The sequence below is a fragment of the Sparus aurata genome, chromosome 21 (assembly GCF_900880675.1).
Source record: "Sparus aurata chromosome 21, fSpaAur1.1, whole genome shotgun sequence".
Taxonomy (NCBI): Eukaryota; Metazoa; Chordata; class Actinopteri; order Spariformes; family Sparidae; genus Sparus; species Sparus aurata.
Window position 1 is genome coordinate 25,540,891 of NC_044207.1, and position 219,505 is coordinate 25,760,395.

General features: G+C 43.9%; 12 protein-coding genes and 2 long non-coding RNA genes across 33 annotated transcripts; 9 read left to right on the forward strand and 5 right to left on the reverse strand.

Moving 5' to 3' along the window:
• The first annotated feature begins 10,459 nt into the window (after nt 1-10,459).
• On the forward strand, nt 10,460-13,900 carry ticam1 (TIR domain containing adaptor molecule 1). The gene is made up of 2 exons (XM_030401820.1): nt 10,460-10,747; nt 10,949-13,900. The coding sequence occupies exon 2, from the start codon at nt 11,098-11,100 to the stop codon at nt 12,817-12,819; it is 1,722 nt and encodes a 573-aa protein (XP_030257680.1). The 5' UTR covers nt 10,460-10,747; nt 10,949-11,097; the 3' UTR covers nt 12,820-13,900.
• Nucleotides 13,901-16,154: 2,254 nt separating this feature from the next.
• camsap2b (calmodulin regulated spectrin-associated protein family, member 2b) lies at nt 16,155-57,364 on the forward strand. 3 transcript variants are annotated; one of them, XM_030402217.1, is made up of 22 exons: nt 16,790-16,931; nt 24,047-24,306; nt 32,970-33,149; nt 34,258-34,344; nt 41,429-41,570; nt 42,674-42,813; nt 44,534-44,624; nt 44,751-44,855; nt 45,176-45,245; nt 45,329-45,610; nt 47,961-48,690; nt 48,809-48,955; nt 49,259-49,490; nt 49,633-49,816; nt 49,913-50,630; nt 52,388-52,524; nt 52,610-52,824; nt 52,909-53,008; nt 54,090-54,155; nt 54,767-54,882; nt 54,983-55,101; nt 55,337-57,364. In XM_030402217.1, the coding sequence occupies exons 1-22, from the start codon at nt 16,790-16,792 to the stop codon at nt 55,634-55,636; spliced, it is 4,563 nt and encodes a 1,520-aa protein (XP_030258077.1). In that variant the 3' UTR covers nt 55,637-57,364. The 3 variants fall into 3 exon arrangements, with proteins under 3 accessions (XP_030258078.1, XP_030258077.1, XP_030258079.1); XM_030402218.1 differs by lacking the exon at nt 54,090-54,155 and having other exon boundaries at nt 16,155-16,931; XM_030402219.1 differs by lacking the exons at nt 16,790-16,931; nt 24,047-24,306; nt 32,970-33,149; nt 34,258-34,344; nt 44,534-44,624 and adding an exon at nt 39,445-39,481.
• Nucleotides 57,365-59,607: 2,243 nt separating this feature from the next.
• wdr47a (WD repeat domain 47a) lies at nt 59,608-74,147 on the forward strand. Of its 2 annotated transcripts, none has more exons than XM_030402401.1 (17): nt 59,608-59,823; nt 61,475-61,644; nt 62,032-62,115; nt 62,216-62,300; nt 63,859-63,990; nt 64,120-64,296; nt 64,403-64,914; nt 65,001-65,118; nt 67,441-67,622; nt 68,395-68,640; nt 68,733-68,796; nt 69,114-69,271; nt 69,671-69,840; nt 69,973-70,143; nt 70,233-70,364; nt 71,484-71,702; nt 72,486-74,147. In XM_030402401.1, the coding sequence occupies exons 2-17, from the start codon at nt 61,487-61,489 to the stop codon at nt 72,626-72,628; spliced, it is 2,751 nt and encodes a 916-aa protein (XP_030258261.1). In that variant the 5' UTR covers nt 59,608-59,823; nt 61,475-61,486; the 3' UTR covers nt 72,629-74,147. The 2 variants fall into 2 exon arrangements, with proteins under 2 accessions (XP_030258261.1, XP_030258262.1); XM_030402402.1 differs by lacking the exon at nt 59,608-59,823 and adding an exon at nt 59,930-60,059.
• Nucleotides 74,148-74,201: 54 nt separating this feature from the next.
• Nucleotides 74,202-85,799, reverse strand: gpsm2 (G protein signaling modulator 2). Of its 2 annotated transcripts, XM_030402404.1 has the most exons (16): nt 85,555-85,799; nt 84,212-84,250; nt 81,791-82,147; nt 79,295-79,516; nt 78,700-78,835; nt 78,438-78,577; nt 78,227-78,350; nt 77,995-78,110; nt 77,306-77,461; nt 77,095-77,203; nt 76,851-76,980; nt 76,698-76,774; nt 76,380-76,568; nt 76,101-76,260; nt 75,817-76,010; nt 74,202-75,018 (listed from the first exon to the last, which is right to left on the reverse strand). In XM_030402404.1, the coding sequence occupies exons 3-16, from the start codon at nt 81,853-81,855 to the stop codon at nt 74,842-74,844; spliced, it is 1,995 nt and encodes a 664-aa protein (XP_030258264.1). In that variant the 5' UTR covers nt 81,856-82,147; nt 84,212-84,250; nt 85,555-85,799; the 3' UTR covers nt 74,202-74,841. The 2 variants fall into 2 exon arrangements, with proteins under 2 accessions (XP_030258264.1, XP_030258267.1); XM_030402407.1 differs by lacking the exon at nt 81,791-82,147 and having other exon boundaries at nt 85,555-85,798.
• A 124-nt stretch (nt 85,800-85,923) lies between these two features.
• Nucleotides 85,924-97,091, forward strand: aknad1 (AKNA domain containing 1). Of its 3 annotated transcripts, none has more exons than XM_030402400.1 (23): nt 85,924-86,005; nt 86,142-86,413; nt 87,802-88,041; nt 88,170-89,302; nt 89,447-89,521; nt 89,610-89,745; nt 90,466-90,614; nt 90,689-90,748; nt 90,867-91,000; nt 91,096-91,288; nt 91,946-92,115; nt 92,385-92,543; nt 92,810-92,969; nt 93,591-93,685; nt 93,791-93,996; nt 94,091-94,205; nt 94,294-94,467; nt 94,647-94,753; nt 94,883-95,005; nt 95,113-95,217; nt 95,450-95,561; nt 95,692-95,860; nt 95,966-97,091. In XM_030402400.1, the coding sequence occupies exons 3-23, from the start codon at nt 87,837-87,839 to the stop codon at nt 96,134-96,136; spliced, it is 3,951 nt and encodes a 1,316-aa protein (XP_030258260.1). In that variant the 5' UTR covers nt 85,924-86,005; nt 86,142-86,413; nt 87,802-87,836; the 3' UTR covers nt 96,137-97,091. The 3 variants fall into 3 exon arrangements, with proteins under 3 accessions (XP_030258260.1, XP_030258258.1, XP_030258259.1); XM_030402398.1 differs by having other exon boundaries at nt 85,925-86,005; nt 95,447-95,561; XM_030402399.1 differs by lacking the exon at nt 85,924-86,005 and having other exon boundaries at nt 86,140-86,413; nt 95,447-95,561.
• A 3,843-nt stretch (nt 97,092-100,934) lies between these two features.
• On the forward strand, nt 100,935-110,028 carry fndc7a (fibronectin type III domain containing 7a). The gene is made up of 14 exons (XM_030402403.1): nt 100,935-101,105; nt 101,601-101,619; nt 101,824-102,081; nt 103,278-103,538; nt 104,127-104,384; nt 105,080-105,334; nt 105,823-106,077; nt 106,280-106,537; nt 106,635-106,892; nt 106,997-107,251; nt 107,363-107,626; nt 107,737-107,766; nt 107,955-107,991; nt 109,273-110,028. Exons 1-13 carry the CDS (start codon nt 101,049-101,051, stop codon nt 107,984-107,986), a joined length of 2,460 nt encoding a protein of 819 aa, XP_030258263.1. The 5' UTR covers nt 100,935-101,048; the 3' UTR covers nt 107,987-107,991; nt 109,273-110,028.
• A 4,097-nt stretch (nt 110,029-114,125) lies between these two features.
• On the forward strand, nt 114,126-115,264 carry LOC115572004 (uncharacterized). The gene is made up of 3 exons (XR_003982014.1): nt 114,126-114,202; nt 114,299-114,320; nt 115,134-115,264. It is a non-coding gene; the product is annotated as an uncharacterized LOC115572004 (long non-coding RNA).
• Nucleotides 115,265-115,272: 8 nt separating this feature from the next.
• On the forward strand, nt 115,273-135,780 carry LOC115572397 (uncharacterized). Its single transcript, XM_030402416.1, has 43 exons — nt 115,273-115,394; nt 115,483-115,749; nt 116,387-116,653; nt 116,951-117,211; nt 117,797-118,057; nt 118,203-118,463; nt 118,550-118,810; nt 118,965-119,225; nt 119,398-119,658; nt 119,750-120,010; nt 120,129-120,386; nt 120,586-120,852; nt 120,943-121,200; nt 121,286-121,549; nt 121,641-122,159; nt 122,815-123,075; nt 123,170-123,427; nt 123,935-124,204; nt 124,290-124,547; nt 124,765-125,025; nt 125,147-125,407; nt 125,853-126,113; nt 126,375-126,629; nt 126,710-126,976; nt 127,245-127,505; nt 127,599-127,856; nt 127,948-128,214; nt 128,303-128,566; nt 128,659-128,922; nt 129,143-129,400; nt 129,492-129,752; nt 130,377-130,634; nt 130,731-130,991; nt 131,123-131,380; nt 131,915-132,178; nt 132,259-132,522; nt 132,638-132,907; nt 133,193-133,447; nt 133,527-133,787; nt 133,871-134,161; nt 134,292-134,528; nt 134,639-134,692; nt 135,033-135,780. The coding sequence occupies exons 1-43, from the start codon at nt 115,388-115,390 to the stop codon at nt 135,317-135,319; spliced, it is 11,079 nt and encodes a 3,692-aa protein (XP_030258276.1). The 5' UTR covers nt 115,273-115,387; the 3' UTR covers nt 135,320-135,780.
• Nucleotides 135,781-135,836: 56 nt separating this feature from the next.
• On the reverse strand, nt 135,837-141,113 carry prpf38b (pre-mRNA processing factor 38B). Of its 2 annotated transcripts, none has more exons than XM_030403422.1 (6): nt 140,682-141,113; nt 140,043-140,111; nt 139,673-139,824; nt 138,873-138,933; nt 137,447-137,658; nt 135,837-137,197 (listed from the first exon to the last, which is right to left on the reverse strand). In XM_030403422.1, the coding sequence occupies exons 1-6, from the start codon at nt 140,889-140,891 to the stop codon at nt 136,516-136,518; spliced, it is 1,386 nt and encodes a 461-aa protein (XP_030259282.1). In that variant the 5' UTR covers nt 140,892-141,113; the 3' UTR covers nt 135,837-136,515. The 2 variants fall into 2 exon arrangements, with proteins under 2 accessions (XP_030259282.1, XP_030259281.1); XM_030403421.1 differs by having other exon boundaries at nt 137,423-137,658.
• A 463-nt stretch (nt 141,114-141,576) lies between these two features.
• LOC115572417 (protein FAM102B-like) lies at nt 141,577-149,373 on the reverse strand. 4 transcript variants are annotated; one of them, XM_030402453.1, is made up of 11 exons: nt 149,087-149,373; nt 147,285-147,405; nt 146,990-147,019; nt 146,486-146,602; nt 145,988-146,034; nt 144,504-144,607; nt 144,168-144,263; nt 143,854-144,067; nt 143,452-143,588; nt 142,750-142,813; nt 141,577-142,496 (listed from the first exon to the last, which is right to left on the reverse strand). In XM_030402453.1, exons 1-11 carry the CDS (start codon nt 149,230-149,232, stop codon nt 142,454-142,456), a joined length of 1,119 nt encoding a protein of 372 aa, XP_030258313.1. In that variant the 5' UTR covers nt 149,233-149,373; the 3' UTR covers nt 141,577-142,453. The 4 variants fall into 4 exon arrangements, with proteins under 4 accessions (XP_030258313.1, XP_030258315.1, XP_030258314.1 ...); XM_030402455.1 differs by having other exon boundaries at nt 143,854-144,046; nt 149,087-149,372; XM_030402454.1 differs by having other exon boundaries at nt 143,452-143,591; nt 143,854-144,046; nt 149,087-149,372.
• A 62-nt stretch (nt 149,374-149,435) lies between these two features.
• LOC115572416 (calcium-binding mitochondrial carrier protein SCaMC-1-like) lies at nt 149,436-158,320 on the forward strand. Its single transcript, XM_030402451.1, has 10 exons — nt 149,436-151,431; nt 151,591-151,717; nt 152,258-152,345; nt 152,478-152,589; nt 153,608-153,766; nt 154,272-154,424; nt 154,516-154,623; nt 154,770-154,937; nt 155,109-155,259; nt 156,770-158,320. Exons 1-10 carry the CDS (start codon nt 151,252-151,254, stop codon nt 156,946-156,948), a joined length of 1,425 nt encoding a protein of 474 aa, XP_030258311.1. The 5' UTR covers nt 149,436-151,251; the 3' UTR covers nt 156,949-158,320.
• Nucleotides 158,321-161,287: 2,967 nt separating this feature from the next.
• LOC115572420 (uncharacterized) lies at nt 161,288-164,054 on the reverse strand. Its single transcript, XR_003982082.1, has 3 exons — nt 163,847-164,054; nt 163,159-163,270; nt 161,288-161,753 (listed from the first exon to the last, which is right to left on the reverse strand). It is a non-coding gene; the product is annotated as an uncharacterized LOC115572420 (long non-coding RNA).
• Nucleotides 163,749-169,187, forward strand: prkab2 (protein kinase, AMP-activated, beta 2 non-catalytic subunit). Of its 6 annotated transcripts, none has more exons than XM_030402457.1 (8): nt 163,749-163,892; nt 164,923-165,102; nt 165,243-165,400; nt 165,539-165,632; nt 165,913-166,027; nt 166,238-166,371; nt 166,493-166,561; nt 166,846-169,187. In XM_030402457.1, exons 2-8 carry the CDS (start codon nt 164,944-164,946, stop codon nt 166,921-166,923), a joined length of 807 nt encoding a protein of 268 aa, XP_030258317.1. In that variant the 5' UTR covers nt 163,749-163,892; nt 164,923-164,943; the 3' UTR covers nt 166,924-169,187. The 6 variants fall into 6 exon arrangements, with proteins under 6 accessions (XP_030258317.1, XP_030258316.1, XP_030258318.1 ...); XM_030402456.1 differs by having other exon boundaries at nt 163,763-163,892; nt 164,920-165,102; XM_030402458.1 differs by having other exon boundaries at nt 163,849-163,972.
• An 816-nt stretch (nt 169,188-170,003) lies between these two features.
• LOC115571991 (myomegalin) lies at nt 170,004-217,868 on the reverse strand. Of its 5 annotated transcripts, XM_030401715.1 has the most exons (49): nt 217,550-217,868; nt 214,592-214,638; nt 214,424-214,491; nt 209,723-209,833; nt 202,971-203,047; nt 200,568-200,691; nt 200,230-200,387; nt 199,983-200,139; nt 199,415-199,468; nt 191,101-191,238; nt 190,892-191,011; nt 190,708-190,800; nt 190,399-190,623; nt 190,159-190,317; nt 189,971-190,072; nt 189,244-189,381; nt 188,978-189,157; nt 188,597-188,791; nt 188,331-188,513; nt 188,136-188,252; nt 187,971-188,045; nt 187,753-187,859; nt 187,515-187,654; nt 184,354-184,484; nt 184,099-184,205; nt 183,665-183,965; nt 182,692-182,890; nt 182,499-182,615; nt 182,133-182,395; nt 181,825-182,039; nt 180,864-180,981; nt 180,653-180,770; nt 180,491-180,545; nt 179,195-179,442; nt 179,036-179,113; nt 178,762-178,923; nt 178,352-178,612; nt 178,125-178,256; nt 177,920-178,036; nt 177,652-177,841; nt 177,449-177,570; nt 176,616-176,855; nt 176,385-176,486; nt 175,989-176,206; nt 175,771-175,914; nt 175,371-175,509; nt 174,749-174,795; nt 174,486-174,540; nt 170,004-173,387 (listed from the first exon to the last, which is right to left on the reverse strand). In XM_030401715.1, the coding sequence occupies exons 1-49, from the start codon at nt 217,597-217,599 to the stop codon at nt 173,257-173,259; spliced, it is 6,828 nt and encodes a 2,275-aa protein (XP_030257575.1). In that variant the 5' UTR covers nt 217,600-217,868; the 3' UTR covers nt 170,004-173,256. The 5 variants fall into 5 exon arrangements, with proteins under 5 accessions (XP_030257575.1, XP_030257571.1, XP_030257572.1 ...); XM_030401711.1 differs by lacking the exons at nt 199,415-199,468; nt 199,983-200,139; nt 200,230-200,387; ... (4 more) ...; nt 214,592-214,638; nt 217,550-217,868 and adding an exon at nt 192,592-194,637; XM_030401712.1 differs by lacking the exons at nt 176,385-176,486; nt 199,415-199,468; nt 199,983-200,139; ... (5 more) ...; nt 214,592-214,638; nt 217,550-217,868 and adding an exon at nt 192,592-193,911.
• Between the last annotated feature and the right edge of the window lie 1,637 nt (nt 217,869-219,505).

Genomic DNA, 219,505 nt, shown 5'->3' on the forward strand with positions numbered 1-219,505 from the left:
AATGTATTTACTTGACGCTTTGAGCACCGCGAGCCGAGCGCCATCTAGTCCCATTACACCCGAGAGAAGGCAGACATCTCCTGAGCTAAACATCACAAACTATACCTACTGTTGATTTCAAGGTGAACTGCCCCTTTAAGCCACACAAATCACTGGGGTTAACCTCTCAGGCACTGTTTTAATTTTCACTCTCCTGCAACTGAGCTGTGTTCAGGAACGTTTTCCGTCTCGTACCTCCTCACACATGCCCTGATAACGCGGTTACTCCACCAAATTACGCGGCCACATCAGATTCTTTCTACGGCCGGACCGCCTACCGCAAAACCAAACCACCTAACCCTCCTTAAATCCTATTTAGATCACCAGAGCAGATGAAGCCAGGGATGGTAATGCAATACGTATGGATTCCAACAGCCGTAAAACTCAATGGAAGCAAAAGAAGAAGAAGAAGAAGAAGAAGAAGATAGGGGAAGGCCGGATCCTTGTGCACATGGTGGGAGAGCGAGAGGTTGTTTTTTCCTGGTGTTCCAATTTTTTTGTGATGGTAAACCTTAAACAACGTCTTAAACTCTTTACGTGCTTCGTCCTGCAAAGTTACTGCTTTCATTCACAACTCAGTCGCACCGGCATATTCCCAGAAATGTCACTTGTTCCTGAGGTGGGGATTTGTCGATGCAGATTTCCTTGGATATTGATCCTCGCTCTTGTTCCTGCACTTCTCAGGGGATAGACTGCACCGTGTGAAAGCAGCTTCAGTCTCTTGTGTTATCAAACTTTAGATCTCCTTGTGAAACTGATACGGAGTCAATTCCTTATTAGAAGGCGGAACAGAAAATTATTCAGCTGCTTTTAATAAATGCAGACTTCTCAGAAATCAATCTGAAGAACGTGTCTGTCATCTCTAGTTCACATAAAGTTGATATCCTGTGTGCGGCCGTGCCTTGTGTGATGTGCGTATTTACTCTTATGTCCGTGTGTGTGTGTGTGTGTGTGTGTGTGTGTGTGATCCAGACGCGAGCCAGCCCTGGACTCGTCACAAATGGAAAGTGTCCGATGTGCTACTGTCGATTTCCATGACAACGTTTTAAGCTGAGGCTTAAAACCATGGCTGTGCCATACTGTGCCTAGTAAGAGTGACATCTCCAACTGCTTCAGTAATGAGCTGTCTAACACGCTGTCATCCTCTACAGATGGACTACATACAGCCGGCCACTCAACACTTCTAAGAATTATCCAGTCAGAAATACAGTTTTGAAGGATTACTTTGAAATTTAAGGAATGTTATTCACTTTCCTGCTGAGAGTTAGACAGCTCTTAGGTCTGTTCAGGGACTCTGAGGCCGCAACCGGAAGCTGGCTAGCTTAGCTTAGCACAAAGACTGGAAACCGAGGGAAACAGCTAGCATGGCCCCATCCACCACACCAGCACCTCAAAAAGCTCATTTATTAACACAGTATGACTTTCTTGTTTGATGACTACTAAAACAAAAAAGGTGTGAAGACATTTTAACAGGCACAATCTGATGTCTCCGTGTTGCAGTTCCTCCAGGATCATCTTTGAAATGGACCAAATTACATTTTTGTGATGTCATATCTTGACGACTAGTTGAGAAAATGTGGTTAACTGTCATTTCCTGAACCTATCCAAGCATGTATGTTGACTAATCCTAACCAGACTGCGCCAGAAAATAAAATAAAAGGGGAAAGTGTGGTGAACTAAAACAATATGTCTCAGACAGGATGTGAAACAGGTGCGGATCTTGTTGTTATTGAAGCTGAAAGCAAGTTTAATAAGGTACTCCTGGAGCAACATTCACTGTGATGTTCTCAGAAAACAACACCAACACCGTGATATCAGATAAATCTTTAAACAGACCAAGCCATGTCCCCGAGCCTTTATGCTTAACCGTGTTAAACATCTGCTCGCTGTATCTTCACATATATAGTACAGACCATGTAAACCCACCGTGACGTCCCCTGTGGTTTCCTTACTATCAGTACGGCATTTTAGCTGTTCTTAGTCAACAAGATAGCCATGCCCTGAAGCTAACCCTGCTTTATCGTCTCTTCTACCCTCAATGAGACCGTTATTTGTACACTTATACACGTGCTTTATTGTAAAAAGACTTGAAACTACTGACTGAGACCATAAACTCATCCGAAAAATGTTTACCGAGGTAATAAATCAAGTGAGAAGTTGGATCATTTTCTCATAAGCTTACATGCAACTGGACACATTTTTGGAACCAGTGAACTCACCACTTGCTGGCCATTAAAAAAAAAAAAGCATATTTAAGTTCAGGAAGCTCTGTCCACCACCGACCTTCTCATCTAACTCTCAGATAGGAAACATATAAACCCATTTTCTAAAAAAGTCACAACTCTATTCCATTAAAAGCTTCAGCAGTTAAACCGGAAAGAGACACATTACATCCACATACCAAACACACGGGGCTGGAGTGCTTTGGGTGATTTTGGAATCCAAATACCAAGTGTTTTCTAGAGAGAATAGCAGATTTTAGCACCAATTTTTTGCCTCCAAACGTAAGTAGCCATAAAAAATCTGGATTATCATTAGACACACACAGGTTTTGTTTATTTGATGGGTCAGAAAATCTTCATATAGCAGCGTTCTGGTAACTGCTCCCGTACAGATAATTGCGCGTCGCAGTGTGAGCGCCTTATCTCACATCACCAACAGTATGGCACGGTCCCCCCTACGCCATCGCCGGACCACCTCCAACCAACCCTTCCTACAACTCTGCCATCATGCATGCCTCCTGTCGGGTCTCATTCTCGCTCGATGCCAGGAGCAAATTCTCCGTCTCAATTAATCACTGAGTTTCTAATGGAATGCTTCCCTACAGGATGAGGCCCATCACAGAGGGGGCTGCAGTCAGTGCTGTCGGTGAAGCTGCTCTGATTGCCTGAATACACTCGCAGCTTTGGAGTCACTGCAGATGTCTGCTAATTGTGGTGATTATGGCGAACGGAGGGGGGTAGGAATATGTAATGAATTTCCCATTGCTTTCATGCCTCACATCCTTTGGTTATGTGCATCTGCTATACAAGCGGAGCATCCGCAGGGTTTGGAGACGGACAAAAGTGACATGGGGGATTGGGCAAGGGCTTCTGGATGGGCAGCTATTCTAGCACCAAGTGCAGCCAGATTGGTTCCATTTAGTCTTTTTGGTTCGGCTCATTTCTGACACAATGCTGGTTTTAATTCCTCGCCTCTCCTCTCTCTGCTCCGCGCTCTTGTTCTGTCACTTATTTTCCCTCTTTCTTTAACACATCCATGAATGTGTGGACGACGTTCTCTCCGGCCAAATTAGATCCAATTCACACTTATCAGGTCAAATTAAGTCAATTTTATCTATACAGGCCAAATTTAGAATCTGAACGTCTCTATTTTCAGTCCTCTAATTAAACACTGACACGAGGCAAAACAAAAAATTAGGGGTAAAAAGGGAGTAATCTCAGGAAGAGGGGCATGCAATTCAATTGATGTCATATATATAACAGGGAAAAGAATTATTACAATATGGAGAGACGTAATGATATCATTTTAATTAGGAAATATGCCTACTTACTTTCTTGCCAGCCGTCAGATGAGAAGATCAATACGACTCTAACAGCGTCTCCTAGTAATTCAGTTTTTATATTAGTAAATTGTTAATTTATTTAAGTTGTTCTGAACGACGCAATCACCGCTTTAATTATACAAAGAGACGTTTTATTGAGTAATTAAAATGTACCGTCCATTAAAGGGTTTGCTTCCAGATCCGCCTGTGTTTGGTTCAGGCAGCATAATCACTTTAGTTAAGTTTAATAAAGAGATGTGACTTTGGTTAAATGTTAAGAAAAAAATATTATGTGTCAAGCCACTTGTTTTCTATTTCTCTATTTAAACAGATCACTTACTTTTCCTAACCTTAAAGCTGCAACAAGAGCGTTCACTCTTGGTTGATTCTGGCGGCCCCTGTGGACAGAAGTGGTACGAGCGCCGCTGCCTTTGTTGTAAAGATCACAATCTGACCAACATGTGCATCTGTGTTGGAAGCGGGTGAAAGAAAGATGGGAACATATTTAAATACAGTTTTTCTTTTTTAAACAAAAGCTGTGTGCTGGATGCCGAGCGATGAGAAAATGTATTTACTCGAGGCTTTGTAAGATTCATAACTGTTGTATGATGAAGGTGAAATAAAGGAAACTTTGTTTTAGTGTAGAGCAGCTTCTTTCCTCCAGCTGCAAGACTTCTCTAATCATCCTCAGCATAACACCATAAAAAATAGTTTTGATTTCATCATTTTTTCTTGCAGTGGGTGGAGAGCGCTCCCCCTGGAGGCCTGGAGCACTTCTGTTGTGCAGTTCATTCATGTATTTGGTTATGTTGAGTGTATTTACCGCGCATTTCCTAAATGCTGTGCTTGTGTTGTCAAACTCATGAGGAAGTTTTCTTATTTGCCCGTGTTTTGTCTACTTGCGTGTGTTTTCTTAAGTTGCAGTTCAGCCAACGTACTTATCTAATCTGTATGAGGTGCAACTCGACCTGGAGAAAGGCATTAAGAATAACTTGTATAGAAACAGTTGTCATATGATTATACAGAATTGAAATTCTACCTTGTAAAGTGTATTGTAAGATTGTCTATTTTGGTGGAAAACAAATGACACTAAGTTGTCAGTCAACATTTCACTGACACATTCATTGTCATCATTTTTGCGACTTGCTAGGCCTGTTCATGTTTTCCTTAAAACATACTTGCTGTTGTTAATGATTTGAGTATACAAGAAATGTATATGGGCCAAGGCTGACCACCCTCATGGGTGCACAGTAAATATGAAGCTACAGCCAGGAGCTTGTTAGCTTACTTCAGCATAAAGATGTGAAACAGGGGGAAACAGGTCGCCTTGATCGGTCCGAACGAAACAAAAGATTGGGATTGGGAGGTGAGGTTTCATACAACAGAGCCAGGCTAAACTATGCTAGCGAGCTACCAGCTGTAGTCTTTATATTTAATGAGACAGTCAGTTTGACACATTTATGAGAATGGTGTCAATCTCCTCATCTAACTGTCGTCGAGAAAGCAAATAAACAAATATTTCAAAGGGAATATGCAATATCAAGTAAATATTAAATGTAAAACCTTGCAGAATTAATTGTGTCTGTGATAAAGTGCTGTAACTACAGACTCCAAAGGCAGAAATAAACAAAATCTAAATCCGTTCCACAGTCCTCAACATGTCAGAAACGCTGTTTAATTTTTTATATTTTTACAGGAGAAATAAAACGGGCGGTTGTGCTAATTTAAAAGCCGTATGTAAATCTCTTGTGCAGCTTAACAACCTATTAAATTGAGAGGATTATACATGCAACCTGAATTTCTGCACATTTTTCTCTTTATGTTTTAATGCCACTCGTGGACATGCTACTCTGGACGTTGAACTGGAACAAATCATATTCATACATTTAGCATATTAATGACGCTAAATATCAGACATTCTCCTCTCCTCTTGTGCAAATGCAAACATGCCCGATTTATTGTGGATGTGCTTTTGCGAGGCAGGAGTTAGCTAATTCCTTTGGGGCGAGTGTCCTTGCTGTCACACTGATCAAAGACTTTCTCTTGATATGAGCATAAACTGCTCCATGCCCCATCACCGTCAATGTCTGTGCATGCGTGCAAGCGTGTTTGTGCGCAAGAGTGTGTGTCTATGTGCGCGCGAGTGTATGTGTCGTGAGGTGGGGGTGTTGTGTGTGTGCATATGCATCCCCCCATCACCAGAGGCTGTATTATGCATTGTTGTTGGCATGGCCTACATGCTCACCCAAGCATGGTTCAGTGTGGTACAGTACACACGTCTTCCCATCCACACTGCACTCCCCTGTCGTGTCCGCAGGCCCGCTTCATTTACCTTTGCTCCTGAATTAATGCTAGTTAACTGTCACATTAACTCAGATCTGTTGGCCCGCTTTGTCAACAACGTGAAGTAGCCTCGGCGTGTGATAGCCGCGGTTATTTTTGCTTTGATACACAGCACACGCATGGACTGAGCTGGCCTCGATGTATGCGGGCTCCCTATAGCCGCATCCATCCATATATAACCTCCATCCTATCTGAACAAAATGCACAGTTGCGTAAGAGTTTAAATGCTGCTTTGTGTTTTCCCAGCGAAACTCTGCAGGAGAATAAAAACTTGAGTGCCTGCAGTGGCTGTATGCGTGCAGGTGTTTCTTTCAGGGTTTCAATCGAGGCCAAACGGTGGGCGTGGACGCCCAATTGAATGAGTGCACAGCCTTGTATCAGTGTATGTCTTCACATGTACATGTGTGTGGAGCGTATACTTGCCAGCCAGAAGCGAGTGTGTTAAATTCTCTTAGCATGTGTGACGAATCAAGTGGCTGGGAAAAGAGCGGCGCGTTGCGCGGCCTCTCTTGGCCTCTCACAAACTGAATTCTAAAGAGGCTATCGATCTGTCAAGGTCTCAATTCTTATTTCGCTCTGCCCCGATCTGGCCTATCTTATCTATTTGGCTTTGAATCTCCATCTCTGCATCGGCCACTGTGTCTGCCTTTGTTTCTTCCTCTTTATTTGAATAGCCATGATGCAGAATGTGAGAGAGAGAGATGCAGCAAGCGTGTGAGACAGATAAAAAAGAGAGAGCATCCCCCACTCGTACGTCTTTCATCCTAATCCGTAGTCTCTGTCCAAGAAAGGGCCTCCTTTTCACTTGTCTGCCCTAAAGCCTCTTATATGTGACCCCTCTGTCTCTCCCTCGGGGCTCTCTCCCACGGCCAGAAACCGCACTCGCAAACACACTGACACACACACATCTGTGCATTTTTTTCTTAAGTTTAAAGAAGAGAGAGCTGCACGTGTTTGTGTTGAAACAAGGTAATATCTCGACCCACCCCCCTCCCAACCAAGCAGAGGTCAGAATGCATTTGCTGCAAACACCGTTAACGAAGCCGTACAAAGCCACAAACTGACAGAGCATCTTGCTATATGTTTCGCCCGGAGGTGAAGGCGAATTTACTGCCAGGCTGACTAACACAGCTGCTGGGAGAGCGTGTCTCTCGTTAGAAGAGCTGACCTCAATAAAGATGGACGTTTGGCAGTCCGTTATGTAACTGGCTGAGGATGATCCTGAGGCTGTGTGTTGTTGTATTTTGTGCGAGCGCTTTCATGTGTGCATCTGCTTGCATGTGTGTGTGTGTGTGTTTGGGAGGCAGGGCATATATGGTGTGAGAGAGTTCATAAGAAAACACATGTGCATATCATGGCTAGTTAGGGACTGTATGGAAATGAACGGGGTATCGAGGGGTCGGACTCTTTTGAATCTTATACAATATATATCATTTATTTTTTAAAGAAAGATCCTCCTCAGTGAAATTAATATTTAATATGCACCCTTTCCTTGACTTTAAAAAACTGCAACCCTCAGGACTCGAACTGAGTTTTTATTTAGCATTAAACAGCCGACATACCTGAACTGAAACACTGTGTATTGTATGGAGCAACATCTATTACAGTATTTTCTGTAATTAATGTTTTTGTGCTTTTTCTTTGATACTAATTCTGTAATAATAAACCGCAATGGAAATCTTTAGGTTTTGCATGTACGTCAGTGCTGCAACCATTTAATTGTACCTTTAAAGTGAGTTGCCAAGCAAATTAAATAATCTTAAAACATTTTCTCCCCAATATCTAAAAGATAATACAGATCAGTGTTGAACTGGTGACTTGTTTGAATATGTATTCAAATTAAAAACTTACTGTATTTATAGAACAGTGATGGATTTCGTGTGCACATGAGAATTGAAATTGGAAATTACCAAACTTATGGCAGACTGCACAACATTGTTTTAAAAATAAATTCATAAAAGATACAAATACAAACTTCTTATACTGATGTCGGCACAGGCAGCTGCTCTGAGCTACAATGTTACAATGTTTTTATTATATTAAAGTCTGTAAAATACTTCCTTATCAAACATTTCTTTCATGGTCATTTTTGTATATTTGTGACACTCCGGGTGTCTGCAAAAACGGGCGACTTGTACAAACATGCCAACTGAACACAGCTGATAACTAAAACATGTGATACACTTCACCAACGTCTACAAAACAACTGCCAGATGCACTATATTTGGCACTCAAGACAAAAGGGATAACACCGGATCCCTTTCGCTCACATATTTATCAACCTTACACGAACAATAAAACAGAACAACACAATAAAATACATAAATAGAAACTGTATGATAGATACAATATGTATTTATTATATCTATCCTCATGTCAAAGTAAGAACTCTTGAAGCAGAATGTAATTGTGTGACCCACAACACTTCTTTCCCACATGTTATGTTAAAAAGAAGAAAATCTGATTTATTTCTGGTTGATATTTGCTGAATGATCAAGTAGGATAAATATCATTTCTAATTAGGGATGCACACATACATTGGTATACGTCCCTGATATTCTGCCGATATGACAGGCTGATGGGATGACGCTTTAATTATGCGCACATGTCTCAAACGGTTAACCGAGCAGATTTCTGATTAGGCCCATGAATGTGTTCGTTTTGAAAAGCATTGTGTATCTGCCGCTGGGTTATCGTGATAAGAGGAGGCATGATAATATGGGAGAGACCCCATGTCCTGTGGAATTAGGTGGACAAAAATATGCGCATATCAGCGTGGCATCAGCGATCGTCCAAAATCAGGCAGAAAATATCGGATATTTGCGAAAAAAATCCAATATCGTGCGATCCCTGTTTAGAATGTGTGTTTTAACTTTGGCTGCGAGGCAGAAAACATTGTTTACCCTCGCAGCAAAATGGAGAAGTGAGTCAGGACAGGGTTAGTGAATGTCAGAGCGGTGACGAAATCTGTGCTGAAAGCCCAACATCCTCTGAGCGGAGCAGATTCTCTGTGGTTCAGGTGGATACAGAGTGGAAAAAAACACCAAAAAATGTACTCTTTTAAGTGAGGGATGTGCTGATTCCCAACCAAATAAGCTACTTGAAAAAGATGCTATAAGGGATTCAAAAGGAATCGCGTTCGATACAATGCTATTAAAGGCGCAGTGTGTTTTTTTTGGAGAAGAAATTCAAACGAGAATTGTAATATTTACAATAATACAGGGCGACTGTGGCTCAGGGGCAGAGCCAGCGTCTTGTAATCGGAAGGACACTGGTTCAATTCCTCTGGTCTGCATGTTGAAGTGTCCTTGAGCAAGATACTGAACTCCAAACTGCTCCTGATGTGCTGGTCGGCCCCTCGCATGGAGGCCACCAACATCAGTATATGAGCGTTTGTATGAATACTTGTAAGTCTGCTAAATGCCCTCATATGTTAAATGTAATGAAGTGATAATTTGAAAATATTTATATTTTCCATAACTGAATTAAAAGGCTGTTCTCAGAGGAAAAAAAGGACCTGAGAACCCTTGTTGATACTAGAAAGGTGGCAGGGTCCGCCACACATAAACAAAGTAAAACAGTATTAAACTGTGTTGTCCTTTAACATTGTTAAGTTTGTTTCACTGAAGATCTTTCTCTTGAATTAAAACATCGTCCCTGAAAAGACATTTGAACCCGATCCCTTGTCATAAAACTAATAAAATCAAGTCACGCCTATATTGAAACTATATATGGGGAAGGGCAAAATAAAATGTAACTCTAGGGTGACAAAAAAATACAACAAACCACCGTCCTTTGAGACAAACGCATAATCCCCTCTCCCTCGACGGAAGATCATTTTCATACGGTCCCTTAGTTGGCTCTAGTTGGGTTTATGCTTAAAGCAACAGAGCTGTGGTCTGTCGGCATGTGATATACAGCTCAACTCAATGTGACTTTATTCTGTAAAGGCACACACGTATATATATATATATACATACCAACGCTACAATAGACACAGAAGCCACACATCCTATAGAGTTACTGTAAGTCCTCAGAAGTGGCCGTGCAGTAAACATATCACACTGCACTGAGCACTAAGAACAGAGAGGCTCTCTGTCTGCGCCGCATTGAGAGATTTGATGTTGGCGTGCACTCTGCCTGCTGTGACCCCACCCCTGGTAAATACAGGGTTGGAGGTTTCCTCCGTGGATAAAAATACACTTGCCTCGCAGCAGTGAGGGAAAGAAAAAGCCAGAAGTCTTCTCTTCCCTTCTCTTCTGCGCCTATTGTGCACGAGGAGCTGAAGACTCCCACACTCATCACAAGTTTGGCTGTTTTTTTGGGGGGGGGGGGGTTGCAGATTTGTTGTGAGAAATTTAAATGTGGAAAAGTTGAGACAGTTGTCACAAAGCACACGTTAAAAAAAGTGGATGTTTGCATTATGTTTAAAATCTCACAACTTGTCTGTTAAAGTGGAGAACTCTGTCTTTTAGCAGTCAGAGTTTCTTTCTCAAACTCTTTTGCCTTTTGTCCCTCATGGGCTCCCTTACTTTCACAGCCTGTGTCGTCATCATTGTGCTGTGCAAAAGTATTTGAAGCTGGCAGAGGCCTACAGCAGCAAAGGTACGGCTAGAGGTGAACTTTACACCAAAAGTTTGATAAGAACTCTGCGCAGCCTGTGGTGCACTGGGGTCGATCACAAGTGTCCGCCCAGAACTTCCTGTGAAGGGAGAAAAAAAAGTTTTATGCCGATGGAAAAGAGGCTCTGAGTGACTTCCTTGTTTGAGCTGGAGGCACACTGACTCATTTCAATGTTATGGCGCTTAAAACTCTACACTGGTGAGTGTCTGGTTGGCAAGTCTCTGATTGTTTTTAGTGTCAGAAAGTCAGTCGAAAGGTTGATTTAATCTTGTGCGACAACAACGACAGAGAGTTTGATTAATTTCATTTTGCATTTGGGCCGCTTACGCAAACAGGTGTCCTACTTCTTGAAGTGCAAAAGGCCAAACATGTTGACTGTTGGTTCTTATCCCATCACAGAAACGAGGATGTCGGCGAAGTTGTGCACCTCTCCGTTCAAGAGCAAGTTTTTGAAGGAATGAAGAAGAGCATTTTCTTAGTATTACTTGTGATCCTATCAGCTTCCGTCACAGGCCGGACGGAGGTGTAGTTTCCAAGTAAAACTGAAAATGAGTCACGCGGGAGAAGAAAGTCAGGGGACGGGACTGAAGGACGTCTTGGACCTGCTGGTTAAAGCGCCTCAGGAGCGACTGCTGAGCCTGACATTCCAGCTGGGCGAGTCTCCTGAAGATACGATCGTGCACGCCTTGTGCCTGATCGTTCTCAAGAAAGAGGCGCAGGCCCTGAACAAGCTCCAGGCGCTCGGGGACAACGGCCTCGCTAAACATCTGGCTGACAAGTGGCAGGTGAGCGGAGGCAAGCTAGAAGAGTTCGCCGTCCATTGTGGTAATTTCCAGGAGCTCACGCTGGAATCTTTGACCGTGTTGGCTCGCATTTTCAAGGTTTTGTCGGACAAGACGTTGTGTGATCCACTTTGGAGGAATCTGGCGTACAAGAGAGCCATTTCAAGTGACGACCAAAGATCAAGTGACAGTCTGGAGTATGATAAACTCAGAGAGGAGGTCAAACTCGTCTGTGGGCCCGAGCTGTTCGCAGAGTGGACGGACTCCCCCAACGATCTCAAGTCAGGGTCTTGCCGCGACCCTCATAGCGGGCTGGACGAAGGAACTCTGAAAGTTACTCTGTCCCGGGATCAGACAGAGAGAGCTTACAGTCTGCCCAGCCCACTGCAGGCGAGCTCCTCAATACCCTCATACCCCTCTCATCTAGAGATAAGTATACCTCCAACAACCTCGCTTCGGAGTCCAGGAACATTAGATATAGCCACACCAAATGTTCCCATGCTCCCTGGGAATAAAAATGCAGCGGGGCCATCAAAGTCATCCGAGGGGCCTCAATCCAACAAGCCGTCTGAGAAACTTTTAGACATACTTGCTGCTAGGAACATAAAGTTGGACAATCTTATCCCTCCAACTCAACCCACCAAACCGACCTCCGAGCCAACTTTTGCACAGCCTGCTGCAGATGTCAGTAAGGCTGCAGAAGAAGAAGAAGAAGAAGAAGAAGAAGAGGAGGAGACATTTTACGCTTTCGTCATCCTGCATGCGCCAGAGGACGAGGATATAGCCGAGAGCATCAAGGAGAGGCTGGAGGGTATCATTGGGAGTGAATTTGAAGGCGCAACGTTCTCCGACCACTTCGCCGTCCCGGGAAAGAGCACCCTGAAGTGCGTGGAGGATGCCGTCAACAACACAGCCTTCACCCTCCTGCTGCTCACCCCCAACTACAACACCCACATGCAGGAGGTACAGACGAACTCCGCTCTCATCAACTCCATAGAAAACAAGCACAAGTACAACACTGTCATCCCGCTGCTGCCACGAGAGAATGGCATGCCCAGGCAGAGCATCCCCTTGGTTTTGCGGACGCTAGTGACACTGCAGGAGAGCAGGAATTTTGAGCGAATGACACTAAAATCAATGTCTCGGGTTAGGATTAAAACACAGTGGAGGAAATGGACTGAGGAGCAGAGGGTGAAGAAGCAGAAAAACAGACAGGAGAGACTAAAGGAGCTAAACCAGCGTGAAAAGCAGATGATCAAAGTGAGTAAAGAAGCACGTGAGCTGGAGGAGGAGAGGATCAGGCTTTTAATGGAACATAAACTTGTTCTCGGTGCCGGTGGGCCACCAGGACAGGTTGGCGGTGGTGGCATACCTGCAAATATTCATATAGAAAATGCTCAGTACATTATGATCGGTGATCAGTCTTGTATGACCGTGGACTTGGGTGGAGGCCCGGGCAAAGAGGACTCAGATCACAGCGAGGAGTAGCAGTGATCTTGAACATGATAATCTCATCAGATATGCTGAGAATAAGATGACTTTTTCTTTTCTAAACACTACAGTATCGCAGCAGCTGTTTTGCTAAACCTAATAGTAAAAGACAATCCAATAGACCTGTCACAGGAGCAGTTAAGGGCCATCTTAATGGTTTGAGAGAGGGACAGAGCCTTTCAGATGAATGTTTAACAAAAGACTGCCATCTACTGACTGATATCCGGTACTCGCCTCCTGATGTCCTGAGCTGTAGGAACACACTTCAGGCACTAGGGAGCGACGCTGTCACACAATCCTCATCGCCCCTGGACTGCACTGCTGTTCTGGTTTCTAAGAGCTGGAAAAATATTTAATTTTAGTTTTTTTTCCATTTTGTTCCAAGTGTTTTCATGGGTGCATGGATGTTTTAGGTAATTATGTGACGGTACGGTTTGGTGTAACTGTAATTTTAAACGTAAATTTGTGGAAGTTTTTGCGTCGTTGTCTGAGATAATCTTTTATTTCCCGTGCCTGTGACAACTCTCCTTCATGTCTGCAGCCACAGAGGACAACATATCATTAGATGTTTTTAAAATCAAGTTTGGTACGAGCGCCCAGAGCCTTGGATTATGCCAGGCGAGCCGCTTGGAGCTGTTTTCCGTTCATTTTCTGTTCCTTTTTTCTTTTTTTCCTTCTAAAACAAGAATGCTGACACACTGTTCTGCTGTGAAGCTCCAGAAAATGTTTTGTGGACGATGGACACTTCACCCGACTCTCCGTCAGTTTTGGGTGTCAGCAGATAATGACTGAATTCTCTCAGTTTTGGGTGAATTTATCCTTTAATATTTATCTCATCTGCTCAGGTCCAAGCCACACATCTCACACATCTATGAGCCAAACTTAGACAGGTTGCTGACTGACTACCTGAGGATCAGGTGAAAACACTTGACTTTCTCTCTTTATATGTATATTTTTTACACTTTTCTACTAGATCTTCTTAAATACTGTAGTTTCTATATATATGTTTCCCTCCTAAGTACTGTTTTCTGATGCACTTTGAAGGTATTTTTTAAATAAAGTGTTATTACAATTCTTACTGTTGTCTCGTCCATACGGCGCTGAAGGGCCGCCTTCACCTTCACGACGGCTGCATGTGTCATGTCGTCGCTGTCAGGTGAGAATCCTGAACATCACCTCCAGCACATGTCTCAGCCCTGATAGGACGCTCATGCTTCATTTGTGCCCTGATCTCACATCAGATTTATTATTAAACCTGACGATCACACAACAGTCAGGGATGCAAGTAATTTATTCTACGAAAGTCGCTTCCTCCATCACCAGACTTCTGTCTATGTGCAGGACTATTTGGACGAACCAGGTGGGACCCTGCTGTCCTGTAATCAATCTGCCCATAAGAGTCTGTGATGACCTCTTTTAATAGCATAAGAATATTATCTGACCCGTTGGACCTTTAACCCATGCTTAGACTCTAGATATTGTAAAAACTGTAACATAACAAAGCAAAGACAACACTTTCTTGTAATGCAAGGTTGACATTTTGAAGGAGGAAGTGATATTTTATAGGCCTGAAGTAAATATCAGCTTATATAATGCAGAGTGTAAAAGTCAAAAGTAAGTGGCAGTTTATTTTTATAAAGCATGTGTCATACACACAGGTAGATTCAAGGTGCTGTACATCGAAGGTTAAATCAGCTTTATCAAGGCTGAATCAACACAGTTAAAAGGGGCAAAATAAAGGTGAAATAAAATGTAAAACATCTGATTGAACAGAAAAGAATAAAGAATTAATGAGACAGAAGAATGAGGTGTTTCTGAGATTGTAAGGTAGTTAGTGAAGCCACTTCTCCAAGTCTAATTAAGTCTAAAATCAGCATCTTTATCCAACATTCACATTATTTAACTGAATCAGAATACAATAACCGGTTATATTATAATAATCAATCCTGGTCATCTGTTCATATTTCATATCATAATACTAAGAAATATAAATGCTCGTCAAGAATCATCACAACAAAATGATACAAAACAAAAATGATCCAAAATTGTGGAAAGATTTTGAAAATGTTTATTTCTATATGACTTAATAGTAACTAATAATCAAATGAATTATCTATGTAGGAATGAACGGGTCACACTCCAAAAGTCGACTCAACTGAATATTCTTTTAAAGGTGCAGTATGTAAAAATTAGCACATATCGCCATAGTAACTCCTAACTGCTGCTAACTGTAGCTGCTGTTAGCCAGTTAGCACTCATTTTAGCTGATTCTGACTGGGAGCATGGAACCCAAACTCGCCTCTTGAGGGTTTTATACTACATCTGAGCTCCTTTCATTCCTCTGAAAGCTCACTAGAGATTTCTGCCAACGGAGCCGGCTAGCCTTTCGGTTTAACATCCGGCTGACTTGAACGGGGTTAAGATGATTTAATCGTGCGGCTCTTCTAGGCTTTACAACAGTGATACGTGTCATTACCCATTAGTTCGGTTGCGACGCTAAAACAAAGTGTATCCACCGTTTTACAGACGCCTCTTTCACATTGTAAGCTTATGGGAAAAAAGTCTTATTGGGCTGCACGAGCATCACGTGATGATGTAATTTCAGGGCTTCACTATGAAAAACTGGCTTCAAAGCCTGCCGCTCTTCCTGGAGGGAAGCTTCAGCTAACTATTTAGCATGCAAACTTCAATAGATACCCTGTAACACAATATATAGATGTCTTATAATAAAGTCAATACTGTTATTTCTTCACACTTCACACATAGAGATGACAGGATATGAGGTGAGAGATGGGGGGATGGCATCCAGCAAGGGGCTGCAGGTCGGACTCGAGCCCTGGGCCTCTGAACGGGAGATGTGCACCCTACCAGCTGAGCTATCGGCCCACACTCTGATGATGATTTGTATTTCTTTAAGTTTGGCTTTTTCGGCTTCGTTCGTAGGACGGGGCAGCGGAGATGACAGGAAGGGGATGGCACGCAGCAAGGGGTTACGGGTCGGACTCGAGCCCTTGGCCGCTGCGGTGAGGACAGGGTCTCTGTAGATGGGGCGCCCCACACTCTCAGTTCAATTTTGAATGTTTTAAATCAAAATCCTCCCACATATTGCACCTTTAAATCCTTCCAAATATCAAGTTAAAATAGAAACACACAGCCTAGAGTGAGTGTATTCATGACTCTCATGTCAGTGTATGAAATGAAAGTGTGTCTCTCCCTGCAGCTCTCCATGGAAACAACATCTGGGAGTTAGTCAGACAGTTAACTCCACCTTGGTTTGAGTTACACTGTGGTGACTCCAGTCAGGGAATGGGTGGGTGGACCGCGCCTGCGCAGTGCGCTCCGTCTCTCCTCCGACCAGTGCGGCAGGAAAAGCGCAGGGAGGACGCGGCGGAGCGACGGAGAGGGAGAGAGAGAGAGAAGGGGGAGAAAACAGCGAGGAAAAGGACAGAAGGAGGAACAAACATGGACACGGACGGCGGCTCCAGCTGATGTGCGAGGCTGTCTCCCGGTGTCGGACTTGAGGCTCGACCCTCCTTCTGGCGCACAGCTGCTCCGTTATGTCGGACAGGCTGAGGATAAAAATGTCAGGGAACGGAGGAAATCTTCAGAGATCCTGCTCCTGAGCTGCGCTGCGCTGCGCTGTCACGGTCTGAAGGGGGATATATATGATCTGAAAAAAAAAAAAACTAGAAGGATGTCGCTCATGTGAGAGAAGGAGCCTCCTGTCCGTCGTGTGCTCTCCAAAGCAACCTGAGGGCCACGGCGCAAAGTTTTTTTTCTATCTCTTTTTTTCTGGAGAAGGGGGGAACATTTTTTTTTTTTTTGCTGCATTGAAAAATTCCTCTGGACGGGATGTCATCCGCAGTCAGGAGGAATTCCTCAGGCTGACTGCTCGTCCAGCTGCAGTGTGTGTGAGTGTGTGTGTGTGTGTGTGTGTGTGTGTGATCCAAACACAGAGAGTTAAAAGATGGGAGATGCGGCAGATCCCGACAGAGGGATGAGACGGACCTTCATCGTCCCTGCCATCAAGAGCTTCGATCACTACGACTTCACCAGGGCCAAGATCTCGTGCAGCCTGACGTGGCTGGTGGCCAAGGCTTTCGGCTCGGGTAGGTGGCGCCTCCTTAAAAATGAAAAAAATAAAAATAAATCATCCCTGGATTAGATGAGTGGGGGAAGCCGTCGTGAAGATAACCGTGTAACATCTGTGTTGGTGTGGACAGATGTGGAGGTTTCACGAGGGACTGTTTTTTTGTAAACAGCAGCCTGAAATCAGACCCTCACAGTCAAAGCCGATCAGACTGCTTCAGTATTATGCTGTTCCTCCTTTTCTGATTATAAAAAGAATCTTGCATTGTTGTCTTATAATTAAACACAAACACATCTTATTCATGCAGTGTTTTCCACATGAGTTCATGGGCTCGAGTCCCCTGAATCCCCTGCTCATGTCGCAGTGTCATAGATTTAACTTGTTGCATGCCTGATGCTTAATATTCCCCAAAGCTGTTATGTAACCGTCTGACTGCAGATCAGTGCAGATCAACAGACTGTCAAGGACTTTTTCACTTTTTAGTGTTTAGGGCCTCAGCTGACATCAGCGCGTCCGGTTGTTCTCTCTTGGTAGGAACGACAGAAAATTCAAATCATCTTCAGGCACACTGAAGACACACAAACACACTCATCACACCCATGACAAGAGGCTAAAATGACGAAATGTTATGGTTAAGGACAGATGTGAAAAATGTGATTTAGGGTTGATGTCAACAAGTGCAAAAAGTGTCACTCGAAACCAAATAAGCTGTCTGATCTTATGACTTCCTGCTATTTGTTTTACCTGCAGGAATCCAAATGTTGTTAAAATCATCATCACTGCTTTCTAACGTCGTAGCTGACGTCTTAAAATCATTTGTTTTGTCAGAATAACAGCCAAAAATTCCCCAAATATGTAGTTTATTGTCACATTAGACGTGGCAAGGTAGCTAATCCTCGAAAATTGAGAAGCCTGATTTGGCATTTTTACGCGAAAAATTACGTTTTGGAATGTAAAACTGTCAGAATGTGGTCACGCACTCTGCGAGAGGTCACGGTGACACATTAAAAATGTCTTGTTCCGTCCAGAAAAAGAATCTGAAACTTAAAGATGTTAGTTTGCAATCACACAAGACATAAATGAAGCAAATCCTGATCACATTGAGAAGCTGAAAACTGAGAATATTCGACATTTTCGCTTGAGAAAAGGTCAAAACAGTCGATCTTTTGGCCTCTAAAGATGTCATAACATGGCGAATAATACCCATCACACTTTGCTAGATGCTGAGGTGACGTCTTTAAATGTCCTGTTTGCAAACGACAATGCTAAACTAGACCATATTTACTTTATTACGACATTAAACACAAAAAAAGAAGCAAATCCTGAGAAAATTGAGATGCTAGAAACTGAGAAAACTTGGCCTTTTTGCTTGAACATGGGTCTTATAATGCCCGTCACATGTCCATAAACTCAAGGCGACATCTTTAAATGTCTTCCAAACTCAATAAATACTCAGTTTAAGACATAGAAAACAGGAAATCTTCACAATTAGGAGCTGGAGACAGGCTTCGTTTGGGATGTTTGCTTGAATTAAACGGTTTGTCTTCTGCTCTAGAAAATGTCAGAATGAAGTAAATCACTTCGCGAGCTGACATCTTTAAAGAGTTTTTCAGTTCCCTGCCGCATGTCACGCAGGATAAACAGCAAATCCCCACGAGTGAGATGCCGGAATTTGGTCATTTCCAGTATTTTTTTGCCTGAAAATTGACTTTGATTGTCCAAAATAGCAACCCTACTATAAGTTATTCCCCTCTGAGCTCCTCTCAGCGTAAGAGCTGACACATGGCGACTGTTTCGTTGTGGTTCTGTTGTCAGTAACAGTGATGATGTTTCCATGTGGATGTCTGTGTGTGTGTCAGCCATTATTCTGTATATATGTGACTCCGTGTGTGCGAGCGCTGGCCGGCCTCCTGTGCTCGGTGCGGTCTGGAAGCTGCAGCTCTGGGCGGCCTGTCGTCATAAAGAGTAATTCCAGCCCAGAGGTTTTACTCCAGCTCCTAATGAATGCTTTTAACGGCTGCTCCTCCGCACACAATACCGGGGGAGTCTCCGCCACACAGACAGACGGATCAAAAGACAGACCTCTGAATCACTCTCATTGATCCCAGACAACGAACATTTGAAATGGTGGAGAGACACACGAGGTTTAGAGGACGGCAACATGCGAGACAGACACTTTTAGTTCAACAAGACTTATGGCTGTTACCGTACCGCCGCCGCCGCCGCCGCCGTGTTTCTCCCGTCCCTCCGGTGACACAGTTTCAGCTCCCAGCACAGCCGAGAACCGTGGCCCAATTCATAGCCAGTCCTCAGAGCCCGGCTTGGCCTAGTTTGGACCGATGACGGATGGTTTGAAATCCGCTCAGATGTCACAACTTTCTCATCGGCCGCGAGTTTGAAAACTTCAGGGAGGGCGGATTTGCATCAGCGCATGGAAAATGTACGCATTACGTACACGTTATGTGCTATACAAGTCATGAAGTAAACATGTAGTTAAAGAGCGATTTATAGGGAAGAGGCCGATAAAAGAGACGGTTTATAAAGTGCTTTGTGAAGATCTGGACTTGACATTTATGCATGCATGTGGAGTTTAAGTGTGTGGCGGTGTAATAAATGTCAGAGCTCCACCGTCTCTACACGCGTTTGTCCCGGTGTTGCCGTCATATGAACTCGTCAGCAGAGGACCGAACGGAGGTCGGATCAGGTTTTAACGACGGTGCTGAAGAAGTGCTGCCCTGACGTATCAAAGTATAGTTGGAGATCCCAGCAGACGGACAGAAAGCTTCTCTGATTGAGTAATAATTTGTGTCCGATGTAAGTTTTTTCACAGTTAAACGTTGTTAGAAGTACATCTGCTCCCCGTCTCTGGATGAAAATCCCAAAACTATGCAAACTACCTCACTGAAAAGTCGGTTCTTATGAAAAATCCATGTGTTTGATGCACAAGACTTATTTTGATGATGTTGTGAAGTCACGTAGGAGTTGCTGTCTTCGTTTTTTTTAAAACAACCAGCATTACAAATGAAATTCCCTCTCAGGACTCCAGACTCACTTCTTCCACCACCGTACTATCGATTTTTAGGAGCTCCGGCACAAAATTTAGGATCGCCAACCACAAAAATGGTCAAGAAGCTGTGGCAGCCGAGGCAAAGTGTTGCTCGCTGAAATGGTGATCCTGGTGTTTTTTTGTTTTTTTTTTACAGGATGGTGATTTTAAAAAACAAAATGTTACACAGGTGCTCCTAATCCAAAAATGGTCGCAACTCAGGCTCAAATGTTGTCAGACGAGCTCGTGTTTTGTTTCCATCACGTTGAGCCTTGTTCGCCAATTTTCTCACTAGCAACAGGTGACCACAAGAAACTGTGTCTTTAAATAAAACTGATATTTCTATGGTTTGAACATTATTGGAATCATTGGGGATAAAGTAAGTACACAACTCAACAAAATATAGAACAATTGTATATTTAAATGCAGAAATTTTACATATTATATCTTTAATGTTAACATGTTAATTATTCTGCACAGTGAAGCTGAAACATCCAAGAGAGGGAACCAAATATGTGAAACACTTTTATGAGCGGAGGATCAATACACATCCAGCATTGATCGGTTCCTCCTGTGACTGATGCAGCGGGTGGTTTCTGGTCACTGTCTGGCCTTTTGTTCACCTCAGTTTTTTTGGGTTCAGTGCGAGCTGCAGTCAGCAGCACCATTTCTGTTTTTTTTAAATTGAACATTTAATCAGATGCGAAACTTCAAAACGCTCTCTGACAAATTGCAAGTGGCTGAATGTTAAATTTAAAATGTAGAGGTCATATTTTCGGCATCTAAGCTGTAATTTCATGGTGAGTTTCCACCACAGGGTTGTATCGCGGAGTCTGCTGCAGCGCAGAGACACCGCGGTGATTTCGTTCGGCTCGCTCAGAGGATGCCCTTGGACTGATGTGAATGCAAATCCTCACCTCCATCAGCATCACTTAAAACAAATGTATTGGCGGAATAAGTGCTGCTTCGCCTCTAAAAAGCTGTGATGGAACTGATCTGTGAAATCAGATGATGTTGATGCATCCTCCATCCCCGAGGAGAGGAATAGACTGTGCAGTGACTTTAATGGCCTCGTGTTTTGTGTTTCACAGGTTACAGAGCTTTGGAGTGAGATGTCGGCTCATGCTGTTAACTAACTTACTAAGCGTGCAGTGCAGCCGTCATGTAGCTAAATGTTATGACCCCGTAGCTCCGATGGCAGAGAGGGTTGGCTCGTAATTGTAGGGTTTGTGGTTTGATCCCCAGCTTCTCCGGTCCGTGTGTGCCGTCGAGCAAACCTAGAATTAGACCTGATGTGTACATCGGAAGAACATGCAAGTCGCTTCGGACGTAGGCATCTTCCAAATAGCCGTGCTGGTGAAGCGAATGCACTCCGTGTTTTTATGTTTACATTGGACGTGAGCGTACAAGTAGTCCACCCACAGAGGATTATCACAAGACTCTGCAGGTTCCCCACAGAGATTTCAGCCCTCGGTTTTGGTTTTACAGCCTGAAACATTAGTGTTTTATCATCGCTTTCAGCAGCAGGCAACCAGTTTTAGCAAGAACAACTGTACTACCAGCTTAGCACCAAACAAAAGAGACACGTTTAGCGACTAGCAGGTAAAAATAGCGTAGCATTTATCAGCTAAAGGGCGAGATAATTCCCTCAGGAGTTAGTCGAGACCAAAATAGAGCTAAAAAGAGCGTGAATTATGGACTTTGGTCAGAAAAGAGGCTCAAATGGATGATTATGTTGCTCCATGAATTGGCAACAGTTCACCATATTAGCATAAAAGGTGCTAATGTGTCAGTGTTTTGTTCCCAAGTCCCAAAGTCGTCAAATAGCAACCTGGGAACGACACTCAATAATCAACTATCTGTCTCTAGAATTGCTGACCCACATTTGATGGTGAGTTTACAACAACAACAACTGACAAATCTTGCATAATGTAACTTTAATTATTTCTTTTTTTATTGTTAATCTGTATAAAGCAGGACATCAGCGCCGCCGCAAATGAAGAGTGAGGCGGCAGTACGCACCGAGAACATTCAGTCTGTGTAAAACATCAGAAATCGTTACCAGTTGGCGACTAAGATCTGTTTCAAACAAAGAGCAGTTCGACAGCGGAGATCGACTCTGCTGACCGTGACGTTGTGTGTGCTGAGCTGTGATCCCGGGCGTCTCCAGGGGAGCAGTCTTCTCTCCGTGCCTGGACTTCCTGTGGCAGCAACTTCCTGACCGTTTCCTCTTTGATGGCCAACACAAAGGAGAGGGATTTAACTTGACGAGGCAGATTTTCATGAACTCTAGAAAACTTGCTCTCGTTGCTTTTTGTAGCCCGCTGATCATTTTCGGAGTGATTTTATCAACCTCTAAGCATAAAGGTCATCCGATGAAAGGCTTTTGTGAACTTTGACGTGCCCGGCTACTAACCGTTCCTCACAACAGCACAGTTACCTCACAGTTATGTCGCTTTGGTTGCCAAATTTGTGTTCTGAAGAAGCACAGCTCTAACATTCAGCTTTAGAGACACTCTGACAAAAGCTGGATCGATTTTAATAGTTGTGACTCGACGCAGGAGGGCTCGTCGTGAAGACTCAACATCTGCCTGTTGCTTTAAATATCTCTTTTCATCACCCACCGCAGGGTTATGGCAGGGAGGGGGGGGGGGCTGCACCAACCACAGCCACTGGAAAACTGCTGAGGTTTGATCACAAGCTTAATGGATTTTTTTTTCAACTGAGCTTTAAATCTCTCATTTCGTTACGTCGCTCCGTCGTGGAGCCTCCACAGTGTTTGTTATTACCCAGGGTTAGAGAAAAAATAACTGCACCTTTAAGATAGATCCCCTCTAGTGTCCTTTGTTTCCCTCTGTGTGATTCAGAGGCAGCCAGAGAGGAAATGACCCCACACACCAGGAATACACACTCACACACACACACACTCACACACACACACAAACAAACACACACATTCCTATAACAGGGTCTAAAGTGACACACACAGGAGAGAGCTGCGTAGACAGTGTGTATGTCACAGACTGACAGATTGATGAGTCGTATATTATAACTTTGACTCACAACATGTGGTTAACAGCAACATAGTATTCTGGTGAGGGAAGGAATAAGTGTGTGTGTGTGTGTGTGTGTGTGTGTGTGTGTGTGTGTGCGCGCGTGTGTGTGTCCAGCTACTTTATTCAAATCAGATTTACTGGATGAGGTAACAAGATTAGAAGGTACTCCATGCTTTGTAAAATACACTTCTACCTACATATACACACACACACACACAAGCATGCACACACACACACACATACGGACACACACACTGTGGCTTTGTGCTCACAAGATGTCCCCCCGTGTGGATCTTCAGTGAGATAAGCACCAACAAATATACACAGGACATCCGTGGATTTCAGTACAGTAACTCAAGTACATTACTTTTTTGAGGCGTTTGTACTTTACTTGAGTATTTACATTTTCTATTACTCTATTCTTTGTGAACAGAAAATGTCTTTTCTTTGTTTGAAAACTTTAGTAACTAGTTACTTTGCAGGTTACGGGGTGCATCACAGCCAAAGAAGAGTATTTTTAATTCTGCTATTTTATTGGAAATTAGATTTTTTTTTCAAACTGATTCTAATGATTGAAAAAAAGCTGAATATCGGATCAAATAATTGGTCAACCCTTATTATAAATGTTGTAAAACATACCCTAAAGGCATACATGTGTATGTACATTTAATATCAGATATCAAGACTTTTACTCCACTTCTCTTTGTATGTATGACTTTTGGCTCTCACCCCTCGCTGACCTTTGTTTTCCAGTGATGCTGGTCAGGAGGTTTTGTGGTGTGTACCATCTTTTCTGGGTGTGTGCAACAGGCTTTGAGCTGCTTGTGGCCGCGGCGGCTCTGAGCTACACTGTGCTGAACTGATGCCATAGCAACAACAACAAAGGCTGTAAAAAATCTAGAAATAATAGCGTAGCTTCTTTTATTGCCTGCATTGCTTCTCCGTCGATGATGCAGCTGCAGGACGGGAGGTGCTCGAAACCAGCTCTAACCCCGATTCCTGTCTCCTTTTCTGTCTCTTCTCTCCCCTCAGACGCGGTACCAGAGGAGCTGGTGGAGCCTTTATACAGGGACCAGTACAACCAGGAGCACCTGAAGCCTCCCGTGGCCTGCCTGCTCCAGTCTGCAGAGCTGTACTGCCGGGCCGGAAGCCTGATCCTCCGCAGCGATGCCGTCAAACCTCTGCTGGGACACAACGCCGTCATCCAGGCTCTGGCTCAGAAAGGCCTGTACGTGACCGACCAGGACCGGCTGGTGACGGAGAGAGATCTGACCAGCACGCCCATACACATGGTGAGTGGACGTGAACATGGCGGAGCATGTGACCGAAAACATCCTGATCGTTCTGCTGGTTTTTACATTTTACAGTTCAGTCTTTTGCATGTTCACACCTAAGAGATACATGAGCACAATGTAAAACTAGGGCTAAAATCAAGTATTCATTGTCATTCATTGTGTATTAAATGCCAGAAACGTGCAAAAAATGTTCACAACAATTTCCCACAGCCCAAGATTATGTCTTCAGACAGCATAAAACTCAAACATATACTATTTAAAATGATACAAAGCGAAAACAAATCAGCAAATCTGCACATTTGAGAAGCTGCAGCCACCAGCTGCTCCATAAACAGCTCAGATCAATTTGTTTTCCATCAGCAGACTAATTGATTAATCCGCTCATTGTTTCAAGGCTTTATCACTGGTAGATGTTAACTGTGAGCTCCGCGGTGTTTTCCCCTCGGGGAGAATAAGTGAGTTATAAGATATTGTGCTGATGCGTAACGCTCCATGTGTCCTAACGTCCGCCAAAGATCTGTTGTGCGTAGAGAAAAAAAAAAAAACAACCAACCGCTAATGACGGGTTTCCTATAGCAACCCATTACTCACCGTTCAGCCTCCGTGTCATTAGAGAGCACCGGGCGAACATGCTTCAGCTCACTCGACCAGGAGATATTCTGGGAGTGTGTTGACAAAAGTGTGTGCAGCGCCGGATGGACGAACTCAACAAGGCTGCAACGTACAATGTTCACTACTGATTGATATTCACCTGAAAATCTTTTTATATTTTGATTTATAGAGAATACATTAGAAGGCTGGGCAACATATCTATATTATATTGCGATATGGTTCTCCTGGTTTTAAATGCTGTATTACTGATTGTTCCATGACTTTTCTTCACACCCGCATTCATCAAATCCACATTACTGACGATTATCCATCAAAAATCTGTTAATATTTTGTGATAGAAGCATTAATACAGACGTCAAATGATTGTTTTTCTTCATTTAAAGGGGCAATATGTGAGAATTTCAGTTAAAAAACATACAAATTAAATTATTAACAGAGTGTGAAGGAATAACAGTTTTGATGTTATGTTAGAGACGTCTCTGTATTATGTTGTTGAGGTATCTACTGACGTTAGCATGCTAACCAGATAGCCTCGGGCCTGAAAACCTCTTTCTTCCAGCAGTGCAAAGGTCCTAGCGGTGTAAACACAAACACTCCCCCAGTCGTCCGGTTAGCTGCACGGCTAACTGAGGTAATCAAGCTAACAGTAGCTACAAACATGGGGTATATGAACAGATTACAGTTAGCAGTTACTCTGGTGTTAAGCTGCCACTGTTTGTTGTGAGTAAGAATCCAACAGGTGGCCAAACGCCATAACCTCGACTGTTTAAACTAAATCATTAAAAACATTTTTGGGACGCCGGTGCACCCAAAATAGTTGCACCCTGGAAGCTGTTTGGACAAAAATAATGTGCTATTTGAATTTGTAGCCCACTGGTAGCCCAGGATTTATGAATGCTCTGGAGGTGGTTTTGAAATATGGAGATTTATATCGTGCATCATGACACAATCCAAACATTTTGCAATATTATTTTACGACCATCGGCTGATTGTAAGAGCCCAAACTAATATCTTTATTTTTCTTATTTAGTGTCCAACCAACCTCTTAAACCCTGAATATGTTCAGTTTACAATGATTTGCAGCAGAGAATCCTCACATCTGGAACTAATTTAGCGTGAGAAACGACTCCAAAACTGTTAACAACTTCCTGTTGATCGACCAATCAATTAATTATCTTACTGTTTCACATCTAGAGCACACTTGCCAGCTTGGATTGTACTGGATTTGAGAAGAATGGAATGGAGCCCAAAAATGGCTAATTTATGCTGCATGTAGTTATGAAAGGAGGGCGAGTCGGTGGCAGCCGGATCCAGACACACTGCTGGCACACGCATGGCTGGAGAGCGGGCACTTCTGCTGACGCCAAAAGGTGTCTGCATTGCAGTGCACCCTCCCTCTCCCTCCCTCCCTCCCTCCCTCCCTCTCCTGTTCTCACTCTGTCTCTCTCCGTCTGTCTTACTGTTTCTTTCCCTCAACTCTCTCTCTCTCTCTCCGTCTCTGTTGCCACCCTCCTCCTTCAGTCTTCATCTCCCTCCTCCTGTCACGGTCTCTATTTTAGCCCTTTTGCTCCTCCGCCTCCGCCTCATCTTGCAAACTCTTATCTGTGTGGATTAAACCGGGACATCGTTATCCTCCTGAATATTTAATTGAAGCCTAAGCATATTTTATCAAGCTCTCGTCAGAGCCCACGGATCATTCTCTCTCTCCCTCTCTCTGTATGTTGTGTTTTATTTGCCCTCTGCTCCAGAGGAAAAAAGCTCAAAGTCACCGGTGACAGACACGTTTATGTGCTGGCTACAAAACTCATTGATTGAGGATGTAATGACGGCCGGTGATTAGGCGCAGCCCTTAATGATCCCTTGTCCTTTCGCACCTATAAAAGTCATGCGAGTCTGGCCGTGGTTGTGGTTGTGCTGCAGGTGATTTAGAGGCAGCTTTAAGTGGACAAATGGAGCCCGGAGCCCCTCGACTCCCTCTGACTATTGACCTTCATTTGTGTAACGCGCAGCCAGGCAATTTGTTAACCTGTCCGTCCTTATTGTGGCTCCGCGCCCCCTTCTGAATTCACCAGATTGGTTCTGCGAAAGTAGAGGAGCCGTCTCTCTGTCGGTGTGCATTTGTGGACTCGGCGGGGTTAATTCAGTCACGCCAAAGTGAAGGCTTTTCATTTTGGGGTTATGGTATATCTGCGGGGAAAATGATGACCTCATGGTTTTCCAGATTCAGTGCAACGGGAGAATAACTCGTGTCGGGGAGGAGGAGGAGGAGGAGGAGGAGGAGGAGGAGGAGCGTGGCAGTCTGTCACAGGGCGAGTGGATATATAGAGAGAGGCAGAGACGGAGGGAAAGTGGGGGAAGGAAAGAGTTTAGGGGGGCGGCTGCCATTTGGCTGCTATCTGGGAGGAAGCAGGAAAGTGGAGCAAGAGAGGAGAGGAAAAGGGTGAGCGTGGAAGTCTACGAGAGGACGAATGGAAAAGGAAAAGGGAGAGACGGGGGATGAGCTTTGGAAAGGCAAGGGGAAGGGAAAGCTAGAGAGGAGAGGAGAGGAGAGGAGAGGAAGGTATTGCCTTTTTGGCGGGCGGGACGACATGTGTGTGCCAGAGAACGGAGTGGAAAAGGCCCTACTGTTAACATGGCCATCTGGAAAGAGGGGGAGAAATGATGGGAGGCGCAGGGAAGAGGGGAGCACATGAGGAGCAGGGAGGGTCGAGGAGAGGAGCAGAGCTGAGCGGAGGAAGGAGGAAGACGTGATGTGCACTACTGCAGCAGAGTGGAAGAGGAGGGTGGGGTCTCGCTGTGAGCCGGAGCACGTCTGGTGCACGAATGAGAGCCCCCTCCTCTCAGATCACACACACACACACACGAACACACACGAACACACCCCCCCCCCCAAAAGAGCCATCAGACCTCCAGCAGTGTGCGCAAAGAGCTGCGTGTGCCTTTCTTAGTTGTACTTTTTTCGGTCACACACACACACGCTCTAAATGTTAAAACACTAAGGCGAGGGAGTGACGGAGGAGCGAGGGAGACAGAGAGAGAGAGACGGAGCGGTAATTGAATTTTCCTGCAGAGAGGCGTGTCCCTCCGTCTAAAAGCTTTCTGACAAAAAAGATTTGCAGGAATTTATGGACGCGTGTGTGTGAGACAGATAACAAGAGTTGGATAATTGCGCCCTGGCTGTCAGCGCACACTGACGTCTTGAACAGCACCCAGACGTGGGGGTGTAAAGTTGTGCCATAAAAAACACTCTTGACGTCGGCCTCCTCCGAGTGTGTGAGTCCGTGTCGAACGGACACTCGCTTTTGTTTGTGCGTAAAGGGGTTACTTTGATTATCTGTTTGCTCAGCTGTAGAGTGCTTTCCTATAGACGCCTTTGATCAAGGGCACACACACTCGGACGCACACACACGTACACACACACTCATGCAGCCATACAACAGCAGTGACGCTGAATACTGATGCTCCTGTTAGATAGTGTGCATGAGTGCACTGCAGCTCTTTACAGCCCTTTATGACCAGTGTGTGTGCCACCATTTCCACAGCCTTATAAGGCGTGTCTGCCACCGTCAGTGGGTTAGACTTGCTTCTGCACACACACACACACACACACACACACACACACACACCCTACAGGTCTTTGTGGAGGGATAATAGGCAGCACATGGCTTTTAAATCCATGCTGTAGTGTCAACAGTAGTAGATACCAGAACAGTCTGTAGATATGTAAGCAGCAGCTCCACAAACTGTCTGTCTGCCTGTCTGTCTGTCTTCTTCTCTGTCTCCTCTGTACACACCCATGTACACACACACACACACGCACGCTGTACACACACACACCCATGTACACACACACGTTGTACACACGCATGTGCATGTTAGATCTGAATACACTGCCTGACCTGTGAGAGACATCGCAGAGAAATCAGTGGCATATGAATCAGCACGCGCACATGTAGGTGTCATTGTTTCAGTCCTATGACATCTCTCAAGACAACTGAGTAATAATAATCTTATGACAATTAATAATAATCATAAAAATAACAGATTAATGTCACCACAGAGCGGAAAGGAAACTCACTGTGGTCTCAAGAGGTTCTGAAACATCATGTTGCCTGAGAAACTAACACCAATGTAGAAGAAAGCCCTGTTCTTGCAATGTTAGATGAAGTGGGGAGAATATGGATCTGCATCAAAAGTTAACGGTGTGTATTCTGTGTTGAGACCTTTTCTCCATCTCATTTTGTAGAAATCCGTTCAGACATTTTTATCGTGTTGAAGAACAGAGAGGGGCGAGAGCATAACCTCCTCGGTGGAGGTAAATAATAAGTGAAGAACATGAAGTGCAATAACGATCTGTGCACGGACAAAAATGTAAAAACAATCATTTTGATTTCACGACAAGTTTCACCCCGTAACAGTTATTCAGTATTTATTTTAAGGGCCCTCCTCCTTTTCGCTAAAAGCTACCCTGCCGCCAGCATGCTTCCTGTTTTCATAAAGTCTGTCCCTGTACATAAAACGTACAAAACATGCAGTTCTGTTCAGGGATGGACAGATGTTTATAGTCCACTCTACACTATAGGTGTGCTAAACTGTGATCTGTATAATGTGTTGTTTTTATGCTATGTTTTAACGCCAATATCGATTTACAAAAGTCATAATGAAACATAAATTAACCCAAGTGATGTCTCATTACCATTTAAATTCAAGTGACTTTGCACTTACACACACACACACACACACACACACACACACACACACTCCAATGCATGCACACACACTTACACAAGCTTCTTAGCTACATTAAAGATTTAGGGGTTTTATGTAAATGAGTTCAGGAAAGCTTCAATCACAGGGAAGAGCTCAGCGGGTTTTCATGAAGATCATGTTTTCTGGAGCTTCAGTTCCAGTCATGGCTGCTCGGCGTGTCTCTCTCTCTCTCTCTGTCTCTCTCTCTGTCTCTCTCTCTGCCTCTCTGTCTCTCTCTGCCTGTCTGTCTCTCCGTCAGTCAGTCCAGCTGTCAGACAGTCTGACAGTCTGACTGCTTTACCTCTGGAGGAGAATGCGCACAATGTCAAACATTCTGCAATATCCTGAAGATGCAGGAATTCAAAACAGCGTCTGCAGAATGTTTTGCAGACTTTTCAATATCAGCTCATTTAGTTCGGCAGCTCTTTGTTCAGGCGCCAACCAAAACCATCCTGTTTACTCGTGTAAGGCCGCACAGCTGTAGCATTCAGTACAACGTACTGTATGTCCACCAACTATAACATCTTTATGTAGGTCAACTGTGCATCAGTGTCTACAAACAACTGTTCCGCTCTCAGTAAGATTTCTATCTCCGCCCTGGAGGTTATGTTTTCAGCCGTGTCTGTTGTTGGTTTGTCAGCAGGATTACACAAAAACAACTGAACGGATTTCCATGAAACCTGGTTGGCGGACGGGTCACAGCCCAGAATAGACCCTGTTCACTTTTTCGCTGTTTAGGATTTCTCTCACTTTCATTCAGAGGTGTTTTTGATATTTTCATCCACTTTTCAGTGAATACCGCACAGATTTTGATGAGAAGGCGCTATACGATAACAAATCGGGATATAAACCTGTGACTACCACCAATCTGCAGCTGAGATAATGAGGATTCAGGAAGATACCAGGAGTGATTAGGCTCGATAGAATTAAAGAGGACTCTTGAGCATTGGTGGAGGTATGTGCTCTACTGAGTACCGTCCTAGTTACAATTTGTTGTTAAATCACTTATTCATGAATCGACACAAAAGAAATGAATCAACAACAATTTTGAGAATAAATAAATACAATATATATACACCATGTTGTTTTGCGGAGGAAATAATCATCAGAAGACAAAAATCTTCATTCATTGATTTCCACGACTGAATAGTTCGTACTGTTTTTCTTTGTTTATGTGTGGCGGACCCTGCCACCTTTCTAGCTTCAAACCGTGTTCTTGAGACCTTCATCTTTCTTCTGAGGACATCTTGTTTACCCAATTGTGTAAATGTATCAAATATGTATTCAGAGTTCATGTTATTTCCTTATTGATATTATAAATATGACCTTTCTGAGTTTGAATTTCTTTCCAAAACTTCACACTGCTCCTTTAATGACATAGTCTGACATGAGGTCACACTTGAGTACAGTCTTTTTTTCCATGAGGCTTATTTCTTCTGTCTGTTTAGACTGGAGCGTGAGGTACCAGACCAGTCGTAGCACTGGATCTGGATCAGTTGCCGGTTTCTCGGGGGAAACACTTGCTCACGCTGGCTGTTACACGAGGCTCTGTGGTTATGAATAGACGCCTGTGCTTGTTTTGAGTCTGTTGGTTTGGATCGCGGCGCACCTGACTTTAGGTGTTTGTTCAGTTAGGCTGGACTCACATAGATGCTTAGGTAAGCAACGGGCACACGCATGCACATACACAAGGAGCGTAGATGTTTTTTGAGCGGACCAGTGGTGCGACAGGAAGGGGAAGGGGAGGTCTGTTGGTCTGACCGGCTCGGAATGGGATTAGAAAGGCCAGGAGAATGTCAACCTTTGTGTAGGTGTTGAGGGCTGGTGAAACCACTTGAATCAAGTGAATGACTCAAAATAAGGCCATGAGTAAAAGCAGGTCTACGTGTGCAGACTTTAAAGAGCGCAAAGTGGTTTCAGATGTCACGAGGCGAGAGAGGTCGGACAGATCGCGATCAGAAATGTTGATCCTCAGGTGTTTACAAAACTCTGTCCGGGTTTTAAGTGCGATGCTACGTACTACACATTGATCTAACAAAAGAGTGCGTGTGCAAGATCCTTGCTTACGTAACAAACAATTCGTCGTTTTTTGGAGCTCAAGCTGAGCACAAATCAACACACAGAGGGTGTAAACAAATGTCTCCGTCACTGCAAAAAAGAAGGTTGTGAGAAGAAGACTGTGTAACTGCGATGGTGGTGAAATCCTGTATATCTTAACATGTAAGCGTAAATCAAAATATCAGCAGATATTGACACTATGTTAACGTGTCACACACTAATAATTTATGCCTACATTAATGGTCGAAGTGAAGCTAACTGGAAGCTGAAAGCACGACGGAGCCGACCAGAGACACGGTGAGGGGTGCTCAGGCTTGTGTGAGCTGACCAATCAGAGCAGACTGGGTGTTGGGGGGGAGCGGCCTTAAAGAGACAGGAGCTAAAACAAAGCGTTTCAGCAGATGGGGGATACAGAGCAGCAACACTGGATAGTATGAAACTGATGTGTTTTTTAGCACTAAAGCATTTAAACATGTTCTAGCAGTAAACCAAAATAAAATGACAAGCCTGAAAATGAGCACAATATGTCTCCTTTTAAAAAAGGTTCTCAAAAGGCTGCTGAAAATGTCTGGCTCATCTACATTTCCTCGTTTTACAATGAACTGCCACATTAAAGCGTTGAGGACGGCTGGATGTCTTTGCTGCATGTTGTTCCTCTCTCCCCTCATTTCCTGTCATCTCTCTCAGCAATGTCACTAAAAAAGCATATAAGATGCCCCCGAAAGTATCACGGTATGGCAAAAATTCCAAACTCTTGTGCTTCGGGGTGAAAATGTTCACCCTCTCCAGCAGTGCAGCTGGTGGTTGTTTTCACGGGGAGTGACTTCCTGGAGAACATGTGGTGCTGATGTTGAGCACCAGTTGTTCAGTGTTTACTTTTAGAGCCTCCGCACGAAATGTGTGACGCTGCAGCGTCACGTTTCATGCGCAGGGGACCCCGAATGTCACACCGAGACGAGGTGTGACATTTAACGAATTTATTTTTGTCGAATCATAATTTCTAGTCTTGCAGATGCTGCGAAGAACGCTTTCAGATCATTCAGACATGTGTTTCACAAGATTTCAGCAGCTTTGCATTTCAAAAAATACCCATTGTGTGTAGACCCACAGTCAGAGCGATGTGCAGAAACACAAACAAGCACTGAGATGAAGAAAAAAAGTTAGGCCTTTAATTGTCAGTTTGATGCTTCTGATGAAGTAAAAGGCGATTGTTACAAATCTGCTGTATTTTTTCTCTACAGAGTTCCCACCTGGCGCTCATTGACACCCTGATGATGGCGTACACGGTGGAGATGGTGAGCGTGGAGCGGGTGATGTCCTGCATCAACAGGTACTCCACCGCTGAGCCCTCCCACGGTGACGGACACATCCAGGAGCTGCCATATGACACCGAGGACGCAATCATCACCTGGATCAACAAGGTACACACAGGAGCGCGTTCTTTAGCACACAGAAAACCACAAAGACATGCGCTCTCTCATCTCAGAGGATAACAACCGTACACATCCTTGAGCCTTTTACTACAAAGGACACGCCGTTCTTTGTTTGAGTCCGGATGTAGAAGCCACGAGAGGGCCGGCTGGAAAGCGTGTCATCGTCAATTCCTCCAACATGTTTAGAGGGCAAGCTGGCAACAAGCACATGTAATCACGTCAGGGAGATTACCAAAATACTCAACCTAACCTCCTCCGGTCAGCTAAAGCCTGATTTGGAGGGTAAAGTCCGACCTCATGTGCCTTTAAGCTTTGAGAGGGCAGAAGTTAAGCCTGTGATTGCAACTTTAATAATTATCCTACAGATTATTTAGTCACCTAAAGCTTTTGCTGACTTTGCAGGAGATATGAAGGAATTTTGTTATTTTGTCAAAATATGATACTGACCTATTTTTTTTCTTGCTTTTAAATCGTGACACCGGCCTCAGCATGGCATGAAACAATCATTCAAGTCAGCAGAGATGGCTGCCATTACTATCCGAAGAATCTCATGTGCTCTGCTGCTCTATTTTCCAGCCCAAAGGCGGGAAGATACACATGTAGGATTCATTTACAGACACAAATACACATGTGTCCGTGTGGAGCTCTGATTCATAGCACGCGCGGCCGGGATTGTCCGAGGCGACCTCGTGCGTCCTCGGGCCAAAATGTTGCGTAACTGTTTGTTCAGAACCTTTGAAGTCACAACAGCAGTAATTACTAAAGAGGGGCTCTTTTTAAAGGAGGAATACTATCTTTATAGTAATCTTTGATGCTCTTTTTTATACATTGTGCTTGAGTCGGAAGTCAGCTGAGTGCTGCGTATCATGTTACAATAACATTTAGCATCGGCTAATGGGCAGAAGTGGTGATGAGGAGTCCTTCTTTGATGTGTGGAGGCTCTTGTTCCCGTGTTTTCGAGTCTCTCCTCTCTCCAACACAGACGAACCATTCAGAGTGCTCGTCTGAAATTTGACCTTGATCTCTGTCTGTCTGTCTTCCTGTCTCTCTCTCTCTCTCTCGCTCTCTCTCTCTCTCTCTCCCTCTCTCTCCTCAGGTGAATGAACACCTGAGGGACATCCTTGTCGAGGAGCAAAAGCTGAGAGAGGCTTCCTACCAGGAATCAAACGCCACAACCCAAAAAGTAAGAAAACACAGTAACACAAACTCTCATTCCTTAGGTATGTAAATGACAGGGTGGTTAAAGGAATATTCCAACATTTCGTCTGTGTTTTAAGTACAGAGCGATGTTTTTAAGCACAAGACTGTCATACACTGTCAAGACTGACTGCCTCTCCAAAGCTCACTGATTAACACTTAATATCTCCTTTCTTTAATCCGCACACCAACTGAGGTTGTGGTTTTAGAGAGAGCTCTGTGGAAAGACACAGTGCTGAGCTGTTGTTCGCCAACACATATTCAAACTATACAACTCCCTTGACATCACTATTATTTCACTACTTTCACTGCTTATTCACTCCCTACTGGCCATTAGACGACATTGGGGGTGTTGCAATATAAAATGTGTTCATATCTGTGTTATAAGTACAGAGCTACAGACAGGTGAACGTTTATGTTAGCTTAGCATAAAGAGTGGGAGTGGCCTAGTGCTGCACAAAGTTTTAAAATAAACCTAGCAGCACCTCCAAAGTTCATTAAGTAACAGATTGTACCTCTCATAATTTGAGCACTTTAACCAGTGGTGGTTCTAGACCAGTTTTAATAGGGGGGCCAGGTTGGGGCCGGCTTTTTTGTTAGGGGGCTCATACAACCCGGGAAAAAGGATAAATCCCTCATTCAGACAAAGCAGTGTTTACAATTTCAGCAATTTTGATTGGGTAGTAAACTGCTGAGACACTTTATTTCTGCCTTTCCCTTCAGAACAAAATCATTGCAAGAAATCTGTCATTGTGTTATTAATGCAGACTCCCTGTCAGGGGGGCCACAGGGGGGTCCAGACTCAGAGTTACGGGGGCACTGGCCCCTGTTGGCCCCCCCCAGATCCGCCCCTGACTTTAACAACATCGTGTGACTTTAAGGGGGTTACACAGATATATCTTGTTGAACAACAGCAGGCGCACGGACTGGACCAGAGGAGATGTACAGAAGTACACAGAAGTGCTAGACGGATGTCAGCAAATAGTTACACCATGTAACTCGCTCTGTAAACCTTAAACCTTGTTTTTTTACATTTCCGGTTGTGTATGAATCAAACTAAAATAGATACAGTGAGCTTTAAGGTATTGTTTCGCTTATTTTTGAGCTTTTGGAGAGAGCCAGGTTGTTGTTTTTGTCCTCTGGCTAAAGTAAGCTAAGCTAAGCTAACCTGGTGGGTCCAGCCATTTCTTCCAAAATGTTGAACTATTCCTTTAAGACAAGGGCCTCTTTGCTTTAATGCCTTGATCTAATTTGGAAAATTGTTTTGAATTGCATTCTCTGCCTCTCATATTTTTGTCTTATCTGCTAATATTAGATTAGATCTCAATCTTCGCTACTCGTGGGCATTAGCACATTAGCACATGTCTGCATCCACACAGGGCACATGAAGACCCACATGATGTGTGCACACACACACACACACACACACACACACTTACGGCTCAGTGCACAGCGCTCTGTAAATCAGAGGAACAGATGAGCTCAGTCTCTGACCAGCTGCAGAGAAGTGTTGGCAAGAGTCGCGACAGTGCTGTTCGAGGAGACAAAGAAATGTGCGAGGCGGTGGAAGAGAGGAGAAACGGTGACAGACAGAGAGGGAAGAAAAAGCGAGGAGGGATAATCAGAGCGAGGGGAGCGGACGACATGGACAGAGACACTCAGGAACTCTGTCAGCTGTAGCCAAAGAGAGACTGTGACAGAGACAGTGTTGTCATCCTGCAGGACTCAAAGTTATGTAACGGCCGTGTGACACAACCAGTCGGTCCGCCGGGACAAACACACAGCAGTCAGCCACTGTCCTCTTCAACTCGCCTAACCATGAAGCTCCAGCACAGTGACTTGTCAGGTCACGACCTTCGCCTCAGGTCGCTGTTCTCTGTGATGGTGACGAAAGATGGAAAAATAAATATTATCTCGCTCTGTTCGACTGCGTTTAATGGGAATCGGTGGATAAACTTCCTGCAGTTCGATACAGACAACCAGTGACTGACCCCTCTGAATGGGTAAATGTGTAAACATCAGATACTCATTACTGCTGTGGAGCAAACCGGCGTGGTTTTAAAGATAACTTGAGCTGACCTAAAGGTGTTAACCTTTGCTGAGTCAACAAGATAAACAGATATCCGTGCTTCTTGACTTCACATCCTCTTTGGATGGTCCCTGTTTTCGTGTTGGAAAGTCATTGTTTTGACTTTGGTGTGTTCAGGAGCTTTAAAGTCAGAGCCTAACGTGTTAACAACATAAGGTGTGATGTATTACAAAGTCATTTTGACCCAGATTTCCAGACTTAACAAGTACTTTCCATAAAACGACCAAGATATTGCTTTACCCGACTTTTTAAACTAATGTAGGACTCTCTGTGTGAGCAGTGAACAGCATATCATAAACTACATGTCTGCAAAAAACGTATGTGTAATACATGATTTTATGAAATGTTTCAAAACCCTCAACCAAACATTTCGTCCGCCATGTTGCTCCATTTTTAATGTAAAAGACGTCAAGTTGTGTACCAAAATTTGTCCAAGTTGTTTGTTTATCGACTTGAGGGGTGATTTCAGTGACAGTGTTAGCATGGCGTCGTTTAGCATTAATGTTTACCATCTTAATCTAACATGTTACCATCTCTTGTGTTTGCACTAAATACACAGTACACTTGAGGTGGTAATAGTGCTCAGACAATCACCAAAGTTACTATAGCTAACAATATGTCACCCATCAGCAGGAATGTTCATTGTCACGATGCTGCGCAGTGCATTGTGGTTGTTGTAGGATTTCTACCTTCAGTCACGTTGCACCAGTTTCAAAAATAATCGCATCTTTCTGCTACAGAGGAAAAGTGAGGGGCTTAGAGGAAAGTAAAGTAAGAAGGATTCATCCTCTCAGTACCATGAATATATATGATTTTTAATGGTAACCATCCTGTAGTTTATAAAATATTTCACTCAGGACCAAAGTGGTGGACAGACGATCACACCACGTTGTCACAGTTTACATACAACAGGTTGTGAAATGTTTACAGGCTATGCAGCGTTTTGAAAGAGCTGCAGGATGTCTTAAGAAGAAGCTGTGGGAGTTTCTTGGCAAATCTTCCCATCGCTCATTGTCTGATTTTTGTGTCAATATACAGTGAGAGTGATCACCGCCTTGCTGCTATTGCTCTGTAAGCCGATAATACACACGGGATATGCAACCTATCCCGGACTTGATTCACACGGACACACTCGGGCTTTGTCGAAGGCAACAAGTTACAGCGAGCGACGGGGTCTTTTAAAAAGCGTGTGAGGGATACTCTGTTCAGTCGGTGTCAGTCAGCTGCTCTCCTACTCCACGCTCCATCACACAGCTCCCTCTTCAACAGAAGTCTATTCACTGCGTAGGACACACTCAGAGGAGATAATTTCACACATACTCGTCCACACAAGCCTGCGCGAACACACACACACACACACACACACACTCATGGATGAGCACAAGACACTTCTCAGTAGGTCTCGTCTATTCTGGGATTGGTGTGTGAACATCTTTAACCGTGGTCTCATGACTCAGTGCTGAGCGTGTGGATTCTGTGTTTATGCTCATCACAGTGTAGATGCTCACACATAAGACCGAGTGGAACATCAGAACAATGTCGGATAATCCTGTAATGAATAGGGAGTGAATGCCGTCTTTTAAAGAAAAAATCTGTTTACGTTCGCAGCCCAGCTCTGATAGCTTTCATCGAGGAGGGGACGTTTTTAAGGTCCCATTTTTGGTTCGCGTGTTTACGACATGTCTCAAAACCTTTCAACAGATTTCAGTAGAGTGTGGTGGAGAGTTCAGACAGAAGCCAAGAGATGATTAAGTACCTCTTGGTGCAGATCCACATTTTCCATAAATTGTGCAAGATAGATAGTTTTAAACTGTGTTTCTCTTTTACAGCACATAATTCGTTGAGAAGAAGTCTGACTGTTGTACAGACTTGTCAACATGTCTGAACTGTGGCTCACTTGAACGTTTTAGTCTTAGAGTTGAACATTTTGCAGTGACGTCCTCGTGAGCTCGTGAGAGAAAAAGAAAGGATTTTTGTATGATTAATATATTTGTAGGCATTATAGCGGCTCTGTGGCTCTTTATGGTGAAATACTTTGGTTCCAGCTTTAGTAGCTCAACAGATACTGGAGTGCTATATGATATTTAATGTTCATGTTCCCCAGAGGATAAATCCTAATGATAGCATCTAAACAAGCTAAGCTAAGATGATGAACATTGTAGCCTACTGTATTTGGTAAACATTAGCATGTTATAGCAATGTTGTTGACGATGTTAGCATGTTAAATTTGATCTATTTATTTTTATTAACAAGCAGAAAGGAAAATTTGACAGTACAGCAACTTCATAGATCAAGCAAAGGAACTAGCAAAAAATGACACCCGTAACAGTGAAGAAAAGTAAAATAAAATACCAGCACCAACATGAAAAACATAGATAAAATAAATGTCTAATTAATTTAAGAAGAAAATATATTGGGGGGTTATTCTCAGCAGGTAAAATACTTTCTAGTTAAATGTAGCATGTTGACGTTAGCTTTTAGCCCAGTTGCTAGCACGGCTACCTGTGAGTCAGTATTTGTGACTCTCAGGGCAAATTGTTCCTTTTTATGATTAGTTACGGTCTGTTGATGTGTGTGTCATGAAAAAAGTGTATATAATGTTGAGTTATATCAACCTCACCAAAAGTCAAAGGTCTCAGAGAGCGTAGCTAAGCTAGCCTACGCAACGTTAGCTCCCTGATGATGACAGGTTGTGTTTGTCATGTGATTTAGATGAGACTCCATTTTAAAAGCCCCCCTCATGATGTTTAAAGACAATAGTTTTTAGTAAAATGTCCTTCGTCTCTAAAGACTTTGAGCTGAGTTTTAGAAAGTGCACCTTTTGGTAGCAGACTTTGTTTTTCTCTGACGTAGCTCATGTGTTCTGGACTATTTTTGACATGTCTAGATGAAAGAAAAACGTAAAGAGGTCTCTGCTGTAGTGCAAAACTTTTAACCTGCTGTCGACCTAACGCCTCTCCCACTCTCTCCTGTTGTTGTCCACTCATCATCCACCATCAAGTCTCCTAGCAAATGGTACTGGAGATTAGTACCTGTAAGTCCATCCATTCTGAAGAACTCCTCTTCATCAACCAGCACCATCTACCTCCTCTGTGTTTGATCCCAAAGCTGCAGCCCGTTCACACTCCCCCCCCCTCACAGTCTGTTGTCACTGCATGTGGCCCTGAGCCCCATCATGCATTGACCTTGTCCTCACATTACTGTGAATCTGACTGACTGTTAGGTCAAACTATTTTAAACTTGCATCACTCTGATGGCTCTTGTTCTACCAAATTAGCCCAGATTTCCACCAGTTTTTCCAGTAGAAATGTTGTACACCAAATTAATCAATACTAGCGAGAAGGCATATCGGATTGATCACCTGCAAGCTTCTGTTATGTTGTCACAGATATTCGTTTTGTCATAACAACAAGCATGGACCAACTATTAAAGGGTAGCTCCACCAATTTAACACATGAAAGTGTGTTCATGGGTCTGTGGCTAAGTTGCATTCTGGGTAATGTAGGCGCCAGGCTTTCAAAAGGAAGAAGAATGCGTTGATACAAAAAGATCATTTGAGGACAACAGTTTTAAAGAGGTGCGATTCAAAACGAAACTGCGTTTCAGTACCTGTTGCCTACATTACCCAGAATGCAGCTCAGCCACTTAGTGACATCGATTCAGTTTATCCGATTACATGCAGCTTTCTCTGGAGCCATAAAAGGCTTTTGTTCAACTTTTTTCAGCGCTCCTAAAGACCTGTTAACACACTTTAATGTGTAAAATTGCTCGACTTACCCTTAAAGAAAAATAAAAAGACACAGAGGACTATTATGTCGAAGGCCTCTCCTGTAAGATATGACACACCCACCGATGTTGTCATGCTTTGGCATTGGGGCAAGGAAATTCTGATGTTCTTTTCGGAATCTGAACCAATTTATTTTTAGTCAAAATGCTCCGGAAGCTTAAAAACTGGGTGTGTGAACTGGAACAGTGCGGTTAAAGGAAAAAAGTGGTATGAGGACCAGAAACTCTTCCGGGAAGAGCAAGTACAATCCTGCAGTGTGATTGCATCAATACCAAGAATTACACAATCTATAATTTGTAAGACATTATAAAATAATGACACTGCCCTGGTGTTGTCAGCTGCTTATTTTCTCGTTTCATCCGGCACATCTGTTGTCTGTGATGTGTGCTGAAAACAACTGGCGAGTGTCTTTTATTTTTCTTATTTTGTATGGGTTTAAATGAGCTGTCAGAGGACAACGTTACATGTTCATACAAACCAAATGGAAGCGAGGAAACGTCGTGTTCCTCAGAGATCTTAATGGACAGACTGAGAGGCTGTCTGAGTTACTGTGATCAAAGCTTCCATCTTATTGCTTGTAAAATGCGTACGTGACACCACTCGTGTGTGTTTATGGGCCAACTGGGAGTACTGGTGCCCTGAAGACATGGGTAGTCGTGTTGTGGCTTTTATAGACCCAGAGTGACAAACAGAAAAGCCTTCAGGCGGGATGGATGTGCTAGTGTAGATTATTATTAAACTTTAAATCACATGCATTGTCCGCTCCACCTCCCTCACCAACATCACCAGGTGTCTAACACTGATAACAATTCATTTGCTACATGCATTTTGTTCCCTTCCTCCTTCTAAAAAACACTAACAACTCACCGGAGCGTTACAGTGCTGAAGGGATTTTGTTTTTTTTTCATCCATCTAAATTCAAGATGACTCTGTTATGTCTGATTATCTGCATGATCGGTTTTAATCTGCATTATCTGAGCTGAGCCTGAAGCCCACCCTGCGCCTGAATCTCCTCAAATTAACACCTGTTTTGTCTGCGAGTGGGTGCGATTGAGTCGTGGGTGCATGCGGATGAAAAAATAAAGAAAAAAAAGAAAAAGTGTGCGTCTGCAGCAACAATCAGAGAGCAGATCGTACGCGTCCGCCCCGATGACACATGTAGGTGATGTCTTTGTGCCGTTGCCATGGTTTCAGGCTCGCTACAGGAAGGAGCTCGCCCAGCAGAGGAACGCCCCGTCGCTCCCCCTGGTGGAGAACCTGCTGAAGGACAACACGGACGGCTGTGCCCTGACCACACTGGTGCACTTCTACTGCTCGCAGGCCGTCAGACTGGAAGGTGGGACCAAAACCCCTCTGGGGATGTGACCACACCCACACGACCTCACTAGCCACGCCCTCTTTTATTGTGACGTTTCCCAAAAAAAAGTAAACAGGCGCCGAATAAAGTCAGTTCAGTTCAGATGAGCTAACCACAATGATTTTCAGTCACAGCTGGACAACACAAAGGACACTCTCTGCTCTCACTACAACCACACAAGTGAGCAGGGGGCTTCAGACAAAGAGTATATTTATTATCAATTTGCCCTTTTACTCCGAGGGCATATTGTCTTATGAATATATAAAAAAAAGTAAGTAATGTCAATGAAAACAAGTCATGCTTATGTAGTAGCCTTTTAAAGGAAGTGTGTTATAGTTTTCAACGGGCTAAACTTTAATCCTAATCTTAAAGATCAAGATAATGATATAAATAAAGGATATTAACCCATGAAACACACTGTAAGGCAGAGAGGATTCAGCTTGAGACAAAGAGAAACAAGGACTTGTTTCCTGCGCCGTCATTTTCTAAAAATGCTCCGGGCCAGGTTGTGATTGGTCAGGAGTTGTGTGTGACAAGAGAGCCGTTAGAGGAGTCGCCCGCCTGCTATTTCAAAGATAAACAACCCCGATTGTCGGGGCTCTGAGACTCCTGGGATTGAATGTAGTTCACAGGCAGCTCATACACATGTGGACCAGATGTGGAGTTAAACTCTGCTTACTGGCAGCGTGGTTTACTCTGAAAAACAGTAAGGAAGTACAGGAAAGCACAGGACGTCATCGCGTTCGGTTGTCAGGCGTTACATGCACGGACCGTCGTTATGATAAAGTCATGGGAAAAGAATCCAGATGATTCATCCAGAAGGAGTTGAAAACTTGCGCCACGGAGGATTTTGTGTGATTAAAATCAGCTACTGTTGTGTGCCACGAAATCCCAGTGGGGAAAGTCTGGTAATTTTCCTCTCATCTGCTCTTTTTTTAAACATAAACTACATCTTATCTCTCTCTCCCCTTCCTGCTTGGCCTTTGCCGTCACCCCCTTCCCTTGTGTGTGTGTGTGTGTGTGTGTGTGTGTGTGTGTGCGCGTGTGTGTTTGTGTGTCTGACCCCTCCCCTGGCTGTGCAGATATCTGCCTCAAGGAGACTATGTCTTTGGCCGACAGTCTGTACAACCTCCAGCTGGTGCAGGAGTTCTGCAGGAACAACCTCAACCACTGCTGCCACTTCAGCCTGGAGGACATGCTCTATGCCCACGCGTCCATAAAGGTAGGGGGACGTTTAGAATAAAATGTACGTGAAGGACGGTGGAGGGAAGTGTTTTGGGGTTTTTTTGTTTTTTTATAATGTGGATTGAGTTCAAGAAAAAGAGAGAGAAAAGAAAAAGTGTTCTGAGGGAGTAAGGAGAGTCGGGCTGGAAATGACAAAAAGGCAAAAATGAGTCATGCAAGGGAAAAGTTTAATAGTGAATGTGTGTGTGTGTGTGTGTGTGCGTGTGTGTGTGTGGGAGCAGGCTTGGTTTGCCTCTCACAGGGGTTGTTATTGTGCGTGTGTGGATGTATTAAAAGGGGCATAAAGATCATTTTGCCACATTGAGTATTGCTTTGCTGCCAGATTTAATGAATATGACATGGCGTGTGTGTGTGAGTGTGTCCATGTGTGTGTGTGTGTGTGTGTGTGTGTGTGTGTGTGTGTGTGTGTGTGTTGGTGCCTTTCTAGTCCAGACACTGCGGGCCAAATATCCTCCCCCCCTCCCTCGCCTCTCTCTCAAACAGAGGACAGATTCAGCTCGGAGGAGATTCACAATCCTGACCCGTCTCTGCCTGCCTCTCTTGTTTTCTCCCCCCCTCCTTCTCTTTTTTTAAAATCAAACAACAAAATCTGTGAACTTTAAAGACGAGACAACTGCTGATACTCGGCCCTCTGGCTTTTTATACTCCACTGTTCGCACACGTTTAGTTTCCGATTAAGAAAAGCCTCACTGTGGAGCATCTCTGTGCCATCCAGACGTGAGAGGCACGGGGCTCTCCGTGTGGGTAAATATATGCAGGGACGTGGGCAGGAACATTCGGATTCAAGACGCGGCCCGACCGAGCTGACCGGGACTTTCCATCCTTCGAAAAACAACACAGCAGACGGGTTTCACGCTCTCGCACTCCTCTGTGCTTGCTCTGTGTTTCTGTCGTCCCTCCTCAGACACTGTGTTGTTTACATTGAGTGTTTATTGGCTGTATAGTGCTTGAGTTTTAGTAGAAGGCAAAGGAGGGGAGCGGAGGGAGAAAAATGGTCATGAAGGGAAGTTAAAGAGACTGGCGCGCTGCCCGTTCACCACAGATTGACTGCCCACTGAATCTTAACTAGTGTGTGTGTGTGTGTGTGTGCTTGTGTGTGTGTGCATTCATTTAATATGTTAAACAAAAAGGAATGTTTAAGCCATTAAGTGGCTCAAATGAAGATCCAATTTCTCGAAAAAGAAGAAGAAAACCCCATCCTTTTTCTTTTTGTTTTTGTCTCTCTGTCCCGGCTAGAAATTAATTAAAGTGGTCCGTGTGCGTCGACCAAAAGGTTTCCCTCAAATGAAATCATCTGTTTAAACCTCCAGAGACGTTCTGTTTACAACATGCATTTATCACTGATGTGGGGGTCACTCGCTCGCTGCTCTGTGCGTTCATCCGCGCCCAACACGCGACATATGCAAGCTGAACTCCAGATGGTGTTTTTGGACAGTCTTCGCGAGGCGTATGGGTTCGACATCACACCACTTAGACAATGAAACATGCGCTGATGTTCACAAACACACTCACACCTGAGCCTGTTACCTAGCAACAGCTGGCAGGCCGTGACCTCACTGATCCGTCAAAAATGCTGTATGATAACGTGGCTCATCTCGAATGTGGTGCTATAAAATCATTAATAAACAACTGCTTATATGTTTGCATCATTAACCACAAGTGTGTGTGTGTGTGTGTGTGTGTTTGTGGCCTTGCAGAGTAACTACCTGGTGTTTATGGCCGAGCTTTTCTGGTGGTTTGAGGTGGTTAAACCTTCATTCGTGCAGCCCAGAGTCTTCAACCCAAACGGTACCGTAGAACTTCGCATTAACATCAGCATGCTGTTGTTAACCAGATGATAACCCATAACCCTGATAATTAACTCAAAGGTTTAAATCGAATGTTGATTTATCTGTTGTACTATTCTCTCTGCAGCATGCGAGCCTGTTTCAACTTGCAAGAAAATGGCTCCCGTGTCCAGTCCGGTCAAACAGAGCTATGCAGACAGAGCTGACAGCCCAGAGAGCCTCCCAGTCGAGGGTGAGTATCTGTGATCAACCGAGGATGTGCACAGATTAGTTTTCTAAAAGCTGAGTGACGATCCAGATAAATACACATCACAGCCTGTTAGCAGTCACAGTACTAGGATGAGGTGATGTGAGTAATGAGCAGTGGAAGAATGTGTGGATGTGTTTTGTTTTGAAACTAAAGGCCCTCTAGTGGCCGATTCACAGCCATGCAGTCACTCTTATTCACTCCTCTTGAGTTCGCAGCCCTATTCCTTATCATCACATGTACTGTGTATGTACTATACAGTGTAGTTTAACCAGTAAGAAACTCCTCTGTCCTGTCTGCCACAGGTGTAATGAAGAGATCTACCTCCATGTCCTACGTGGATGGCTGCGTCGGGACATGGCCCAAAGAAAAACGGTCGGTGCCCAAACTCTATAAAAGTGAAGTGGTCTGTTGCTTCCACGTTAAACTAACAACACATTCCCTTTCCCCTCCCTCAGCTCCTCCTGCCGGGGAATCTCCTTTGAGATCCCTCTGGACGGAGACCCGACCGTGCCGCCCTGTGAAGCTCCCGCCCTCCGCGGCATGACCCGCTCCGCCAGCAGCGACGGCCTCGGGTTCAAGGTCCACTTTGCATCTCGAGGCGGCATCAAGCGCCACCTCTCCCTCATGCCCGTCAATGTAAACGGCCAGGGCAGACACATACCAGAAGAGGAGGAGGACTTCACCTCCCACAAGCCCCTGGGGAGGAACAACACATTCTCAGTCAAGAACCAAAGCAGGTAAAGTGGAGGGATGTGTCGGGTTATGATTGTTAGATAATGAAATACTCAATTAATAGATGACTAAGTACGTTTTTAAGGTATGTTGAGTGCGGGACCTTACTGTGAGTCTTCCAAAACAGAGTCGGCCAAAGTCAGTCAATAAATATACGAGGCAATATAACAACACAATACAAGTAAACATCACATATATATGGAGGACCGAAACTTCCAAAATGTATAGATATGCCATTTAATGCACCAACAAATATTAAAAATATATGCTGGCATTATTGAATTAGAATGTGTTAATATATTTACCTTTGTATTAATTCCTGTATTTATTTATTTTCCCATTTATGCCATGCCACATGCCATTCAAAAACAATAGTGAGAGACGTTACAGAGAGTTTAGTTCGTTTAATGATACAAGGATTGTCTTTATTACCCCCAGTGTTGGGGAGTAACGAATTACATGTAACGACGTTACGTAATTTAATTACAAAATTTACGTAATTGTAATCCGTTACATTACTGGGAGAAAATATGTAATTAAATTACAGTTGCTTTTGGAAATTTCAATGATTACAACTTAAGTTACATTTGAAAAATCGCCGCAAAAGCTCGGATTTATCAAATAGTTTTTCGCCCCCTGGATTCATGTTTGTTTTTAGTTATTTTCATATCAACATCCTCCTTCCAAAACTGACGCTTGTGATTGGCCCTCTCTGGTCATGTGCCATTCGACTCAACCGACAAACCGTAAGGCGGCAGCAACAGTGTCGGCGGCGCACATGATGTTCCTGGGCTGGAAATACAAAAACACTTCATACAGACAGAAGCCAGGCTTCCCTGTATTACAGAGGTGGCTCTCTTTTAACCCGGCTAGATCACCATGGTAACTTATGCTTAGCTCATAACCTGGTCCCGACCAGGTTCTGTTCAGAGTTTAATCATAAAATCGGCTATAAAAGCGCCGCTGTTTCACTATTTAACTCATTAACAGCTGGCGTCACCTTTACTTTGAAAGTCCAGTGGAGCTGGATCAGAACGGAGCATTTGTACGGAGGGAGAGATCGCGCTGATCCGCTGCTGGTTACTTTCTCTCTGAGCGTCTCCGCCTACAGATGTTCAGCTGAGGGGAAACGCTGCTCAGCTGTTGATCCGACTCGCCTCAGGAGGTCATTTATCAGGCTATAGCCTATTTACTTTTATATACAGTCAGTCACCACTGAAAGAAGTTGTGCGATCGCAGCAGGACAGATAATTTAACTTAATGTGGCCATGAATAAATTAATTGTTTCGCCTGTTATGTTGTTGCCCAAACGCAGTAAATCTTGAGTAGGTCTACTCTGTTTTCTCACATTTAAAAAGGTCTTTGTACAGAGACAACATGAGATTTGCTTGTAGCTACAGCACCTAAAAAACCCACTGTAACCTATTTTCATACGCACACCCAGCCTTGCTTTCAATAAAACACACACTGGCATTTTATTATTGTGATCAGTGAAATATTTGAAAACAATATAAAACACAGTTCAAAACACAACAGTTGTTGCTCTAAAGCTTCATATTTAAAAGCAGCTCAATGTAGAGCTGTCAGAAATTAAAATCAGCCTCCTCTTGTCATATTTGCAGCAACACTGTAGCTTCAGACTGTGATCAGGCTTTTTTGTATCGCTCATACTCTCTCCATTAAAACAACCTGCTCCTGTTGGCTGAAATCAGCCCGTTGTCGCTCCATTTAGTGAGGAAGTGAGCCTCCTTCGCCTACAGGCCGAAGGTCAGACTCATAATATATGGTTCAACCTTTGAACTGAAAGGTTTATCACACTATAGGTCTTAAAATGTGAAAATGGTTAGCAGTTGAGAGATTTCATTCAAAATTAAGAAAAGTAATCATAATGTAATCACATGTAATTAGTTACATTACTTTGAGAAAGTAATTGAAATAGTTACACTACTATTACATTTTCAAGAGGGTAACTTGTAATTGTAACCAACTACATTTCCAAAGTAATCTTCCCAACACTGATTACCCCTTTTGGAGACGAGGTAGGTGGAGGCTAAGTGTATTAGCCTGTAGCCTTAGCCTACATTTATGGTTACATCCATGCTGGCACTTGCAGCCCCAGCAGGATTCAATAAACAATTAGCTGCCTGTTCGGTATCTGTTGCTATGTTTCAACAGTGAATCAAGCTAAGTGAAGCTAATCTTACAGTTGTAAATATGTTCAAACTGCATGAGGAGACATTAGAGTAAGATGGGCATTCAACAGTATATCTGACTCTAGGTGAGTAGGAGAGATAGTATCACAGGTGACTGTTACTTTAAACCAGCGTCACTTAATTTGCCCTTTCCCGTCCCCAGGTACTCCAACGGAGTCCTCCCAGAGAGCAACCACAGCCCCAGCAATCACCTTGACAACCACAGTGGGCAGATCAGCCCGTCGACTCCTCCGAGCATCGAGGAGGCGCTGAAGATTATCCACGACACCGAGAGGCCTCACGCTAGCCTGGCCGTGGGAGACGGAGATAACGGCTTCTATCTCCACGGCGAGGAGCCCTCAGACCCTCCAGGTGCCGACGGTCAAGGAGACGACCAGAGCTCGGCTAAGGCCCGGCTGAACGACCACGACCCGAACTCTGTGTCCACCGATGAGGTTGACACCGGCATCCACGTGAGGACGGAGGACATCCAGAGCTTGGACGAGGACTCCTCCTCACTGAGAGACTATTCAGACATGGACCCAGACTGCGAGGCCATGACCCGGTCGTGCCCTCTGTCTGACCGGCCCGAGAGGGAGAGAAGCAAGGAGGGAGGACAGAAAGGGGCGAGCGACGCTGACTCTAATGGGGAGAGGGGAGACGGAGGTGACAGGAGCAGCCCCTGTCCCAGTTCAGCGCCCACAATCCCCAGATCGCACACAGCCAGCCCCACCTCGTCCTCCGGAGGCTCTGGAGGCGGCATGGTCCGGATGACGAGCTTCGCAGAGCAGAAGTTCAGGAAGCTGGAGGGACGGAGTAGCGGAGGAACCACACCAGAGAGCTCAGACCTCAACGTGCCGTACACACACCCGGCACGAAGTATTCCCTCTCAGGTTTGTGTCATATTGTGTTTGTTCCCTTTTAATTTAAAGAGTTATTTTTGTTGCAGAGATGGAAATGTAATCTGCGGTCATGTGCAGCGAGTTAATGTGAATGATCTTTTTTTTCTAGATCTCCACGCCTCCTTTGCCCATCACATCCCCCTCCCCAGTCACGCCTTCCCCCAGAGACCCTTCCCACCTGATTGCCTCAGAGATGATTCAGCTGAGGATGAAGCTGGAGGAGAAACGGAGAGCCATCGAAGCCCAGAAGAAGAAGGTAAACAAATATAGACAAACACAGCCGAGAGTGTAGCTTTATCAAGTAGTGTATAGGCTTTTTTGCTCCTGTTATTATTATTTCTCACTGCAATTTAATATTTTTCACTATTAAGTTCAAATGAAACTAGTAAAATTATTTGATTTTGATTAAACATCACTACTTGTATGTATGAAGGAAGCATTTGTCGCACATGAGTCGTTCAAGGACCGTTAGAAACTCGAAAATCAGACAATCATTTAAATTTTTTACAGTTTCTGGCTATGATAAATGGTGTAATCTTGGCTTCACGTTTTTCCCCAGGTGGAAGCAGCTTTCACCCGCCATCGTCAGAAGATGGGCAGGACGGCCTTTCTGAATGTCGTGAGGAGAAAAGGAGTCACTGCCCCTCTCAGCCCGAGCTCAGGCGGAGCAGAAACACCTTCTCCGGAGCCGCTCACGTCCTCGAAGGAGACCGGCCAGAGCAGCATGGAGCGGGCGGAGAGGTGCAAGCCAGACGGAGCAGCTCCTAAATCCCCCTGCGAGGATAGCGGAGGTGAGTAAAGACAGAAGGGACTCAACCAAAGTTCGCTTTTACAAATATGAAAACTAGAATAGCAGTGCAGACAACCCCCAGAGTGATGATGCTTCTTTGGGAGGGTATCTTGACTGACTGTGTGTTCACTGTGCTGAGACAGGTGTGACTCCGGGGGAAGTCGACCTCGCAGATTACACTCGCTCCATCGAGAGGCTGAACACGTCGTTGGGCTTCCTGCAGACGGAGATGCAGCGTTTGTCCCAGCAGCAGGAGAAGATCATGGCCATGAGAGAGCAGCAGCAGCAAGCCTGGGTCATCCCTCCTCCGGCTCCTTCTCCACACAGGTATCACGTCATGACAGATGTTTGTATTTTTACTGGAAAAGATCATTTTCTGCCAACGCTTACACGGCCTTGTTGCTTGTTTTGTTCCCCACGCAGGCAGCTCCGGGAGTTGCGCAGCAGCAGCGTGACGGGTCGGGGATCAGGCCGAGGCTCCGTTGGGTCTTTGTCTCCCAACCTTTCCTCCTCCGGCTCTCCCCACGCTCCCAATCGTTCCCCCGCCGGCATCAAGCGGCGACCGGCCTCCTTCCATGCCAGGACTCCTCGGACTCCACGACCGAACGATCTGAAGGTCACACCCTTCAGCCGGATGCTAAACACCCCTTGCTCAGTGGACAGCCTGCCCAGACTGAGGCGGTTCAACTCCAGCCAAACCCAGCTCTGCTCGTTTGCCTACATGAGCCACGATGAGGGGCCGGGGGGACGCACGAGCCGAGAGGACAAGGACGACAAAGAAAACGCTAAGGACGAAGAAGAGACAGCGGCGAGGAATAGTGCTGGCACTCCTCAGCCTTCTGCTAAAGAAGAAGCCAAAGAGAAGGAAAGCAAGAGGCAGGAGGAGGCGGCTCCGTCCATGGGGGGAGTCAAAAAAAGGGGGTCTTCAGAGGTGTTGCGTCAACCGGTGTCTGAGATCCAAGGGCCCACAGGCAGCGGCGTCAAAGGAGACCCCCAGGACAGAAGAGACCTGGTGGAGGTGCCTCTGTCTGGGCTGAAGCCTCCAGGAGGACCACCCAGTGGAGAGGGACAGGGGGAGGGGGAGGCAGGAGGGGACACTTACGGAGACGACCAAAAGATGTGCTGTGGATTCTTCTTCAAGGTGAGCTGGAGCTACAGGATCACATATTAGATAATATGTTTAGTGAAATAGATGTTAGTGATAATCCATGTAGTGGTTTGTCTAAATATTATCAGTAACACACCGATGGGTATGGACTGAAGAGGACACAGGTTTAGCCAGAAACTTAAGCCGTAAACTAAACAACATGAAGTTAAGATGCTTTCTGTTGCTATATCTTATTTTGGTCCAGTGTTCCCCAGTTCTACACACAGTATGTGCTCTTCAGAGTCTGACGTTCCCAGAGTCCTATCCACAGATTACACGGCACAGACTTGGAACATGAAAAAATTCTCGAAGGGTCCTGTCCCAGATAGCAGCGCCCTCATCTGGCCCACATACAAGTCTGGACCAGATCCAGCCCGCCAGAGCCGAATGAACTGTGGCCCAGATTTTTTAGGTCAGTTTCTGGGTTGTTTGGTGTCTCTTGGCTGACATCTGGTCATGGTATAGCCTGGTTGTTGCTTGGGTCCGGCAAACAGAAGCAGACTGCCCAAGTGCCAAGTGTATGTGGTATACCAATAACAATTTTGCTATCTGGGTCCTACATTCCCTTAGCTCTGGTTGGGGTTATTTGATCCGAGCACAACAGAAGGGTAGATGTGTGGTAGCAGAATATTGAACTGGGGAACATAGGACCCTGGAAGAGAACTTTTTACATTAGGACCCGGGGAACAGGGAACCAATTTTTCATTTTCACATTACGTGCCTTGTAAATCTGAAAATTGCAGGACTGTGGGAGAAAAGATATGCTCCCTGTATTTTCACAAAGTGTCGAACTATTGTTTTTAACGTTGCCCGAATTAGTTTATACACACAAACCACACAAAGCTCTCCACTGCTGAGAGTGAACTCTGGAGCGAGATAAGATTCCTCTGTTTCAGATTTGACCGATATGTGTTGGCTTTGTGAGCATTTCTCCATACTCACTGTCAGAAATCGGTCCATCTTAGGTAACGTGCTGGCTCAGACCTCGCTAGCCTTGCTGGCCTGAGAACAGTCGTATTTCTATATTGTCTCCAAAAGAACAGACATTTTGAGGTTTCACAGCAGGAAAGAACGGGTGATATTAATGACATTAACAAAGGCTCTGTACCCTCCACTGCTGCGGTGTAGTGCTGCAATTATAGGGCTCTTCAACTTGGGTTTAACTCGGCGTTTCTCCCTCTCCTCTAGTTTTGGAAACACTGCCGTAAAACTATAATGCCAACAGATGCAGACAATTAATTTACTTCTCATTAATAATACAGAATTCACAGCTGTATGTTTGCAGAGACGGGAAGGATCTCATACTGTGTGAGCCTGGTACAACATGTGCAGCGTTGTGCCTGTTGAGCCATGAGCTGATCAGAAACAATGCATGAGTGAATCTAGGCCGGAAAAAAAACCAAAAAAAACAAATGGCCAGAACTCGAGGACGCATGATAGATTGTTAGAGCTGTGATTGCAGAGCGATGTCAGAGCTCTGTTGACAGAAGGCCCCATTACATACCACCACAATTATTAATATTATATAAGAATCAGTGTTTTATCTTTTATAGATTTGAGGGTGTAAACGACACACCGGGGCCTGTTTGTCATAATAGCGTAATTCGTGGTGTAGTAATACTTCAACTGAGTCGCCATAATTGAAAAACATGTCTGCTAGATCGCAGTGAACGTGATACAGATGCAGTCTACATACAGTTATAACTCTACAGGTGATCTGAATTGTGTTTTTGTGTGCGTCTCCCCACCAGGATGATGTGAAGGGTGAGGAGGACATGGCAGCCAAGAAAGCCGCTCTGCTGGAGAAGAGGCTGAGGAGGGAGAAGGAGGCTCTGGAGAAGAAGCAGCAGCAGGAGCTGGACCAGGAGCAGAAGAAGGAGGCGGCACGGTCAGTCCCACTCCCTTCATTCCCGTTTGCTGATGTTCCCATATTCACGTCATCAATAAATCTTTGTGTCGCTCACCTCCTTCAGGTTGAAAGCCGAGGAGGAGCAGCAGAAGAAGGATGAGGAGAAGGCGAGGAGGGATTATATCAGGAATGAGTATCTGAGGAAGAAGCAGCTCAAGCTGATGGTGGACATGGACGAGGTCATCAAGCCTCGGTCCGGCAGTCTCAAGAAGAAGCCGCGGCCCAAGTCCATCCACAGGGACGTGATGGAGTCGTCTACTCCGCCTGTGAGAGCGTCAGGTGAGCGACATACACGGATCACACACACATCGTCAGTGTTTGACAGCCATATGCTCAACCTCTCCTTGTTTTTTTGCGTTGCAGGTGTGCGTCCTCGAGGCTTCTCAGTATCAAGCGTTTCTTTGGCGTCTCTCAACCTGGCCGACCACGACAGAGAGCAACCAAATAACAAGAAGAACAACAGGTGAGACCCGATCTCTGCCTGTGGAATGAGTTTTAGATCAATCAGAGATGTAAGAAGAAACAATATTCAACTCTGCCAAGTAGAACACCTTTAAATTAGGCGGAAATACAATTATAAAGTATTTATTGACTGGATGTTCTTATCTTTTTAAGACCCCACAAATGAATGACTCTCTTAGTTTTTTAACACTGTGCGTTTGCAGGGGTTTGCAGAGTGTTACTTTCCAAATGTTTAACTGTTTTGGTGGGTTAAGGTTGTCCGATAACTTGAATCATCATGTTCTGTCATTGGATCTGCGTGAAAGAACAAAAGCGATAAACAAAACTTATCTTCTGTCCTCTTACCACCTTCCCATTCTCACCTCGAATCAATCCACTGAGCAAAAACATATCCAAAAGACGTGTTTGGGGTATGTTTTTGCTTTACATCAAATTCAGGGATTTTACAAAGACTTTCAAGGCCCAGTTCCCTCTAATTTAAGGACCCAACATGGCATAGCTTGAGACACGGATTGAGGTTAATTACTGTGACGATCATTTTTATGAGAGCTTGCAGCTTTTAGAGAAGCAGACAGACAAACATCAAAAGACCTTCTTGCACAAAACATGAAAATTAAAGCTCTTTCAGCGACCCATGTATGTCTTCAAAAACCTTTCAAGGCCTTACAGTTGGCTGAGAAGTTATAGTGCTGAGAACAGACTTCACTCTTCATCTCATTTTCGTTCTCCTTTTTCTTCAAGCTCCCCACCATCGCACCTTATTCTTCAAGCATAAATCTCACAATCTCACGTTACTTCTTTATTTCACCGTCACCTCTTCAAACGCTGCAGTCGGTCTTGTACATTTGACCATCCGTCCATGTATCACCACCCACTGTGCACTCCCGCAATTAAAATCATTTTACAGCTTCTCACATCCCACCCCATATTTCATTCATGTCACGCCCAGCCATCCTTCACTCTCTTGTGATATTGATTTAACCGGGTGTTCTGACAATGAGGTGATGTTTTCCTTCCACTCTGCATCTTGACTCTCTCGTATCCCTCTCTCCTTTCTCCCTGTTTCGCCTGCGTCCCCTCAGAGGCAGTAAAGTAGCTTCTGCCCATATCCCGTTCTATCTAAGCTCGCCCAAAGAAAGAAAGGGAAGGTTAGTAATGCTCCGGAAAAGTGGTGCTTCCACAGGTGAAACAGCTCCGTGTAAACGTTCGGCACGGAGCAGTAGGCAGATGTGTCGACAGTGAAATAAATGAATCCATTTTATGCAGTTTTTGCTTCTGCGTTAAGGCTCGTAGGCTGAGATGTGTCCGCCTCAGTGCTCCTGCTGCTCTCCCTCCTCTGTCTCCTGCAGTATTGCTCTCAGGCTGTTGTTTTGCTCTCCTCTCTCTGCTGGCTGCTCGGCTTCACCGCTGTGTTTTCTGCTGTTCCCTCCACAAGCACTCGACCTCATCTCTGGCAGTAGCCGTAAAGACAGCGCTGAGACTTTGCTTTGCTTGGCTGAACGTGCCTCTCTGTTCCGAGTGTGTGCGGGTTTGATGTTATGCGGGACAACGGGCAGGGGTCTGGAGATTTGTGTCACAGTGTCTGACCTCGTTCTACCACATCTGTGTGTGTGTGTGTGTGTGTGTGTGTGTGCATGTCTTGTCTGTGAAATCTGTCTGTGTTCGCTGTCGTACCTCGTACATGCCTACGTGTGTTTGTTGTGGGCGTTTTGTTTTGTCTGTTTGTGTCATTTGTCGGTTTGCATGTGACCGTCTCCAGGCCGGACTCCGCGGAAGGTTTCTCCTCCTGTCCCTCCACTGGGAGCCGGAACGGAGAGAAGGACTGGGAGAACGAATCCACCACCTCGTCCACTCCCTCCAACGCTGAGTACACAGGTACGATACGTGCCAGTGATGTTTACACATCTCCGCGGTCGCTGTAAGTAACGCGATATCTCTTTTTTTCGCGATCTCACGCTCTCTTTCTTTCCCACAGGACCCAAACTGTACAAGGAGCCGAGTGCCAAGTCCAACAAGCACATCATCCAGAACGCCCTGGCTCACTGCTGCCTGGCTGGCAAGGTCAACGAAGGGCAGAAGAACAAGATACTGGATGTATGTTTTGAAGCACTTCAACAATTAATCAATTAGTTGTCAACTGTTGAGTGAATCGAATAATTGGTTTGAGTCCTTATTAAAGAGTCACATTTCTCTGATTTCAGCCTCGAGCATTAAAGCATGCACATCTGTTCTATTAGCGACCCAAAATATCTGAAAATGAGCATAATATGTCTCCTTTAAATAATATTCTTTGCACAAAACAGTAACTTTTCTCCGTGTTTCTCTGCAGGAAATGGAGAAATCTGAAGCCAACAACTTCCTGGTGTTGTTCCGCGACGCCGGGTGCCAGTTCAGGTCGGTGTACACCTACTGCCCCGAGACCGAGGAGATCACCAAGCTGGCCGGCATCGGGCCGAGGAGCATCACCACCAAGATGATCGAGGGCCTGTACAAGTACAACTCGGACCGGAAGCAGTTCAGCCAGATCCCAGCCAAAACCATGTCCGCTAGCGTGGACGCCATCACCATCGCCAGTCATCTGTGGCAAACCAAGAAGCAGGGGACGCCCAAAAAACTGCACCCCAAGTAGTAGCCCCCGACCGAGACCTGGACACGCTTCTCCGGAGTGAACGCAGAAGAATGAGTGGATTTTACTGTATCATTAAACGGACACACTGTCCCACTGTAAGAAATCACAACTGGAATGTAGAACACAAACGGGCCTCACCACACAGAGTCGCACTCTGGACTACTTCGATCGGGGCACAAGTGTGTACTTGTCAGCATGTGTGTCAATGTTCTCGTGTGCCAAAAGAAAAAGAAAACAAGAGGCGGACCGATGCCTTACCTAGTTGAACCACTGAAGCAGTGAATGTCACGCCTCTGACAGAGGCAGTTTGGTTTCTCTAAGTTGATCATGTGTGGCCTTATTGCTTGTTTCGTGTCATGTGGATGCGCCGTGAGTGTTGGTGTCATTTCGTCAGAGCCTGTCGAACACGTCCGTCGTGGTGCAGGAGGGACTCACAGGTCCGGGATCAGATTACGCCCCGTAACGCCCAGGACAGGTTATTTAGGAAAGGGTTGGCCTGTCTGATCTGTGATCAGTTAGAGGCAGCATTTTTTTTGATGAGAGTTTTGCTGCTATACAGGCACGTTTTGGTTATTTTTCTGTTTTGTTCAATTTTCTTAACACGTGACTGAAACACCTATAAACAGTTCAGATTTGTGTATGTGTGTGTGTGTGTACAGTGAAGTGCCAAGCAGAGTGAGGAACAATACCTCAGTTGGTGATTGCAATTTCTTTCCAAAGGTGTGACATGATGAGAGATTATTTGAGCAAACGGAGAAAACCCGTCAGACAATTCTGGAAAGCAACGTGCAAAATAAGACTCTTTAATTTATTTCGTTTTTGATAACGCTTTGAAGATATTTTAAAAAAACAGAAGGCGTCTGAGATTTTATCCAGAGAAACATAATATACAATGCGTATATAAGTTAAGTTAATTTGTATATGATGGCAGATCCATTCAAAATGAACAAAAGTCCGCTCGTAGTAGCTTTCTGAGTAGCTTTTATAATTTATCATGTATGTGTATGAGTATGTCGTCGTTTGGGGCCTTTTATTGTGCTACAAATGCAAAACGCGTGATCACTCCACGGTGTCACTGATAAGACTATTATCAGTCGTAGAATAGATGAACAAAAAAACCCACTCTGTGTCATCCGTCTGTGCAATTTAAATAGTCACCATTGACCCATGTCACGGTTTGAACTAACAAATACTTCGAAGTGCCACTTTAACGTGGCGTGTTGTCTTAACTGTCACATCTCGATTGCCCTTAAAGTAGTCCACGATTGTAAATAGATGAACTCACCTATGATAGCACTTCAAGACCCTGTCCACCGTCGCTCGGCCGTTTCCACTCGTCATGCTCGTTTTTGACATAACTGTTACATTCTTCTCAGTATGTGTTGACACTGTACAGATATATTTTGGCATATAGAAGTATTTTTTGTAATGACATTTACCCGTTGGAGGTGTGTACTAATGAAGCAGTACAGTTGATGAAGGAAGCGTGTTGAAAGCACCTGATGGGAGCCCTAATGAGGCTTCTCTTCTGCGGTGTTGTATGAAATCCATTAAGTATACCGAGAAAAAAGAATCATAGTATTTTTTTGCCAACTCTGAATTCATTTTCCTTTTTCAGTTTACTAAATATGCTCAACTGTTCATGGATTTTTGTTCTTTCTTTCTTTCTTTCTTTTTTTGTTTTTTTTATTCCTTGGAGCTTTATTAAAATGCCAGCTATCAACAGTATTCATGGTGTCTCATTTCACATCCTCGTCCTGATTGATTCCAGTGTAATGATGATAATAGCCTCATTTAAACTGATATTAATGCAGTTTGACGTGCTGTCTAACATGATCACACTCACACACATGTCCTGATTTTTGCGAAGAGTCAAGGAACATATGTAAGTATCATACAGCCATGCAAAACCTGCTTCTGTTACCTTCAATAGACAAAAAAAAAAGTTATTTTGCAACTAAGACATACTTTTGTCTTCATTGTTATCATTCTAGTCATCATGTGCTGTAGTGTAGACGTGTATTTGCACACAGACTAATGAGGCTCCACTACGGCAGGCACTGATTATTAAATAAAACATGAACTTATTCAGAAAATCTGCACTTTCTCCACCACATCTTTTTTATTATTCTTGGAGCTACATGGATAAATTGGCTGTGCTGAGCCAATATTAGCTTCTTGCACAGTTTAGGTGTCTATGTCGGCTGATAATTAACAGGAGGTTGTTGACAGAAATCCCAACAATGTCGAGGTCATTCAGAAAGGGATTTCAGTACGTTACTGAAAATGTTCAGTCACACATTGTGAGCATTCCCTAAAACATACAGTTAAAGAACCTTATTAAAAAGAACGTTTGTTTATGTTGGATACATTATTGAAAATAGGTATGAGCTGATATAATGTTACATAATTTTTCAGTAACAGACCCAACAGTTGTCCAGAGTAACTGTCCTGCCGCTTGCTATCTTTAAAAAAAATGTTGTTTCATAAGATAATCTTACAAATATCCCCATTAATTCCCACATTACATTTATATACAGACATATTTTATAATCATAACATTTAGTTATGCCCAACTGTTGAAATAATGCGTTTCATTATTAGTGTGTGCCGCAGACACTGACAGGAGCAGGGGTTCAAAAGTGTGTAGGAAGATTTCTGTTTTCTCCTTGACAGGTTTTCTACCATACACTGATGTAGACGGGCATGAAGAGCACCACCAGCCTCCACAGTACTCATTACTTCCAGCTGTGTAGCCAGATTTGCATCTTGTAGCCAGATGATATTTATTTTTAGATTCTGCATTATCGCTGCAGCGAAGACTCGCCTTTACACCACCTTTGTTTGTTTACACTGAACCAGGCAACGCCCGCACAAAGCATGCTGGCGTTGCAGAACCAAAAGAGGCGTGACGGTCCACATCATAACATTGAGATCTGAGTGTTTTTTTCAAGGTGTTTCCCAAGGTGTCCAACTGTTAATCTAAACATGTATCCACCGACTGTTTATAATCATATGGCTGCTGTTATAATGTGTTGTGATTGAGATCTTGACCCACCATGCATTAAGTTTTTGCTCTAAATGACTTCACATAATCACCATCAGTAAATAGCGGACCCTGTCTGGCTCTCGCTCACGAGGAGGGATGATATTTTTCTTGCGGAAAGTTCCCTGTTGACAAGTTTCCAGAGACAGTAAATACAACAACACATAAAGAAAGGCGACAAAGACATGGTGAGTTAAAGTTTTCTGCTCTGAATCGCGTCACATAATCACAATCATTCAACTGCGGGAGCTGCCTGGTTCTCTCTACCGAGGACAGAAATGTGATGAAGAGTGGTTAGGACAAACAGGATGACAGACAGGATGACTTACAGGATGACAGACACTTTTCCACATATAAATGCAGTATTTTTTTTCGGGGACAGACGCTGTTTTTCAGGCAGAAATGTGAGGAAGAGTGGGTAGGACAGACAGGATGACTGACAGGATGACAGACACTTTTCCATATATAAATGCAGTATTTTTTTCCTCATATAAGATGCTGAAGGCACGACCTGTTACCACAGTACTGTTGTGTGGTCTCATAACACTGTTTAGCTGTCAGATTGTGAACGCATCACACCGACACACCTCTGTCCAGCAGTCCCAGCATTTCCATTCACACCAACGCTGTCTCACCTCTGCTGTGGCAATTTTTCTACCTCCACAGTTTGAACGAAACTGTGCCAAACATGAGCGCCATGTGTTGAAAGGCCAGTGTAAAGGTGGCTGATAATGAATCGGCCACCCCTGCCCACCTCTATGCACGCCACTGTTTTTTGTTTGACACTCCTTATATGAAGATTTAATAATCTCAACACTTTTAATTTTGTATCTCCTCTTGCAATATTAATTCATTTACATGATATAGTGTGAAGTTTCTAGTGTGTGGAGGATGGATGGAGGCGGTGCTCCTGCAGGCAGCAGCAGCAGGGCTGGGCGGCAGCAGCAGCAGCAGGGCTGGGCAGGGCGGCAGCAGCAGACCGGCCGCTGCGGAGCGCCACAGAAAGATCCAGCAAGGAGGGGGACACACCGCCCAGACAAGGAGGAGGGACCGAGAGGCGAGGACGTGCAAGCAACACCGAGCCGGACCGTCCGTGACATCGAAGGGGGAAGACTGCGTTTTCATGTGTTTGTAGACACAGGTGAGCTTTTTAATCGCGGCAGATTTGTGTTGTTGTTGGGAAAGCTGTCAGTGCGCCACCCCGCCCGCTCAGCTAACTAGCGGATGATGCCTCTTCTCTCTCTCCCCTCCTCGGCCTGGCTAGCTAACAGACCCCCCTCTCCTCTCCTCTCCTCTCCTCTCCCTTCCCCCCCCCTTCCTCTCATATCCTCCCAACAAAACCAGTTAAATTAGTCCGCTTCGTGTGAGCTCTTAACGGTAACTAGCTGTTTGTTGGTTTTGCTGTAATCCGCTCGCTGAATTGAGTAGCCATGTAAAGCTAGCAAGTAGCCTAAGCTCCTTACAGTGTTTGACTTGTGGCTTACTGCCAGTGTTATTAGCTAACCATCCCTCATGCTAGTTTTAGCAGGACTGCAGTGCTGCTGTGAGCCAGGACACACTAGCTAGTTGTTTTTGTAAGTTAGCAGCTAAATGTCTAATTGTTGACGTCAAGTAATCTAGATACACAACTATAAATGTGTTAGAAGCTACTTACTGTCATGACAGTGATATGAGAGGTTATTCTCTCCTCTGTAAACATGTGGAGGAGGTGAGCATCCTCTCATGCTAAGTTACTGCCTTCATGCAACATCATGTGTTTCCTCTGTGAAGTCATATCTGTCCATAATGGAGAGTTGACGCTGGATTATCTATATCCTGATAATCTGATGAAGAAAAGATGGACTAGCATAGTTAAATAATCAGTTGTATGATGCTGGGAGTGGTTAAATCAAATGCTGGAGGCTCAGGTTCACCTGTGTATTTGAATAGGTAAAGCCTGTAGACGAGGTGAACATGCAAACAAAGAGCTTGTTTCAAACCACAACACACTTCAGGCTGCACACCTTTGATCCTCCAAAGTTAAACTTTACAAGTGAGATTCATGACCGTGCAAGTGTTTCCTGCACAAAACATGAAATTTGATCAGACTGCAGACTACGATGGGAATCTGTACATTTGGAGCAGCAAAATGAGGCACTATTCAGTTACACACATGCATATTCAGGAGCTTTACACTCATCGATCCACATCTGCATTTTAGGTGCTGTCAGCTAGAGAAGCTTGCCACAAGGGGTTGGTTGAAATCATTAACATATTCTCTGATGTGGATATATATTTAAATGTAGCAATGTTTGCAAAATCACACATCATGATTCAAACTTGTATTCAAAGTAAGGTTGAAGAATTATTCAAAATATGGGTACTGTATGCCTGCAGTCGTGTCCTAGACTACTAATGACTGTGTCGAGATGTACGACCCCAACAAATGTCACATCATCATGACGCTGCGTCACAACATCTGTCAAAATGATTGCAATATGATTTTTTAAATATCATATCTTACAGCCTTTATTCAAAGCAATTAACTGTGTCTTACTTTATTTTTTTATTCCTAAGGACCGAACTTTTATATGTTTGATACAAACATGTAAGAACTTTGTTTAAGAAATTTTGCTTTAGTTTTTTGTTTCCCACCCATGCTGGTCACAAGCCTGCTGCAGCTACCTCAGGGTTTTATTCATGCCTTCAGTGTGAAAGAACATAGAAACTGTTCAGCTGTTTTGTTCTGCCACTTTCGCGCGTGTGTGTGAAGTCCTATAAGTAATTTGCTTTATTGCCCGTGTTATTGGCAGCCCGTCGTCACCATGACAGCGGAAGAAACCATAAACGTGAAGGAGGTGGAGATCATCAAGGCGATCCTGGACTTTCTCCACTCCAGGAAGCTGCACATCAGCATGCTGGCGCTGGAGAAGGAGAGCGGCGTCATCAATGGGCTCTACTCAGACGACATGCTCTTCCTCAGGTAGGTGAACGCTGGATGCCGTCGTCTCAGGTCGCAGCTCCCAAAATATGCGTACTATGAGGCAGAAACAAGAGGCAACTGTTCCACCCTTAGTTTAGTGTTTCTAATCGTGTCCTCTACATTAGAGATCGTGTAACGCTGCACCGATGTGAGTGCTCTCTTGAAAGTCATCCAACAGTGTGTGTCCAGTCAGCCTGAGTATTAAATACATTAAGGAATGTCTGTTAATAGGCTGTCTCACCTTGTCATGGCACACCTTTTAATTAGGAAAGTATTTAGCTCTTTTGTTAGCCACGTTTCAATAAAAAATGATGTAGCACGTTCTTGTTGAAGGACATGACTCTTTGTGTCAGCCGTGTATTATAAATAAACCGCTTTTTGTTTCAGGCAACTGGTGCTCGATGGCCAGTGGGACGAGGTCTTGCAGTTCATTCAGCCTTTGGAGTGCATGGATAAGTTTGACAGAAAAAGGTGTGTTGACGGCGTGAATCACTTTCAGTGCGCTGAATCCAGGCGGCATCACCCGCGGCAACACTTGCATCACTCCTAATGTCACCTGTCATGTCCTCAGGTTTCGTTACATCATCCTCAAGCAGAAGTTTCTGGAGGCTCTGTGTGTGAATAACGCCATGTCTGCAGAAGATGAGCCACAGCACGTAAGCCACTGAACATTTTCTATCATCAGTATTTTTTTTAAGTTCTCTAAGCCTCTCCCCAGAGACACAGCCTTGAATTCTCATCCTTAATGAATAGACGTGGTAACAGGGCTGCTTTGTCTTCCCTTCGGCTGTCACCGGTTGTCATGGCAGTAAACAAGAAGGCTGCATCTCAAAGAGAAGAAGAGACGCAAACAGTGTTTATAATACTTGCAACTCTGCAAGTTATGCGAACAAACCCCAGAAACTTTCTGTCCACAACGAGAGGAGAAAGCAGGCTGTGTTTGTGTGTGTGTGTGTGTTGAACTGTGGCTGCATTTGCATGCAAGGAGTGGCGTGATTATTGGCCACACCGCGGCCAAGGACTTATCCGGATTAAGCTCTTTATGTGCGCCTCTGGTGCTACGTGATCGACTGACCTGAGAATAAGCCATTTTACGATTGTATCTCTTCACCTGTGATGTCCCACCCACTGATGAAATGGTGCCACCATCTGCTGCCTCTTTCGTCTCAGACTGAGCCGTCGATTGCATTTAAAAATGGGCTAGAGCAACAATAATATTAAGCTTTGGATTCTGATATGCTAAGAATGTTCTCATATTGCAACGTGAGCATGAATAAGAATCCAGACTTACTGTTCATACTGGCTGCACTGGTTGCTTAACTTTTTGATTCAGTGCACAAGCACAAAAATTGAGTGCACGTGCACTTAAACTCACAATCGGAGGGTTAGCCTCTTTTGCTTGTAGCTTGATTATAACTTGTGTCATAACGGCATTTGAAAATCTTGCGACTGAATAACTCAAAAACACATAAATGTTGCATTTAAAAAGATTCAAATGTGGCACCAGATGGCTTTAAAACAGTAACTGAAGAATGAAATGCACCTGAAGAGTTTTTCACTTATACATTTTTCATGAAGTGCAGAAATCTCATCGCAACACCTGCATAATGAAATATTGACAGTGATGCTTGTGGCCACTTTGTTATAAACAACCCTGAATGTTAACTAAGTCTTTGTAAATCCTAATTGTTGATAAATGATCAAACAAATCAATAAATCTGGCAAACACTGTGTGAATCACACATGCAGACACACTTACTCATTCTTTCCTCTCTATTCATGCTCTTAATTTAGTCTAGCTGTGGGCCTATTGTCACATGGCAGAGCTGACAGAGCGATCGGGTCCTATTAACTGGATTAGGTCGGACTTTGGTGGACATCTGTGGGCACAGTGTATTTGTGGGCATGCTCACTGGCATTAGTGGTGTTTTTGGTTTGTGTGATATGGTCTCGATTGTTATTTCATGATGGTGCAGGACAATGTCGTAGCCTTAAGAACAAGGCGTTGTCTGATTTTTCTTGTGCATGCGTTCGCCTGAGAGCTGGTCTTGTGTTATTTTCAATCTCACCGACATTTAAAGGTCTGTGCCTCCGGCGTGCTGCCAGAGTTAAAGCCGTCATGAAATGTAACATGTAAGTCCGTCTCTGCTGTTCAGGGAGAAAGCGTGACTCAGTCGTCTGCGACAGTCTGAAACACATTTCATGTTTTTACAGTTGGAGTTCACCATGCAGGAAGCAGTCAAGTGTCTCCATGCCCTGGAGGAGTTCTGTTCTTCTAAAGACGACTACAGCAAACTGTGTCTGCTGCTCACGCTGCCTCGCCTCACGAACCATGCAGAGTTCAAGGCAAGAAAATGACAATTTCACAAGTCGAATTCACTGCACAAACAAACAGTTATGTGTTTTGTTGAAAGTATGTTGTTCGCGTGTTCTGCATCTACGTGGATTTCTTATTCCTTTGCTGGTGTCCCTCAGGATTGGAACCCGAGCACGGCCAGGGTGCAGTGTTTTGAGGAGGCCTGCACGATGGTAGCGGAGTTCATCCCTGCGGACAGGAAGCTGAGTGAGGCTGGTTTCAAGGCCAGCAGGGATCGACTTTTCCAGCTTCTCCTCAAGGGAGTCCTCTATGAGTGCTGTGTCGAGTTCTGCCAGGTTTGAAACCCTACACCGAACATATACACTCAGTTCTAAGCTAGCCTGTGCCCCTGATATTTGTGAAATGATTATAATTGAATTTGTTGGATTTTTTTGTGTGCAGAGCAAGGCGACAGGCGAGGAGATCACAGAGAGCGAGGTGCTCCTGGGTGTCGACATGCTGTGCGGCAACGGCTGCGACGACCTGGATCTGTCGCTGCTCTCCTGGATGCAGAACCTCTCCCAGACCGTCTTCTCCTGCGCCTTCGAGCAGAAGCAGCTCAACATCCACGTGGACCGCTTGGTCAAGCCCGCAAAGACCGGCTACGCTGACCTACTCACCCCGCTCATCAGCAAACTGTCTCCGTACCCCTCCTCTCCACTGCGTCGCCCCCAGTCCGCTGACACATACATGTCGCGCTCGTTGAACCCGGCGCTGGACGGGTTGTCTTTCGGGCTGTCAGGCCAGGATAAGAGAGCGAGTGGCGGGGAGGTGGCGCCGGGTAAAGGTGTCTCTCCCATGTCCCACTCGTTCGCCAACTTCCACTACCCCGGAGCAGGAGGGCAGAGCCTGAGCAGGAGTCTCATGATGGAGAGCTCCGACTGCCACAGCATCTTTGAGGAATCCCCTGAAACGTAAGCGTTTAGGTTCAGACTGGAGGTACAAGCTCCGTTGATGATTTCTGTCAGATGTCTGAGATAATCAGTGTTTTCTCCGGAAGGTCGAGGACAGACACACCTGTGGATAAGATGATGAGTTCAGGCAGTTCTCAGAACCTGCGTCCTGCCTCAGCTCCGGGCGAGGACGCGCCATCAACAGGCACCCCTGAAAGGAATGAGGTAAACAACTATCAGCTTTACTTTTTTAACTCGTTAGACCTGTTGTATGTCACTCATTACTGTACAAGCGCTCTGTTTTTTTTTTATGTCCCTGCATTGTTTTCTTTCCTTCATGGGTGTTGCCTGCAGTGCAGTCTATATATAGGCCAGTTGTGATTAAGTGTCTTTTCCAAGTAGTTTTTTTTTTTTCTGAGCGTCTGAGTCACCCTCCTCCTGCTGCAAGTGTGAATTACAGCCTAGACACTGTGAAGGCTCAGTTTACTCTGCCTGGATGGGATATACTGTTTTTTTAAAAGGAATTTGCCCTTGTTTTGATTTGTTTGTGGTTTAGTGTTAGTATGTTTTCATCGTGTCCCCGCCACTTCAAGGCCACCATATATAAGCCTTTATGTAGGACAGGAAAAGGGTAGCAGAGGGGCTTTTTAGTGTGGGTGTGCAGACACATTGTTGTTAACACAATTAACTTTGGAAAATGGACAGTAGAAGCCTCATACCAGACCTCATGCATAGCTAGTTTCTCCTGTGAAGTTGATTAGAGGCTTTCAGGCTTCCCCAGGGACACATGAAGGAGCTGAAGGGGAAACTCTGAGGGAGAGACGTGAAGCGAAGATGCTGCTCGAGGTGCAAGTTACAGATGTGTGCTGCAGTTAGTTGCAGCTTGGCCCACTGTCTCATCAAAATGTATACTATATACTACAACTCAAACCTCAATTTAATACAAAAACATACACGCTTTTTTTTTTTTTTTTAGAGGATATAGTTATCTCCAGTCCAAGTCCATAAATCCGCTTGGAATCAATACAAAGAGAAGCTTCTTATAACTCCAGAACCTGCCTTAGAATTATCACGTTTTTACGTTTTACTCAATTTAAAAGTAATCCAGTAATAGTTATTTGTACATCCATGAGTACAGTGCTAAGAGGAACTGCTAATAGATAATTCGGCACACTTTTAATAGATTATTTGTCAAAAGTTAAACTGATACAAGCCGGAGTTTTTAGCCTACAGTGTGAATCAGTCCACAGCAGCAGGGACAAGATGATGGGGATGTTTAGTAGGGCGAAGTTTTCTTGATTTTGTCCTTGGCGTGGGCTAAAGTGTCTGACTTCCGCACTAGATAATGTAAATAGATTTAGAGAAGGCTTGGGCCGCTATCAGATACTATCAAATATCACAAGTTTTGCCGTCATATGCAATAGTTTTCACAGTATCGAATATCAAACAGCTGCATGTTTCATCACCTGAAGGCAACTGACTGTGTTTTAACTACTGTACTGTTATTTGTTAATGTTGTATGTGTTGCTGCAAAGTGAGAGACGATATCTGTATGTCTATCTCGATGTTTTTACTCAGAACAATTACATGATGTAAGATTTTGGATATTGCTGAAGCCTGATTTAGAGCAACTTTGTGCATAAATTCCTTTTATTGATTACGAAAAGGTGTTTCTTCTGGTCCTGAATGATTTAGGAATATTGTTTTCTTTACACGACCTTGTGATTATTATGAACAAGTAACGAGGGAGACTTGTCTGGGTAGTAACGGGGGAAAATAAGCTGAGGTGGATTTGGTCAGCAGGGACACATGACTGAAGAACCCAGGAGCTTAACCACAAAAAAATGAGTCATTACTGCCCTCATGTTGCCTGTAAACACAGTGTTAACACACTATCTGTTTCTGTCTGCCTCATGCTTTCTATTCTGGGCCCCCTTGCTCAGCTCGGTGTGAAGTTAGTGCTTCACTGTGCCTTCCCCGTCACCCTGGAGACACATAAAGAGGTGTGAAACAGAAGCAGACTTTGGGGGCCTCTGTGATCCCACTGTCACTCTCCCACCCTTTCTTTCTTGTTTTTCCTCTCTGCCCTCCATCTCCTCTTTTTTTCCAGAGCGGGCACAGTGCCAGCGTCTCTCCCCCCTGCTTCCCCTCCTGTAAAACATGCGGTAGCTCTGTTCCCATCAGATTGTCAGAGCAGGAAGCGGAGGACAGAGAGGGGAAGTGACCTGTCTTCAGCTCTCCTTCCTCCTCTCATACCTGAGCTGACAGAAGAACAGGGTGGAGCGCGCTTCATCTGACCACAATGCTGGCTTTGAGTAGCGTCGATAGGAGTTGGCATTGGCCGTCTTTGTGGTTAGATGATTGACATGTGTTTGAATACCATGCTTTGTGATTGTCTCCTGGCATCCTTGTCTCATGCTGCTTATTCTAGAATGACGGCCCTGAAAAGATTAAATTCATCAAGGAGGAAAAACGTTTGAACAATGCAGAAAAAGGTGTGAGATGGTGCATGTATTTTTTATTAACGGCGTCATGTTCAATCCTCAGCTCCGCGACTCCACAGAGAAGTACGAGGAGTTCTACCGGCAGCGTCTCCGTGTGCAGCAGCACCTGGAGCAGAAGCAGCAGCAGAGGCAGATGTACCAGCAGATGTTGCTGGAGGGCGGGGTCCAGCAGGAGCCCCCGCCCAGCGACATGCAGCACAGCCTCACAGAGAAGTTCCTCAACAGGTAAGGACGCGGCGACAGATACACCCAAAATGTACCCCCCCCCCCGTCAGACCCGTCACCGGTTCTGCTGCAGCTTCCCTGAAAGGAGCCAGCTAATTACTGCGTGGCTGTTAATATGTTCATACGATGGAGGAGCAGCTGTCAGACAGAAGCAGACATGTCAAGGCCCCTGATAATTAAGAGTCCCAGGTGGCTTTTCATAACATGACACACACACACACACCCCCACTCCACAACCCTCCAGTCCACACTGCACCATCTGTGCTGATCGGCCACATCACATCACATCACACAGGACCAGCGCCTCTTGGGTTTTAGTTTCATATTATCAAACCCAGACACCTCAAAAATAGCCTTCGTTTTAAAGTTAAGTATGCTCTTTAAACCACTACAAGACGATGTTTACCTATGACAGAAATTACATGAAATGTGTGAATTTGTGCTCCGTCAGCAGGACAAAGGGGCTTTGATTTGTCTCCGGAGAGTTCCTCCAGTCCTCCTGTTCCCCTGCCTCTCCCTGTCTCTGTATCCTCTGCATTATTCACAAGGGAAGCTGTGCATAATGACATCATTACCTCTAGTTTTCTTTTGTCGTCGGCCCTTTGTAGTTTTAACTCGATTTAACTAGCCTGCCGACTCAGTCAGCAGACAGCCTGTAGGCAAGAGTTAAAATTGAGGTACCTTTTACAAAAGAGAGAGGAAAAAAGAGAAATTCTAAGAGAGTTATAAAATGTGGAGAACACTAAGACTTTAGTGTTTGTGGTTTCTTCAGGTCCATCCAGAAGCTGGAGGAGCTCAATGTGGGGATGGAGAATTTAGGGGAGGAGGTGGCGTCTCTGACCCAGCAGTGTAATGGCAACGGGAACACGCCTGCCGCTGAAGACAATAACAACCCTCCATCTGTGACCCCGGAGCAGAGCCGGAACCAAGGGGGAGGGGTGCTCAGCAGCACCCCACAACGCGCCGTGGGGGGGCGCATAGTTCCTCCTCCAGATGAGTCCCCTGTCGTCACCCCGAGGTACTTCATGATTTCTTTTATGTTTTTTATACCGGAGTGTTGTAGGGATGAATTTGATGGGTTGCTGTTTGTGTTTGTGTGTTTTTTTGTAGCGGGCAGAAACCGAAAGGAAGTGAACAAGGTGACTCTCCAGGCTCCTTAACCCGAAGTAAAGAGGTAGGTAGCATCACTGTCACACTTAAGTTCTGCTGCTCCGTGGGAACAGTCGTTCTCTCGACCTCTCTGTTCTTCTCTGATCTGATTTTAAAGGTTGAGCTCACTCCCTCCTGTTTTTCGTCATAGTATAAGGAGATGCGGTGTGATGCTACTTTGACTAATGAGATTATAACAGTTTCAGCATTGATGTCACGCTGGCATCATGACAGAATTAATGTCATGGCGCAGACATGATCAAAGTAGATTAGACTGCTAATTACATATAATCTGTGTGGTCATGTGATGTAAAATGTGGGTTATTTTATTTTTTTTCTCAGGGGGAAAAGGAGAAAAGCTTGTTTGTGCCGGTGAACACTCTGGAAGACACTCAGGCTGTTCGAGCTGTTGCCTTTCACCCGTCTGGAGCGCTCTACGCCGTGGGCTCTAACTCCAAAACTCTACGAGTCTGCGCTTATCCAGAAACATTAGACCCAAGGTAACAATTTGACCTCACACAGTAGAAGCTCTCTAGGTCACTGAAAGCTTAGAGCATGAGGATACCTGACCTCGGAAACAGCAGCTGACTGAAACTATCCCACCACAAGGTCCACTGGAGAGTTTGATTATATCACACTAGTTTTCCTCAGCAGGGGTTAACAAGTTGTCATAGATTTGTAAAGTTTATTTTTTTCTTGGGGGCACATTAAGGACTTAATTTCCATGTTGGCATAAAAGTTTAGACTAAAAGTTCATCTTAAATACTCAAAAAACAGACTTAAAACATATTGGTCACTTTCAGAAGAAGTACAAATCTAATCTAGAATCTCTCACTTCAGACTTCTTCAATCATTTGTCTCCCCTCTCCTTTCTTTTTTCTCTTCTCCTCTCTCCTCAGTGGCTCGAGTCCTATCAAGCAGCCGGTAGTTCGCTTCAAGAGGAACAAACACCACAAAGGCTCCATCTACTGTGTGGCGTGGAGCCACTGTGGGCAGCTGCTGGCTACAGGCTCCAATGACAAATACGTCAAAGTGCTGCCTTTCAGCGCAGAGACATGCAACGCCACAGGTGAGCGCACTCTGCTTATGACTGTATGGAGTCGGACCCATTCTGTGGTTTGAAACAAAGGTATTTAACTGTTAGTATTAACATCTCACAAGTATTTTCATTTTCTCTTCTCGGTGTGTTTTTGTGCCTCAGGCCCCGACCTGGAGTTCAGCATGCACGACGGCACCATCAGAGACCTGGCCTTCATGGAGGGTCCAGAAAGCGGGGGAGCCATCCTGATCAGTGCCGGAGCCGGAGACTGTAACATCTACACCACCGACTGCCAGAGAGGACAGGGTCTGCACGCCCTCAGTGGACACACAGGTACACTCCACTTCCGTCCATCTGTCTGTCTGAGCTCAACACGTGAGGTGGAGAGTGTGTAACGTGTCATTTCTTGTGTTGTGCTTCAGGTCACATTCTGTCTCTGTACACGTGGGGAGGCTGGATGATTGCCTCTGGCTCTCAAGACAAGACGGTGCGTTTCTGGGACCTCAGGGTGCCCAGCTGTGTCCGAGTAGTGGGAACTGCTTTCCACGGCTCAGGTATGGCTCAAGTCAGGGCGTAATGGTCAGTAGGTCAGTTTTTTAAAGGAGTCATCACCCAGAAATCGCAATTTCTCTCGTTAAATCATGCATATTGGTGTTGGACCTCTGTTGAAACTTGCCTGAAAAGCTGGAGTCTGAAAGTGGCTTATTTTTTTCGCTTTGGCTCTTTTTCCGAACAGGAATAGCGCACAATAGTGCGCATTCCTAAAGCACAAGATTTTGACTCTGCTCCTGTGGTGACGTTACCACAGGAGGCTACTTGCATATTATGCATCGGCTCACAGCCGTCCTCAGCCAGAGTGAGCACGCCGAATCTGCTTATTTCTGTCATTTTCACGCCATACATTGTGACCACCAGCATTAAAACTCAGGTCTTACATGTAAAACACGAGTGTGAAAAGTAAGAAGGAAAAAAAAAGAATTTACCATTCAGAGACGTCCTGCTGTAAACGTGTCTCTTCCACCGTCTCTGCCTCTTCACTCTCCCGTTCAGGTTCCGACTCTGGCTCGTACATAAATGCCTGAATTCCATAAGGTTCGTCATTTAGTGTGTGCGCCATGACAGGGGGCTGTTTATGTTGTGGAGTCTGTGTGCATGCAGGCTCGCCCCCCATTCCGGCTCTGTCCTTCCTGCGGCCAATCAACGTGCGCCTCATTACATATTAATACAATGCACATCCGGACCGGTCAAAACCTCGCGCATAATCTCGCGTGAGAAAGTCGCGGTACGAAAAAGTGTCAGAACAAGCTCTATGTTTGATTTTTTTAAAAAAAAAATGTTCTAATTAGTTTTAAGAATTAATCCAAAGCGATCCAAGAGGGACTGGATATGTAAAAAAACCAGGTGATGACTCCTTCAAGTTTGAATGCCCATTTCCAGACAGGTACATTAAATAAGTATACACCTCTAAGCATGCAGTTATAGAGACATAGTAAAAATGGTAATAAAAATGTCGTTGAAATGACATAAATTTGTAAATAAATAAATAGAATAGACTGAAACAGTGATACCAAATGTCTGAGTAATTTTTTTTATTAGAAATTAAACTAAAATGTAGTCAAAACACTTTAGAATTGGAGAGAAAATACCTTTGCTAACACCTTCTCCCTTCACAGGCAGTCCCGTCGCCTCGGTAGCAGTCGATCCTAGTGGCCGTCTCCTAGCAACAGGGCAGGAGGACAGTGGGTGCATGCTGTATGACATCAGAGGAGGACGCATCGTCCAGGTGTACCGGCCGCACAGCAGTGACGTGCGGTCCGTCAGGTTCTCCCCCGGAGCGCACTACCTGCTCACCGGTTCCTACGACACGAAGGTCATGGTCAGCAACCTACAAGGTACAGTTACAGTGTTATATGTCTCATCTGCTGACGTATTCACGATACAACAAACTGTAATAAACTGGATAGTGCTTATTTAATATGTTGACACAGACTCAGATACCTTCAGGCTTGCCGTAGTGTAGATTCATTATTAGAGGCCATAGTTGCTGTTTTTAGACACCATAATCTTAATCATATGTCATATTTTATTTTGACCATGAATATAAAATAGTTTCAATGGATTAAAAGGAACCATGCGTGTGTGATTACACATGGATTGTACTTAAAGTGACAGGAGCTAAACCGGCCTTTCAGACAGAGGGGGATACAATGCTACAGCACTGGACAGTTTGAGAAAACAGATGTGTTTTTTGAGCATTAAAGCATCTAAACCTGTTCTAGTAGTCACCCAAAATAAAACTATGAACCTGAAAATGAGCATAATAATACTGTAAGAGGATGTAATAGTCTCCCTTAAGACTTAAGAACCTTGGCGTTTCTGTCCCATTTTATTTATTGTTTTGGTTGTGTGGCTTTATTTTGTTTATGCTACTATATTATAATTATATCAGTAGTTTAAAATGGTCTTAAATGGGAACAAGATCATTTCATTCAGTTATTTCTTGGCCAATGTAAAAAGCGTCCTGAATTTATACTAAGTAGCTTCGTGTCAGCTACAAGAATGATCCTGGATGTTCAGTTTTTAGTCCTAATGCGAGACACGTTTTTTGTCTTAAGGTGTGTAAAGATTTTAAAACCTGCCTGTCTGAGCTCCACTTCCTGTGTGTGTGTTTGCAGGTGACCTGACCAAGCCGTTGCCTCAGACCGTGGTGGGAGAACACGGCGACAAGGTGATACAGTGTCGGTGGCACACACAAGACCTGTCCTTCCTCTCATCCTCTGCTGACCGCACGGTCACACTCTGGACGCACAACCCATAACACACACACAAACACACACACATATACAGAGCCAACCTGTCGCTATAATCTAAAAGACACACATTCCCCTAAAACAACACTCCTCCTCCTGCACTATCCACACTGTCACATCTTTTCCACACACTTGACCCTTACAAGCCTGAAAACACACACACACACACACAAAACACACACTTACATTTACACGCAAACAGGTGAATGAGCCTTTTACTCCTGTCTGTAGGAAACCAAATGGATACAAACCTGTGAACATCAAAAGCACACATGTTGCATGTTCTCCTTTTCTTTACACCGCATTCGTCACACCGACTGTCGGCGCGTTCGAGGCGTGGATCATTCATTATCGTCACCCCTTCATCACTTCACCCCCTCCATGCGGTCTCATCCTTCATCCTCACCCCTCAACACAAACCAGTCAGTTGCTGCATGTCCTTTTTCACTGAGGAGTCGTTCAGGTTTGACAGGACAGAGTTGTTTTGTTCATGATGGTGCCTTCCTTCAGTTTCCATAACAAAAATGTTAAAACAAACAAAAAAAAAATGATAATGTGGTCATTTTTCAAGATCAAATTTTGTTAAGTCATTTCGAGAGAAACCTTACATTCCTTCTTCTTTTTTGCATATCATTTTCTTACAGCTGATTGTTATGCTGCTATTGTTTAGGGGAAAACAGGAGTTTGACTTTCTGGTGTAAAATGTGATTTCGCAGTGTGTCGCTAGTGAGCTTTTACCCATCCGGAGGCTGAATCTGTGGAAGTCATTCTATCTGTTCATCTAGTCAGCTGTTGCTTCCCCCGTGGGATGTGTAATGTTACTGTAATCGGCTGCATTAATACGACTCAAAATGTGTAAAGAAAAAAAAAAAAAAAGTTGCTTGTGCATTTGTTTTAAATTTGAAACTCAGTGTTTTTTGCGCTGAAGCTGTTACAGCGCCTTGCGATGGCTTGCTTGCAGTGGAAGATTATGTCGGCATCAAAGGGAAATGCAAAGTGAAAATTTGTGGCGTTCATCCCGTGTGGGATCTTTCAGTGTTGAAAAGCTTTGGTTCGTCTGCTGCTGTGATGATATAACAACAGTAGGTGGCAGTCTGTGCTCGTGACGAGGGTCTAACCATATGCACAATGAAGTCTGAATGGACGGACGGGTGTTTTGATATTTATTTAGAACCAGTATTTGGGGCATATTCATCGTATTATTTTCTTGTATTCTACATGCGCACTTTGTCTTTTAAAATTGTCTTCTAATTTACTTACAAAGATGCATATTTAAGTTTTTTTATGTTAATGTATAGTATATATTGTTTTAACAAATAAGGCCAAACTAATACGTACATAGATGTATTTATTTCAGTTGTGTTAATGTATGTACAGTTATTAGTATGTTTTTGAAATGCTAGTGGCTCTTGTATCAAGCCTTTCTAATTCTTGTTTTTAAAAAGTGACTTAAATTAATTCAAGCTAACTCGAGTCTGACTGCTGGTACGTTCAATAAAAGTGTCTTTTACACAAGCTGTGATCTGATCATCTGTTGCTTTTTGTTGGGAAAGAAAAACAGTTTGAAAAGTCAAAACAAGATTGCTACATGAGTGAGGCTTTATTGATCTGACCTCACTGAAACATTATGTACAAAAGAGCTTAAGGGCTGTACACGGGTTAAATTCATTCTTTTATCAGTTTAAAATACTTTTTTTTCTTGACGTTGGTCAATCAAACTAGATAAAAAAAAAATCCCTTGAATATAAACCAAACACATGGAAAGAGAGATGTACCTCTGTGTCCACACTGTGAGTATAACCACATCACTTCAGAGTGCTGGGACGGCAGTTAACAATCAAAACAATCATAAAAAGCACAATAAATACAAACATAACTGTAGTCGTGTATTGAAAAATACACATACGGTGAAATGAAAGTTGTTGGAGTACAGAATCATGACACACAAGGATAAAAAATAAAAACACTGATCCCTGATACTACTGAGAGTTTGTTGGTGTTGTGCAAGTTGTGCGAGTCCTTGTTAGTTAATTTGAGATTATTTTTTTTCATACTGTACACTACATATACTGCTGACAGTGCTTTGTTGTGTCCAAAAGGACAAATGCTCGGAGACGCAAGGCTTTCATCTCGACCGACCACCCCACTGGTCAGTCACAACTCAGTCCACACCTTCATGAGATAAAAAAAAAAAAAAAAAACTGTCCCTTTAGTGCTTCGTTCAGTTGGAGCCGGGCCTGGCTGCAGCGTTTGCGGCAGAGGGCAGGGTGACGCGCTGCTCGTCCATTCGTTTGGCCTGAGAGCGCATGATGAGGCTGAAGAAGTCCTCGTCTGGGACGGTCGGCCCTCTAACGGGTGGAGGGGGAGGGGCACAGCGCTGGTCATCCAAACGGGACCCCTGGTGGAGTTAGAGGAAGGAAGAGAGCATCAGTCTGAGGTCTGGTTATGGACATTAGAACTTTTTATTATCACTGGACACAACAGGTGGCTAAGTAACAATTTTAACTAGTAACTACTAGACATCAATGTGAAACTTCCTCAATTGATCATTTACATTAAGACATTTAATGATGTGCTAATTTAAATACATTCCAGACATAAATCTGAAAATTTTAATAAAGCCACGTTTTAAATTCTCGTTCCATTTTATTGACATAGAAGAGTCTTTTAAAGAGGGAATTCTGGTGTCCTAATTTCATGATGGCATAAATCATAAAATACTGTCAACAGTCATTAAAAAAATATTTTTGCCATGTTTTTTGAAATAAAATATTACATAAATCAAGCCATCAAATACAAACCCCCTGAAAAAATCTTTAGAATAAAAAACAAATAAAACTGTGACAGATTTCTGGTCTAATAGATATGTATTGTAAAATTCAATAAACTACAATAGGGTAAAAATTGGGAGAAAAAGATGTCACAATGAAACACTCCCAATTGATTCCTTACATAAAGACAATAATTATTTGTATTATATAGCAAATGAGGCCTCTAATGGTGTGTTAATTTAAATAAATCAGACCCTAAAATAAACACCTAAATGTGCATTTTGGACGTTTTCTTTCATCTTGTCTGAAAGATGACGTGTTATGCAAGTAAAATAACCCAAGATCTCACAACTGAAAACAGTTTCAGCCTGCTGTGTCTGGCCCTAAATGCACTGTTTCACTGTAGCTTTTAGGTTTTTAGGTACCTGGCACTTGACAAGCATATCGAAGAAGTCGTCGTCAGGCTCAGCGCTGTCAGCGTTGGCCATCAGGTGGCTGAGCACGGCCTGGCTGCTGTTTTGATTGAGCCTGAGGCCGGGCAGGCTTCCTCCAGCTGCTGCTGACGACTCCTCTAACCGCCGACCCTGGGCGCCCGAGACATTGGCCGACTCCGATACAGCTACGGATGAACAGAAGTGTTTTATTTCAGCGTGAAAAGGAAGTCATACTTGGGAATTGTGTGGGTTCTAGTTTGAATGCGTGGACTTACATTTCCTGATAGCTCTGGGTGGCGACTCTGGACCACTGTTTAATGATAACCTGCTGCCCTTATCCTGTATTGAACAGCGCTGGTCGTCCATACGGTTGCTCTGGAAGCGGCTCAGCAGGTCAAAGAAGCCCTCGTCTCCGAGCATGTCGGGGCTGAGTCGCTAATAAAGTACAAACACAGGAAGATGAAGAAACAGCAGCACAGGCCTTGTTTGAGGATAGCTGCAGGAAACTAAATAAGTCCTGGGCATGTGTGTTATCAGCCGAACGCTTCCTGTACCTTCTGTGGTCCCTGAGCTGGCGTCTGGCTGGTGTCCAGCGTGTTGCTGGTGTCCTGGAGGACTTTAGTGGAGCCACCAGTCTTGTACTTCTTCCCACGCAGGCGGTTGACAAAGAACAGCTTGGAGGAGGTCTTAGCCAGCGACGGTTTGGACTGTTTGGTCAGGATGTCACTGTTCCACTTCTGACCCTTTAACACAGAGGAACAGACGATAAGAAGACAGTAAAATAAACACAAAACACATTCCATTATCTGTGGTCCAAACTTGAAAAACATCTGGTTCTTAGTAGCTCAGTGCGACAGGAGAGAAGCTCTTACATTCATCTTGTCTGGAGTGAGCTTCATCAGCTCCAGGTTCTCCATGCTGTGTCGTCTGCTCATCCTGGGCCTCGCTCCTAGAACGTAAAAACAATGTTAAGACCGACAAAACTCTTAAAATTAAACATGCGACTTGTAAGTTAACCAACCTACCGTGCTGGTTGTAGTCGACTTCCTTATTCTCTGACAGAGTGGAGTTATTCGTGCTGTAACTCAGACCCAGAACCGTCTGGAGATCAGAAACGTTCATACGAGCCGTCAGCTCCCCGCTCCTGTCTCCAGTCTAGAAAAACACACAAAAGGAGGTTAATTGGACTACTGACAGATATTTAAAGTAAAACTACTCTGTTTTGATGTATATGAGAAGGCAAGGACAGAAGACACTGCTTTCATTTACCTCTCTGCAGATCTCCAGGTGTTTCTCAGCAAAGTGCATTGCTTGGTCATGGTTCCCCAGTGCAGTGTGAGCATTTCCAAGACTCCAGCATGCACGACCTTCCCCAATCCTGCATCGAAAACACATTTCAATACATGTGTGTGGCTCAGTTAAATTACAGGACACATGAGCATGAATTCTTACTCTGTAGTGAATGGGTTTGTGTGCGCACCTGTCATTGAGGTCCTGGGCTATGATTAAGTGTTTGAGGTGGTAGTCTATGGCTCTCTCATAATCCTGGAGAAGTGTGTAGGTGTTGCCCAGACTGTAGCAGGCCTGGGCCTCCACGGCTCGATCCTTCAGCTGCCTCGCCAGCTGCAGCGTCCTCCTGACAAACAAACACACAGACATGCTGCTTCAAAAAACACTGCCGAGTGAATCAGAGGAAAATGGGAGCAACATTTTTGAGATTATTTATAAAGTCGACGGAGAGCTGTTTTTAAGATGCTCTTGCTTGAAAGAAAATCTGAAGCTTAATTTAAGCCTGGTGGTGCAACACTCTGAAAAGTGGTCTTGCAACAGAGATGTCTCACCACACCCAATATTTATATCTTGCTGCAGAGAGAGGAATGATGAAGCCGACTGTTTGCTCGGTTAACCCCCCTCTAGTCTGCTTGTTCTAGCAAGATCCGTCATGAATGAGCATAGAGATGCATTTAAAAAATAACTTGCACAACATTCTGTTTAAATAAGTCATGTACCATCGTTGTTTACAGAAAAAAAAATGTCAGAGCTTTCAAGAATACTGTGTAAAAGTTCTTTACTTCTGCCTGTGACAGCAGATGCTACATGTATGCATGCCCTGTCACACTTTCTTGCGCAGAAAATGATTAAAACATGAATTTCTGTACTGTGGCTTACTTGTAGTGCTCAGCTGCCACTTCAAACTCCCCCAAAAAGATATAGGCGTTCCCCAGGTTGCAGTAAGCCCGTCTCTCTGCCGAGCGGTCGCCAAATTCCTTTGCTATGAGCAATCGCTGCACAAACAGAGACACAGAAGCGTATTTCATTACAGGATCAACTCAACATTTATAATCCTTGTCTATGCAAATATGTTTTGATAAAATAAAGTGCTTTGGGGGTTACACCACACCTGCTCGTGAGAAGCTACAGCCCTGCGAAAGTTTCCCAACAAGTAGTGTGTGTTGCCGAGGTTCCCGTAGGTTCGACCCTGAGCGGCGCGATCTCCGAGCTCCTTCACTATCGCCAAGTTCGCCCTGAAATAACAGTCACTGTGTCATTGATACGCCACCGACACATACACACATACACATTCACCAGGACCGTACTGTGCAGTCACTCACTCATAGTACTCGGCTGCCTTCCTCAGAGCCATCATCACCTCCTCTGGGAAATCTCCGGGCTCAGCTCCACTCCAGCAGATACTTTTGCCTTTGGCATGGTACACATTCCCGAAGTTATACAGAGCTCGCGCCTGACCCACCTGACACGAGTACAGGAAGAACATGTCAGAGCAGTGGATGTCTTCTGAATGCCCCCACAAACTACAGGATGTTTCAGTGTAAACAATGATCATGAATATCATAAAGTATCCCACAGCCTCACCTTGTCACTGATGTCTCGTGCTATGTCCAAGTGCCTCTGACAGCAAACCACGGCCTCGTCGAACCGCCCCAGCACCTTTAATGTGTTGCCAAGGTTTCCACTGGCTTTGGCCTCTCCCAGCAGGTCACCAATCGTCCTACACAACACACATTAGCAATTACAATTACATAACTGATTAGATTCTGATTGACAAGGTCTCAATTCCATATGATTTCCAATTATATGTTGGTTAAAATATAAATTTTGCTTAGATATGATGGAGATTCAGAGAGAACTAATGCTGTAAATTGTACAAGGTACCCTCTAACCTGGTGTATTTTTCAATAATAATATTGTAATACTGAAAAGTTTTGAGATTTGTGGTTAAAAGTCTACCTCGTTAGAAATGTGAATGCAATATTGTTGTGATTTTAGCATCTAATTATTAAAAATGCTGCAGTGAAACAACAAGAGAGTAATGGAAAATGTAGGCCAATATAAACTATCCCTTTTTAAACAACCTCTGTGTCCTTTGTGAAGGTAATTAATGTGTAAACCAAGTCCTAACAAATTTGGCAATGATCCTTCAGTTGTGGCGTTCTTGTGCTGGTCCTACCTGGTCAAGGTGAGGTCATGCCGGTGGAACTCCAGGGCCTTGGCATAGTCATGCAGGTGGAAGTAGGCATTGCCCAGCTGGCTGTAGATGGCACTGAGTACCTGCAGGTCCTCCGTGCCCACCTGGATGGCAGCTTCAAAGAAGGAGACGCCTGCTCTGTAGTCGCCCACCTTACAGAGCCGCTCGCCCTCCAACGCCAGCTCCAGGCAGGACACCTCCATCCTACAGCAGACAGGAGAAGAAGCAGTCCGTCAGGGTGCCCAGATACCAAAGTATTTAGAATCCCAAAAAATCAAATGAAGGACCAGTAATGAAGAAGTTGTGGAAAAACAGATCTTCTCCGGCTGAAATCTACAGCCAACTAACTGGACTCTACTCAGAACCGGGGAAAAAACCTCTTTCGAAGGAAAGGGAATGTTGTTGAGCTATTTCCTTCCCCCCACATGGAACAATGGCACGAACTGGGGTTTGTTTGTTATGGTTAATCTCACATCCTTTAGACATGCTTCAGTAAGTTAAGTGGATTCATTTTACAGTCAAATGACGCAGAAAGCAAGTAGAGATATTTCGGTACACCAATTTTCTACATTCCCCTGTTTATAAGCTTTGCTTTAGAATGAGAAATTGCTTAAATATTTTATTTTGATCGTTGAAAACATCCAAACCGAGGGATTTAGCCCTTTGACTACAGGGTGTTACTTCAAATCCTTTCAATTCAACCGAAGGTTTTTAGATTATTTTCCTTTATGCAGGCATTGGTTTCCACTCTGTTACACAAAGGCACGAAAGTTCTGTGGCAGAAATGTTTTTTTGTCAGTAAAACTTGCAGCAGAGGCAGTTTTGTAAACACTTCACTTTGATGATATGCTCACAGATGCATCCTAAGATAGAGGTTTTAACATGCAACAGGCAGCATAACCGAGCCTCGTGGTGTTACAAATGAGGGCGTTGCAAGGCCAGATGAAAGGAGAGTCAGACAATGGCTGGAGGCTTATCAGCAAGTGGATTATCTTTTGATTATGCTGCATATTTGCACAAAGCAAAAATCGTTAGGTCTGCCTACTTTTGTTTTTGCAGGAAACTGTATTGTTGAGAAGAGATCGGTTCCACACAAAGTGTGTTTATCTCAAGCTTTCCTCCTACAGCCGCCCAAGGTTTCATCTCAAAAACTGACCCGGTCATTCAGGGGAAATCTAGTCCGGATTCCCCACGTGGTGTAAAAGCTTACATAGTTTACTGTGCTATTAACATGACACACAAACACCAACCAAAGTAGCTGGTTTCATCATCCGTCCAGGCTGTAATTTGTGAACAAAAGCAAACACGGTGCTCTGAATAGAAGACAAAGCTCATGTAATCAGCAGTCTTGGGCCTTAAATTAGAAATGCCCACTTTCTGTTTACCACCAAGTTAAAAACACACTTTTCCAACTCTGTAGCTGCGGCCAATACTAGCCTACCTGCTCGCTTTTTGTGCCTTACAACAACAACAGCACATGGAACATCTGAGAGGCATCTACCGAGGAAGACTTCCAGGCTGCAGCTCCTTTTCTCTGTCTCCAACATGGAGAGGGCAACTCCTAACCTAACGTAGTAGTTTCTACTAAAAGAAGTTAAAAAAATGTTTAAAATATCATTCCTTTTCCTGGAGTGTCACAACCACTGGTCATCTGACGTCATAGAGATACTTTAGCATTGAAAACCTTTCAAGGAGACGCGTGTGATGCTGTCACGAGTATTAACTTCCAACGCATGGCTGCAAGGAAACTGCTCATTCAGCATTTTCTGCGATAATCTGCTTTTCTTTCTTTCAAGCCCCCTCTCCTGACCTGGTCACCTGAGATTACCTCTGTAGAGTGTGCACCCGACAGATTACAGCGCTGGTGAGAGCTAAGTAGCTTTGTTGGACGTGTCAGACACAAGCCGACTCAATAGTAGTGTCTTCTAGTGGAATCAAGTGCTTAATGGTAACCATCCGAACAGTAGCATCCACTGGAACAACAGGCGTTCTGAAGCAGATGTACTCTATCCAATTAAGTTGGACACACGTGTGGCGGAAAAACAAAGCACGCAGTGATGAATTTTTCAGGGCTTGTTAAATATTGAAGCTGACCGGCGCATGTCTGTTTGGCAGGTCACACCTGCTGCCAGGGCTCTTTACCTGCGTATGTAAAGACAGCTGGCCGATGCCTTTTTGGGAAACTCACCTGCCTTTAGTCAACAAATTCACAGAAAGGACTGTGAAAAGCGTCCCTGCTCAATTCCATGTTACACATAATACGTCTCTACAAGGTAACATCAACTCAAAAAAATCTGTTACCTGACACTGACACATCTTCTGTCACAGACACTCTAATAATACAAACTTTGAGCAGCCGATTAACTAATTTACAGTCCTGTCTAAAACTAATGAGGGGAAGCAAACTGTCACAAAAGAAAAAACAGATCCAGGCAATCTACTCTACCAAACCTTAGCTAAGAGAGGAGAGATTCCTACCTGTAGCGGACATGAAAGGGCTGCTCCTCAGCCCGCGTGCTAACCAGTGAGCCGCTGGTATCCATTGATGTGCATAATATGAGGGAAAATCCCAGTCTCGTTCCCGAAAAAATGGTTGCGTTTAAAAACAAGAACCAACAAGGAAGAAAAAAAAAAGGGAAAAAATTATTTGGTCAAAAGGAGTCGGTAAACCAAGCAAAAAGGTCACCCGACGTGGTAAAGTCTGCTGAATGTAGCCAGGTAAAAGGTAACCCCCATGAGTGTCAGACAGAGCTGCTGAGTCCTGAGTCTCCACACGGCTGCTTTCGTACACTGCGTGTTTTTGCGTCACCGCGCCTCAATCTCGTCAGCTGCCCTCTGCGAAGAGAACACAAGATGCTGTATGTGAAGCCTCATTCTGGCCACACGGTGCCATGGCAACACCAACCAAAACAGCAGCGTGCATAAGTGGGGCAGGCAGGGAGAGAGAGAGCGGGTTGGGAATAGGATGGATGGGGTCACGACACAGAGGAGCTGTCAATCTAAGACGGTGACTCAGTTCATCCAGGCTGCTCCAAATGAACTACAAGGTGAGCAAGCAATGAACGCCACAGAATGTGACCTGTGCAAGCAGAGATGGCAAGGAAAAAAAACTTCTTCAGAGGAATCAGAGGAAGTCACTGTAAAGACAGAGCAACCAGCAACCTGTTGCATGATTTGTCAAGGAGAAAAAAAAGTCACTAAATTAAAAGGGGAAGCTTTGGAAAAAGCAGCAAAACAGATGAACCTGCTGTGTGATTACAACCTCCACCAGAGGAAAGGACAGAGATAAGCAGGCTACATGGACAAGATAGACTGCCGCACCGAGTAAAGACCAGAGCCAACCGTTACCTCATTTCTCCATGAGGTCATGCTAGCCACACCCATTTGTCCCCCAAGTTTAACCCATGAGCCCCTCCTCCAACACACACAAAATGGGAAATGGGGCAGACCAGTTTTTTGCAATCTGGGTTACTTTTTATGAAAGACAAAGACATTACAAAAAAAAAACACATGTGTGTAAGTGGAAAACATTTCAGAGACAGTTACAACACATGAGACTAGGACAGAAATGATTTTGCACTTTATAGATGTAGCATGAGGAACAATCACTTTGTTCTTTTTCCCAGCAATCTAAGTGTGTTCAGCCCTACTTTTCAACTAGGTCACTCAAATGATGTGCTAAAAAGCCTTTTTATTTAGCTTAAAACATTACTTAATTAAACTAAATCTAATCATGGAAACAGGAGAAATACTTTTTCTTTGTTACACTTGTATATGTGACCATCTACCTCTGACATTTATTTACTAAATTACTACTTAAAATTCAATAACAATGTCAGACGTGTACTGTATTTCTGAATCTGTGCCCACTTCCTCGTGTGGAACAAAAAATGTGGCCCTTGTCCGTAAAGCACCTTGGATTAGACCTTTGATCAATAGGCTTGCTGAGCGGTTCCTTTGAAAGTATTAGATCAGCACTGAGCTCATAGTGCAAGAAGACAACAAACTCTAAAAACAGATGACAACCAAAACACCCACAAAAATGACAACTGCTTTGACAACATGCAGCTACTCAATCGTGCCTTGTTGTCAGAATCTGTTGTTCAACTCAGATTAATGCTGGTCAGTTCCTCTCAATGAAAAGACTACGGAAATTTAACTAGACTTTTTATAGTTAGGACCTGTTAAAATACACATATAGAGAGTTGTCTGTGTTGATGAACATGTACAAGTGTGAGTATAAGGGAACCTTTGCTGCTGACATAGCATATTTCTTTAGAAGAGGTCGTATCTTACCATAAAGAAACAGCCTCTGGTAATTAATAGTCCATAAATGTTGAGTACTTGATGTAATAGAGTGACATCATCCTTGTCCAGCCTGTTCCTTCCACTGCTACATGAATGTCAATGGTTACAAGACAAACTAAAGCGTAGGGCTTTGGGAGTCTTTGCAGTGCATGTTCCTTCACATTATTATAATAACCAATTGATGTGTGCCAATGTTTGTGCAGCCTTTTCCACCATTGTATGCCAACTGGGTGTGTTTGAGAGAAACCCTCTCTGCTGCCCACAAAGCTGCAGTGATCATGAACAAGTGTGTGAGAGGATGATTCCTGACTAGAAGGCTAATCAAAGGAAACCAGAGGTTGTTTTCTGATGACAGCTTAACGGGAGGTAATCACTGACGCCCTGAGTCACAAACAGGACATGATTTCATCTCAAACAGACAGCAGATGACATGTGTTTTTTCTTTGTGCTCACAGCCCCATTGATGCACTGAAATGACCACTGAGAGCGAACTCTAATTATGGAAACACCACTCAGCATTACACCATGAGCCAGCAAAAAAACCCTGCAGCAAAACAAATGAAAGTACGATGTAAGAACTGGGATACTGACCGGTAACTCTGCCTCGCTGGAACAGGATATCTGGAAAGCCTGCAAAGAACAGAATCAGTTTACATCCAAATAAACTGGTGTTGCAGTATTTTGATTCTTAAGTCTGTTTATCAACATTTGTGTATTTTGACACACATGACATACTTAGTCGAATTCATACTCCATTTCAGACACACACTTAGTTGTCAGTTTATTTGATAAACACACATACAAAAGGTGTACATAATAAACAGATATACCTAATAAATAACAATGAGGCATTGCCATTATAATGCAATACAGTTCAACAGCGGCTCAAACTACAGCCTACAAAATGACTGCAAACTGGAATCAAAAGCTTTTCAGTAGCCTGACTGATGTTTGGGGCCAAAGCCAATACAGATTTTGGGAAGTAAAAAATTCTTATGTCCATATGTTGGCCCTCATATGATCCCTCAAATGTGGCAATAAATCACTTGGGATAAAGATATGCAACAGATGCAGGATATTTTGCAGTTTGACTATAAACTATACTGTCTAAAATGACTAAGGTGCACTAAAACAGGAAGTTAAATCATTAGAAATCACACCTAGCATCTTTTTCCACATTATAATCACTTTAAAAAAGAGGTTTTCATATCTGACAACATATCTGCAAACAACAATGTATCTGTGATTGGCCAATATCGGTCAATAATATCGATGAAACAATACATTGGTCAGGCTCTACTTTTTAATCACAGTTTAACATGAACTAAACTAAATAGGCAACTATGTCTATATGTGCCACTAAAGCACTCTGGGTGATGTGATTGTTATGCATGCTCCTATGTCCATGTTGTATGTGCAGACAAGACATACAGGAGTATGTGTTTGTGTGTGTGTATGCCTGTATAAGTATGTATTACTACCCTGACACATAAGTGCATGTATATGAAATATATTAAAGTGGCATTGTAAGACAAATACAGTTAAACAGTTACTCTAAGTTTGTATTACACTTCAACTACCTCCATTTAGAAAGCTTTGACATATGTTTGTGATTCATAAGGATCCGATATATATCATATGGGCGTAGAGAAGTAGTAACACCATCGATTATTCGCATGCAGACTGATCAGTAACTTAACGGTAACAGATCAGTTTCTGGACACATCTCTGTCAGTATGAGCACCATTCAGACTCAATTCAGCTTCCACGAGGGATAAGACAGGGTCGTCAACACCATACTTCCATGATGAGTAAGCTACCACTGTCAGAAGTTTAAAAACCAGCTCGAAGAGAGTGAATTCACCTCCTCTCCGATTGCACCGTATCACATCCAGCCAAAGATTAGCTCGTTAGCATGTTAGCTTCTAACTTACGTTAGACGATCCAGCTCGAACAATGGTGACTTTTCCTCTTCTTTTCTTTACGTTCTCACGACAACATAAAACATAGGTCCGTTTAAAAACACGAAACGGACGCCTGTTATCTAAAGACAAACTGCATTATACCCAGCTGTACGAGACATTATCCTTTAACTTTTTACTAAACTTACATTTAACTTCGAGGAGAGAGAAGAAAAAAAAACCTTGCGGCTGTACTAGCGTATGTGTTTTCGCCGATTAGCCAATCAGAGGGCGAAATTCAAAGATAGCCACGCCCACATAACAGTCATCGGACCAATGGATTTGAAGATAAAAATAAATGACGACTTGTCATCGTTAGGCTGTCACTATCTGACAGTTTTGGTCAAGTATGATGGATTTCTGACACTTTTTCTTGCAATGTAGGCACAAAAAACTACATAGCTGATGTGTATCGTTAAGAAGAGTGAGGTTGCAAAGTTTTCTTTACACAGAACACAGAAATATTATAAAAATATTATAATATAATATAAAAAAGTATTTCACTTAAAAAGTCCTTTTGTTGTCCCAATCTATCTTGACTTCACGTCTGTCTGCTGGAGGCTTCCCCCGCTGTTACCAAGCAACAGGACCCTGCGCCCGTCCAGCTGCCCGGCCGGTCCGGTCCGCCTCCAGACGCTCCAGCGCTGCGGCTACATTATTAATGATGCCCCCGAAACTAAACCTGCCCGAGAAAACCCCATATGTCAGGACAGAAAGAGACAGAAATACTGTGGCTAGTTACAACATGTGAGATGTCAGGAGTGAGAGCATGGCCGAGGACCGGATCAACTTAAAACTACTGCTGCTGTAAGGACCAGTTCAAGTAACAAGAGTAAGTTACCACAATAATAACAATAACACAATGTAAGAGTTAAATTATGTTGTGCTTTACTGACAGTCTGCAGTGTGTAGTTGTAGACTAGTTTAACAACACACACACCTCCCTACTCACCTGTAAGAGAAAGTAACTAAGTACATTTACTCAAGTACTGTACCTCAGTATGATTTTGAGATAATTCTGCTTGAGTATTTTAATTCACTGCAAAACAGTATGCTTTTTACTGCATGCATTTTTGACAGATATAGTTTCTGTACTTACAGAGTATTAGTATACACATTGTATAAACATAAGTTTATAAGATATGATGCATTGTTCTGGGTTAAACAATAGAACAAAAAATATCTACAACATTCATATGCTGCTAACATGTTAATGAATGCATAGACTAATACTCCAATTAGGTAATGTTTATAGTAATCCAAACTTGTGACACTGATATTTGCTGTCAACCCCTTTTTTTTTTTACCTTTCCATCGGTTTGTTGTCATCTATTTTGCTAACTGGTTGATCCATTTGAGTAATTTTTTTAAGGTAAACAAAAGCTAAAAATTATCTGATTCCAGCTAGACTTCGAAATGATCGAATATCACGATATTTGCTGTTATATGCAGTATTTATCACAATATTTAACATGGACCAGCTGTGTGGTTCTTCCCCTTAGAGGAACTGCTCTGACTTTATTTTAATTATAATTTTTTAAATGTATAACAGTGTAATCTCTCACCTGGCTGGTAATCCAGAATTTAGAGAGAAGGGAACCAGTGACAGACTTAAGTTCTTATTTAAAAGTTCTTATTTGAAGTTGTTTTGTTATTTAAAAGTGTTAAATTAGTATTGGCCCTTTATTTACAGGGGAAATATTTGTTTTTTATGTTACAATGATATTATCGTCTATCGCAATATTTGTTCCGGACAATCTTGTGATATATAATGTTGGATATTGCCCCAAGCCTAATTCCATCTTCTTAAATGTGAATATTTTCCTGTTTCTTCACTAAATATTTGTTGGTTGTGGACAAAACAAGAAATTTGAGGACATTGTCTTGTGATTTGGGAAACACTGATCAACATTTCTCACCAACAACGAATCGATAAATTGAGAAAATTAAGAGAAACACATTAACCAGCAGTGAATATAATCGTTAGTTGCAGCCTCACTTTTTATCCAACTAAGATTTAAAAAGCAGGACTTTTATCATAACCTCCACACAAACACCTTACAAACTTATGTCACGCAAACCACTTCCCACACAATGCATTGATTGTTAAATAATTGACAGCTTAGCACATTTTGATCCATTGTTGTCAGCTCACAAGTTGCGTTGCTAAGTGATGAACAGGTGCTCCATGCTCCTTCCTTACCCCCTGTCTTCACACAGGTGAAGTGACACCTTCTGCCACAGACAAAGTGTCCATGGAGGCAGAATCGGAGGACTCGGACGAGGATGTTCAGGGAGAGGACAAGCCCACTGTGCTCTGGAAGAAGTGCATTCAGCAGAGCATCTTCGTGGATTTGAGTGAGGATGAAAGTCTCCACTTGAGCGATTTTGAGAATTCTCTGGATCTACATCTGTCCCAGGCGGAGTCTGCTCCCTCTGAGGTCAGCATCCATCTCAGTGGTAAGTCCTGAAGTCACCGCTGTTTATCTTTACCTATTAATGATCAGCTTTATTGACCAAGTATGTGCACATATAAGGCTTAAATCTATAGAACTCTTCTACTTTTAATGTCGTTTTGTAATCAACAGGGAGCTCAGAACTGTCAGGCCTCGACGTCACCTCCTCGGAGTCCAGTAATGTCAGCAGTCAGAGTGAGAGAGTGGTAGAGAGCAAGAGCAGCTCGTTGCACGTGTCTGCCAGAAGACCAAACACCATGCAGGATGAGCCACCTTTGAACCAGAGGTTAGAGGACCCGGGGCAGAACACGAGCGACGAGGATCAGGACGATCTACCCTATGACTGTGACCTCGGGAGCCTCTACTTCAACCAGACAGCTGATGGAAGAGAAGCTGTTCACGCAAGTCCGGATCCTCCTGGTTTGGTGGACTGTAATGCAATGAATAGAGATGATGTTATTGAACCCCTGGTTTCTGTTGAGAAACCAGCAGCTTTGTCGCAAGAGGATGTCAACGTTAAAAAGGACGACTCGTCACGCCCCTGTCCTCCTGCAGACATTAACCAGTTGTTGCTGCAACACTTTTCCCAGGAGGAGCTGCTGCGGTCAGGCAGGCTGATCGAGGCGGAGACCCTGCCGGAGGTCTCCCTGCTGGAGAGCGTGGATGACACTGTCTTGAGCTTGGCTCCGACACACAACAGCTCCAAAGTTATTGGTCACCACTCAGAGAGCCCCCCATGTAAATCTGAGCTTGAGTCTGAGAGTTTCAGCTCTGGCAGGACTGATGGTATAAGTAATACTGTATCTAAAAGTTTAGAGGAAGAAGCAGAAAGGAAAATTGATGAAGTCACCTCTGCCGACAGTGTGACATCCAGCTCTGCAAGTTCAGAGTCCAAACAGAGCAGCGGGGAAGTTAGTGCTGTAGGTGTAGCAGAGCAGGAACAGACCGGAGAAGACGACCAGGTTCAGAGAGTCCCGCTCATGCGCACCAGGTCCTTCAGCGAGATGAAGTACGGTCAAGGCCAAGTCCATTACCCACGCCCTGATTTCTCCAAGGTCGCCTCCAAGGTAAAAATACCAAAAACTCCAAGTGGACCTGCCAAACCTGCTCCCCAGAGCCCCAGCAGCATGCACAGAGCCCAGTCCTCTCCAGGGATGCTAGAGCTGGTCAGCAGAGTCCTGGAGGATTCAGTCCAGCCGTCAGAGAAGCCCTACGTGTTCAAAGACGAGGTCAAGACTCCTCCAGCTCTGGTGCATCACCTGCAGGTAGAAAACAGTCCGATTTTACACACAGTGTTCTCGTAGCTACGCATTTTGGTTTCATTAGCTTGTATTTCTTATAAGTGTTGTATATAAGATATTTGTCTACAACATTTGTACTAATGTAATACTCATTCCTTTTTTCTTCAGGCTGAATATGATAAATTATTAACCAAATATGCTGAGGCAGAGAACCTTATAGATCAAATGAGACTCGGAACCACTGTAAGTAAAAACATGTTTCTTTAATCAGCTGTAATGTCAGAGTCGTAATTTCATTTCAAGCTACACATGTATTGATCTCTTTTCACAGGCCCAGCCCTCCTTAGAACTGATGCTTTGTTTTGATGACGATGATGATGATCATCATCATCGCCATCATCAGGAAAACTCACCTGCAGTCGAGGGAAGCCATCTTGAGTCCCCTGCTCCTCACGTTCCCCCACCAGGTACGTCTGACATCTGATATTATGACAGGCCGGCGCTTTGCTTCGCTACCAGCATATTACACAGTGAAGGTTGCCGTAGAGACGAATGGAGTCAGATGACAATCTTCTCGAAACACAAACATCTTTTCTTTTTTCCTTTTGGAGCACTTTAATTAAGTGTAAACAAAAGCTGTCAGTGGTGGAAAGTAACCAAAAATATGTATGTTTACTTTTTTTTAAATATTTATATTTATATATAATATTTAATAGATATAGACATTTTGAAATGAATATTTTTGAGATAATGTACTTGTACTTTGCATAAGAAACACATGATATTCTTATGATATGATGCAGTATTGCACTATTGCTCTGCCCAGTTGCATAAAAAGTATATTAAACTGGCTCTAGAACATTTAAATGCACTTACATGAATTCATTATTGATAAAAGTTAATGATAATATAATGTTATCACTAAGTACATTTTGCTGTTGACACTTCTGTTAATTCAGGACTTCTGCTTTTACTTTCTGTAAGTGATTTGTAACTTTTGCTTGAGTAAAAATAATGACATTGTGTTAAAGTATTGCTTTGTTAAAAGGGAATGTTAACCACATGAATGGATTAAAAATCTTACAGTATCTGTTATTAAATATACTAAAATATCGAAAGTCAATGCATTTCTTTAAGTATCAAAAGTAAAAGTGTGTGTATCACTTGCTCTTGCTTTGTCTTTTCAGAAAACTGCAGTGAAAAAGTAGAGCCGGCCCCTCAGAGCAACACTGAAGAGGTGAACACAGCGTCGTCCAGCCTGCCTGACGAGGCTCCCAGTGATGGTGAAAGAATGACTACTGAGCTGAGAGACATCATCAGCCAGTTCATGCAGACGGTAAGTGTGAAGATGAGTCATTACTACGTGACCGAAATTTGAAAAAAATGTATGAACCCTCTCTTTCTGCTCAGGTGGAAGAATTCAAATTGAGTGTCGGCAGCATGTCAGTGAGCACGGCAGAACAGCAGATGGTGAGGAGTGTTTACTTCTTCTGTAGTTCTGTATTTTGTATTATGTCATTTTTAAGAGCAGTGTACTTTCTCCTTTTTTCTTTTGCGTGTGCATAATATAAAATGTGTCCATTTGCAGATGCTGAGGAGCATGATGGAGGCTCAGGACCAGCTGGAAAGAAAATACATCAGTAAGAAGGAGGAGCACCGAGCTCTGGAGATGCAGAACTACATGGGCCTGTCCAGGAACACCGGCACCTTCGACCCGAACAGGTGAAAGTAACCTCGCTTTTGTACCTGTGTGAATGTGTCAGCGGCGCGTTAATGCATCCACTCACGCATCTTCACATGTGTTGAAACGTGTGCAGGCTGGTGGAGGGAGACATTTTCAGGATAGGGATGCACCTCGAGGACATAAAGGAGATGATAGACGGGAACGTGTGTGCGCAGATTTCTCCGCCCCACTCATCCTCCACCCCCACACACACGAGGGAGGCGCTGCATGTGAAGCCCGCTCCTCTCTGCATGCCCACACCCTCACCTCCACCCTCCCTGCACCAGGTAATAATCACCTCTCTGACACACTCGCTGCCTCACCAGCGCTCACTCATCTTCCAATGTTCTGTCACAGTCACATTTCACTGTTAAGTTTTCTCCAGAAGTTCATGGGGAGCCCTAATTTTCCATGAAATTGACATTTTATGCTCAAACAGTTAACACGGTTCAATGAATGGGAGGTCTGGGACACTTGTTTTATGGTTCATACCAGTGTTACTTGATGCTGCAGCGGTGTGTTTCTGCTCAGACGGAGTCATTCCACAGTCTATACAATATTATTCTGATATCAAATAAGAAAGAAATCATGAGCTCGCTGTTGTGTAGCTTTAACCAAACTTATATTACTATATAATATGATAAATTACATGCATAGATATTGACCTGAGTCGACTCAAGTCACTGTTGATTGAAAATAAATAATACGGAAATTAAATGACACGAGACTCGACTTGTTACTTTGAAGTCTGAGACTCGGGACTTGACTGAGACATGACGACTAAAATTACTTGTCCGTGTTCATTTTAAGTTTTTAGTTAGGTTTTCTGTCCAGTCAGCACATTGAGATTAACGTTATGATAGATAATGTGTGTATGTGTGTGTTTGTGTGTGTGTGTAATATTACACTAACTGCAAATGATCTGACGGGGTCTCATGTTTCAGGGAGCATGTGCAGGGTTTTCCACTGTGGGTTATAAGACGGAGTCATGTAAAGAAGAGGATGTGGATGAGGCCAGTGAGGTCCACGGAGACGATGGATCGCAGCAGAGTGGTGAACTCATAACAACCGACTCTTCACTGAAGCGCACTGGACACAGCAGCTGCCTCTCAAAGTACTTAGAATTTTCTAAAAGCTCCAGTAATAATTCTCTTCTACACTTAAATATAAGTGTAAATACAGAAAAATGATACGTGAATATAAATATGCATGTTTCACTGTCACTCTTCTGTCCATCTATGGATGTTCTGAGTGGTGCTTGCGTGTGTGTTTGTGCTCAAACAATCGGCACGTTCTCAGCCTTCCTGTGGAGCAGATAGTGTGTCAGGTGTTGGTGTTGGATTCCACCCAGTGTTTGAGTCTCTGTTCTCCGTCCTGTTGCAGGAGCTCACAGGGCTCTCTGGAAGGACGCGACATCCAGGCAGCTGAGGCTGAAGAGGAGAGCAACTCCGTCCTGTCGGAGGCGATAGATCACAGTGACATCCTCGCGTACCTGAGCGGAGCGAGGTCGTCCTCCAGACAGACGCAGCGGACACCCGACAGGTCGGTGTGGTGATGTTAATGTTCATATAAGAGATGTAACTGTGACTCGATTGATTTGTGGGTTCTCTTAAATAATGCATGGCTCATACTAGTTATCCAGCTTGTAATCCTGTTGCAGTGCAAGTGAGCTACTTTTGCACATTGTTTTTTATTGTAAATCCAACTTCCAGGAAGCATGCACTGTACAAGTGCTGTTAAATACTCCCCTCATTTTCAACTCACAGCCTCTAAATGTCTAAATACCTCACTTGTTGTTGTTGCTGCAGCCGTAACACCCCGGATAGTGTCCTGAACCCGGCGGGCGAATGTGATCTGGGTGATTGTGTGAGTCTGGCTGTGGAGGTCTCCTCTTCTTCTGATGCACCCAGCCACCCCGACATCCTCAGCCTGCCAGAGCTTCCTCTCAACACCTCGTCTGTATTACAGGTCAGGCACAGATAATAGCAGATTCATCGTATACACTAACTTTGTTTGTCGTTTAATGTTTGTCATGCAACAGCTGTCTTTTAAAGGGCCAATTCACCCCAGAATAAGAAAAATACCTATTTTTCTTCTTACCTCTGGGGCTGCTTATCCATGTATGTTTTTTTGATGTGAGTCGCTCAGTTTTGAAGATATTGGCCTTCTCTGGAATATAATGGAACTACAGTCGATGACACTCAGCTTGTGCTGCTCACCAGCAATGTCACTTCCCAGAAATTGTGACACGGTTGCTCAAGATAGTCCACAGACTTTGTTTCAGTTTCATGTATGAAGTATTTTTTTATTTACCAAACTGCAACGTATCAATGCGCAGAAGGAAGTGCGCATCTGTGGATTATCTTGAGTAACTGGGTCATGATTTCTGGAAGGAAACACTGGTTTTTCAAATGTATTTTTGTGCCTTCTAGTTCCAATTTGTTCAAGAGAAGGCAGACATCTCTACAGCTTATATCTCCAAAGCTTGTCAACTCAGACCAAAAACATCTAAATGCATACACAGCGCTACAGGTAAGAGGGACAATTTTTGGTTTAGTGGTGAACTGTCCCTTTTTTTTTGGGTTGCAGAGGATTGTGAGCCCGGAGACAGACAGCGGATTTGGGAGCTCCTACTTGAACCAATCAGGTTCTGGATCATCTCAACCAAATCTGCTCACAGAAAGGTACAAATCTATATAAACAGAAACAATAAAATACTTATTGAAGTGATTAATAAAATGAGCATCAGTAGATGATGACTGACTAAACCTTGAACCTCCTGTCTGCAGCGTGCAGTCCCAGAATGATGCTTTGAGCAGCTCTGGCAGTGAGGGCTCCTGCTCCAACCTGCAGACAACCATCCATTCAGCCAGCATCAGCAGCCAGCGGTGGGCCAGTCCCCACCCATCTGTCCAAACACAGTCCTGTGGTGCAGCAGCAGCAGTGGAGCGATGGGTGGAGAGCACCACTAAGGAGCCTTCAGTCAGGCTGCAGGGTGAGCAAATCAATCCTAATGAAAGTCTCTTATTATATGATCTTACCTGGTCAATACTGAAGTGATGAACGCTTCCTCACCACTGATCGGACAGGATCTGAACGCACCACGCCTTCCCGGCTGCATCGCCACGTATCTGAACCTGTACTCGGCACCACCATGGATGGAGAAGAGAGAGGCAGCCCACTGTATCCTTGCTCCTGTAATAGGTCAGTATATATGCTATGGAGCAGTCAGTGTTGAGGTTGTTCACCAGTGTACATATAGATTTAAGTATCTGCATTTGCTTGTGTTTAGTGAGGCGATCCTGGCCTTGCAGTCGGAGGTGTCCAGGCTGAAAAAGGACCTCGAGGAAGGCTTGGTCCAGCTGCCTCACCTGGCGCAGAAGATGGACTATCTCACCTCCAAATACAGACAGGAGCGCAGGTTTAAAACCAGAGCGCGGAGCCACCACAGGCCAGCATGCAGCAGGTGGGAAGCTGATCCGCAGGGCTGATAGAAAGCTAATGATAGAAGGATAATGGGCATTATTGGGCTGTACTGAAGTGACTTTTGGTTCATACTTACCTAATCGTAATATCCTACAATCTAGGTGAGAGACACTATTTTTCATTTTTATTTGAAATTATATTTTTTATTCTAACCTCCAGTGTGTTGAAGCCACCGGGTAGCAGACAGAATGTGAGCGATCTCAGCTCTAGTCAAGTGAAGATAGAAGACTGGATCTCTACAGACATGGACCCCAGCAAGAGCAAAGGTAGCAAATCACCACAACACACAAATGAGCAGATTGTACAAAATCAATGTCTCTCCCTCTGTAACTATAGATATATATAATTATGTGCATGCTCATATTCTCTCCACCTTCTCCGGTTTTGCTCTTCAGGTACAGACAGCGGTGACACAGCCGGCTCTGAGATCATGTTGCAGTCGAGCGATTCGCCTGTAGGGAGCAGGAGAGCGCCTGAGTTTCAAGATAGACTTCACGGGGCTCCGCAGTCCAACAGAGGTCAGAGCCACAGCCATTTTTCACAGTACTTTAAACACCCTGATTGTGTCTGAATTGATTTTTATGTACAAAATTTACCCAGAGATATGTGTGTTACACTCCATCAGGGTCAGAGAGAGACGGATCGGTGAAAAACTCTGGTCTGACAAGCTTTGTTTTAAAAGGAGGGAAAAAGGAGGATTCTTACAGCCATGTGAAGCAAAGACCACAGAGTAAGTGTTTTTAACATTTAAAGGTATTGTGTAATCATACTTCAATTTTCTGTGACTGTTGCTTCATATTACGGCCTCAACACAAACAGGGAGGCTGCCAGTCATCAGTGCTTTGTCCCCACCATCATTATGAAACAGTCTTCCAAACTAAAAACAAGCGTTGTTTATGTTTCAGAATTGTGTTTCATCGGTGTTCATTCTGTTGTGCTTCTCCTGTCTCTGTGGTCAGCAGCCTTCATGGAGAGTCTTCACTCCCGGGGGAAATGGCCTGTTTTCTCCTCTCCATCTCCACAGAAGCCTCTCCTCCAGGTCGGCTACGGCTCCTCCAGCAGCCTGCCAGCCAGGTGAACACACAGCTGACGACACGAACACGTCAATCACTGACAGCCGCCAGATATTTATCATGAGATAATAAATGAGATGGTTCTGTCACAGTCATTCTTTATCTTTCTCCCCCTCCGATCTCATATCCAGCTATAAAGTGAGGGAGCCGCCGCTGCAGCCCTCGTCCCATCACAGGAAGCGCTCCACCCAGTCGGACACGGTGCTCCTGCCCAGTAATGTGTACTTCCAGCGGACGCTGTCGCCCGTTTTGCTGCAATCAAAGACTGGCAGCAGGACAGGCAGACGCAGAGGCAGCAAGGTGAGATCTGTCCACGTGCTTTTTCTGACGCTCAACGTCAATTTGTTGTAAGTGTGACATCTTCTCACGGTCGGCTCATTGGAAGGTTTACCACTGTTGTTCTAGGAGGAAGAGATGAACAGGACTCTAGATCACGCTATCGAGATGGCTCGAAACATGAAGAGGACCACAGACAGAATGGCCAAGAGACTGTCAGCTGATCTGGCCAAGACTCAGCTTCACAGGAAGCTACACAGCTCACAGCCACTAGAGGGCAGGAAACACCAGATGTTATAACAAGCGGGGCACAGATACGTTAAATCATCAGTCTGAAACCTGATGCATAAGTTTGTCTTAAGTTATTGCTTTTGTACATTGTTGTATATTTCTAATACGATAAAAAGCCTGGAATCACACTGTAAAAACCTTAAAAACCTTAGCTTTATGTTGTTAAGTTTGGGGAATTTTTATAGTAAATTCATATTTTTTATCAATAAACAAGATTTAGTTTAAATTGAAAGTCTTAAGATTTTGATATTACGTCCCTTCAATCTTCGAAAACATCATCAAAGATTCTAAAATGTGTGTAAACTATGGCTGCAACTGATGGTTTTTTTCATTGTCGATGATTCTGCTGATATTTCATGATTAACTGATGAACGGTTTATTCCATTTAATGTCAAAAAAGGTGAGAAATACTTGGTCAAAATTCACCAGAGCCCAAAGTGCAGTAATATAATTGTTGGTCCCCCTATAAAAACATTCTAGGGGCGACTCTGCCAAAGTGACACCGTCAGATCGCTTCTTCTTTGCAAAGTCCAACGACTCTTTCTTATCATATATGACAAAGCATATCCTTCCATTTAAGAAGCTAGAACCAGCTTATTATATTTGACAGATGATTGATCATTTGTAAAACTAGTCGCGATTTGTTTTCTTGAGATGAACTAATCTATTGATTGACTGATTCATCGCGGCTCTAGTGTGAAATGTGACCAAAATAATACCTAACACGAGCTATAAAGGGCAAACTCACTGTCTGACACAAGTTTTTTCAATATAAGGCTGAAATCACATCAGTACAGTTCAATATTTCACTCAGACCGTCATTTGTTTTTCATCTGTAACGTTTGTGGCACTGAAAGCTGAAAAGGAGGAAGGAAATGATCCAGATGTGCCCTTCAGTTAGTGGCCGACATCAGTCACTCAGCGGTCAGTCAATAAACATAAACTTTATCTTTGCACAATGCTCCATGTCAGTGTCATCGAATCCTTTTGTTTTCCTTTTCATTCCACTTGCCTCCAAACCGTCAGCTATCAGATACACTCAGTCAGCCACAGGGTGAGGAGATGAAGTGTAATCAAATAAAAACTAGGTCAGATTGTTGATATTACATTTCAGGTAAGTCCCTCTCTGCCTTTAGTTCGATGAGTATCAACTTTTGTCCCCTCCGCTAATTCGCTCATCTGACGCCTCTAACGTGCATCCTGCTGGCCTGTGGCTGCTGCTGACACAGTGTCTCCTTACCGAGTTTCTGTTGCGCTGCTTTGTCGTCGCCGTAGCCTGCTGGGTGCCGGGGCCCAGCTCGCTTCTCGTTGTTGGGTGTCGACTTTCAGTGTTTCTTCTAAGAGGGCTATCAGGAGAGGAGATGTGTCTATAACAACATACCTGGACTGTCCCCTCCGATTGTTCACGGGACAGATGAAATTCACTAACCTGCAGGCGTCAACAGGACAGACTGAGAGTGAAGAGCGACGCAGCCATTAAATCTCTCACATCAAAACACAACAGCCAGTTTCAGTGAGTCGTGTTACTGAGGAAGACATTTTTTTCTGTAGAGAAATGACTCCCTTTACTCATTAACATGTGAAGAAATGAAAGACACGTGGAAAACCGTTGCTTTCTCACCTCTTTGATGAGCAGATGTCCAATGTTTTCTCAGTTAGGAATATCTTTTTATGATTTGCATGTCCGTCTTTTCATTTAAAGAAAAAGTAACTTGGCACCACCATGTATTAGTCATGAAGGAGGGTTCTCAGTGTTTTGGTCCTTCCCAACATTTTTTCAGTTTGTTAAAGAAGCCTTTTTATTTAAACCCACTATCTCGGGGAGAGTATTTTATGGCAGAAAAGCCACTTAAACTTCAATGGAGGAGTTGTTGACTTTTTGACTGAAATCAACCTGCGGTTCTGGTTCACTGGTTACTGTGATTATTGGCGATTCAAGGGAATATGACTTTAAACTTTACAGCGAGTTCACTGAAGATAGATCTCAAAAGAAATTGTTGGCATGCCTACTTACACTATTATCAATAATCTATTTATCTGTCCCAAGATTGAGCAGCCAGACATTTCACAGGTTATTAGTTTATTCATTCTCCTTTACAGAGGAGAGTTCGTCTTTATCTGAACAGGACACCAGGACTCTCTAAAGTCTGAAGACCTTAAGAGGGAGATTCTCCAGTCTTGGAGAAGTTTTATCACAATTTATAGGTTAGTTTTGCCAATTGCTTCAGAGAGGTGAACCAGATGGAAGATGTGGAGGACGTCATGAGATCGTAGTGTTCATCAAACTCATCCCAGCACAGGAAACATCATTCATGTTGTGTGTGAGTGAAGTAAGAACAAATAATTGAGAATTTTGAATTAATTTGGAGTCATTCCTGGTTTATAATTTCAGTATATATATATATAAAAAAAAAAACACTATCACGTTTTTTGCCTTCTGGTCTGGTTCAAACTGGAGGTTAAAGTATCTTCTCCTAATGTGATTTCTATGTATGTAATAGGACAGACAATCCACATTCTCTGCAAAAAAGGTATTCCAGTGTTTATCTGAAGGTAATGGGGCATCAAGTTAGTTTCTTCCAAAATTTCAGCCTATTTAGTAAGAAATTCCGTCCTTGCATTTTAACCCTCAGGAAGCTTTGATCACAGAAACCATCTAGAGAAACAAAAAGAGGGGATTTTAGTCCTAAAGCGACTAACATTGGAAGATTGATTTTTTGAAGCCTCACATTAACTCCAGATGAGCCTTCGGTATATTTCTGCACACAACTAGGACTATGGATTTTGTCCTGTTGCTTTCATTGGAACCATGTTATGTCTATTTTACAGTATACGTTATGTGTACAGCAACCAAAAACTGCTTCAAAGAACATGTGAAAATGGGACTGTTGTTGTAGGACACAATAAAAATGTCTTCCTTTCTTATTTTCATCTTTGCAGGAGATGCTTCATCTATCTTGTCTGAACCTGGAGATGAAAATCACTCTCAAAACAATTCTAAGTATCATTTACCGTGTACTGAAGTATCCTATAAACACTTAAAGTGGTGATTTGGGAAAGCTGACACTGTCGCTCTTTGTTCCTTAGACAGTTTGAAAGCTGTGATTGTCTCCTGCGTGTGAAGTTCAGCTGGATCAGCTCTCCGCTGTTGCCCTTTATGCACAATAGAGTTTGTCCACAGCCGAACCTCAGGTATCCTCCCAGCCCGTCTTCATAATACACACCTGACGTAGATGCTCGGCCACCAGGGAAAAGAAAAGATATTATCGCAGTCGTTCCCTCGGTTGACCCTGAAGCAGAAAGGTGGCAGGGTCCGCCACATATAAACAAAGCAAAACAGAATGAAACTGTGTTGTCCTTTAAGGTCAGTTTGTAAATACACTCGTGAAAACAAAGAAAGTTTGTTGATTTAGTTTGTTTAGTCAAAAAAACAATCAGTCAGTGAAGATCTTTAGAAATTCTTCCTTAAAACTACATACTGCACCTTTAACAATGGACAAAACTAAGGAATGTGCTTATTAGCTGAGCAAAAAATGTATGATCAAAGGCCCAGAATAAGGTTGTTTATTGGCCGCACCCAGCTCAGCACCCAGTCCAATAGGTCCAGGGGCTGTTTGACTATGAGGGTGTCTACACTGTAAAATGTATTAATCTTTTCTCATTAACTTAAAATAAAGTTAATTCAAATGAAATTGTAATTTTTTCATGTTCAGACCACTTTAGAAACATTAAAAATGTGAATTATTACAGAAAACATAATCAGCGCTTTAGTAAACATATTAAATATGTGACATTTTAAGATAAGTCATGGTTGTTTACTTGTACAATAATAGAAATAATGCTCATCATGATGATGGTTAGTATTAAATTCAGTCTCTATCTCCTCGCCCCTTCATTAGATTCACTGGGAGTGGTTTCGTCTGTGCTCCAGTGCTGAAACAAAGCAGCTCTGGTAACTGAGTTGGGTGAACAAGATATTTTAGGTCGACTGAACTGTAGATGAAGTATTTTCAGCTCCGGATCTCCAGTTGAAAGAAAGTGAAAGATTGTGTTGACAAGAGAATTACATGTGAACTGAACTGGAGGATTGAAGCATAACTGAATTAATATCTTCTTTATATAACTAGAAGAAGTGTATTTGTTTCATTACCTCAACATGTCTTCTCAGATTCAGTCAACTTAAGATTTTTAAGTTAAAGCAACTTGTGTTTTCTTTACATTGAAAGCAAATGTCTTGCAGATATAATACCTAACCATACTATATATAAATCTAAATCATAAATATGACATCATAAAGCTTTAAGTGTTGTTGATCGCTTCCTGCAAGACAACATGATTCGCTTCTTTACAAAGAAAGGTTTCAAATTTCCCAAGTTATCACGGGCGTGGACCCCAGGAGAGATCAAATATTGTCGACCCAAGTTATAAAACATCTCTCCATAAAAGCGACAGAAGTGGGTCATCACTTGTCTCAAGTTATCTTCTTATACTATAAGTTATAAGGCTGCATCTTCCTCAACTGGGATGTTCACATTTTTCTCGACAAGACAGGAAACAGTTTGCATCATTAGTGTGTTTTTCAAGACGTGGATGTAAAAAACAAAAAGTTTAAACAAAAGTCTGCAGCACAATTGCCTTATCGACATCCTCATCTCAGGAAGGTGAGCTTCCTCGCCTCGCCCTGATAGGACACCCAAACAGCCCCGAGGGGGAGGAGTCACAGCCTCTGGGCTCTTTGGTATTTGCTGAAACAATAATGAACCTGTCGTTTCATCTGAGGAAGAAAGAGAGGGAGGGAGAGAGAGAGTGATAGAGAGGGAAGGGAGGAAAAATAGACAGACTTAAGCCCGAGCTTCTTCCCCTGAAGTCATTTTGAGAAAACAGCATCACACATCTCGCCTCCAGGCAGGAAGGAGTCGACATGGGAGGAACACAATTAAAGATGCTGAAACTTTTGCTTTTATTGACCTTCACTGAGGTAAGAGGGGATCATCTTCTCAATGCACACGTCGACATTTCAGCAAAAAAAAACGCACGACACGTTGCATTTTTCTGCAGTTGGCGTGTTGTCCTCTTATCTGTGATGTGATGCATATTTCACATATCCAGATAGACAGCAGCAGTGTGTAGGGAGAGGAAACACATGAACACAGGCTCTTTTGAGTGTCACTGCTGTCAACAAGTGTGTGTGGCGTGCCCAACCTTAGCTCAATAGACAAATTCATTCCGACCTGAAAAGAAATACCTGCACTGACCAGTCCTGAAATCTGTGTTGAGTGAAGGTAATGTGCAGCCTGCTGCCTCTCATGCTCCGAGAACATGATACAGGGCATAATTTGCCTCAGGATATAATGTGAAGTACCGACTGCCTGCTGCCCTCGGAATGATGTCCTTTGTCTTGAAAAATACTGCATTTGTGATCAAGTTATTTCTTTGTTTCATTCCTTAACTTGTTGCGTTTTGTCATTTTCAGATCTGTGCTGCTGAAAATGGTAAATTAGATACTTTTACAAGTGATTTAACATATTTTATAATAATCCCAAACTGAAATACTGCTCAACATCCTTTAATTTGAAAATGCAAAAGAAAAAGAAAATGCTGCAGTCAACACAAATTTGCATATTTTATTATTTTTTTAGACACATATAGACAAAGCTGATTGTACCCATCGTTGTTTTCTTCTCTATCTCCTCCAGACATCTCTCTGTCAGTGTTCGCGGTCACATCGAAGAGCATGACGGTGCAGTGGAGCGACCACACCGGTGCCAGCTCCTACAAGATCACAGCAACGCCCAAGAACGCCCCGGAACGACCCGTCTTCGCCCACTTCGGTGGCAACGTCGTGATGGGCTCAGTCAACTCCCTGTCGCCCAACACGGTGTACACCATGCAGCTCGATGCCATGGACAATGCACTGAATGTCCTCAGCAGAGCAGAGACGGAGGAGACAACAGGTCAGTGAGAGTAAACGGACTCCTGGTGGTGAGTCACAATTAGAAATTTGGCAGCACTTGACAGACAAAGACATTTTTCCGGTCCTTCACAAGAGGGTGGACGTTTTATTTCAACATCAAGGGGGACGACCAGAGGGACCCCCACAGAAACTTTTGGGCATCAAACACTTCCTCTTCTGCGTTCTGGTTCTTTTATGCACCATTTTGTGCCCGTTCAACATCACATGTTGTAACATAACTAATAAATAAACCTTTTAACCTTTAAAGCATCAAAAGAACACATCATGGAGGCAGAAATGTCTCCGCCGAGATATTATTTGACTGTGAGTGATGCACCGACATGGAAGCAGCATTTTATCATTTCAGCTGAGTGAGCTGATCTGTAAAGGAAAGACTAATATATTTAAAGCTAAACCAATAAGTTAATTGGCAGAAAATTAATCTGCTTAATCTTCATCTTAATTAATAAATCATAATTTTCTTATAAAATGCCAACAATCCTCTGGTTCCTCCTTCTCCACTGTGAGGAATTGCTGCTTTTCTTTTGTTTTATATCATCACAACCTGCATATTTTGGGGTTTTGGACTCCTGATCATGGCTAAGATGGGAAAGTGCCATAGACGTTTCTTTCAATATTTAACGAACCATTTAAGTTTAACTGGTAATTGGACTGTAATTAAATAGCACCGTCCTCTTCTAACAACACAAGTCAGCATTCACAAACACATCCATACACCGGTGACAGAGGCTACCATGCATGGTGCTACCTGCTCCTCAGGAGCGATGACCATACATACACGATTGGAAGAGGCACCAAGAGCAAGTTGGGGTTCAGTATCTTGCCTGGAATCAAACCACCAACCTTCCGATTGGTGTGCGACAACTCTACCTCCTGAAACACAGCCGCCCCAGAACAAAACAATTTGTCAATAAGGACAACATTCGTTATTCACAGCTCCAATTGATAGGGGCTTTTCATTGTTTGCAACTCAAATAAAATAATAATAATGGCCAGAGTTGCAAATAAATGTAGAAAAGTGCAACATGTTTTTATTAAATGTAATAGAGTAGAAGCGAGTTGGAGTTTTGTGGGAGCTTTCTAGTTTTGAAATATAGAAATACTTCCAAATTGTTCTTGAGTACAGTAGTCGTAGTAAATGTAGTTATTCTGTTATCTGACTGATGTGTCCATCAGCCCCGGATGTCCCCAGCATCGAAAAGGCCTACTCCAAACTCAGCAACAGCATCACTGTGGAGTTCACAGAGGTTTCCGGGGCAACCAGCTACATCCTGAGGGCACAGTCGGTGAGCGGGAGTTTCTTCTCTGAGACCATGGTGAGCGGCTCCCCGGGCACGGCGGTCCAGCTCGAGCCCTACACAGACTACAGGCTGAGCGTCATGTCCGTCAACACTGGGGGGAGGAGCCAGCCCTCGTTCCCGGTCCAGGCCAGGACAGGTACGGACAAAATGTCTTACACCTGAGTCCTGCACACACTTCACACTGTGGCGTCAGCATTTCAAACTGTGATAGAAGATTCATGCACATGTTTTTGATTATAACATTACTGATTATGGGAAAAAAAATAGTAAAAGTATTAACCTTCTAAGTCCACTTTCACTTGTGGAGACACATTGGAAGCAGTTTATTCAGTTTATGTGTATGAAGAGTGAAATGTAGCCTGGCTGTTGTTCCTATAGGACAATAGTTTGTTATCTCACTCCGCCGGCCATAAGGGCATGTCGTTTCACCGCCCATTGTCACAGAGTCTCTACTCTTTGCAGCCTTCGCAGGAGGGTGGAAACTGTATCCATGCCTCTTCACTATACCATTCTCATAATATGAAAAGCAAAACCATGAGAACTGGGTTGTCTCCCTTCCTGAAGGAGAACTGAACGTAACATAATCACAGAGAAATTGTTTCCATTTCACACCTCTTACACAAAAAATAGTCAGGGAGAAAGTCGAGATAAGAAATCTGTGTTTGTCCATTTTTAAATTGTTCTCGTTATCCTTTATCACCGTCTTGTCTTCGCCTCTTTGAAGTGGTGATGCCGCCCGAGTTGAACGCCACCTCCCCGTCAAACGACACCATCCTCGTGACCTGGCCCCCGGTGGAGCACGCCGTCCTCTACACGCTCTGCATCATCAGGGAGGGCTCCAGCTCACGCCACAAGGTGAACACCAGTGACACCATGGTGACCTTTGATGACCTCCTGCCGGGCACCACCTACTGTATCAAGGGCACGGCCTGGGACTCTGAGGGCCGTGCTGGAGACGACCTCACTGTCTGCATGATCACACGTAAGCACGATGTTTGAAAGAAAATCAAGACTATATAAATGTCAATGACAGCATCTTGAACGTGCTCAGTGTCAGATTATAAAACATGTTACCGACTGCTCAAAGATGTTGGAACAGTTAGCTATGAGTTTTCCAGCTGCCCCATCTGGAACGAGCGCTACACGTGGTCCAGGTTACTAACATGTGAAAATACATACAAATACAATATTTAGCAGTGAAGAACACCAACAAACTTTAAGACTACAGCGATGGCAGAATAGTCTCCTGCTATTGTAATATTCAGACATGTGACTGAAGTCTCTTAGTCCAAGTCTCAAGTCCCAAACCATTAAATATATATATATAAAGTTTAATGTAAAATACTATAAACAGCTGTTGACTGCTAATAACTGCATTATAAAACATGTATTTATTTATTTATTTATTAACAAAGCAACAAAAAAGGCTCAACAATGAGCTCAGCTATCATAAAAGGGAAGTCAGTTAAACTCAATAAATGTTACACTATTAGAAAACAATTATAAGAAAATAAGGCTTTTAATAACATTCTCTAGTGTCTATAAAGTTTATCATAAGTGCTTACAAATCTTATAATCCAACAATAATGTCTTCATTATCATTAACACCTTCATAGTCTTATTAACGGCCTTATTATAAAATCTGGTCACTCGTTTACTTTCTGGTTTCATCTCCAGGACCTCCAAGTCCAGATGTGACCCACGTCCAGTTGGATTTGGGTCGGTCTCTTGCTCTGTCTGTATACTGGGGGCCAGTGCAAGGTGCCGACAGCTACATCGCCTGGACTAGTAACGGCCAGAACTGTAGTTCAACAGGGCAAAGTTACTGTTTTATCTCACCTGTGGAGTGTGGCCAGAACCACTCCATCACTGTCACGGCCTACAACAGGGCCGGTCCCAGCAGCCCCTCCATGTCAGAAGACTACATCACATGTGAGGACGTCACACACAAATCATACATGTTCAGTACGCTCCTGTGCTTTCTTGCTAAGAGTAAAGTTGAGAAGACTGACGCCATCCTCGCGTCTGTACCGTAAATCTTAAACAACATCAAGCAGCCGGTTGGCTTAGCTTAGCATGAAGTATGGAAGTGAGGGGAAACAGCTAGCCTAGCTCCGTCCAAGCAAGGTAACAACATTTAAGTACCAGCACCTCTAAAGCTAGAAAATATACTTAATTATTGAGGTTTAGAGGTGCTTGTAGAGAGATTTTATTGCTTTTGGACACAGCCAGGCTAGCTGTTTGCCTGTTTCCAGTCTCTAAGCTAAACTGTCTCCTAGCTTTAAATTGATCCTACAGATGTGAAAGTGGTATCAATCATCTCAGCAAGAAAGCAACTGAGCATATTTCCCAAAACGTCCCACTTTTTCCTTCAACAAGTGATGACCATTCTTAATTCTTCTTCACCCTCTCTCCAACAGATCCATGTCCCCCAGAGAACATCTGGGTGACGGAGCCCAGCGCAGGCAACTGCTCGGTGGTGTGGGACGAGGTGCCACTGGTGGAGTACTACATTGCTTTCATCAAGAGGGACGACGGGATGGAGGACTCCTGCAACACCACCGAAACCACGTGCCCATTCTTCTGCATGTGCGGCTACACCTACCTCACCACCGTCTTCCCCTACAACCAGGCCGGCTCCAGCCCAACGGCCCACGTCCGCAACTACACCACCAGTTAGTTTTCATACTCAACCAGTTGTGGTTTGCCCTCTGAATGAGACTGTCTGACATCATAGGTCATGAACAATGGCATTGTTGCACAGTCATGGCTTTGGAGCAGAGTTACACCGATTACTTTTCTGATATGGCGGTATAGTTTCAAAGCGACTTGCAATTTATTTTTAACTTTCTAACTCCTCCCCTCCTCTCCCTCCAGTTCCTTGCTGCCCACAGGACGTGTCCATAAACCTGGTGTCTACAGAGACCCTGGAGATCATGTGGACGCCGGTCAAAGGGGCCGAGCTGTACGAGACAACGGCAGCTCAGACCGACGATGTCATCCACTGTAACGACACGGCGCCGGTGTGTGCGCTGTCGGATCTGATGTGCGACACGGCCTACTCTGTGACCGTCACACCTTGCAGCGACTTGCGGGGATGCAACCGCACGTGCAAGGCACACACACACGGGACAGGTACTGATGGGGGCCACCACAACACACAAGTTCAGCAGAGCCCCTTTAATACATCACTTCTTCATCAACGTATTGATTTTTGTCTGTCCTCCTGCAGCTCCGTGTGCTCCAGAGATCCTGAATATGACGCAGATCAGCAACTCCACATACAGAGTCCTCTTCACCACCCCCAACAGCCCCAACACAAATTACACCGTCAAGGCCACTGGGCGCTATGACACGCACACATGCCATTCGAGAAACAGCTCCTGTGAACTCACGCAGCTGCCCTGCGGTTCGACCTACGAGGTCGTTGCAGTGGCGACTACAACTGTGGGGAGAAGTCTGCCCGGGTACAGTAAACCTTTGGAAACAGGTCTGATTGGTTCTTAAAATAAAATGCAGCATCAGTCAAATTATTCACATTACACACACACACACTCCTGTGTTGATCTTTGTTCTGGCGCTTCTCTCCCCGAGGTCCCTGCTGCCCCATGTCAGTGCACGTGGCCCAGGTCACCCAGGCCATGACCAACGTGACCTGGTCAGCTGGCAGGGGCGCCCGCTCCTACATCACCAGCCTGATGTCCTCGCGCGGACATGCCAAGTGCCACACCCTGGACACCCACTGCCTGATGGGATGCATCACCTGCGGCACCAACTACAGCGTCAACCTGGAGGCCATCAGCAGCACGGGACACATGTCGGAGTGCAAATATCATGGATTCTCATCCAGTGAGGACAAAAACATACACATGCAGCCACAGACACAAACATCCAAAACCACCAGTATGATCCTGACGCCACCAGCTCTGCTTCTCATAGAGCTCTTTTTTTTTCTCGTAGGTCCCTGCTGTCCAACAAGCATCAAGCTGTACCGCAGGGCCAACAACACCCTCAGGGTGCACTGGCGCTCTCTGGGCCCTCAGATCCATAACCACACCGTAGATCTGTACGGGACGGGAGCCAACTACACCTGTAACGCAGCTGCCGGCAGCAAATACTGTGACATCGAGGAGGGAAAATGTGGGGACGTCTACCGAGTGGTGGCGGCACCAGTGGGTCAGGACGGGGTCAAAGTGAGCTTCTGTCAACCCAGGACGTACTCAGGTGAGTCAGTAGTCACTCATGTCACTCATTTTATTTGCTCTTGATGGTGAATTTGTGTGTGATTTGTGGCTACAGCTGCATTAATGTGTTCATTTTTGTCATATTCTCAGTTCACTGCCTTGGTAGTAACGCTGGCATGGGTGAGTATCGTCTAATCTTACATTTATTTTTGTTAAGAATCAGATGAGAAGCTTGATACATTTCTAGCTGTCTTGTTCCCCGTTGCCAGTTAATATGACCTTAAATAATATTACGATATTTTTGTTCTACATCATTCATATTTCGATATTCTGGAATCTACTCAAATCTCTAATCTCTCTTTCTCCAGTAATCCATCGTGGAAGACGAAGTTTGGATTAAGCGTGGTGAGTTCATTGTTATAGTTATTATATAGTTTTAAGATAAGTCCTCTAACTGCATGGACACCACGTTATATAACAAGCTGAGACAAACAGTATGCTTTAACCTTACAATATGTATTGATTTTGAACTGATATAAGCTTTCACAGGTTGCATCCATTGTGCAAATCCACAGTTTGAAGTATATCTTGTAAGAAAACAAACTACAGACAATGTGAGGCTGATCTTTGTCTGTCTTTACCTCTGGGACATCTCGTGTCCGTCTATAAAACCACGGGGGGGAACATGAAGGGAGCGTGACTCAGGTTAACGCAGAGTGAGAGCTGCTGCAGGAAACGTGACACAGACCTCTTATTGTGTCTGTGATGAGTGGGTGTAAGGTGATAGATATTTAATGGAGCCTGACTCAGTATGACAAAGCTGTCTTCTGCTTTTTGCATATAAAGGGTCAGGTAACGATCCGCACGTAAGGTACAAACATGTGAGTGGTGACTGACGAGAGAGTCAGGAATGAAAGAGGGGCGACTTGATATTTAATGTATTGTTAATGAGTCCTGATTAACTGAGATTCAAGGAATATAAACAAGTTAGAGATTAGTGATTGACACTAGTGAGGACTTGTGTATTACTAATTACTTCCTCATTAGTTACTCAGTAGTCCCTCATTACTTCATAATTGTGAAAAAGTAGCTACTGAGTTTGTCCTGGGAGTTTACAAGTAGTTCCTTAATAACAATCAGACACAATCAAGACAGCAGGATTTAAAAAGAACATTTTAATCATATTGAGATCAAATATATATTATTATTTTTTAAAAATGGAAAGCCTGCTGCTTTGAACCAGCTGCTCAATATGTATCAGGGGCATGAAAAGAGTAACTAATGATTAACTAATTAGTATTTAAAGAGTCATTATTAGTTGGGGCTCGATCAGCTCATGAAGAAAGTGGTCAGTATGTCGATATGTATGAATTAATCAGGATGTAATGATTAATTAATGTAATATCTTCCAGTCTGTTTCTCAACTAACTCATTATTATCTACTATACAGACCTCAAATCCCAGTTCCAGGAATTACTCTTTGATGACTCACTCAATATCAAGTTATTAATGATTCATTCTTTATTCTCTCCTCAGTAACTACTCACATTTTTGTGAGTTTCATAAAGAAAGTGTTTTATTCGACTTACTGAGTCAGATGAATCAGCACTGAAGCTACGATGAGACATTTTAATGACCTTTTTTTTCCACCAAGTCCAGATTTTGATAATTTTCTCTCCCCTCCAGGAAACGTCCTCCATCACCACCACCATCACCCAATATGGACCTAAAAGTGTGCTAACACCAACGGCAACTGTGAAGAATACACCCAGATGAAATATCACTCTTGTTTAGGAATGTCACTGATTTATTGTTATTGCTGTTAGCAGGAAACACTGACAAACTGTTTCTGCTAATGAAATATAAAAAAAAAAACACTAAAATATTACATTTAAATGGATAAAAGAAGGCTTTTAAATAAACAACTTATTCCTTCAATGTATTTGAAAAATATTCTTCTATTCTCTATGAAATATTTCTCTTTACAGTAGGCTGCATGATATTGTACTCCCCGCTCTGCAATTTGTTGTGTTTGATGAATACAGTTGTCCTTTTGATGTAACCTCAACATGTAATAACATCTAGTAAAGAGGAGATTATGGAAAGAATTGAAACTTAACAGTGACACCTCCAAACAAGTGCATATTATACTCCGTCAAAAAAATGTTTTTTAGGACTTCCCCAAGTAGAGGACCTCCATACTGCGGCTGTACTGTATGATGTGTCTGGGTTGTAAAGCCGGTTGGTGACCCAGAAAGGGTTAAAAGTGGGGCAGCAGGTATCCATCACGTTGGCCTGGAGTCATGCACGGCGAGTCCTGTGGATGATACGTCTGATCAGATTGCTGGAGATAGATTCAGTGTGAACTCTGCTCTCATTGGATTATGTTGTTCTCTCAGTTGACGGACGACAACAATAATAAAACACATCGTTTTCACATTACGACACTGTGTGCTGTCAATCTCATTGCTTTGGGTTCTTCTCTGTGAGGAGGAGATGTTTTGTTCAGGTGTGAGAGGTCCGAAACATGAGCTATATCAGTCCTCCAAAAATAATCCGGGAAGAAATCCATCAGAGAAACTTCCTCAAACAGGTCTGTTATGTAATATCTCAGACGTTGACTTTCACTCAGCTTAAAGGTTTAACAACTGACCAAAGTGTCGCTGCTTGAGCTTTCTGCACATGTATAACACAGTTCACGGGGTCGTCGATCAGGCTGGTTGGTTTATTTCGCTGACTGACAACCTCGTTAAAACAGAAGAGAAACTCTTAACAGGCTGATTGTTACTGGATCCTGTAAAATACAAATTCATTCTTTATTTGCTTACATCTTTATAATTTGTAATCTTAGGTTTTGATCAGAAGTTTTGAGTTAAAAACAATATAATACATACAAACTAAAAAAACTGATTCTCTCCAAGACTCCCATTTTCTTTAAAAGATGTCCGTTTGTGCACCTTTAAATGTAAAGTTACATTATGTTCCCCATGTCACCAAACGTATACTGGTGAGTGATGTAAACACTAAATCGCCAAAGAAAGAAAATCAGTTAACTACAACAAACTGTTGCTGCCAACATCTAAAGGGTGTTATCAGCATGATCTAGTCAGATACAAAGTATATTTTAACCATTGTTTAAAATATTTCACTTTGCTTGATGGTGCACAAAAAGAGTAACTAATGATGAAGTAATTAGTATTTAATGAGTCATCACTAATAAGTGCTACTCAGTGGTTAGTTGATAGTTAATCAGGAACAGCTCATGAAGAAAATGGTCAATATGTTGACATACAGATATTTATGAATTAATCGCGTATTCATCAAAATACTCTATATATCTTAATATTTAATTATCAGAGAAAAAAAATCTAAATCAAATCAAATGTTTTTCTTCTGCATCACTAATTGGAAAACCTGAATCAACATCAATCATTCAACTATCATAAACTATTATGTAGAAGATTATACAATGGATAAGAACACAAGTGCTAGCAGCTCTAGCAGACACTAAGCTAAAGGCTAACACGGGCTCACAGCGACAATGTTAACAAAGCTAATGTTTAGCAAGTTTGTTCAAAATGTTCGCTTTCCTCAGTGTGTCAACATTTGCTAATTAGAAGTAAATACTAAGTATATGATGAGGACGTCAGTTAGACTGAAGTAAAGGACAAAAACCTGATGTGAAAAAATTAAAATATATAATACTAAAATCCTCCTGAGGGAGATATGAACGTATGAAACATTTTGTGATAATCCATCCAACAGTTATTGCATTTTATCTAAAACCACAAATGTCAACTTGAGGGTGCTGCTGAAGAACAAGCCACTGTTTATATCTGTAGATCTGTTCATGGCAATCCATCTGAAAACTGTTATTTTATTCTGGACCAAAGTGTTGGACCAAGCAACCAATATTACCACTCCAAGAGCCACGAGCATTGGTAGCTAGATAAGGGCCATTGTGTGTTTTGTACTCTTTAGTACAAAAATAGAAGCTGAGTATCTGCACACTGAATTATAGCTCAGACAAGCTATTGATTCTACTGGGTATTAAAAACCCAGGCACAGTGTATCCCACCTCGCTGAGCTGTGTTTTCACAGCTGCTTTTGTCTTTTAGATTTTAGCAGCATCTTAGTTGTCTACCTTTTAATGATCTCCTGTGTAATATTGCGTACAATATAGGTTTATTTCTTCCTGTTTGCATCTTGTTGTGCGGACTGAATGTGCATGCGTCAACATATATTGCCAATAAAGTTGATTCCAGTTCAGCGTATATTCGACCAAAACAAGCACGTTTACCCAAAATCCCAGAGGTGGACTGTCACAAACAAACACATGGCTGAATTTACACGTGTGTTCGAGAACATGTCCTGCTTGTGGGCGAACACAAGCTCCTCGGCACTCAATCACAGTGATGATCTGTATTCTCACAATAGAAGGTAAGGTGCTGAAAACAAACAGAGGCAGTGGGCAGAGCTCAGAGAGGACATATAGGTGTGGACCTATTGTCCACAGCTCTCTTTGTCACACACTGCAACACGCAATAAGCTATCATTTTCATTTATGTAACAGAGTTGGTGTACTGTACATATACAGTATTACAAACAGGAACTCCCTGTAGCCAAACGTTTCAGCTGGTAATAAAGGTCCATTACAGTCTCTGGTCTCAATATCCCGGGTCTCTAAAGTAATCTCTGTAAAGTATCTTTGATTTACTCTTTACAATCAACAATAAAACTTAATTTATTATCAAATAGACTTTCTCACAACACGGTTTTACAGCGCTTGTTTGCGAACATCACATACATCTAAATAAACTGTCTTACTTGGTGAGCAAGGAAGCAGAATACAATTTATCATTTATTTATTTACAAAACTGAACCGCACACACTTCAGTCTATGGTCGGCATTTCATCTTTTTAAAATCAATACGCTGACTCACTGAAATTGAAACACGGCTTTAGGTACTCTGAATGCTTTCTTACAACAGGATTGCTGGGAAATGTAAATATATCTGGACAAACACCTAACAGGTCGGCTTACTGTTATCTAACACTTCTCTCCACTAAACAAAAGTTAGAGAGATGTTTTGCATTTATCTGAAACTGCATTAAACATGGATAATTAACTTTGTTCTCCCAGAGAGAGACAAGCTTCTTTGAATCATTTCGATGTGAGAAATGATGATGAGAAAAAGGTTTTCACAAGAATTTCAGCACATAATGGGCAAAACTGGAGCAGTGGTAGACTCAGGATGTTTCAGGGGGCAAGGGTGAGCAAACATAAGGGCACCAGCTGAAGGCGTTGGGCCACCCTAGAAGATATTTCACCACATTTCGTCGTTTGGAAGGAACCTTGAGGACAGTTTACTGTGTTTTGTCCACTGGAAGGGCAACCTAGGGGACATTTTACCACATTTGTCCACTGGAAGGGCGTCCTAGGGGACATTTTACCACATTTGTCCACTGGAAGGCCCCTTTCAGGACATTTTATCATGTTTTGTCCACTTCATGGGCACCTGTGAGGGCATTTTACTGTGTTTCATCCACTGGAATGGCACTGTGAGGAATACAAGAGGGCACTTTAGCATCTAAATCCATACACCCAAAAACTGCACACACTCTGAAGTGTCAGCTGGTATTAGATGTAAGGGTATCGTAGCACCTGGGTGTCTTTTTTCAAAAGGCAGACGATACTATTCCCCCTTTACCTCATACTGTAAAATACTTTGTATCTTTTTAAAAGTGCTAAGAATGAAATAAGAATTAACACATAATTTTCTTGCTTATTTTCATTTTACTGTTTTGAGGACTTTTTATATGACTCTACATGCAACTTAACATGTGATATTTCTGATCTTTGCATATGTATTTTGTGGTGTTAGTGAAAAAAAGACGATTTTAATCCCAGATACACCATTCATAAAAAGTTTTAAGAATAAAAACAGGAGTACAGATCATTACAAATACAAATTAAAACCGACACTGACGATCTGAGAAGCACATTTCGACATGACACAAGTCGTATCGGAGCAGCTATTATACAATTATACATGATGGCAGATCATTTCCAAGAAAAGTGACATCAATCCAGGAAGGATGGGCTCAGTCCACTTTTCCTGTTTCCCTGAAGGTCACACAAAGGAGATCCTGTTACCTTACAGCAGGTAAGTCCTGTTTTTAGAAGGAAGTCAACATTATTTAAGAAATAGAGAGATTTAAAGTCATGTTTTCACCTTTAAATATAAATTGATCCTGTAGAATACAAAGACTGAGGAGGTTTGAAAGACAGAAATATTCCTGGAAAATGGAGGAAGTGCAGCTTGACTGTAATGAGGTGGGGGAGTGAAAGCACCTCCACCTCCACCTCCACCTACAGGCCACATACTTTGTTTCCTTCTCATGACGACAGGGACCCCACAGGCATCCACCAGCCCTCATTTAAAGACGTCCTGATTGGTTCCCATGAAGTTGATCTACAGCGCTCAGCCCGCAAAGATTTCAGAAGAGCTGACTGCAGACGCACAAATGGATGTAACTTACTGAAACTCTGACACGAACAATGGAAAAGATGTGGATGTTTTATTCCTCAGTTATACTTTTGTCTGTCATACAGGTAATTATACCTTTTGTATTCATTCTTTTATTTGTTATTTTATAATGTCATTTTATTTCTGACAGTTTTCTAATGAACTTCTTTTGTCTTCTTTAGATACAACATGTTTTGTCCACAGGTGAGTGTTCTGTTCTTTCTGATGCTTTTCCTGAGAAGGGAGGAACTTTTAATGATTTTATGATGTTTACATTGTTTGTTTGTTTTGTTTTTTTAACTTTTTCCATCACTTAAGAAGGGAGATAGATATACAGTTATACTCATATGAAAGTTTGAATTTAATAGTTTTTTCATCCAAATATCAGCACAGTGAACTTTCATATAATATGAAAATTACAGATTACAGGTATGATCCAAACTTACATATTGGCAAATAAAGAAAAAAAGCTAAATTAGCTGCTTGTAGTTAATTGTTCTGGCAATGCATGGGTTAAGTTAAAGTATCTTTATGAGCCAGTATGTGGAAGTCAAGTCTTAAGTTGTTTACCTCTAACATGGAGACAGTTTTTGCAAAGTAATTATTATCACTAAAGAATATCTTAATTTCAAACAATCAAATTATCATTTTTAATTCATGAAATACTAACAATTTAACTCAAAGTGTCCACTGGTGATCTGAGAATTGAGGCACAAATATAATCTCTGGCATTTCACACCTATTGTGAAAAAAACTTGCTGTGATAAAGACATGATAAGTCTGAATAAAATGCTTGTTAATTATCTTGTTTTACCTTTTTAATCAAATAATTATGATATTTTCAATTGGAAAACACTCAACTTGCTTGTCAAGGGCACTCCTGTGTCTGATCTTTATGATCTGAGAGGGTTTTTATACACCTCTTTTGCTTTAAACCATCACATTCGGTTGCAAACATCTGTGGCTCCTTTCTGTAGCATACAAACAAACTAAATTCCTCGTCTAACTTCTTTTCAGGATGTGACATTGTGTCGGTGACATCTCCTTCGGCGTCGACACTGAATGTGGTGTGGAGCAGCTACAGCGGCGCTTCAACTTATTTACTGGACTTGAGAGTTGTGAACTCCACTACTGTCGCCCCAGTGGTGGTAATGCAGTCAGCACCCAGCACACAGAGGCTGATTCAGGGATTAAGACCCGGACGTGTCTATAATGTCACACTAAAGGTCTTTCGTTTTTATGACATCCTGTGCACGGATGTTGAAATAAGCATGACAGGTAAAGACACGTTTTTTTAAAAGTAGCCAGTCACGTTAACCAGATGAATCCTTCTGTTGAATATGTCTTTATCTTCCATCCCCAACAGTGCCTGCCACATCTCAGATCACGTTTTCCAAAGCTATTTCGAGCACATCTATAAAGTTTGAGTGGTCGAGCGTGATAGGGGCGGACAGCTACATCTTGTATGTGGAGAAGCTGTTTAGTTTGCCCGCATTTAAATACAACCAGACCTTCACAACCCTGGGTGGACAAGTGGACGGCCTGAGTCCCTCTACAACGTACAGCTGTTTCGTTTACTCCTCCAACGTCGCCGGGAGAGGCGCTAAAAGTAGCACAAAAACAATCACTACGTGTAAGTGCACATTACATGCTGGTTTGGTTGATTTCTAATCAGAAGGGATCGTTTACGTAATGCAGAATTAAAGGCATGATATTCAGTAAGCTACTCAAAGGAGAAATATTATGCTCCGTCACTTTCCTTCATTGTTTTATAAAGGTTCCGGTGCACGTAAAAGATCTTGCAAGTTAAAAAGATCATTGTCTGCACCAACAGAAACTCATTCTGTGACTTTGTGACATCACACTCCATCACCGGGTCAGACATTTGCATAATTTTATGCCTGGCGACTAATTTGGTATATTAGAATTGATTTAGAACAGCAGCTCTGTTGTTGTTAGCAGAGCTTGTTCAGGCATGTGTGCGCTGACCAATCAGAGAAGACTGGGTATTCAGAAGGGGAGGGGGGGGGTCTTAAAGGGACAGGAGCTATAACAGAGCTTCAGTACGAGAAAACTGATGTGTCTTTTTGAGCATTAAAGCATTTAACCCATTCTGGTGGTAACCCTAAATAAAATGATGAACCTAAAAATGAGCATAATATCTCTCCTTTAACTACAATTCATATGCAGTTATACAGTATACAGTCCTTTATAGCTCAGGATACATGAAAACAATGCATTATATTAACACCTGTATTTTCTCTTTGAAGTGGTACAGCCACCAACAGGTGTGACTCTTGTACAGACGGGAAAGAGCACAGCACGAGTGACGTGGAACATCGTAAGTAGAGTCCTGCTTTATCAGGTGGCTGTGATCGACAACGACCCCAGCAACGCCCCGGTCATCAGAAACACTTCCACCACGTCCATGGATATCAGTAATCTGGAGCCGTGCTCCACCTACACAGTGGGAGTATCATCACTCAACGTATTCTTGATTCCTGGGGAGGCCGCTAATGAGACATACACTACCTCTAGTGAGTCCATCAGCAAAATACTTCATTTGTCAGATTTTATACACACTCTCTTTAAACCTTGAGTTGTGTTTATATTGGTTGGTCTTCCGCATTATTTGTGGTCAAGCGTACTCCAGCAGCTGTACGTGTTATTGTGCAGCTTTTGTGCAAACTAACCAAAATCTAGAAAAGTACAGAAGTAAGCAAATATATGAAGCCCTTCACAGACAGGAAAATGTACATTATCCTTCATAGTGACATCATGTTTTGGGGCTCAATGAACTGAAGAAATATTCAGAATGATCTGTTTCCCTTCAGCCATAAACCCAGTGACGACCATATCTGTGGACTACAGCTGCACCAGCGGCATGGTGACAGTGACTTGGGATTTGGTGTTTGGAGCCAACATGTACAGGGCCACGGCAGTGGACGGCACCGGCGCGTCCCTTAACTGTACATCGGCCTCCACCAGCTGCCAGATCACCATGCTCCAGTGTGGTGAGAATTACCGGGTCCATGTGACAGCCATCTCTGACGACTGCGAGAGCATCTCCAACATCTCTTCCACGTTTGAGACAGGTGAGCTGCTCATGTGGAAACGACACACGTGGCTTGTGTCTGTCACTACCGTCTCCACCTGTCCCTGTTCCTCACATGTCTGTATATGTTTCCCTCATGCGTGCACACATCTTCTCATTTTACCTCTCAAATGCAATACTCGAAGCTCTTTATCACAAAACTTCCCCATAAGTCTGTCCTGTGGGAAGCTGTTGAGGATCCTCCCATGGTGTCCTATAGTCTGTTCTCATGCTGAGCGGTGCAACACACCCTCATATTAGCCACCGAGACCTGCCATCCAACACCAGTTAATCTAAAGCTCTTTAAAGACAGCATTGAAGGCAGGGAGTTATCTCAAAGGTCAGCTTTGGTATCAGTCTGGAAAGTGAAACGGTGAAGGAGACACACAAACACACACACACAGGGAAAATGATCTAATGTCTTGCACACACACCTGTTTACTAAGTTACAAAAGGAGTTAAATCTCAGGTTACTTGTGAGATATTTGTGAATGTTTCAAACAATAGAAGTAAATCTATGTATATTAAACCAGTTCCTCCTCATTAGTTAAGCTTCACTGTCTAATTCCCCGTCTCATTCACCCAGTCCCCTGTGCTCCGGCGAATACTCAAGTCTCACACGATTGCTCCAGCAACGTGATCATCTTCAGCTGGGAGCACACCAACAACACCCGCTTCTATGAGGCCACGGCCGTGGACAACACCGGCAGGTCGACCCCGTGCAGGACGGCAGACAACAAGTGTCTGTTCACTAATACGGGCTGCGGTCAGTACTACAGGTACACCGTCTACGCCGTCAGCACCGGATGTAACAGCGAACCCAGCCAACCTGAGTTCGTCCGGACTGGTGAGTAGGATTTGATTTGTTTTGCTTTCTTAACAGGTTAAAATAAGGTTATGATGCTGCTGCTGAAAATAGTCCTCAATAAATTACTATCACCTCCTGTTTGAGAATTGTTTGCAATATAACCAAGTCTTCTTCTTCTCTCCAGCTCCTTGTCTCCCAACAAACATCAAGACGTCAGCAGAGTGTCGCGATGACGTACTGATCACCACCTGGGACTCTGCCGCTGGAGCTCTTTCCTACACGGTGGAAGCACAAGGTAACACCGGAGAAACCTACAACTGCACCTCCTCCTCCAACAGCTGCGCAGTGACCGGGGTGCCGTGTGGCGAACACCTCAGTGTGTTCATCGTGGCCTCCAATGACAACTGCTCCACTAACAGAGTGCTGGGAGAGGTTGCTGAGACTGGTACGTACTGGGAGCTCTGTCAGACACTTTATATGATTTCATTTATAGATTGGACTTGAACACAAACATTTCCTCTCTCTCTCCAGTTCCCTGTACCCCCACCAACGTCTCTGTGTCGGTCCAGTGCAGCCAAGATTCTGCTAGAGTTAACTGGACGACGAGTATCGGTGCCATATCCTACATTGCTGTTGCTCAGGACACAAATGGAAACTCGTACAGCTGTAACTCAATGGGCACCAACTGCTTGCTGCAGGGACTTCAGTGTGGACAGAATTACACCGCTCACACAATCGGCACCAATCTAAAGTGCAACAGCAGCTCCAGCAACGTGGTCACCTTTACGACAGGTAGTTTAGAAGGCTGGGTCACGTTAAAATTGGATTTATCTGATCTATTTAATCTTTTTGCATAAAAATGTCTCAAAACAGCTAGAACCATTTTTACTGAAATGTGTACATCATTCCCAATGTTCAAACCCAAGTTCCTCTGCCTCTCCATCAGCCCCTTGTCCTCCAACCAACATTGAGGCATACAGAGACTGTGACGCCAACCATGCTCTGATAGTCTGGCAGAACCATCGGCCCACGGGCCTCTACACAGCGACCATAGAGGACCGGAGCGGGGCTCGGCTCAACTGCACCAGCAACACACTCAACAACTGTAAAATCACCTCTCTGCCCTGTGGAAAGAGATACAGCGTCGCCGTCAGCTATGACGATGGAGTCTGCACGTCCACCTCGACACCTATTCAAATGGACTCAGGTAGGGAATTAAACACACAACCAAGAGTTTGAAACTGGTTATGAAACAGTCTCAATTGCAGCTATTTGCGATCACCACTAGGTTGTACTAAAGTTTTACTGTTTTACATTTACAGTTATCCATGTGACAAATACATCTTTTGACTCTTGATGTATGATGCCTCTTCTTTTAGTGCCATGCGGCCCTGAGGATGTGAGGGCCAGTGTGGCCTGTGTGACTGGTGAGCTGACGGTCACCTGGAACATGTCAGTTCCAGCCGAAAACTACACCACCACCATCTCCAGAGGGATGGGTAACCCCCTGCACTGTAACTCCACAGAGACAAACTGCACAACGGGAGACTTGTTGTGTGGAAGCTCCTACACGGTGGTGGTCTTCTCTGTCACCGGGACGTGCTTCAGTATGCCCAGCACGGAGGTCACAGTGCAATCATGTGAGAAATGTAGATTGATCGTCATTAAGGATAGTAGAGCACTGAGACATTGAACGCAGCCTCAAACATCTTCATTTCTATTTCCTCTCAGTGCCGTGTCCTCCCACCAACGTCTCAGCCGTGCACACATGTGCACCGCATCCGGTTCCTGTGTCATGGGTGGCCAGTGACAGTGCCAAATACTACACTGCTGTCGCTGTGAGCGCCGGAGGTCACAGGTCAGAGTGCATGACCAATACAACTTCCTGTGGCCTCCCAGGACTCCGGTGTGGGGAGGTTTACAGCATTGGTGTCTCGGGAGCTGATGACAACTGCACGGGTCAACTGAGTGACACGGTTTCTTTGAACACAGGTAACACCATCAGTTTCATAATGGTGGAGATTATTTTTTGGAAAAAAATACTAAATAGAAGTGCTTTTTTTTATAAGGACTTCTTCATAGCGTTTGATGTTTTGTCTCCTCTCTCCAGAGCCCTGTCCTCCCTCCAATGTCTCCAGCCACCTCATCTGTAGAGCCAACATGGCTTTCGTGTGGTGGGCCCCCAGTGTGAATGCAGCGAGCTACGCTCTGACAGCCACCAGCAACGGACACACCATGAACTGCAGCAGCTCCAGCCCCAACTGCACGCTGAGTAACCTGCTCTGTGGCGAGGCGTACGACATTATGGTGACTGCCACCGACGGCACCTGTGTCAGCAACTACAGCGCCCCCTACAGGCAAGACAAAGGTACTGAGAGAGCGGTGGAACCTTACTTGAACAGATACAGCACTGCACCCAATCAAGAAACAGTCTCTGCATAACCCCTCTGTAAAACCACAACTACAACTTATATTTCCCAAAATGTGGAGCTATTCCTTTAAGAAATTCCATCTTTCTCTGAGTTATTCCTTTTTGCCTAACTCCCACACTGTTCTGTCTCTGTTAGTACCATGCGCTCCACTGAACATCACTACAAACCTGCTATGTGGCACCAATGACGTGATGGTCCGCTGGCGCCTCTCTGCAGTTCCCCTCAACTACAGCGTCACCGCCATGCTGCTGCCTGGAAATATTAGCTCGGCCACCTGCGACACACACCAGGCCAACTGTACTCTGAGTGGTCTGCAGTGTGGACAGACTTATAATGTCTCCGTCAAAGCTTCCTCTGGCAGCTGCACTGGACCGTGTAGCCCCCCACAGACCGTTCAGACAGGTAATAAAGATGATAATGACGATAATAGTTTTGATTAATGATGTTAGGTTGCTTTGATTTTATTTCACGCACTGTTACGTCTTCCTCCAGCGCCCTGCCCGCCTCAGAGTTTAACAGCAGTGACAGACTGCGGTACGGACTCTCTCCTGGCCTCCTGGAACGCCTCCAGTGGTGCCACCTCCTACTCAACGACAGTGACGGGGCCCAACGGCTTCTCCAAAACATGTTCCTCATCCAGCCTCACATGTTCCGTCTCCGGTCTGCAGTGTGCCAGTCAGTACAACGTCGCGGTGACATCAGAGGACGGCTACTGCTCCAGTTCTCCCACGCAAACTGCTTTGACGACAGGTTGTGTTTACTTATTTCTGCACATTTTTTTGTAAATCAAAAGCATCTTCTTGACTTGGAGCTGACCACGCGATCTTCTCTCTAGGACCATGTGACCCCGTCAACGTCACCAGCGCCCTCCAGTGTGGTTCGGACATGGCCACAGTGTCCTGGGAGGCTGCTGCCGGCGCCGTGGCCTACACTGTGCACGCTCAGGAGGAAAACTCTCAGCACTATGCTTGCTGTAGGAGCAATACAACTTCCTGTAAGCTGAGTCAGCTGCAGTGCGGAAAGGTTTACAACCTGACTGTGATGTCTGAGGACGCCACCTGTAACAGCACTGGAAGCATCAAAACAACCCTCATGACAGGTAGAAAAGAGGCAAAGACTTAAGAACAACTACATATTTATATATTTAGAAACACGATTTGACCCCTCTCCCTTTCATTTCCTCCCCTCAGCTCCTTGCTCTCCCTCTATCCAGAACAGCACTCTGATCTGTGGCACCAACTCTTCCTCTCTGTCATGGATGCTGATGGCCGATGCCACAGGTTATGTAGTAAACGCGACAGCTACAAACGGGCATACAGTTTCATGCACCTCAGCTGCTGCTACGTGCACCTTGACAGACCTCCTGTGCAGTGAAACCTACATGACCACCATTACTGCACAGGGAAGCCAGTGTGACAGTGCACCAAGCTCCAGCACCAACATTACCACTACTCCCTGTTCTCCCGCGATCACGTCTAAGCAATACACGTGTGAGACCAACACAGCAGTGTTCAGTTGGACTGAACCCCTGGGACGCCTCGGCTTCCTGGCTCAGGTAGCAGGTGTAGGCTATCAGGACAGCTGCCAGACTACAAATACCAGCTGTGCGTTCCAGAATCTTCCTTGTGGCTTGGATTTACACCTGACAGTCGAGGCTCAGGGGGCACAGTGCAACAGCACCCCGAGTGTCAGTGAATCTCTTCAAACAGGTAATTCCTTCCACCATTTTACTGCGTACATGTTCGGTGTATTGACGTTTAATATCCACTTCTAAACAGCTGCGTAAGACACGTAAGCGCTCTATAATTTTAAAACTTGGAGTATTTACTGACATATTTTGTGTTTTTAGAAATAACCTGAAAATATCTTCAGCTTGTTTTAACCAAAAAAAGCCCATTGACTTAAAAAATTCTCACTTATTTTGAATTTGTATTTTGTATTTTGGTTGTAGGAGTCTATAACTGTTGCAGTGAGTACACAGTTAGCTTAGCAGAAAAAATAGAAATGGAATAATAGCTAGCCTAGCTCTGTCTGAAGGTAACAAAATCCACCTACTCAACAATAATTGTGTTGTTCATGTATGTAAGTACTAAAAAAAGGGTTTAATGTGTTCATTAATCGGCTTTAAAGGTTTTAACATCTTTTGAGAGAGCTAGCTGTTTGCTCCTTCTTTCAGTCTTCCTGATAAGCTAATGCTAATGGCTGCTCGCTCCAGCTTCATACTTAGCATTCAATATACGTCGCAATGTTTCCCAAAATTTCACATATATGTAACTGCTAAATCTTATAAAATGAACTACATGTTATGAACTCTTAACAAACTACAACTCCTCACCCTGTCTTTTTTCTTGTCTCACCCTCCAGTCCCGTGCGCCCCAACGAATGTTAGCGCCACTCTGGTTTGTCTCAATCACTCAGCCCTGGTGTCGTGGGTAGGAAGCCCCAGTGCCACACGATACAACGTGACAATGACAGGCCAGGATGGACACGCGCACCACTGCAGCACCAACTCCACCAGCTGTCAGATACCTCACATCCACTGCAGTGAAACTTATGGCATCGTGGTCACACCGTTCTCTGACACATGTGCAGGGAACCCAAGTGCAGTTTACAGCTTCAGAGCAGGTGCAGAAAGGCTTTAACACAGATATCCATAGATATCCTTACATTTCAGCTCTATAGAGACAACATTAAACCCTTTTTCTCGCCTTCTCCGCAGGTCTTTGTGCACCCAGTAATGTCACTGTGTCTCCAGCGTGTCAGGACAGCATCGTCTCCTGGTCTAATGTCACAGGGGCTGAGATGTTCATAGCAACGGCAACGGCAGCTGATGGCCACACTCACACTTGCAGCTCAAACTATTCCAACTCATGCAATTTCACCGACCTCCACTGTGGGGAAACCTATGCTGTCACTGTTGTGACTGTGGACAGGGGCTGCAGCAGCAAGCCGAGCTCAGCCGTGGATCTGAGAACTGGTGAGGGGAACGGAAATTAGGAGATAATGAGTCTTTAAAGGTGTAATATGTAAGAATTGGTCACCTGTTGAATTCATGCTCCAAACAAATAAGGGCAACATGTCACGGCTAATAACTGCTAACTGTATTATGTTTATATATCTAAAACTATATCTGCTGTTAGCTTGTTAGCACAGTTAGCCATGCAGTTAGCAAAACTTCCAGGAGAGTGTTGGTGCTAGCGCTGCTGAACTGCTCAGAAAAAGAGGTATTTTCAGGTCAAGGGCTAAATGGTTAGCATGCTAACTTCAGCAGATATCTCTGTAACACAGTATAGCTTTGACATAGCATCAGCTCCATTTTTTCTTTACATTTTGCTAATAATTTCAGTTAATTTTTTATGTTTGCAACAAAAATGCTTGCATATTGCACCTGAAAGTGGATTTAAATGCAAGAAGTGTGTAACATAGATGCATAAATAGTGCAGAGAGTCACTTTTCTTTTAACTTTTTCTCCATGCTATCTTAGCTTTGTGTCCAGCTACTAACTTGACGGGCCAGGTCAGTTGTGACACCAACACGCTGACCCTCACATGGGACCAGAGTGCAGAGTCTGGAGTCAGCTATTCTCTAAAAACTGAGAGGATGGGTGGTGCAGTCCCTCCTTCAGAGTACACCACCTCTAACACCTCCCACACGATGACTAACCTGCTGTGCGGTCAGAGATATGCATTCAGCATCGCAGCACAGGATGGAAGCTGCCGCAGCAGCTACAGTCCGCCCATAGAAATAAGCACAGGTAGGATTTGTTTCTATGGCAACAGCTTTAACCTGCTGCAGTGAAAAATAATCACAATCTAAAATCAGTTTTCCTCCTCCTCCAGCTCCTTGTCAGCCAACAAACTTCACAGCTCGTGTGGACTGTGGGACCAACAAAGGTAATTTCTCCTGGGCCGAGACGATCGGAGCAGGTTTCTACACTGTACAGGTGACGGGACAGCACGGACACGTAGCCTCCTGCTCCTCCAACGACACCTCCTGTGCTGTAAAGCTTCACTGTGGCCGGTCATACTCTGCTTCACTGGTGGCTTCAACAGAGAGCTGCAACAGCAGCAAACACGTTGACATCCATTTTGAGTCTGGTAAGATATAAAGACACACTGGTGCATGGCAATGAACATGCACCTTTAAAACGTCTTTATTGGTTCTGAACCCAAAGTACATAACCACTTAATATGAAAGAAGTCAGATCAAGGCCACCACATACATAGAAAATAACGATAACAATAAAACACATGTCCAAACAAACATGAAAACAAGTTAGAATAAAATAAGGAACTTTCTCTCACTCTCCAACAGCTCCCTGTCTCCCAGAAGACGTCTTAGCCCAGTTAGAGTGCAACAACAACGTGATGAATGTGAGCTGGACACAGACCACAGGCTCAGATGATTACACCGCCTGGGCCATCAGCACTGACGGACACAGAGCCTCCTGCAACTCGACGTCCAACTCCTGCTCCATTCATAATCTGCTGTGTGGCAAGGTTTACGAGGTGGCCGTCACCTCGTCCTCCGTCCACTGCGAAGTCATCGCTGGCTCTGACTACACGGTTCAGTCTGGTCAGTGGAGCTCTTTCATGTGAAAACTTCAATATAAAATCATTGTAAGAGAAACTGATGTTTGCTGAAGAGTGCATTATAGGAGTGTAATGGAATTTGCTCTTCTTTCAACCGCCTCCAGCTCCTTGTAAACCTGAGAACACCTCCGTCGACCAGAACTGCAGCAGCAATGTCCTGACGGTGATGTGGAGCCAGACCAGCACAACCCAGAACTACACTGTTAAAGCCACGTCTGCTGCAGGTGTTAACTCCACCTGTGACTCCACTGAGGGCAGCTGCTCCTTCCTGGACCTGAGCTGCGGTCAGCTCTACACATTCACTGTGACGGGACACACTAATGTGTGCATGAGCGAGATGAGCGCCCCTATCGACAAGCTCACCGGTACACTGAATACGTTCACTATAACAACCATTTCTCAAAGGAGCAGTTCAGCATTTTTAAAAAATACACTTTTTTGCTGAGAGTCAGTGGAAAAAAAATTACACAATTCTCATGTCTGTTTGCTAAATATGAAGCTACTGTTAGCTTAGCACAATGGCTTGTTGTGTAATAGTTTCCTGAACATGTAATACATTTTGCACATTAACTGATCGAAAAATGCAAGATAACCCAAGAATGTAAGAATTAAGGTAATAAGATATCCTGACTTATATCGTAATAATATTTTTTATAACCCTGTTTCCAGTCTTTGTGCGAAGCTAAGCTAACCGTATCTTGGTCTAGCTTCATATTTAGCCTGTAGACATGAGAGTAGTGTCAATCCCCCAAAATGTTGAACTACTCATTTAATTTTAGTTTTAAACTTTTGGTCTCTTTCCTTTTCCAGCACCGTGTCCTCCCACCAGCGTGTCAGCGAACCTGAACTGCTCTACACGTGACGCTGTGGTCAGCTGGAACAGCGCCGCGGCGTCCACGGCCTACAGCGTCCAAGCGACCTCCATCTATGGACGCAACTCCTCCTGCAGTGTGATGGGCACGTCCTGCAACCTCAACAACCTGGTCTGCGGCCAGGAATACTCTGTCACTGTGGAGGCGATGCATACGGGCTGTCCTGGCCCTGCTAGTGCCCCTGTTACGCTTACAACAGGTGTTTATTGGTTAAATCTAACAGTATTGATTTTAACACAGCCTAAATGTGTCAAGGAAATCTGTCTAGTTAATAAAGAAAAGGATGCGAGTGCCACAGATCTTAATCTTTAGGAATTGGAATCAAGTAACTTCTTTTGTAACCATGAAACAAGAATTAGACTAAATTAAGTTTATTGAGTCCATTGTAATTGATAAGCACCACAATCTTAAAGGCATTTTCCTCGAGTTAAACTAAAACTAAATGTTTTTCTCTTTTTAGAGCCCTGTGTGCCCATGAATCTGTCCGTCCACTACAATGTGAGCACTGCCCAGGTGATGTGGGGTGCAGCGAAAGGTGCCAGCTCTTACTCTGTCCAGGCTGTGACTGATCAGAGCCCAACGGCCACCTGTAACACCAACAACACCAGCTGCCTCCTGAACGGCCTGCAGTGCAGTCAGATTTACAATGTGACCGTGACGGCACACAACCTTGGCTGTGACAGTCTAATCTCTCACACCCATCACCTCATGACAGGTTAGTCACAGGTCCTGTGAATATATTTACAGAAGTGACTGTTCTGATTTTTAACTCACTGTTTTTCACCCTCCATTCAGAGCCCTGCCCACCCACCAACGTTCAAGCCAGTGTGGCGTGTGAGCAACTCACCGCCACTGTTTCCTGGCAGCAGAGCGCCCTCGCCGTGGGTTATGTCGCCTACTTTGACAACCAGAACGGACACAGCACTTCCTGTGTCGGCACAGACGCAGATACCGGATGCATGGTCTCAGGGCTGATGTGTGGAACAGTATACAGAGTCTGGGTCAAGGCGCTGGGACGGCAGTACAACAGCTCTGACAGCAACGTCGCCACTCTTACAACAGGTAAAGACAAATTCAATACAAACAGAGTTAAAGTTTGTTGTGACGTCATTAGGTTCATCCACTGGGGACCACGAGTGACTATAATTATACTATAAAATTTCATGGCCAATCCAATAGACCAAGACCAATATATTCCTAATTTACTTCGCTATTGGAGACTAATCTGGGTCTATTCGTCAAACTTCTTAGTCAGACTTGTGCATAGATATTTGAGGCAATATGCAAAAAAAGCAATAGATCAAAGCTCCTTTTCCTCTGGACTCCACAGGACCTTGCGAGTCGAGCGGCATTGAAGCCATCGTGGACTGTGAAGCCGACACTGCCACCATTTCCTGGCAGCCCAGCGTCGGAGCCACAAGTTATGTCACTGAGCTCACAGCGTCATCGGGCCACACCACCAAATGCACCACCAACTACACCAACTGTGTGCTGAGCTCCCTGCAGTGTGGAGAAGAATACAATGTTACCGTGAAAGCTCTGGGAGATGCCTGCAACAACACCGCTCAAATGGCAGGACACCTCACCACAGGTACAGTGTCCTGTCAGCCATTGTGTTTGTGGGAGTTCAACCATTTTACAACCTAGAGTAGAGACATATGAGTGTTCACTTCTGTCCCTCCAGAGCCCTGTGTGCCCATGAATCTGTCCGTCCACTACAACGTGAGCGCTGCACAGGTGATGTGGGGGGCAGCAAAAGGTGCCAGATCTTACTCTGTCCAGGCTGTGACTGATCAGGGCCTGACGGTCACCTGTAACACTACGACCACCAGCGGCCCCTTGAACGGCCTGCAGTGCAGTCAGATCTACAATGTCACTGTGATGGCACACAACCAGGCCTGCAACAACTCTGTGACTTCTGCACCCTACCGCCTCATGACAGGTTTGTCACCTGATCGGGATGAATTGTGCAAAAAGAATTCACAGTGTACAGGTGTGCTGCTTGAACGTGCGTCTTTTCCCCCCTCATTCAGAGCCCTGCCCACCCACCAGCGTTCAAGCCAGTATGGCGTGTGAACAGCTTACTTCGACAGTTTCCTGGCAGCTGAGCGACCTCGCCGTGGGTTATGTTGCATACTTTGACAACCAGCATGGACACAAGGCTTCCTGTGTTGGCACACACACGGATACGTACTGTGCTGTGTCAGGGCTGATGTGCGGCACAGTGTACAGCGTCTGGGTCAAGGCTTTGGGGCAGCAGTACAACAGCTCTGACAGCAGCGTGTTCTCACTTACATCAGGTAAAGACATATTCAGGAAACATTTAATTTCCTGTCAGGTTTTTTTAAATAATTGTGGTGCTCATGCATTAATGTACTCTTTCCTCAGCTCCTTGTCTGCCAAGAGAGGTGGAGGTACAGGTCAGCTGTAACACTGACGGTGCTGCCGTTGTGTCCTGGAACGCCACTTATGGCACAGCGAACTTTTCCCTGACAGCCATCGTCAGCGGAGGCCTTCAGACTCTGTGTGAGACTCAGCAGCACAGCTGTAACGTGACGGGTTTGAGTTGTGGGGAAACCTACAACCTCAGCCTCACCGCCACCAACGAGCAGTGCAGCCTCACAGCGCCGACGCACACCAACCTCACCACACGTGAGTCACTGAGTGTTTACACTAAGAATTAATCTGGGTTTCATCTGATCGAGATTTTAAATGAACCCTCATCCTCCGACACCTCTCCACAGGTCCTTGTCCGCCTCGTCGCGTGGCAGTCAACCTGCAGTGTGGCTCCAGCACCGCAGCCCTGTCCTGGGAGGAGCGGTCTGATGTGGAGATGTACAAAGCGAGCGCCATCAAGACATCAGGAGGGGAGGTGAAGAGCTGTAACTCTACCGGCTCCACCTGTCAGTTTCCAGGGCTGGACTGTGGAGAGACGTACAACTTCACTGTAACAGCACACAGTCAAGGCTGCTGCAGCGAGGCCAGCAGCACCGTGTTCATCCAAACAGGTACCGCAGACGCTAAACAGCTTCATAGGTCTTGTTGAGTTTAAAAATTGATTGATTGAATAATGGAAATCTACAAAGAAAACAAAAATCCACACCTCTAAGAGGCTGGAATAATCACATTCTTTGAGATATTACTTGATATAGAATTTGAATTAATGACTTATCTCAATCATTTTTCATTCTTGTGTGTTGTTTTTTTTTTTCATCTTGCTCCTCTCAGAGCCGTGCCAGCCTGAGAATGTGTCTGCTCACACATTTTGTAACAGTTCAGATGTCCAGATCTCCTGGAACCAAGCGAGTGGTGTTGTGAATTACTTGGTCACAGCCACAGGAAGCCTCGGATATGTAGAGAGCTACAACACAACCCAGACCCTCCTGTCTGCTGCTCTACCATGCGGACAGGACTACAATGTCACCGTGCGAGGACGAGGCAGCGAGTGCGACACCCTCCCCAGCAGCCCTGCCTTCTTCAAAACTGGTATGATGTCACATCTGATGCCATAACACACATTAGTTTGAATTCCATGTGTATATTTGACTGCATGTTCACCCCCTGCCTCTCTCCCCAGCTCCATGTGTCCCCTACCATGTCACAACATATGTACAGTGTATGTCTAACACGGGTTCTGTCAGCTGGGGGCCCAGCGATGGCGCTGAGGGATACGTCGCTGTTGCAACCGGGCTCGATGGTCACACCCACATGTGTTACACCAACACCACCTCCTGCACCTGGAACGACCTGCACTGTGGAGAGCGGTACACTGTTGCGGTGAGGGCGAAGGATAACAACTGCACCAGCCTGCCCAGCAACAGCTCTGTCATCTATATGGGTACGTTTTGTACCGGGCTGTAATTTATAAGTAGTTTATGTGAAGTTTCCTTGAAAGAAATGTATAAGTTGGTACCATATATATGGAAAATATACATGTTTTGAATAACTTTTAGTCAGGCCTGCTGAACATACAGTCTGTCTACAGGCAAACATAATTAATTAATTGTTAGTTAATGCTTATAACTGTTGAAAGCATCTAGTAAATTAATATTAGACATATTAGTAACTATTAATTGACTGTTAGCTAATGCTTATTACTGATTTAACTCATGTAAATAGCATCTTTATAGACTAAGACTAGACTAATTTTTGTTTTTATGAAGACAGTAGCTTCTCTTCCTGGGGTCTCCAGGAAGTTAAATAATGTATAATGTATCAATTATTACCTTAGTTGAAATAAAACACTATGAGTAAATGATTACTGACTAGTTAACTGTTAATTAACTGTTAGTTAATGCTTATTACTGCTTTAATTAATGTTAAACAGCATCTTTATAAATTATTAAACAATGTATACATTAATACTTTAGTTAACATAAATAACATGAGTAAATTATTATAATACACATTAATTAACTCCTGATATGTTTTAACATTTCAGTCATCTTTGTGTCGTTCTCAGATCCCTGTGTGCCCCAGAATCTGTCTGCCGCTGTGGATTGCAGTATGAAAGTCGTTTCTCTGAGCTGGGATGCCAGTAACAGGACAAAGTACTACAACGTATCGGCCGAGGCTGGAAACCAAGTAACGGGACTCACCACTAATCTCACCACAGCCCACTTCTCTGGCTTCACCTGCGGACAAACCTACAGCCTCACAGTGACACCTCACAGCCAGCACTGTCCTGGAGACTCCAGTGCTCCAGCCTCCGTGCAGACATGTAGGTTATGTACTTCTGACACGTCGTACTTTCAAATATAACAGTAGAAATGATCTCAAACGGTCTAGACATTAACTCGTGTGGCTTTTCTCTCAGGGCCGTGTCCACCTGCAGGAGTCTCTGCCACGCAGGACTGTCTGTCCAGCATCGTCATGGTAACCTGGCAGACCACCAACGGTTCGGACTACTACACAGCCAACATGCAGACCGACACCGGCATCTCGAACATGTGCATGTCCGCCTCCGATCGGTGCAGCGTCCCCGGTCTGGTCTGCGGGCACAACTTCACCGTGTCGGTCACGGCCTCCAACCAGCAGTGTAACATCACCTCCAGTCACAGCAGCAGTCTGCAGTCAGGTGAGGGCTCAAACAGAAACATGCCATCTACATAAAATAGTCATCGTGGATGAGGGTTTCTTCTACTTCACTTGAGGATGCTCATCACATGAATTGTTGCTGACTTCCTGCTCTCTGCCTCCTCCCCGCAGTGCCGTGTGTTCCCACTAACGTCTCAGTGGTGAATGACTGTCTCGGCAATTCTGCTGTCGTGTCCTGGTCGGCCAGCCGCGGTGCTGTACAGTACTTAGTGACGGCCAACAGTAGCTATGGCAACGTCAGCTGGCAGACCTCTGACCTCAGCCACAGCCTGGACAACCTCACATGTGGGATCTGCTACACCGTTCAGGTTGTGGCCATGGACGACAACTGCTCGAGTGTCCCCAGTCAGGCTGTGATGTTCAACTCAGGTAAGAGGAGAGGAACCCATGAAGAAACAGTTGTATTATTAATTGACACAGTTACAGTTACACACAGTCAGTGATGTGCACAAGGTGGGAACCAAAACGTGCGCTAGAATGCCTTCTTGGGAGCCAAAAAAGCGTGCCAGAGTGCCCTCTTGGTTGGCAAAACACACTAAACTGCCCCCTTGGCTGGTTAAAATATGATAAACTGCCCTCTTAGGAGCCAAAACACGCGCTAAAGTGCCCCTTGGGAGCCAAAAAGCGTGCTATAGTGCCCACTTGGGAGCCAAAACACGTGCTAAAGTGCCCTCTTGGGAGCCAAAACACACGCTAAAGTGCCCCTTGGGAGCCAAAATGTGTGCTACAGTGCCCTCTTGGGAGCCAAAATACACGCTAAAGTGCCCTCTAGGGAGCCAAAACGTGCGCTAAAGGGCCCTTCTTTTCGCCCCTGCCCTTCAAAAAGTCTGTGCACGCCACTGCACACAGTTATTTCATCATAAAATCTGTTGCTGAGTGATCATAATCTCTCTTTATGTACAGCTCCTTGTCCACCTCAGAACGTGAACGCCGAGGTCAGCTGTTCGTCCAGCGACATGGCGGTTTCTTGGAATGCCAGCGGAGAGGCTGACCACTTCCTGGTTTCAGTAACAGCGGACAACGGAGGAATCATGAATTCGTGCAACACCACAACCACCGCATGTTCCATCAGCAACGTGACCTGCGGAAAAATGTTCACGGTTCGGGTCACCTCCGTCAGAGGAGCCTGCCGCAGCCGGCACACACAGATCCACAGCATCCCGTCAGGTATGGGATCTTCAAATGCCGCCCATCCTTGTTTAAATCCGTCCATCCAGCCACTTATTTACCTCTCATGTACTTTCTAGCTCCCTGCCAGCCTCAGGGAATCCGAGGCAGACTCGACTGTGTGGCCAATTCTGCCTGGATATCATGGAACGCCACTAACGGGGCGGACAGCTACTTTGTGTCGGCTGTAGGCGGAGAGGACCGCATAGCCAACTGCAGCACTTCCTCCAACACTACCTGTGAGGTGGAGGACCTGGCATGTGGCGTACTTTACAACTTCAGTGTCATCGCTAAGAACAGCAAGTGTGAGAGTCAGCCGAGTGCCACCATCGGCTTACAGACAGGTAACAGATTTCTGACTTTGCGAAAGAGATATGCAGATGATTTTAGGCTAATCCAAAATGATGTCCACTTACACTGAGTGCATTGTCATTTAATTACATCTGTCTCCTCCCCCAGCCCCCTGCTCCCTCTCCGCCATCACAGCGGTCGCCCAGTGCCACAATTCCTCCATCCTCGTCATGTGGAGTCTGATGGATGGCAGCGAGGGAGACACGGTGTACACGGCCACAGCAGAAGGCAGAGACCAAACCTACCTGTCCTGCAACAGCACCGGCACCAGCTGCTACCTGCACGGAGCACAATGTGACTTCCATTACAAGATCATTGTATCTGCCTCATCAGACCAGTGCAGCGGGATGAGGAGTCCAACCTACAGGATAAGCATGGGTATATACATTTGTAGTCGTTTTCTGTAATACATCTTTTTTTAGGTACTTGTTTTGAAGGACAGTGTTGTTCACATGAGTGGATCCCATTTTCTTGGCTTCTACAATGTTAAGACATTTTATAAAAATCATTGTATTTGAGATCAAGACTGCATTCGTATTCATTCAGACCGATGAAGTTACAGTCAGTAGGTTCAGCATAAAGACTGGAAACGTAGCAATAGCCAACATCTGCCAATCAAAACCGATGACCACGGCTGATTTGGAAACATCTCCCCATTCACAGAGCCGTGTCCGCCAAAGAACGTGACGGTCACCCCCTCCTGTGGCGATGCAGTGGTGTCCTGGAGCCCCTCTCCTGTTGCTGAAACCTACCAGGTTGTCGCTACGGGCGAAGACGGACACATGCACACTTGCAACAGCACCTCCAACAACTGCAGCCTGTCGGCGCTCCACTGTGACCGCCAGTATACAGTCTCTGTGACGGCAAGCCATGAGAACTGCACCAGCAAGGCCAGTCAGAACGTCACAGTCAGCTCAGGTACTTGTCCTTGTACATAAAAGACATGAACAACACCAGTGCATGTGCATCCACTGACCCATTTGCTTTTTACGCTCAGGTCCCTGCCAGCCTGATGGTCTCTCAGTTACGTACCACTGCAACAACGAGTCTGCACTGCTGTCATGGACGCCCAAAGATAACGCTGTAGAATTCTTTGGCTGTGCCCAGGCCGCGAATGGAGACATGCTGTACTGTCAAAGCACAAATCCCACCTGTACTATCCACAGCCTTCAGTGTGGGACAGCTTACAATTTCTCCGTCCAGGCCTCAGATGGGTCGTGCAACAGCTCCTTCAGTGACCCAGTGCAGAGTGGAGCAGGTACAGCAGCTGCATGTTACTCCCCAAACAGCTGTATGGTGTTTGCATTAGACTGAATATAAACCATCCTCTCTCTCCCTTAGCTCCCTGTGCCCCAGACGCCATCGACGTAAAGCTGAGGCCGATGCGGGACCAGATCCAGGTGATGCGCTTCAACTGGACGCAGGTCACCTGCAACAACACCGAGTACATCTTGAAGTTGACAGGAACTCTGCTGGGAGACAGCCAATCCCAGTTCGAGCTCTCTTCCTACTATACAAGCGTGACGTACTTTGAGATTCCTCTCCCCTGCGGCTCGTCCTACGTCGCTACAGTGGAGAGCAGGAACGCTGCCGGTGCCAGCGACCCGTCTGCGCCTCTCAATGGAACCACAGGTAGACTGCAGTTCATAATCAAGTCCAAACGCACTTTTTACATTTCTGCTGAAAGTTCCAATGATGTAAGTGTCATTGTCTTTATCATGTGGTCAGATGTTTGAACTAACTCCACCATCTCCTCTTCCAGCTCCTTGTCCGACATCAGGAGTGGTCTACACCGGCAACAGCTCCTTCGTCACAGTCTCGTGGAACGCGTCCGTGTTAGCCACCATGTACACCGTGTACGACAACAGTGTCGCGCCAAAGGTCCAGCTGTGCACCACTGCAGGGCTGTCCTGCTCTCTGGCCAACATCGCCTCCACCAACCTGCTGATCACAGCCAGCAACGCTGCCGGAGAGAGCGAGACGACAAATGTCACGCATGGTAAGAAACTAATGAGTGTGCATGAGGAGGATAGTGGAGACAGAAGACACATTTTGATCTGTTTTTGAGACAAACTAATTGGTGAAATCTCTTAATCTTTGCTCCTGTAGTGGTAAGAGAAGGACGCAGGAGGAGGGATCTCAGTGAGCAAATTGCAGATAATGGTGAGTTTGTTACACATCATTTTAAAAACTTTAGTTACGACTCACAATCCCTGTCTGGTGGTGTTTGTAAAGTTCCTGTCCTTTGCCTGTATTTTGATTATTTTGCTGTGTTCGGGATGTTTCTTGGGAAAGACAGTTGATTGTTGATCTCATTCAGGTCGCCATACCGATGCTTTTGTTGGGCGAAAGCGATGAATGAGACTCAATTATCAACTTTTTTTTACATTTCAATGGTGTTTCCAACAGTTAACAAATCCTGCAGTGTGTGCCTTTAAAGCTGTCACGCAGCCATGTTTATTGGACAAGATCTGATGAACAACTGTGACTTATTTCTCCGCAGCAGGAGGACTCTCAGCTCCCGTACTGGATGTCAACCACGCGATGTCGACAGTCGTTTTCGTCGAGTGGTCTGACGTAGTCGGAGCCACTTTCTACAACATGATCATCCGGAGGCAAGACAGCTCCGCCGAGCTCCAGGAGATGACTGTGTACGGCGAGAGCATCATTCTCACCGACCTGAGCCCGAACTTCACCTACTGCATCTCTGTGGAGGCCAGAAACGAGGACGCCAGCGGACCAGAGTCAGCACCCGTGTGTGTGCAGACAGGACGGGGCCAGACTCGTTAAGATTGAAGTGTGCACACAAATCCCGATTCAAATGTGAGGTTCCTACTGTGAAAGTGGCTGCAAGAATTATTTTCCAAATTACTCATAATACACAACAATAACTTTAGATCTGGAAGACTGTGGGATTAGAGTGGGTTGTTCTGACATTTACATTACTGTTTACTTCATGAGTTGCAGTTATGACATGCAACACTTGATTAAAGTGCCTCTATTCTGTTGTTCAATGAGATGTATATTTTGCCTGCTGTTGGTTGAGGTTATATATTTTATTTCCATTTTTCCTTTTTTATACTTACATTTTTGTAAATTACCAGCCGCCGTAAAGGTAATATATGAGGAAGTGTTTCACCGTGTATAAACCATGTAGTATTTCTCATTTTGCCATTTCTAAGTGTATATTTAATATGGAAATTGCTTTTCAAACTGCATTTTGATAAAATTATTAAAACTGTTTGCATTCAGCTTCTGTGTGACGTGTTCATGACCCCTCCTTTTCAAAAACCAAAGACAATATGAGTCGTTTGTAAAAGTGTTTTATTAGAAAACAAAATGCAACAGAGCAGTAATCCAAACACAGCACAAGCAGGGCTCAGTGTGTGTGATAAAAATTACCCTTTGCAGACCGTCCTTTTTCGAGGATTAAAACATTCTCAGGCTGTCTACACACGACCGTGGACAGGATTGCTTCTGTGGCGTCGCTGCCGCGCTGAAATCAGAACTTCAACCGTTCTACCATTCAGAAGAACCATTCAGAAGAACTCCCAGACATAAGCACTGTAGTAATAGTCAAATTAAAAAAAAAAAAAAAGATTCTGGGCAATTTAACAATTATTCTCTATGAATCACATAAATTACATGAGGATAGTGTTGAGCTGAGCGACTCGTGCAACTCATACCAGTCGTCGTGTGTAGACAGCCTCCGGAACATTATGTACAAGCCCACACCTGGGGGCAAAAAGAACGAACCATAGAAAATTAAAATGCCATTTTCACCACTTTTGAAATTTTCAAGTGAAGACTAACAATGGAGAGTGGAAAAAGGCAGGAAAACATCAACATAAAGCAACATTACACGACAGCTCCAGATGTCCGATGTGCTGACATTCCTTCTCTTTAGCACGAGTGACAGACCAGACAACTGGCAGGGGAAAGGAAGAAAAACACGGGAGTAGAAGTAATATTGCTGGAGGCGACATTTACTCAGTGCTCTGACTCCTTCTGCGTTCACTATGTCTGTGATCGTTACTGGACTCCCGCTGGTGGTGGCTTCTCTCTCCGCTGCGGCTACGTTTGTGTGAGCGCTGCTCTCCGTCTCTCTCCCGCTCTCTCTCCCTGCTGTGGCTGCGCTCTCTCTTCCTGCTCTTCTCCTCTCCCCCGCTCTTGTGCTTCCTCTCCTTGCTTCGACTCCGACTCGACCGTTTGGCCTTCCTCTCCTCTCTGTGCCTCTCCCTGTCGTCTTTGTGCCTCCTGTCCTCAGTCTCTCCCCTGTTCTTTTTATCCCTGGACTTCTCCCTCTCGGCGCCTCTATCTTTATGGTGCTCCCTGTCCTTCCTCTTGCTCCTGTCCTCCCCGCCGTCCCTCTCTTTGTCTCTACGCTCGCTCTTTCGCTCCCGACTGGCGCTGCGACTTTTCCTGCGCTCTCGCCGCTCGTGGTTCCTGTCTGCGCTGCGGGACCGCCGCCTCTCCCTGTCCCCGCGGTCCCCTCTGTCCCTATCCCTGTCCCCGCGGTCCCCCCTCTCCCTCTCCTTCCTCTGTCGGTCACGCTCCCTCTCCAGCTCTCGGTCAAAGCTGGGGCCGTGGCGTTCCTTTTCGCGGTGGTGGCTCCTGCTCCTTGACCGTTTGGGTGACCTCCGGGGGCTCGGCGTCCGTCTGGGTGTCCTGGTGAGAAAGATACTGTTAGCTCATGCCTGGGCAATGGATTGGTATTATACCGTTATGGTGATACAAGACTATACATCGTCCTAAATTTTGGATATCTTTACATGTCGTGAGCGTTGTCGTTTCCTGTGTGTAACTGACTCCAGGCCAGGTGTTCGATAGGAACACTTAAAAGAAAATCAAACCTATACAAAACAAGCCAAACGGGCCTTATGACTGCGATACCTGGAGCGCCGTCGTTCCACTTGCCTCCCTTCCTCTGCGACCGCAGGTTCCTCTTCCGGCGTCTCCTTCACAGCAACCTTCCGCGGCCTGGCCTTCATCTGCTGGTCAATATTCTTCTGCACAGGCACTGGGATACGGGGGAACAGAGTGGAGAACCACTCCAGTTTGGTCAGGAAGGAGCGCAGCATCTCTCCGACGGTCATCACACAGCCGCCTCCTGCCTTCACGTCGAGCTCCTACAATCAAACGGTGGGAGAAAGGCGCACAAGACTCCATCAATAAAACGGTAAAACGAACTCTTGCCTCCAATCAAAAAAGCAATTTGTGATGACCAAGTACTGAACCTTCACCTCTGTTCATCTAGCTTAATCTCTCATATTTCTCAATGAAATGTGTCTGGCTTTACTCTGATTATGTAAATAGAGCAAACACAACTTTAAATATCAGAAAACGTTTGCCTCATCTAAGCTGTCTGGCAGTTCCTGGAGTCTGTATTTACAATGTGCGCTTTAATAATTATCAAATGTTATTACAATTGAAACAAATCACCTCCCTTTTCTTCACATCATCTGTTTAATACTTCAAAAAGTGGATATGTTTACAGAGCAGACATGAAAAAAAAGGGAGAGCGGTATCTGAGACATCCTCATTGAGCCAAAGAGACAGAGAGAGAAGCCTTGGCTTCCTTCTTCAGTCTTCAAAAAGCACAATGAAGTCTCAGGAGCCCACAGAGGCGTCACGATCGCTCACAGTGTAAGCACAGACTGGAGGAGTTGAAGAGTTGTTAACTTTATATGGTAGAGAACAGCCGCTTTGCACTCACACACGCAAACCAACAGTGCTGAGATACAATTTCCAATTCACCTGCTGCACAATGGGCATCTAAAGAAAAAAACAGGGGAATTAACCAGTTGTGTAGGATTTCAAATGATCAATTCAAATATAATGCAACAGAACATCACAAAGGAGGCCTGGTTGCACAGCCTGGGATCACATTAGATTTTCATTAAATGCCGAGAAAACACATTAGATCCATGCAACAGAGGACATGTGTTATTTATGTTTTTTTGCTTGTCTGTTTGAATATGTATCCTATGAAGCTCCAATCGCTATGTATCCCAAATTTAGTTTTGTGCAACAAGTCCTTAAAAAAAAGCTTGTCAAAAAACAATGGGCATGCCTTAATATTACAGCGAAAGGTTTACTCAGCATCATATGTGGTACTTACCCTGATAAACAAAATCAGCAGCAGAGCAGTGAGCAAGTTACCTGGCTAATCAGGTTTAGAGGACAAAAATTGGGGACAATTAAGCCAAATGAAGGCAAAGGTGAAAAATCAGCTATGAGCATCACAAGGAGGGGGGAAGCGGACAGCTTTTTAACATGTGTTGTACAACTGTGCATGTAAAGGAGAGAAAGAAACACTAAATTATTACCCGAGGTGACATACCTCCTCATCATCCAGGAAGCCGTCGTACCATTCTACCAAATCTGCTGGAGGCTGAGTGTATCTGAGGCAGAAAGGACCACAGAGCACAACATGAGCGAGCTGAATCAGATTTCAAATATGTATTCATGAACCTGTTCCAGTGAAACTACACACGCTGATTTCCAACACAGGAGGATAATAATGTGATCGACTTAATACTTGTAATGCTCCGGGTGCAGCATCAAAAGATGCAACAGCTACACAACAATTCAATAAACATTGATGGGGCACTATGGAGTTTCGGAGAAGAAATGCAATCTTAATGTGGCGATAATACAGACCCAGGGCTATTATTTTCTCCAAGTGAATAAACAAGCTGCTCTCAGAGGAAAATATGCTCCCCAGAACACCGGTTTAGGCTAGAAAGGTGGCAGGGTCCGCCACATATTAAAAATTGTCCTTTAAGGTCAGTTTGTTTTAAACAAAAATATCTTTCCTTTGATTAAAATGTATTCCCCAAAAACTACATAGCGCACCTTTAAACATTTGAGTAGTATATAAGCAGTTACAAAATCAGACACCACCTATTTTACCTCACTTTTATACTTTTGTAATGTACAGAGTTTATACTTTCTCATAAAATATTGCCTTAAGAATAAAACATTCATTCTGAACAAGTTAGGTAATTCAGCAATGAAAATTCTGTCTAGATTTTGCTAAATATCTAATATTAAACTGAAATCTTGCAAGTCTGACATTACTAAAATGAATGATCGTGGTCAAAATATGAAATGTCACGCACAAAAATAAACAAGTCTTACCTTATGTACATGAAGCCGAGCGCTCTGATGTATGGAGAGTCTGTGTGAGTGATCAGACCCATCAGCTGTTTGCGCGTCAGCTTGAGAGTGAACAGTTTGTAAAGAAGACAGAAAGCAGTAGACACAATACCGCCAGTCCCAACTCCACGCACCTGGGAGGGAGGAAGACACGCTGTCAAGGACATCACTGCACATCACAGCTACTGTATTCCTCAAGTTTAACCCTATGGCAGCAATACCCTGATGGTTTAAGTCAAGTAGTAATTAATCACTCACATTTAGCGCACGTGTTAAGTACATCACATCAACAGAATGGGACCTAAGAGGGGGGAAAGATGGGGAATATAAAAAGCACGTACTTCTCACTTACCCCTCCGCACATTCCAGTCTGGCCCGCTGTCTTTCTGCTTCCCTTTTCCCAAGGCTCAACGTGAGTCACCTGTAGCCACACACAGAGCAACGTTACCCTCTCACACACACAAACACACACACTCACTCACACACCTGTGCTCTCCACCTCCCTGATGACTAACATCACAGGCTTCATGGGCACGATCGCATAACAGCTGCGTTCTCCATCCAAACAAATAACTCGCGCAGTTAGTCAACCTGTAGCCACAACAATCTTTAACTGTTCAAATCCTGTGAAGTTCTGACCACATTTTAGCTTCCAAACAAACAAAACAATGGTCCTCCAACCGTCAGTCTGTGGGTAACGTACACCAGACGTAACGGTAACCATCCTGTGTTCGGAATAGTAACCCCCACCGTAATGATGGGCAAGTTAGCTCACTTTGCTAACTGCAAGTTAGCCTCACTAATTAAACCACGGATTTTAAACTTTACTTATCGGTGTTTATATGAAATGAGCGGACGTGATTGAGTCCTCAGACTAGCGCCTCCTGACCGCGGCTGCCTCTGTTAATTCGACGACTGCAGTACATTGTCACCACAGTAGCGCTAGCCTGGTTATCTAACTAACATGCGGTTTAGCATTAGCTAATGTTACCTTGAAGTAGATTTCGTCCACAACTTCGTGGTAGGTCTTTAGTTCATAAAGCTGAACTTTGAAATACGGCGAAGACAGCACATTTGTGAGAATCATTGGGTTGAGGTTCATAGTCTTTTCGTTGCCCCACAGGGGCAATACATTTCCATGTTTTCCTGATGCAGGCTTGCTTACGGCCTGTGTTGGTAGCTGGTTTCCGACGTTAGCCATGTTAGCTGAATCCAACGCCGTTAAGCTTAGTTTGCAGTTGGCGTCCTTCCGACTACAGATCCATAAATGTTAGATAGTGAAATGCCGATCGTTAACAATTCAGTCCGTTGAGTTGTTGCTGATTTGGGAGCAAATTGATGATAACAACTTCCCGCCGTCGTTGTAGCTAAAGTGCTGCTGCGAGGTGGAACCGGAACTGTAACGTTAGTGCTGCAGTGTAAACGGCTGCTGTAACCTCAACACGGTGACGGAGCGGTTTTCAAATTAAAAGCATCTACATACTCACAAACCAGAGGGTTTGGATTATATTTAATGACTCCTCAAACAACTGTATCTGATGACTCTGGGCAGATGATGTGTATTTGTTGTGTATCTATATCTTGGTGTACATACAGTTTTTAACCTAAAAATGTAGGTTTATGGACTCAGTAGATGTTTACTTTGAAATGTTATTCTGACCTGGACAGGAAATGGCAAAGTCGAATTTATTTCACTTTACATTTTCAATCGCCGTTTCACGATACACTGATTTAGTTTAATTGACCCTTTCTCATTTTTTATTTTAATTTTCTATTTCCCTTTCATATTTGATTTTGGGAGCTTTTCTTTCCACCCAGTGTTTAATTCCCCCACACTTCTATATTAAAAAGTAAAACACAGCACAAAGAGTGTTCGGAGTCCGGAGTTCATTTTTTATGATGTATCTTTATTGGCCTTAAATACGATATCAACATTCAGCCATAAAAATAATATATAGATATCTTAAAAACATCATGGTCTTTACACAGTTGACCACCAATAGTTAGCATACGAAAAAAAAAAATGTTTTACAGAGTTTGGCACAATTACAGACTTGATGGTAAAAATAAATCCAATCTCTCTCTCTCTCACACACATACATACACACAAACACACAAAAGACACACCTTACAGAAGGCATCAAACATAAAACTTTGTGACATTTTAATTGCAGACATCCTCCCTCACAACCAGGTGAACTGAGGTGTTTATATTAAATGGGCTTCAGCTATTGACACCCAATGGTGCTGTAACCACTGTAAATTAGCTTACTTATATGGATCTTGAAGGAATGGACACAGTCCCCCCCTCCAGACACTTACAGAACAAGAAAACTGGTTGAACTGAATCAACCGTACCAAAGTATAGACATGTTGGATACTTTGCTACTAATAATAATATAATATAAAAAATAATTGGGACACCTCTAATAGTTCAAATGTCCCCCAAGATGGATGAACAACGTGTAAAATTACAGAAGTAACTATTCGTCTTACATGTTTAATAGAGCACAGAAATGTCAGTTTCTCGGCTACCGAAGTGTTCCAATAATGTGGCCTTCACCTCCACATCTTGATCACTAGGGGGCTCTCCTGGTCAACGGACACTCTTGTTCAGCTGTGGACGTATTGCATATGAGAAGTCAAATCTCCTTGAGTGAGTCTGGAGCAAGATCTGACTTCACCACCTCCAATTCTCAGTCCTGTGTCCCCTGCATCAGTGTAATACGGCACCCTCTATGACAGGCACATGCTTCCAAGAGCTTAACGCTTGATCACCACCTGCTCATAGGCTCCAGCTGCAACCCTGAAAGAGAATGCCACAATGTGTTACGCGGCAGGAAGTGAAGGTAATTATCAGATCTGGTTTACATGCAGAACCTTCCCTGAGTTCTGAGATTGAAAGTGATTTGAAATTTTAGAAATGTGACGATCAGTCCCATGGTTAAATGACAGGCTCTGCATCAGAACCCAAATTTAGCATATTAACAATTTATTTGTGTTTGTAGTAAATGCTTGTGCGTGGCACCCACAATCCGCCGTTACATAATCACACCCACCTTGTATGATGGCTTCCCAAGGCTGTACTCCCACCAGGACCGACAAACAAGCTGAGCCCCTCCTCTGCAGCAGCAAACACAATAACACACAGCCATTAGAAATAAGGATACTGCCAATCAGCACACAGACAGGGTTTGAAATGACTCACACTTTGGAGAAAACCTAAAAATAGATGACAATTGATAGGGGGACGTTGGGAGCGGTTCAGGCGCCTGACAGGGGAGCATCCAGGGAGGCAGTTGATAGTCGAGGAACCATCAAAAAATACATAAATGTGTGCAACATGAGCCTCAGTCACCATTTCTTAACACAGATTTCTGTCCTCTACACTAAGTCTTCGGTTAAGGACTGTGTTTGTAACATGGCCGCCACAGTGTTTGCTCAGCTATCAGTGAGGTTAAACTGCCCTTGTGATATTCATAGAAATGATATGCAACCTAAACTCTGTAATCCTTAATCTAATGAACCTTAATATTAAGGCTGGCAACAATACAATTGTGGTCCAAACTGACGTCCAGCCTATGACTTGCTATCATAAATGTCTAATCAGCTTTTAACATTTCAAGGAAGTAGGCTACTTAAAGACGTTGCGTTGTTGCATTGCAACACCTCCAAGTAATTTGATCCCATCAGCAGGATGCTAGGCAACTTTCCAAGACAGCTTTCATGCGTCCACTCAGTTACGGATTAGCCGTACACACCCTCTGCACTGGAGTCCAAGAAGCCATGGCTGAAATCTTGGCTCTGCAGGATTTTCTCTATTATGTCATCGGCATCCACCCTGGTAGCATCGACTCTCTTCAGCTGATTCTCCACGGAGTTCTGCTTTACTGGATGTCTGCTGAAGAAAGAGAAACAGCGTGGAGTATTACACTATGTGCTTCTAAGGAGATGATATAAAAAAAACAAAAGGCCTGAGTCAATATACTTAGTAGACCAGGGAAAGATTAGATCCCTTCGTTTGTTTATGACAAGGTTGTTATACACAAAGGTCAAAACCAGCATGGAAAAGATGTTGGGGACACAAATAAGTGAGAACAAGGGATGAATACATACATTTACGCGAGTGTCAATTTTAGACCTTGGTTGACTATGAGTATTACCTTGGAGCTTTAACAGGGGTGGAGGGATATTCAGATGCGTAACTACAGGCTGCAGAGACGGGGGGAGTGGTCCTGCTCTCTCCCTGCTGGTCACCGGGTTCCAAGATGCTGCCGATGCCGGTGGAGGCAGAACCGCCTGACGCGCTCCGCCGATGGCTGAGGTCTGTTAGACTGGAGTGATTTGAGCTGTAACCTTCAGGACCAGAGCGAAAAACTAACTCTAAGGTTATGCTGACAATTGTGTGGTTGATGTCGTGGTACAGTAATGCTGTTTTTGTTTGTAGGGAGTAAATATGCATCTCTGTGTTTGGTACCTGAGATTTTTGACTGCTGACTTGCATGGCTGGGCGTTCTGGAGTGACCATACGCTACCAGCTCCTCTGGGACTGATACTGACTTTCCTGGAGTCTCTGTGGAAGTGGAAGCAAAATTTTTAGTAAGAAATATGCATGTACAGCTAAAAATACTATTTAGGGGAAGTGCTGTAGTTTGAGGGAAAATTTACAGTAGAATCATAGTATCTCAAGAAGGATGGTTCTTATCAAAACTTAAACTAATGCCTACAACAAAATCTTTACCCGAAAAAAAAAAAAAGTTAGAATTTTGCTATCATAAGGAAGAGAAAACTCTTAGATTATGTGTGTACATACCAGTAAGTGAATGGAATATGTGCAGATCGCCTCCCTTTCTGTCCTCAAGGAGACGCTCTGCTTCAGCCGGTGGGATTCCCAGAGTCATGGCTGTGGATGGGGGCCTAAGGGGAACACAAGACAGTGACGTTACGGAAAAGCAGGGTGGCTAAGTGTGATAGAAAAGAGCCTCTTTCACTCGCACATCAACAACGAGTATGTATACACAGACACTACAAATATGCGTGTCGGATTGAAATGTTGTGGTGGTGGTGGTATGAAAAAAGACACGGCACCCACAGCAACGCACATTCACATCACTACCCAAAGTCTGCTGACTCATTTTCCTACAAACAACAGGTTCTACAAACAAAATCACCAACTATAGACTGAATCACTCTGACGTCAAGATTCGCGACAACAGTCACTTCAGTGTAGACGGCTGGCAGCTGACTTGCATTGCAGGAACATGTGAAAACTTGTTCACATCTGATGTTTCTTCTGTGATTATTTCATGGACTGTGTTGTTATTGAGATGCAAAAGCATCAAACATGCATTTTAGATGAATGAGATATATATACTTTGTAATAACAATAATAATGATTCTGTATTTAAGCTACTTAATAGTCACAAAGGTGGTAAGCCTTGAACTGCAGTGACACTGGGATGTTATTTTTAACAAAACAGAATGACAATGACTAATGAACAATTTCCGTTAATGCAGACTTTAACACAGGAAACCCACTTCCCTGGGATGGGATGGGGGTGGAGAGGCAGAAAAAGAGTGACAGACGAAAATAAAAAAAAAAAAATGAGCGTCATCTTTCTTGTTGCACTGTTGTAAATCCACCACACAGAATGAGTAACACTGTGGGGGAAGAATGACTCGGCCATCCTTGACTTAACACTTTGAAGGTCTCCTAGGCAGCAGCCGGTGTATTATTACACCAACAGGGCGTTGGAAGATGAAAGAACATGGGGAATTACTTAATATTGGTTGAGGAGGGCTGACTGTGTGCACATGGTGCAGACATTGCCAGGAGTGTGATATTAGATCACGTCATTTGTGACAAACTGCTCTGCATACAGCCCTTGACAGAAGAGAAAAAAACGAACTTCTGGGTTGAGCTGATCACATATCAGCGGAGGTTGGGCACATTCATATCTGGGTGAGGCGATTTCAGCCCTTGGATAAGACTGGGATAAGATCTCAGCTACTAAATGATTCCCAATAGCTTGAAACTGTGGCTGTCTGTATCATCAGACAAAAGTGTTTTCAGTTCAGCGACAAACAGGATGTGATGTGAAACCCTTTTCATCTGTGGTTAAATGCAGACTTCTCAATATGGGGTACAGACTTCCGTCGCGACCACAACTATAATATTTTGGGTGTTAAAGGTAAACATCTTGTCAACATTTCCTTAGTTACAAGTTTCAAATTGAATTGAAATTCGGACTTTCAGGTTGAGTAATAAACATGAAACAGAAGAAAAGGCACTCTTACGTTTTGAAACAGGGGTCTCCAGACATGAGTTGTGTGGTAATGACGACCTGCAACAGGAAATAGCAGAAAAGTCATGTCAGTTTTAGGCTGAATAGCAACTGCACATGTGAGACTGTAATTTCCCGCATAGTGCGTCTTCATAAGGTTGCTGTTACTTAAGATTGAGAGTAACATTTTGCGAAATGTAAACCCATTGATGAAATGAGCCCCAGGGAGAAGCTGCATATTTCTAATTCATTCCCATGGCTCAGTTTATGGATCACAAGCTCAGACATGTGCTGCATTGAACGTCAGGGCTAAGCCTAACTTTTCCATGTCACAAATCCAACTTTTCTACACAGGAGTGTCTACTTCTATGCATTAACTCAAGAACTGGTGAACTGCCTTAGAACAGCATGAATGTGTCTTAGGTTAATCTTTGTTTTGCTAAAATACACTCCTGACATTTCCAAAGGTACCTGAAGGATTTTGGAGCTATGTGTTAAAACACTGCCACACCTTCAGAATTGAGTTGTCCTGTCTGGTGTTCTTGGTGTCGTATCCCTCTAGGAGACAGCGTCGCGTAGTGCTGCCAGATCCAGCAAATTCAGACAGGTTCAAGTCAGCAAAGCCCAGCTGCACAGGGAAAGTAGAGAGCAACCAGTTTTAGCCATCTGACAGTCAGTTAAAAGAGTCAAATATCAGATTTAATTGAATACAAATTGTTCTGAACAGTTTCCCTGATTGGAAACACAGATGGGACTTCATTTCTTGGAAAATCAGATAACCGTATTCTTTAACTGAATTAGGTTATTGGTTAACATAGCAGTGGTTTTGATTTACAGATATTTCAATCAGTAACCGAAGCCGGAAACTAGAAAGAAAAACATTCTCAGTTTGTAGACTCGATAAAAGTCGTCTAAGGGCACTATGAGGCCTAATCTTATCACATACATTTTATGATAAGACTCTTCAATAGATGTGCTGCTGTGTTTAAAAACAAAAGCAGGTCTACAGACTCACCTTTGCAAAAGATTTTCCACCCTTCAATTCCTAAAAAATGACAAGAAAACAGACATCAGTGGAGTTTAATTTGCCTCCTTCATGACTATCTCACAACTATTTTTATTAAAATATTTGTGACTCCCTGCTGTATAAACACTCCCTCCACAAAGCACTTGTAGTTACAAATTAACCTCACTTCCGATCTTATGTGCAAGAACATTTTCTTGGCACGTTCAAGTCTCGGTCAACTGGACTCGCATTTTTGTTGTGTCAACAAAACAGCTTGGTGGGAGAAAAAAAAAAAAACCCATACCTTGCGCACAGACACCCGGCAAACACAGGGGTCCAGTACACCTGTCCCCGCGCTGGCACTCATCTTACAAATGAAAGAGAATCTCTTCTTCCAGCGCACACAGTTGGCTTGGACTGACTCCCTGTGAGAGAAGCATATTTAAGAAACACTTCTTTATACAGAAACAAAAACACATAAGCACACTGAATACTAAAGACGCAGATGTTAATCACAAATCTGCCTGATTTATGACCCACATAGTGCTTGATGTGTCCCAACCAATCAAGAATTACAAAAGTATCTTTCTAATTGTAATCAGAATAGGTGGAGTGAAGCAGATACTGTTTTTTAAATAAGTATTTGAAGTGAGCTTAAGATCTTCCTCTAGGCTTTGAGCTATGACCTACTATTAGATGATGTATTCTCTCATCCTTTGCTAACATTCGGTGATCTCAGCTGGTCAGCTGAACATGTCAATCCAGTCTCTGATATTAGGCAAATAACTGTTATTATGTTTGGATGTTGGCCTAGCTTCTATGATTAAAATGCTCACTGTCCCATATGGATCTTAAGGAAGATGCCAAACATTTAAGGCAAGTTAGTGGTTTGTGTTTTTGGGGCTGTATTAGTCAGTTCTTTCACTGGCAACAGAAATGAAATGTCAGTTTTTGAAGCCGGGAATAGAAAAAAATAACACTATGGCTTGATATTATTATGATGGCATAAGGATCTTTTAAGAACTCCTTTAAACATAATAGTATATATAGAAATAAAGCTATATAATAGGAATTAAAGTATAAATAAAAGTGAACACGAGGCCTATGCATCATAAGCACAATTGTACAAAGGGTTGTACTTGGAGAAAGAGACAAAAAGTTGCGGTTGGAGCAGGATACAACTAAAACACAGTGTTTACAGTGTAGCTTCTATTAACAGACAGTAACCATGGATAAGTAATAAGGGGTTAGCGGTTTACATGTGCTGCTATGTGTCCGTTTTTCCACAGTGACTCATTTAAATGCTGCATGCAGTTAACAATCACAGAGCCGAGAGAATGATCCTTACATTCTCCTTCACAATAGAAGGAAATTCACTTTTTTTGGTTGCTGCTGTTGTAAATATAAACAATAGAACAAACAATGAATATATAGCTGTAGAAAAATAAATGTAGCCATTAAAAGGACCCTCTGCTCTATTAAACGTAATAATAAAACACAATAAAAAGTAGAACTATTACTATGAATCTTATGTTTACAACCCAACTGTTGACTGAAACACTTCAACCAAAATCTAAACTGAGGCAACTTTAATCGACAGTTGCGTTGCCTAGCAACTGCGTTGATCAACTGACCGCTGGCTAACAGAGGCTAACGAGAAAACTTTTATTTCTATCTATTTAAAAAAATAAACTTTGTTGTATTTAACTGAACTATAGAGCGGCACTGGCTCTTAAATCGTTAAATCACATCCTCCTGTGTTGTACTGTCTCCTGAACAACCGCAGAAAGTATTCAACTCTTTGCTAGGTAAAGTTAAATTAACACATTCTCTTAGCTTAAGCTAGTCGCTACTTTACTGTTTTTTGTTAGCACGTTAGTTACCTTGGTGATAGCTAGCTAAACGTTAATAATACATTAGCATAAATGTCAAGGAATGCAGTTGTCGATAAAGAAGCAAAGCAGAGACAGCAAATGTTAAACAGCTGTCCGAGTAAAACTAAACAAGGGGGCTTGAAAGTAGTCAGGAAAGAAGTTTCGCTTAAACGTAATTTTAGCTTGTTCGAACAACCAGTGAACAGTCGCTATAAATAGCAAAACTTCTTACCGAGACGACTCCTCGGCAAAGCCTCCATCGAGGAGTCTAACTTTACAGAATAAAACTCCGTTCACGATGGGAACCGACGACAGCTCCTCCAGGTCGAAGTCTACTTTGAACTTAAATCTCTTCTTCTTCATGAGAATGAACGACATGTTGTATCCTGGACGTGTGAGACAGTGAGACTGTGAGACTGTGAGGTTTGCGGCGGTGGAGCTGACAGAAGGCTGAACACTTTCCCTGCTCCGCTGTCACTGCTGCTCCCTCAGCTGTTCCTCCTCTGTCTGCATTCAAACTTCAAATCTCCTCCTTCACACCCACTGAAAAACATAATGCATGACGTAAGGGACATTCCGGCGTTTGATTGGATACTGAGAAATAGGAAATAACCTCGGTCACGATTCTAAGGGTCGTGCAAAAAGTCCATTATAGCTTGAAACTGTATTTTCTGCGTCACCAACCCGAGTTATTGGACTGAGGTGACACAGATCCCCTGACCGCTAGTGACTCAGAGAGAAGTGGGGAAGATAAGGGAGGATATCACTTAACTCGCATGTGATTTAAAAAAAAGAATAAATGTAAAAGTAAGAATATGATAACACCGAAAAAACATACGGAGTTTCATTTATATTGGTCATTTAAACTTGACTTGTGATCTGCGTGTGGAGGGAATTTTCACAGCCATTGCTAAGAAATAAAACGACTGAGAAAGAAAACAATTTGCTTAAGTGAAAGTAGTAATAACACATTACACTATTACAAGCTGAAGTCCTGCATTTGACCTTTACTTCAAATTACAGAAGTATTATCAGCAAAATGTGCCTAAAATGCCAACACCCATTGTGTCATATACAGATTGTATTATTGGATTGTTTCATTATTAACATGTAAGCAGCATTTTAATGTTGTAGCTGGTTTTAGGTGGGCCCTCTTTGAACTGGCTCATACATACCAGCCACCAAACCACCTGATTCTTCTCATCACGATCTGTTCATTATTCCCTGAGAAACTAATGAAAATGTTTGAAAAACTATCTGACAATGTCAAAGAAAGTTAGAAAATAGTTTCTGGATCCGTCCCTTTATACAAAAGTTGATTGGGCCTTTTTGTGGTCGAGAGCCACCCTCCAAGTTTTGCAAACATTTTAGGGCATTTATCAGACGCTTTTGTCCAAAGCAACTTACAGTAATTTATACATTCAAGATGATGGGGGCTGCCATGCAAGGTGCCAACCAGCACGTCAGGAGCAGTTTGGGGTTCAGTATCTTTCCCAAGGACACTTCAGCATGCAGACCGGGGGAAATTGAACCAGTGACCTTCCGATAACAAGACGCTGGCTCTACCACTGAGCCTTAGCCGCCCAAAATCTGTTCAGTTATTATTATGTAATCGTGCAAACGAAAACAAACAGTCAGTGTTTTACAAAATGTATGTAGTTTAATTGAATTAAACAAAAAAACTAAATATGCACGCACACACCAATGGAGGAGCGAGCATTATGCCCAAAGATACTTCAATAGCAGGGTCCTGGAATCAAACCACTGACTCTCTGATTGCTGGTCGACTCCCCCTGAGCAGTAAGCTTCATCTGTCATTTTGTTCAGGGGCCCAGGGGAGCCTCCTGCAGGGCCCCTGACTCCTCTTCCTCCTGCATGCACCACCTTTTCTGAGGAAACACCGCCCTCTGGTGGCGACCGGCGGCGCTGCGCTGCAGGAGACGCAACACTGTGTGTTTGTCCCTCTGCTGACACGTCCTGCTAGATGAAGAGATTAAATTCCCCTTGTAACGTATCACATCACGTATCACCGGGGACGAGGGCGAATGAAGCAGATGAGAAAGTTGACTAGTAGAAAACATAATCAGGATTATGCATATGGTTAATCCAGGGATTATTTCTCCATCCGTTTCACCATCGTTCCTGCTTTTTCCGTACCAAAGTAGCTGCGTCGCCTGCGTCGCTCCGCCCTCCGCTGCTGCAGTTCCCTCCGAGCGGCGACCAGAGTTTCCACCTCTGCACATAAAACTCAATGTGAAGCCTGTCTCTCGTCGCGAGTGTCGATCGCACACCTGGATTCAAGCAGTGGGGTTATAAATGATCTGAATTATGGATTAATAGCCAGATCCTGAGCCTGCAGGAACGACTCCGGACGCCGCTTCCACATTCAGCGCCACAATGTTTCAGACGCTACGGACGCTTTTACTACCGACCGCCCGCTGCTGGGATGCCAACAGCGAGAGGTCATACCAGGACCTGTTCGAGAGGCTCGACACCAACAAGGATGGCAAGGTGGACGTCGCCGAGCTCCGTGCGGGCCTCAAGGCGATGGGCATATTCCGGCTGGGTGCTGCACAGGTAGGACCTCTCAGAGGGGGGTGAGTCCTGCACAGACAGGAGTCATCAGGGCTTGGCCTGCTCGATTTGCATGAAATTCCTGAGTAGTGTGTCTGTTGGCTGTGTGCCTGTGTGTGTTAGAGAGCTGGGCGAATTTAAGATCGTGTCTCCTTCCTGCAGAAAATCGTGTCGTCCGGAGACAAGAACAAAGATGGGAGCCTGGACTTCAACGAGTTCTCCAGATACCTGAAGGAGCACGAGAAGAAGCTGCGGCTCACGTTCAAGAGTCTGGACCGGAACAACGATGGTAAGGACGGTAGAGGGAGAGCAGACTTGGCCTTAAAAAAAAATACTTGGCACAGGTGTTCACCAGTGATGTGCACAGGGGGGGCAGTCGCCCCCCCCCTCGTGGCCCAATTGTTGAAAAACGCACGCTAAAGTGCCCTCCTGAGAGCCAAAACACGTGCTAAAGTGCCCTCCTGAGAGCCCAAAAAGCATGCTGAAGTGCCCTCTTGGTTGGCAAAACACACTAAACTGGCCCCTTGGCTGGTTAAATCATAATAAACTGCCCTCTTGAGAGCCAAAACACGCACTAAATTGCCCTCTTGGGAGCCAAAATGCGCGCTAAAGCGCCCTCTTGGGAGCCAAAATGCGCACTAAAGCACCCTCTTGGGAGCCAAAACACGCACTAAAGCGTCCTCTTGGGAGCCAAAACGCGCGCTAAAGTGCCCTTCTTTTCGCCCCTGCCCTTCAAAAAGTCTGCGCACGCTACTGGTGTTCACTCATAATTGCACATGTGACTGTGAATGTTTACAAAACCACCAATCCTGTGTTTATATTGTGCCAGGGCACATTGATGCCTCAGAGATCCAGCAGTCCCTGGCAGAGCTGGGCATGGACATCAGCAGAGAGAACTCCCAGAAGATATTACAGAGGTTTGACCCCATCTGACACATCTGCACTCGTGAAGCCAGAAATGTCCCTGTCTGCCTTTTTATCTGGGTCAACAAGCCCAGGAGCAAAGATGTTCAGCTAGATTAGTTTATTAATCTGTGTGTTTCCTTCAGTATGGACATCGACGGGACCATGATGGTGGACTGGAACGAGTGGAGGGAACACTTCCTGTTGCACCCAGCCCAGAACCTGGAAGAGATCGTCCGCTACTGGAAACACTCCACGGTACAGGGCGCACGCTCTGCAGGCAAATAGAAAATGTAGCTGCAGTGGGACAGATCACGTCAGGAAATTATGGATTTTCTCTGCAGTCCATATTTTGGCAGCAGCTTTAGAAGACTGTCACACAATTTAGGTCGCGCCACTCCACCCAGTTTCCCCTCAGCTCGCTCCTTCCAGTGCAAAAAATGAAGATGTCACGGACTCCTTTTGTTTTCTCCCCCTGCACGACACATAATTCCCCTGTCATGAGAAAAAAAACCATGACATTCTTTATCTGAATGTTTTCGAAGTCTTCCCAGCCGCGCAGGTTTACGGTGTCTTGCCTAACAAAAACCAGATAGCGCTGCAGCCTGTTATCATAAATGTGTCACAGTTGTTACCACAGGACACACACACATCCAACAGCAGCAGCCCTCGTGTGTTTCCCTGCGGCGTTGTGTTTGATTGCCACCGCTCCATATTTGGCACTACCGGACGGCGTTGTGCTTTTGGGAAAACACTGGACATGTTTATCTGAAACAGCCGAAGCATGCACACGGACGAGGGTTTTCAGCCGGCTCAGTGATCACGCTCTCGCAAGCTAAAGGACAAGCAGCTCAAGTCGGTGTTAGTTAAAGCAAACAAGTCCTGCGAGTTTCAGCCAATGTGCAGGGGAAAACCTTGAGACCTTCTCATTCAGGGTTTTGTAAATTGCTCCCCTCTGTCCAGTGTAGCAGCGAGTAATGTGGCAAGAATGAAAAACAAAACTGCATGGCTGTGAAAATGGACCCAGAAAAAGGAGAAGTGTGTGTGTGTGTGTGTGTGTGTGTGTGAAGTTTGGCTTCCTGTCAAAATACGTCCTCATAGTGAAATGGAATCAGAACGTCGTACAGTATTTATTATGGCCATAAACCGACACACCTGTGATTGAATGTGTTTTATAGCGAGGGCAAAGAGTAATTCTGCCGAATGATATCTCTGCACTGTGACCGGCGTCCATAAATAACAGTGATTTGAGCAAACGTGTTTGTGTCTTAACTAGGTGCTGGACATAGGTGACAGTCTGGCCATCCCAGACGAGTTCACAGAGGAGGAGAAGAGCTCGGGCGGCTGGTGGAAGCAGCTGGTCGCGGGTGCAGTGGCGGGGGCCGTCTCTCGCACCGGCACGGCCCCTCTGGACAGAATGAAAGTCTTCATGCAGGTGAAGTATATGAGAGGGACAACGTCTTCTCTGCCTTGTGGATGAACCTACGGAAGCCCTGAGGGGGCAAGTGAAGAATGTTCTTCTCTGGTGACCCATTTTCTAAGTCAGATCTGAATTCTTTTCTGTTTTACTGTTCAAGTTTTGCATCTTTGAAAAGAAAAATGTCTGAAACTGAGTGAAATAAAAATAGAATTTTTTTTCTCAGGAAAATCTCTTCACGTGTGGAACCAAGTTTCAGATTCGGTTTTTTCTCCTGAATTCCATTCCATGCATGGACATTTTTTTTTCCATCGTGTGTTTTCACACATGGAAAAAATTGATTAAGGAACTTCGATTAGCTTAGCAAAACTTTGTTATCTGGCTGTCCCCAGTCATAATCACAGGGGAGAAAATAATTCTGATAGGACTTAGCAGATGGATCACCAGAAAAAAAACGTCTTTTCTCGCCCCTCATGGCTTCTGTTTGAAACTCTTTTGTGAAGCTTATATATTTCTGCTGCAGGTTCATTCTTCTAAAACCAACCGGATAAGCCTGATAGGTGGCTTCAAGCAGATGATCATGGAGGGAGGTCTGGCTTCACTCTGGAGGGGGAACGGGATCAATGTTTTAAAGATTGCACCTGAGACGGCAATCAAATTCATGGCATATGAACAAGTAAGCTCTGAAATGCATCTTTTTATATATTTGATGCCATACAAATACTAAGAAGACATTTCTTTTTCTGCAATTTCAATGTTTTCTGCAGTATAAGAAGTTGTTGTCGTCGGAGGGAAAGAAGATCGAGACGCACAAGAGGTTCATGGCCGGCTCTCTGGCTGGAGCGACAGCGCAAACAGCCATCTACCCGATGGAGGTAAGACGACTGTTGGGTCACAGTTTCGTCATGCTCTCTCACTCACAGGATGCACTGTAATGAAACATGGTCAGCTCTTTCAGGTGTCCCTACAAAACTTCAAATTACCACATCAGTCAGAGGAGCCTGTGCTTTCTCTCCTCAAGGTTTTGAAAACCCGACTGACCCTGAGGAAAACCGGCCAGTACTCAGGAATGTTTGATTGTGCCAAGAAGATCTTGAGGAAGGAGGGTGTGAAGGCTTTCTACAAGGGCTACGTTCCAAACTTAGTGGGCATCATCCCCTACGCGGGGATAGACCTGGCTGTGTATGAGGTATGCGGGCTTTGTGATGCACTCTGCCCCTTTGGTGATATTTCACAACAGAGTGCACTTTGTTTAATTAACCGTTCATATTGGATTACTTGGCCACACTCAGCTCAATTATAGAAGCAATGTTTGCGCTTTGCTGACGTACGCTTTTCTTTTTGTCCCGCGGCGCCTCAGAGTCTGAAGAACACCTGGTTGTCGTACCATCCCAAAGACTCGGCTAACCCCGGAGTTCTGGTGCTGGTGGCCTGCGGGACCATCTCTAGCACCTGTGGCCAGCTGGCGAGCTACCCGCTCGCACTTGTTCGCACACGGATGCAGGCCCAAGGTAAAACTCAGCCAGGCATTTGATAACAGTGACGACACGGCACGTAATGATACAGTAAATAATGTCTGTCTTGACGGGCAGAATGTTTATGTGGTGACAAGGTTCTTTAAAGGTAACCAGTGTTTTCTGTAAACATCCACCTGCGGCAACGCTAAAGGGCATCCCTGTCTCAATTAATTCACAACCTGCGATACAGCCGTGGTTTAAAGAGATAGTGGAAGTGTTTTGAAGTTGATCTATACAAGGCACTTATCTGTAGACGGTGTATTAATTACAAGAGATGGCGGTTGGCACACCCCCAGTTCTGAGAAGCAGTAGGAGTACCAGTGTAGGAAGATATGCAACCGCTACCGCTGTAGACGGGGGCAGCAGCCAAACTTATTTTAGCAACCGAAAAAAAAAATCAATATGAGTATGAGTGTACACTATATTTAGAGTGTCGTCACTGCTTTCAGACAGCAGTTTGTGATGGAGATCTGAAGCCATTATATCCCCACCAGACTCCTTTGACAGAATAAGTAAGTTTACCTTGCAATCAAGGGAGTTGCTGGTCTACTGCGGGCTTGATAGATTTGTAGGGATGCACTGATTGTGAAATGATAGGAACTATATGGCTAATAGCTAATGCAGATGTGTTTTTGGTGTTGTTTACTATGTTTTTGGTGTCATTTATAACTTGTTTGTGCCAGAGTAACAAGGAAATCTTAATGAAAATAACAGTAAATGAAAACCAAACTAGATTAAAATCATTCAGCCTTCATTAGACTACAAATTAGATCACACACATTTATGAAACAACCTTTATTGTAACCGTCCTTCACATGAAGAAGATTTTCTGAAGTGACTGCGCCCACTGTATTTGCCCTCCTAGTTATCGATAAAAAAAATTTCAGAACTTAAAGGGGCACTGCGTAGTTTTTGAGAAGAAATTCCATCTCAGAATTCTTAATATTTACAATAATAATGAGGTAACAGTGATACATTATTTTTCCGTCATTTAATAAACAAGAAGTTCTCAGAGGAAAACGTGGATCTGAGAGCACTGTTTGAAACTAGAAAGGCGGCAGGGTCCGCCACATATACACAAAGTAAGACAGTATGTGTTGTGCTTTAAGTTCAGTTTGTTTAGTACTATGTTTTATTCAGCCATGAACACAAAGATTTTTCTCTGAAAAAGAAATTCTCTGAAAACTCTTAATATGACACAGCAGATGGTGAAGGTCATTTATTTGCTGATGTCAGTCGATACTGATGTTCAGCTGACATGTTGGTGGATCCCTATCAGTCAGTTTGTTAGTGTTATTGTGTGACTCTTGTGTTTTAAAGGCTGAAATGTTAACGTGCAAGTTTTATTTTATGTTAAAAAATTAAAAAAAAAAACTGTTTTTGTTAAAGGAGTCTGGTGGCTTTGGAGAGAGTGATAAAACGGCTTCAGCTCCAACAGTAGAAGAATAAATAAAACATGCTACCATACACAACTGTTCATCACCGTCTTATTTTCTCCCTCCAGCGTCTCTGGATGCGTCAGACCAGCCCTCCATGTCCAGCCTGATGAGGAAGATCGTAGCCAAAGATGGATTTTTCGGACTCTACCGAGGCATCCTGCCAAACTTCATGAAAGTCATTCCTGCTGTCAGCATCAGCTACGTGGTTTACGAGTACATGAAGACGGGCTTAGGAATCTCCTAATGTTGCTGCGAGTGACTGAATGAAGAGCATGTACTGACCTAAAAATGACTGAAGTAACTCTGAGAAAACAGACAGACTTGAAACATACAGAGCATGACTTCCACCAGCTGGCACAGGAAGCTCAGTGGACGGAAAGCTGTATGCAACCCGCTGTGGGGCGTCTGTCAGTAGCTGAAGAATTTATCAGTTGTGGTGAGCATGCTTTAAATCTTATCCTCTTGTCCTCAGTTCACACTCCGTCCCAAACTATATTTGACACAAAGATAGACACATGAAAACATACATAGCAAGTGGACAATAAAATATATAATGGGTTGGTAAAATCATCTTGTTCTTTCAAAAAAACGTGATCAAGCCAAAATATTAGCTCAGCGGGACTTTTCATTGTGCTCTTTGTTAACAAAATAATTATTTTCTGTAGAGAAAGCTGGAGCCTGTGGTGAAGAGGTGATGGTCTTATTTTAACTGGGGATGAGGAAAAAAACGACACTGTGAGTTTAAATGCTTTAGTCCACACCCTTGAGAGGTAATCTAACACTTTTTCTGAGTTGTAAACACCTGCCGTGGACTGACATCAGCCCCAGAAAGCAGCTGGCAACTAAAAATAACTGGCCCTGAAGAATCAATAAGTTGTTAACACTGGAAATACTGCGTGTATGAAGACACACGCGTCTGGTGCAATGTGAGAGTCACTAATTCCACATTCTGTGTGTTACTTGATGATCATGTGCCTTACAACCACTCAATGTAACCTTTCTGACATGTGTTTATTTTTTTTTTTACTAAATATGTATATATATATACTGTATTTATGTACTGTATATATATCTGCTCTCTGTTATGGTTATTTATGCATTTGATGATGGTTACTACGTGGTAACAGAATAACTAGTCATTGGACTGAAATGCTGTTACTGCTGGCATGTTTTTTTTTTGTCTTGTGTCACTCCATTTCAACAAGACCTCCACCCTTCAAAACACACACAGACACACAGACACACACACCCGCAACAGGATACTGTTACATTTGACATTGTGTTTCTTGTTCTTCCACACAGCCCAGTGATGGGGAAATCTTTATCTTCCACGTAAGATGACAATCTGACTTTGGTCTTAATCGTAAGTTCCATTGATGTGGATTTTAAGAAACGAAAAAAAACTGGCCTTGAATTCACGATCACTAACCCGAGCATGTGGTAACTTCATGTAGAAGTTTAAAACGGTCTTTGCCTGAGGGCTGCCTGTCAAACAATGGTTCAGTGGTGTCAAATTCACAGTGGGGAAAAGCAGTTTGAAGATCACTGAGATGTATCTGCAGCTCCGCCTAGTGGTTAATAAAGAACACATGGACGTGTCTCCTGCAAACCTGAAAGTTGCTGTATTGGTGTGTGTCAGTAGAGTAAAAAGCAAACCAGATCACAATAGTATTTATGTGCATTATTCCTCCTTAATCCAATCAGTTTAAGAATATTAGATGTGTTAATGTTATTCTGCAATCTAGGTAAAAAAAATGGATCCTAGCTGCCCCAATATAAAAGAGCCAGATGGAGTTTAGATGTGCAGATGATGGTGTTACTGTGTCAGAGCAGACAAAAGACAAGAATATGACTAGATGTTTTATGTAGTTGTGCTCTGGTTTGCTTGCTTTGATATCGATATTTTTTTCTCTCCAAATTACAGAGGGAACTTGAAATGTGTAAAAAAAGTAAGACAAAAACTGTTTATTTTTGTCAACCAAATGAAAGAATGTAGCTGATCGATATGTTCTGGAAATGACTCCTTCCCGGTTTATTATATGCAAAGCATGCAGATATAAAACGATTATATTACAGACTCATATCAGAACCCTCCCTGTAGCAAAGGGAGTTACATGAGTTATCTTTGTGAAATACTACTTGTGCCTTCTGATGAGATGTTCACTGTGCTCCATGAAGACGATAGGAGCACTGTTTCCTTACAGGTTCAATCTTCGTCTTCCTAAAAAGGGCTTCAAAATATTACTGGCAAATGTTGATAATTTGCCATTTCATATTAAATATAGGTATTTTGCTGTACTTTGCTGACCCAAGGCCCACCATTAAGTTTCACATGTGCCCCCCCCCAGGGAAAAAGTTTGTGTACCCCTGAACATACAACCCCACCACATGACACCAAGAACAGTGTCACAGATAACACAACAGAGTCCTGCTACTTGAATTTCATTAAAGTACATACTTTAACATCAAGATTTTGACACAGGATTACTCGAAAAGTCCACAGTAAAAGTACTTCATATTATTCATACAAGTAGTCTAGGTAGCACTAAGTTCAGCAGTATATGAATCCTGGACTACTTATGGACACAATGTGGTTTTTTTTTTGGTTTTTTTTTCTCACATCGTCCTTTACTTTGAAATCCAGAAGGATACCTTCGTGATACCTCTAGCTTATTACCGGAAATATTTACTGTAAAAGTTTGGTATGTTTCATGGGTCTGATTGTGAGACTGCAGTCGTATTCGCTATTGTTTATCTGTATTGGTACTATTAGTATTTATTTTATTTCTATTGTAGCCTCTTTTGACAAGATCGAGAGATTACATTCAGACGCCTGCTCTACCAACTGAGCCAAACAGTTTCCACGTTTCAAGGACTCTGGTAGGATCAGAGTAAACCACGTAAAATATGTCCCGCCCACAGATTTTTTTGACGAATCCAGGTGGTGCGCGCCAAAAGGGGCGGTCTTGCTCGTTTCCTGGGTGAAGTTAGTGCATTTCCCTCCAAATCTCTTTGATGGTATATTAATTGCTGATGGATTGTCACTCTGGTCAGAGCGGCTCCTCTCTGAGGACACGAACAAGGTCAGTAAACTGTTCTTTACAAATCTGCTTTATGTGTACCTACTGTTACCTACTATTACCTACTGATCTCAGGTAATAAACCCAGGTGATGTTCCTTCATATATCAATGAGCTCTATGTAGAAACTACCTTCATGTGTTGTCTAAGACTAGTAAATCATATGTGCGTGTTAGCCAGCCTCCCTCTCATGTCGGTTAGATTTGTTTTTGCCTCAAATGTTTCTGAAATAACTCTGAACATGAAGCTGAAGACTCTCATTTTACTGTTAGGTGTTGAGGTAAATTCGGCTCCAACATAATCCTCTTACTACTACATGCAATTATATCCGCGATGGACGTTGTGTTTCTTACGTGCACCAAACCTCCATTGTGATTTTGGCCGTTTTATCTCTGCCATGTTTATAACATGAATAATGCACAGTTAATTAAACGTTGGTCACTATCTCAAAACAAATTGTTCGTGTCGGTAAAATCGGCATGAAAGTTTTCTAAATGTATGTATTCTTTAGAACGCCATGAAACCTGATTAACGTTAGCTAACGTTTGCTGGTCAGTTTATGTGAGTAACGTTACTTATGTTATGTTATGTTATGTTAGCTACCTGACTTTAAAGTTGTTGGAGATGCACTGCACGGTTTGGAAACATGTTAGCAGCGGCTCAGCTGCCTTTATTAACGGGTAAGGACATATTAACCGGGTACTGACACTATAACGAGCTTATAAAGATGTCTGTGTGTTTCATCGTCCTGTTTTTACAGACAGGTTTGCATGTCAGCTAACGCGTTTGTCTGTTGTAGAGTGTTAGCATGACGCCATTATCGTGCTGTGTAATGTTAACTTGTTAATACTAGCATCGTTACAGCCGAATATCTGAGTACAGCAGAGTTAGCTAACAGGCTTCATGTGTTGTGTTTAACCCTTGTGCCCTCCTCAAAAAAACTCCCTCTAACCACCTTTGTGGCCAAAAATGTACACGCACAAAATCTGCCATAAAATCCTCATACATCAATATTTTTTTCTGCTTTTTTTTTTGCTTGAATCCCTTAATCAACTTGTTCCCTGATCAAAATGATCAAATATTCAAAAATTTTCAGGATGTTAACCCTTTAAATGCCAGTTTGATTATTTGAATTATTATAGTTATGATTACTTTCTGTCTCTGAATTGATTTCTATATAAACAAACTTGCCTAAATGAGGTTTTATTTGACTGAAGTTTTTTAATCTCAACCTTTAGTTCTCTAAACCTTGTTTTAAATCGTGTACTTATTAATATAAAATTGAAAAGGGGACCTGAAACGAATCCAAAACGCATTTTAGTCGAGAGAGTTAACAGGCGCCTCCTCAGCTTGCACCAGTAGCCTACCGTAATTGTCAGATTTTTCTCTGAATGCTTTTTCTCCACTCTCACTTCTTCAATTTGGTTTCAGCTAATTCAATCCAAGCCTATATATGCTCTCTGAACTTTTAATATTAATGTACATATTATAAAAGTCTGTCAAGAATTAGCTTTTTTAATTTGGTCCTTAGATGTAGCAGCAGCACCCAATCATACGCAAACTCATTACAACAGATCCAATGGAGAGAAGTCAGGATAAGAGAAAATGATAGTTGCAGCAAAAAGCCTTTACAATACAGTTTGAGTTACTATTTACAGGTTTTGTCGATTTCAGTGAAACCGAAGTTTATGTGGCTCATAATGTGAAACATGTTTCACTGCTTTCACACAATTTGCTTTAAATGACCACATTTCTGATTAATACCCCACCACCTGCAAAAAACTATATATATAAATATATGCATATTTTCAAACACCAACACAGTTTTGAAAAACTGTCAAATAAATTATTAATCAGGTGACTTTAAGCCTAGTAGGTAGAACGGGCGTCCCATGTACAGCGGCTTTGTCCTCGCTGCAGTGGATCTGGGTTTCAGTCCTGGCCTAGACGCTGTCATCCCTGAAGCTGTCCTATCAAGCATTAAAGACTTTAATAACATAAAACAAAAAATAAATAGTGTATACTTACTTTTTAGAACATAGAATTATCATTCAAATTCAATAAATATAAAAAATAAATGTGAAAATGTGCAATATTTAACACATCAACACAAACATTAACATAATTTAACAAATTAAACATTCAAAATCAAGGAAAAATAAACTGTAAATAGAAAATTTCTTAACGATACATGAACTCCATCCATCCATCCATTTTCATCCGCTTATCCGGGGCCGGGTCGCGGGGGCAGCTGCCTGAGCAGGGACACCCAGACTTCCCTCTCCCCGGATACTGCCTCCAGCTCTTCCGGGAGGACCCCAAGATACATGAACTTCCTAAGAAATAAGTTCCTTTGCCTCAGCAAATTTAATGATATCAGCCTGAAAATCACAGGACTTATCTGTTGTGGGGAAAGAAGTCAGTAGAGTGAATTTGAAAGATGTGTGAGCCTCCTTTCATACTGAACAGAGGGGGAACAGTATCTGACAGTAATATTCCAAGCTGTCAGGATGTGTTCCCCCTGTTTAAATGGTCAAATTTATTGATATCAGCCTGAAAATCACAGGACTTATCTGTTGTGGGGAAAGAAGTCAGGAGTACGAATTTGAAAGATGTGTGAGCCTCCTTTCATACTGAACAGAGGGGGAACAGCATCTGACAGTAATATTCCAAGCTGTCAGGATGTGTTCCCCCTGTTTAAATGGTCAAATTTAATTATATCAGCCTGAAAATCACAGGACTTATCTGTTGTGGGGAAAGAAGTCAGGAGAGGAGTGTGAATTTGAAAGATGTGTGAGCCTCCTTTCATACTGAACAGAGGGGGAACAGTATCTGACAGTAATATTCCAAGCTGTCAGGATGCGTTCCCCCTGTTTAAATGGTCAAATTTATTGATATCAGCCTGAAAATCACAGGACTTATCTGTTGTGGGGAAAGAAGTCAGGAGAGGAGTGTGAATTTGAAAGATGTGTGAGCCTCCTTTCATACTGAACAGAGGGGGAACAGTATCTGACAGTAATATTCCAAGCTGTCAGGATGCGTTCCCCCTGTTTAAATGGTCAAATTTAATGATATCAGCCTGAAAATCTCAGGACTTATCTGTTGTGGGGATAGAAGTCAGGAGTATGAATTTGAAAGCTGTGTGAGCCACCTTTCATACTGAACAGAGGGGGAACAGTATCTGACAGTAATATTCCAAGCTGTCAGGATGTGCTTTACCTGCTATAATGGAACTGGACAAATATGATAAAATAGCGATTTATAAGCGCTTATAAATGAATGAGCACATTTTGTGCCAAAAGTTCATAATATTCGAAATGAAAACTTTCTGAAGAAGGATCTGATGGTAACTGATCACTGTGCATCCTCTCAGACCTGTAGCTTTGGGGAGAATCATCTTTCTGGCGATAAAGTGAGGCGTGTCTTTGCTGATGGAGCCATTCCCAACTGGTTCTCTTAGCCAAGGCGCACTTCATGTTTCGGGCAGCTGAAGGACACATACAAGAGCAGGGATGGTTGAGAATAAGCTGCCAATGTAAACAAGACATTTTGGAAATGTTGTTTAAATACATTATAGCCTGACCAGAACTGGACTTTTGAGGCCAATACCAATATTGAGTTTTGTTATATCAGCCATTAGTAATTTTTTTTAAACATTAACAGTCTTGATACAAATACCTTGGATTTTGTCCAGGCTAGTAGCATGACTATGAATGGCAATGTTAGTCTGTCAGGTGGTCGAGTCCCCTTTTTTCCACAAATCCAAGTTGGCAACCCTGGACACAATATAGGAGCTGCGATCACTTTTTGGCAGGTGAAATGCAGCCATTTATGAGTTGTATTGGCCCTTTAAAAGTATCTCAGCAGGTAAAAAGGAGTGAGTGGGCTATAATCTGTCAAATATAACCACCAAGACTGTAAGATCCAGATAAAAATAGTTGTAGACGTATATTAACTGGGCGATACAGCTTTAACAGGCCGGTAATCAGTTTCTTGCGGACGGTCACTTTTTGGCACGACATCGGAACGCTCCCGTCCCACTCATTTTGTCCTCGCCGCTCACCGTAGTTGAGAACACCGTCTGGCTGCAGTTGTTGGAGAAGAGAAAGGTGAGCCCTTCGCTACACACAAACCACACAACAACACCAGCTGCTGCTGGTGACTTTTGTCCGGTCCGTTACACTACACGGTAAGCTTTCCGTCGCGTTGTCCTTGTCGACATAGTAAACCAGACTAACGGCTCGCTAGCTGTGGGGAAAGTGACAGCTAGCTGCTAGCTAACTGCAAGCAACGGCTAAAAATATTCTGCCGTCGAGTTGCTCTGAGGTGGGCACGGCTGACAGCCAGGAGACCTTCAGTGGGCTACAGCTAACACGTTATGTGGACTTATTACTTTTAATTAATGGCGTATTATATGTTTAACAGGGCTAGTTGTGAAAGTGTAACCTGTTGCTCGCTAAGTAGCGGGTGGGCGTTAACGTTAGCGCCGTGTTATGTCTGGCAGGATGATCGTATTAACGTTAAGCGGTTGTAGTCTGATCTGTTGTTGTAGGTCCAGGTTCACAGACACAGAGAGGACAGCTTTGCCACAGTTTGCCGGCTGCTATCTGGCAAATGAAATGTTTAGTCTACTGCTAAGCGCTTTAGCTTTAGCTTTAATGTAAAGCTGTTCAGCCTTATGGAGAACCAGACTGCAGTTCATCATCATGGGTGCATTTCAATGTACCTGGAAAAATGGTGGTGGAGATGGTGTTATTTTAGAATTAATCACATGTCACACTCCTTTTACTCACTCCCCTTCTGTCACAATAGGCCCAGTTTGTGCCTGATATCTGTTAGCATTACCTTGTTGTAACTATACAGCATATGAAAGGCCCAAACTGGGGCTTGGCTCTGACTTTTTGTGCACAATCATTGAAACATTTTAAGGATAAAAACAATAGGTGACAATAGTATGTGGATTGTTTGCACTGGTGGCATTATCCTGGCATGAAAGGCAATAAATACATAACAAAACATCTTTCCTATGACCTTTACAGACTCTACAAACATACAAGTTTGGTAGTTTACAATCAAAGAGAGAGATGATTTGTACCCATGCATATAAGAAGTTGCCCTCTCTTCCCTTCGATCCAGTAGCACCACAAACAGTGAGGCATTATGGGCAACACAAGCGACAGGATGGCCGGAGATCGGCATGGAGCCAAAGCCCACCGCTCCGACAGCAGCGGCAGTCACAAAGACCAGGAGCCCAGCAGCAAGATGGTGGACAGCACAGACGACCCCAACATCTTCAACACCCATGGGCCAGAGTCCAAGGTGCTGCTGCAAAACATAAGATACATACAGATTATTGTACAGAATTGTGTTTATTCTGCACGGGCCTTCTGTTGTCATTTGTTACATATGATCTTTTGTAAGATCCCCTCATGGTTGAAATAAAAATTAATTGCTTTCAGGCGTCGGGAGAGAAAGAATTCACCCCAGATCTGGACGACCTGGTGAAAACTGGTCCTCAGGCTCGCCCCACGGTCATCCGCTGGGGCGGAGGTGGAAGGGAGGTCTACATCGCTGGTTCCTTTAACAACTGGAGCACGAAGATACCACTAAATAAAAGGTAAGCCTCTTTTTGTCGTTGTGTATTCTGTATGCTGTAAATGGCAGTGCATTTTCTCATTTTCATTTTCATTTTTGTAGAGTTCTGAGATGAAACCCCAGTATTACACTAATATACTTTCTTTCCCTTTCTCCAAAGCCATAATGACTTTGTAGCGATCCTGGACCTGCCAGAGGGAGAGCACCAGTACAAGTTCTTTGTAGATGGACAGTGGGTCCATGATGCGTCAGAGGTACGTCAGTGTCATAACTGTAATTTTCATTTTACCAGTAAACCTGTTCATGATTATCAAGTTGTATTAGTATTGTCAGTATTGCTGTTATCATGTAGTTAACAACAGAAGAAGAAGCCATACAAATGTTACCTTGCTGTAATCTACTGTATGACTGTGTCAGTGCAACCACATTGTCATCAAAGCCTTCTCTAAAAGCCCAGGCAAATGTTTACAGAGTTATCAGCAATAATTACGAATATGCCTTTTCATTATCTCCTGGGACGTTTCTCTTTGGCAGCCCATTGTAACCAGTCAGCTCGGCACCATCAACAACCTGATCCAGGTGAAGAAGTCAGACTTCGAGGTGTTTGACGCCCTGCAGGTCGACTCTCTGGATAGCTCCGACACATCAGGTCAGCTTTTGTCCACAGTAGTCATGCATCAGTCAACATTTATTTGAAAAGTTTATTTTCATTTTCTTTGGTTATTCAGCTAGGCAGAAACCGTTTAATATCACTATTGAATGATTCCAAATTCACGTGTTTTTTATAATTTGTCTGTCGTTTTCAACTCAAAGTAAACATTAATCAGATGTGTAATCTTTGATTCTTGTGTGTTTGCAGATCTGTCCAGCTCCCCTCCAGGTCCATACGGGCAGGAGCAGTACATCTTCAGACCCGAGGAGCATTTCAAAGCTCCACCTATACTCCCTCCCCACCTCCTTCAAGTCATTCTCAACAAAGACACCAATATATCCGTCAGTTTCTGCTCCCTCTTTCACGGTTGCCATTTCCTCACACACTGATTTGAGTTGTCTTTTTTTTGTAGTATCCTTGTGTGATTTTTTTTGTAGCTCTCCTCTCATTCTCTCTCGACAGTGTGACCCTGCCCTGCTGCCTGAACCCAACCACGTCATGCTAAACCACCTTTACGCCCTCTCGATAAAGGTAGGTTCACTTTGAACAGCTGGAATACTCCTCACGCTTTTCCAGATGTGATTAGCAGCACAATATGAAGTCCCCCCCCTCAATTTTATGAACTTTAAACACCTGAGCTGCCCAATTTGGCGGATTGGGTTTGAATCTCCATCAGCACTTAGCCAGCAAATCAGATGACCTGGCTGTAAGAACTAATTATTTAGTTTTTTATCATTTTCTTTCTGCAAAGTTGAACAAGTGTAATTATGGGTCATTTTAAAGTTTATCTGTGTGTTGTGTTTCTGTCTCTGCAGGATGGAGTGATGGTGCTGAGCGCGACTCACAGATACAAGAAGAAATACGTCACCTCTCTGCTTTACAAGCCGATCTAAACCTCAACTCGGGTGCTCCACAGTGCTTTTTAGAGAGCAGCATGCTCACATTCTGCTGAGGGTTTTCTTTTGTATCATCACTTTTAGCCAAATCTTGCACTGAGACAAGTTTACAGGCGAGCTGAAAGGCCAGCGGCTTTGACTGTGGCTTGGGTTTTAAAAGGCCGCACTTCTGTCTACATAGGGCTCTGATCAAAAGTAGCAGAGTGTGTGCAGGGTGTCAGAGGGAGATGAGAACCATACTGTGGCTTTTACCTGCGACATCCACAGACAGAGACGTACTTACTCACTGTGTGTATTCGAGCGTTTGCCGCACCTTGTGAACATATGCATGTCCGTGTGTAAAATGAGATTTTCTGGTGTGGAGGTGTTTAGAGTGTTACTGATGTGGATGGTGTCGTCATGTCCTCGCTGAACCGGTTGAATCAAGTTTTGAACTTATTGATTTGATAGCATACATGGGGGAAGTGCATGCAGAGTAACATGATGACTTAATCTGGCCTTAAGTCGGTGTCGAGGTGCTGAAGAGAGCAGCAGACTTGCTTGAAAATGAAGTGCAATAACTTGCGACAACTTTGTTTGTCAGTAAGGTCATGTTTTGTTGAATTTCTCACGGTTCAGCCGTCATTTAGTGAAATCTACAACATGAACTGAATTCATGTCCAAGATTCGAGTTATGTTAATGTGATGGTTGTTATGGATGGAGTGCTTGTAGGTTTTCACAGGTAATCTTCCTTGATGGCAATGGTGGTTGAAGGTTGATGTTAAAAGTTAGAGAGCACAAAACAACATTTTCCTCTGACCTGTAGTACGATTAATCCATCTAGATTGTTTTGGTGCGAGTTGCAGACTTTTAAAATATCGGCCATAGAGATGTCTAATTCTCTTGAAAATAATAGAACTAGATGGTGCTCAGCTTGGGGTGCCCCAAGTAACAAAAAAATTACATTTGAAACTCAATAACACTGTCTTGTTCCATGAAATCATGACCTGATGACTTAAGATAATCAATGAAGGGGTTTCTAACTAAGCTAGCTAACAGCCTAGCAGGAGGAGGATGCCATTTATGTTTACATCCCATACTGTCAGGAGCAGGAGCCTCTCGTTCATGACTAAATGTATGCTTCAAATAGAGAAAAAAGAAAAGATGAAGAAAACAGTTCTTACATGAAACTGTTCACATAGACAATGCTGTTGAGTTGTTCAAATGTATTTGTTGGCACTTTGAGCACCACAAGCTGAGAGCCATCTAGTTCCATTATATGTGAGGGAAGGCAGACATCTCTACAGCTGATATCTAAGCTGCCAATCAAGATAACCTGGATGGATAAATAGCACTTAAGGTAAGAGAACATGTGTATTTTTCTATTTTGGGGTCCCTTTAAATTCTTCTGTTGCCTTTATTTTGATGTATTTTGCGAGCACTTTAGCGTCCATGTGAGCAGGAGTGGTGATGTAAGCTTTTAACTATGCAGCAGACACCTCTTGTACTGTAGCTTCTCTGAACTATTGAGCCCAGTTTGTGCTTTTTTTTTTTGGTGGTTTTAGATATGATGAACTTGCAGTGCTTTATATATATGTGAGTGTGAATCTGTATTGAGTTCTGTTTATCATATAGGATTTTACTGTATGTAACTGTGACATGTATAGTCATACACAGAGGCGTGTACACGCAAACAACCTGCTGCTTTGCATGTACTGAATGTCTAGAACTTGAAGCATTTACCGTGTGGTGCACATTCACAGAGGCACATTTTCTGATGAATTTACAGGGCTATGTGGATACAGAGATGCCATGAATTTAAAATTTGTACAGAGTTTATTCACGTGCGTGGTCTTCACAGTATAACTATTGAAGATGATCTGTATTTTGAGGTGTGGTGGCTTTTGAAAAAAATGTTTGTGTCATTCATAAGCAGAGCTGTTTAAATGTCTGCACTTACAGTATATACCCACTTGACAGACTTACAAAAAGGGGCTTTCATAAATCCTGTTGGTGTTCAAGCTAGACCGTCTGAAAGTATTTTGTGAATGTCGAGCCTAGCCGTGACGTCTCGTCCAAAGAGTATTCAAGATGAGATGAGGGAGTATGGACGAGCGCCACTCACGCCGTATGGTGTTTTTAGGCTTTAAAACCAAAACTTGAATTTTACAAATGTTTCATGAATGTTTGAAAAAAAAATGCTTTGCTGAACCAGTGTGATGATTCACTGTACAAGGTGTTCCTTGTTTGCAAATAAAGAGGACACGATGGTCCAAATTCAGACTCTCTGGGTCATTATTCTGTTGTCTTGAGTTAAAGACGTTTCAAGTTTGTTCTGTTTACTATGGCAGGGTTCTCCCCAGAAATTCTTAGTATAGCGGCGCACCGTCAGTCCGGGGGGGGGGGGGGGTCAAGCGTAAAGCTTGACATGGCTTAGGGGCCAATACTGGTATTAGCAAGTACTAATAGTCTGATTTCAATATTTCAGCTGATATATAAATATTTTATTGAGTTATCCCTCGAACTTGGAGGCACGATTTTTTAACTTAATTATCTAGAGGGGCGATGCACTAAAACATCACTTGAAATTTAGGAATCATAAATCACCCCAAGAATCTTTTCTGCCTCATTCATATTTTTTTATAATGATATCTTTGTTTCACAAACAAAAACGGAGAATAAAGAAACAAAATAAACCACTTAATTGGTATCAGACCAGAATTTCAATCAGTGCATTCCCTAATCTTGACACTTGTATGTTTTGTCATACAGCTGTTTTTTATTTTAATTCGTATATTTATTACAGTTTTTCACATTTTAAATATTTCTTTTTCTGGGCTAGAGACACAATTACGATCTCCATCATTTGCCAGCAACTGTCTTAATCAAGTTTTAAAAGAGCAATTTCAGCTGCGATCCATTGATGTAGTCAGTGCACTGTGACATCACTTGTGGGTGTGGCCAGAGGTTCAACCCCCTGCTGTTAACTTACTCTTTAAAGAATATGGTGGTCGCAGCACAAGCAGGAGCTAAAGAGAATCTGAGGATAAAACAAACTGAAACTAAAACAGAATTCAACAGAAGTCAACCACACAAGCTTTTTTGAGTGTTTTATTCGTTCTTTCCCAAAATCTTTCATCGATAATACGTTTTGCCAACACAGCAAACTGTTAACTGTCATCAGAGACAGGATCCGTATGAGTCCTGTATCGGCTTTCTAGTTCATTATGCACAAACTCAGAAAAAAGCTGCTTTTTCCAATCACATAAAAGCTGCACCAATCAAATAGCGCTATATACACACGCAACTCAGGACCAACAAATACATCGTTTCAAACCGCTCCTTTGATTCCCTTCTTAATAACAAATAGCAAAAAGGCTTTGTTTACGCTCTAACAAGGTGCTTTGTGGATCCAACGGTTCACAATCTTTCCCATTCATTGGCTTTTTTTTTTTTTTTTACAGTAGACAAATCTTTAAAACTTTTTCCCTTCTTTAATTTCAAAAGGTAATATCAAACGTTTCCCCTCTATCGAAATACTTGGCAATTTATGTCTTTCTCCGAAGACTCGAGCGCAAACAAAACCTAAACTGGCAGATCTCAGGTAGACGAGCGCTACTCAAGGCCATTTTCTACCACCGAGAGTCGAGTGAAGACGCTCCCGAGCTAAATCTTAAAGGCAAGCGAAGCAACATTAATCAGAGCTTTTGTTATAGGTGAACGATACTGTGATCGGTGACTTAGATATCATGAAGGCATAGTTTGTGATTTCTTAACAGACACAGCCTAGGTGACTAATTGATTCAAAGTGACACAATCCTCTAACATACGCTGCGTTATAAACCAAACATTGCAGGAAGTGAAAACACAATGATGTTTAACATCAAAATTAAAAGAGAGAAAGCTATTGCACAGCTACCCAGAAATCAACTTTGCGAAAAGCAAATGTTGGATGTTTCTTTTTCTTTTTTTATCTCACATGCACGCCCACACGCAGACACACGCACGCACACACACACGCACACACAAATGTTCATACAGAAGAAGCAGGTTATTTACAGCTCAAAAATGGCGAATGTACAGCGAGAAAAACACACCAAACTGAGAGTGTAGCTGAACGGTTACGAGTGAGTGAATTAAAGAACAATGATCCCACCAGTACCCTGCCAAAGTTTGCATCATCTAGAAGAACTTGATAACCTATATTGCCATTGCCATGGGAATGCTGAGACGGCCTGAACCAAGAGAAATAACACAAAGACAATATGGCGTATGGCCTTGTGGGAAAAAAAATCCACTCTGTTGAGTTTTGGTCCAAACAAAAAGGAGCTCATTTCCGTCGCACAATTTCGAAATAACACTGAGCCAGCTGTCTAACGGTTACCATCTCTGTGGTTCTGGAGGCCCTCTGATTTTAAAAAAAGAAATAAAAGACACCTCGGTATCCCCGCGGCCTGATGAGACCTGGGTTTGTCATTCGCATGGATAAGGCAAGTCAAAGTGACAGTAAAGAGTTCAAACTTTGGCAAGTATTGGCAATCCCCTGTTCCATAGCTTAGATTTTCATACAATCTCTGTCATGCATCAACACTCCAATACAATCGTATTGTGTCCTAACTTGTTGTCTACGAGTGTGACTAATAATAATCCAGTGTCAAGCAAAGAAATGATAGTAATTAGAATAACCCGGCGCAGCATGATCATTCAAGAAAACAACATCATTATTGCACATGCTCGTATGAGAACTCCTACAGAGGAGCTTGAATACGCGTGTTTTCAGCCTGGTTCCATTTCAGCACTTCAGCCTCGTATTCTAGAGTACATTCGTTCAGAAATCACGACCGGATCGATCGAAGCTTTAAGAATTGGACTGACCCTTTTTCAGTAAATTCAGTAGATGGGTGCCAAGAAAGAAGCACCTGAGACGAGGAGGCTTGCGGCTAAAATGGAACCTTTCTTCTGGCTTTTTTGTTCGCCGTTGGCTGATGGCTCACATACCATTCATAAGCTTTTTTCCTCCACGAATACAGATATACAGCTCTAGTACACGACTACTTCTACCCTCTACATTCCTCCAACTGTGTGTAGTGATACATTGTGGGTGTCACTGTCCTTTGCATTGCATTTTGCAAAAAAGAAAATCTCCTCATTGATAAAAGCGCCACGAGAAGTACGTAAACTTGCATTTCTGTGGCAGTCAAAGTTGAGGGTGCCTGCTTGTCTTTGAGTGAGCCGTTTTCTTTTTCCAACCGCACACACAGATATGGTGTACATGTGCGTAACGCGTGTGCAGAATTCCTCTCTCAAGCCACGATTAAACATGCATGAACATTTATTCCGTCCTCAGGCTGCCTGGCTCTCAGGAGAGGATGCTCTTAGATACAGACCGGGGGGGGGGGTGTACTGTAGAAACATTAAATTAACTTGCAAATTAAGTTATCCAATAGTGATGTCACGCATTGGTTTGTGGACCACCATTTTGAAGCTTTGAGTTGGGCATTTCAACTGTTACCATTTTAGTTTCAGAGCCATAATTGGACTAGACAAGTGGATCTGGGGAGGATTTTCTGATTGATAGCCACGCAGTGAAGCAGATTGTCTATTTTACTCTAAATGCAACCATAATTTACAAAATTAACATCATTCTGTATTGAAGAAGACTTCAAACTGGCAACTGAGTCCATAAATTCAATCCCAAACGGTTTGTGGAGTTAATAAATCAAATGACAAGTGGGGATATTTTCTCATAATCTTACATACAATTTGACTTCCTTTTGAAACCAGTGGGTTATCCCCTGCTGGCCATCAGAAAAAATGCAGGTTTAATGCAAGGTAAACCTGGTCGAACTGTCCAACAAGTTTCTGTAATACAACCCCTGAAACCAGCTGGCCTTTATGAAAAGACACACCTGGTCTGAGATCAGTTTCTAGAAGCATCTTCAACCAGCTCCATCAGTAGGACGCACATCACTGAAACCACCAGAGGCACATTTCAAACCCTTTCTTCTGACACGCACACGACAAGGCAAACTGCTGACTGCATCACTCAAAGACAAGAGGACATGTGGCGGGGGAGGGGAGAGAGTGACTGAAAATTCGGCGAGGGGGGTGAAGGGAGTTCAGTAAGTAAGGCTCAAGGTGCAGATTATATACTGTGCACATGTTGCCTGGAGGAGGGGAAGGAAGGGAGGAAGTAAGGAAGCACTCTCAAGGCTGGACGGAGGCAAAGGCGGAGGCAAAGGGTGGGACAGGAAAGGCTGGTGTGGAGAGGGGGGGAGGCTGTGGCGGGGTCTTGGCTGTTTAGGTATAGAGGTCAGAGGTGGTAGCGTTGAGGCTGGTTCTTTAAAAGTCTAAAGCAGGCATTGGCTGCTGCGCTTCCTCGCTGCTGGGCGTTGATTGGCTGCAGCTCCGGAAGCGCCGCTGGTCTTCAGGGGACTGCGATCAGCAGGCTGCTCTCTGGCAGCGCCTCCTGGGTCCTCAGCTGGATTCAGGGACGAAAGGAGAAACAAGATGAGTTATTAGCCTGTTCGGCAATCCATATACAGGCTGATAACACAGACAAACTGCAGGCGAGGTGAAGCGTAGAGTAACTAACACCTGCTACTCTTTACTAGTTTATTATCCTTTCCTATCTGCTGCTACAAATGTTAATTTAACACCCAGTGAGCATTCTAGCATTAGCTACATAGCCGTTTAGTTCACAGTTATGAAGGCGGTATCAATCTTAAGTCTCTGCAAGAAAAAAAACATGTTTATTTCCCGATTTGTCAAACTATTCCTTTAAAAAAAACACCTCAGCAAGAAGTCGTTTTCTGTGCATGTTAGTTTATCAGCACTTCAAAAACACAACTGCCGGCAGATGAAAAGCTGAGTGAGTGATTAACACACACACACACACACACACACACACAGTTGCTGTGTATTATCTGTTCTGCACGTCCGGCGGTGTGAATGAATCTGGATGTTGACACCGCTCAGTCCCAGGGTTGACGGGCAGCAGGAAATCTTTTATTTTGAAGCCGTCACACATGTTTGTGCATGTACAACCTTTCGCCATACTATGACAGCATGCGCACAGAATGGAAAGTATGCAGTGTGGAGTTATCTTGGCACTAACTGTTATGGGTCTGAAGCTATGAATAGACTCAACCTTAATAGTGGGGCCATGTAGAAGTAAACAACACTTTAGTAAAGTGGTGGCTCAGTCGAAGGGTGTGTTTGCAATTTGGTGTGAGTGCTGTGGTGTTCAGGAATCACTCTGGTCCTTCGGAAACACGTATTTATACTTAAAAATACAGTTATTTACAATAGCTAGTAGGTGTAGTGGGATTTCAGGACATATCTAATACATAGGTGCTGGTCATTCGCCGCCACACAGGATGGAAGAGCAGTGATGTTAGGAAAAAGCAAATCCACACGGAGGTAAAAGCTGCCCCAGACCACAGAATCACCATTGCTTTTACTTTTACACCTACAGTTTAACCATTTAACCAAAAACCGCTACAGTCAGGTTATTAAAAATACAAGGTCTGGGACAACGTCTACCTATTGGCAAGATCACGAGATGTCAGACGATTACCAGCATAAGGAGAGGAAGAGGAGGAGCTTAGAGAGGAGAGTCTCAGCTCATTCTTCTGGGGGGTGTAAAGGAGGAGAGGAGAGGAGAGGAGGAGACAAATGCAGGACGAAGGAAACACGTGAGACAGAGAAGCCAAAAGGGATGAATCTGCATCATAAATACTCAGGATATGGACACCACCGACGCCACAACATAGAGTACTGATGAACATAATACTGTGATTATGTCTGACACCCTGGACATGTGAGTGTCCGTGAGCTCACCTCTAAGTTTGTCCTCGCTTTCTTCAGCACGTCACGAGTCCTCGACACTGCAAAAAAAAAGAGCACACAGATGATGAACCCACATCAACACATCAGGTGCTACATCAACAAGCAAAGCAAAGCAGTTACAACAACACATTTTCCTTCAGTTTTGCATTTAGACCTGGGAGGACAGAAGCAGCCCTGTGTTTTTATGTGCGATCTGCAGAGGCCAATTATTCACCTGGTTTATTGCTTCTCTCAATGCGCCAACCTTTAATTTATCTGAGAGAGCGTTCTCACTTCCATCACTCACACCTTCTTCACCTCTTCTCTTCCACACTTGTCCTCCCTACATTTATATTCTCTCACACTCTCTCTCTCACGCCTTGTGGCTGTATTGACTGTTTAAAACAGACAACAATGTGACTTCCTGGATATTCGATTATTCGTACGATGTCATTTATTGAGCTGTACTGTGATTAGCTCAGCTATTTCGAAGCAATGAGACCACACGATCCAATTCATTTTCACCTTCACACGGCCCTTTTACACGTTGTGAAGCTCCACAAAGGTAGGGTCTTGAGTCTCACTCACAATCTCTCCCCTCTTTCACACACTCAGACGCGAGGCAGACACTCACACTGGTTGACTATGAAGTGCTCCATGCTCTCCTTGGTGCGGCTGGTGCTCCTCAGTCTTTGAATCGTCCCCTTGAGAACCTCTTCCTGCTCCGATACGCGCAGTTTCAGGGACAAGATCTCCTCCTGCATGCACTGCTCCTACACACACACACACACACACACACACAAAGTGACATCTGTTATGAAAGCTTGGCTCATGTTTTGGTTTCATCGCTAACGAATGCAAAGTACTGACTGGGCAAGTTAACATAGTCTATTTCTCTGTGTCGTAGAGCTAATTTTCATCCAAAACAATTTAAAAACCTTGAACCGGCTTCAATTCTTTTCATGAGAATTGTGGACAATAACACAAAAACAGTCATCTATCAGACTAGTCAAGCAATATAATGCGTCTCAAACCTTCTTAAGGTTGTGGATGGACGGATCAGTGCTGGGCAGAGCTGCTCTCCAGAACATCTTCAGCAGAGACATGGCCTCCTCCAGGATCTGCCTCAGAGTCTTGGTGTTGGACAGCAGACTCTTCACACAGCCGTAGTCCAGGACCTGCACGCAGAGCTCAGTTAGACACTCGCGCTCTCGAGTCATTACTCTAATGATTTGTTGTCTTGTTTCCTCACCAGCTCGCTGCTCTGTTTCTGGTTGCCGTCCAGCAGCGGCGGGCCGAGGCAGGCCTGCAGGGTCGACTCCATCCGCTGGACGAGGCTCCGGCCCTCTAGGACCTGCTGCTGAAGAGCACTGAAATCATCAACGTGGCCGATGGCGTGGCGGCCGTTACGGTTCGAAAACGATCCGTCTGGGGCGTCCCCCTCCAGCTCAGAGTGAGGGTCGAGAGGGTCTGCAGGAGGGAAAAGAGCCACAATGTACTTTGGAAGGACTCTCAGTGACATTATTGTGTTCTTTGTAGTGAGAGAAAGAATATTCTGTTATTCTTATCATTGTTACAGAGCTTTACAATCAGTCCACAAACTAAAAACGGATTAAGATGCAGTCATGCAGTGCCGTTAAAGTCACACCATTGGCAGTGCTATGGCTGTCGTCCAGGTCTGAGTAGGGAGGACCGGGAGATCCACAGTTAAACAGACCAATGTCCCTGACGGGTGGAGACGGAGCTGGGTCTGTGGAGCACACACATAAACACAAACCAGGCTTGGACACACAGCAAACCACACCACAGCACACTAAAGCCCTCACAAACATCTTGTGAGTATCACGTAGGTGTCGTATTCATCGGCGTCTCGTCTCACCGTGCAGCAGCTGTCGCCTGTAGAAGTTCTCTCTCTGAGGGCTGGCAGTGAGGGCGGAGAGGGAGGGGGTCCGAGGAGAGCCCACCACCCCCAGCTTCTGCTCCAGCTGTTTGTGGAGCTCCAGTTGTTTGAGGGCGCTGTTCTCCTGGACGCTGTTCTGCAGCTGGGCTCGCAGACTCCTCACCTCCCCGAGCAGCTCGCCGAACTCCACCGGTAGACCCGGGAGCTCACACAGGTAGCCTGGAGCAGCAACACGTCATATGTCAGCGTGGAGATATTTGTTTAATTACAGCATCGTTCACGCTGTTCTGAATTATCTATGTTTGTTTTCAGCCCCCTCATATCAGTGTCCCAAGGTCTACCATGAGGCAATTCTTGATACTGTCACCAGATGGCGCCAACGCACAGAATTATATAGGAAATGTTGCACGTTATAGCTAAATCAAAAGCTTTTCTTCTTAAAAAGGGAACTATGTTAGAGTGCAGTCCATTCAAAAATGAGTTTTTCTTCAGTTGAATATTTGAGCTTCACCGTTTTGATTCAAGCAGGGTTTTTCCTACCAATACAAGGTTTACACCCAGGCCATTTTCGCACCAAAATGAATGTAAAATCAATATGGAGAGCATCATATCTAACTACATGACTTTTCCTAGATCTAAGGGTTGAAGTGAGTCCTCGGTGGATTTCCTAAGCAAGTTTTTTCATCCAGCCCTTTTGTTTTTAACTTTTTGTACACTCTTTTCCTGCAAAGAAACAGGATTTTTTTCTGTACGCTTCAAAACGTGTGGAGGGGATCTTTAAGCTTTAACTCGTGCACAATGAAAAGACTGACCTTTGTTGGCCTTCGTGCTGGAACACACTCGGTCGTACACCTGTAGCTCGCTCTGCAGGGAGTGGATGAGCTCCCTGCTCTCACAGAGCTGCTGCTGCAGTAGAGACACCTCATGCTGCAGCCTGAGGAAACGCAGATACGGCAACGTTACAGTCAGAGAACGGTCAGATCTGTATATACACACCGCCAGCAGACACGCCCACCTGTTGGTTTTCTCCTGACTGGTCTGCCGCTCCTGCCTCAGTATGTGAATCTGCTGGCCCTGCTCCTGACTGTGAGCCTGAAGTCGCCTCAGCTCCTCCTTCCACTGCTCGGCCTCCAGCTCCGCCTGTTTGAGGCGGGCGCGTGCCGTGAACACCGCCTCCCGCAGCTGCACCAACTCCTCACACGTGTCTGACGGAAAAGAGACGGGTTAATATTCCCAAAGAATCAAATCCATTAGAACTGTCTCTGGATTTCAGTATGAAGTACCCGTGCTGGCCTGCAGGCGGGACTGTAGAGCCAAGTTCTCCTCCTTCAGGACTCTGATCTCATTGGACAGCTGAGTGACTGTGTCCAGTCCTTGGATGTAGATGTTTGTTGGTGCACCTGGATGAAAAAGAGGAGTTACTTCAAGAACATCAGACCCATGGGAACCTGGTTGTTGCTAAAGCGTTACTTAGTGAGGCAGCAGTACCTCCATCACGCCCGATGGTGGCCAGTCTCTCCTCCAGCTGCTGTCGGAGCCTCTCATTGGTTCTGATGGACTCCTCCAGACGCTGACGGAGACACCTCACCTCCCGCAGGTGCTCCTCTATCAAGTTGACCCCTGGAAACATAATATTATGATATATATTGCTTGCTCAAGTTTACATCAATGGAGGCGATGGCGGCCAACATGCGGGATGCGAACGCAGGTCCCACCTGCATGGCTGCTTCCTTGCTGGTGTCCCGGTGATCCGGAATAGCTCCCGACCGGCGGGCCCATGTTCTCCATGTCCCACAGAGTCCCTCCTCCTGTCAGTAGACCTGAATCAGACTTCAGCGAGTGGCCTTCAGGGACGCCGCCCAGCTGATACTGTTGAAAGGCATGATGGGAAAGCTGGTTGTAGCTGGAGAGGTCGTGCTGGTTGTGGGCACCAGGTGAGAGGGTGAACAGAGGCTTGTCGTGAGGGACCGCAAAGCCTGCGAACACACACAAAAGAGTGAAGAGTGAAAACGTGACACCCACAGGACAGGAGAAGAATTTAATCGATTCCTTTCAAACAGGAGATAAAGTTAAAGTCTTTTTGAATTCATGTCACACACGGCACACGATCTCCCCGGCCGCTCACCCCGGCTCTGCTCATTCATCTGTTTGTACAGCGTGTCCAGCTCTGGGCGAACAGCGATCACAGACAGGGCCCTGGGCCGGGGGTCGGAAGTGACTCTCATACCCCAGACGTCAGGGCCACAGGGGACAGAGAGGGAGAAGGAGACAGGCTGACTGGAAGGGGCTGGAGGAGAATGACAGGAAGTGACATGCACAGAACATGAAGGAGGAGGAGGAGGAGGAGGAAAAGGAAATGTAGGTACTTTGCAAGTCATAGCCAGCTGTGAGGCCCATACCTCTGGAGAACTGCATGTTGGGGCAGCTGCTGGAGGACTTGAGGAAGCCATGAGGAGGAGGAAGGACAGATGGACGGACTAAAGGAGGGGAGAGTGTAAGGATAGAAGAGGCACTTCACAGACGGGAGAGGTGGACATACGATTAAACTTTTACAATACCGTCTTGTTGTGATCCGTGTCCTGGCTGCTGCAGCCGGTGCTCCTCCTGATACTCTCTGGCGTCCAGATCAGAGCACAGCTCCAAGTCATCGTTGGTTCTGTACTCGTCAGACACCAGGGAGGTTCTGTCCGATTGGTCGGTGGTCTCGGAGAGAGCGTGGCAGCTGGACGGGGTCTCTGGACGGTGATGCAGCTTGGTGTGGAGTGACTCAATGATTTTATCTTTCTGCTGAAGCTCCTTACTCAGCCTGCAGGTGTACACAAGAGAAAGCTGTCAGTGACAAAAGAAGCGTGTCCATAAAAGCCTCATCCTCAAGCCAATCATCCGCTGTAGGGGGACCAAACTGCAGCTGTTTATAAGTACATGCTTTTATTCTCAAACTAACACTGCCCATGTAAAGTAACTACATGTTCGTTCCCCTTACTGTTTCAGGTGGCGCAGCATGAGCTCCCTGTCTCTCTCCAACAGCATCCTTAAAAAAGCGGTCTCTCTTTCTTGGCCTCGGCTCGTAGAAAAAGACCACAGAGACTCCCTGTATATGGAGCTGTGCTTAGAAATCATAGACTTCCACAGAGGAGCCATCGCAGCATCAGTTCAGTCCAGAAAAAACAAAGACCAAGTCCTTGACGCACCTCAGCCTGAGCTTGGTGCGCCTTGTCCGAGAAGATCCAGCATGAAATACTGATGTCTTCTGACATTTAACTACTTGATAATCCTAATTAATCTTGTGTGTTAGACAAAGAAATTAAAGTAGTTCTCGATGCTTACAAATAACAATCTTCCACCAGTACAGGACTGTCACACAGTCACACTGAGACCCTTAAGCCCAGCTGGTGGGACACCTGTAAGTCTGCTCAGCTGAGGCTTCATGCTGTGGCCTGTTGGTGGATTAACAGCAACCTTCTGCCTCCCCTCCACCATACGGAGCCGCGTGGAGCCTCGCGTGTCACGTGACACGGTAAACTAATCACCTAGATGGAGTAAGTGCAAAGTAAGCTAATAACTTCGAGGGAGGTCCACAGATCTCAGAGCCGCAGGTGATATTATAGGAGGCTGCTGCTGAGGCTGAGATCGATCTGTTTTAATAGTGATTCATTTTAAACGAGAGCCTATCAAAGTATCCAAAGCAGTTTGTGTTTTCATACAAGGAGAGACGAGTGGAATATAATGCTGTGAGGTTGAACCACTCAGATGTGCCTCCGTAACCACGATACTGAAATATTATAGCATGTTCAGTTCAGAAAGTGTTTCAGACACATGAAAACAGACGCACGTGTGAATATAACCTGACTCACCGTAAGGCGAGCAACTCATGGCCTGTCTTGTCCTCATGGCTCTCTGCACGGTCGCCTATGGGAATAAAACAAGACGGACAAGAGAGATGCAGTTCAATATTACAGTTCAGGCATGAAAGCACCACAAGGATGGGAATCTATAACACCGAGGATGTTACTTACGTCCGCTGATCTTGGCGACCACTCTTTGTGCCAGGGCAGTGTTCTGTGCCAGCTGCTCTCTGAAGCTCTGACCCATGTAGTAATCGATATCATTGGCACGCAGCAGCTCCTCAAAGGCCTGGAAGGTGTTGAGAATTAGCAGTGAATGGAAAGCTTCTCAGATATTCTATCTAATTAATACGTTGATATAGTGCGGAGGGGTTCACGGTACCTTGGTGGTGTCACCCAGGTGCTGGGTGAGGATATGGCAGACTCCTTGCCCCTCCCTCATCCTCTGCCTCAGGTGGGACAGCTCACGAGCTTGTGTCTGGATCAGAGAGTTGTACTTCCTGTTAAAAGAGGAAGTGCACAGTATTAATGGAGAGCATTAAGATCTATAATCAGTGTGACTAAACATATTTGTGTGCATCTCTTAAAAGAGACCAACGGAAGCTCCTTTCCCCCACAGAAAACACTGCAACACAAACGCCTCGTCAGTACACCCGCCTTTAATTCTGTGACTTTGTGACATCACACTACATCACCAGGTCACATAATTTATGCTAAATTGCTGGTTTGGCATGTTAGAAATGATTTAGCACAGCTGCGCTGTTGTTTTTAGCAGTGCTGGCTCAGGCGTGTGTGTGCTGACCAATCAGGGTAGACTGGATCTTTGGGAGGGGGGACCTTAAAGGGCAGTGTTGTGCACAATTGTTGAAAAATGCGTGCTAAAGTGCCCTCCTGGGAGCCAAAACGTGTGCTAAAGTGCCCTCTTGGGAGCCAAAAAAGCAAGTCAAAGTGCCCTCTTGGTTGGCAAAACACACTAAACTGCCCCCTTGGCTGGTTAAAACATGATAAACTGTCCTCTTGGGAGCCAAAACACGCGCTAAAGTGCCCTCTTGGGAGCCAAAACACGCGCTAAAGTGCCCTCTTGGGAGCCAAAACTTGCGCTAAAGTGCCCTCTTGGGAGCCAAAACGCACGCTAAAGTGCCCTTCTTTTCGCCCCTGCCCTTCAGAAAGTCTGTGCACGCCACTGTTAAAGGGACAGGTACAAGGAAAGTGATGTGTTTTTTGAGCTATTAAACCTATTCTAGTTCTGAAAATGAGCATGGTATGTCTTCTTTAACTGATTCTAGATAAACACATGCACACTTTTATCTTTTCCAATAGCCTCTCTGTCTCTGTCCACTCACCCAGGCCAGGTGGCACACTTCCCCTCCTCCTCTTGACCTTTGCCCTCCAGTCCGGAGCTCTTCAGCTGTGCCTCCAGTGACGCAACTCGTTCCATCAGCTCTTGCAGTTCCCTGCTGGGCTTGGGCCCTGAGCGAATCCCCTGGGTGTCAGACATCCAGCCCTCATCCTCTTCGACACCGCTGGGCGCTGGTGATGTCTCAAAGGCCCAGTTTACCTACAAGGTGAGCAATAATAAACATCATTATGAAACTAAAATTAACCTAAAAGAAAAGCCAGTAATGTCAAGCAGAGGTTAATGCGACAGCACCTTGCGCGGGGTCCGCTCCAGACTAGAGGCGTAGTCGCTGGTGGTGGACAGGGAGCGCACACGTAGCTGCAGCCCGCGGATCACCTTGTGGCAGCGGGTCAGCTGTGAGCGGAGATCCTGGACCAGATGTTGCAGAGAGGCCGCCGACTCATCTCCCATTTCATAAGCACTTCTGTCACCGCTGCAGTTACCAGCGTACCACGTGCCGCCCTCGTAGTCCTGCTGATTGGACAGCGAGGTGCACATCTCCAGGTCATCAAACTCTGAAGGAGGGACGGGTGAAAGAGACACATTGAAGCAGGATTAGTGAGGGTTTTTTTTTTTACGGGCTGAAAAAGTTGGAGAGGAGTTTGGTGTGTTTGTCACCTGGGCTGCTGGCGTCTTCTCTCTCAGCCTCGTTCTCACTGCGACCACAAGTCTCATAACCCAGATCCTGGAGGTCCACTTGCACCTGTTTGCTGGCCTGCTGGACCGATGTCTCCGCTGCAGAGACACGAGTAGGACAACACTTAAATACTGCACGCTAAAAAGGATTTGTTTGCTGCTGAGTGAGACTCACTGAGCAGGTCTCTGTAGTCCTTCAGCTGTTCAGCCTGAGCGTGGACCGTGGCCTCAGACACCATCAGCCTCTCCTGCAGCTCCCTGTTCTCCTGGTGGCTCAGAGCCAGGTCGGAGCTCAGACGGGCCGCCTGCTCGTGGAGACCCTCCTCTATGTCCTGCCAGAGTTCTCCCACCTCGCCGCCAGCACGCTCCACCTCCTGTAACAGCCAAGTGAGGACTGCATTACACACAAAAAACAACCACGGGACCGAGGAAGAACAAAACACCCGCACATAGAGGCTGTAACAGGAGGCCTCAGTGTTGAGACGTCAGGGACAGAAGGAGGGCACGGCCCGGAGGCAGAGCTGTTCCTGCACAGCTCCGCAACCGGCAAACACATTGTTTTATTCACAGAGGTGGAACATAACAAAACTCCTTTTTCTAACTGTACGGCTGCAGCTTCTTTTTCAAAATATAGTTTCACATGCAAACATTTATTTTGTTTAAGACATGATACATGATTCTGCTACATGGACTACTGACTACAGAACATATTTCACTGCATTAATTATTTAACCTTTAATCACCCTTTAAAAATACTTTTATACTTGTGATACTTCATTGCCAATAAATGTACTTGTCCTTAATTAGAACAATTAAAGACATATGACTGATATTAAATTGAATAAATAATGATGTAAGCGCTCTTCACCCCATATACTCAAGTGTTTGCCATGTTATTCTCTTTCAAGTTGAAACGTGTAAACATTTTAATTGCAAACGTTAAAAATTAATAAAATAATAACAGCATGTGAAGGACCAACAGTTTGTTGCCCCCTATTTGTTTGGCCTTCGACATGTGGCCATTTCTCACATATTGCACCTTTAACGGAGGTTGTAGAACTACAAGGTTAGTAGTTGAAAGAGAAATAAGTGTTAAGACAAGTAAGTGCAGCATGATGTCTTTTCTTTTTGAACGTGTGATCTGTTACCGTCTGAGGCTGGTGTGTGTGGTGATGGGACGTCTGAGGCCTCATGCACTGCCTCTTCCCTCGCTGGTCACTCAGGCTAACAGACGGAGGGCCTCGCTTCCCCGCAGGCACATGTTGTGGTGATGTTTCCTCCTCTTCATCTTCTTCCTCGATATCTTCCTCCTCCTCCTCTTCTTCCTCTTCCTCCTCCTCCTCCTCTTCCTCCTCTTCCTCCTCCTCCCGGTTCAGTCCCACAAATCCAGCTCGTCCTTGGCTCTCTCGCAGAGCCTGATTCTCCTGCTGCAGCCTCTGCAGTGCACTCCTGGCAGAGGACACAAGGAAAGACATGCAATTTAGACTTGTGCGTAAAGACGCTGTCAAGGTTTTAAACACTCATCCGCAGTGCAACAATCAAAACATGAGGTTTTCTGAGCATCTCTGAGACAAACACTCACCTCATCTGATCCACAGAGCTGTATCCATCCCTCTCCAGTTGTGACGTTATTTCTTCGAGCTTCCCTTCAGCTGTCTTCTGGGACACCACCACCTCAGCTCCACGAGCCTTCACAGAGGTCATGAAAAGATGCTGTTTGTTATTGGTCTTATTATGCAGTCAGGTTAAGGTTTAAATCAGTAGGAGGAAGGTCAGTCTCCGGTAACAAAGTGCCTTAAAGGAGTTCAACAGTGAAACGTAAACAGAAGTATTTTACCTGAATGGACGCCAAACGTCTGGCCGTCACTTTATCATCGTCCTCCTCGATGCTGTCGGTGAACTCGTCGCTGCTGCCGTCTTCATCGTCTCCCTCCTCCTCCTCCTCCTCCTCTTCCTCCGTGCTGAGCTCTGGAAACACAGCAACCATATAAGGACAATATCCAATTGTTCTTTTCTTCTTTTGTTTATATGATCTAATCCTCTTTTATTTCTTCTTATGTTGACTTTTGATGCCTCTCTGCCTCTCTAGAGCTCTCCACTCTCTGTCCCGTTCCTCCCAGAAGTTAGTCTGGACTCTGAATCATCACTTTGGAAGTCATGGGAGTGAAAGTGGAAATATTATGTCACAGGTCGCAGTGGCAGCCAAAAACACACACAAGGCAGTGCAACCCAGAACAGAGTGTGTGTGTGTGTGTGTGTGTGTGTGTGTGTGTGTGTGTGCGCTGTCATGAGGAAAACTTAAAATTGAAACAAACGTGTTGGATTTTGGCACATTTGTATGCAGCAAACATGAGAGGGTTGTGGGAACTGTGTGCCAAAAATGAATATGTGTGCAGCATGACCTTTGTTTTCTGAGTTAATCAAGTACACACACACTCACACACACACACACACACACACACACACACGCACACACACACACACACACACACTGTGGTTTGTTGCCAGGAAGCAGCCGCTCAGAGGAAAGTGACTGGCAGGAAATTCAAATTAAAATCGTTGTACAGAATAGGTTCCACACACACAAACACACAAACACACACACACACACGCACACACACACACACACACACAGTGTGTGGTACCATATGTGAGTCATAGGTGCATGCAGTGTTGAAAAAAAGTACATGTTGTACTTGAGTAAAAGCAAGGATGTTGTGCTAAAATAGTCACCCATACAGAGACTAATAGTCTTAAAGTCCATGATTTTAAATATACTCAAGTATCAAAACTACAAGTACAATTATGTATTTTCATGTATATATGTATATACCCTGTATACTATGGGTGGAACAATTATTGGCCTGGCTGATGATCTGGTTCAAAATGTACAATTTTTTCGATGATTACAATAAATATTTCTATATCCGATTGCTGATTAAATAACTTAAAACTTCTTATTTAGCTCCTGCAAAGTAACTAGTAATCACACTTACCAAATAAATGTAGTGGAGTGGAAGTATAAAGTAGCAGGAAATAGGAATACTCAGGTAAAGACAGTACTTGGGTGCATCTACTTAGTTACATTCCATCTCTGGGTGTTTGGGTGTGTATCTACAGTTGCTCTCAGCATTGTTGGGACTTATGGGATTATTTCAGGGAAACTTGAAAGGCAGGTAATCACTGCGTATGTCTCCACCCTGAAACAAGTCTGAGAGGGAAACATGTCTCTGCTGTGAGGGGACAGGGCAGGAAACTGCCGGGTTATTATTGATGGAACAATGTGCTCTGTAAGCTGAACTGACTGAATGTGGGGCCCTGTTTACACACCGTCACCACTCTCACACCGGGAACATAGTAGAGACTGTGTGTGCTCGTTTGGTGTCATTTAAAACTGACGTGAAGTTGATGTTTGTTTTGTTAGATATATGTAGAGTAAAAAAGGGCTCACATGAGCTTCCTTTATCTGGGCTTTAGAGCAGAGCAGCCATGCAAACATGAAAACCATGCCACAATGTCATGCATGAGGGAGGAGGTACATGGAGGGAAAACACTTATTTGGACTGGAAATGTCTGGGAGTACACATTATAGATTCATGTGGACGTTTATAATATGAAATATCTGCAGGAATCTGTTGATAAATAGATATTTTTCACCATGTGACACATTTTTAACATGTGTGTTCTTATGCTTATAAAGCTGCATGTCAGGACAAACTAGGAGGCAAACCAGAATATTTCTACACTGAGGAATGGTTCACATGTGGGCTGATCTCTGGGGGAGAAAAGAAGGGAGGTATATAAGGACCACTGGAGGGATTTCAGGTTTTGGGATGTTTCTTAAGACAAAAATCCCCAAATATACACAACAAACAAAAGTGCTTTTGACAAAAAGCGAGCACATTTTTATTCTTGTTGCATTTATACAAAAAGAAGAAGTGTTCACAGGGATTCCATCTCCGAGGCTAAAGGATGAGAGATCAGGGCACAGATCCAAGTAAGAAAATGTCCTCTACCGAATATAAATATTTAACGGGCAAGTATTATTTCTGGCATTCACATCTCATGTGATTCATAGCGAGCACAGACAGTAAAACGACTCGATATTATACTCTCCCGCTGTCCTGGAACAAGGCTGAACTGAAGTCCAACAGGCAGATAAACTAAAAACAAAACATATCATTAAATTACCTTAACGGATGTAAGCAGCCCATATCTACCACTTTATATCTAAAGAGGCTAGACCTGTCGCATGCATATCTGTAACGGACTAAACTGTAACGAGTGCAGAACTGTTATCGAACGGTGCAGGAAAAGCAATCCGGGGTTAAGCTGAAGCAGGAGGAAACTACTCGGCCATCTTTTTCTTTTTTTTTTAGGACTCTGTATCTTGGGCCTTGTTAGGTGTGCACATCCTGTTCACAAACAAATGATTTAAAAAACAAATGATGGATGGTGAGACGTTTCACTGTAAGGCATGAGCTCGAGTTTCTCCACAAGACGTAACTTCACTGTGACAGTAAGGCTGGAAGAGTGACACCGGTGAGAGACAGTACACAGAAAATGGCAATACAGAACAATCGCACTGCAAAAGCAATACGCAGGCAGTATTTCAAAACACGATATATATATAAAAAAAAGAAAACATATTCACACCACGCTCACAAAATATATGCATAAATAAATAAGACTCTGGGGTTGCACGTTGCCACTTCACACCATGGAGGTTAATCTGAATAGGCTGCTGCTACTGTGAGTTGTGCTTGTGCTATCTGGACGAAGCTGCCTGAAGACTGACGGCCACTTCGGAGTTTTTTTTTTTCACATTTAAGAGAAGGTTTTTTCAAGGTAATGTTCACAGTTTGACCATCAGTGGCTGCAGGCAGCTTCATCTCACATTAAGTGTCACTCAACAGTGCTGTGGGCAGATAGAATATCACGGAGCGTTAGTGACAGTGACCCCCGCAGCCCTGGAGGCTGGACCCTGCCCATCCCCACCTCCAAAGTCAGACTGCCTTTTAGCTGCCCTGTCCAGCGCCAGGGTCATGTTACGGGTCCTGGCCAGGACCTCCTCCAGCTGTCCGCGGAGCGCCTGAACCGAGTCGAGCTCGGTGTGGAGGGCCTGGATCTTCTCCGAGCTGAGGGAGAGGAGAGAGTGTTTTCAGAGGAAAGGCTAACGACTTACTGTACTGACAGGTAACTTGGCCTGTCGAACACCTGGGTGCAGCTTCCATACCTGTCACTCTTGGTGTGAATGTGCGTGAGATTTTGGTATAATCTCTTCTCCGCCCTCAGGGCATCGTTCAGCTTGTTGTACTCTGACACGAGCTGCTCCAGCACAGCCTAGATCAAAGTGGCAGGCACGGTTGAAGAGGAAGGAGAGACATCATAAATACATCGCTCTCAAGCAGCGCAAATACCGTCTCATGGTTGTGAATGAAAACTAAAGCCTACTTGATGATCAGAGCTGTCCTTGACGTCCACGTGCATGCTCTGCTGGTGAGCCAAACGCAGAGCAGAGAGCTCCTTCTGCGGGATGCAAACACATGAATTGTGAGATTTTAAAAAACAAACAAACACGAGGATTGCTTTGATGCATCACAAGGTTTGAACGGATACCTGAGCCTCCCTCTCTTTCTTCAGTACCAGCTGCAACTCCTCCTGGAGAGCCTTTGTCTCTGCCTCGCTCTCTGTAGAGGACGGCTGCATGGCCTCCTCCTGGCCCTGCATCAGCTCCTGGTGGATAAAATAAACTGTGAAGATCAGGAGTACAGGTTCACAGGAGTAAGTGGAGGGAAATGCATGAACAGTTACCTTGATGAAGGCTTCTTTCTCTTTGAGCAGAGTCCGCATATGCTCCGTCTCTCCTCCCGTCTCCCTCTCCTTGTCCCGCTTCAGCTCACACAGCTCCTGCTCTCTTAATGACAGCTGTCTGCGGAGCTCCTGCAGCTGGACGGTCTGCTCGCTGATCACAAGGGAGAGCCTGTAGGAGTAGTCCTGAGAGAGAACAAGGGATGAGGTTGAAGGCTTCATGTGTACATATTTTTTTTACCATTAACCATGCCAGTAACACGGCCTACCTGCAGGTACTGGTCCTTGGAGCTGAGGGTGTTGAGCATGTCCTGGACCTGCGCTTGGTGCTCATTCGACTGGCGGCTGCGGTCCGACAGCAGCTCCTGGAAGAGTTTCTCTTTCAGCGCCAGCCGAGCCTTCAGCTCCTCCACGACCTCAGTGGGCCCGGCCTGAACTCTGGCGACGAGGGCGGCTGTCAGATCCTGTGACATGCGAAACAACATGCATCCAGAAAACGCCTGCGTCAGCACATCTGCTGTATTTGTGAGAACCAGCAGCGCAGGTTTGTCTACGCGGACCGGTTTTTATAAAGCTTTGAAAATGACAGCAAACAATTTGAAGCAACGGCAACAAAGACACGAATGAGTGTGTGTGTGTGTGTGTGTCACCTGTGTCTCCTGGCTGCGTGTCTGTAAAGCCGCCTGTAGCTGGCTGATGATGGTGTCTTTCTCTCTCAGAGTGCTTCTCTCCTTCTCCTCGCTCTGCTGCTTCAGCCACTGGAGGTTCCTGTAAGCCTCCGCCGCCTGCTCCAGCTCCAGCTCTTTACCTCGCACCAGGGCGTCCAGACTCTGAAAGTCACAATCACAGGTGTAACCACGGAAAACTGGACATTAAACACTCACAGGACAAGCCTGTTTGTGCGTCACGATCGTACCGTGATGGTCTCCTCGTTGCCGGACAGGATGCAGCGGAGTCGCTCCAGGTCTCGCTCCTTCTCTCTGAGGGCCAGCTGCAGCCTCCTCACCTGGGCCTCGCGCTCCTCCACGCAGCGGAACTTATCGTCAATGGAGCGCTGCAGACAGCAGAAGGGGGGGGGGGAAAAGGAAAAAATAAATCACACTGCTGCTATTCTGGGAACCCTTGAGTGTGATATTCACCCTCACTCAGACATTCATCATACTGCAGTTAACAGCCAAAATGAGAAGCTCATACATTAAATGCACCAGGGACTGACATTAACATTTCGTGTTAGGGAGACTGGATGAACCGAATCTAGTATTTTTCAGATGCACGAAATACTAAGCACGTCTTTCCCCATGCTGTACGGTGGCAACAGGACTTATAGAAGACAGTAGTGATGTTTTATCTCTTGTCCTGGACAATATCCTTGAAGAATTTTAACTATACTTTTATGCTGACCTTCCGGTTTAGCAAGAGTTTGCAATACTGCCTACCGCTGCTTTATTCGACTGCTGCAAGATGCACACTTGGCTGTTTCCAGATGAGACGCCACTTAATCTCCCCTGCACTGAACATACAGCAACAATGGTTGCAAAAAGCTAGTCCTAAGTATCAAGGGCATTCTGGTGTCCTCTCACTATTTCTGTTAGGATCCATTAATTTCTTATATACGTTTATGTGTGATGTTATGCGTGTTTTACCTCCAGAGCTCTGTCTCTGTCTTTAATACGCTCTCTCAGTTTCTCCAGCAGAGCGTCTCTCGGTTTGGAGCTTCCCGTCGACTCCAACATCTCTGAGTACTCCTACAGATACAAAGAGAGAGAGACGGGATCAGACACATCAGCATGAGTCATTATCGAAAGAGAGTGAAACTGTGTGGGATTGTCACCTGTAACTGTTGCTCCTTGTCCTGCAGAGAGCGTTGGAGCTGTGTGATGCTCCGGTCTTTTTCCTGCACCACAGCGTGTCTCTCCGCCTCGCTCTCCTTCAGAGCTGCTTCTTTAGCCTGAAGCTCCGAGCGAGATTTCTGAAGGGCACATCGAAGGTCCTGCAGCGCAGAGATGACAGGTCATGCATGCTTCAAGACTTCTATTCAAAAGGTTTTGGTTTTCACACAATTCACACTGACCTGGTTGTGTTTCTCCGTGACCTCCCTGTGCTGCAGCACCTCCTGCAGATCCGTGTTGAGTCTGTCCTTGAACCTCATCAGGTCGTCTCCTTGCCTCTGGCTCTGTCTCAGACTCCTCTGGCTGGCCTCCAGCTCCAGGCCAAGGGCGAACAGAGAGCTCTGCACCCCGACAAGCTCGCCCTGCAGCTGGGCGAGCGTCAAGGACTCGCTGACCCCCTCTGGAGCCTGGAGAAAGAATGACCACGGATCAGAGACAAGGTTTCTCACCATCCTGAACCCTTGCAGCGTTATACATCCGCTCTTTCTCACCTTGCATTGAGCCAGCTGGTTGCGGTGTGCCATCTCTCTCAGCTTGCACAGCGTGGTGTTCTGCCCTTCAATCAGCTGGTACAGCTCCTGGGCCTTTCAGCAGAATAAATTACAGGTATGAGCACCTTCTCATATACAAACCTCATCTCATACTGGCTGTTCATCCATGAATACGAACACTCACCTCACGGTCTTTGGTGCTGTTGGACTCTGTGAGGCCCTGAATGGTTCTCTCCTGACTCTGAGCGGCCTGACGGATCGAACGCAGCTCACACTCCATCTCGGTCAGCTTCTCCTGCAGCTTCTACACACGGAGACAAACAGAATCAAAGTCACCACATGTGGATTTATCAAACGCATCCAAACTGTAAATGGCGCTCTTGTGGGCCATACCATGTTGTTGGCCTCGCTCTCGTGGATCTTGGCCTGCAGGGACTGGACCTGGAGCTGGGCCTTCTGCAGCTCGCTGACACACTGACCGGCCGCACACTCATACTGGTTCAGTTGACTCTGCTGCTCCTCGACCAAATTCTAAAACACAAGCATCACTACATTATAAAACAATTCTCAGCATACAATATGTTCATTTTGCTCAGTCTTGTGACCATCATTCATGAAGATTACATTTTGTTTGTTTCGAAATTCATGAAAAACAACGGAGGCTGCGTAACACTCGGTGGATTGTGTGATACGTGTACATTTTTCAAACCCTGCTCATTCATGTGTGCACTTTGTAAAAGGCTACAACGGGGAGCGAGCCACTGATGTTGTGGGGGGAGTGTCTGCACGCATGAGTTAGCACAAGTGAGTGTGCTCAGAGCGGTCGGAGCCACTATTATCTTTACATAACCGCCTATAAAATGCTTCTAACTTTCACGGACGAGAGGAAAAATGTCATCGAGATGCACTGACTTAAACGTCTATTTATCAAGATCAACTTGTGGCTTAACGTAGTAGAGATTAAATATCATTATATATTTTTACTGCATTTTCTAAAGTTTTTCTACCATCTAACTGGGTTTATTGCAGTAGCCAACCAGTGCTGAGATGTCGGGGTGGTCTGACATTGCGTGGATCTCTCTTCGCCTCAAGGGCTCCGAGTGAAAATAGGCCAGCAGTGGAGTCACTCTGTCTTAATGTCTCCCAACATCTAACCTACTTCAGTCAGCAGCCTTGGTGTGCATCTCACACTTATTAAGGGAAGAACATCGAATTCAGAGACAACTATACACCCCCTCCAGACACGACAACCTCGGAGGATATTTATCTTGAAGAATATACGGACACACACTTGTGCCTGCACACTTTGGCAGAATATCCTGAGCTGCGACAAACTAGTTCCTCGTAGAAAAGCTGGGAGCCTCTAGTCTGTCTGCAGGCTGTGTCCTCCGCTTCCTCCAACCTAAATCAACTTAACTACATCAGCAATTACATAAGAAATTTGGAGATATTTACACCCACCAAATGGTAAAAAGTGCCTGTTCAGTCACTCTCTACTCTATTGATTTGATTGATGACCTTGTTGTGCCTGCACACACACACACACACAAGGTAATTGGGCCATGTCCTGTGTCACAGCTTACCCCTACCTGACTGCTCATGTAACTAAGTGCACACACACACACACATACATTCAGCACTGCAGCTCACATCCATGTGGGTGAAAGCTTGTTGGAGAAGCTCAAGGCAGGATTTAAGTGACTGACAGTTGGATTATGAAGCTTATTAAGCTAAAAAAAAAAAAAAAAGAGCGGTGAGAATAATCGTTCAGTGGGCAGGCTGTCAAACATCAAAGTCTGTCAGGTTAGTTGCACATTTCCTGCGCATAGGCAGAAAAACTCCTTCCGTTAAAGCACCATCAGCATCCCCGTCATGGTCTTATACCTGGTGGGGAGGCGGGCGAGGATACTCTTTGTACAAATCCTCCATTAACGCTTCCATTTCAGCAAAGTTCAGATCCTGGTCGAGCCTGTGATTCAGTCTGATCAGAGGGGTCTCCAGCTCAGGTGTTGGCAAGTGGTTCTCTCGTTCTCCATCTGGAGATGTGTAAGACATTCCCAGGAGAGCATCAGGGGAGCTCAGCATCAGACCTCCGTTGCTGGAGCTCCGTCGGAGCAACACCGGCAGCTTGCTCCCCTTAGAGGTCTGCACCGGCCGGTGGACAGCGTAACTCTGCAGCAAACAGAGGGCCAGAGAGAGGCTGGGTCCAGGTGAGGTTTGTCCATGTGGGACTCCCATGTGCTCCTCAGAGAGGGAGTCAGATATCCGGTCGTCTATCGGTTCCCTGGGGGAGCTCAGCAGTCCATCTGTTATGGCCCCAGGCCGGATATACTCCTCAGCTGTCTCTAAGGATGCTATGGAGGGGCTGGAGCTGGCTCGTCCAGCCAGGGTGCGATCGCTGTCTGATGTTCTCGTTTGGTCCTGGGAACCGGGCACCAGAGTCAGAGAGGAGGGGGCTTCTTCTAAATCCTCCACATGTTCTCTTTTTCCATTCCCACCTCCAGTCACACTCCCTCCGATAAAACTGGCTGAATATCTGGTTGACGGCCCGCAGGAAATACTCCGTGCCAGCTTCCTGGGGACTTTGCAAACGGCCTCATAGTCTGAGTCTGCCACCCTGAAGTGGGAGCATCCCCGACACCTCCTGGGAGTGGTGGGAACACGTTGGGAGCCCGCAACTGTGACCTCTGACCCCGGAGCAGCAGGACACTGAGGGTGGTGCTGGTTACACTCCAGGCAGTCGTCGGCCCAGGACTCATACAGCGAGTAGACAAGATCATCCTGGAGCAGGGCGCAGTACTTGGCGTGGGTAAGACCTGAAATGTCCACCATCCCGTCTCCTGATCCTTCCTGAGCTCCAGGTAACGTCACAGCCCCCTCCTCTGAGTTTGTCTTTCTGTAGAGCCCGCCGATGCACTGCCTCAGCCGATGTTTCTCCTGCAGGAGCCGCTGCAGTCTCTCGATGGACAGGGCCTCCACGCGGGCGATCACCGTGTCGAAGCGGTACATGCGGTCCAGCATGAAGGTGCACTTGGAGCAGGCGAACTCTCCTCTGCCGTCCCGGGTCAGCTCTCGCCCGAGGGCGTGAGACAGCAGCACCTGCAGGTTGAGCTTGGCGGTGGGGTGGAAGATCCATCGCCGCTGGTTCCCACAGAGCTCCCGTCCACAGATGCGACACGTCTCCTTCATCTTGAGATCAAGCATTCCACAAGCTTATATTAAAACTATCGAGGAGTTTACTCTAACGTGAGGAGGAATCTGATCCCACTCAAACACAAAAGAGCTGCATCAGAGCAAACACATTAAAGCCTTTTTTCCATCTGCAGTAATGTAAAGCTCCCAATGACATCAGTCTTCACAATGGCTTCAAAATGAATGGGATGAGGTAGAGAAGAAGAAGTCTAATGGTTGCACATGTGGGTTTTTTTCTTTTTGGCAGGACTGAACACAATGAGGTAAAAATAGATGAACAGATACTGGGATCATCACTGGAAGAAATCCACGAGTCCATTCGTTCGCTGGAGGTGCAGGTGCATCGGGAATATGGCGCACAGCCCCGCAGACCACGTCACGTCAATGTCTCATCAATCAGATGCAGTTATTTAGCTGTCTGTCGTCCTCGCGCCGTTTCGCATTGGCCAACAGCACCGCACGCGCCTCTGCACCATCACCATCACCGGGCTGTCACGGACACACGAGCCGCACCGCGCGCCGACAGGTTCATCGCGGATAGGTAAGCTAATAAATCCGGCGACCACCGCGCGGTAACACGCGTCCTGGGACAGCCAGAGAGTCTCTCCCCGGTGTCCGCGTCCGACGGAGGGACTCTTCATTCATGTCACAGCCTCCACAGACAGACCCGAAGGCAGACACGCTCTCACCGGGCTCGGTTCTCCGTGCGGTCTGAGATCCTCCGGGTAGATAACGATGTGGCTGCCAGGACCAGACCTGCAGCGGTGGAGCGTACCATCATGAGCAGAGCGGGAGGGGGGTGGAGGAGTCCGGCGCAGTCACACAGAGATGCTCACGGCTTAATATCCGCTATGATTCCCATTCAGAACAACTGCTTTTATTTTAAAACACACATATAAACGTAGAGACAACAAATATATGTTGTATTTGGGTTTTTTTCTGGAAAGACACAGAATGTGTCCCCCCCTGGAGTCTGATACCTCCTCCTGCCTGGTTTACTGAGCTGTGTCCGCCTGACTGAACAGGTGAAATGCTCAGTAACGTGGTAACATTAGTGACGCTCTGTATAATTAAATAAAACTGAAAGCGACACTCTATTCTGTTCCATTTGACCTATACAAGAGTTGAGGGGAGCATGAACATGTTATATATGTAGGTCAATGTATAGCCGTACACTTACTTTGATAATATATTACAGCATGTTTCAAAATTCTGAATATTGTGTATGTTCTACACATCACTAACATATCCAGAACTACTGTATGTGATGAGATATAATATAATATTATGTCTTATACCCTAGAAACAGCAGCCAACACGAAAAAATACAGCCCAATGTCAGATATTCAGTAATAATTACTTTGATAATATATTACAGTTTGACAATGTTCACAAGTGATTACATTATGTGTGCTGTACAAAACTACTGTATGTGATGAGATTACACTTCTATAATGTGTTAATGAAACAGCAGCCAACACCCAAGATATTCAATAATAATTATGCTATAGAGCCACATCTCTCTCTCTCTCTTTCCATCTCTCTCTCTTCCACTAACACACACACACACACACACACACACACACACGCAGCCTAAGGGTTGACTAGAACCAGTTTCCACCTCCATTCAGACTCCATACTGTACATTAAATAAAATATCCAAACAGACACGTGTCATTTGTTTTACAATAGTGGCATAAAATATGGACTACCATATATTTTATAGCAATGATTACATAACCGTTATGATTATGTTGTTAATGGTGTTTGTAACTAAGAATTCATCACTACACGTGTACTTATAATCTACTAACCAGATCAATGAAATTAATCATTTTCATGGCCGCCATCATTATTACATCATATTGTATTTGGGAGGAAGTTTCTGCAGGGTGAAGACAAAAGGATGTTTTCTCGGCTACACACAATGATCAGTGAGCAATAAAACTGGTTACCAAGACAACACATAGGGTAGTGCAGTATGTGCATTAGTTTCACACAGCTGCTGTGTGTGTGTGTGTGTGTGTGTGTGTGTGTGTGTGTGTGTGTGTGTGTGTGTGTGTGTTGAGATAAAGATCGCCTGAGGTTACATATGAAGATGAAAATCGAGGTCATCATCGTCATACTGGCAGCTTGACAGAGTCGGTGATTGACAGATAATCATTTTTCAACAGTCATTTGCTGCTAACAGACTTTAAAGTACTTTTAAAAACACAAGAGTGTAGTTTCCTTTCTTTTATATAAGGAATTATACAAATTTCATGATAAATTAATTTTAAAAAGTACATTTAGGTTGCTGGGTTGACTTGCTAACTTGCCAGCATATGACTGAACTTATTAAAAGCTGTTATAATCATGCTGATGTGTTGGTTTTGGTCCTAGTGCCCTTGTCAAAACATTCTCAGATTAGTATTATTTGTATGTCCCGTTGCCATGGTGTAGACACTTAAACAATGATATGACTGTGATGGACACACAACCGGGCCTTTCTCGTGCATCTGACCATGCATGCTCATCTCTGCAGTGACCACAATTTTTGTTTTGCCTCGGGCACGCAAACAGATGGTCATGCTGTCACGCTGAGACTTCCAAGCTGATAACGCAGTGAAAATTCCCCGGCTGACTGCAGATATGCTTTCATCTTCAGAGTAATGCTACGGCTTCAGGACAGAGCACACAGAGTGCATCTTCATTAATGTGTGAGGCAAATTTGTGGGGACCTTGTGTCTCCTTCAAGGTCCTCATCGATTTCTGATTATTTGAGGGATTTGAGACACAGATTTGATCTAACTGGCTGTGGTGTCTGGGGAACTAATTAAGAGCTCTTAAGGCGGTCGTCTGTCTGAAACAACACAACTTGATATCAGTGTTGAGGCCGCCGAGCACTCAGAGGTCGATCTGACCTATCGACAACCCGGCTGAAACCAGACCTGCTAAACTGCTAACCAGCGAGATGCCTGCATGAACACACACATATATGAAAGATGGCACCTCATGGGAATGTGCACACACAAGCACACACAGACACACAAAACCCCAGTTACACTGATCCGCACATGATCCCTTTCCAGCTAAACAATTTCTGGCATTGCAGTAGAAATTTAATTGCTTAGATGTTTTACTGAAGCCCACATTTTAAAAAAATATTGATGTCATTTAAACATACAAAATAGCTGCGATGGTTTTTCCTTTAAAACTTAAAGGCCCGTATAGAAGAAAGTTAAAATTCCAGGACTTTTTTTTTATTATGAAGTAGGCCCAGTTGCTATAAAAATACTGTGAAAGTATGACAACACTCAAACCACTCGGAAATACACAAAGCCTATAGTCAGAAACAAACAAGCCACCGGGACTTCCATCAGTTATGATGTCACATGAGGATGTCACGCATTGGTTGCAAAAACGTCGGCAGAGGTGAAGCGGAAAAACATGGTTAAGTGGTGCTGGCTCAGGCCTGTGGGAGCTGACCAATCAGAGCAGACTGGACTTTTAGGGAGGCGGGGCATTCAGACAAAGGGTGAATAAAGGTGCTGCAGCAGTCAACAGTATAAGAAAAAGACTGTGTTTTTGAGCATAAAAGCATTTAAACAATTCCTTTGAAAGATGAGGAGAATACGGGACCTTATGTGGGAAATCATTGTCAAATACTGTACATACAGTATATTTTTTGTGTGATCCATCAACAAACAACTGTCACTTCCCTTTCATTTTGCAATGTGACATTCACTCAGCACTGACCCAAGAACCTGTATTTCAAGATATACTTATATTAAGGTTTCTATCTGTCATCATCTGCGGTGTATGAACACTCAAACTCAAAATGATGCACCATGTTAATCATACTTTTCACACCCAAAGACACTAACCCACCGCTCCCTTCGTGACTAAACGCTGTGCACACACACTGCAGCTGTTCATTAAATGCAGCACTCCTCCGCTTTGTTTGTTTTTCCTGTACACATACATCCCATGTGAAATCTGAGCCGAGAACCTGCTCACGGAGCACATTTGCATCCTTCATTCACAACTGATTTACAAGTTAAAACACCTGCACAGGTACACCGACAACACAACACTGCTTGTCTGAGACTCGACAACAAGCCGACATGACGCAGCGCTGCACAGCAGCAGCAAGACGAAACGTGAAGCTATGCGTCGTAGTTGTGATTGTAATTTTGTAGAGCTACAAAATCGAATGACAAATCGTAAAGACTCTGTGGATGGAGGGAGCTGACACCAAGGTAATGGTTTCCCTCCACGTGTAGCTTCATTACATATCAGGAGAGAAATGTGTCCTTTGGGGGTGTCGGTGCAGTTAAAGCCTGTAAATGTAATGAGTTTCTGGCACTTTGCATGATGAGGTGAATCCTCTGTAAGATGAACCGTACTTTCACTGGAGGCCTCACATGATGCATGATGGTCTATCGACTGCAGTATCACAGTTATCTTTGCACAACATGTTCCCTGCTTCTAACAACATTGTTTGCTTCAGAGCAAACATTTTCATCTGGGGGCCAAATGCAACCTTTGAACAACCTCATCCAAGCACCTTCATTATTTTGTTCGTGATTGGTCCATTCCATCAGTTCCATTAGTTCCGTCTGTTGCTAAGAACAAAATACTCTTGTTTCATTAAAAGTTTAACCCAGGATGCTGAACTGCTGATTAAGAGCGTGCAATGTTGTATGTATGATGTTTTTTGTTTTTAAATTGTGAAAACTAGTCAACAAAGCGGAGTCCGGCCCTTTGGCACCACACTTTTTTCCAAATCTGACCCTTCCAAAACAAAAAAGTTGAATTCTCCTGCTTTAGAGGAAAGTTCATCAACACATATCTGCTGTTGTTTCCTCATCAGACTGGAATAAACCACCCTGATCACTTATGAAACATTCAGGGTCAGATTGCACAGCGTTTAAGCTCACCACAGGATGTTTCATGATTGTTAACTTCGCTCTAAACAGTTGGTTCTTTCAGCCGCGTTATAATGATGCTTCTGTTCTTGTATCTCAACGAGCAGCTGTATTGATTTTCTCAAGTTGATTTCTGCACAAAACATCCTGCAGAGACAGACTGCATTATGGTAGCATTTTGAATAGTGCACTACTTTTCAGTGGCAAAATGCAGAAGAATCACAAACTTTTCATTTGTTTTCGTTTCTGTACCACAACCTCTTCAATATACGGTGAATGAAAACACATTTTCTGATCTCCCAATATCTTAATACCCTCCATAATTTCAGTAAAGTGGCTTTATGATAAACAAATGATTCTGATATCTTATTGGAGTTGTCAGCTCCTGTGTGAAAAACGTTATTCTCACTTCTCCATAAGGAGGCAGAGTCTGTCTGACATTAAACAACGAGATCTGTGAAGCTGTCCTGACACTTAGTGGAGAACTCTATAATGACACGTGAAGGCGAATGAATCAGAGTTGTTTTACATACAACAATGAACAGCACAAATTGCACCTGTGCCTCAGTCTTTCACCTTACATACAAACACAGAGCTGCACATACCTGCATCTCCTGTTCTATACGCAGCCTCTCGTGACCCAGTTCCTCCTGATAATACTGAAACAGAGGAGACAGACAGTAAACCTGCTGTGCATACTAATAAAATAGTTGCATGAAAAATGTAGAGTAAAGAAACTAATAAATAGAGGAACAATCGAACATCAGAAATATCAGATGACATCACTTTTCGGTGTGTGTACAAGTGTGTCAGTACTCCCATGCATGTGCACCTGCAGCGTGTTTAAGTTTGTTTAAGCTGTCGTTGTGCGTGCAAATAGCTCTAGTGTGACCTACATGAATAGCTGTTAAAATGAGGTTCAGGAATGTCACACATGCTGCTTCAGGAGCCCCTTTCTAGAATAGAAAGTCTGACCAGAGGAGACATGGTGGTCCAGAGGAATGCAGTAATATTAGAAGTCTAAATTGTTCGACTGAGAGGTTTTGAGTGATAGAGGCGCATTTATTTAAGTGTTATAGAATGATGTGGGCAAGTCTTGGTTTCTGAAGACGCCATGGGGGAGGAATTTAGATGTTTAAGTGTCATTTAAACAGGAGTAAAAAGTGTTTGTACCTCCACGTCCTTGTCCTTCTGCAGCAGAGATGAAGACAGCTCCTCCACCTGCCCCTCCAGCTCCCCCACCCTCAGCGTGAGAGTATTCTTCTCTCCACTCAGCTCTGTGATGAGGGCGTCCTTGGAGCGAAGCTCTTTAGTCAGCTCCTCTATTAACCTAAACACAGACAAAGTCAGTCAGCGAGGCAGGGAGGAGGATTTGGTTTATTTGAAAGCGATGAGCAGGTTTCTTAGTGTGTTTCTGCACCTGTCTTTGGTGGTGTTGGAAGGAGACAGGATGCTGGGAGGCCTCTCGTCCTCTGGGATGTCCTCCATGGGGGCGTCCAGGGAGAGGAGGGAAGCGTGGGAGTGTGATCCAGCCAGCGAAGCCATCCGCTCCGCCTCGCTGCGTGCTAGCTGGGCCTCCTGGAAATAAACACACACGCAGCGGCTGTTGTGATTTGTAAATCTGAGGCACCTGTTTGTCAGTTTCATGTAACTTAATTAATTTCGTACTCATGCTGTGCTGATAAATACATATTTGCCATCGCATATTAGTTGTGTATCAATTAATGTTTTGAGGAGATACGTCTGGAGCGGTCGTACCTCCTGCAGGAGCTGAATCTTGGTCTCCAGCACTTGCTGCATGTGATCGATTTCCTGCTGTCTCTCCTGACACCGTCTCTGCAGCTCTGCCTCATTGTGATTGGTCAAGCTCTCCGCTGTTGTGCTGTTTAAAAAGGGGGAAAAAGGCGAGCTGGAGTTCAAACACACATAAATGCAGTCAGAGGGGTCGATATCAGAGCGTGATGGAGACATGAGCGAGAGCCAAGAGACAATATGATGTCATCACTTTCCTGTCTGCGATGATGCTCATGGGATACCCAACACCAAACCACTTATAGCAGGGACTGAGTAAGCTGCCCCGCCCGGGCTTTTATTGTCATGGTTAATTCTGCCAACATGGACTCTCACATGAGTGATGTTGTCACAGTGTGAAAGTGGTGAAAGGCTCGATACAGCAATGTAAGCAAATAAGGAACTTTTTTATTTTAATCTGAAATTCTTCTCACACGCGTCCCGTTTCTTTGCGTCCTCCTTAGATCACAATACGCTGCTTCATGACGCAATCATCTCCCGTCACTCCTTCTGACTCCAACTGTGCAAGCATCTGTCTTTATCACTTAGTCAACAACGCCACCCCAGAATTTCTGCTCCCAGAATGGCACACGCCACCCTGTCGCCGCCGAGTCGCGTTCTAGAACGTCTCTACATACGTTTTTAACTCTGTCCGCCACATGCAACAGCTCAAATAACTGGGATATTTTGAAACGGGTCTGAGTAATGCAGATGTCTGTCTCATGGACAAATGGTCTCTATGTGTGGCGGCCCAGACCTTCACCCCCCTCTGTGCTCTTCTGGAAGAAGTCAGAAGAGAAGTGATGCAGTAATCTCGGAGAAATACTGGGAAGCTTCACGTTCAAGAGTTTAAGATTTAAGACTGGCAATTTGTTCTTGTCTGTTAGCATTTCTTCTTCCTGTCATGGATCTTTATGATGTGCTGCGTGTTTGCCAACAGTCGCAGCGACTGTGCTGTTCTTCATTTTGGCAGTGGCGCAAACTGGTCGATGTCCAAACCACAGAATATGCAGCAAGGACAACGAAGACTCCACAGCGCAGAGCAGAAATGGTGATAGTTAGATTGCCATCAACTAAAAGACTGAATATGTGCTGTAAAAAATCTCAATGGCCAGAAGGAAATCAGAATCAAGGATGTGCAACAATAACCTCTTTACTGTCAGAATCATCTCTGCTGACATGCTACAGCAACAGTAATAGAGACCAGTAATAAGAGACAATTCATCCTCTCCAACAGCGCCAACAGTTTGCTAATGATGAACTATTAAAGGTCAACAACCCTGACCTTTAAGCAGCATCTCTGTCCATTTCAGCTAAACGCAGGGCCAGCTGTTGTGGAGTGTAAGCCATACAGAGTGGGGACTGAAATGCCACCATGCCAACAATCCTGGAAGCGCTCCATCTTTGCCTAATTATCCCACGCAATCTGCTAGACTCCTGCAGCAGTTTCAAGATACATCCTGGCGCAAGAGAAGGTGTCCAGGAAGAGGAGGACATCTGAGTCAGCAGCACTGAACATTTTCTTTCCCCGCACAGCCATCAGGGTTTGTATACTGTATGTACTCTTTATCGAATCAGCTGAAACAACTCTCCAAAGAGAAGACGCAGAGGGAAAGGGAACGTCGGCGGACGAGAAAAGCGCTATACAGTGTCTCATTTACAACAGCAGCATTTTTACAGCCTGTCTACAATGATCCTACTCGAGAGTTTTGTAACATGTCAGGGGATCAAGCTGTGGGTTGCACTTGAGGGTTTGTGCGTGAGCATTATGTGTTCGTGTGTGTGTTATCTCTATCAGCTGCTGCGTGACATATGAGCTGTTAGAGATACGAGGTGTTACCGCAGTTAAGACAGGACCATAGATGGAGGTGCATCTGCCCGCCCGTACACGCTACGCACCGTATCAATCGGAGTACACATGACCGAAGAGGGCATTACAATAATACGATCTCATCATGTTTCACAGGCTGCTCATGAAGGGTCCATCCATCAAGAGGAACAGTCGATATCTGCCCGTCTTGCCCATTTATCCTCGATGTTAAGGAGCATTAAGGACAGTTTACAGTTTGACACTTTCACACAGAGAGTCATTGATTTTCAGTTAAGTCAAACAATCAGAGATAACTGTTTTGACACCGACGACCACACTTACAAACGTCCTTATCCTTGTAAAGTTTGTAACTGCACATTAAGTTACTGCACGTATCGCTTTTATTATTTTTTATTGTATATAGTTACCTAAAATCTGCACTTATATTTCTGTCCTTGTGCTGCCGTAACACACCACTTTCCTCTATGTGGGATCAGAACAAACTTACTTTATCTTATCTTGTTTTAATAAATAGCTATGAAACATATTCGTGTACTCACAGTGCTTTATCCAGAAGCTGCTGTTTCTCCTGGAGCTCCTGCTTCAAGCTCTCTACTTCCACCTTCAGCTCGATGTTCTGCAACGGATCAGAGCAGCAAGGTCAATCATCATCATCATCACACATCATCATCATCATCATCATCATCACACATCAGCAGATAAAGACACTGTACATGAACATTTGTTACGACACTGCAGATTCAGTGATAGCAGCTGGTGGCCAACAGCAATAATCTACTGTTAAATCACTGTGAAAGTTACCGGGACACCCTGTTTAATATTGCAAAAGGCCTACAGGCAAAACATATTTTCTGCCAATATTCTGCAGTTTGATAACCATGCAGGTGTTCTCACTTAATTGGCTGATTATGTTCCCTCTCAGGACCTGTGTGAGCTTCAACCTGTGTGATTAGCCCGAAAACCCCTGTGTGAGTACAACTTATTATAAAAATATACCTCACCTCAGAAATTTTGACTTGTCAGAGCAGGAACAGCAAAGGTCGAGTTAATATTGAAATAACACTAAAAGCATGATATTCCATTTCAGGGAGCTAGTTTCAGGGTCGTGGTAATGTGCACGCTGGCTCATCCGGACGTCTGATGGAAGCTGAGCCGTCGTTAACGAAATTTGTTTCACCTGTTTGTTTCGTTCTAAGACAAGTCAGAGTGACTGCAGTGAAAACGGTCTGCGTTACAACAAAAATGACAAAAGATACGACACCTGTTACCTTTTAAATCGTAAAAACACAAACTGGATATTTTCATTTGGTATATGTTGACTTGCCCACATATCACAAGCGCAGCAAAACATACAAACATTTAATTATAGTAAAGCTCGTCATATATTGCAGAGACAAAGGACTGCTGAATGTGTTTTTGGATCATGTAGCTGCATGGAAGGTATGAAAAAAAAACACCACATCATTTTATGTAATCTCTACTGTTCATCTGAGGTTCAGTGAAAAGGCTCTACATCAAAAAGATGACACACACTGTATCTCGCTGCTTATACGTTCACTTGTAATATTCTCCCCTTAACATCTCGATCACCTTTCTCGCTCCCTTGCTCGGTTTTCCGTCATCACGCCCGCATCTCTCTGTCTCGGCTGCGTGAGCGAGTGCTGCCCGGTGTTGTGTGTCATCAGTGCAGAACATCTGACTGTGCTGTCACGGCAGTTATATTTAGAGCCGGTGAATTCAGGGCAGCTCAGATACTCACCCCCGAGGGCCAAAGGCTAAACTCCACAGTTTGTTTACCTGCTGGAGTCCACGGGGGGGCAATTTCAGGGCCAATCTAGGCTCTAGCGCTGGGGCTGAGGATTTAAACGGTGAGAATTGAGGGGATCATTCTTTCCATTCTGACCTTAGACTGAAGAGACGGTACAGTTTATCCATCTGTCTGTTTGTCCGTCTGCTGGACTCAGATCAGATCAGCCGCTCTCACTGGTTTTTATCACCTTTATCACTCCAGCTCGGCTCAGGTTCATCTCAACTCTCGTCTCTCCTCTCCTCCTTCTTCCTTTCTCTTTTTTACAAATGTTTTCGTGCCTTCTCGTGCATATACAAATCCGTTGACCTTCTGCTGTCCCAGTCGGAGGGCTTTATTGTCCCTAACACTCACGAAGAGCCGAGCTACACGTGCACCAACACTTGCAGCCTGAAATCAACCCATACACATTTTCTCAGAGGCAACATGAGGGCTGAACACACGCATACTGCTGGCGGCTACACACGCACGTGCTGCACGTGTGACCGAAGCACATAATACTTCTGCACAAACACTGGTCACAGCCAATCAGAAGGTGACAAATACTCAGTTTGAATCTGATTTTAGTTCTTATTTTGACTGACGTGTGCTGCAGAATCACTATCAGTGATTCTGTCGATTATTAGCAGGTGATAGCTTGTTACGTAAAATGTGAATTATGCCAGATATGCAAGGTGATATATTCAAATTCCTTGTTGTGGCTTGGGCTTTAATTCACGTGATAAACATGATTATTAAACAGGAACAAGATTGCAAATGTTTGATGCAACCGATCAGCCAAATAGTGTTAAATGTATTGTTCACATGTACACTGCTTGTGGATTGGATTTCAGCTTATTTAAAGATTTTCTCAGAAAAAAATAAAATAAAACTGGGTTCTTGAAAATGTAGTGCAGTTAATAAAAGTCGTGAAACATAAGCTGTTAGAAAAAAGGACGGGACAAAAGGGACAGGAGGTTGTGTTGAGTAAAGCAAAAATCATGCACACATTACAATAAACCTGTTTCTGTTTTCATTTAAGGATGGATTTTCTGAATTTGTGGGGCACAGATACAAATCTTATCACTGTTTAATTGTATTCAAAGTTCTCTCAACTGTGCAGCCCAGCGAAGTGATGCAGCCGCCACTAGAACTTATGCAACACACGACCAGGCATGTGCTCTGCAGAGCTAATGATGGTAAATGATTCGCCTCCGTGCTATAATAATAAATAATGTAACACACCACTAAGAGGAACATGTATTCCCGTGTGTGTGTGTGTGTGTGTGTGTGTGTGTGTGTGTGTGTGTGTGTGTGTCAACATCTTGGCTTACAGTAAGAGACATTTCCCATCTTGAAAACAGCTCTATATATAGACAACATCACTGTGCACCTGCTATTCTGGCCTCTCCTGGCCCGACGGCCCTCAGCAACAGATCCTCTAATAACCAGGCTGTGCAGGAGTGTCACTCAGAAACCAATCATACCTGGAGCAGTGTGACTGACACTGATGAGGTATTATCACTTTTCTCTCAATCCATCTATTGATTAAACCTCTGCCACATTCAAATCCACAACAAACCAGATGAATGCTCGGGCAGCATCACTTTGTTTGCATAATGAAAAAAGGAAAATACGTTATTTCAAGTGAGAGATCCCAAATATGCAACAATTATTGAGTAATCAGAAGCAATTTTATTGAATAGCTGATTATCTTGTCTTTAAAATGGTTAAAAATATTGAAAAAAATCACAACTTTCACGATCACAGCTCCTTAAAGTCAAAGGTGACATCTATCAGAATTCAGTAAGATGGTCCACGACCCAATAATACTCAGTTTACTCTACAACAGTATGACTAAAGCAGCAAATCATCTCAAGTGAGACACATGAACCAGGGAATGTTTGGGCATGAGTGATTAACCGATTATCAAAAAACTTGAATTTCCTCTCGATCGACTAGGTGACAAATCATTTCAGCTCTGCCTTTTATTCATATCAAATAAATCTCTAATGTGACGAACCAAACTGTGAAGAGACGTACAAACAAACGTGTAATGAAGCACAAGTCTCATCCTGCAGTCAGTCGTATGAATACATGCGATTAATAAGTGAGTGTACTCCAGCCGGCTCTATAAATAGAGTTTCTCTGAGAGCTCTGAGCGAGATCACTATGTGCCCAGGACCAACACACCTAGTCTGTACCGTATTACACTGAGGACGGGAACACTGGCGCTCTGTCATGATCGCCGGCCAACAGAGCGGAAGGCAGCTCAGGTCAGATAACAACTACAGAACAAAGATTTAGTCCCCAATAAAAAAGTGATTAGGCTGATTAACTTTCAGCCACACAGAATAAAAGACTGTGAAGCACAAGGATTAGAATCCAGTTGGATGTCCGTGTCACGCCAAGATCAGTTTACTCAATCACCGCTGGCATGCGGTAATTTGCTTGAGCATCAGGACGCTCTAGGTCTCGTTTGGCTGGATCAAACGGCCATTTAGTTTTCTCCCGTGTCAAAGATCTGTCGACGATCGGCTGGGATTTGGAATGAAGGGGCGAGTTTTAAAAGGGCGGCCGGCTCGTGTAGACAAACAACAGCTGAACTGGGTCACCTTAATGTAGGTGCACACTCTGCACGCACACAGGCGGAGAGGGACACAGACGGACACGTGGACTGAGGAACGAACAAAGATGTATAAAAATAACACACACAGGAACTGAAATGGTCACTTTAACCATCCGTTTTTCTAACACGTCTTCAACTAACCTCAATAGTTTGATTTAGAAATATGTGGGAAAAAAATCCCCAACACATTTTAAAGTTTAAAGTGACATCTTCATATTACTCTCCTAAACCCAAAACCTGTCATTTATAGAGAAAAAGTAGTGAATCTGTACATTTAAGAAGATAAAAGTTCACAAATAATCACAATTGCTGTCAATAGATGAATTAATCAGGCAAAGAAACCACATAGTATTGTTGAGGTTCAGTTCCAGTTTGTGTTTTGGCAACATATCGTTTTCAAGTTACACCGTGATAAACGATATGCTGATATATGTCGATAAACGATCATCAAACCATCAACATTTGTTTATCTACAGCACTGAATTCTAGTGGTATTAAAAAAATAACACTCAATGTTTCACGTCTATTGGAATATAATATTAAGAAACATCATAATAAAGCATTTGTTTGACCACAAAAGCATCAAAATGTCATTGTAACTGCTAAAAATAACACTGTATATGACAATAATGTGTTACTGTGACATTTTCTGAGATGCTTATTGTTCCAGGAAAATACCCCACCCTTGCAACCGTAGCGGCAATAACAAACAACTTATTTTTAAATCGCTGCTTTAACCAGTCGTGACATCAGCGCTCTTCATACAGTCACACAGTTCTCTATGCAAACCCAAGGGATGCTTCAAAACAATATGCTGCACCTGTTGTGTATCTGTGTCGTATCATCAGAGATATTTTCATGGTCTCACAGATGTCTCACATTTAAATCTAACATTACCACCATCTCCACCAGCTGCTGCCATAGCAACCCCTGCATAGATTGAGTGTTAATTTAAACTTTGGTTCCACACCCAGCAAACAGTTTTATCTGCCGCAAATAGCAGATTTTGGTAGGATGACAAAGATACATGTGAAGCTGCAGCCTGCTGATTAATAAAGGGAAAGAATGATGTTTGATTTTTTCACCAAAGGTTTGCAGGAAGGATCAATGAGTGCTGAGATCACTGTACACTGACTTACTTTAACACAACTCAAGTACTCTATTACTCTTCTCAACATACTGGTCGCCTACTTTACTTGAGTATTTCTATTTCATACTACTTCTTCTTCACTTGTAGTTACTTAAATCACATACATTATGAATGAAATGAGCCGGTCTGCATAGTGAGGACTTTACGTCTGATACCTAAAGTACATTTTTGACGTGAACACTTCTGTTTTTTTACTTAAGTAACACTGCATTCAGGATTTTTACTCGTATTTTTCTTATTTTAGCTACATAAAGGATCTGGGGGCTTCTTCCACCACTGTCTCACAGTAAAGTGGGAAAGTAGTTCTCAGGAGTTAAATGTTGTCTAAGCGGTCATACAAGAACTTTACCTTGATGACACGACATTCAAAATTGACCCTTTTGAAATGTGAACTATTTGTAAAAGTACTGATCCAGCGTTTTCCCTCTCAGTAGTGATTCCAGCAGATTAACTCAGGACATGTTGCTTAATAATGATCCAACACCTGCACTGTTTTTCTTCCACGAGTTTTCTAATAAATGAGGTCTGTGACTGATGTGGAAGTAAAGATTGAATCATTGTTACAACATCAATGAATGAACGTATTGGTCAGTGACGACATTTTTGTGTATTGGACATTGAAATAAACCGTTTTGAATATGGATTGGTCATGCCATGGCAGACACCCAGTCTGCTTCAAAAGGTCAGTATTGGCAGCAATACTGATAAAAGATATCGGATCAGCACGTCTGTAGATACACAGCAAACACACAATGCAATAGTTCAGGTCTGACTAGAGGTTGATGGTGACTTTCAGGCAGATTTCAGTCCGTCCTAAATGATAATAAGGTTTAATAACAGCCCTGCTAATGGCTCGAACACGCTGTCATGATAAACCTTTTTTAATTTGATTTTATTTCATTTCTCATCAAAAGCCTAATGCTGAAACTCCATTTAGTGTATTTCTCTGGGTCTCTATATATCCAGAACTGTAGTCTAGTCTACTTCAGTGTCTCTGGCCTCCTTCATAATGGCAAAAAATACTATGATAGGACATTAATGCACAGTAGAGCTGCAAAAACTAGTCTGCAAACAACTATTTTGATAGTTGATTAGTCATTTCAGTCATTTTTTCAAGCAAAAATGTCAAAGATTTGCTGGTTCTGGTTTCTTAAATGTAAGTATTTGCTGCATTTCTTTATCATTTATGACAGTAAATGAAGAGTTTTTGTGTTTTGGGCTGTTGGTTTGAACAAAAGAAATATGGATTACATCTCTTTGGGCTCTGGGAGATTCCTGTAAGCAAGCAAACAGAGGTCCTAGATATTGTACATGTCAGTGCATTAAATAAAAGAGCTTGTTAGTGTGAAGTCCTTCACACGGCAGCCGTATCTAAAAGCGGGCACTTGGTAAAACAAACACATGGCGGGTCACATCACCTCAACCAGGTCAGTGCGACAGCTGAGTCAACAAACAGAGGAAGAGGCTTAGAGAAGCAAATCTGTCAGGATAACATCGCTTTAAACTGTAATGATATAAATCACCCGTTATGACGAACAAAGGCACAGATGAGTTCTTCTGATTATCTACTCAGAGTGAAATACCTTCAACAAAGCAACATCAGTGACTGTCACTCTCTTTGTTGTCAGTGAAACGACCCTTGACCCCTGAGGAGCAGCTCCCTTACACCACCTATAGTCCCCTTCATCACCAGTCAGTCAGGTCTGCTACAGGTTTCACTACTCACCGTACGGTAGACATCTTCACTGCTCTCCTCGTACTTCTGCTGAATCCTCTCCTCCAGGAAGTAGATGCGGAGCTTGAGGCTGAAGTTCTCCTTCTTCAGGTCATTCAGGTGCTGCGACAAAGTACGGTAACCGTTAGACATGACCGTCAGAGAGCACCGACACCGCTTGACATGTCCGTTTTTATAGGTCAAAAATAAAAAGTTCGTTCCGTCCGTATCATCGTGGGGATACGGAGTCCACGTTAGAGGACAGCGGCCGTCCGGGCCTGTCCTTGTGTGAGAGTCTGGTAACCGTTAGACATGCTACCTCCTGCTCCAAAACAGCATAACGTCCAAATAAAACAAATTATTTACAAACTGGCACCCTAGCCTCTAGCAGGCCGCCGGGATACCATCTAGAAAAGCAAACACACACTGAAAACATTCACACACATACACACACACACACTAGTCTATAGGGATGTTCGCAGTGCAGAGGGCGACTCTGCAGCCCAGGCGGTCAGAGATGAAGCCATGTCAGCTCCATGGTGTGTTCTGGTGTGCTTGGGGGGGACGGGACAGGAGCTTATTTTACAGGAGGAGACATCCCTGGAATCCCAGACTGCCAGGGGAGATGGGTGGAAGGGGGAGAAGAGGGGCGGGGTGAGGGTGTAGGGGAGGGGGAGGGGGAGGTAAGAGGCTCGCAGGCAGTTGTGATATGAAGGGAAATCTCACCCCTCTGCAAATCAGCAGCACCGAAATGAACAAACAGAGAGATGAGGAGAAAGGAGCGGGTTAGATGTGAGTCCCCCGGTTGTCCTTTTCATTCTGTTCTGCTTCCTTATTGAAAATATAAACGCCATTTGTTCGGTTTAATCTCTGCCCGGTGGGTTTTTAATATACTTATAAGTGTGGATCCCCACTGAGAGGTCATCTGCAGCTCTGAGCACACTTGACTGCATGTTGTGTAATCACAACGGTGACTCACTTTCATGCAGTCCCTGCTGATATTAGGGATAATCTCTACTGAATTTATTTAACTTGCACATTTTTTACATTTGTAAAAACACTCTTGGGTGCCGAAATACACTTAACAAGTTCATAAAGCTAAGAAATGTGTGATGAAGTGTTTACTAGATTTCTACTCCGGTGAGACATTATGCTGTAGTGGAATTAAACCACACTTTGGGAGTTTTGCTTTCCAAAGCAACAAACAATTCTCTATTGTTCTATTTTTTTCTGATAAAGTTCATTCTTACTGTTTCTGCCCTCTGACCTCAAACTGGATCAGAATTATCTAATGTCCAAGAATGTTCTGTACACCTCACATGACAAAGAATGCATTTTTTAAAAGTGGTGAATGTTTTCAGATCTTTAATTACATAAAAGTAGCAATTTCTCAAAGTATTTGCTGCAAAAACCTTAGATAGCTAAAGCTAATCAACTCATTTTGCAGAATGACCCTATTTTATAAGCTGAACACAGTTTGTTTGCAAAACCTCGATCTAAGTAGTAACGAGACATACAGCTATAAAAATAAATGTACTAGATGTACAAAAGCTCGCTCTATAGTCCATTACAGCTAATTGTTTTTGTCGTTAGATTAGAGAATGTACTGTCGGGTTTTAGTCTCAGCAGTCTCAATAAATTCTGTTTCCAGCCGCGGCAGTCGGCCATTTCGTATTAAACAAACAAACAACAAAAAAAAACTGATAAACAAACTGTAACGTTAGCCTACCTGCCTAGACAGAGCTAGCAAGTAGCTACAGCTAGCTTGATAGGAAAGCTAAAACTACTGAGCTAAATTCCCCATATTTTTTTTCAGGAAATAAGGAAACCAAAATAAAACTAAATGGAGAAAGTCATTTGCACTTACAGTCATTTTGCTGATGGGAAACACGAGTCAAAATAAATGCTAATGAAGTTTGTGCCAACTGGATGTGAAACTAGAACTGTTAGCTAACATGCTAGCCATAACAACTTAGGCTAATGGGCGATAACATCATAGCAGAAGTCTTTAGGTGTTAATTGACCAAAAACCCAACTAAAGAAGCTTTGAACAAAGGAAATGGAGTTAGGCCTTTATGTTTCTCTTCTCTGCATTTCTTTTTCTGTTGTTAAAAGCATCATAATGATGGAGTTAGTCAATATCATCTGATCATCTGAACGTTCAGAGAGTCCCCCTGATGAAGACTAACCAGCAGAGGGGCTGATGGGAGCGGGACAGACAGGTGACTGGAAAGGAGTTGGATGAAATAGGAGACCTGGGAGCTGTGAGCCTCCGAGCTATAAATAGGGAGGTGTCCTGAATCTAACAGAGCGGTGAATCCCTGAATGTCCCTCAGAGAGATGAGTGAACGGGAAGAAAATAATAAAGAGGAAGGCGGCCTCCAGTAAAATCCATTTTCATGACACACACCCGAAGCAAAGAGCATCAGTAATGAAGTGAGTGAGACGTGCTACAAACACAGTTACGTCATTATTAGTTCTTGGTGCGTTCAGAGAGTGCGTCCATTAAAGTGTCACGTTACCGGCTGTTGCTAAATAATTCTGAACAAAGATAGGACGGGCGCCAATCGGAGTCTCCACATCACATTAGAGATGACATCATGTACACACACACACACACACATACACACACACTTTTCAGCTCAGAAATAGGAGTGAATGTGTGTAAATATGTGCGTGAGGTGTGTTTATCTCGGTGTAAAAGTGACACATCCCAGATCTGACAGCCACGAGAGAGCGACTCCAGCTTTGAATAGGGCGCGCTGCCTTTCGGGAAAAGTGACTTCAGCTTTTTCGTGACTGGTTGGTGACACCTCCTGTTTTAACAGGGCTCAGCAGCACCTCCAGAATAACATGAAAGGACTCTCATAAAGACAGTTTTAGTGCTTTCGTTTTAGTCTGATCTCGTTTGTGTCTGAGCTCTGCAGAGGAGCACAAGTGTGTTCCAAAATCAGTGTAATGTTGTGTAACATCATCGGGCTACTCACCTCTATGTAAACACTGAGTATAAACACATGTTAACACAAGGGCGGGTGGCCCAATAGGAGCCCCTAACCCCATAGTAAAAGCTATATCTGTAGTCACGTCTCCCTGAAAGTATATGTGACAGACGTGGTTTGGTCTGGGGCGGTGCTTTTGATCATAAAGGTGACACTACTACTACAGTTTAGGCTAGTATAGATCCAGTTTAGTGTATAATTTTAAGAGTAATATAGATCCAAGACAAAACGTACAGATGGAGGGATTGAGAGTAAATGGAAAGCAATGTCTGCTACATCCCTTCAGCTACCAGGGGATGAAGAGGATCAACAGTCCTCCCTTGCAAAAGACTGCAAATGGACAATATACACTCATATAAAGTGGGTTACTTATGTGCTGTGTTATCGTCACACTACTGATGAAGAATGCTTTAGGTCGTAGATAAAGTTACTTGTGGATTTTCTTTGCTTTTCAGGCAAGATGAACAGAGATAATATTGATCTGCATCTAATGTGGCAATGATTTGTTTCTTATTTTCTGTATTAATTAGTCATTTTTTTCATCCCAAGACTTCAAAGAGTGCAATCAATAACACTGGCCAAAAGTTAATTATGAATCCTGAGAAGTGAGGCAGTTAGCTTAGCGTAGCATAAAGACTAGAAATGGAGGGAAACAGCTCGTCTGGCTCTGTCGAAAATCTTTTTCTAAAAGCAAACCAAAATGTTGAAGCTCACTAATTATCATGTCTTTCGTCAGTACCCACACAGAAATGTGAAACACCATTTTGTGTCTAGCTAAGTTTTTACAGGTTTAATTTACAAGCTAGCTTTCTCCCCCTGTTTTAAGTCTTTACGCTAAGCTAGGCTAACTGTCTCCGTGCTCCTACTTAACACACAGACATGGGAGTGATATCAATCTTCTCATCAAACTCTTGGCAAGAAGGTTTTTCTAATTTTATACCATCGTGCATATAACCGTCTTAAAAGGCAATTAAAATCACGGTATTCAGATGAATTCAAATGGTTTCATAAAATGTCAAGAGACATTAGAAAATAAGATAAAAAAATTAATAAAATTCAAGGAATTCATGATCAAAAAATTTGCACGATTAAATTTAATTTCAAGTTTCATATGAGGTGCATCGGATTCATGGATCCTGCGGTTTGATTGGAGTCGCTACTTGTTATAGTAAAACTCAGCAGGATGAATAATCACATATGGATCTGACTTTGGGTGAGTAACGTTCTGCTTGCTCATTACGACGCCCTGCTGCCAAACATTAAAAGACATGTCGAATGTAGTATTCTGTAAAAATGTGACAAGGCCAAAAATAGTGCAGCAGATGAGAGAGCGAAGAGAAATCCTAAAGTGGGTCATCCTGCAGCCAGAGGCAGACCGAAACCACCAGGAGGGTTCAGGGTGTTTTCCACATGATATCATCAGCTGTAGGTGTTCTCCTTTTTTCTGTACGGGTTGTTTAAAACGTATATCACAGAGAATTTGGGCATAATGAGCACGGACACTCAATGTCAGTGTGAGGATATCGCATCAAAACAAAACCAAATCAGCTCGTTACCGCTTGCAGGAAGTAACACAGACACCAGATGGCACTGTAGAGTCGATCCTCATTGGGCCTTTTATTGCTTATTAGAGAATCAATTGTTATGCTGACGGATAACAAGGAAGTGTCGATTACATCAAAGCTCAACGAGAATTCAAAATAAAAGCTCTCACCTGTTCAAACTCCTTGAGTGTGTGAAGCTGAAGAGGAGGAGAGTTGTCTGTTTCATCGCTACACAAATCTAAAGAAGAGGTGGAGAAAAAAAAAATCATGCTTTACCAAAAAACATATCAGCAGTTTATGTTTTTGCGGAAGCCCTTTATTAAAAGAGAGCTTCGTACCTGTCATGTGACCTGTGATCTTGGATGAAGTCTCCTCTTCCGCAGCACTGTCCAGAGAAACAAAGAGAAGAGCACTGTCAGCATGGGGTTACACACACCACACACACACACACACACACACCACACACACACACACACACACACAGCACAGAGAGAGACAGAGAATAAATTAAACATGTGATACCAAAAAGAGAAACCTACTGCAGCAGCAGATCCATCAGGACATTTCTCGAGCTGAGAATATCGTACAAAATAAGCCCGTTAAAGGCAGATGGCTCCTCTAGAAAATGAAGAAAGCCACTTATCCCACCATCTTTTCACTATAACAGCATGATCTCATTTGCACCTCTGTGGGGAATTGGGGGGTCATCAGGGAGTCCCAGCAGGGGAGAGGAGAGATTTGGTGGGACGGGAGGAGCCGCTGAGGGTCAGAGTTCATCTGAGCCTCTCAGAGCTCCCGACTATCTGCTGTCTACCAACCTAAACTAAACTAAAGGTGCTGCATGTCTGCGGCTATCAACTGAATAATTATACCTTTAATGTGGTCATAAGCAAATGTTAAAGTAAACACATTGGAGGATTGATTTAGAGGCACGTAAAGAGCGACACTTTATATTGAAAAGTGGAGGGGACACCCAAGTGTGGGGTGATTAGTAAAGGAAGACTGATTTTGGTAAAACTGTGTCTGAATTGTGGCGTGAATCACACGTTTGTTGTTTGACATTTCAAAGATAACTTGGCAAGTAAAGAAAGTTTGTCTTAAAGATGATAGTTTTGTGTAAAACCACTCAGTGAACTACATCGTGTCGCTCAACACCAACATGGCCGTCACCTCGGCACAGGAAAAGTATAATAACAAAAAGGGGAAAATCACAACAAGTATGGTCATATTAACAGCTGCAGGCATGTGAAAAGTGAGTTAGTCCTGTGAGCTAGCTAATGTACGAGCTAACCTCCACAAGGTTGTGCTTATGTGTTTTGGAGAAGATGATGTCACTTATACGCAATTGTTGAGCATGTATTCTTTCCTAAAATTGATTCGTTTTATGGCGAACTACTTGCCCAATTTGAAAAATAAGCTTTTAACAAATGTTTGTCACAATTCCCATATCTGTATTTCATGGCACAATCCAAACAGGGTCATAAAATGATTTGTCCCTCGTCACAGACTACAGTCACGCGGAGGCCATTTTCCTCCAACATCCCACTCAGGGTGAGAATAGTGAGATATAAAGTTTTGCATTACATTATCTCTGTGAATCTGACTAATCGATATCATTTCACAGCTTCCTGACTGATCAGCAACCGAAAAAACAGCAGATGATGATAAAATGGACGGACATCAGGTCATATTTCAAGGTAAAACAAACGTTAGTATTTGACCACGTCCCCGCTAACATTAAAGTGTTTCACTTACATGTGTCAAAGATGTGCGTTGACATTTACAGGTTAATTTACACCTTTCCATTTGTAGCACTTTTTAACGGTGATATTAGCGAGGAGGTGTTTGAATGCTAACATTAGCTGTTGTCTAACAGAGCTAATATATCAGATGTGTTGTTCTACATTGAAAGATGGTCCACTGTCCCTCTGGATGTTTTACATCCATTGTTTTTTCAGTTGCTGGTCAAACAGGAAGCAGTCAAATGATAATAATCTGTGAGATTTTGACCTTTAAACCTGGAACACAGCAGTTATTTTCTGACATAACGTGCCGTGGCGTTCCACTGGAGAGGAGGGACTTTACCTCTCTACAGGGCGATCAGTCAGGGATCAGGATATTTAATACACACAAACTACTGTTTAACCAACCAGGTAACACTCCTCCACATGTATCACATCCACAAATTTAACACCACGTCAATAAAACGATGCAAATATTACAGCTAAGGCTCGTCAGTCGGCCATTTGTTAACATTTCTGGGTGCAAGCTATTTTTCTTTAGGACAGTTTTGACAAATTGTGCTTTTAAAACATGATGTGGACGAAAAAAAGTGTAAATGAGACCTACGGGTACATGAAAACAAAACACTGCGTGACCTCACTATACCAACAGTAGCATTATAAGCCCACTACAACTCAAACAGGGCTGCATTAGCACTCCCCCCTCCTGCTCCTCCTCTTCTTCCACTCTCTACCATGTAAATTCCTCTGACAGCTGCCCGCTCAGAAAATGTAAAGACAGTTGGTGCATGCCAGAGGTTTACAAGATCACCAGGTGGATAAATAGTTCACATTCTGCATTATTATTGGTGCTGGGCGTCACCATAATCAAACTTCTCAGTGTTCGGTGTTCTTGTGGGAGTGGGACGGTCTATTCAGGGATAACAGTGTGTGTGTGTGTGTGTGTGTGTGTGTAGGAGGTGATGCAGTAACCTACATACAATAGGACACACTGCATGGAGGTTTTGGACTGTGGGGGACTGCCAACACTAGTGCACTGTATTCAATGCATAAGGAGGGCTGTGATGATGTCGAGCTCTCTGTAAATGTCTCCCCGGCCTGCAGCACAAAGTGTCTCCAAAATACGCACGAACTGGGCCTTTAAATATGTGCTCCTGTATCGCAATGTAAGCCCATTCTGTGCCACGTTTGGACCGATAGTTAGCCTCTGGAGCGCTTATGCCTCCTCCAGAAATCCTCCCATGCATGCATTTATACTGATATCCGGTGCAAACGTGTTAATCAAAGTCAAAATGTCCATCGCCAGTGGCCTCAATAGCTTTTTATCCACCGATCCGTGAAGCATGCAGATGGCCACTGTGTCTCCAGCCTGTGTGGAGAAAAAATGGCCTTTTATTACACCGCGACTGCTTTATGATAAAGGACTGGAGGCAACGCATGGGAGAGAATAACCGAGATGATCACGATGTAAATGGTGTTTTGTTTAAATGAGCGCTAGTATCCCTCCCCACACCACCACCTCCACCTCCAGCACCGCCGCCGCCGCCGCCTCACCTCTCAGACTCTCCCCAGATTTCCTCTGGCGGCGATGAGCTCCAATCCATATAGACTCTCCCTTCAGTCAACGGGCATCCATGCCGGTTCAGCCTCTGCCTTCAAATCATCCGTCCGCTCCTCATTTTCCGCTCCTCAGAGATAAACACACCGGGAGCATGTTCGTGTACGCGGTCGACGCAGCGCGCACACCGCTCAGGTTCTGGTGGAGGGGGGCGTGTGAGGATGCGCGCCCCGACAAATGGAAGCAGAGTCCCCCCATCAAACAGAGCAGAGCCCCCCTGCTGCTTCACCAGCACCACCTCCTCCTCCACCAGCAGCACAGCAGCTGAGAGGAACAATGTGCTGCTTAGAAAGTGAAAACGCTTTCTAACGACACATCCTTCAAAACGTAATGATCTTAACAGTGTCAGAATTTGACTGAAAACAGCTGTTTCCTCCAAAATAAAAGCCTTTCAATCGTGTTTTACCCACATTTGTTCCCATATCCTGCATATCCTGACTGATATAGCTCTATATTAACATGCATGATAAGGCCAGTACCATATTAATTGGGGACACTTCCCCTTAGATATGCTAAAAATGTCCTCCCAGTAAGTAAAGCATAACTGATTTATATACACATATAAATAAATTGCTATTCTTCTACAGGCAACCACCTGCCACTGTCAGAAATACATTAGCAACTGACAAAAAAATAAATAAAGACATGTTATCATAATTATAAATATACGTAACAAATGTCTGTTATTATTACCACCACTGTTATTACAGTTATGCGTGTGGCAATCCCTGTTTTTATTAGGATTGTGTGGTACAGACCTTTTTATGGATCGAACATTTGGTCCCCCCCAAATGTTGACTCCATGGTTATTAAAGCCTTGATACATAATATACAGTACACATATATTATAATTATAGTGCTCCTCATGACCATTTCCTTTGAGCTTTAGCACGCTGGAGACGATAAATGATATTATAAGAAGTATTTTGGTCTTCTGCAGAAGTAGCAGAGTAGAAATATCACACTGTAAAGACACTCCTAATACAAGTGCTTCATGTATTGATTGATTGACTGATACATTTTTATTTGGAACGAGTAATTGCCAAAGAAAACAAACAGAACAACGCTTGAAATGCGTTAAAAATGTAAGTCAAGCTCCACGAACAACAAAGTTTACATGTTTGAAAAGAAGTATACACTCATTAAATCATACATCCTCTCCACTTGCTAATTAATCAAGTCATTATCTGTATACAATATTATTACTTACACATTAATATACTAAACACACATACATTTACTTTAACATACACCAAGTACTCTTTCATGCATATTTATCTAATAAGCTTGAATTCTTATATACATATATAATCAACCAATAATCTTAATATTCTGTACTACTGTATTAGCTCATTGATTTTATTTAAAGTAAAAGGAGTCATAATGCAGGAAAATGGCCCCTAACAGATTTTATCTTTCCTATTTTTAGCCTATTAATCTTATATACTGGATTTTATTGTGGCATTAATGTGTAAGGAGCATTTTGATGGCAGATGGAGGTGAAGTTAAGTTTAGTTTAGTGTTGTTTTATCTGCAACAATGGCTCATATCTTATAAACTAATGTAAAATATAACCTGTAAATCAACCTGTAACTATAGCTGTCTATTATTTCCACGCGATATGCCTACCTCCATACATTAATTCTCTTTGAAATGTGTGTAAATTAGCAGAAAATGGCAAATAAGTAATAGTAAAGTAAAGTAAACAAAGAGTAGAGGAGCATTAATTGTTGATAATTGGATAACAAAGACATCTAAATCAGAGAACTGCCCCTTTATCCTCACTGCAAACATGACATCTTTGTGCGGTTTGAGATCATTTTAATCCCGTTACACAATCATGTTGCCTCAAGTTTATCATTTTAACTAAACGACAGCACTAACTTTACTTT

Coding starts and splice junctions, on each gene's coding strand:
- wdr47a (XM_030402401.1), top strand. CDS start 61,487: ATGACAGCGGAAGAAACCATAAACGTGAAGGAGGTGGAGATCATCAAG. Junction 65,119..67,440: donor GCACCCCTGAAAGGAATGAG/GTAAACAACTAT, acceptor TTCAATCCTCAG/CTCCGCGACTCCACAGAGAA. Junction 69,841..69,972: donor AGAGACATGCAACGCCACAG/GTGAGCGCACTC, acceptor TTTGTGCCTCAG/GCCCCGACCTGGAGTTCAGC.
- aknad1 (XM_030402398.1), top strand. CDS start 87,837: ATGGAGGCAGAATCGGAGGACTCGGACGAGGATGTTCAGGGAGAGGAC. Junction 92,970..93,590: donor ACACCTCGTCTGTATTACAG/GTCAGGCACAGA, acceptor TTTGGGTTGCAG/AGGATTGTGAGCCCGGAGAC. Junction 94,468..94,646: donor CACAGGCCAGCATGCAGCAG/GTGGGAAGCTGA, acceptor TCTAACCTCCAG/TGTGTTGAAGCCACCGGGTA.
- LOC115572417 (XM_030402452.1), bottom strand. CDS start 149,232: ATGTCGTTCATTCTCATGAAGAAGAAGAGATTTAAGTTCAAAGTAGAC. Junction 147,020..147,284: donor GCCGGGTGTCTGTGCGCAAG/GTATGGGTTTTT, acceptor GTCATTTTTTAG/GAATTGAAGGGTGGAAAATC. Junction 142,497..142,749: donor TTGGGAAGCCATCATACAAG/GTGGGTGTGATT, acceptor ATTCTCTTTCAG/GGTTGCAGCTGGAGCCTATG.
- fndc7a (XM_030402403.1), top strand. CDS start 101,049: ATGGGAGGAACACAATTAAAGATGCTGAAACTTTTGCTTTTATTGACC. Junction 102,082..103,277: donor AGAGACGGAGGAGACAACAG/GTCAGTGAGAGT, acceptor TGTGTCCATCAG/CCCCGGATGTCCCCAGCATC. Junction 106,078..106,279: donor CGTCCGCAACTACACCACCA/GTTAGTTTTCAT, acceptor CTCTCCCTCCAG/TTCCTTGCTGCCCACAGGAC.
- ticam1 (XM_030401820.1), top strand. CDS start 11,098: ATGAGTCACGCGGGAGAAGAAAGTCAGGGGACGGGACTGAAGGACGTC.
- LOC115572397 (XM_030402416.1), top strand. Junction 117,212..117,796: donor CTCTTCCACGTTTGAGACAG/GTGAGCTGCTCA, acceptor TCATTCACCCAG/TCCCCTGTGCTCCGGCGAAT. Junction 130,635..130,730: donor TCCAGCCTCCGTGCAGACAT/GTAGGTTATGTA, acceptor CTTTTCTCTCAG/GGCCGTGTCCACCTGCAGGA.
- camsap2b (XM_030402217.1), top strand. CDS start 16,790: ATGGGAGATGCGGCAGATCCCGACAGAGGGATGAGACGGACCTTCATC. Junction 48,691..48,808: donor CACGAAGTATTCCCTCTCAG/GTTTGTGTCATA, acceptor TTTTTTTTCTAG/ATCTCCACGCCTCCTTTGCC. Junction 52,825..52,908: donor TCCGCCTGTGAGAGCGTCAG/GTGAGCGACATA, acceptor TTTGCGTTGCAG/GTGTGCGTCCTCGAGGCTTC.
- prkab2 (XM_030402457.1), top strand. CDS start 164,944: ATGGGCAACACAAGCGACAGGATGGCCGGAGATCGGCATGGAGCCAAA. Junction 165,401..165,538: donor AAGATACCACTAAATAAAAG/GTAAGCCTCTTT, acceptor CTTTCTCCAAAG/CCATAATGACTTTGTAGCGA. Junction 166,372..166,492: donor ACAAAGACACCAATATATCC/GTCAGTTTCTGC, acceptor CTCTCTCGACAG/TGTGACCCTGCCCTGCTGCC.
- gpsm2 (XM_030402404.1), bottom strand. CDS start 81,855: ATGGATACCAGCGGCTCACTGGTTAGCACGCGGGCTGAGGAGCAGCCC. Junction 77,204..77,305: donor GCCCAGGACCTCAATGACAG/GTGCGCACACAA, acceptor TTTTCGATGCAG/GATTGGGGAAGGTCGTGCAT. Junction 76,261..76,379: donor CAGCTCAGGGACCACAGAAG/GTACAGGAAGCG, acceptor GTACTTTATTAG/CGACTCAGCCCCGACATGCT.
- prpf38b (XM_030403421.1), bottom strand. CDS start 140,891: ATGGCTAACGTCGGAAACCAGCTACCAACACAGGCCGTAAGCAAGCCT. Junction 138,934..139,672: donor CTCGGCTTCATGTACATAAG/GTAAGACTTGTT, acceptor TTTCTGCCTCAG/ATACACTCAGCCTCCAGCAG. Junction 137,659..138,872: donor GCTTCCTGGATGATGAGGAG/GTATGTCACCTC, acceptor GTTTGATTGTAG/GAGCTCGACGTGAAGGCAGG.
- LOC115571991 (XM_030401711.1), bottom strand. CDS start 193,911: ATGCTTGATCTCAAGATGAAGGAGACGTGTCGCATCTGTGGACGGGAG. Junction 191,012..191,100: donor AGAGCGAGGCCAACAACATG/GTATGGCCCACA, acceptor CTCCGTGTGTAG/AAGCTGCAGGAGAAGCTGAC. Junction 180,982..181,824: donor AAGTGTGCCACCTGGCCTGG/GTGAGTGGACAG, acceptor CTCTTTTAACAG/GAAGTACAACTCTCTGATCC.
- LOC115572416 (XM_030402451.1), top strand. CDS start 151,252: ATGTTTCAGACGCTACGGACGCTTTTACTACCGACCGCCCGCTGCTGG. Junction 151,432..151,590: donor TCCGGCTGGGTGCTGCACAG/GTAGGACCTCTC, acceptor TCCTTCCTGCAG/AAAATCGTGTCGTCCGGAGA. Junction 151,718..152,257: donor TCTGGACCGGAACAACGATG/GTAAGGACGGTA, acceptor ATATTGTGCCAG/GGCACATTGATGCCTCAGAG.